The 288,358-nt window shown below is 32.9% G+C and overlaps 2 protein-coding genes and 1 non-coding gene across 9 annotated transcripts; 2 read left to right on the top strand and 1 right to left on the bottom strand.

Moving 5' to 3' along the window:
* Positions 1-34,986: 34,986 nt before the first annotated feature.
* Positions 34,987-41,263, top strand: LOC137931817 (venom protease-like). The gene is made up of 8 exons (XM_068775329.1): positions 34,987-35,019; positions 36,334-36,516; positions 36,595-36,790; positions 37,470-37,582; positions 38,217-38,378; positions 39,426-39,588; positions 40,345-40,538; positions 41,192-41,263. Exons 1-8 carry the CDS (start codon positions 34,987-34,989, stop codon positions 41,261-41,263), a joined length of 1,116 nt encoding a protein of 371 aa, XP_068631430.1.
* Positions 41,264-62,130: 20,867 nt separating this feature from the next.
* LOC137931903 (U6atac minor spliceosomal RNA) lies at positions 62,131-62,220 on the bottom strand. Its single transcript, XR_011109064.1, has one exon. It is a non-coding gene; the product is annotated as a U6atac minor spliceosomal RNA (small nuclear RNA).
* A 7,543-nt stretch (positions 62,221-69,763) lies between these two features.
* On the top strand, positions 69,764-240,319 carry SKIP (Shal K[+] channel interacting protein). 7 transcript variants are annotated; one of them, XM_068775046.1, is made up of 13 exons: positions 69,764-70,243; positions 205,303-205,554; positions 209,296-209,456; positions 220,021-220,067; positions 223,366-223,508; positions 230,549-230,707; positions 232,005-232,061; positions 236,147-236,213; positions 237,108-237,631; positions 237,725-237,917; positions 238,194-238,366; positions 238,446-238,815; positions 238,908-240,319. In XM_068775046.1, the coding sequence occupies exons 1-13, from the start codon at positions 69,794-69,796 to the stop codon at positions 239,366-239,368; spliced, it is 3,057 nt and encodes a 1,018-aa protein (XP_068631147.1). In that variant the 5' UTR covers positions 69,764-69,793; the 3' UTR covers positions 239,369-240,319. The 7 variants fall into 7 exon arrangements, with proteins under 7 accessions (XP_068631147.1, XP_068631148.1, XP_068631146.1 ...); XM_068775047.1 differs by having other exon boundaries at positions 223,351-223,508; positions 238,245-238,366; XM_068775045.1 differs by having other exon boundaries at positions 223,351-223,508.
* The last annotated feature ends 48,039 nt before the right edge of the window (positions 240,320-288,358 follow it).

The following is a 288,358-nucleotide window of genomic DNA, read 5'->3' as shown; positions in this document are numbered from 1 at the left end:
GAAAGGGAAAAAGTTATTTTTACCATCACGTGAACACAACAAGAAAAAGTGAACCCGTCCAAACTAGTCCGGCGGTTCTCGAGTTTTACGCTCATGGATTACGATGTTATCAACAAAAAATATCATCATCATTATATCTGCCAGTAGACGCACACTGCAAGGCATAGACCTAATTGCCACGATGACCAGTCTAGTGCTCAGCGCTCGCATTCAGTGACTATGTCGTCGGTCTGGCCGCCATTTGAGAACCTTTCAGCCTACGGTGTGTTGCATGAGCGAAATGTTCCGCTCACTGCTACTTCAGATAAGCAATTTCACGAGCTACATCGGTGACCTTGATTCTTGTGTGAATCTCCACACATCCGATTCGATCTCAAAACTCTCATCATTGCTTGAATGGCCTTAAGTTTTACGCTCAACGATTCGCGGTCCAATTTTATTTCTAAAGAATCATTACATTTTGATTCAGGGCAGAACACATACGTATTTTCATAATCCTCTTAAACTATTTTACTTTGGCACAAAAACATAAAAAGTTATAATTTTAACATTTTTATTTCTGTAATACTATGAAAACTTTGAATTTATGAAATTTCAGCGGTGACCTAATTTAAAACAATGTATAAAGTGGGCAAAAATTTTTAATGAGAGGCTTGTGTCCGAGTTAATGTTATGACAGAAGCTTCCAATAATTATAAATAAAGTTTATACAGCATTTCAAGGAAGGTAGTAAGGCATTTATTATAAATAATTTCGACTTATTTGGATTTCCTTTATTTCGGTCTAGAAGTAAGCTATGTTAAATAATGTTTATAAAGAACTATTTTGTTAAAACTTGGCACTTATTAATCAATTAAATTTAATTATAAAATAGAACAACCAGGATAAACAATAATAACACTTCATCGGTTCGTGTATTCAATTAAAAGTTATTAAGAATTAAATGTCAAATTTAATATGTTACGTATAATTAACATTTTTCGTGAGAGACAACTTATTTTAAGTGCGATGATAGATAATAAAAAAAGAAATAACCTCAGACCGGTACCAAATAAATAAAAATCTATCCTGTATGAGTAATCCTGTAAGAATTGTCACACGTTTTTAAAAGTAATTAACAATAAATAAAATTAACTAAAAATTTTAAGTAATTAAAAAGTGTGACGTGAAAACAAAAATGTACGCACAACAGATAATTTATAATTCATCACAGCGTCTAGATAGATGACGAAATAAAAAAAAAACAGTAAAAAAAGACCTGAATACTGCAATATATTATCGTTTGTGTCGTAGTTAGATACCTGAATCTTTTTGAGATTTAGTTCAATTATCTACGCCCATGAAATATATTAAAATCAATTCCAATGATATAACACGTTGTTCAGGGAATATTCTCATTCGAGGCAAGTTATGGTTCATACAAAGTTCCTCCTATAGCGTTTATCTTTCATGACTGTATCAGTCTTCCTCTATGAATAACTCTTTTAAAAGAGCGTATACTCACATTCAACTATAGCAAAATTGATAAACATAATATAGTATTAATTTAGACGAGAGACTTTATGTTATGCTTTTATTAACGACCCCGACGGCATCATTTTTCAATTTAAGCTCAGTATGGAAAGCAGACATCAAAGCTTTTAATTAAGCTTAGCTATAAGTTTATTAACAAATAATCTGCTTTAATATCCGCAAATGTTTACTGTGATAGAAGACAAGCATTCAATATTTTATGGTTCATTGAGATTTGTTCATATCAAGTAGTCTAACTATATATTCCATAAATAGTTGTGATTTTCATTTTAATCCATACACAATCACTGTTAGGCATAGGCCATTCCCAAAGATATATATGGGCAAGCGGGTTAGGGATCCGTGTGGTATTTTGGTACACGAAGGATGCTGTTACCCATCCTCTGGAAACTTGACTGTGACCAGTGGCAATCTTATATAATTAATGCACAGTGTGATTTATGTATAAGACTATATCTCGGGATTTTAACCTGCGACCTACGATCGCAATTCTATATCCTCTTCCGGTAGGTTGTCCTATTGCATATGTAAGAAAAGGACCAATATTTAGCCACTTCCGCACATGTTTTTTTCTTGTTATGTTATATTTGCTACCCTTCTCCAGAAATGTTAACTCTTTGTTGGTTAGTTGTATACTGGTCATGTTTTTCACCCGTGGGTAGAAAACATGATCAGACTGCCCGTCACCAGCACCGGCGCTACCACCGTTACTTCCTCGCCCTACTTTTCCATGTACACCCCCATATCTACCACCCTGTTTAGCTAATGTTAATCTACGTAACTTATGTGATTGAACTATATATTTATCATGCGCTGCCTGTGAAGCGAAATCTCTTGCCTTGTGGTCTAAAAGGTCAAATTCTACATTATGCAAATTGAAAACTAACTCGGTATGTAACACTTTCAGATGTAATTTTAGATTGTCTCTAATCTTAAACTATGTACCTTAAACCAAGCATGTGCGAAAGTTGCTAAATATTGGTCCTTTTCTTATTTAGGATGGACTTTCGCGAGGTAACGCCTGATTCCATTAAATATTGCATATGGCACATTGCAAATATATTATTGTAATACTTCACATATAATATTTTCTTTAGCATTTAAACAAACACGAATGGATATGTATACTTGAAAAGACATGAGGAAACTTGTAAAGTTCTACCTAAAATATAGCTCAATTTATGTTCAATGTTTTGTAAAAGTGTAGGTAGGGGAACATTTACGGGCGGAGAAAACTTTAAAATAAAGATATTGTTTCTGTCAAAATTATAAACACAGGCAATAAAATGCACGAAAAATGTGCATAACAGTCATAAATATATTAGTTGTGTTAGTTTTACGTATAGGTACATGAGTTTTTTTCGGTGCAAACCGGGCTTTATTGTAATATCCAGATATTGTGTGTATATATATATTTATACATACATAAATATTTCGGATCGTTGATAAGAGGATATGAAATTTTTTCACAACGTTTTCTTTTACGGTTTATCAGTAGTAATTTTGTTTTATTTGTTTATTTCATATTCTTAATTGCACACGCCAGAATACATTTAAATAGTTTCATAATAATAAAAAAGCACAATGGCCGGTCTTATCACACTAAGTAATTATGTTTGTGTGTGGTAAATTCTTAAACAGAAACCATAACCAACGACCTTAGTGCAATTTTTTTTAAATCAAGGTTAGTAATGTTGAAATATGAATATGGGCTTTGCGATAGACTTTTATTTACTAAATCTTTCTTTTCACACAGCTTCTCTACCAATAAAGATAATTTTTAGTTAACAAAGCACAATATTACAGGAAAATTTAGAATGACTCTGTTGTACTAACAAAATTGTTACACTTAAAAATGTGACTTATAGTTAGAATTAGGATTTACACTATTAAAATAATAACATATTAATATATAGTAACGATTGTAGTATATAACTTATGCGGTAATAAACTACAAATAAAACTAATTCATAAACCTGCCACTTGCAAATTTTATTATAAAATCAGACAGTGTTTAAGAATAAATAAAGACATTTTCGTGCGAACACATTTGGACAAACGACACCGAAAAGTTAGAATATACGATGCTATTAAAGGAAGTCAGACGTTTTTGCCAATATTTCTGGAACGCATCTTGAAATATTCCTGTCAATAGCAATAACAATACTCAATTTGGTACATCCTCAAGTCTACGACTCAAAGTTTTTGGAATCCCTCCAACAAGTTTGAGAAATGAATATATCTTGAACACAAGACAAAACCAACTTCGAGCGTTTTCGATGTACATTTTTAATACAATACTGATTAGATTAGGACTAGATTTAAACTTAATTGTAGTTTAGATATTATTTATTAATTAAGAATAACTTTCTTCGTGGTGTGATTTTAGACAAAGCTAGATTATTCTGTATAACTTTATATTATTTTTATTTAATATTAAGAAATTTATATGCGGATTTTAAACGTATACAAACAAATTTAACAATAGGATAAGTACATATTTTAGAGACATTAATAAAACTAATTTCACTAAAAAAAAAATTGTGCAGACGACTAGTGCATTTATAAAAATTTACAACGTTCTGAACAGTGATAACCTAGCGGTAGATAGCTGAAATTTTGGATCAAGAGTTCAATTTCCGGTAAACTATCTTATATAATTCTCACTTTGTTCATTAATTATTTAAGATTGCCTCTGCTCACAAACAAGTTTTCATAAGATGGTCAGCAGCGTCCCATGCGTACCATAACACCACACTACGACAGCCAACCCGCCTGCCAATCGCGGGCTAGGTTTATTATATTTCCGCCTATAGATCCCTTTTGGGAAAGCTTTTGTTCTGTAGTGGGTTGTATTTAATTCACTTCTTGTATTTACTTCCTCTTACGACTTCTTGTATTTAATTCAGATATGGACCATTACGTAAATACTATCTCTAGTTAGCAAGTCTATGACACTAGATATACATAATTAGTTAAAAATCTAGACGCTTTAGAGATGTGGATTCCAGATGCAGAGTCTCAAAGCGAAAACAAAGCTAGTTTAAAGTAATACGATAAAATATGAAGAAAAATAAAATAAAATATATCTTATACGCAGAAATGTTTCCTAACAGAATTATTTCTTATAACATATAAACTATCGGAGTAGAATCTATTATATCTATTTATTTATTAACGGTGCAATGTAACACAAAATCACAAACATATTACTTATTTTACTATACATATCGTGTATTATGTCATTTATATCTACATCGCATGATTTTAACGTAAGTAAAATTGGCGTTCTTATAGATCGAGGCGATCATCACTACACAACCGTATGTATTGGTAGAAATAACGAAGAGCTATTTATAGATGAAGAACAAACGCAGGATACCACAAATTACAACAAAATCAAGAGGTTTTGGTGCCTGCTTTTTTGTTAAATTAAGTATATTATACAGAGTAACTTGCTATAGGAGTTAAAGATTGAAAAGGGTAAATATGTAGCTTACTTATCAACAAAAAGCTTTAAACTTTTGCACCTATTTTCCATCACTTTGCTTAAAGTGATCACTCCGAATAAATTACGTTACAATAATTTATTTTTTCTATTGGAGTGCATGAGACATAGCTTCTGCCAGTACAAAGTCTGCAGGGACAGGTAGTAAACTGTGTACATTTTAATATGTAGTATTCAGAATTTTTTTACGTTTTTATTGTCTCTGAAAACCTCGTTTTTTTTGTTAGTTTATCCTAAATTAACTGACAGCAAATAAGCTGCTATAAATTCATATGTTTAAAATTCTTTTGTTTTAAAATTATTTTAAAATATCTATGCTGATCATTTCGCATACAATAGATTACACATATCTATAAAGACATATGTCAACTCAAACTATCTAAAAGCAAGTTACATAGCAATTCAATATATCATACAAACATATAATATTTAAATATATTTCATACTATTGTATGCATTACACGTATTATGTATTAGACAAATTAGTAACAAATGCTCGTCATATTATGTGCGATTTAAGTTACTGTTATTAAGAATTAAAATTTTATACATACATATATTCGAGTTTAGATCACTGGAAATGCATTGCGTCATAACTCAAACCGATTGTCTCGGGACATTGGAGCCCATCTAGCTGACGTCATGGACCGTAAAATAAGTTGCTCGCCTCGTCGCTCCTAACCTCTGCCAACACTGACCGTCGGCAAACGCCCGTGGTCCCGCATGTAAACGTGAAAAGATTCACTTAGAACTTTGAAACGTTTCAGACTCTCGGGAGGATTGAGTAGAGATAATAATAGTGATTTATTATTAATTTGAGGACAAAAACTTATTTCATATTTACTAAATCTTACAATGAATGAAAAAGTTCTGGGAATCAGACTAAGTGATAAAGGTAATAAAGGTGGCCGTTGGAGCTGAAAGATTTCCCAGTGGCGACCATGAACCGGTAGACGTTAAATTAAAGTTAGTGAAATGTAATCTTTATAGTATTTTAATATCAGATCTTTTATGCACAACTTACAAATTCGAATATCAAAATTACTTGACATAAATCTGCTCTATAGATTTACAATGAGAGCATTTGGAAACCGTTGGAAAACTTGTCGGTCTGTGATCTCATTCCAGGCCCATCGGCCATCTATTTTGCGTGCTACGTGGCCTGCCTACTGGCATTTCAACTTGACAATCCTATGTTAGGTACGGTTAGCTTCGTTCGTCTATAGTCCTCGTCATTTCAATTGTCTTATAATAGTGTCAGTCTTTCTTAAATCGGCATTCATTTATTTTATTCCAAACGCTCAGTTGTATTAAAATATGTCAACTGTATTTAGGTTGTGAGTACTGTAAGTAAATTCGAATATCCCAAAGGAAATTGAAAATCTTATCAATAATATTGCCGCGAGAATTATTTCTTGCTCACGGATATCATCAAACTGTACTGGAATCGAATTTTTAAAAATACAACTTTGTTAAGCAAATATTTCTGTCTTTGATACCAGACTGTTATTTTTCTACTGTTTGGATTTGGACTTCCTTTCTTATGAGCGTGTGTTAATTCACAACGCAGGCTTTTGACATCGTATGGTGCAAGATTTTAATAGTTACTACAAGTATTATTATTTTTGTTGTGGATTTCATTTGTGGCAACATTATATATGTGTTATTGGTGATAGGTGTACCAAACTTCAAAGGGGTGAAATGTACAGCACTTTGGTACGCCCTATCTAAAAAGTAAAAGCTTTAAAAATAATATATAGCGTGATGATAAAAAAGACTAATTGTGTTTTCATAATTCCGAACCCTATTAATTAAAATGAATTATAATTTACTATCTATCCCTACACACTTCGTACTGTCCAAGGTTATTAACGTGTCGAATTCCGATTTAAAAAATAGTTAATGTTACGTATTTCAAGATGATCACTTTAAACAGGATGATCGAAAATAGTTGTTAAAACTTCACATTTACCTCTTAATAGCTTTTACACCTATAATCAGTCACCCTATATAATGAAAGCCTTCTTTTTGATATAGCGGATTACAGTAAGCGCTCATTTTAAAGTAATTTAATAAAAAAGAACTATTTCCCCATTCCTTCTGTATGTGAACTTCCAGAATATAATCTTAAAAGAGATAAAACTAAAAGATTCATCTGTATCTATATCTATATACTTACTATATAGTTTACCGATCGCCTGAAACATACTGTAGCAAATGTAGGACTTAGAGCGTAAAATGAGTTATTCGCATCACCGCTCTCGTCCTCTGTAAACTTTGATCAGCGAGCATATATTGTCTTACGATAAACGTGCTTGGACTCGCTCATGACAAATCACAAGTGTTAAAATCAGAGATTAAGTAAATACAAATCTGCGACAGCGGACTATAATTACAGTCCGAACGATATCTAAGTTGGCGATCCCTAAAACTAAATTATAAACTATTTCTGAAACCGGCCCCTATATGAGTCTAGACCGATCTCGGTTTTAAATCTTAAATCGTAAGTTCTACTTCATTTTTAATCTTTTTACAGTAACAGGACTACTGTATGCAACTTATATTAATTATAAGATACATATAACATTGAAAATATATAAATATCTTTGCTTATTGTAAGATTAAACTGTCCTGTACATTATACCAACTACAGTCTTAAAATAAACGTTAATATAATAAAACAGCGTAAGTTATAAGTTTGCTGTTAGACGAGAAATACTGGCTTCTAATGTCGTAATTCTGCTGCATATAAAAGAGTATATATGATGTGTAAATTTTGACCCCCAGTAGTTGAAAGAGTAAGAAAAATGTAAGAAATTTTAAGTATCCCCTTGGTTTTGTTAAAGATTGATTGACGAAGACCGATCATCGTGGCGTTCTTTGGGGGAAACTCATACCGGGCAGTGAGCGTATATCGACTACTTGGATATAGAGTTAAGCATCTTACTGACATCCTTAATAAAAATAAACCTTTTTTTTTTATAAATCATCTAAAAAAATTGAATTAATACACAGAAGTACGATTGGGTCTATCGCATTCCGTGATTTTTTAAAGTAAACTTTGGATGGATTGGAAACGATTTTGAAGGGTACCGACTGTTATGAAAAAAGAAATATTATATACTATATAATATATGTTATATTAACTAAATGATAATTTATAAAATATATACTAAACAATACACACTAAATATTACAATATATAAAACGTTAAAAACGAATCAAATAAAATTATTATGGACGGGTTAAAATAAAAATACATCATTTTCATTACAAATTTTGAACTTTTAACCGATATAGATAAATCATTCTTAACTATTTTCTTTAACGAAAATTAATTTTAATATATCACAAATCGTTAACGTTCTATTGTCTTTCGGTATATTTTCATTCCAAAAAGAAGTCAAGATGTAATGCTGTCTATCTCATATTTCTAATTTCCATAAAGCACAAAGGTTATCGTTCCATCATAATCATTTTCATTCACTGCTGGACATACGCCTCTTCGTTAATCTCTAACTGGATTCGTTGGAAAGTGTCTCCCACGCTTTCTGATGACCTTCACGTGCAGATCTGTCTACCTCGTTGGCAAACGTCCTACGATGCCCTTGTCCTTATTTGTTGCTCCTATAAAATATATATGTTACTTTACGCCTCTAAAACATAACGTCCCACTATATTTGTCTATATAAATTATATGAATTAACCAAAATTATGTTTTATCTAAAGCATCATAAAATTGCTGTTTTAAACGAATTCCTAATGGTAAATATATTTTATTTATATGTTATTAAACAAAGGTAACTAATGATATGAAAAATGTGTTCCACAGACATTTACTATGTTATTTTTTTAATGACTACCGGTGTCCTGGGCTGTGTCGTAAGCCAGTATCATAATATACGTGAATAAAATATATATGTCATTTACTTTCGCATAAAGAAAAAAATCCATCAGTTCTCAACATTTTGTGAATGCCTAAACACGAAATGGCCTCCCCGACACTTACGTATTCCTTTCCGGTTACATCCAGATGTCACCGAGGGTGCAAGGTACTTTAAAAAAATTAACCCGAGCATTTCTTGTACAGAATAAAAATAAACAAAACATTTCAAATTCTATAAATGTAACGTAATATTTTTTTTATTTTTGGACAAACAAAATCCTTAGCTACATAATGCCAAATGTATTTTTCTGTGTAAACAAAATATTTGTATATACTTTTTTAATTCTTTGCAATGTACTTTATCGCCATAACGGTATAGTTCGTTTGCGTTAAAAATGCAATGAATCATCATTGTCCGGTGACTAACACGTCGGATATTTAATTGGATCGCTAACAGTAAGCCGTTGTGAAAGTGACTATTCGACGGCAAATTTTATTGTTATATTGATAGACAACGTTGCTTCACTACATACTTATAGCCAACGGATTTTATTTTTTACTGATAAAAAAATTGTTTACTGTAGGGCAAATAAGAAATTTCTAGGTCGTCCGGTGAATAAAATGGATGGCTAGCGATATCACGCTCTCCATCGAAATGAAACGACATTATCAAAACTGTCACTAATAAATCAATAAATGAATGCTCTCACTCCGCCATATACCGAGTTAAATGGCGACACTTAGCTACAGCTGCAGGGACTCCAGAACTCGGAAGTATAATCACGACAAGAGTGGTAGAAGAAGTTCACACAAAGATCAATAGAAAAGGCTATGCTTGGATCAGTCATTGTGGCGATCTTTGTGGAAGATCAAGGCCTTGCAGTGGGCGTCTATTTGCTGACATGATGATGGTTAATAAAAAAATGTTATTAATATTGACTTTGTGTTTAAAAAGTACTTTTTCTGCTTAATAAAATTTATAGACTGTAGCTTAAAAGTAAACAATTTGTATTGTGGCTTAAAGATATCCAAGAAGGCCTCAAAACCATAACACAAATTAAGGCAGTAAAATAACATTTGACAGTTTCCCGATTCCTTCAATTAAACTTCATCGTAAAGTTACTCTTATTGCTTCAATATCTTGGATGTACTCCAAAAGTTTTCGAGTCGTTGGCTCACGGACTCGTTATATCAAAAGTTGTTATCGACAGGAACATTTTGCGATGTCGTTGCCGAAATATCATGCACTGTTCAACAAGGCACAAACGATTTGTTATTCATAACGTCCTCGAGTTGCAAATGTTCCTTACATTCTTTGCCAGAATCGCCGATGAAAACTTTTAAGACGTATTTGATACATATTTATATTACATATTATGGCTGCACTAGGCTTGCAATCAGCTTACTTCACTATATCAATCCAGTAAATTTTACAATAAATATTTTATAGTCATTTATTTTATAATTATATATAATGACGTAATTCATTATTCAACAAATTGTTTGATTAATAAGCTATTAATTTAAAACAATTTGTTATTATTGAATTTGTTGCTTAAATTAATAAAACTAATAATGAAAACCGAATGAATGAACCGGCAAATGTATAGATGAGCGTAAAACTCGAAGAATGTAGACTAATTTAGCTTATGTTTTTTTAATATTTTAAGTTAAGTTTTTTTCGGAGAAACAATAAAGAAATCACAACGAAAAACTTACAAACAAACCTTGTGCACAACCTACGCAGACAGACGTAGTAAATCAGTACACTTATATTTAGGTGTTAAATATCTGTTAATTTAACGTCAATCAAAATCAAATAACGGCATATAGCCAAAAAAAATATTCTGTACCTGTGTATTCCGCATTATTAAAATGAAAATAAAATCACAATAATGTTGAAATCTTTTAGTATCCGAAATAGAAAACTAATATTTAAAAATAATTATTGTTGGTCGAAATCGATTAGAAAAATAATCAGTCTGAAATACATGCTGTTTGTTTTTTTTTATTATTATTATTATTTGCAATCAGTTGGAGTTTCTAGTTTTGTCTTTCTCATTATCAATTTCAAATAGGACTGGTTGGAAGCGGCCTACATGCAATGCTTAGTTCTAAATAAGTATAATTAGTGAACTCTCGTCAATGTGTGTTGTGTTAAGAAAATTTTGCAACATCAGCTTTTTCGCACCCCGTTAGGTAAATTCTTCGTTAAAAATGAAAGAATTCCGTGCCGTTTCCATACAAACTAATCTATTCACAGTGCCTGTTATACGTCTACCACGATTCAAAGTAATTGAGTCAAAATAATAAGTCACGTTTTCAAGAGATGCTTCAATGCAAAGGAGCGAAGCTGCAACCGCATTCAACATGAATACTAGTTATCTTACGTCTAAAAAATCGGAGGAGAAAATGAGACTGGATGCAGTAAATTTTTTTCATTCATTAAGGAATTTCCTGGAAATCCTTTTTTCAACGAGGTGCAAATGCGTTTATTTAAATTTAGTGTTCGAGCTGCGTACACTTTACTTTCTAACGGTAATTATAATATTGACAAGTTTTTGATTTTAAGTACAATTTTATTAACAAATCTAAAGTGACAAAACACCATATTTAATACAATTTCTTCAAACATTTAGTATATGATGTATGTTCTTCGTTAATTAAAATATTAATTATTAATAAAGTAATATATGTAATGACAGACGTGTTCGCTTAAGATGGGTCGCAAAAGAAGGTTTAAGATCATTTAGAAAGTAATGGAAGGGGTTTTACAGAGAGTTTCGCTGCGAGATCGAGCCAGAAATTAGGAAATACTACAGGAGAAATTATGTCACCGACAAAGCTCGAAAAATTTTATGATCTGTAGTGACAATAGGCAGAGCTCATCGGCCGTAAAGCCGACGATTTTTGGCATCGAAAGGTTGTCGCGTGGCCACAAGCCTTGATGAACTGACGATATAGTTAAGGTCGCGAGAAATCGCTGATTGCGGGCAGAGCAAGATCGTCATCGTGGCAATCTTTGGAGAAAGCCTATACCTTGCAGTGGGCCTATATTCGTTAAAAAGAAGAATAATAATAAATAAAAAAAATTTCTACAACCACTGAACCTTTACAATCTACGTGGTCCACAGATCACCTTAAAGTGCTTGATCGTAAACCTTTTTAGTACACAAAACAAAATAAAATTTGCTATTTTAATTTTGCTCAACTCCAAAATTTTATGACAATAGTTTTATACATTTAACATATCGAGGTATTCCTTAAGATATTTTATTATATTCAAATGAAAGCCTACGTTACAAGGATCAGTGGTAATCTAAATATAAAGAATCTTTGACAATCAATTTTAAAGCCCATCAAGTGGAGTGTGCGAATTATAAAAATATCGTTATTTATATTATCGTTATCATTTATGTATTGTGTATTACCTAGAATGGAAACCAACTACGGATACATACGAGTATCCTATTTATTGTTATTCTGTACGAATAGGTTTTAGTATAATATGATTCTTATACTATTCTAAAAACAACTACTTATTTGTTTCTAGGACATATTTCGTAGATTAGCCGAAATCCATTAAATGTAACTTTCGAACATTTGTATTTGTTAAAGGTAAAACCATCAGATGTTACATCTCCACGTTATGGTATAATAATGCTTTGATTAATATGATGAAATAAAAAGATGATATCATAACAAATAAAAAAAATAAAAAGATAAACGTATATCGTTCAAAAAGAATGAACAACTTTTGAAAATTGTATACGCGGAAAATTGCGTACTTAATTTTTAGGCTTGTCTTTGAAATTGAACTCTGCAAGAAACGTATTTTTAAACGAAAGGCATTTAGATTATATCCAGGCATCAAGAAATTAATGCACCGAACAAAATAACATGTAAGAGCGAAAATCGTGGATTTGTACGGCAACAATATCTCGCACTTCTCGCTACTTAAAGCGAAAGGAAAATTGTTTTCCACTTGGCTGGAGTTGCATTGCGTCTATGTAAGCCACGCGGGGATATGAAGCCAAATAATGCGAGCAATGTCTCGGCACTGGCAAAGTTCACCAACGTACCCTCGTCTAATGTTTCTCCGACGCGAATTCTACCGACATTGTTCGGTAATTTATTAATAAAACGCTACGGTTTTAGTTAATAATTTTATTGTTGTTACTTACTCCGAAGTTACACTCAAATTCTAAATTATCAAATATCACGGTGCTCCGTCTCATTTATAATTATTGCAGCTATTGACAAGTTGTCATTGATGAAATTCAGAGCGCTGGTGATTAACATTAACTTTTATTAGAGGAAAAAAAGTAAAAGTGTTTGAAGCTAATGTGCTAAATGTGCTAATTTATACTAAAGTTTAGTTAAGTTTTAGTTATAAGTGGTATGATTAATTATCATCATTTCAGCTGTTGGACATTCACTGCTAACCATAGACCTCCCCTTAAAGTTTCCAATAGGACCGCCTGGAGGCGGCCTGCATTCAGCGTCCTTCAATAATTGTTACAATTTAAGATTTTACAATACTGAAAAGAATGAAATACAATTACATCACATCGGCGATAGTGCATGATTGTTTCTCGTCCGTTAACTAAAGAATTCTTTATGCGCCTCAAGATAAAATAAAGTAAAAGATATTGCTCTAGGCATAGAACCATAAACAAAACTGTTAGTGTTATTGTTCTTTGACTCCATAAAATCGCGAAGGGTAGGAAAAGCGGAACATCGCAATCTCACTCTTTACACTTCGCGATTCCGCCTCAGGTCGAATCTAAGGCAAGCCCAACATTTGCTCCTATCTCACCTTGCCCATTAAAATCAGCTTGTCAGACTAGACTATCAACTCCGATTTACCATTTAAGTTCCTCTTAGCTTCACTGTGTGTGGCCAGAGCTACAGAGAACCTCGCGACAAAAGGCAGAGAGGCAAGAAAAAGTACGAAGGGGTTCTCGCAGATGCTATTCAATGTTCGGTTTTGCCATGAAGTTTTCGTTCAATGTTTGTGTGCGTATATCACATAGTTGCAAATTGTTTTTGTGCCTGGAAATAAAATCTGTGTTAGAAGTTTTTTTTTTCGTGTTTTTGTTAAATTAACTTTTGAAATGTGTAACGTAATAATCAATAGAAACATGTAATAAATTGAAGTGTATTGTAAAACTTTATTTTTTTCTTAAGCACGTAGAAAAGATTATCATGTCTAAATTGGCACTGTATCTTCATAATTTGTTATTAACGATTCTATAAAGTAAACGAACTGAATAAATAATTACATTCTTGTCGAGTCAACAGCGTTATTAAAAGTTGCAAGACGATCGCTTAACAAAGATACAATCGTTTCACTTACATCAATTGCTTCGTGGTGAATTAGAATAAATCGAAAATAAAATTCTAGTACGTTTTTCTTCAATATTGCATTAACAATTTAATAAAATGCTACGTTTAAAAAACTGATAGCTAAGTAACGACGTACTTTTCCTACAAATACAATAAATAAAAAAAAACTCGGCAACATTATCTCGAAGCTCCGCCAACTGACGGGGCGTCGCTTTCCTGCATAATTTATTAAAATCTTATTAAAAAAGTGTCACCGAACAAAAAGAACTCTGCTTTTGTTTTATAAAATCTTTATTCTATGCCAACGCTTTAGTTTTCTTATTCATTTTAACAGTTTGAATATAACTAATTCTTAACAATCCTTTATTAACATTTACATTTGTAAAATAAAATTATCATATTTAGAGTGTTACAGAGTTTCTCGCAGAATACTTAAACTCATGAAATAACTGGCTACTAAGCGTTGCTCTAAAAATAACTTAAATTGATTGACGTTTTTCAAAACTATAACTGGCATGTTCGTCTTCATCGTTTTTTTAACACATGTCATTAAGTTATTGATATCGCATTGAATGTATATCTGGGCAATATCATAAAATGGCTGTTATTTTGGTAACCCCTAGAGATAAAACAAAGCGCACTTTTACTATGATTTATTATTGAGACATGCACCTATCAATCATAATGCACATAGTCATATGTCAATATGACCATTTATATCATCAAGACAACGCATAGCTTCGATATTGCGCATCTCATAGTTTTTATAACAACTGCTATATATTTTAAAGCCATGGTGTTCTTTAACGACCCACGACTCCGTAATTATTTTCTTAACTAACCAGTTTCCTTTTCTTACTAACTACTAACTTAAAAACTTGAACTTACTTGTTATTATATGTTCGATTTCACTAATCATTTTGCCTTATCAGGACATGTTCGTAATCTATGTACTGTAATTTCAAAAGCTTAAATTTTTTACGTATCAATTTTGTCAATTTGTGGATATACTAGTTAAAAGAAAGAAACATAAGTGTGGTAATTACGACTAGGGCTGGATTTTTATGTTTACATGGCACTAAATTAACTTATTTTTAATCATTGCCTGTTAATTCTTTTTTTATGTAGCATCCTATTTTAATTTATTTGTGTTCTAAAGCATCGTCAAAATTCCACTAGGAAATTTTTAGTTTGAAAGAAGAAGGATCAGCAAGTAGTAATTTGGGAATATATTTTAGGTCTTATCGGTCTTCTTTGTTAGAATAGTCCAACCAAGTCATTGAATATAACTGTTTATGTATTTTTTTTTTAAATTTAGGCAACTTTCCGGCTAACTTTCGATTTTCGGTGAAGATATGGTTAAAAAAATCAAGACTAGGAAATCGGTATATAAAATAAATTAAATATTGTATTAGAATAATTTTCATAGAACAGCGCAAATGTATATTTTTTATTTAATTATATATACACATTGAATATTTCATCGCTAAAATGCAATGAAATAAAATTTAAATATATAAATATATTATATAAACTATAGCACTTTATAGAACATGTATATTTTAGTTTAAAGTACGTTTTGTCAAAACAATGAAAATTGTTTCTTCTGTAAAGAATGATTTTAGCTTTCAACTCAGAAAGCTTTTGCGTACCGGAATCTAAGTCAAAGCATACCAAAGGTACCAATTTAAAGCGAAAAATTAATACAATACTCCCAAGGATTGCAAGTATGCTCAAAATTTTCACTTTTACAAAGCACTGCGAACCATGTTTATGTAAACACATATACGCCGTATGTTTGCCTAACTTGTGAGACTGAAGAATTCCACGCGTACAAAATTAGATTAAATTTTAATAACATATTTAACTTAAAACCTATCTTTAACTCTTTGGTATGTAATTTTTGTATATATGTTCTGTTATAAATAAGTTTATTATTATATCTATGTTATCATATAAACTACAAAATTATTACTATTGATGTCAATAGACCTTTTTAGTAGTAAACTATGTTTATAATCTCATAGTCATTGTTATTATTGTAAATCAAGACGTTTAATGACGTTCACTTGTTTTATTACTCGCTACAATTAAAATTTCAAAATAATTGGCTATCAATAATTACAAATTTAGAACAAAACAGCCACACTAAAAAAAATAGAAGTAACAAAACCGCATTATTGAAGACCTAGATTTTTTATTTTATTTATGGAACGCTCACAACTTTTAAGTATTTTTTTAATTCTCTCATGTTGATTATTAATATATTTTTTTATTTTTGGTTTAAACCAAGGAATTCCAATTATGGCAAGTTACGTGTGGTTGGTTTTTTTTGGAAACTTTATAACCAATATGTAAAGCATATATGTTAATAAGTATAAATCTAACTTTGCTACTATTGTCCGTAGCACTATGAATACACCCGCGTATACACTCACTATTTTTAAATAAACAATTTGAACTTATTTTTATGTAGGCAGTACAGACACGTAAATAATTACTTTCTCACACAATACTCTGGACGTGTCATTACGAGATTAAAATAAACGCGTGGCCTAAATATCGTGAAAGTTGTGTAGAAAATTAAAAATAAATTATTTTACAGAATAACATGTTTTAGCAAAATGTATCGTATTGTTCAGGCTTTCCGTGAGAGGTATAAATATCTACATTAATATTTTATAATTATTCTGTCTACATCTTTTTTGTATTATATTATATTATATTATATTATATTATATTATATTATATTATATTATATTATATTATATTATATTATATTATATTATATTATATTATATTATATTATATTATATTATATTATATTATATTATATTATATTATATTATATTATATTATATTATATTATATTATATTATTATAGTTTTAATTACGTGTTTCAAACATAGTTCAAGGCCTAAATAATCGCAATCTTTATACATGCTTGACTTATACCTCCTCTCCCATAGATTTCAAATAGGACCGACTGAAAACGTGTTTAACATCTTCCGACTAATTTAATAAGGTCATCTATTCACCTGGTTCAGTCGTCCTACGCTGTGCTTGTTTGTTCGTAGTATTGATAACAAACTTTATTTATGTATCTTTTTTATTTTCATTAGTTTCTTTAAACAATTGATGTAATCAAGCAACAATATCGTAAAGAAGATAATTAACATTAAAGTATATTGACTATAATTTCATTTTGTTAACAGCGTGTTGTGGTTTTGGTAGCCCCATACTATTTAAATGTTCGATCATCCAATTCCAATATTTCTGGAATTAATGACGCCTGAATATTTGCCTGTGGTCATGTTACAGTGTAAGTATTGCTGCGGTACAGGTAGCCATTAAAATTATTTTCATTGTTTAAACAAATCGTTCATCATTTCCATGTAATAACATTTGAAGTGCTTTATTTTTAGAGTACTATACATTTAGTTCAGTTAATATTAATTAAGTTGTCAGGAATATACTTCAAAGTTTATAATCACATATCACACGCAAAACAGAACATAAACTTTTGTGTGCTACGAATATTTAATGTAACAATCGTGAACGGTGTATGTTTAGGGAGCTATAATAACTCAAAGTAGGAAATATTTCCTTATTTCTTAAATTAATTTGCTTTCAGTGCATCATTTACTAATACAGCTGTTCTTTAAGTGATTATAGTCTAAACATTTTATTTAATTGAGTGTATACATACAAACATGCACATACACACACATACATATATATATATGTATATTATATACATATATATATGTTACATAAACATATCATCAACAAAATAGTAGTATATTAGTATTACTGAACCATTGAGACATGTAATCTCAGGTTTGAAGTTGGTAAATACAACGGTGAGTTTAATTCTTCCGCAGATAAACAGCATTCACTTAATTTTTATTTGAAGCAAATTTTTACTTATTCGTCTTACACTTTTTTAAATTTACCAAATCAACTGTAAACCTAAAACAGTTTCTGTTCTATATATTTTAAACGCAGCATATTTATTCGAAGGAAGTATTATAGATAAAAATTCGAATAGCAAAGATAAAAGCGTGATAACTGAAATAGAAAGCATACAAATATTTGTATTGTTAGGCCTGCCATGGAACTATAATTCGTTCCCCGGAGCACCTGAGCCCGCTGCCGGCCCCGCATAATTTCTTTAAATTCATGTTTTCAAAGCGAAAACATTGGTCCGTGAAATCTTCTGTGCAACGTGAAAGGAATTGTTTACCAGACTCATTCCTTTTCAATCTAGATTTGACCTGTTTTTAAAGCAGGTTTGTACTATGGAACAAAAATCATTGCAACGCTTTAAGCAGTCAGTAAAGTATTGATTATTTTTACACAAAATAGTTCCGTTCTCGGAGAGTTTAAAATATTCTTCGAAAGTACAGAAACAGGTCACGCTTCTTTACTTTAAGAGATTTGATACTAAAATAAATAAAATAAGTACTAAAATACAAATGACGCAACTTTTATTCAAGGTTTTAAAATAACCCATAAATTTATATTTTTTGTTAAAGTTAAACCAATATAATTAAACTTGTTATTTCATATCTACTCAGTATTTGTGTGGGAATGGAATATCACCAATACATCTGTTTGTTTCTTCTTCGTTAGTAAGAAAAATAAAAAGCAGTTGTGATATGTCTTTTACTTTTTTTCAGTTGATAAATGCCCACTGCAAGACATTGGTCTTCCCTTGTGCGCTATCTATTTAAGGCTATTTACCAACGCATTCAAATAGCGACTATCTAGCTGTCAGCGTCAGATTTCAAAACCAAAAACTAATAAAACTAAATAAAAATCTAAATCTGAACAAACTGATTACTTTAGTGGCCAGTAAATGTATGTATCTATGATATGGAGCGAAGTTATTCGAACGGAATAACTTAAATTTAAACTTGCTGATTTGTTTTATATTCTAAACAAATAGGATTATTCTAAAGACAACGTCTTTGAAGTGTTTGCTTATTATAACCAGTTATAATTCAAGCTCAGTATCGGTTTAAATTTTATCTAGGAACATGAAATTTCTCGACAATCCAGATTCATTATCGCTTAATCCGCTTTCCACTTGGTGCTTTGCGTTCGCACAAATATTTATTGCTCGAGATGCAAAAGGCGAGCTTACTCTTCTACTCTTCGAAGATAAACGATCTTGTTCCTCTTACTTTCTTACATGACAAAGACAAAACTTTCCCGGACTGGGAATATTTCTCTTTTGTAACTTTATTCTCGAATAGCATTCATTTAACAATCATTGATTCAGTACTTTCTTCTAACATTATGTTTTGTGTCTTTAATCATAAATATTTGTACTCGCAGTTTAATTAAAATTTCAACGTCTTTCTTTGTTGTCTACGTTGTCTACTCAAAGAGATTATGTATATATTTTAAATATTATTACGCTGTTTGGAAAAGACTATGCTCAGGATTCCTATGCGATACAGAATCAGAAATGAGTAGATCTGTAAGCAAACTAAAGTTACCGATGTGACCCAGAGGATTGGCAAGATGAAGTGGCTGTGAGAGGAACAGATGGCTGTTGTAGCCTTGAACTGGAGATTAAAACCACAGGCCACCTGTAAGATCGTCGTCGAAAGATGCTGGATGCAAGCTGCTTCCAAGCACTCCTTTTGAGAACCTGCGGATGAGGTCTGTGTCCAGCCTTTGACGTCCTGCTGAAATGATGATGATTACGATTGAAATCAATTTTGACCGTCGTTTGTACTGGAATCGTGAATAACTGTGAAAAATAATATTTATGGATACGAAAGTATATTTCAAGTTTTTGAGTAAATCTGTTTCATTATTCAATTTTTATTTCATTAATTTATTAAAAAAAATATTTTTTAATATTTTATTATCATCATTACTTCAGTAGTAAGATGCCCACTGCTCGTCATAGACCTCACCTAGAAATTTCCTTCAGGAATGGTTAGAAGCGGCCCTTGTCCATTTAATAAATAATAGTTAACAAAATCAAGTATTATGCCATAAAATATTCTTACTTTTTCCCAAAACTTATTTAACAGTTGATGTATCATTTTTTGACTCCAGTTGTATTCATTTTTAATAAAAAAAAAACAATGAGAGATTATTTCTCAAGAAAAAATACAATGTGAAGATTAAGAGATTTTGTTTTTAATAAATTGAATAAATCGACGAAGACGATGTAATGCAATTAGATGATTTGTTAGATCAAGATGATGATGATGATGATATTATTAATCTTGATTTTTAAAGCCAAACACCTTTTTTGTCTAATAAATTATATTAATATTAATACAAATATATTGTCATTGCACACTTGCAAATTAATACCTATTATGAATAGTGAAATTGAACGCAATTAAGAATCATCAACACAAATGTACAGTAATCCACTAATCGATCGGAGTACTCTAAGCGGGAAGATATAAGTTTCAATAAACGCCTGTGCAAAGATGTCTATCGACTGGAAGAGAGACGCATTTATAAATTTACTATCACGTAACATGGCATACAGGACGCACATTTGTACGAATTTTTATGCATCTGTATTGGCCGTTATATTCGTTGATTGATAAATCGATTTAAAGTATTGTCTTCCTAAAGCATCTGATGCTTGTAGTAGATTTTTTATTACCTATAATTTTAACAAGGAAAATAAATTTTTAGTAAGACGTTATTACATACGTATATCAATGCTCATAATGCTTTCAAAGAAAGTTTTATAAGAAAACAATTAAACAATAGTATGTGACTCTGATGTTTCAAGTTTTTTGATAAAATCAGAAAGGTAGGATAATCTTCTGGTGATGAAAAGGTTTGAATAAATTGTTCCATTTAATACTTTATAATAAAAATACTCAATTCAGGTACTTTATTTTTTATTTTGGTCTTGAAAAGTATCGCCGCATTCTACTAATAATATTAGGGGGACCGGCAAGTAATATCGTTTCTGTCGATATATTTTACAAATAAACCAATTGATTTTTACCGCTCTGTCATTGAAAATTTGTAGACTAGATAGGAAAAAGTTGCTGATAGCAAAGGCGAATATATTGTTGATTAGAAATATTTTTTTTAAATATAGTCGTTTGAATTTAACTTAAGAAAGTGACTTTATTTTCCGGTCCCCTAATAGTAAGCATAGCGGAAACTAGTCACCTTAATACTATAATCTGTAACTCTCCGAAAATGATTCCAATACATCAAATAATCCTTTATTTGCTTGTCCTAAAAACATCATTTAAACTTTGCTACTTTAACGTGTTATGTGTTCATTTTGTTACAAGTTTCTGTTCTTTAATAGGTATTAACATTTTTTTGTCAAAAGTTTAGTGAAATTATAGAATAAGGAAATAAAATAAATTCTTTTTTGATCCTCAAAACGTACTAAATGCGAAACTGGTCTATAAAAAGAATGGCACGTCTAGCATCAATATAAGTTTCCATGTTCACAATTAACTGATGACCGGGAATGTCCTTAATAGATGTTATATCTGTTACAGTACACTTTAACAGCTGGCAAACAAGTGTTATGCGTTAAATTGGTCCTAATTTGTCGGACAGAACAAGTACATCCATGACCCGATAATTGTCACCCTAGTAATTGTCCCGTCTTTTTATTATAAACAAAAAATGTTCAGGATATTATCTTCATTAATAGTTTTAATACAATCCCACTACAATTTGATATTATCACTTTGTATGTTGACTAACCTTCATTGTTTTCGTAACTTTGCAATAAATTCTTTATATAATGTCTTGTTCTTTGATAGTTCGAGCCATTGTTCAAAATTTGAAATTTTTCGCGAGCCGCAATTTAATACACAGTAAAAAGACGCTAACGAATATTTTTTAACAAAAAATATTTTTTTTTGAAATCATATGACTAAAGTAGAAAATATGTGTATTGTAGTTAAATATAACGGCATACGTATATGAGAGCATTCCTGATAGTACTTGAGATGCCGGTTGGTTAATTATGATCAGTGTTTGGATATCGCTAATTTTATGGTGGAATTATAATAAAAATTGTCCACGCCAGTAATTTGTTTCGATTTCCCAGGGTCTGACATAGTTAATATAAATTAAAATATTTATATAATTCGTCAATCAATTGAACTCAAAAATAATCGTTCAAAGAACTGCATGTGGCTTGCGAGCCGCAGTTTGGCCACCACTGATATAAACTTTCTATTCATCATCATTTCAGCCATAGGAATGAATACCGATGTATATTGTGAAAGAACACATTGTGGGTGGACGTCCTAGTATACTATAATATGATGTTATATTTATAAATATCATCATCATGTGAGCCGATACGCTCACTGTAAGGAATAGGCCTAACTCAAAAAATCGCCACAATGACCTCATGTGCTGCCAACATTCAGTGACTTCAAGCAACATTGTCCATGTCCTTCTGCTCGTAGGAGCCACTCTAGAACCTCTCGGACCTGGCTGTTGGCTGCACGAGCGATGACCTGCCCCGTCCACTTGCACTTCAGATAAGCAAATCTTCGACTTACGTCGCTAACTTTGGTTCTTCTGCAGATCGCCTTATTTTTAATTCGATCCCGTAACGGAGCTCTCACCATCTCTATGATCTTTATGTCATTGCATTGCATTGCAATATTTTGGAAGAGAATGTAGATGTTTCTTATAATCGACAAAAATAAAAAAACATATTTTAGTTACTAATTATTAGAATTAAATAAATAAAAAATACTTTTAAATGTTAAATAATAAAAACTCATCCCGAAATTGCATATTTTTTTTTTTTAATATTCAAAAACTCGTTTTTTGCGGGTTGATACACATTGTTTAATTACAATAACGAATTAAAAGTAGACAAAGGTTCGTGCCGAATCCATTCGATATTTATTGTCAATTTCAGTCCCTGAAAGTTCGTTAGTGGCGTTACCGTTATAAACTTATTAAAAATGACATCTCTCAAAATACAAACGGTTACGTATATTTTGCCATTCTCATTATACAACACAAGTCTCTATTGACTTTAATTATTTATTAAAAGTAATAGAATTATAGAACTCGTCGTAACGATTTAATCATAAAATATTTTATTTTAATATATTTTGTATTACATATTGACTATTTGGACAGACTTTGTACTGCAAAGGTAATAGGCTGTCGAATTATTTTGAAAAAAATAAACTACTGCAACAGATTTAAGTGTGATCACTTTTGTGATCTCTCACTATCCACAGCTGGACATAAGCCTCCCTTATATATTTCTAATAGATATGATTGAAAGCAACTTGCATCCACCTTATTCAAATAACCCTGATAGGGTTATTTGACGTTTTTTTTCTTTTGGGAGACATACTACGTTGACCTTTCCAGTCTAGGTCGCGGCGGCCATCTGTTCTGCGTTCTAAGTAACATGCCCATTGTCACTTCAACTTGCCAAGCCCCTGGTTTATGCCGGTTACTCGTTCGTTAACGATACTCTTCATTCCTGATACGATATTGTAGAGGGATCCTTAGCATATCCCTCTCCATTGGTTATTGAGCTAAGCTTATCAATAAGTCCCCGAGAAATAGACGGTTAATAATACATAACGTTAATTGTGACATTATAAACCGATTAAAGTAAATACGTCATATTCATTTTACAGGACGGCGGTTTGTGCAAGAATTGACATGTATGTACTACATATGAAATTAAATATAAACTAATATTATTACTGATAAAGACTATTTTAAATTGACAAAGTCAATTTAATTTTAATTATTAAAATTATTATACATTTGTTCATAAATACTAATAATAACCGTGAATAAACGATAATTAAATGAACTCGAAGTTCGCACATGTATGAGAGAGAAACGATGAAAAAAATACACAATGAAAATTTTTTTCTTCTTTTCAACCCATAGACGCCCGCTGCAAGGAATAGGATCATCTCAAGAATATCTATAGGTGTATATATCATTATCACCACGCTTGGCTGGCAAGTTGACGATCGCAGTGTGCTATGTACGCAGAGGACGCTGCTGCCCATCTTCTGAAAACTTGTTTGTGAGTAGTGGCAATCTTAATAAATTAATGCACAAAGTGTGTAATATATAAGCTTGCATTCCGTAATCGTTCCCGCGACTTTCTATCGCAAATCTCAGTCCTCTGTCGCAGAAATATAGCTGGCTATGAAAATTAATAAATGAATAGACAATTTTTAAGAAATCAATCGTTATCCATTTTTCCTTCAAATCTATAGTAACTTATTGTTTTTTTTACAAAATCGTATTTAAAATTATATGGATGTTATACGTAGTTTTGAATTATTCCAAATACAAATATATGTCAAAACAGCAAGCATTTATTACTTTAACTGTATCAATTATTTAATCAGCTGTCGGAAAGACAGAGAGAATGCTTTACACGTATGAGGGTCACGTGTCGGACTGTCTGACAATTGTTATAATATAAGCCGTTGCAGTCAAGTGCTGTTACTGGCAGGTATTACAAACTCATGTAATATATACATGCTCGCATTATACAGTAATTGGTCAAAGACACAAAAACTAGAAAGGGATGAATGTTCAGCTCATTTGTAGGCAATAAATAAATTGTACCAAAAATTAATGAATATAAAAATAACAGATAGATTAATGATAATATAACAAGTAAAAGCGTTTTCAAAATTCAGAGAACTACATATTATTAAAATTCATCTTTGTTTTCTATTTTCCCTGCAGCCTTTGTGTGTGCTTGTCGCATTCCAATAGACAAAAATTCGGATTGTTCCCTTTACACAGAAACGATTGGAAATAAATGTAAAAGTTTTAAAAGTTTTTGCTGACAAATGAGCTATACATTCGTCTATTCAAAGCTTTTATCGTTCGTTGCTTCAGCCCATAGACGGCCATTGTAAGGCATAAGCCTCCTCCAAAGATATCTGGAGGGGTGGGGTAAAACATAATCGCCACACTTAACAGGCAGGTCGATTATCGCAATGTGATATTATGGCCATCCTATGTAAACTTATTTGTGATCAATGGCAACACTTTACAAATAATGCACAATGTGTCAATTATATAAGATTGTATCCCTGGAACTAAACTCGTGACCTACGATCGCAAGTTTTAATCTGGGCCATCACCGCTCAATACACTAAAAGAGTAATTCATTCTCAAGCTTTATTAACATCACTTAAAAAACCTTGTCATAGTAATTTGAGTCTTTATTCGATAAACTTTAAAATTGTACGATAATACAGAAACGTTAAATGGAAAGTGTATATGTAAATATATACACAAGTTGCACACAAAATAATTACTAATATTATGTAGCACAGAGAAAGTAAGGCTTCGCGTCAAGAAGTCCATCGATATTTTATAGATACATAAATTTAAAAAAAAAAGTCAAATGGCTAATAGATGGCGCGGGATTCTTTGTTGTCTAGATTTTATTGCAATTAAAATAATTGAAGCAAATGCTTAAACCTATTACATATTAGGTTTTTACAATCCCTATACACATATCAGTCTTATTTTCGATACAACAGTTCGACAACCACAAATTTTGAAATTTATTTTCTTAGTACTAATATATAAAACCTCGGTTTTCATAGAGATAGAAATAGCTTTTTAAACCCTGTTAAATGTATATTTTCAGTTTATATAAGGTTTATATAACAAACCCTTCAAAAATATCTATATTCGTTTTAACATGCAAGTTTCCAGTGAGTTTTCAGTGAAAATTTGTCTTATGTTTCGTACAACGGCGAAACCATATCGCGATGTAATTCCCTAAAGCGCCATCTATCGAAAATTTTGTAAAAATATCAGTATGTTATAAAACTGTGTAGTTTAACAACCTTTTTTAATATATTTCATAATTTTTACCTATGGTATAATACAATAAACAATTTAAAAAGAAACTTACTGCAATAATGTTTGCGCATGTGTATGCATGTGTGTGAACATTTTTCATATAATATAAATAAAGTACCTATTTCTATGATATTTTCTGTTTTATCGTAATAAAATTCATGTAAAGAATTTCTTTTTACACTTGTTTTTACTGCAATATGTTATACAAATTACTTTATTTACAGTGTTCCTACTGTAAAAGTAAAAATAACAAGCATATACCTACCGCTATAAAAGTTGAAGAATCTCTGCGCAAATGTGGTTTTAAACGTCATCATTGTATAAGCCATTAGTCCACAGCTGGTCGTAAGCTCCCGCCATAGATTTACAATAAGATCGGTAGGATGCAGCCAGTATCCAGCACCTTCTAACAATAAGATCATCGGAAAAAGTTATCCTTAATAAATTTAATAATAAAACATAATAGTTAATTCTGACTTTATTTAAGAAAGTAAATAACGAATATTTTTATAACAACGAAGTTTCCGTTTCCGCAAAGATAACCCCGATTGAAGCATTGCATTCATTGCACTACGGTTCAGATGCAATGCCAAGAATCCAGTGAATCGGAGGCAAACGATATGTTCTGGCTGTAGACCAATAAATCAGTGAACTCCAGCGAGACTGTCCTACAAATCAGTCTGTTACGCTCCAACTGCTTGACGCGAATGCTACTTGCGTAATTTCCACCTGAATGTAAATAATACTAAGCCTTTGTTATTTGTAGCATGTGCTTCTATTACAATTTCTTTAATGTCGACTTAATAATATTATCAAATAAACATTTTATTCGATACAATTTACCGTATAACACTCATAGTGGAAAATTAAATGTATATATAAATACAATGAGATTCATAGGCTTTACAGGGTTGAATCTTTAGCACAAAATCTATAGTTTCAGAAATAACCTCCAGACCAAAAAAAATTGCAGGTCCCTATGTTCGGGAGAAATTTCGTAAAATTCGTTATTAGCTGAAATTTACTCGACAAAAGACTATCAAATTTCAATTCTCTAAGCTTTTTGATTCATGAGGCATTGTGATGAGCCAGTACATATATGAAAACTTATTTTATACATAATATATATGTGGGATTCTCAATGGAAGAACACTCGTATTTAGGTGTAAAATTTTATTTAATACAACTGCTTAACAAGTCCTTCTCCTAATTACAACAACAATCATCTGTCAACACTTACCAGACGTCATAAATGTTGCCGCTAAAACTAAACACTCCATCCTACTATTCATATCTCCCAGATGAACTGTCATTGTTGTCGATCCAAGGCTTCATCAAATCTGCACTACTAGAGGTATTAATTGGTCCTTCCCCATCACTAATTTTCTTCAAATCGTAACGGTCACTTCTCTTCCTCCTTGTCACTTTCTCCGGACTAACTAATTTTGCTTGCAGTTTGTAGTTCAGAATAAATTTTGTTCCTTTAATTAATAGCGACTACGTCCCGTACTTCATATTTTGTAGCCCTATAACGTTTCCTATTATAATTCTTTCTATGCTCGTCCTTTATCTTTTGAATACTCTTCTTCGCTTTTTCCCAATTCTTCTCTCTTTCATTATAAATTTCAATATTTTCTGCTGCCTACAAAACTGATTGTCTTGTAATAACATCATTATTTTCCCTCGTTTTAGTTTCTAGAAGGAGTTCAAATGGTGTCATCCTAACACTTCTCTGGTATGTATTTTTGAGGCATCTCTAAACTGCGCTTACTCTTCTATACCGTTTATGTGAATCTTCAGCACTCAATTTGCTTAAAACGCTTGTTATTATTAAATGGATCTTTTCCACCTGATCTTTTTAGACAGTATTTGATTTTCTCTTCCAGGTTCTCTATGCTGTATTCTCTATTTATACGTTCTTCCATATTAGCTACACCGAAATGTCCTTATCCGTGATTTTTTCTAATATTTTCGTTCTATTTACTTTGGTACCAGTAGTAATTTGTCTCCGTCTTTTATCTTCCACGAGATATCATTCTCCATAATGAAATTCTCGTATTGTTCTATTTTTATTTATTAATTAATCTTTAAAATACAGATGATGCTGTACATAGTCCAAAAGGCATTTTAAGGAACTCTTGCTGACCTAACTAACGAAGTATATTTTCGACAATCTTCGTGGACGTTTATAAAACTTGTTCCTCAAATTTTACGAAATGAAGCATTTAGCATATTTCAGTCGTTCAATCTGGTCTTCAATTCGTGGAAGTAGGAATCTCTCTAGTAGAATCTTTTTGTTTAGCCGTCGGTAACCAACACAAACGTAAAGTATCATTTTTCTTCTTCGCCAGTACTATAGGCCTTGTGAAATTTGGTTGGAGGAGTTGAATAATTCCTTGAGCGTCGGTCGGTCTGGTGTATTGGAGTCTCTTCCGTAAGTTTCAACTTAGGTTCAACATTTGAAGCCTTTTAGCGTCTTTTAAGGTGTAGTTTTCTACAATCGTTTTATTTTTATATTTAAGTCTACCACCGTCAACATCATACTCTTTCTCATCTTCTGTCTCCATGGTCGACGGATATAAAATTTTCTTTTCTGTGATCCCTTCAACTTAAATAGTGACCTCAACATTATTTGATATTGGATTACTAAGTATTATATTGACATGTATTGCATTGTCATCCACAATGTTGAAGTTAGTCTCAATAAAATAATCATCTAACTGAATTTTTGTAGTAAAGGAAGCTTAAATAAAACTTCGTTTTTAGCTATTCCCGTAAGATGGAGTCATACCAGGTTTGTAATTTTATCAGTCACCATTTGTCATATGAAAATGGGATACTCTGACTAGATTGATATTACTACCAGTATTTACTAGGGATTAGCAAAGTTGATCGTTGATGATATTATTCTCGTAGGGAGTGGAACAGCAACCGACTTGGTTCTCTTGGACCCACAACGTTTTCTTCGCTTCATTGTGACATTCGTTCGACTTATGTCCAAACTTTTGCGTCGGAAACGAGATGATCAGTCTCATTACAATTATAGCATCTTTTCTTATGAACTTTCTCTACTATTTTCTCTGTACTAGGTTTGTGAACTTATGTAAATTTAGATACTGTAGTTATCATCTCCGCTAAATTGAAATTTATGGTGGTGGGCCTCACGTGCGCGAGTGTTTTGCCTCCGGCAAGAGGTTCAGAGAAAGTTCTTTATAAAAAAATAGTCTTCATTTTCTTTTCTAGCTTAAATTCAAAAGTCCTAAGCATTCGGACGAGCCCCCATAATTTTGAGTTTAATGAATTAACACTCAAATTTACTTCTAAAACTTTTATTAATAAAACTAGTAAACACTCCTATATATATTAAAAAATGACTATTTGTACCTAACCAATTTTTTAATGATCTTATCATTTCAGCTTTGGAAACCCGTTCAGAAAATAAACTAACTTTCTCTCTTGCGACTTTGGAACGTAACGTAGAATTTTCGCTGTTTCTCATCTCGCTTCCTCCACCTCCAAATTTACTTTGAGTTTAATCATGGTTAGTTCGTTTAGGCGTATTTATTTCCTAATTAGTAGTACTTATTTTATGAGTACTACACGTTTCGATATTCTTGAAAACAAGAAGCGGTCCGATTTAAAATTTGTCACTGCCATTTCCGCAGGGATTCTTGTTTATCATAATGATCCATCCAGGGGCTGCATTCAGGATGAAATAAGGCTTTTGTTTTGTTTTTTTAATGTTATATAAATTTTTCGTAGTCACTGAAAATTTTAATACATTTTGTTAATATTAATATTTATTATGTCACGAATACAAATTGAAGGCATTTGCACTAAACAGCGTCAGTAACTAGAAGTGCACTCTGTGTAATGTACTAAACTAATTCACTTAATGTAGATGATACTTGAATCTCAATGGCGGTAATTGTGTCGCCGTGTATTGCGTTGGTAGCATTGCTATGTTCATTATTATTGGCCGTATAAACTGATGGAAGCAGCCGGTCTCTGTTTATTTAGGTATGTATTTGTGTATCAACAGAATTTAGTACATCTGACGTCGACAACTGAGATTTCTACGTTATTTGATAGCTGACTGACGTGCGTTTCTAGAGGTAGACAATTTAAAAGCTTTTGATTTCTAACACGGAAGTAAGGTAAAATAGAGTACTGCAACTTAAGGACACAATTATCATGTTAACCAAAAAATAAGCCTCAGCGATTAAAGCAAAAGTAAAATACTGGCGTTGGAATAAGAATAGTAAAAATAAAATTAACATAATATCTTCCATAGCATAAACCTAATGTCCCTAATGCTCAGACAGAAATCATGCTAAAAAGGAAAATATTAGTTAATTAATATTCTAAATTGTTCTTTATCAGGTCCATCACGTAAATCCAATAGGGCGTTAAGGTTCTGGAGTGTTGACCACAGACGGGAAAGCGCTGCGTATGACGTCCTATAAGGTAGACAGATGACCATCTAAAGGTCGTCGGAAGACTGGATACTGCACTGCTTCCAACCAAAACCGAAATGTTGACGATAATGATGCAAATACAGCTTTGATACTGTAAATATACAAAAAAGGATTGTTCCTATATTTGGTTTCATTTATGTACAATTAATAGATAATATTTTTCGTTATTTCTGTCAAACGCTTTTAATCCCAAAGGCGTAAACAGCTTTAAAATAAATGAGGTGACAAAGCGCTGATTTTTCTTCTTTACAGGTCATCAAGTACTAGATTTCTCATTAGATTGGATGTTCAATAAGTTTTCGGGCCGCTTAATGGACCACGTCTTGAGCTATAACACAGAACGTGCTAACCATTCCCATATTCGTGAGAAGACCTAAAAGGCCATCTTTTATTAAGAATCGTGGTTCGATCGTTCATCTGATTACCGGGACAAGTATCATATACAGGAGACTTAAAAATAAGTACCGTTTTGAAAATAATGTGATAAAAAATGTTGTGCTTTGACGAATTAATATTTTTATTAAATAAAAGAAAGGAACGTAACTTATTTTTGAAAATTATAACTTTGAGTTGTCATTCACATCTTCGGGAACATTGACATCTTCTAAATGATTCTGTTGGTTTGCTAAAACATATTTACAAGTTAAAGCTGTTAGGAACCACCGCCATTTCTTCACGGGTATTTTTTTTCATTCAGCTAGTATGAGATGCTGTGGTTTTTTGATGTCTCTATTAAAAATCACAAGGTGACAAACTGACTACACCATGGTCACTCGATATGGGTGTTATTGAGTGGCGATTTGTAATGACTCTTCTTGGTAACTGTTATCGTACGATCCATGCTGCTATTACATATGTGATAAGTACCCGTCCTGCTAGAACTAAGTTGAAGCTGTGCTCATCGCGCTCTCGAAGCTTGGGTTGCAAAAAGTTATTCACAAATGTGTACTTTATTATGGCGTTCCTTTACTACTATGGGAAGCGATAGCTGGCCTTATAGCGTTTCTTCTTAAAAATTGCGAAAGAAGAACGCCTTTATCTTTAATACGGGTAAAAAGCCTGCCAGGTATCTGAAACTTGAGTGCATTTTATCTTTTATTTAGTTGTCTATGTCTTTTTTTAATCTGAATCTATAAAAATGCACCATATGGTTCCAAATTCATAAGGGGATTTTACTTAGACTGTAACAATCCCAAAATTAAAAGTACCTAAATTTCTCCCTTTCCACAAAAGTCACATTTCAGTTATAATATGTCTGCAAAAACAAAGTTATACAATAGAAGGGTGGCTTTACAAAGGTGAAATTTTAAGCATGCTTGCAATCGTTGAAAGTATTGCGTTAATTTCGACCCCCTTAATTGGCAGTTACGGTATGCTTTGATTCGACATTGGCACATTTTTTTGTTAAAAATAAAAAGCACCGAGAATACAAAGTCGTATTGTTTAAATCATGTTTATCGATGCATCTCTTATTAATATTCGAGAATAACTTTATAAATAACAATTCAAGATCTTTATTTTCTGTAACTATTTTTTTTGTTAAATTTAAGCGATGATTGTAGTTAATAATTTGGATTACTTGCCACAATGTTCGAAATATGTCGTATTTTATTTATAATCAGACCTATGTGTAAATTTTAGTTTATTATTTAATGTTTACATATAAGGGTTACTCACAGTAAAGTGTTAGTAAAAAAGGAGTAGTTAATAGTTAGATAATAGTTATATTATATATACCTATAGTAGTAAGATCGCCAGAGAGAAGAGTTTTTTTTATTAATTTTCTGCGACTAGCCAATGGCCGTTTTTTTAGAGAAATCCTACATTGAATACTCCGCCACTGCTGGGGTAACGAAAGAGCTATACCGGACTCCTAAAGCTCCACGGTCTTCTTCGACGTCTTTTTGTAAAACTACGAGAAGGCCTTTTTATACTACCATAGTTTCATCAGCGGTGGTCTACTTAGAGGCCCCAACTTCTAAGAATAGAGCTGCAGTCCCCTACCCGACATAAATACGTAAGATTTACTTCATGTGCTACCGTAATTTCTATCCAATTAACAATTACAGATTGACTTCGATTTATGGGAAAATCAATATAAATAAATACCACAACGCTTAATGAATCGTTTGTATTAAAAAAAATCTGGTCTATTTTATTCTTACACTTAAAAGAGACTAAAAAGTCTCTAAACAATACGTTGAATATAAACGTTTAAGTGAAAATACGCCATATGAAACATTTTTCATTGTAACACATTTCACACCAATTAATTGGGTAGGTTGTTAATGTGATTTTTCCGCACGCAAAAGGAACGTTAAAGTCTCCTGGACTAAGCAATTGCTGAAACGACCTCAGCAGATTTACCGCTATTAAATCACGGCAACTTATTTGCAACAATGTGGGACGAATGGTGCGTTAACTGTTTACCCATGCAAATACATTTTGTCTTCACACGCTTTTAGCTTTATTGCTTCGTCGGGCAGATTTACGTCATTCTTTTTTTCAAGCCCGTTTGTTTTTTTCTATTTGTTGTTAACCTAATTCATTGCTACTATTTTCATTTACATCGCTAAATGTTTATCGTGCGAATATATTTCTTGTATTTATCTATATAATTTTAGCCTTTCATTAGCGACTTAGTAAAGTCATTAATTAACAATTCACTACGTTAATTTAAATCGACATTATTTTGGTGATCATACTATTACGCTCTAATTAATTATGCATTTGAAGCACTAAAGAGAATTAGTTAAATCAATGGGATGACAATGCTGCCCAGACCTCAGTATAGTCGACATAACACAAGGAACTTCAGTCCAAAAGACAAAAGCATATCTTTAATTTATTAAGACATGCACATCTGCTACCACACCTTCATAATCCAAATATATTTTATATTTACCGAAAGAAAATAAAAATATCTTACTATTTGCAACAATGTTTGGTTTCTAAATTATAGATAAACATATGTACAGTCGTGCGAAGAATATTATACTTTCTACTTTTGATAACAATCATATTACACAGAACAGAAGTACAATATTGAAGACAAAGCATAATTTTATTTGGCGTTGAGGCTATAACTTATGTTACAATGGTATTGACAATCGAAAAGGTTAGAATGTTAAGTAGACGGGCCAATATGTTGATATACAGTATGTTCCATGATTCATATTCCGGTTAACAAAATATGAACGTCTAAAAATTTATTATTCATACCTAACCATACATTTATGTACATAATTAGTAGATCTATATAAATGCCATTAAGTTGTTGTTATTACCTCGCTAGAGATCATTTGCTCATCGCTTTATTAAATTCTTGGCATTCTATTGTTTTAAATTGGTCCAGAAACGTTAACGCTCAACGCAAACTCAGCGGTAGCTGGGAATATGGTACTGGACAAAAATGTTGTTAATGTGAAGAACATCAAGCTCTATTGATCTTTCAGCAAGAGCTCAAAAACCAAATAATGTCTCTCAAACGTTCCCTCGTATTATAAAAACTTTTGTCACCATGTGTGAAAGAAAGGAGAAGTTAAAAATCTTGCTGTCCAAGTAGTCAACTGCAACGTTCCAGAGGGTTGCGTATTTTACGATAAACGAATTAGGTGGGGGCTCTCAAGGAATCATCCTTAAATCTGTACGTGCAAGATGTCTCGGAGAAAGAAACAGCGAGGTACTATGAAAAGGGTTGTCTAGCGACTTCCTAAACATTTGCTCTGTTAAGACGAGAAAAAGAATACCTTGTACTGTTACCACCGCCGGTAAAAGGCCTCTATGAGGGGGTACAGACCGAAATAGTGCATGCATACAAGTGCTAATTGATGGAAGTCAAGTGAAATCTTACAGAATTTTGTTCCAGACCACGGTTTTTTTTTGCTATAGGAAGTTGTGATTAAATAATGCAAGTGAAACAAATTGAAATCACATATGTGAGCTACAAACGCAAGTTGCAGTTCTTTTATGAGAAACTATCGTTATATAAAGTAGTTATTATTGATATTGTTTCAAACATAAAAGAACGAAGCTACGAATCCGTATTAAATACTATTATAAAAATGAAGTTATTGATAAATTAGAAACGAACGAATCCTTCCACTCAATTTAAGGTCACCGTTATAATAACGTTAAAACGACGCGGTATGGAGGCGTAGTTAACATTTATAAACTACTCCATGATTTCCAATATTTTTTTTCAACTAATGATGGTCTTCATTTTTATGTTTAATTTCATTTAAATGTAATAAACCTTAACGTTTTTTTATGTTACAACAATAGGTTTGGTGTTAAAAATTCTTTATCTTTAATGAAAAAGCACAATGCTTTTACACTACAATTACATGTTTTGTTACATTAAAAATATGTTTCTACATGTGAATCATGATCATGTGCAGGTCAGTAGGTTAATAAGCGTAAATAGTACAAGCAAAGATTTTTTGCAATTATGCATTTATTATTAAATGTATGAATGGTTCAACATGTCACCACAAACATTAAAAAAAGTCTTCTATGATTCATTGTATATTCATATAAAAACCAGGAATTGTAATAACAATACATCATTTACCTTTGAGTATCAACCTGTATGTTATAATAACTTATAAATAATTGAACATTATCGAAAACTGATTTCAATTGTTTAACGACAGTGTTTTTGTTAAAATAAATATACTATTAGTGCAAATATAATTTCTTTTAATTAATTAAAATGAAAATCTCTGTAATTAAAAGCATATTATTATATATTTTTCTATGTATCTTAAAAGTAGAGCCAATGGCATTGAAAGGACCACCTATAACAAGATACGATCCGTGTGGATTAGCTCTGATACATTTTGAAAAAATAACAGAAAATCTATGGCAAGGAGTGTTACATCTGGGTATATTTAATAGTGATTACAGCGAATTTGAAATCGAAATTAACTTCGAAAAACGTGTGACTATTTATGCGGCAAGTTTTTGTGTTAATAATTTAATATATATTTTAAGAGGTTTGATTGTAATTTTTTTACTAGATAGTTTTTATTTTAAATCATAATTATCTTTCTTTTCTTATCTTATTTAGCCTTCCTTAGCTATTAATTTAGTGAAGACCTTTTTCACTTCTCTTTACTTTTCTCTGTTTTAGCCAATGAGGGTCGAGTTTCTACTTGCCATCTTCATAATATCATCCTTCCATCATATTTCAGGTCTTTCCCGTAACCTTTTCTGGATCTATGGCTTCCATTCTAAAAGTAAGCCAGTACTTTTACCTCTACCAGGAATCTTGTTTTCTGGCAATGTGTTCTACTCTAAGATTTCTGAGCAACTTCTTGTATTTTCGGTCCCCTGATGTATCATCAACCAGCTTCCTCTTCATTATCCTTTAGGTCTTCACTTCATTTATGACTTCCATAGTGGTTAGCCAAGGTTTTACTCTGTGTGATATAACGGGAAAAACATGTCGGCCAAATACCAATTTTCTGGTGATCAGACTGGTACATCTGGAAGACGTAGTCAATTTTTGAGAATACTGCCGTTGTTTTACTCTTTTACTTATCTTATAATATTTGATTTTCCTAATTTCAATTCCTAGTAAGTTCAGTTATCCATAAAAATATTTTTAACAACTGATTCAGTAAAAGGTCTTTCAGGAAAAGGTTAGGTGAGCACAAATTTAATATAATTTAAATTGATTTTCATGTCTAAACAAAAGGCTTTGTTTTCAGGCTACCCAAAACAGGACATTCAGCGTTATGAATGATGGACTTGATTACTTAATAAAACCAAAGGGACTAAAATCTAAACGGTATATATTTTATTTATCTTTAAATGAGGAAGGTGTGAATAAAATTCCCGCTGTGAAGAAACTTGCACTTAATAAGGCAATACTGTGTGATGATACAATTAAGGTAGGTCTACGGAACAATAACTAAAACCTTATTATTTTTTGCTTGCTATTTACAAGAGATTGTACATTAAAATTTCAGGCTGAGAAACTTAGACGACAGTTAAATGTATGTGGCAGACGTACCTTAGAGCACAGTGAGCTTAGTTCAGTGAGAACCTATGCCAAGGCTGGCGACTGGCCGTGGCATGTCGCACTCTTGCTGAAAGACATCACCACTAACACTAGCCAATACCGTTGTGGTGGCAACATCATATCTACAACAGCCGTTTTAACAGGTTTGAATGTACATTCATATAAAAATACTATCTTTATAAATATGTAACGAAACCTGAGAATCTTGTAACTTTTCAATAATTATAATGACTTCTGATTTAGGCGAATATTATACATGAAATAGAACAATTTTTAACATATTATAACGCAGGTTATTTTTGTTTCTGTTTCCCGATATTTAAAGATTTGTAGTACCCACGGGGTACCCATCAATGAGAATATATGAAGAGGATATATATATATATATATGTGTATGTATATATATATATATATATATATATATATATATATATATATATATATATATATACATGCTTACTTTGTTTTTGAGGCAATAATTTTTTTAAACAATGAAATAAAAAGAGAAAAAGTATTTAAAAAATAATTCCATCTAAATAAAAATTATTACTGCGGCGATAAGTCATTTGTTTATTATGATTTTGCTTTATCTCTTAAGTCTGTCCGTTTAATTATCTAAGTAGAATGCCAATGTCGACCAGTGGACATTGGCATTCGGTTGAAATGATAAAGATGGTGAACGGATTTAAATTTAGTGTGCGTTCTTACCGAGTTATATTAAAAGATTTTATGTAATTGCAATAATGACTATTAAAAAATTAAAGTCCTGTATATAAAAACAGCCGATAATTGGCTGTGGCTTTAAATGTAAATTTGTTTTAGCCGGCCACTGCTTAAGTATTAATGGTTTTACCGTTGAACCAAGCAGAGTAATAATAATAGCAGGCGTAAGCAATATAACAGACATGAACCAGCTCGGTCGCCAAGAGCGGATCGTAAGTTATATATAATTACTATTTTCTTATTAAAGGTTTGCGGTATTGTTATTAAAGGTTTCGTGCTCTTGAAGTTTTCATATTTACATTTATTACAGTTATTTTCTAAGAGACCGTTAAATTAGCAAGCGTTGTTTCGATCCAAATACCCCACAGTTAGAAACATGATTGATCTAATAAAATGTTTCATATAATATTTCAAAGTCACGTGCGTAAATATGGATCTAATTGTGTTTTTTAAGCCCTTGAGGATTGCAACTTATAATTAACATCAGAATTACGGTCAGCTCGACTTATAAACTTTTAATGTAGATTAAATATTAATTAAATCATATTCATTTTATATTCTACCAGCCAAAGCCTTTTGTGATCGCAGGTCGTTCAGAGATCTGGCCTTCCTTCGTACAGTCAGATGTCCGCCGAAACGACCTTTAAAGCTTGGGATCCTCCTCACACGCAAATAATAATATAACTGCCAAGGCTGGGGTCACTAAGGATGCCCTTAAGTTTAGATTTAGCTTGTGGCATTAACTAAAATCGCGGCTCAAAAATAACTCTGCTAAGGGAGTCTTATGTCGAAGCAGCAAGAACAAAAGTTTATTAACATCTGTCTCATCTAACTCATACGTTTCAGGCAACAAGAATTATAATTCATCCAGCGTTTATCCATGAACAAGCCACCTCTGATCTCGCGATTGTAAAAGTCGAAGACTTTCGATTCACTCAATATGTGCAACCTATTTGTGTATGGGGACCTTTGTATGATAAATCATCGCTTTTCGGCCAGGAAGCTGTTGTAATGTATCTTTTAATTTTTTTAAATCATTTTTCTAACTTTGTTAACAGAAATCCCAGCCTGATTGGTACACTCACAATTACTCAACGAGCCATGACGAAGGCTTTGGAGATTAAATCAAGGATGCAACTCAATAGACGAAATGAAAGAAACCGACTCTGCCCAGCGGATCGGCAAGTTGAAGTGGTAATGGGCAGGCAACATAACGTTCATAATGCTCAGCCGTTTTAAGTTTCTTGAGCGAAGACTGATAGATCTGACTGATCGATCCAACCAACATCTTATGGCTTAAATGATGAAGACGATGATGATATCAACAAGCATCGTGTAATACAGTGCTACCGCAACACCAGAATTTCTCCATAGACATGCGCGGCGAGACTAAAGGGAGTATCGCCGCATGACACCCCCCTCACCGCGCGTTTATAAGTAAGACGCGGTACAGCGGTTTCGGTAGCATTATAGTAAAACGTTTTCTTTGTCTTCTTCTTCACCTTAATTACTGAACCATCGTGATTTCCCTCCAGACCTAACCAAGTGCTTCTACGCTATCCTCTTTGCTTATCGCAGAGCATAATTAAATGGAATTATCGTTATCTATTTGACAGTTTCAAACAGCCAGCTATGTAATCTCTTTCAGGTTTTGTCCTTTGCTTACCAAAATGAGTTTTTTGGGTGTTTTGATGTTAAAATATCCTAGAAAAAAATTATTGTTAGTCAGATGAATATAGAGAAACGGGTTTAAATTTTACGCTTTGTAATTTAATTTATTATTCCGAACTTACTGTTATAGTGTGAATAGTTAAAATATATATAGATTCTCCTATATTAACATAGATTATAAATTGATAAATACTTCAAACGTTGCCTGGAGGTCGTTATATCGAATACGAGAGAATATAAATTTAGTAGAATTGCAAGAACTGTACGAAAGAATATTTGATTGCATTATTATTGTATAACTCGTACAATTTCAATGTTTTAAGCCGCAGTGTATCGTTGTATTCAATCGTAGCTCATTTTATATTCTCTTATTTAAATTTCTAGGTTGTTGGATTCGGATTAACAGAGGATAATAAGTTTTCTGATACACTTAGATCAGCTTACACAATGGTGCAGAATGACTCCACTTGCATCGCGTATTCACCAATATTATATAATGGTCTACTGAACGAATTTACATTTTGCGCCGGATTTGGACCTGCTTCTGGTAAACGTTTCTCCGCCCTCAATATTTTATATTTTTCCTTTTCTCCTCATTCCAGTATGAATAAGTAATGGATTTTAATTCATTGTGATTTGATGATCCAATTTATTATTTAAAACACAAAAAAGACGTTTCACGTTTTTTCCTTTTAAGTATTCAAAAGGTTATCGATTAAGACTTTAAATTTTATCTTTACATTATTACGAGATTTCTTTGTTTTATCACACACACAGTTCACAGAATTTTTGATACATTGTATTATGGCTTTATTCTTATATCTTTATTGTAATATCGTATCTTTTCTTAATTGTTTTACTACTAGTTATAAGGAAATTGCGCGGTACGCAAGGTGAATTTTAATACCTTTCTCTAGGGTTGATGAAATCAGTAATTTTTGCAAGTTACAGTATGTACATACTTTTTACAATAAACTCTTTTAAATTATAAATAACTTTAAAAAGATTAAAAAAACTATCTTAAGTTATAATACAGTGAACTCACTATACATAGTAGTTAATGTTATATAGAGATGTCAGATAGAAATAGTTGTGGTTTCCTCTCGGAACATTAAGTCCTTAGAAACCGTCGTAGTTCATGAATAATACAATTATAGAATAGCTTAATTTGATTCAAATAAAGCAAAGCTTTGAACTCTCATAGCATTTTACCACATATATAAGTAATCCCACATATAACCGATGATCACTCAAACTGATCCAAGTTGGAAAATGACATAAAGAAATCAATAAATGTTTTCAGGCATCAATCCTCGTAATGGTGATAGTGGCGGTGGTTTGGTAGTGGCCAAAGCACACCCGGATTACCAGGTAACCTGGTTTCTTCGTGGAGTAGTTTCTCATTGCGGAATAACACCCAACCAGAAGGAATGTGATCCCAAATTTTACCACGTGTACACTGACGTCGGGCCTCACTACGGGTGGATATATCATAATGTGGGTTTTGAACATTAAAAAGTAATAGGTTTAATTAAATAACATTAACTTATTCTGGTTAATATTTTTTATATTCGGAAGTCGTAGCTACGCAATCCGAAAAGAAACACTCAAACTCGTTTTGTGCAGTCTTTTTATACAATATTATTGTGCATTATTTAAAAAATTTAACGCTAAAAGCTATTAATACCAAAAAAATTATAGAATAAATTAAATGAAGCTTTTTCGTTTTTTCATATGGTACATATTTCATCAAATTATATTCTAAGAGCCCGTGGACATGAGATTTTTGACACTTTATAAAAGCTATAAATTTGTCAGCGCATTCTCCCAAGACAGGAAAGAACGATAAACCATTAGTAAATTTGGGTCACCGTTGCTTTTTTTAGGTAAACGGTACTGAAGGTGCGTGTAATACCGATCTTAATTCGTCAAATAATAAAGTGTGATATTTAAAATTATCTTTACAATACTATTAAAAATCACGTCATTTAATACCAGACACAACAACTTGCCAGCTCCTTTCCAACAACCTTTATGTTCATCAATTTATAATTGTACTTACATTATAGTTAAAAAGTTGATTTTTTCATGTCCTACTTGTATTACCCATATTAGATGATGTTTCTTCATTAACCAGATACTTTTGACAGATCCAACCCCGTGCCAGACAAGTGTTTAGAGTAACTATAGGAGCGAGCGCACGGGAACATGGTCTACGATAGTTTATTTACAACGTAGGCACGGAGATTTATTGTGTCATTGTATTTGTAGAAACAGGGAATCGCAATTTAGAATTTAAAGAAAAAGGTTTTTTTGGCATTATAAAATCTTTATTGTACTAAATAAATAAAAATGCATTTATGAAATTCAATTTATGTAATATTAAATACAATCATGCAATTTTGTCAGGATAATCGTAAACAAATCAAATATATTTCTATAATGTATTAAATGCATTAATTTGCAACTGTACTTAAAATTTATGTCTATGTAGTATATTAAATACAACACTACTCACGTAGTTACTTATCAGTATAATTCTTAACATTTGCAGCAAAAGGCAAATATTTTCTTTGGTTTCCGCGTTCAAGGCGATGGTTAAATACAACACAGAGACTATTGAAGCGAGCGGCAAGCTCCATTACATGATTATCCTAGAGACAATGCAAAAGAAAAACTAACATTGAAGTGAATCCTCAGAACGCATTAAAGCCTTTGAGTCCTGTGCAGAGGCGTTAGTAATTGCAAGATGAGCATTGTCAACGAAATGAACGAGTAGTTGCTTTACACTTTCTTCTTTCACTTCACTTTTTTCTGCTCTCTGGCAATTATTATCAATTAGTTCTGAATAATTAATTAAGACAATTCATTTTTATCATCCGTAACACATTAACTGCCGGACATGAACCACCCCCTTAGATTAACTTTGTTAGTGCTCTTGCCGTTAAGACTTCAGCGGCCACTTGCACCAAATCACATTGGTAAAGAAATGTGTACTTTATAAAAATTATGGCAAGCAATACATTGATTGTTTCTTTAGTTAATGTAAAAAGGTCTTTAGCGCTCCTCCAACACGTAATGCCAATTTGTTGAAAAAGAAAACTAAATCCATAACATTATTAGCCGTTATCCGGTGTTTTAAAACTAAAAAATTAATTTATTTCAATTAATATAATTCAAATGTTTTGATCTGTAAGAAAAATATATAAATAATATGCATATAACCTTTGCATATGATAGTTTGGACAATTGTAAGATGAATATAACGAAATTTTTAAATACTTTTAGATTCACTTAACTTATTTTTTTCTGATTGTGTTTTGTGACAAAAAAGTTTAAAATAAGTTTTATAGTATTGTGAAACAGTGGATGTAAATATAAAATAAGTAAAAACTCCGTTCTCTTTATCCTGTTCTCCTAAATTCTCCGTCGTGACTTCCACTCATTGAGTAAATAATGCTGATGGGCTCACACGTCCTTCCGGATCAGAATTCTTTTAGAGATTCAATCCTTACGATCACTTAATACCGCTACATGGTTGGTTATGTCGAGTTATTTCCCAAACTTAGAGCTCGGCGTTAACCTTTGTTAAGTATGGTCATGTCCAATTCCTTTCGCATCCGGGCGCTGGACCGGGATCGGTGAATTTAAAAACCTGGGGTCAAAATAGAAGCCATAAATATAAACTTTGTAAAGAAAAAAGTTGTTTTATTGCATGCAATAAAAACCTTCAAAATAAATATTTTTACACTTTACTACTAAACAATAGTGACAATGGATAGCCATACTATACTTGTCTTTTGAGTATTTATATTCTAAATTAGTTTATTCAATTATTATTGTTATGAAGCATACAAAAAGAATTAGATATTTTTTTCAAACGTTTGCTTTTCGTAACAGTTTGACACAGGCTCATTTGGCGCTCCAGGCTACATGATTAATATAAACGTTCCCCAGTTATGCCACGAGCAAAACCAAAAAAGGTCCTATTGTGAAACAATGGTCAAATTGTAAAGTAAATATTTCATACCCGCCGGTAAAAAGATTTAAGTCCATACCTTTTGACTTCGATTAAGTTTGCGTGGTTTGTAAAATTATGTTTTACCATTTTTTTTTATTTTCCTTTATTAAACATCTAATTTAGCTGTCTTTTGATTTAGTATCTTATACTGTAGAAAATATTTTATTAATGTTTATAACATGATCTTGCAAGCTTTTTAGATTTTAGCCCTTGAGCAGGTGTACAAATATTAGTTTATTTTGCCAATATGTGCGCTTTGGTGGCTATAAACTAAAAGACTTGTTTTTACTAACAATGTTATATATTAATATGACAAATAAAAAAAATACTTCCGTATACACCCATTTCATCAATATTAGATTTTTTTTCTTTTGTGTATGAATATTAAAGTTACCGTTTGTTCGGCCATCATTTTTGTCTTTTCCTGAAAGTTTATTGAGTTCATTCTTCTTTTAATTAAAAGTTTTTTGCGTAATGAGAAGGTTGTCTTCATCACTTTTCAGTCCAACGACCGAAACCAAAGTTTAGGCGATTAAAACTTTTTAAAAGGAAATATACTTGCGTTATTACAGGTTTCATAAAAATACTATATTCTTAGTTCTCACAAAATTAATGATAAAAGTCGTAAATTTTAAGAGAGAAATCAATAACTTAGTTTAAAATGAGTCTATAGAATAAACTAGAAAATCCATTAAACAATTGAAAATACTAAGTATCTTTTATGGAAAAAACTTGTTGTATTACAACTTTTCATACAAAATCAAAAAGTCATTATTACATTATTGTTACAAGCCGTACATATTCTTCAAAAAATGTATATAAATTTGCACCAATGTTGACACTATGATAATAGACATAGAACAAAGAACGATCTTTAACATACATGTGTATTAATAGTAATTTAGACATTAGTAGATGGCGCTATTCAGATTTAACATCGCTTTTTGTTAACAAACTATACGACTAATTCTTGATGCCTGTATTCAAATTTGTAATCAAAACTCCCTTAAAAATATTTCATTAAATTTTTATAACAGAAATAATTATATAAAAAAAGTCGTATAGTCAAGAAAGGTTTCTGGCGAGAACTACTGCTACACCGGCCCAGTGGCGTACCTAGGGGGGGGCGGTGGGTGCGGTCCGCACCGGGCGGCACATACCTGGGGGCGGCATTTTTTATATTTACTTTTAGTTGTAAAAAGAAACTTTTTCATTTCAAATTTATTTTCTTTTTTGAATAATAAATGATTATTATAAGTTTAATATTTGATTTATATAAATTATTATTAACTTTATGATTTCGAATATTATTCCTCGGTGTATATAAATGCATTTTAGTGTAAATTTTGGATTCTAATACAAGAACAAGATAATTTTATTTTATTGTATTAATTAAAATTCGTTGAATTCGTAAAAGGATCTTTACGACTTTGTTCGGCAGTTTTTCCTAATTAAAAATTTTTGATGTCAGTTTATAAATGTTATTTCTTTTGAAAAGTGTATATGATTACTTTGAAGTGACATATCAATATTTTTTTAAGTCAAAAACCACTATATGATTGACATATAATAGAAAGGGCGGCAAACTGGAGATCGCCCCGGGCGGCAAAAGTTCTAGGTACGCCACTGCACCGGCCATTGTTTTCAGTTTCACTAAAATTTAGTGAAGCGAACTAGATTTATTTACGCATGTATAACACCCTGACTGTTTACAATATAACAGGGTAATATAATTCATGCCTTTTTCTTTGTAGTTACATTATTGTAAGTCATTTATTATTTAAAATATAGCTTTGAAATATCATAAAATTTCTCAATCGTCTCACGTATTTGCTTTACTGAAAAAAATATTTATCGTAAAATAAATTTCCGCAGGAGATTATATTGAACACAGCAGAGAATTTTGAATCAGATTTGATTGAACTTATAATTTCAGAGTACTATTTTTATAACAGAATTTTATCTTACATTAAGCTTACCACAATATTTATAGAATTATTCCAATATTATCATTTATTGCGAGCATTTGCATATATCGTAAGGAGAATTTCAGAAGATTCTACAAAACAGAGTTTTTGTGACCATTTTTTAATTTATTTTTAATCTGTGTTAATAACTCTTGGGTTAAATAGAAACCCAAGCTTAATTATCAATTATCTTTCATAAAAACTTCGAAAGAAAGTAATTAAGGAAGCTATAACTAGTTTGCATTTATTTCTTATGATAAACGATTGCACAATGGCAAGCTTTCGGTATATATTGATATCTATTGTCATAATTTTACGTTCACAAAACTATTCTCTAAGTTTTTAGATATTTTATTTTGGATTTCATGAATAATTTAAACAAAATATTTTAATTCTTGTGTAAAGTGTTCTATACAAATTTATTTTCTATTTACATTGACATTCGATTTCCCTCGATTAAAAATTAATATAATATTGGAGATTCTCTCTACAGACTAATATAATTATATGTACTTATTCTTTTTTGTGAAAAATCTTTTGGAACTTGAGATTATCGTCCTTAACCATAATAGCAATTAATAAACTTTGACTAGAGATTACAGATGGTAAAGAAACAATTCGTGGAATAATAATTATCGTGGAAAAGAAACAAAAGTATGCATAATTAATACAAAAGAATTTGATTTGCTAAAGCAATATGTAATTTTCAAAGTTTTATTTGATTTATTTTTTGTAATATAAGAACATCTCCTTTGCTTTGTTTACTTAGTGTTAAATAAGAATGAAGAAAATATATTTATCGCACCAAGACATTAGGAAAATCGACTTTACTTATTTTCAATTGCTTTTCAAGAATGTTTCGTTTGATACGAAATGTTGTGCGGACACGATTTCTTATCACTCCTGGAGTATCCAGCTTTTCAGTCCGCGCTTGAAAATAGATATTTTAAAAACTTTATTAAAAAATCAAATGCTTTTACTTGCTTATTATACGTAAATGAGAAATGATTTCTAATCTTCTCTCTCTCTTCTTTTTTCAGCTGACAGATGCCCACTGCCACGCATGAGCCATCCCTAAAGATATCTATGGGAGGACATACCACAATCGCCACACTTGGCAGGCTAGTTGACGATTGCAATGCGTCATTATGGTATGCAGAAAATGCTGCTGACCATCCACTGGAAACTTTTTTAAGTGTAGTGGAAAACTTATATGATTAATGCACGTGTGAAATATATAAAATTATATCCTGAAAATCGAACCCGCGACCAACGATTTCAATTCTCATTTCTTACAGCGGGGCTACCATTGCTCAACCTATTTATTTATTAAATCCGGAAACTTGTGACGATGTTTTTGCCTACAATTTCATTGTTTATTAAATATGCAATTTTATGTTATTTAAAAAAATAGACTCGTTCAGCTTCTTCTGTCTGTTTTTCCTTTCAGATCTTTGGCATTTATTATCCAAACAGATAGACTCTACCTAATATTAATAAGAAGTGAATAATAAACATTTTTTTTCAATTTTGAATGGACATATGAAAAAGGTGAACGTATTTCGATGGGTGTGCAAGTATTGAAAGCTTGTAACGTAATTAAAATCGGTCTTAGTTTTAGTACCATAACACGGACGACGTTGCGGACTAGAACTGATCTTTTCTGTTTATTCATCGCAAGCTCACGTGATTTTTAAATCGAAAATGTACGTGCGCATGGTCTTTAATTATCTTTTAATGGTCTTTTTCATATGTTTGTCTTGGTAATTTTATTTTATAATAATTTGCGAGTATTTTTGCTGCATAACAGCGCATGTAACAGTCGTACGATGTGACGGTGTACATGAACTAACGAGGACGTGGCACCAACTCATTGGCGCATGACCATGCATTAAATTAGCCTGTAACAAACCACCCGGCCAGCGTACTGCCGGGGCTAATACTGCGGTGAATTGGTTCGACGGAACTATGATTAAACGTGGAATCTATAATCAGGTACAGTCGACGGATTCTGTGAATATGTAACCGCCTGCAGCTATGCCAAAATGTAACAATGTTTAATAAAATGCGTCACGTGATTGTATTGATTTTAGTAACAGTTCTATATAATTTTTATTAATAAATTACATCAATTACCTCAAAAATCTAAAATAAATCGCAGGCCGAATAAGAAACAAATACTTTTTTCCAAACTGATCACTTTATTGATTGATTCAATGTCTTAATATTAAATAGCACACATTTGAATTTCAATATCGTGAACTGAAAAACTTTAGTGAAAATTTGATTTTTATTTTTATTGTAATACAATATATTTTGGTTGTTCAGATCCTAACAAATATTTTAATAATCAATTGTTTGACTGTTATTATCAAGACTTTCATTTTTATTCCGTAGTTTGTACTGGTAGAGAAAAGTATGTTTTTTTTTCCATAATATTTTTTTCTCTTAGAACCTTCTTCGAGTCTTAAAGACAATATGAAAAAAAATAACATTGGTCATGCCGTTTTCGCACTTTGCAACACATTTGGCGACTCATTTTTATGTACCATTTGATCGATCACAGGTGTAAAAGATTTAAATCTTTCAGCAACAAGATTTAAATCTTTTTCACTTATATCCTAGCACCCTATAAGAAGTGATCACTCTAAACATTTTACATTAACGTATTTTTACTGTTGGATTACGATAGACTCATTACTGTTGGTAGTACAAAGTTTACGGGAATAGATAATACAGATAATTAAAACGTAGAAATCGAAATTTTGAAATCGCTTTATTGTAATCTTACATAAATTACGTTATTAATTATTTCTGAAACGATTGATTTTTGGACATGATGATACATTGTCAGCAAATGAACTACACATTAATCCCTTTACAGCATTTACATAATAACAGTTCGCTCTTAACAAGTTTTGTGTAGTGTAATCACTACACACTTGAAATGGATATTTTTGAGCAGTAAAAAATGTATATAAACGTCTAAACAATGTTTTCAAACCAAAAAAGTAAACTATGTATAACTAAATAAACACATAAAATTATTAAATTTGTTTAGGCGGTTGCTACGTTGCTACGCGGCAGTATCCGTCAACCGGTTAATGCTACGGAAACACGTTGACACATTGAGTTTTCCCGTTGCAATTCACTGTGAGATCGCATTTGAGTGAAATTATTTTCACAGCAGTCGTAATGGAAGTTCAATTCAAATAAAATTCGTATTTGTAACCTTTTTTTAAAGTTTATTTTTGTCCGCCGTCACAACTCAAGGGTGTCGCTTTACGCGCTACAATGGGAATTGATTGAGGAATAACGTTCCGTGACTGGCAGTTTGAGAAATGTTATATTTTAACACGAAACGGCGCCTACGTTTCTTCTCAACAATTTGTAACTAAAAGTAAGTTTCTATTTCCTTTTAGAGGCAATCATCCGTTTTCAATTCAATTCTGTATTTTTCGGCAACGTCTATCACTTATCCGAGATTGCCCGATTTGTTTCATAGTTTTTTTAACACTTCATTTATTTTCTCTAAAAAAATTATCATTAATTTTTTAGAGAAATAAAATATTCCTCCAATAAATTACCAAGCAATAAAGGTTCGCAAAACACGGATCAGGTCCTTTTTACTTTGGACGGGAACACATAAGCAGCTTAGTTCTTTGACTTGCTAATAAGGTTTACAAATGCCTGCCTTCTTGGGGATATTCTACCGTACAGCGGATAGTGCTGCAAAGTAATTCCTGATAGCGTTAGTTGTTCCATTAATGCGCCACTCCATATCGTCATCACTGATTACTGTAACATAGAAAGAATTATAAAATTTAATGTTAACGTTTATACACTTGGTTTAATTTTTATTTGGTTAAAATATACATTTTTTACTATCCTCCTTTGTCAAATGTTATATAGCAACCTCTTGCCTCCTCATAAAATTCCAAAAGATCCGGTTTGAAGTGGTTTGCATCGTTTTCCTTTATCATCCTTACATCATTGTCAACCTTAACAAGTTCGTGTATCCACCTTATGGGAGGTAAGTCCTAGGCTGCGCTTGCTGCAAACATTTGAAATTTCAATAGCGTGTTATTGAAACTGCTTTCTTCTAATACAAGCAAGTTTTTTTTTATAGTTTTGTTTTTTTAATTTTTATTATGGTCTTCGTTATTGGCGACCTATGGTACATTCCCCTGACTTAGGTACGCAAGGACAATATATTCTCTATAATTTTTTTAAGGACTTTTTTATTTTAATGCTCACCTCTTATCCATCACATTTTCTTTCATTCCTTTCCTACTTCCTACACCTTCCTTACTTCGCTTTCACCGCCACAGTAGTACTTTACTTTACTTTACATTTTCATTTTTGTTATATTAAACGTTTTGGTATATCCGGCATCTTGTTCACCTTCACACGTTTAAAAGACAGTACGTTCTAAATTTAAGATTTATCTTGAGGAAAGATTAGAGAGCAGATATCACAATCAATTATTGAAAATTTTTAGTAACGATTTTTAATTACATAAATAGAATTCTTCCAATTTTAAATATCGAGTAACTGGGACTACATCCAACCATCGATGTTGTAATATTTCACGTGTATCAGGCGTGGTACAACGATAAAACTTTTTTTTAATCGACTTAACTACAACTATTTTACTTAATAATTACCAATGCAAGGTTTGTTTGTTCTCATGCTAAATAAATTATCGGTCGCGGTTGACTTCCTTCAATATAGGGCCGAAGTAGACCCCGGGACCTTTTAAAATGTTAACACAACTTTATAGACTGTGACTTCGATAGCGAACACCTGGCGGAAGCTAGATCAGTGACACCAGATAAAAGACATTCAATTAGTACAAAAAATACATGAAAGTTTTTAAACTTAAAAATTGATGAAGTTCAGGAAAAATATATCTAAAAAAATTGTCATTTAGCTGAGGAATATTTGCGATTATGGCATATTGGGAAACACCAAATAAACTCTTCGCAGAACAATTTAAAATCATTAATAGCAGATCACCACAGCTTGAAAAATATAGGTCTATGCACTCGTTTAACATTGAAATAATTTAGAATAGAGAATTCGATTTCGCCTACATTGAAAGATTTTAAGTTTATAAAATAGCTTATATTGTTTTCTTATTTAATAAATATGTTTCATAATTTACGTATGAGTAGTGGTAGCCCAGCGGCGAAGAGTTCAACTTTCGGGTTACTATCTCCCATAATTGCCATTTTGTGAATTAATTATATAGGATTTCCACTGCTTACAAGTTAGTTTACAGAAAATGGGCAGCAGCGTTCCCTGCATACCATAATAACACACTGCATTTGTTAGCACGGTTTAGTCCGCCTAACAAGCATGGCGATTATGGTATATTTCTCTATATATATCTTTTGGGGAGGCCCATGCCATGCAATAGAGTAGTAATACTCAAATTTTTCCATTTTAGACATAGAATTTGTGTATAATACTGTATAATACGGTATCTTTACATTTATTCCATATTGTTTAATATATATATACGATTTTTTGGTAAAAAAAAATTTGTCGTTTCTTTTTTTACGAACAAATTAATCTTTGTCCCCATACAGGAAGCTTTCGACAGGGCAAAATGTCGATGACACGATAGATAATTCACTTAGTAATTTATCATTTAGTAGCATCGACGCGTACTTTAATAAATTGTCGAGTAGGTTAGTGGTCAATTTTCTTTTTTTATTTTTAATTATCATCGCTACAATATAACCTGATGATGGACTTTTACGTCAATAATAAAAGAAAATTATTTTATTTTGACGTAAAAAATTAAAAGGAATAAAGTATATATAACTATTTTTTTTTAGACACAATATCGTTTCTTAAGAAAGATAAAGTTATATGACTCAACGAATCACTAACATACACGTGAACTGTGTAAACATTTTTACTACTCCACAAACATTATATATGGTAATACCTTCACCTTTGAAGAAACAGAAACGAATTGTAGAAGCAGTAAGGAAGCAATTATAATTAACCAATTAGCCTTCAACGATTTAATCGCATGTCGCTCGGTCGTTCAATGCATTACATTTGGAAAATTATGACCCTTTGAAATGACGTGGACAAGTATTGTTCCAATTCTGCAAGAAAACAAATTTAATGAGTGTTTTCTAATTTCTAATTTGTAAATCGTGGTTTTGGAATGATAAAAGGTTATTACAGATTAAATAAAATAAGGAATATTTTTAGAAGCTGTGTAAAAAGTCTATGAGTTTGGTAGATGCGGATAGCATTTCTTCATCATCATCAGCCTTTCAGCCATAGTACGCCCACAGATGGGTAAAAGCCTTCCAATAAATATCCAAAAAGCAAAAGGAAATAACTATAAATTATTAATGTAGTTATCTTTATCATTGTAATAATAATTTAAACATCGTCGTCGTCGTTGATTCAGCCCATAGCCACTGCAAAGGCCCCTCTCAAACATATCTATGAAGAGATATAGCATATTCGCCACGCTCGGGAGACGGATTGGCGATCTCAAAGTGGTATAATCTTTATTCTGCCCATCTCTTGGAAACTTGTTCGTGAGCAATAGCAGTGCTATGTAATTAATGCACAGTGGAAATTATACAACTTTGTATTTCCAGAATCGAACCTGCGGCCTACGATCGCAAAAGCTTAAATAATTTATATATAGGTAAGAAAAGAATTCTTTATTCTTTTTGCTCATGGAAATGAATTCAAGAAAAATATTTATACTTTAAAAATAAATTCCAAAAGAACCAAGGGCATAAAAGCTTTAACATAAAATGGATCAAGTAGAAAACAATAGTATTAACTTCCCAGGCTGTTTTTTTTTAATAGAACTATCATATTCCAATGGCAACTTGTCTTTAGCAGCTGCCGAATTCGAGAGGTCATTGCGCAAATAGCGCTTAGCCTAAACCTCTTTTTAATGTAGCAAAGCACGATGGCTCCCGAGAAGTCTTGGCTCCAGTCGCTACTTTCTACTATGTTACCAGATTGTGAGGCGTGCAAACTATTAGGTCACTTGGGCGGGAGCTCCATGAAGGCATCTCGTGCTAGGACCTTCAAGAGGGGACCACGGCTTAAACTTTTACTTGATACCTGTTTAGCTTTCATGCTTTTGCCGATCATAAAATAAACCTTTTTTAAGATCGGCAAAAGCTAAAATCTAAATCAATGTATAATAAATAAAGTAAAATGTAAAATAGGTTACAATGGTTTCTCAAGTAACAAAATAATTAAGTAATTATTTGTAGTCTGATTGAAAATCTCAGTGTTGCACTCGAATGAATTAATTCTTGACAATAAATAACCAAACGTTAAGAATTCCGACGATTTCCATGTAAAAGCATTCCACACCTGGGATCGTTCCGTGACACTATGCAATAAGGTTCTTTACGTTACGACTGTACCAACTTAACCCCTTGGTCCTTAATGTGATATTAATAAAGACGTGTTTCGTTTAAACGTGAACTTCGCCCAGAAACAAATAAGGTTACTAGAGCAAGAGGCTGAATACGGATGTGGACATAAAAAATTTGGTAGCACGCGAACGTTACGTGCTACCAGGAAATAGTTGATCCTGGCATTAAAAATAATATTTAAACATCGATGGATTTTCAAAATGTTTTTTTTTAACTCGGAATGTCAAAAATAAAAATAACAGCAAAAATACTAACACAATAAGAATATCGGTAACGATGGAAATTAAGCGTCATCGTCAATAGTTGTAACTTTTGTGCATTTGCACCAACACCAACACAAGGCTATAGCAATCTGAACATCAGTGGCATTCCAATACCATCCGTCACTAAGTTTAGGTACCTAGGGTCGACTTTAAGTATCGATGCAGACTCAACCGCTGATGTCAAGAACAAGGTACACACTGCATGGATGAAGTGGAGGGAAGTGTCAGGCGTTTTATGTGATAACCGTATGCCCATTAAGACCAAGGGTAAAGTCTACAAAGCAGTTGTCAGACCAGCTATGCTCTACGGCTCGGAATGTTGGACTGTAAGTCAGAGACACGAGCAAACACTTCATGTCAATGAGATGAAGATGCTTAGATGGTCGGGTGGCGTCACTAGAATGGACAAAATACGGAACGAATATATCAGAGGTTCGTTTAAGGTAGCTCCGATCCCCAGCAAATTACAGGAAAAAAGATTACGATGGTATGGCCACATTCAACGGAAACCAGATAACCACGTGGTAAAAACTGCCTTAAGCCTCCCAGAATTCCCAAGAGGGAGAGGGCGTCCAAAAGCTACGTGGTGGTCTAATATCAGAAAGGAACTGGAAACCCTTCAACTTGATGCAGGGACAACCCAGGATAGAGTGGCCTGGCGCAAATTGATAAGGAGACCCGACCCCAAATAAAGGGAAAAGGGAAGGAAGAAGAAGAAGAAGAAGTCAATAGTTGTAACTTTGAATATTACGTTAAAAATTATCAATGCATAAATATTCATTTATACACATTTTTATTCAATAAGGATCACGTAGTCGGGGCGTGGGAAGGCCTCCCACTAGGTGGACCGACGATAGAGAAGGATCACATTTGTCATGAGAAGAATACCAGAAGAGCCCAATATTAAGAAGCTAGAAACAGTTTACGCTCTATAATGATAGCAACAAGTTTTAGCTACTAGATAATGATACAACATTTTCAATTCATTATTTTCGTTTCAATTTTATACTAATATACCATAAAATCAAAAAGTATATATTTTTTTTGTTATTTAACTTCGAACGTTTAAGAATATGTTGAAATAAACGTCCAAAGTATTAACAAGTATTCTACGTCTATAGTGTGATCCTAATTTACTTTTTAATAAAGTTGCGTTTGTAAAAAAATAAGTTAAGAATTATACCTTAAACCTAGGTTATCTGTTCGGATTTACTAAAGCATAAACGCTGGCAAAATCCTATTTAAATTAACAATACATATATACTGAAAATTTATTGACTTTTTATAACAGTTGAGAAATTGATAATACTATAAGATAATAAATATTGATATATTGAAATGAAACAATGAATTGAAAAAGTGACAGTTCATTAAAAACAACGGATAAAACATGGTAGAAATAAAAGTTACACAAATAACGTTAAGGTAAAAACAATTTCTCACAATTAAATCCATTTATCACGAAACTGTTAAAGAAAGAATTGAAGACGACACAAAAGATATTTAGAATTTAAATGTGCAAAGATAACGAGAGGATTTTTATATCAATATCAAAGCGTTTTCGGTTTCGTTTTGTCACAATTCTTTTCGATGCCGGTACGAATTCGGGGCACGCTCTCTTATAATCATGTTCGAGTCCTCCAATGTTTGATAAAGTTCTCATGTCTCGTACGAAAAATGACGTGTTCCCGGCTATCGCACAAAATAATAGGAACGGGTGCAGAATTCGTGAAATTCTCGTCTAAGCGCGTGACGGGACAAAATACCTTTAATTGTCTGGCATTTGCTTTATTCCGCAATATATTCCAAGATAGTTCTTCCTTATACTTTATATATCTTTATACAAGGTATTTTCCTTTTATATTAGTTTCGTTGTGAATATTGTAATATGCTTCCGGATTCTTATCTAACTTTTCTGAAAAGTTTAGTATGAAATATATTTTATCTATCTTTTCTTTCGGACGATTTTCCTTTAATACTGGTTTGAAAAATAGTATTAAATGTTAATTGAGTTTTTAATCCATTATTTTACTCAAAATTAACGAAAGCTTTTGACAGAACAACATTTAAAATGATCTTTGAAACAATTTTCGCTGCGTTCTCTTTTCAAAGTTATTTCGAAATGAAATTTTAAAAGCGCGTTCGGCGTCGTCTCAAATGACGTTTTCACACTTAAGTCTGACCCATTTTAAAGTATCTCAAAGGCAAGTATTTATCCTTGCAAATGGAAGCAGTTAGACGGACGCGTCCGATTGGCCGGGATTTAGTCGAAAATTGCCCAAATGAAAGCTCAATGAACGTGTCACGGCGACTCGCTGGGCACATTTGTCCACGTCCCGAATTGTCCGCATTGCCGTACGTTAGTGATGTCAATCGACGCAGTTTTTTTAACTATTAATGGATGTGAAATTTTCATTCATCTTTCACATGTATATATTAATACGGTATATGTCCACTCAAAATTATACCTTTAGGACATATATTCAGTTCAATTCGGTTCGATGTTAATTTTTTGTTTAAAATTGAGCTACAACTTTAAACGTTGCATTACGAATTCAAAATATATCGTTTACTCGATGTTATAAACACTGAAAACATCACTATGTAAAAAAATATCACTCAACGATATTTACTTCTAATGGTATGTAGTAATGGAATCAAAAGTATCAAACAATTTTATAGAATATATTCATGTTGTACCTATATTCAATATGTGCATACTATTAGTACAAGGATTATTCATACTTGTAATACTTCACATCTTTAAATGAGACAGACCAATGGCCGTAGCACATCACTAGTGACACCGTTATTCCGCCCTAGGGGTCGGACGTCGGGTCATCAGAGGAAACGATCCGGCCCGTTCGTGCCTATGACACAACGCACTGTCATTTGCTGCATAAAAATTACAGGCAGTTAGAAGCCTAGATACCCATAACGAGTTCCTTTGGAATACCACAGAAAGTGAAACCTCGATAGATCCATAGTTTTTATGTTTCTTTTATTTAATTATAATAACCTTAAAGAAAGTGATAGTTTATTTTGACATTATGTTATTGCCTATCATATTCTAACTTTTTATCACGCCCCGATGTTATAATAATTATTTCTAGCAGCCTCAGCACTCAGCTTCTCGATAGTGATCCTGTAAGATCATACGAAAGCCTGTCCGCGAACTTCACTACGAAACCTAAAGGGCCCAACAGCCATTTGTTTTGTGCGCCATCCATTACCACTTCAACTTGCTAATTAGCTTGTCCACATAAGTAAGAGCAACTAATTGATGATGAGTGTATTAAATATGTCCTCACTTCAGAAAAATAACAGAGAATCAGTTTCTCTTAGTGTTTAAATCAAAATTACATAACGAAAGAAAGACCAAAAATATAATATACAACAAAAGCTTTATTGTGTACTGGAAGTAGCGTCTCGTTGGAGGACATGTATTAAAAACTATAAACATATAGAAAATATATAGAATAAAAAATACCTGTGGATATGGTGGTGATATCCTCTAGACCGGACTTATTGCTATCTTTAACAACTTTGAAAAGTATAGTACGAGCGAGAGGTACTACAGCGAAATATCTCTACAACCGACAGCAAGATTAAAAGTGTCTGCGGTGTTTGTGTCAATGTAAGCATTAACTAATTTTTTAAATGGATTTCCAAAGTAGAATTATAAGAAGATATGTCTCCTAATGGTTACACCACTCTGAACTTTCTCAAAACAAACCTGAACACTTAAATCTCTTTAAAAATACCAATGCTTATTTCTTTTTAAGTCTTCGCTTAGATCGCAACGTTTATATCTAAAGATTCATATAATTCCTGTTATTATTTTAACGCGTTCCTCATTCTTAAAGCAATACACTTCACGAGTTTCCTCATAAGCGTCCATTAAATTAAACGTATGGTTGCTGTGAACACCGCTGAGCTATAAAAGGTCTAATGCTGATCTCACTCTTATCGGGCGGGGGATTTACACCTGTATGATATTTCGTTCAGCGAGCGTAAAGGCGGTTTACGTAAATCTGTACATTTATCGTAGGCTTGAACATTTTTAACCTAAAATTATAAGAAGATCCAAAAGAGATTTCTATATCAATTGTGTTGCTCAAAAAATAAACGTCGCACTTTAAATTCATACAAAGAAAGACTAAAGCGTAATAAAATAAAGCCTCTCAAAGTCGGTCGAAATTAATATATAAATTACTACACGGTAAAATTAATACTTCGCAATTATTTTAGTTAATAAATCTAAACATACGGAGTTCTTAGTAGTAGTTGCTTGTACAAACGCAAGACTTTTGAATAGCAAACGTACGGAAAAAAAATTGTTCCAACTCACCTATATACAGAAAGCTTCACTTATGAAAATCAATACGATATCTCGATTTTTTCTCAAAGCCATAGTAGGGAAGAAATTAAAATAAAAGGGCATTTGTTATTTGTACTTAAGTTATTTAAAGAACCCCAAAATAGAATAATAAAAGGGATGTAATATTCGCAAGCTGCATTCATATTAAGTAGATGACAATAATGTAACTTAAGACATCTCTGTGTTGTGTATCATAATTAATTTTGTGGTTTGGATTAAAAAAAATAGAATTATTCTGTGCTATTATGATTGAGATTTTTAATAATAGTTTCCTCATTATAAATACTATGTTTAAATAACATTAGGGCAAGTCGCTAAATTACCCTTCAAATGTTACCGCGTCTCGAATTCCCCTTGTAGTGTTTTCTTGGTTGTCTTCTTTAAATGGCAGTCCAACGCACAAAACTGAATGACGTCTCTTGTTCCAAATTTGACAGTAGCCTAAGCCCTGAGTCCGACGAAGTTGTGAAAGCCCGCAAGGCTAACAACATCATCATCATCAGAAACCAGTGACAGTAGCCTATTAATAGATGGAGGTAGACAGCAGCAGTGTTACGTTTAAAGTTACTGCGAACAAAATTCAAGTAGCCACGGATTTATCAAATATCCAGGGTATTATGCGGAATTTATTATTTGATATAAATTACAGTTAAAAAAAACTACAACCGATTTTCAGTACGAACGCGAAAAATAAAAAAGAATAAAAATTGTACGTACTGTATAAGCGGAAATAGTTTCTATTTATTTTTAATGAACATTAAAACTTCAGCAAAACTATTCTGACTTAGCAAACGTTAACGAAGATGAGAAAAGTTGCGCAGTAACTTCTAGGAATGAAGGAGAAAAAAGGCTTTTAAGCGAATGTTAGCGGAAAACATGCACGAAGCTCTTCAAGGTCCAATTGACCCAAATGGACACACAAATAGTTGAAAGAAGGCTCGCACGGGGTCATTATTCGCTCTGTATAGCGGGGAAAAGTGTCAGGATGCAAAAGGACGGGCATTTATCTACATCCTGGGGGTAACACTGATTTTAGAATGGATATATTATCACGATTTCGTTCAGAAATCAAAATGTCTTACAGAAAAAGAATATTTAGGTATTATAATATATGGAAATTAAGTACATACATTTGATAAAAATAATATTTTATACATTTATTAATATTTTTAATTCGTATAATTTTTGTAATAGCTTCTTGGTTTTGTGTTATAAAATACAAATGATATTTTAAAATATCTTGAACACTATAACAATGTTTTAAAAGATATATTTAAACCATCGTCTTCTATCCTTCAATTATTCATTTTTTTCATTCCCACGGCTGAACATAAACACATCTCCCGAATAACTTTTAAAAAGACCAGTTGGATATGGCGTTGTTCGCTCTCTTTCATCCTTCGCTGCGTTTGCAGGTCCGTGGTCTCTTCCCCACAACCGTGAGGCCCCAGTGGCGATGTTTTCTGTTCGCATATCCTACAGATTTTGTTTATTTTATATATAAAGCCATAAGATAGGCTGAACATATACGTCATATTAAGAAGAACGATACTATTTAGGCTTTCATAATAAAAACTCATAAATAAGTTTAACTTGAACCGTTCGATGTACGATGTATTTATCCAGTAATTTTGCAAGTTGCGACATTAATAATAGCAAAACAAACCTGCACTGCCATTTGACGACAAGTATCAGAGTTCAAGATTGGCAGCTTATTCCAATTAAAAGAGAACTTCCTCAACAACTATAGAAGCTAATTAATTTCATGATAGTTTTTTCCAAAAAATAACCATCAAAGCCACTATAAATACCGTTGTCAATAGATTTGGTTTCAACACCGAAACATTGAATTTACCGGAAATCAAATTCCCATATCGCATAATTTAACGAAATCTAGCAATTAATTGACTGCCCAGCCATGTAATTTGACACAATTAGAATATGTCTTTATTAAAGAGCTATTTCAATCGACTGCGGCCTTTAAATTCAAAATCCGTGACTTGATTAGCGAACATAATAGAACCGTCAAATTTAATAATAAAAATACGCACTCAGTGATGATAACTGTAGTTGTTCGGCTATTTGGTTAATGTATATTTTTTATTTTCATATTTATCTTACTTATTCCAACACAATAATGAGTTATTAACTTTCAAATAAATTCTTTTTAATTTTGAGATGTAATATAGTCATCGAGGTTAAGTCGTACATCAAGTGGTACATTTAAAATCCTCCACGTGTTTAACAAGTTGATTTATATTGTAGACATAAATCTTCGTCGAAGTCTCGTAAGTTAGAAGATGACCCGGGGAAGCTACTCACAGCCGTTAAAAAATCTTTTCGGCGGCCGAGTCGGCGCAATCTTTTGCTCCATTAAGTCCTTCACGCTCGCCGCCTATGGAAATTGGACGTAAAACGGAATATTGTAGTCCGGAATAGTTCCTTACTAAGATTTGTTGCGTTATTCCACCCGAGATGGTTCGACTTTTTCGATACCCCGTAACGCCTTTATGTGAACAGTTTGTCACATTCAAATGTACGTTGTTTCAGCGCATTTTTTGTAATGCCATTCCAACATTGTTTGGAAAGTTAAAAGAAAGAATATTTGCTCATATTATTTATTTAAAAATATTTCTAGCATGTCGTTAATCGCGTATAACATCTGCATACATACATATGTACATATATCTGGAGTATATATACATGTATATGTCCGTGTAATTGATATATATTGTATCCTTCTGTCAAAGTATATGTTTATTAGTAATCAAAATATCTTTACAACGCTTCGTGTTTTCTGATAGAGTATGCCACAATTTGTAAAAAAATCTACGGAATCGTTAACATTTATAGAGTATTTATTTATTTTTTGTAGTAAACTAATAGTAAAATATAGATAAAAATTTATGTAGAATACATAAAATATCAGTACATAATACCAAATACGTAACTTTCTAATATCTAAAATGTAATAAAACAGCACGCACCGTTATAACAAAAACCTTTAACTATAATTATAAGTAAGCTATCCTAAATTCCTTAATAAGTAATAAACAGGATTTTTAGTCTGGGCCCTTGCAGCCTGACTTAGCAAATACTATGCATCGTATTTTAGCAATGACTATTTTTTAAAATTACACTACAGTAATATTGATGTATGCTAAAACAGTTAAAAGTTCAAAGGGAACTTGTATGACGATTCTATTTTAAAGATATTCATAAAATACGTTTATTCAATTTATTAACTTTTAACTGAACGCTTATCGTTATCAACTTATCTATTAATTTTTAATCTATTTTATTTTTGACCCTACTCTGCTTTGCTAGATAGAATAAAGATATTTTGAGATATTTTGATAAAAAAAATAAAGATATTTTGAGCTAGAATTATCAAAATATCTTTATTTTAGTACGCATAACACGTTATTTTAATAAGCTACCACCGGCTCCGAATTCGGTGAGAACAGCTGGCCAGAACTCAACTGTTACTATTTTTAAATAAAATGTTTGCAAAGTAACATACATTATGATGCATATACATCATGATATCAACCATGTAAATGAGTCAACAAAGTTAATTTCAATCAAATAAAAAGTCTCTAGTTTTGTAATAAAATTTATTTCATACTATACTTTAATTTTAGTTTCAAAACTCAGAAAAGGATAATTTGTGACGCCTTGTGGAACTTTATTTTAAATGCATACATAAGGGCCCATGAATATATATATAAGTATTTTGAAGAAAATACTTGAAGGATTTATATAAAAAGCAATTCATTTCCGGCCTTCCCTTTTCGCATCTCGAAGTTTCAATCATGTAATTCCATCTTCGTTTATTATTCTTTCGTAACAAAAAAAAATGAAAGTATATTTGGATAAACAACATATGAAATAAAAGAGGCCAACGCAAGGGCTCGGTTAATACACTTTTGAGGGTTTCTCGAGGCTTTCTTATCGGAAAAACCTTCCGTATTATCTTTTTTTACTCGAGGCGCGGCTGGGAGCGGGATAAAGCGATAATCGACTGGCACGATTCAGTCATACCAGATTTAATAATACACACAAAATTACTGATCTATCTAGAACATTCATTAAAACCATCAATAGTTTTTGCTTATAAATCTTTATAATCCCAATGTGAATTTTCTAATCAAACATTAGACTATCCAAATCTAATAATTATAAAGTTTTACACCAGTAATAAATCATCCTGTATGTGTCTGTTCAATAAGTCAAACGTCGGGGCGAGAAACACTACACTTAAGTAAACAATAAATATTTGCCAAGCCTACAAATTGTGCTTTAATACGCCATTATCACATGCTGTAGTTTTATTAAATAAGATACATATTATTTTAATACTAATAAGTAGTGGTCATTGGGGACAAAAGGTTGTCGAGCGGCGTTCACAAGCCAAGAGATGCGGATAGAGTAGCCTCCTTGCCATGTGGACCGACAACATAAACAAGGTCGGGGGAAGTCCCTGGAAGCGAGCAGATCATCATTACTCGTGGTGACGACCTTTGGAGGAGGCCTGTGTCTTGCAGTGGGCGTCTATCGAATATGACGATATTTATGATGAATCAATTTTGTCTAGACATGATGTCCGCAGCTATGAAAAATTAGCAACACACGCTTCAGTACTATATTTCTGCGTAAAAATGACGTCACCCGATTGCAAGCTCCCCTTAACTTACAAAATACTGACGACATAAAATCATAATGAAAGTAATTCCAAAAACACAACGAAAAATGCATATTTAAGTTGTAATTACACGTTCTTTGCAGGTCACCAAGGTTAAAATGTAGAATCAAAAAAAAAACGCAATATACAAATATAAAATCAAATTCAGAAACAAGCTAATACGTTTTCTGCGGAACAAGTTACTATGTTCAATACCATAAATAACGAATGGCTGGCCGCTTTACGCCAATCTTTATTAACCTAAAACATGTAACGAATGAATAAACGTATTCTGTTTACCAAAGAGATTATTTATTAATGTTTGGAATCTTTAAAAAAAATGTGGTCAAGTTGTGCCTTAACCATTTAATGTGTTCCATCCTTGTCAAGGGGAGTGCTAACCGTCTCTCCTTTTAATAGACACAATCTAAACTGTCAAATCGGACGTATATATACAAATCATTTCTAAAACTTTAACAGCGTGTTTTAGGAATTTTTTTTATAGTCAGTTTTTTAATGGATATATTAATATAAACAATTATATATCGAAGTAACAACACTTTGAACAATGTAACCAATTTATAAAATATGATTAACTTGAGGTATAATTAAAAATAATTGAAAAAAATTTATAAACTGGTACAATTTTGGAAACAGCGCCATCTTTTGGCAGAGATATAAAATGCTGAAATATGTTATTTTGTTACTATAAGAACTTTTTTTACAAATATAGATGAAAGTTTTATTGTTCGTGATTTTAATATAATTTAATCAATTTTGCAAAATTAGGGAAAATTCATTAAGTCTAATATTTAAGTCTTATGATTTATATCGACATTTATAAGTGGCTACGATGTTTATTTATTCCACATTGTAACTTTTCCCTAATGTATTGTTCTAAAATGATTAATGCATATCTGGCTCCAGAGAATAATTATATATTACAAAATGATTTGGTGGCTTCGACTTTTTACGAATTCTTCTTTCTGAATGATATGATATAGGCCTTTATATCGTAACATTAGGAGAGATATTTATAATAAGGTATTGTGTAACTATTTATATTATGAAGATTGTTTCCGAGACTCATGTTAATTTATCTAAGAAATCAATCATTCTGGGAAAATTCTTATACATCTTTATTTTAGTTTACAATGATAGTTTTTATTGTAAAATTTACACAGTTCGGTTCAATATAAGCACTGTGTTAAATCGACATCGTGATATTATATATTCATTCTTTGATTATTCTGCATCACGTAAGTCAAGTAAATTATTATTTTCTTTAGTAAGAAACCATCTTCATCACTTCATCCATCTAATGTCTAATTCGAACTTTCTCCGTAGATTTACAAAAAGACTGGTTATAAGTCCACTTTGTGGGTGAATGTCCATTGCTGCGTTTGGCCATCCGAGATTTCCACTTCAGAACCTCAAGGCTCTTAGTAGTAAATAATTAGCGACAGTAATATATATATTTAGGTTTTGGAGTATAATTGTAAGTGTTAAAAAAGGTTGAAAATACGTTCACTTTAAAAATAAGTTATTTTCAACAAATTAAAATTTTAATTTTTTTAATTTTAGGTAATGCACTCCAACTATTTAATACAGTGTTGATTATTTATTTTATACAATAGCTACTATTACAACATTTCAATTAATCTTTGAATTCTAAACCGAATAATAAAAGGAAAAGCCCGGGTGATAAATATTTCGAATCGCACACGAAACGAAATGAGATTCAATAAATTCCAACAGAATAATAATTAATGAAATGACATTTTACGAACGGACTTACAACGCAATATCGCTGTGCAGATTCTAACATAATTTCACGGACCACTTCATTTTAGTTAAATAATAACTCGATAAGAATTCTAGAAGCGGCGACGGATTTTAAAAATACATACGGTCGTGAGCCACAGAGGTAAGTGCTCGCTTCAAGTTTCATGGTATGCGAGTACATCGAGATTGAACGCCGGCGCCGTTGCCAACCAAATTGTTAATTTAAATTTTAGGTGTATGTTTACTGGCTGCTTAGTTCTAGAAACAACTCGCCTAAGTACAAGCATGGTCGTGTATAAATATGTTTCGGCCTAAGCTCTATTTTCGTATAAAAATTCAACTAGTACTTTGAGCTTTGAAAATCAAGTTCATATTGTATATAAATCATAAATCCAAGAGTATCAAAACTAGGCAAAAGCTGTATTTTGAGAAACCAGAGATATATGTGAAGACAATTGTCAACTTTTTTTGTCAACAACTCAACCTTGTTAATGTCGTCGGATGATACTAGATGCAGACTGCTTCCAAACGGTCCTTTTAGAAATCAATTGAGAAGGTCTGCGTTTAGCAAGAAACGTCCTAAATGATAATGATAATGATGATTATGATAGGTTGAATGGAGGGAAAAAGTTTAAATACAAAAAAATTGATTTTTTTTAATTACATTCGACTTAAAGGACAATAAATTGTAATAAATAAATATAATATGCTATTTCAGAGATTTTTAATTAAAGAAAGTGACTAAAGATGTATATTATACATGGAAAATTTTATGAAACCTTTTCCGAATCGCAAATGTGAAATTATTTATTTCTGCGTATATAGTAAAGGTATTCATAAATAAAAGCCACTGTCACTTCAATGTTTCAAAACTCCGCGTCATGAGCGAAGCGGAAAACTAGGTCGGAATAATCTAGTCTATTTGCGGAGATAGCAAATATCATGATAAACTGGATAGACTGATCAATTATGTATTCTGTACTATAAAAACTTTGATAATAAATACTCTATGCAAATATCGGTTATGTATGTTATAGAGATATTAACAAATCTGTTATCCTTATTTTAACTCAAAGTATTTTAAAATAAATTAATGCTTGTATACTTTACAAGTTAAGTCGACCGGAGAGGATGATTTTAAGCCCGAAATTTCCATATACCGTTGCATTAGCAATGTGGTCCGCTTGATGTCAATTCAGACGAGCAATTTATAGAGCTTCGTTGATGACCCTGATTTCTCCAGGTTCTTTCTGATGAGATCTAGCAGCGAAGCTTCGATAGCCTTATCCATTGCTTTAGACAAAATGGATTACCTTAATTTTAACATCGAAGCACTAAGGTTAAATGTTATTTAGAACGTAGTTTGTACGAAGCACCGGAGCACGTGATGGCCAATCTTGTGAACAGTTATTTATTGAGAACTTTATTGGAAACTTTGTTGTTGTAACAACAAGGGTCTAACTTAGGAGCTGGATTCTTTTCACGTGTTTAAAAGTAAAAAGAAATCGTATCAGTGCAAAAACTTAGGCCAAACTGTTTAAACGGCGTTAGTAATATCTTTAAAATAAAACACGTATATTTAGGCAATATGTTTTAAGAGCTTACAATACAAATGTATTATAAATCTTTCAATTGAACAATAATAATCATTTAGTCATTAATATGCTAACCTAAGGTGTGCAAATGTTAACTATTAAAAATAGTTAACTATTAATTTTAATTAAGTTTACGTGCATCCAATGTAAACTAATAAAAAAGTAAACTAGTTTGTCTGGTGGTATAAATAACAGCGCACTGAGGACAGGGATTGAGACATACTGGTAACTATAATATCCTATGAACTCTTTTGTGTATATACTTTATCTCAAATAAACAGTAAAATAATAAAATTCAGATTTGAACACGCCATACCTAAGTTCAAATAGCGACATGTCCATTATAATATAGCCTAGCATTTCTTGACCAATTAGACCAGGAGTCATAAACATCCAAAAACAAAGAGATGTAACTTCTTAGCATTCCATGGATTCATCGTGCGGTCCATCATCGTAAGGGCCGGGTACGATGCTCCGGGCAGAGGTCCCTCGCGACATTTATAGAAAAGCCTCCTTGCGATGTTAACCTTTACCGACCTACACAGACTCCTCTCTCTACCTGACCAAATTATTAACAATCCCACTAATGCTGTTTCAGAATGTCATTTCAGAAATGAGCTAATTTTCATAGTTGAAAAGCTTTAACATTTCTGCCGGTTATAAGAGATTTTGTTGATATATTTCAGACTCCTACCGTCACCAAATACACAATGAATTTATTTCTAGTTATACAAGTACTTGTTTACCTCAGTTGTATAATTTTTGCGTATATTCGTTTCCCAGACGTGTTGTGATTTTTTTTTTTTGATAAAATTTATTTATCCCTATTAGACCTTATTTTTAAAACTGAAGTAATTTGAAATTGTGGAACGACTCAATCGGTAACCTGCGAAACATAGGCTGTCGACCCATGTCTTAAATAAAAATTATTTAGAAAGACGTGATCACATTAACCAGTTTCAGACACATTTCTTTTGTGTACTTAAAAACCTTAACAAGGTTATGGGGTGTGGTTATGATGAGTGAAAACGATGAGTCATTATTTTTTTAGCGATATATGAAAAATCGCTATAGCGTATTAATGAAGCTTTATGCAGTGACGGATGTGGTACAGTATTTTAAATTATAATTACTTGCAACTACTATCTCGTTATGAACAGTATAAATAAGGATATCTGTAAGCGAACAAAAGTGATAGACATAGCACGCCGAACAGGTGGCTTTGGAACAGGGACCAAGGGCAGCGTTGGACATCCACCCACAAGATGAATAGATGACTTTGTTAAAGTCTTTAAAAGACACTGAGTTGAGGATGCTTTTAATCGGTCCTCTTGGAAAACTATGATAGAGACATTATGTCTCGAAATGGAAGTCTGAAATGAAGGTAAAAAACGACTACGAAATAAAAAATAATTCATTAAAAATTTGTTTTTAAATTTGTGATTGATGTTGAAAATGAAAGACCTTTTAGTTTCTCAGAAGTTGCCCGTTAAACTTTAAATTTATTGAAAACCAATGTTTTTTTAATTGGTACGGAGAGAAACTTGATATGCGTTATTTTATGTTATGACAGAGTTATGCTCGTTCGTGTAATTAATGTTCGATATTGACCGTAAATTTAAATTATCTTTAGTTGCATTACTGGGAAGGCCCCGCATATTAAATTGGTCTTTATTGACGTCTGTTCAATGTACACAATACACTTTTTAATTGCAAATGATTGAAGGTAAAGTTACTATTAAATTATAAAATGCTTTTCAAGAGTGAAAAATCTGGTCAATCTTTTCAAATAAATTAAAGGTATTCTCTACCACATTCTTCCGACCATCATGATCATATCAGACGATAGAAGCCCACTACAAGGCATCGGCCTTCTCCAAAAACCGTCGACCGTCTTTGCTCTGGTCGTATCCAGTGACTTCCTGTAACCTTCATCATGTCATCGGTCTACCTAGCGGAACGCCAACCCACCCCGCGTCTATCTGTTCGTAATTGCCACTTCACCTTTTCTTTGTCGCCATCTAAACCCCTACCGTCGAGTGGCAGTCTTTTATTTTGAGGTAATATATTTTTTTAATACCAAATCTTTTAACTAATTAATGGTAATATACGGTCTATTTATGACAATTTTTTTACTATTTTCTCTCTTTATAATTCATATCACTCCACCTTTTGGCCTCAACGGCATGAGATTCGCGGCAAATAATGCGATTGTAATTTTTTTTCCAAAAGGCTGTTTACTTAATTGAATTTTGTGTAGGTTCCATTTATGTGTTAATCTTTAAAAAAATACAAATGTATTTGTAGCTAATGATCCTGAAACGCGACATTCTGCGACCTTTATTATAGAATATTTTTATCCATGATATATATATGTGTATATTTTCTGATAAAAAGATCCTTAGTTAATTGTTTATTTATAATTTTATATAATCTGACACGTGAGCTAAATATTTCAATCATAAAAGAAATTTATATATTATGAATTTATAACTGTTCTTTTCTCTTTTTTTAATTTTCCATTAGCAGTTAGTGTAATTTCTTTCAAAGTTTTCTGAAAGTAGTGATATTCAATAAAAAAAATAGTATTTGTTACACGAAAGAACTTATTTTATTAGTATGTTTCAAAAAATAATTTGACATCGTTTTAATCAGGAAACGCTCAAATTAAGAAGACATCCGAATAAGAAATGACAGCGGAGATTAGACGTGACGCAGGAGTGTTAAGAAAATATTAGGTTAAAGAAACACCGCTTATATTCAGGAAAAACATTTGAACCTTTTATTTGCATTAATATGAATACGGAAGTTTTTCATGGGTGGAGAATGAAAACTTACAAGATAATGTAATGTATTTATGATCGATTCTGGAATGAGGAGATCGGTATAAGAATTACAACAACCGACATAGTTCAGCGGATTTGCAAGTTCAAATGGTAGTAAGGAGGCCATGTAACGCGTAAAGCAGATGGCAGCTGGGGCCAAAAGGTTTTAGGGTTAAGATCACTGTTCGGCAAACGTAGGATGTTCTCCCACAAAGTGGACAGTCGAATTTAATAAGGTCATTGATAGACGCTGGCCACTTCCATAAGGTCCTATTGGAAATCTATGGTAGAGGTCTATGTTCAGCAGTAAACGGCCTCCCGCTAAAATAATGATAAATGACGTATTGCAGAAATACATACTTTTAATAAGAGAAAAGAACCAACAAATTTGTTAACGCGTATACATTCCACGAGGTCACATAGTCGTGACTAAACTTTTCAACCGCTTCTGCAATGTGAGATCAAGATTCGTAATTTTAATTAATTGTATGAATAACCATGCCATGACATAAAAAAAATCTCTAGATGTGTCAAAAAGTTACAATGTAGTAATTCATTTTTTTCTTAAATATTTTGCGCTGTTATTCAGGTTAATTTTTAATTTGATCTTGTGTTTAGTAATTGAAGAACCAACGAATCCGTTTCCGCCCGAGTTCCGCAGAAGCGACAGCTTAAATAGTTGCTTAAATAAACCCGTGTCTTGCCCCACTCTAGTCTCAGCTTCCGAAATGAGATAAAACAGGTTCAAGAAGTTTAATGAGTAACAGCTTCAACGAAAGTAAACTTTGTACCGCTTCCCACTCTGTGGGTAATTAAGTTCGGTATCAAATAAACAATTTATGCATGGGTACTTCAGGCAGGTGAACAAACATATAAGTTAAATGTAGTTTCATATTTAAGTTTCCGGGAGTTTATTTTTAGAACACTGGCAGTTTTGTTACGACATTACTATCATTATTTTAGCCATAGGTCTTCAATTGCTGAACATAGGCCTCCCCAATATATTTATAATAGAACTGCGTCCAACGTCCAAATTATTGATGGATATCCTACTATACGTATGCCCTTCCGTGGTCTCCTCTACATAGCCCCAACAGCTGTCTGTTCTGTCTGCTATTTGGCTTGCCTATTCGTCTTGAACTTGTCAGTCCGCTGGGCTATGTTTGCAACATTCCTATAATTGTATTAAATTTAACATTAATGCTAAATCGTTTGCTGAGAATATTTTTACTTGATCAAGAGGACGGTTCAATACTGCCATTACAATTCAAAGTATCACGGGAAAAATTTGTTAATAATTACTTCATCGGTTGTAAACATAAAATACAAACAAAATTTTAAATGATACAATAAATTAAACTATAAGCGACACATTCAAGCGTTGAGGCAATTCAGGTTTCATTTTAAACGAATCGGCGTATAAATCATATGTGCACGAATGTTTTACCACCCACTGTTTTATTTTCATAGCTACTTAGTATTAGATGGAAAAAAAACACGAATATTAAAAAACAAATTGTTTTAGCTTTGTAATTTAATAACACGGACTCATGTCACACGAAGTAGGAAAGTTAGTAAACATTAAGTGTATCAATCACGTGGAGCGACGCGCATCTCTATGAAACGGAACGATTATGCTACAAAATGTCAAAAAGCAAAAGCACGTAGGTCTAGGGGCGGCGACCGCGGCTCGCAAGGGTGAGAGGGGAGAAGGGAAGCGTCGTTCGCCAGTATCTCGGCGACCGTCGCGTTGCGAGCACGCTTTGTGATGTGCTACGCGCTTTGACGCGAGATGGCCTCGTCCACGACCGGCAACATCGTAATCGAGTGGTTGCGATCGCTCCATCTGGGCCAATACTCTGAAAGTTTTATCGACAATGGCTATGATGATTTGGAAATATGTAAGCAAGTCGGGGAACCAGATCTTGACGCGATTGGCGTTCTTAACCCCGCTCACCGGCAAAGATTGCTGCATTCCGTGCGAAGTTTAAGAGAAGAGGGAGCAGCAGCTGTTTACTTCACTCTGGAGGAAGCAGCTGCTGCTCGCGATCCGTGTCGGTGCGAGGAAGAGGTACGGAAGGAACAGGCTACGGCTACGGTGGAACCGGCCAAGTACGTGGACGAGTACGAGGAGGGGAAAGCGGAGCTGGTGAAGATCCCGCGCATCCAGCTTAAGCGGCTACTCCGCGAGAGACTCGCCCAGGATGGCATCCGTCTTAGTCTTCAGCCTTACTCAACAACGGTCAGTGTTTTAAGCCCGTAAACGCGGGTAGAGCTTCTCGCGGTGATTTGTGCAAGTGATAAGTCGAGTAATTAGTGTAGTGCATCGATAATTTGAAACGATATTTGCATACGACCGTGTAGAGGCCCTGCCCGCGCTTTATTTCTTCCGAAGGAGTCTGTGTGTGGTACGGCCGTCTTCGGGCGCTCCGGGCGGATCGTTTCTCGGGACGTGTTGCCATAAAGTTTGTTGCGTGCGTGATTTCCCTCGAGATGAGGAGTTTGCGCGCTTTCCTGTCGTGAGAAGATTGTAATCGCGTGCCTCCCGGCCCTAAATTGGGTTTTACGATAAATCGTATTGCCTGTTTAAGTTCCCTGAGGCGTTAATTAGTAGTACGACTTGTTCAGACATGAAACATATATCTCAATCTTGGGAATAATTACAAGCCTGACTAATACGGTATTATTTCTTTATAAATTAATAAACTTATCCATTGTTGTATCTTTTAACGCAGATTTAGACAATAAATAAAATCAAGCAAGTAAAATACAAGTGTAAACGTTTTTAACAAAAAAAAAAAACTAACATGTCCATTAAGTTTATTCGACATCGATTGACATGACAATACAATGTCTTGGCATTCAGTTTTGTGAAGCGACAGCAATGTATGTATTAAAAAATATTAACATAATCTTTTAGGTTAAACTGTAATTTAGTTAATGCCCTATTATTTAAAGATTTATTTTATCTTTTAATGTCATCAAATTTCTAGTCCAGATAGAGTAGTAATTCACGTGGCGCTTACGCAGTGTTGTAAGTAAGGAAGCGCTTGGTTAATGTTTTAATTGAGGTGTTATTAATTATTCAGTTGGCTGGTGATTAAGAGGGCGGAATATTATACTGACGGCACGCCCTTGTGCTTCGTGTAAATCGCACCCAACATTTGTCAGTTCTTCCAATAAGTTATGATCTCATTACTCACCGCTATCTTGAGTTGATACCTTATCTAGACGGGTAAATAAAACAATTACAATTTTGTGTTGAGCGAAACGAGGAATTTGGTACATACATGACACACACTTCAATGTAACATATAAAAGGAACTAAACCTTATAATACTCATTACTAATTTTAATTAATGACAATATGCAGTGTCTATTTTTTTTGCTATAAATAAAGAGTACGTGTGACTGCTCTAGCTGGGGTCCACCCAAATCCATGGAGTTCTCAAGAGCTTGAAGATCGGTGTCCCAATCCCAAAGCACCTCGGAAGCCTTCGATTTTTGATACCTTTAGAGAAGTTTTAGGCTAGGCCCCCTCTGCGCCCTGTCATTTCAAATCTGCGAAATCTGCAAATGTCACTTAAACAGCAGAGAAAGACCGATCCCCCCCCCCCAAAAAAAAAAAAACAAAAGTGGGAACTAAAAAGTTTGTTTAAAAAACAATAAACCTTTAAGAACATCGTTTGCTGGTTAAAGTTCATATAACGGTTTTCCTATGGAAACGGCGTTTTACTCGGGTGTTCATTTCCACAATTGCTTCCTAGGTAGAACCAACAAAGTACCCGGCCAGCCTTCCGCGTATTTCTTACTTTTTACTACTTAACTGCTTCCAGAATTTCTTTGTTTTGACGTCGAACAATGCACAGTTCCTAATAATTTCGCTAACATGAGGTTGGGAAATAGCAGGCCACAATGCATATTTACATTGTATCCTATACTTCTAACATATAAGAAAGGAAATAATACAGTACAGAATTTTCTTTTGTATTACGCGGATATTATCAATGAAAATAGTTCACAATAGTCGTATTTTAATACTAAAATGACTCAAGGTGATAAAATAAAATATGTATTTTAATTTACTACAGTTCATAGTATAACAGTTAATAGTAAAACTGATTTACTTATGTAATGCTTTGGTCGGTTTTTAGATCCTACAAAAAAAGTCGGAAATTTAAAATTTTCAAGTTTTATATTTGAATTTGAGCTTATAAAACGAGGAAAAGGATTGTCACTAAACACTTAATGTTTGCTATTTACTGATACGAGACTAAGTCAATTGGTTTTCACGTACGAGAATCAAATTTCTGATATAAACATTTTAATTTTGAATCGTAATCTTGGACGAAGAAAATTTTTTCACTTCTTAAATGCAGTCTATTTAGGCATCACCACGACGTCTAGATTTGCCTATAGTAAAATTACTAGGCCAATGACCGATATCTCATGTTTTATGTCTGATAAGCGCAGACATATTGCGCAAAATTGCTTTACCAAACTCCGTATAGTTATACACGGGCCTCTATTTCCTGAAAAAAAAAAATGCTCCCCTATATCGCGTTTCGGTGAATCCTAACATTCTAAAATATTGTACAATATACGCTTTAAACTTTCGGACGGCGAACAATACCTCTCCATCTGTAAATATATAAATTTTAGCGTGAAAAATTTAGATATAAATAGTCCACGAAAAAGTTCTCTAAAATTAAAAAGCGTGATTTTATACTGATATGTATGTACACGTTTTTATTACGAAAAAAAAAACCCAAAAGAAATTTAATTAGCTAATACCTTCGGTTTACTCATTCTTAGTTTTTAAATGCAATATTAATAAGTTCGTATCAAAATGCTATAAGACTTAACATAATTGGCCGAGATTATTTTTACCGGTTTTCGGGCGACGCGTCAAAACCTGTTTGATTCGACTGCCTTAAGAATCCAGTGTCTATAGGCGCTTACAACAAAAAACCCTTAAAGAAAATCGCTAGAAGCTTACGGTCTCATCCTTTACTGCGACTACATTCTTTTTTTTAATTCGAAACGTGGTAACCGTGTGGGTTTATTACGGCCAGTTGTGTTGATTTATATTTTTTTTAAACACGAAGATTTTTTTATCAACACTTTTTATAAAAAGTTTCAAAATACAATTGCATAATACACTAGGAAAATTCTTAACTAAATTAAATGTTTAAGTACATCAAAATAGCATCATTTTATAACAAAATATTTTGATATAAAATTACTGTATAAGTTATAATATTCGATAATTCTAATTTAAAGCTTGCGTCCCATTCCTTTATTAAAATCAAGCACAAAAAATACCGTTACCTATACGATTTTGTAACAGTCACCTTTTGTGTTCTGATTATCAACGGAACTATGGTTCCGAGTAATCTAATTTTGAATTCATGTACACCGTTGTACCTGTTTTAAAAGTTAGTAAAACGTAAAATATAGACATGATACAAGCACATTTTTTAAAGATCTCGCACCTTTAAAAATTTCTTAAAATAAAAAAAAAAAACGGGACAATAATAATGACACCATTCTTAAAGGATAGTAAAACCCTTTGTGTTGTATTGTAGTCCTTCGTCACAATACGGTTTTCGTGATGTATTACTTCCTATATGTAACCTTTCTACGTTGCTAATTGTATATAGGGGGATATTGAGTTGCGGATATGACGGATTACGTTAACATCAAATCCATTAATGGATTGAACCTGTAGTTACTGACATCCGAAATAAATTATGCACAAATGGGTTTTTTTTAAAAAAAGGGGATAATATTTTAATACGAACCGCCTCTGTATTTTATGATTTGGGACGGTTTTACGATACCTTTTCGTTTGATTTTATATGTTAAAGGTTTGAATTTTTAGTCGAAAAAAACTACTACGAATAGTTTAAAATTACCCTCACGTCTCTTTACAATCGAGGTTAAGAGCGGTTACAATCGTTGTCCACGTTTTATTAAGTTAAAACTCGAGAGCGTTTGAATAAAACGACATACGATCGAAATGAACGCGGACATTTTAATGTTTGAATCTAGAAACTAGAACATTGTTGGATCAGAAAACTGAAATTAACGAAACTAGTTTTACACATATTGATTCTGATCATCATCATATCAGCCAATAGACACCTACTGCAAGGTGTAGGCCTTCCTCAAAGATCGCCACAATGGTCTTGCGCTGCCCGCTGTGACTTTAAGCGACTTAATTATGTCAGCAGTCCTCCTGGTGGAGGGCATACCCACACCGCGTCTACCGGTTCGTGGTCGCTGCTTGATCTTTTCGGTCCTCACGACCATCAGTTGCAATAGCTATGTCTCCAGACCCTTGCCATTTTAGACGACCTACTCTTCAAGCTACGATTACCTTGGTTCTTTCACGAATCTCCTTGTTGGGTGAATTATAACTGTGATGGTAAATTCCAATTGCTTTACAAAGAGCAGTTCGTATTTTGCAGGTTAGTGAAGTGACCAAAATTAAAAAAAAGGATCACAAAGGAAGACTTCTGGCACGAATGAAATATAGAAGGTGTAAATATCACCGAGCTTCCGTTGATCCGACTGTCGGCAAGCCGATTGCGTGCCGATGCCGCCGTTTCATTGTCAATTGAACCTAAACCGGAAACGCTTCTATAAAAATATGTTATCTACTCAAATTATTTAATGGTGATTGTATCCCATAATATCTGTACTTTGAAGTCAGTAAGTTACACACTTACGCATTCTTTATCACCTGACATTTTTATAAAAGTCCATTTAAGTTTCAGGCAATAAGTGACACTTATAAATCTTACGGTCTACTATTACCCTATTAGTTTATAATATTATACATTTCGTGTCATGATGAAAACGAAAAAAAGATCCCAAATTTGGTTGAAATTATATTTAATTTGTGCATTTCTGTAACGGCATCAGAGGAAAATGAGAGAGAAAAAGAAAGCAATAGAAAGAGCTATTCTCGCTTCGATGAGAGATCAAATTATAAATGAGGAGAACCGAGGTCATCCACGTAGATCAAAGAAATGCTTATCTGAAATGGAAATGGGCGGGGTACATCCGTCGTACATCCTGCAGCTCTAGAAGCCGAAAGGTTCTGGAGTGCGTCCACCAGCTGGTAGATGTGGCGTGATTAGGTCTACCATTAAGTGGACCAATGGCATAGTCATGGCTGCGAGAAGTCGCTGAATGTGTGTAGCGCAATACAGGTCGCTGTAGTGATTTTTGGTAGTGACCTATGGTTTGCTTGAGGCTTTTATCGGCTAACGTGATGATTAACGTGATGAAAAGTATTCTTTTATCTTAAAAATGTTAAAACTCGTCCTGATCTAGAAGGAGTCCATAAATACCTCAGTCCGATTTTTATACATTAATTAGATCCATTAATTCATAAGCTATAGTATCACGTAAAAGTGTGATTATTCTAATAAATTTTGTTTGATTCTTTTTAATTTTATTATATGATATTTCAGAGGCATTGCGTGGTAGTTTAATTTAATTCCGTACACAATTGTCTACAAAGGATTTACTACGATAAATAAATATTTATTTTCTACGGTATAAAAAAAAGGTTCTACTTAATTAAGTAGTAAACGAACCAATTAAAACGACCTCGGTTACGTGTCCAGTTATTATCGACAACGGACTCTCTAAATGCCACGAATATTTTAATGAACGTTTCAAGTATTTATGTATAATCATTAGTCTGAGCTTCATTGGAAGAGAAATGTTGTTGTACTATCGGCATTTGAAGGTTTACGACGGCAGGATGAGAAAGCTTATATTAGACGAAAAAGTAATTAAGGAATACAAGAGAGCTTTTGATTATTTATATTTATGAATTCCACGAGGACTCTGTACAAAAACGTTATACAGGTGATTGGTTATATGTGTAAAAAAGCTTTAAATGGGTAAATTTATGACTCATTTGTCAATAAAAAGATTTTTCCTTACATCTCTTTTCGATCATCATGTATAAAGTGATCACTCGACATGACTACAATTAGTGGTAGTACAGGTAGCAGAGATTATAAGCATTAATTAAATTTGATATGTAGTAGTGCGAATATCTAAAAGGCTTTTCACAGTATTAACATTTATTTAATATGGTATCCCATACGTTAATTGACCTATACATTCATTCCCTTAAAGCTTTTATACCTATGATCAATAACTTTTAAGCAGGTATATTTTAAGTTGATCCAATGTTTACAACTTTGATATATTATTATTATAAATGTCAAATATATTTTTACGCATGCTTTTGTTTTACAAACGTATTCACTAAACTATAAGTACCTATTATAAACATGTTTTAAAGGTTAATTATATTCTTTAAGGCGATAGGCTTCAAATTCATAATTTTTTTAGTAATTAAACTTACTAACAAGTTACTTAAAATTAGGATAGCTTTTAACTGTAATAATATTTATCACAAAATGATTTTAGGTTTTAAAAAATCTTCGTATTTTTATTATTAATTTCTTGTAATGTAAACAATTATAAAAAACACGAAGGAGTTTTTATAGAAGGAAAATCTACGATTAATTTAGATTCATCAAACTTTAACATGCTATAAATAAATATATCTAATTATTTATTTTAAACTCATTCAACACTTTATACATGTATCAGGTGTATTTACATTAATTAAAATTGTGCTCAGCGTGTTCGCTCTGTAAGAGTCTAATATTAGCCCGGTCGGGTTTTTCTACCTGTTTCGTCGTTTTGTTACAATGAATGTGTGCGAAGTCACGCAGGCCCGTCTCTGCTAAGGAGCATTCGTTGGACGCTTTACATTCTGCACAAGTTTTTTTTTTAACTGAATATATATAAAAATGAACCTAAATTTATGAATTTCCGGTATCTTACAACTTTTAGCTAATATATACTTAACAGCATGCTTAGATGGCTTAATCTTAAAAAATGTTTTATGATTTAACGTGATAATGTTTAACAATGAAATGTCCGAAAAATATTTTTTATAAGTGTAATCTCTCTTCTTAGTCGTCCTCCTCATTTCTGAAGGTCGCGTCCGTCTTCAAAAGCCTTGAAGTAATCGATGACAAGCTGTTTCCATACTATCCTAGCCTCTGTTATTCTCAGAACAGTAGTATTGTAGAGTCCATTATAAAAGCGAATAAAATTGGGCGATGATAAGAGTAATATTATAATAACATTTAATAAAAATCTAACGTTGTTGTATTATGTAGTAAAAAATAGTCAAATTAAGTAGCCAATAAAGTTTTCCACGCATAAATAGTTTCAGACGATCAAGTGTCTTGCGGTTGTGATGTTCACAAAATGTCCGTTTGAATTAAATCTATAAGCTTGTGGAGATGTTTGCAGTGGTGCTACACCAGCGGATAAGATTCAAACTTCGTCAGGTGCAACGCAAGGCAGTTTGCTCGCCATGTTTGGCTGTTTGCACGGCACACAGTCGCCGACCTAAAGTCAGCCAACTCAAGCAGATTTGCACTTGAGCTCGACGAGGAGATAAGCATTGACGATTGTTAGGTTGAGATGAAAGGTTGCCCATCTATGTTTACATGTTTTCGTTTAACAAAAGCCTTTAATAAATCAATCGATATATAAAAAATCTTTAACAACATTTAATTTAATCTTAGTTATTTTGTTTTATAAAAATTTTATGTTAATTTTATTCCGTGGACTAATAAAATTGTACCTCAATATACCACAAAGAATTTTTTTTAATATACATCTACTTTTAACGCCCACACTTCTATTTAAATTCGGCAAATTATTAACATAAATATCAACCAATTTGTGTACATCAAACGATAAGACGTTGATATAAAGCAAATAGATCAAAAGATTTTATGTAAATGACTGTTTGTATACAAATTTTTATTCATCTACAACAGTCTTAAGTTCATGATTATATAATATTGAATATTTATTTAATTTAAGACTTTATTCATGGAAATCTTTTAGAATATTGTACGATTTATAATTTTCTTGTGAATACGATTCTTGTTCTTGTAGCAGAAGTGCCATAAGCACAGGGTCATTGGTAATAGGGCTAATATCTACATTATTTGATAGAAAAAAGAGCTATACATTCGCTCCCCTTTTACATTTATTCCCAATAATATTTTACAGGGTGATTGTAAATAGCGATCACTAAAATATACGCAGTAAGAAGTCTTCTTATGTATTACCATAACGTTATTTATTATTTCTAAAACCATTGAGTTTTGGATGGGGTCTACCATAGTGTACTTTGGAAACACGTATATTTTTAAAACAAGGTGCATTTACAATCTGTAGTTATGTGGGAACTTATCACCGAGATAAATTAAAAAAAAAACTATGGGTTAAAACTCGTACTAGTCATGGACAAGAATTTTAATGCCCCCGAGTACACGCCATTTATTATTATTGGTATACACTGATAGCGTAGGCAGTAGCCGTGGTAGTCTCTTATGGCTGTTTATTCAACGCTGTTAATATCAATATGGACACAAAGTATGCTAGTAAAGGCTTCAATATTCTGCGCGCAACAAAGAAACTTTTTTCTTTGATTCTCCATCGGTACAAGCTTACATTTTTTTCCATTGCACACTGGTTTCATAATTTTTTTTCTCTGTTTCCTTATTGGTTACGCGAAGTAAATTAAAACAATAGATTACTTAAGATATATCATCTATAAATATATGTATATTTTTTTTACGTTGAAAATTTCATTGTAATACTTATAATTTATATAAAAATAGAACCTCTCAGCGTTAACGCCCACTTAGTATTTTCCTGTCACTAAATATAATAGTGTGTTTACCTCCCTAGTTAAAATAATTGTAGGCTTACCTTCGCGTGTTGCTTACACAAGAGAATAATTATGACATTTATTTAAGCTTAACGACTTGCTGCTTTAAAAAATTCTCTTTTAAAAACATGTATAAATGTGTATAATGGTTTAATTTTGGCACAATCGTATCACATTGTTTTTTTTTTAAAAAGTCGTCTAGCTTTATATTGTTGATTTATTTTGCATAAATATTTTATGCCAATATTCTTTTTGAAATAGTCGTGTACTATGTGTTACTTTCAACACAGACTTGCGTGCTATACATTCACTCCTTTTAAAACTTTGACCACTTTTTTGTCACATTAATTTATTTCTGTACAAGAATGCGACAGGCCGATAACTTCTGTCAGTACAAAGAGATAGAAAACAACAATTGATTTTATATGTAGCAATCCAAATTTAAAAAACGCGTTTTATTACTATATTGTCAATTCGTTATTTATTATATCTGAAACCATTGATTTTTGGATAAGGTTGTATTATTGGCAGAAAATGACCTTTACATTTATCACTTTAAATATTTTACACCTACTACGAATCTATTTATGTATTGTCGCGTATATTGGATAAATATAAAATTGTCTAAGTAGTTGATTGTCCTAGATTCGAATAAAACGTGAACATAATGTGAATAGCTATTACGACTTTACTTTTTAAATTCCCCGTTTAAGTCGCTACACGTATCGAAAATTTATTTATAAGAGTTCTCAATCAAACGGACGAGGGCCTTCTGAGAAAGTGCGCTTCAAAATAAACTGTTAGGGCCATTGTTTTGGCTTCTTAGGTGGCAGCCTTCCTTTGTATTTATGTTGGTCTGTTAGTTTATACAACACAAATAGAATTAACTTCGAGTCAATATTGGATAGTTAATTTCGTTATGTCCACTTCTAAAGTTGTTTGAGTGGAGTTCATGATTGCTTTATTATTTTAGTGAAATCTATTATTATTATTTTACATTTAATTTATTTATGTTGGTAGTCCAAAAATTGTAAAACTATTGTTATTTTATAGATATATTTATTTGAACGCCTTTGTAAAATACCACACGCCTTCAAAGTTTGAATTGAAATAAATGCCAAGTAGGTTAAAAAATTTACACGCAAAATAACTAATCTAGTTATCTACAGGGCTATTGTTTATACGAGTGAAATCTTTAGGTGATAGTATAGCTCATATGTCAGAAAAAGCTTTAAAACTTTTACACCTATTTCCAATCACCCTGTAAACTATGTAAAATTATTTTTTTCATTAGGATGCACTAGACAAGCAACATATCGCATTTAAATCTGCAGATCAAAAATCCAAATTTTAAAGTCGATTTTTTGCCTTTATGATTACGTTATTCATTATCTCTGAAACGATTTTTGGATAGCATGTACCATAATTAACAGCTAATAAGCTAATACCTTTACTAGCTAATACTCATTTAAAGCTTTTAAATCTATAACCAATCACCCTGTATAGAGAGCATAAAAAGCCATTGAAAAAGTCACCAATAAACTAAATGCCGCACTGGGGGAAGCGTTACAAATAGGCAACAATAGCGAAATTAATAAAGGCAGCGGAAATTTTTCATTTGCACACCGATTCACACTTCGTGTTAGCTTTTGAATTTTAGCGCCCGGTGTGGAGGGAGCGGCCGGTCAAACACTGCGGGTAGGCGCGTGTAGTCATGTAGTTGTGCTCCCTTCACAAATTTGTGTTTCATCGATGTTTAGTAGAAACTTAGGGACAATTAAATAGTTAACACTTTATAGTCTATTATATTTTAGATAACAGTCTATTCGCGTGTAAGATTAGTCCGTATCGTTATATTATATCAGATATTAAATATATTTTATAACAGCGTTCAAATTTTTTTAGTTAATTGTGTCGTTTAAATGTGTCAAACTTGATTTCTTAAGTCATTTATATGGTTCATATTATAATCTATAATTCAAACTCTGCAAATTTAATTAAAAAAGAGTAACTATTGTGTTTTTTTTACTGATCTTCTCAGCTGATGCGTATTTTAACCGGCGGTAGCTTACTACTTGTAATCTTAAAATAATTGAGGAGAAAGTGCTTGTCAACGCCTATCTAAATAATGATATTTTGTATTTGAATTATTCACCGGTCCAGAAGCGTGGACATCGCTTAATTTAAATAAAAAATTAATTTACACATGTAGCTTAAAATATTAATATACCTTTAAAGTATAATATTAAATAAACAAATTGGCACAAAACCTGAAATTTTGTGTATATTATAATAACAGGTTTCACCAGTTTAATTAGAATTCGCTTCAACAGGATGCAATTAATCATTTATGATGGAATTCTAGACGTAACGCTATTTAAACAATTAAGATCTTTTAGATCTTTACCGAAATCGATATAAAAAAGTGTATCGAATGTATCTTCAATTTAATTTATATTCTATTAATAAATTTCATGAGTGATTTATTTTTTTATTAGTTACAAGTAAAAAGTTAATAAATATTACGTGATGGATTTTTATTATTTTAAATATTTTATTTTATTTCTAATTCACAGCTATGAGTAGTGGTAGCCCAACGGTAGAGTACTTGCCTTGCGATTGTACGTCGCGGGTTCGATTCCCGGGATACAATCGTAAATAATTTACACTTGTCCATTAATTATGTAGGATTGCCACTGCGCAAAAACAAGTTTCCAGAGGATAGGCAGCAGTGTCCTCTGCGTACCATATTGTGATCGCCAACACGCTTGCCACTGTGGCGATTACGGTATATCCCCTCATAGATAGGGGGAGCACTAAGCCTTGCAGTGGCAGTCTATGGGCGGAAACGACGACACTGTTATGAATTCTCTGTTACGTTTAGTATATTTCACTACTTTCTTTAAAATGTATAATTGAAATAATGATTCATACAAAATACTGTAGTAACAGACAAAAAGCGATTAACAATTTTTCATAACACAGTTTTTAACTATAAAGTAATTAAAAAAAAAAACAAAATACTTCCGACAATGGGTTTAAATATCGCTTTTTCAATATTTCCAGCGCAATTTCTAGAACCGATCATACTATAGCCGTGCGAAGATAACGGCCATTGTATTTTTTGCGGCCGTAATTTGCGAACGCTATCTCGTACGAGTTTAGACTTGCATATTAATGTGAGACTCAAAAACAGCATGAGGTAAATCGCATTATGCTAATCCAGGAATTCAGTTTCGCGTTAAAGTAAACGCGGAGTTTATAAAAACGCGTTCATTTGTTGCCGGCTTTACCCGGGTACATTGTTGCTAATTAATAATGCAAATTACAGTCCATGCATGTATCGGATGTAATTAAAGGGAGTCAAGTTGAGAAGCATATTTTAGGGCGAAATTAATTAGGTACGATGGGACAATAATGTCGGCAATTCAATGGATTAATAAAATTGAATGATTCGTTAATAGTAATAGCTAGTTGACATCTCAAAGGAGAAATTTTATGAAAAATCTTGAGGTATGGATAAGATACTGCGACACTTTTGAGAAATTACGAAACATCTTCTCGATCCTTATCTCTCAGTGCGTAAGGACAAAAGGCTACAATGTGGTACCAGTGGTGGTCTACAGTACAGAAACGTGATTTCTTATTTCTGTTATCATTGGTGAGCTCACAGTTTCTCATGGAAAAAAACTCTCGTAATTTCTCTACGGACTTGAATTGCTAATGAGTAGATTCGTAGAAATGTTTTCGAGTGGTGACCACCAGTCGGTAGACGCGGCGTTACACATGTCCCCAATTAGTGGATCGACGACATAGCTAAGTCGCGGTAGTCGCTGGATGCGGGTAGCGCAAGACCGGACACCGTGGCGTTCTTCAGGGGAAGCGATGGGCGACCATCGGCTGAAAAGAAGATGATCCGTAGACAAATGAGACTGCCATAGCCGAACGGATTGGCAGGTTAATTCAACCTGCCTGTGGGCAGACCACGTCGCGCTTAGTGCAAATGGTCGCTATTGCCGTAAGGTCCTAGGACTTTAGACCACGGATCTCTAAGCGCAGCGTGAGACGTCCACCTACTAGGTGGACAGATGATCCTGTTAAAGTCGTAAAGAAGATCTATGTCCAACAGTGAATGTTTTATAATTTTTTTAATGTTTTTTATTTTATGTAAATTGTTATAGCATAAACATAAACCCGAATGGTTTCTTGTGCTATATATAAATAACAACACTAACAACTACAGGTAATATTGTTTATAAATAAAAATAAGACCGTCTTAGAGTAACAGTACAAAGTCGTCTTTCATTAGGGGTGCAGAGTTCGTATTGGTCGCCATTCAAGAATTTTTCTTTCACTGTATCTATTTACAATAGCGTAGTTACATAATTCAGAATAAGTTAATGGAGCCTGTCGGCGCGGTAGAATTGGTATGCCAAGCGTGTAATTGTTGACAACCTTGAGACCTTTGTACCCGGTCATTCCATTGAGAGTCCGCGCAAAAGAACTAAGAACTCTGCGGTCTTCGAATCCAACATATATATAATATACATATAATCCAACATACCTATAATACAGATTCCTGTAACGGCTCCAGCAGAGGATTCCTCAAGAGCCTTCTATTTTGGTTTATTGAAAAAACATTTAAGCTGAACTCCTTGCCGTCTCCAATCCGCGGGATTTGTATAAATGTTTGTAAGGTAAACAGTGACGTTTCGTAAAAAAGTAAGTTTGGGAATGAAATACGTGACCCACATTCGTTTTAGGTAATTCTTAACCACATACTAACTTTCATACTAAAATAAAACTGTAATACATAACACTAACAATTGACTGCATTTGCAATAATTACATGACGCGGCATGATTATATGTATGTATGTAATGATTCATATTTGCAAATTATTTCAACGTCTATAACATTTCACTTAAATTTCATCAATTGATTATATTTATATTCAATATCCAATAAGTTTGGGACGGTTTGGGTAATATCAAGTGTTGTCGGAATTGTTTTATAACTCCGATACTTACTATTTTATTAGTTAAAATTATTTTTGCCCGGGTGTTTCGAAATAATTAAAAAACATTATTGTATTTCATTTAACTGTCTCGAATCTGTGTTTGATAGGATTTATTCTAAGCGAACGCAAATATTTAAATGCTTTCAAAACTTTTAAAATTTAAATAGCACAATTTTTTTTTCAATTCTCCGCTACAGAACCGATTTGCCCTAATTTAATTCGAGCCCCTCAAATTACGCTTCCGTTTATAATGATCGACAATTCGATGCTATTATTTTTATGTTAACTCTTCACCGGTTGGGAGCGCTGCAACAAAAACAGTCTCGAGATGAGATCGGTAAATAATGATAGACTTCCCGTGGCAATCATTACGTGCCGGTTCATTTCAATTTGTTTTTGTGTAAAAGGATTACCTTCGAGTGAGTAACGTTCTGAAAAAAAATAACTCTCTCATTGCTTACCGAAGCTACACCGCTTGGATGCTTTCCATTGTTCTTAATACGTATTAGTACTTTCTATCTAACAGATCTGTTACCGTTGTATTTCTAAAAAATATGTTTCTAAAGCAATAAATTAATATTTGGGTTTGTTTTCTTATTTTCCATTCAGAAGCAAACGTTTCACTAAACGTTCACTAAAGGAGACACTTCTCTTCTAGATTCTTTTGTCCCTTTATATATCTTATTAGACTACGTAATCTTATTTTGTTTTAATGTACTCGTAACCTTGTTTTGTATGTTACGGTACCTGCGGTACAGGTCTTGTCTTGTGTGTAAAGCAATTAATTAACACATTATCAATTGTACATGTATTCTTTATATATTTATATTTCGATTGATAATCATTTTTCTTCTTTGTATTATATTTATTACCAAATAAAATGTACGTTCCGTCTTTAAAGCTTGTTACAGATCATCCTATATAAAGTGATCACTCTGAAAAATGTTACATCTATTTTTTTTTTAACTGAATACGACTGGACAATAACTTCTGGCAGTATAGAGTCTACAAAGACAGATAGCATAGAGTCGTTATTTTAATATGTTGTACTTTAAATTTTGAAAACGCTTTTTCCTACTATAACATCATTACGTAATTTATTATTTCTAAAACATTTATTTGTGGATAAGATCTTCTTTATTTTCGGTAGATGTGCTATTCATTAATTGACAGAAGGTACATATTCACTCCTTTAATACTTTTACTAATTATCGTCTTTACTCGCCTACATTATATATACATATCGTTTTTTTATATCATTTAACATATAAGGTCATTAAAAGGACAAATCACTGCGCGAAAATATTTGAAAAAATATATATTTATCATCTAAAAAGCGTCAGACAGACGCTACGTACTCCTGTGTTCAAAGTTAGAATGCTCGGGTTTCATGTTACCTGAATGAATGAGACAATAAAGTCCCTGAGTTAATAGCGAGTGTGGTCAACCCACGCGTATAAACATGTTTTTTTTTTTCAAATTTATATCTTTCAAACGAGGCGCCTCTGGTACGATGTGTCTCCCAGCGGGACTCGAATTTGCTTTTGGGCGCTCAAGAGTTATTTCAATTTATATCCAACCTTTAAATCGTTGACGCGATATTAATTTCGACATCCGGATAAAAGTTTATCTTTTCTTAAATTTCATGTTATTTTATCTTTTTTGTTGACTGTCATTTGTGCAGAAAGAAATAATAAGTATTGTTTGTTGTACACCAATTCCTACACAGATAAATAAAATAATAAAAGTTAATGACAAATATAAATTAAGATTAAAACGGACCTTACAAGGGAAGTATTTTACTTATCTCATTGGTTATACCATTTTTAAAGCCTCGGCGATGTATATTTATTTGAATATTTTTTAAATCCATAAATGACGTAACCAAGTCATACGGTTCTCCCTTAACACTGCGATGTATCCAGTGTTTACAAATACAAAATCTATGCGAAACGGAGCAGATGTAGCCCCAATCCATTGAAATAAATAATTCAATGCAATGCTTGGCCTAAACCAAAGGATCCAAGATCTAGTCTAGTATTTTAGTATTATATGTTTGTGGGGCCATTTCTCTCGAAAAACCCTTTTTATCTGATTCTTATTTTAGTCTATGGTATTTTGTCTGTTACATACGTTACTGTCATCTTCTTAATATAAGGCTAATAGTACAAGCCTGATGGCCGTTGAGGCCGAAAGATTCTCAAGTCGCGTCGGTATTCAGGTAGACGCGGCGTTGGCAGGCCCTCCACTTGGTTAACCGATGACTTAGTTAAGGTTGCGGAAAGATTTTTTTAAGGAACACTAGTGCCTTGTCGTGGGCGTCTATCGAATGAAACAACAACAACAACAAGTCTACATATCCAATTATTTTATAATTAACCTAGGAATACATTTAAGTTGATGGTGATGACCACGACAAATTACAATAAAAAATAAGATTTTTAATTTGGTGCTTATTTTAGTATGTTTTAAAGTACTACATGTTTTATTACAAAAACAGATTAACATAGTTTAAAATAGTAAATATCGGTAATGTAAATATATTATTCACCATGATTGATCACTATGATCTGTAATTTGAAATTATCATAAAGAATCAATTTTTAAAATAATATTTACACACGATTCACCAAAGTCAAACTTTTTATTCTCAAGGTGCCATCTTACAGAGGTCGGTGACAATTACGACAATCTTAATCTTTGACATCGCGGCTTTAAAGATTTCAAGCACTTTCCAAACCACGGGCGTAAGTTTTTCAGCCTGAATAATCGTCTCCTACCAATACTTCGCTTGCTTTGAATCTCACCTTGTACGGTAAGTTCCAGTAGCACGTATTTTGAGTATTTCATCGTGCGACCCAAATATTGTAACTTTCCTGTTTTTATTGTATATAGCATGTCTGATTTTTTTCAATATAAACATCTTATTTAAATTTTTATTATAAATAACTAAACATTTTTGTATTATATTCTAAATTACATGTAGTAATCCTTCCTATTTTAAACGAACCATACATTCATTATTGAATTATCACAAATGATTTTAATAACATTACACCATTAAAACCTTATAAAAGGTGTAAAATTTCAGAATCTAGAATGATTTGAATATGTATGCAGTCTGTAATATTGTGCATTGTAATACAAACAGAAATCCCTGTTTTCGGATTCGTTCTTCAAAATTCTACCAAAGGCTAGCTATGGTTGAATTTTGAACGAAGTCTAAATTGAAACTGCCGAGTTCGGACTGAAATTGATTAAAGCGGAATCGAATAAAGGACCCTTTCGAGTATTTAACTTACCTTCCAGGATTTTGTTTTTAATATCAAATTTAATAATCTTAGATATGTATATTCATAACAGCTTATTACCAGATAATAGATTTATTTTAAATATCTCAGAAAGAAAAGTAATTACGTAATAAATACGGCTCTGACATCAGCATCTTCATCATCGTCCTATCAGCTGATTGATCCCCATTGCAACCTACCAACAAACCAAGCGACGCGGTAAATTTATCTCTTAGTAAATTTAAGAAATTTGTTAAGCATTGGCTCTGGTAAATGGCATATTAATAATATAATTACTCTTTTCAGAATAAAGATGTTTAATAATGAAATGTTCTAATTTGAAAGAATATATTTTTATTAATACAAGCACCAAAAATTTATAAACTCCACGAGTTTTTTGTTTGTTTGTAGGTGGCGCTTTACGAACTAATGTAAATTTGATTGTAATCGTACCATTACAAATGATTTTTTTTTATTCTTGTTCCCTTATCTTTGGGAAGGACAGGGTTTGTTTTGTCTTATTAATTTTTTTCATTGTCCATTTCATTTTCTTTCTCTACTATCATTCTTCACATAATCTATCGTTCCATTCTTTCTTTCCACAATTCATTCTATCTTTCTCTTTCGTTCTTATTCTCATTCATACATCGCCTTCTCATTTCTCTATTTTACAATATTGTTTACATTATTTCACATTTTTATTACAGTTTTTTGCTTACACTGTTTTACTTATTTATTTTTGTAACATGTTTAACTATTACTTTACAAAAACTAAGAAACGATTTCCTACTTTTGGCATCTTCTAACATAGAGGCGATGTTTTCCTCATTTATTTTTACGCCCAACCGGCATTCGGAGTTCTCCCAATATAGATGATTGAAATGATCTTACATAGTAAAGCTATTTTGAATTTGAATTTAACAGGCAGAAGCCTCCTTCAAAAATCGCTTCGAACACCGGTCTGACGTCTGCTCACTTCCAGCGGCTTTAACTATGTCATCGGTCCACGTAGTGGGCGCCCTGCCCATGCTGCGTCTACCAGCTTGTGGTCGCCAAAAGCCTTTCGGCTGCAACGGCCGTCAGCGTCCGATTATTTATAGCACAGTATTTTATATCACAAACCTAGGGGTAACCAAGCACCTTGACAGTCGGAGGCATTTTTCAAATATTGATATTTTTCGCGAGCCACAAATAGATATTTAATAGTACATAAATTATATTTTTTGGAAACATGTAAATAGAAGTATTGAATTTAAATATTAAAAACTGAAAACGTTTATTTCACTTGTCCTAAGAATTTTATAAAATTTAGTAAATAATTGACGATAGCACTACTAGTATTTTTTTCAAATGTTCGTTAGTTCGTTCGTTGCTATTCGGTTTTTGAATTTCACATTAATATGTCATCGGAATATATTAAAGTAAAATTATAAAGAGAAGGGAACTTTGCTACTTTTATCGAGAGCCTCAAATAATCCTTCAAAGAGCCACAGGTCGGCCTTCTACATCATATATAATAAATTCAATCATTACATAACTTTCATAGGATCATAATCTAACATTTAATGCCGTATATTATTGAATTATCTACACCGTGAAATTCAATTCTTCACGCTTACAAGATAAACTATTTAGTTTCGGTTAATTTTACGAGATTTCTACACAAACCGGGTTTAGGTTGTTTTCTTTGTTAAAACCCACGGAATATAAATTAACCGAAGTGAAACATTTTAGGCGACTTGTAACTACCGTCGGTGATCAATTAAGGGCTCCATAACTGACACAATTGGGTCATTTCGCTAACGCTACAATAATTATAATCACCAGTTACCTTTGTCGCTGTTGTACAATTCTGTAATAATTTGAAGTTAACTGAACGAAGATGAACAATGGAAAAATTAATGGTTCAATTCTAAATTTAAAATAAGGCAATAGAATCTTTTTATTATTCTTTTTTTGTATTATTTTATTACAGACATACACAAATATTACGCCGTAATTTTTTAATTTTTCTCGTTATAACTAATTACCATCTATGACAACTTCAGCAATCAAAAATAAAAAAAATGAAAATAAGACCATTTTAATGCATTATAATTCTCAAGATAATTATTAAAGTTAATGTACAAGTTATTTCTACTCACAACGTTAAACACAGCTTAAAGGTGTGATATATTTAAATGTGATAGTCCATTTTGTGTAAGTACTTCTAGTACGATTTAATAAAATTAAAAATTAAAAAAAAAAAACGTATTCATAATTTACGAATCTATCCCTAATGCAATACGAAAAGCTATTTCAGAGAATTCTTTTTATATTTACGACGGCACGTACAGGTAGCCTTGCTCTGTGCAGATCGTAAAAGTGAGTAAATAATGTTATATAATTGTGTCTGTCGTAGAGTTCTTTAGCGAAGTGCTTAGAACTGATCTTACGTTTCTTTTCACATTTATATCTCTTTTATTACAAGAAGATTTGAGTAAATAACAAGCCTGGTATGTCATCATCAACATTTCAGATATGAAACGCCCATCGTTGAATATGGGCTTCCCCCGAGGTTTCCAATTGCACCTGGTTGTGTTAAAAGCGGCCTGCATCCAGCGTCTTCCGGCCACCTTAACCAGGTCATCTTACAGGTTCGAGGTTTCCACTCCTGTAACTTAAGACTTGTCAACTGTCACTTCAACTAGCCATTCCGCTGAGTTCAGACGTACCAACATTGGGTCGTATCATTTACCGGTAGGAGGTCGACGTGCTATTTATATTATTTTGTACCAAAAAAAAATTATGTGAAAACGAAATTGTTTGAAAATCTTCCTATAGAATTTAGTCTAGCAGCATACCAATCTAGGTTAAGGTTTAGGATAAACGTCTTTACTGCTGTGACTTCTTAAACTCGGTAAAATTTTGAATACTATCGTGCAAACAGCGTTTGTTCAAATAAAAATATATATTGACTGTGAGATAGTTTTAAGGTAAAGATGGCGAATGTAATGCTGACTGAAAATCTTACATTTAAAAAAATATTGCTTTTGTATCCTAGAACAGAAAGCGTTAAAATACTTGTAGAATTTTATTTTAGCCCTTAGATGTCCCACAGCTGAAAACAGGCCTCCCCCAACGACCACAAAAATCTCATCTGTCCACCTTGTTGATGGGCGTCTTATGATCTTCTTGCCGTTCCGTGGTCTCCACTCCGGAACCATAAGGTCGCAGCGGCCATCCGCTCTGCGTTCTAGTCTGCCCACTGCCCCCACTACTTGCTACACTTGTATTATAAAAAAAATTAATGATATTACTTGCTATCGTTTGAATTTTGTTAGGTGCGTACTTCTGTGAACAATGGATTTTTCAGGTATGCCAAATAAATAATATCATTTTAATGATGTTATAAAATTATTGTAATAAGTTTAAAAAATGCTTTTGTAAGTTTGACATATTTTATTTTTTTCGCAATCTTCAAATTTTGTAGTTTTAATTTGATATTGTCATAAAAAGTTCTTAGTAATACAGTGTATAACATATACTATTGTCTAGGGAACTAGAGAATTATCGAATGTATTGATTATCATATGCATTATATACGTAACTTAGGAAAGTATCATAATGTATTTCATAGCATATTATTTTAGCTAGAAGGGTTTTGCAAAAAATATAGTGTAGACTTGTTAAAAAAAAAGTGTGTTATGTTCTACGTCAGCTAATATTTGTTACCTTTTTGTTATAATAATAGTAAATTGCATTGAACTTGCTTATATAAACCTTTTTGTATCAACGTAATATATTTGTAACCCATTGCAAATTCTTTATTCCGAATGATACGTCCGTTAATAAAGCGAGTGAGTCAGGAGCGGGAAAAATATCGTCTTTTTACAGCTAGTCGGGGACAGTAACGGGGGACAATGCATTCCTGCGCTGTTACGTCGGTCAACAAAAAGGTCCGACAACAGCCAAGGCTTTTTTGCCGTCAACCCCGCTAAATTAAATAGGGAAGCTGATTTTGTTTTAGTATTTTATGCCTCACATACGCCACAGAAGAGTTCGGTATAAGATAAAAGAAAAACCCATTCGAATAACTACATGCTTTTGGAGGAGCAAGTGACCATTGCGTTTTAAACGCGATGGCCGATTTTTTAACGTTCGCCAAACAAATAATTCGCTTTCCGAGAATCCATACGAGGTAAAAAGTATTTAACGCGATCATGCGGTTTAAATAAAGAATTTGCTTAATCTGTTGACACGGTTACAAAAACTCGAGTGCTTAAAGTTATTCAAACATTAATTATTTGATTCGTTAATGTGTGTGCATTTTGTACATTTTCTTTTTTCGACACTTTTTGCTGATTCACTGTTCGGCGTAGATTCTCTTTTATGGTTACATTTTACTTATATTTAATGGTAAATTGCATTTAAAAGGTCATACCCTCGATCGTGCCAAACCTAGAGCTGATCTGGTTCAAATTACCACACACTAATAAATGTTTGTGTCTTATATATGTCAATTGTTTGCATGGTTCGGATGCGTTTTAATACTCAAATGTAGATTTTTCTTTGATATTGGCATGGTTTTCGACACATATTATTGTTTTAACTTGTAATTTATTGTAATGGTTCCTGTTCATGTTTTTCTTTTGTCTCTCCCAAAGATCTATAGGAAGATATATCATAATCGCCACGCTGCTGCCATTCGGTGCGCAGAGGACTTTGCTGCCTATCATCTTAACGCTTGTTAATGGGCAGTAACAATCATATATAATTAATGCACAAAACGTGAATTATGTAAGATTATATCTAGGAAATCGAACCCTTGACCTACGATCGCAAAAGTATTTTTTAAAGTCAATCATCTGTCTCTTTCATTTACTTACAAAAGTGTGCTTGATATAGCTCTTTTTTAACTCTCTGATGAAAGGAATATAATTGTTAAAGGAACTGCGTTACGTGTTAAAGTACCAACTGTATATTTCGTGCAGGTCTATTCCTCTTCACTCTTTGTTAGCATTCTTCTGTCGATCTCACTGGTTTCCTTTTGCTAGTTTTATTACCTGGCTTAGGTATATATATTTTGAACCTCTTTTATTTCTTCCTCTCCGAACTTAATTGATATTATTTTTATTTATTTAAGATAATGAGAAGTTGTGTAACGAATTTAGTGTAACAACAATTGTAAAAAATATTAAGGATTTCACAACAAACACTATTATCGACCAAATAATGTTAAAATGAATAAAGCAGCAAAATGAAAATAGGGAACAGCGCTATAAAATTATTTAAAGGCAAGGCAAAGATTTGCTGTCATGCTCTTTTGTCCATCGCACTAAAGTAGATGTTGAAGGTAGCATGTTTTCTGGTACCTAACATGGAAAGACCTATCTTTTGTTTAATAGCGTCAATGACAAGTTAAATAGGGAGCGATGAGCAATGAAAAGGATTATTGCAATGTTCTTGATAGAGCTTGACAGATGAACTGGGGGCGATAGATGAAGATTTAAGGGCGACATAAACACATTACTTTCGTTGTAATCTGTAATTCAAAATTATTATTTTCCTTTCATTATCCGGTGAAAAATATTTTCCGTTGTTAAGAATCTCCAATCTAATACAAACATTTTTAACATTTGTGTTAAACATATGATAAGATAAATATTTCATACAACAATGACGTAAAAAATGACGTATACGAAACAATTACAAAAATAAATGAAACTACAGACTAAAATTTTTACTAAAACTAAATACGGTCGAAAAAACACACATAATGAAAAAAATAAATACATACCTCGATCTTTAGAATTTTCTAGAGAAAAAATTATGACAGTTGTTGTTACAGTGATTGTAAATAATCAAAATGTAAGAACAATGGTACATTTGTAACCTAGATTAAAATGTATAGTTTTTTTTTAAATTTATGAACAAGTAATAACGCTGACCGCTTCATCCAAGTGGACAGTTTTTAATATTCTTTTATATTGTTACATTGATTAGATACCAAAGACTTTAATTTAGTATAAAAAATGTTATTGTTTGTAAGTAACGTAGCTTGTAATTCTATTTCACTTCGAGTTTCGAAATATATACGATACACATTTTCGTAATTAAAACGACTTTTAAACAATAAATATTGATAATAATGTGTCCATTAATATAGCATTTAGTGTATTCATATATAGTACATTACTTCTGCATAAGTATACAGGTACTGGTTTTCCAGGCGAGCTAATAATGTCAACATTCTTCATGGTTCTACTGGAAGCTCAGTTGCGCTTCGGCGGTTAAAATAATCACCGTGGTTAAACAGCACTGCAGGCGGTCCGCGGCCGGGCAGGTCATCGCTCTACTCGCGCTTATGTTCAAGTGTTTCACCCGCTAACCTACGAGCAACATGGCTGTACGGATCTAGTACATTTAGTCCCTTTCTACCATACTAGTGTAATAAATATCCTTTATTACTGGCATTTATATCTTGTAAATTATAAATAGGTGAACTATAATCCTAGAGAACTGTCGTATATCGTTTTAATTTACTTTATTCGAATTTAAATTTTGTTTTTTTTTAATGTTAACTTTATAACAAAAAAAATCTTCATTTCTTCGCCGTCGACGTTTCAACCCATTGACTCCCTATAGGGGGATATACCATAATCGCTATGTTTGGCAAGGGGGTTGACAATCTCGGTGTAGTATTATGGTACACAGGGGACTCTAGTGCCTATCCTTTGGAAACTTGTTTGCGAGCAGCGGCAATCTTACATAATTAATGCACAAAGTATGAAGTATACAAGATTGTATCACAGGAATTGAACCGGGGACTTAAGATTGCGAGTCTGTCCTTAACGCTACTGCTGCACTGTTGTATCTTCTACGCATAATGAAGACAATAGATGAACGGATGTCAAGGAAGCCGGACGTATTTTGATGCTGATTATTATACTTCATATTTTTTTTGTACAAAAGTACCACTTTGTTAATGTAAAAATATACGCTGATTTTAGACGCTGAAGTAGTTATTCTATGTGCTAATTTTATAATCAATATCATAAAATAAATCTTATGTACGTTTTGACTCGACAACGACGATGTCCATTATCTTAAACATATTACGTATCAAATTTTTAATTCCATCGCCAACATTCCTAAACGAAATTGATAAAACTAACTCTTCCTTAGTTTACTAGTTATTTATAGAGAACATTTATAACTTGGCAATTAGTTACAAATATTTTTCTGCTTTCGAATAGTGATTCGAGTTATTGGTTAATGTTCTCGAACGCTCAAGTCCTCGAGTAAACATGGGATATATTCCGCTTTTAATTGCCGTTTAGTTTGTACATTAAAAATGTAAATGAACTTACGAAAGCGGTAAAAATTTAATTCTACTTCAACTTCCTACTAAATGTTCGCCGTGAAGACTTTTACGAATGACATTCCGAAATATGAATCAACGGCTCATGTTTGAATATTTATAACCGTGTTTTAACATTTATATGACACAGCTCCAAATACCAAGTTTTCCTTTTACAACATTGTTACGTTCTTGTTTACTGGTACTTGTATTTTAAATATTCTGCGTCTTTGAATAGCCACATTATTCTAGAAATTCTCCAGAACTTTACCCATTTTTCCGTGCTCCAGTTACTACGCTTACTGAAGGTTGCACGCGCAATTAGCTCAGAGGAATGATAACGTTATCTCGAGATATATTTGATGTGAAAACTTAGAAGCCACGAAATCAAGACATCGTACATTTCAAGTCACAAATATACTTAAATTTACTTCAATTAAGATGAATATGCTAAAAGGCGAAACGCTGTAGTGAACTTCATTCATAAACTCACAGCGTTAATTTTGTTTGAAATCGGATTTAGCCTAAATACAGGATGTTCTAACGAATGTTTTTTTTATTTATTAGAGAAAGGTTTAAAGTGCGTAACATTACTTAACATTGCTATTACGCTTTGCTGTCTACACTCTTTTATATTTGTTCAAACATTCGTGCCCTTATTTGAACGAACTCCGGTTTGTGGGACTTAATTGCTAGTGTAAACCAAACAAAGGAGTAGACACAAACATTTGCAATCGGTCACACAATGCAACGTTAATGGTCGGTTGTTCCTCCATTACCTACAACGTCTTGGAAATGTCCGAAGCCGACCCGAAGGGTCCGATTAACATTCCACGTTCTATATGATCGCCCGGGGACCGAAGCAATCTGTACGAGGTTCGCTTAATTGTTTGCGGACATGATTTTATCGGGAAACTACGGTCCAAAATTCCATAGGGAAAAAGATTTTTTGCTATAGATATTTTGTAATTCATTAGCAATGATTATAATAAATGCGATGTGAGACGCTGATTTTTTAACAAAATGTCGAGACGACTTGGGTAACCGCTGCGATGGGTTTCTCTATATAATTAACAGTAATTTGAAATACTACAGCGCCAATTGAACCTTACCCGACAAATAATACCTATGTACTTTTTTGTGGCCACCGCTATTGAGGACTTGTCGTACCACTATTTGGTTTATAGGACAGGGTCGTTTTTAATCTTTTAATAATTTTTCACATTCTTTTCTTTTTATTTTCATACTCTTCTAACATTTTTCACTTTCTCTGTCTTTCAACTTCTTTCATTCTACAATTTAATCTCTTTCTTTTCCATATTAAATACCATCATCATCATCGTCATCATTATTCATCGCCTCACTTCCTTTGCCTTGTTTCTCAATTACAACAGAATTTTACATTTCTTTATTTAATTACATACATTGTTTGGCGGGAACGATTTCATTTATATGCGATAATATTCGTTTTTATTAACCTTTACAGCTTATTCGTATTCAGGAAAGATACAACCAATACGAAAGAGATTTATTTATATAACAATAAAAATGGTAAACAGTTTTTAGTTTTAAAATCAAAGCATAAATTAAACTAGGCTGACATCAGCGAAAGCCTTTCATTATTTAGTTACGTTGGTACACCGCTCTGTCATTCGCATTTCCTGTCAATTGACGCCATTTCAAGCTGACGCTACAATTTAGATAATGAGTGCATGTTACGTCCGACATTTAATAAATAATCTCGGTTGGTTTATTTAGCTTAAGTTAGCTGTTGCAATTGTTTGCGACTGCCGGTGTATTTGCAGTTTTGCGCAACCGTATATCGTCTGTAGTGTCCCTTAATCCAGCGGTAACTGTTGAACAACAAAACTCATTACTCGACGCTATTCGTAGGTGTACTACCTGGTAGTTTCGCAGCAAGCTCTTATTGGGTTGTGGTCCAATGGTTAGAGCATAGCGGGCTGCCGTATGGAAACTCGAGTGGAGTTTAAACGAACAAGTTTAACTTGTGTTCACAAAATGTTGTTTATAATTAAATTCTAGAAAGGAAAGGAACAAAGGAACAACGAACAACTTATAACGATTTTAATATAAAATAGAAAACAATAATTAATTCTGTAACAAAATGCGTGCGTTAATGCATTATTTTTGAATTTTACTCGTATAATTGTGTTATCTATACATTACGCATTATGTTTGAAATGTTCTAGGTGAATAACGTGAAAAAGGAAAAATATTTGTTTGTAAAATCTACGAAAATTTATATTTTTTAACTCATGTATATTTTACATTGTAAATTTTAAAGTGAAGAAAATGTAACAAATTTGTTATTTTAAAAGATACTAATAAAAAAAATTCTTAAAGCTAACGAACACTCAGCAAAATACAACGTGAACGGTCCAGAGCAATATATCTTCGTTGTCCGAAGTCAAAACATTTTAAGTCCTCCCAAAGTTCAGACATTACTCCTACCTCTGTCATTTTCCTGAAAGTTTATCCCTTGAGCCACGCCATTACTTGGCTTAGGAGATTAGCAAACGGGGTCGGCTGGTTCGGTTTACTGTAAGGATAAACCGACCCACTAAACCTGGAACTTTCCCACCTTGGCCCGGGGATTTTTAATTATGACGTGAGTGTAGCATGCAACGCGTGTGGGAACCGATTAGCTCCTTTGTAAGTTTAAAAGCAGTTTTTATTTTAGCTTTGCTTGACCTGGTTCGCGATATAAGAAAAATTATGTATTTACGATAAGATTTTTACAGAGAGGTAACATTGTATATAATTATTGTTTGCTATTGGTAACTCCAATCTAAATCGGTCGTCTTAAAATATGGCATGGCTTAATATTATTAATACAAAACATTGGATTTTATTGTTGATAATCATACTAAACCGCTGGGGTCCATGGTTATGGAGTAGAGTTTACGGACTGGTAAATGCAGCATAGGATGTCCACTTATAAGGTAGTCAGACGAATGTATTAAAGTAGTCGAAAGTGATGCTTGCATATTACTTCGGCCGGTGGTTTTAAAATATTATGGGATAAGTTTTTGTCCAGTAGTGGACATCTTACATCTGAAATGATGATGACGAAGCACAAATCGAATGATGAATCGTATCATACTATAATTTATTTACTGCACTGTAATATTAATACTGTAATTTTTATAAACAATTTCATTTCTGCCGGTACTTATCTAATATTGTTACTAACATGTTGTGATTTATTCTCACCAAACTATATATTTATTGTTAGATATTTTCAAAACAGGTAAATCCATTGAAGCCATGAGATAAATAATCTTCGTGTTAAACATTTAATGTATATTATGAGAATGTATTTTTTGTCACTTATTCTTAATTGAAATATTATATTCGAAATATATCAAACTGTTTGCTACTTCGTGTAAGTTGTAGTGATATAAATTTGTTGAAATTATATTTTTAAATTAATTAAGTTAACCCACCGCTAACATATGCTAGCCAGGTGAAAACAGCACCTGCTTTCGCGAAACTTTATACGGAGAACTAATTTTGAATTCCTTTTTGCGTTAAAAATTGCAACCCGAGCCTTTCGCAGACGACAGATGAGCGCGGTTGCATCGCGCTCTATTGAACCTGCGTTGGTTAAATTTCTCTGGAATATTCATTCGCCTTATATGCATACGTATGTTTGATTATAATGTTTTTTTGCAAACAACACAACTGCGAACGCAGAACGAACTAAGTTTCATTAGTTTATTTTCGTGCAGTATATTTGGGTAGCCTGCAGCTATCAGTTTCAAATAAATATGTAGTGTATTATAAAATTAATAGCTTACATAAATCATTTACGGGCCTCCAAAGATAGTTTTCAAAGTCCCTTAATTCAATCACGTTAATGTTGTATGAATTATCATAAGTATCAAATTTACGTGCTCAAAATCAGGTAATTTTTTTAATATAATATTTTGGATTTCGTTAAAGTTTGAGGGAAAATTTATAGCTAATCGCAAGAATTGCATTATAACTCTCAATTAAAGGTTTTTTTCGCAAAATGTCTATATTGTTATGTAGATCGTAATAAGTTTTAGCAAATTTAAGGATAAAGCTATAACTCTATAGTTTGTTTGTACAAGCGGAATGGACAGACGTTTTTTCGACGCAAATGTCTAAATTAAGCATTAATCTTTTTTGTCAAAAGTTGTGTATAATGACTGTGCATTATTCATTATATTGTTGCGTATGTATCTTAAGTATGCGCGCGGCGAAATTGGAAGAGGTATCGGCTTTTACGTTCCGCCACTCCATCAACAACGCTCGGGACGGCGGCGTTGTTGCTTCTTCCTCGGCCCCCACTGCGGTTTCCCTATGCGCGGTACAGCGGTTTCGGTACCAGTATATCCGCAATGTTTTTGCAAACTGAAAACTGTTAAACTGAAAACTGAAAACCTTAGAAATACTAAATTTTTTGCATAAATTAATTGTAAAATTTCATTTGAATAATTCTTTCACTCAATAGTACAGTTTCGTTAATTAGAATTGTAAAACTATGTTGGTTTGGAGTGTTTGGAAGTTACACGAAAATTAGGGTACGACTGTGTTGCAAATTCCTCATGAATTACTATTGAACGACTACGAAATTTCAATTTGTTAAATGCAAGAAATATGGTAGCGTTTTGTAAAATGTTTTGATCAGTAGCTTTTAAATTTACAATTAAGGACATACTGATCGCTTTTTAGAAATCAACAGGGCGTCTCGACTGCAAGTAACTGATGTCAAATTTAAAAAAAAAAATCTTGGGGTATCAAAAAATTCTAACCATATTTATAAATGATTTGATCATCATCATTTTAGGCATAAACCATACATTGTATGACATATCCCTTCACCATAGCTGGACTGCTTGGAAGCGGCTCACTTCCAGTCTTCCGTCGACCTTAACACGATCTTTTATCGACTTTGTGGGTGGACATTTTACGCTTTATTAAAATTGAAAATTTAATTTTGTAAAGGAACGTATTTACTTAATAACATAACGTTATACATTTACATAAAATAGATTTTGGTTTGATTAAAAAAAATAACATTAAAAGTGCCTTTATCAGAATCGAATCTACTATTTACTATCGTCGCAGTCTTTAATCACTAACCTACTAATGTTTAAAATATTTATACACTGTGTCCCTTTTAAATGAAAGAGTATTTTCGTATTTTAATTCTTCCCGCTTACAAAAGTAAAAAAGGCTTATTTGATTAAGAAATTTACTCAACCTTGGCTAAAGGTCATCATTTTTTCATCTCGTCTTATCTTAGTCCTTAAAGTATTTCTCTTTACAATTTTTTAAGTATTTTATTTAAATATCGTCACACAGAGAGTGCCAATGTAAATGTTTTTACGTAGAATGGAAAAGGAAAGAAGTTTGAATTCAATTTTATTAAAATTAAAACGCAATGGTGGTTTAATAATTTAATGAGTTCTATTAAAATAGTTGGCGAAAACAGGTAGACAGACTGATATGTTAAGGTCGTTAGTAAGACGCTAAATGCAGACCGATTCAGCAGTGACTGACTTATGCCTAAAATGATAATAAAAAAATTGATTGTAATTAAGTTATATCGATTTATTTTAATAGTTGAGTAGAAAAACTGAGGAACAATACAATAACTTAGTGACGTATTCCTCAATTCAAATATAGCGAAGATAATAAAAGTTTTGGTTCTTTTTATTTGTTAGGTTATCGAAAACATCGCCAAACGAAATCCTTACGAAAATACCGTGGCTAATAATTCAGGCAGATGAATAACAAGCCATTAAATGAACTTGTTAAAGTTTCAGATAACGTTAAATAAGCGTTCCCAGTGACAGCCTTCAAATGATAGCCATTTATTTTTTGAGGAGCCCGAGACTAACTGGGGGCGAAGTGCTAACGCAGTGACGTCACGATTTTCAGTAGCAACTCTCGCAACGGGACATACGGCCGGACGAGCTTTCAATTTTTTAACATTGTGGCTTTGTGCACAATGGAAGCGCTTTGTTAAGTCGTTGAATTAGAAATACTTTTGCCGGATTACTGAACTCACATTTTCAAAAGAATGAACTGAAGGAAAATTTCTAGAGAACTCTTAAGCGATTCAGATTGCGATGTTTTCTTTTTATATTTATAACATTATTTAGTTAAGTTCTTGTCGACTATTTTATTAAAAGAAAGTCAAGCTCATATGATATTTCTTATTAAATCGGGTCAGGAACCGAATACGATAAAAGATATTTTTTCGGTGTATTTCTTCAACCATTTTTTGCGAAGGCAATGGTGAAAACTAATTTGGATGTACAAGAAAGTTTACAATAAGACTACACAAGAACTGAGTTGGACTTAAAACGTAAATATCAAAGAAATGTTAGAAAACTTTATATGTAGAAACACGACCCCCCCCCCCTCCCTCTTCAAATTTTATCAGACAGAAATGAATTTTTTTTGTTATGTAGATTCCTTATGTATTTTATGTACTCCTAAAATACAGGCAGTTTAATCTGTTTCGCGTCGAAAATCGTTATTTACTGTAATAATTAAAAAATCTTGAAAATAAATAAAGAATTAGAAGTGTAATCATTGAATTTCTTTAGGATAATCTAATAATAAATTTTTATTATTAGATTTTGGAAGGGCACATTGTATTACTATAATTAGTTACGTCCTGCTCAGATGATATAATAATTTTTCCACATTAATAATTAATAATGATATTATTATTCACAGAGTTAACATTTAAACAAAACGAGAATTGTGCGTTACATCATATAAAGGCAGTGATATTTTGTATTTGAATCATTCTATTACGTTGTTAATATAAAATAATAGCTATCAAATTTCTATAGATACCCAGAATTCATTATATTGTGTTAGAGAATCAAAATATTAGTTATATATCCATTTTATACATAACGTGTTCGGTTTGCTATTTCAAGTTGTAGAAGAAAGTTATAAATTGCATATACGAAGTTATGTTTACTTACGTTGAGTAAAGTTATAAAAAGGCCTATTTCGAACCTTTCCAGGTAATGTATCGAAAATGTCCGCACTCTCCGCAGGCTGTTTAATTTTGTTTAGGCGTGACGCTCGTATGTCTCTCGCGGGGCAAAGAAAACTTTCATTTTTACGCCGCCTAACGGATTCAATATCGGCGCGGCTTGAATGAGCTTGGGGGTGGAAAAATCGTTAATCATCCCTTTGTTGGATTTTTGTTACGGCCTAACTCGTTGCTCGCTTGTTTGGCCCGCTATTTTTCCTTTTGAGCAGACGAAAGTGGGTCTGCATCGGTCTTGACGAATTGTTTTCGTAGGAAAACGAGAAACGTTGGCGTCGAGGGTGACGTAAAGTCGATATTTGTTTTTTTTTTTAGGTATCGGAGTATAATAGGAGTACGCAACTTGATATGCCTTGCGCGTGTTATTCAGTTTCTGATACTTAACATTGTTTTATTATTATTTATTATTGAATATTATACACGTGTTTAAATACTCGAGATTTAAGCCACTTTGAACCGGTCTTATTGGAAATCTATGTCCATTGGACGTCTCGCTGCTGAAATCATGATGATGATTTAATATAATACAAAATATTTACGTTATTATCAGGTACATTTAGTCTTTAGTTTTCGTCGTTGTCGATTGCGCCCATAGACGCAAGGCATAGGTCTGCGTTAAATATATCTACAAAGGGATATACCTTAATGGCCACGTTTATAAGGCGGGTTGGCGATAGCAGCTTAGTATCAGTATACACAGAACTCTTCACAAAGTGGAATCATATAAGAGAGTATCACGGGAATCAACCCGCGACCTCCTATTGCATCCTTACCGCTGGGCTACCACTGCCTAACCCATTATTAAGCCATTCATTCATTATTTATTTCATGGCAAATATCTTTCATAGGAGATTTCACAGACAAAATGTATATATATGGTGCTACTGGAACCATATTAGTAATAACATGAATATAATATAAAAAAAATTGTTCAATAAAAAACTTGTAGATACAATGTATTTTTTGTTAGAATATGACCGGTTAACAAGAAGGCAACAGGGGCGTAGGTTATCGAAGCGACGGTCCCCTTTTATTAACAAAGCATTGTTGAGTCGAAATCAGCGCTAAATAAATACTATGACATATTCGATAGGCACACTCGTTGCCGATCTTCAGACCTAAATAATGAGCTTAAGCGATTTCTTTTTTGAATATTATTATTACCGGTTTACATTATTATAAATAATCATCACTATCATCATTTTAGCCGTAGAACGTACATTGTTGGCCTTCTTCATAGATTTCCAATTATCAAGAATACGTACTGCATGAGTACGGGGTTTTAACTCATTGAATACTGACATTAAATCATGTGAAGTATGAACCGCCATATGGGATTCCATGGCATTGGTTAGAAAACATAATTCCATCACCTTCATAAAAATGATATAGTTTTCTCAAAACAACTATTCAAATATTTATATAATGTTATTAATTAAATACCTGTAGATGTAGAAATAGACATATTCACGAACATTTTGCATCAAAAATTAAAAAAATTGTCGGAAACCAAAACAAATCAAGCTGTCATTTTAAAAGGTTCTTTTAGTGTGTTTAAGTGTGAGTGATACATAATTTCTATAGAGGGATAATTATCGATAAAATTACTGAACCGTTATTTATTTTATTATTGTTAAATTGTAATTTATTAATGAAACAAGTGAATCCAAAACTTTAGAGTAAGAGCATTTGTGAGACAAAAAATATTTCAATAAAATGAATAATATAAAATTTCAATAAAATGAAGCCCGCTTCCCGCTTGTATCTTACAGTGCGGAGTCGACCGCCACTGTGTCAACACAGCCGAGATAATTCGAATACTCAATGAAGAATTTGTATTCTTATCTTAAACTTTGCGAGTTCGGCGTCTTTGATCAACTTATTACGAACATCGTGCCCGTTATATATCCATTGAATTGAGCGGATTGAATGTAAGCCGACTGCGTCTGGCACTTTAATTATCAGACTGAAACTTATATGATAAGACAAAACGGATTAATTTAATTGTGTCATAATCTTTTGAACAACTTTTAATACTGATACTATTCCTGCAATTTTTTTTGTAATTCTTATTTATTTATTCATTCATCACAAGTGATAGACGTCCAATGCAAAGCGAAGGCCTTCCTCAAAGTTAAGAGCCAGTAGACGCGGTGTGGATAAGCCCATACTTGGTGGACCCCTGGTTGTTACCTGGATGCGGGACGCGCAAGAACGAGCATTGTGGCATTCTTTGAGGAAGGCCTTCGCATAATTATTAACAATTTATTCATATTATAATCCTCATTAGACGTTTCCTCATAATGTCCTTGGCCAATCATCTCAGTCTCTGCTACCAGATTACACCAGGCTTTACTGTTTTCGAAAATTTTCATAGAGCCGTGCACGGTGAAGCTGCACGCTTTTTTAACAGCGTTTAGTGAGAAGGTGCCCGTCTTCTAGCTTTTACCTTGTACATTGCCAACAACTATAAGCTTCTATAGATTTTTGAACTCTTCCGTGCATATTGTGTACAGAGTTGTGTGAGAAGAATTTCAGAAATGCCTAAATTCATAAAAACCAGAAGTAAATTGAGCTCACTAATAAATAACTTAGATTATATTAATTTCAAGTAAACAAGCAAGCGATCTTTTTATAGGAAAGTTACTTTTATTCGAAAGTACTTTCTTTTATTATTAATGCTTCTCTTAATAATAGATAAGCCTACTTATTAAGTTAGATTTTATATCTGCAACTTCATGTCAATGCGCGTAATTAACGATTAACTATGCTTATTCCAACCGAGCTACCGGAGATTTCCAACCAATCCAGAAATATTACTTGTGATTTCCGAGACCTCGGGTATGTAACTTAAGAATAATCTGTCTGTGCTACAAACTAAGTGTAGGTGAAAGTTGAATGTTTAGTGAATATAAATACGTTAGTCACTAACTTGTTTAAGTGATTGCTGTAGTTCAGGTATATATGTAAAGAAAACATAACTAAGTGACAAAACAATTTGTAGCGAAACATATCATATTGATGCGGCAACTGTCAAACTACAGATTGGGAAGTATTGATTAAGACTATCAAAAATAAAAATTAATATGAATTAAAATTTAAAACTGAAGAAAATATACTTAATGTTAATAATGACGTAATTGATAATGATTAAAGTGATCGAAGAAATAAATTTAGGCAAACAAAAAAACCCTTTGGCAAAGCGTGAAAAATTGAATGGGATCAATAAGAATTAACTCGAAACGAAGAAAGAAAAAGTGAAGTGGTAAAATAACGTAAATAATTGAAGCACTAGATAATTCAGCAACAAGCGTGCGGACGAAGGTCAAGGTCTTCTTCGAGTAACCATCGTGGGTGTCTGTGATCTTGACAAATCAAACCTTTTCTGGTAAAATCAGAATTTTCCTTCGATCCCGAACCTTAAGCCCGAAACAAGATAAAAATAAATGCAAATATTATATGCTACATTACTAACGATATCAAGCTTAAAATGAAACAATCTAAATTACCATTCAACGACAGGTGGGTAGTCATTCGCTAGTCTAGACGTTTTAAAAATATCACAGGTATTTTAGGGGAGAAAAAGCACAATAAAAGAACGACCCTAAAATTTTTAAAATTTTAAGTTTTTTTTTCTTTAAATTGTTCTTAAATTACACTGTAGTACGTTTCCCTTTTACTGTCTGGATAGTTTCTTTATCGGTGTTTAAATCTGTTTAGAATTATGTAAGTTTGCATACGGAATGTGCACGGAGTAGGCCTCCACCAAAGATATATATGAGGGGATATAACATAATCATCGCGCTTAACAGACGGGTTGACGATTGCAGTGTGATATTATGGTACGAAGAGGTCGCTGCTTCTCCTGGAAACTTATTTGTGAACAGTAGTTACTCTATGTAATTAACGCACAGTGGAAATTATATAATATTGTATCCCGGGAATCGAACTCGCGACCTAGGATCGCAAATCTCAGTTTTTACTTATGTATTTGCATGTTGTATTTTCAACTTTGTTGACAATCCAAAATAAATAAAGACGTTTTTATATATACTTATAAATAAATAAATATGTATGTAATGAACTTAACCTACATTTCTTGTTTATTTTGCTACTGTACGTTATAAATATTGTCATTCTTGTACAAACCTTAAATAAGCTGGTTCATCAGAATTTACAATTAGATATTTAGACATTACATTAGGAGAATACAAAACTGACAAACAATGATGCAAAGGTGATATAAAATTTTGTATCTAAAAATATTCAAAGAACGTTACGGACTATCAGTTGAACGACCAGGTGCCATTTCAAAAATAACAGGCACCATCAGAAAATCAATAGTGTTCTAACATTCCTTTCCGCAGGGATATGAAAGTAGAACGTCATGCCTCCTCGGGGAGGCGGAGTTGCCGAATTAAGCTTTCCGAATACACCCTTTACCTTGTATTTACAGATATATTGCTTAAAGCGGTCTCAATAGAAAGTTGTTTTTTTACCAAAATTATCTTTTAGCTCATATAATATAAATAAGGTCATATTGTACCACATTACTAAAGTAGTTAGGTTTCCATGTCCATTGAAAATTTTGTTGGCTAATCATCATATTTCGTAAAGAATTCGAAAAATTTTAATCTTCTTTTCATCTGATAGACTACCACTGATAGGCACAGGTCTTGCAAAGGTCGCCATGATGACCGGCCTTGCGTTGCCGGCATCCAGAGACTCTTCCAACCTATGTCGCAGGTCCACCCAATAGGGGGTTTACCCACGCCGGGTTTACCGGCTCGCGGTCGCCAGAAACTTTCGGCCCCAGCGGCCAACGGTTCCACGAACATAAGAGATCGAAATATTAGATAGTATTCTTTATAGGCAGATTACTTAATTATAATATGCATATTTCTGATGCATAATTCAAATTATGCATTATTATTTTTGATCTAACAACCGACACTTAACACTACTTGATTAGTTATATTACAAAATTTTATAGCAAGGCTTTAATTACTTCCTCACTATCCTCATATGTAAGGTTGTTTATTAGCCAATTATGTAAAATGTATAATGAGATCATTTGAATGTATAGTTTATATTATACTTGTATAGTTTAAATCGAATTATACATATGGCCGCCGGATATTGCAGTTTCAAAATATAATCTGTTATTATCCTTACCTTTTAAGAAAACACTCTTTTTATATAAATCACTAGATACTTTTCATTTACCGGGCACAATCGTACCGATGTAATACCTTACAAGTTATTACATGGATTATGTAATTCGAAATCCTGTAGATCTTCACGTTTGTCCCCGATAATAGAAGCCGATGGAGCTAGGGTTCAGCCCTCTAATGACCCTTTGAATGCACGCGATTCAAGACAGCAAGTAACAAGCTATGTCCCCTCTCGGGGTACCTGCGCCCAGTTACTCCTCAGTGCTATATCATGAGGTGTAATAAATAATGTAGATTGAATTCACTTTCGTAATTAGAGTAAAGAAGTTAATACTATTGCTAGCAACCCCAAGTTGGTAAAGCAGAAAATGCCTACTGACAAACCGCATTAGATCATGAGAAAAAAAATATTGTATCTGTGATGAAACATAGCAGTTTCGCGAAGGATAGGTTTCTATCTAGCCGTCTTCCAGCAAAGTTCTATCATCTGTAAAACATAGATTATTTACGTATTTAGCGAATGCAGTACCTATATCTATACAGATATATTTTAAAATGAATCTCTATTTTCCTTCGTCTCGCCATAACTTGAGGATAGCTATACTGATCCGTTCGGAAAAAATGGACACCATATTGATATATTTAAATAGAATATATTAGGACTATTAAATCTGATATTTTGACAGTTTATTATGAACTTGGCTAATTTGACAGTTCCTTCAAATTTGCATACTTGTTTTACAGCTGCATCGGTCAGTATTTATCGATAATATAAAATTAATCGAAATAATAAATTTATTTTGTGATTGATTATAATTTTTTTTTCTGCAGGAATAAGTCAATGATTGTACAAAATCTGTCGGGACAGCTAGTTAAACATAAAGCTCAAAGCAGTTACTATGATAGATCCTCGGTAAAAAAATCTCAATGAGCTAAGGTCGATGCGGGGAATTTGACCCGTTATTAACATCTCATACAATTCGAATGCGTTGCTGTTGGCTGTACATCACAGACTGTTACCTCATCACGTGTAACAAAGATCACACCTGGATGTTGCGCTAGTCGCAGGTCATCGCCCCTTCCAACCAAGTTCAAAGGCTCAGTGCGGTGCGCGCGTACCGCGAGCCTATTCACTTTTTAGGTGCCGTTCTAGATGCGTACTGACGTAAATACGTTTGATAACGAATGGGGTTATACAAACACGCTTACTAAATACAGAATAGATTAGATGAAGCCGCGAGTAAGTTAATACGTTATTATTACGTATTTTTTTCCGACTTGTTTATAAAATATATATTTTTTATGACGTCTCCTAAAAGCATTTCATCGTGTTAGCAACTTTCTTAATTTAAAAAAATGCTTTTCTGACTGTAATTACATAAAATCTATTTTTGTTAATTTTAAAATACCCAAAATACAGCGTAGTTTTACTATAATATCATTATTTATATAATAAAATATAGTTTGAAAATCTGCCAAATTTTTAATGGACTCCCTTCAACCCGGGTCCAATGAAATTTCATGAAATCCTTTCTTTGCTGACATAAATTTGGAAAAAGGAATATTCCTACAAAAATTCAAGTTTATGACACTTATGGGTCCGGAGATGTTGCGATGAGTCAGAACATAAGTAGAAATCTCTTATTAATACATATATGGATAACAAATCCCTAAATTTGACGCTAATTGTAAAACTAGACAATAGCACCGCCTATTCGTTCAATATTTTATTTGTATTTTTCACTAAGGAACGATAGAAGAAAACTTATGAAGAAATATAATAACAGTTTTTCCTTTAAAAACGGAGAATATATTAAAACAATCTTTCCCTAGATATCAATCGTTTAACATCATTCGAATGCAAAAAAACTATTACATACAAATCTTTATTCTTCTTATATTATGTATTATGTATCAGTCGTCACCCCTCTAATAAATTTCATTTTTTTTCTAATTCACGCAAAGATTTTCAGTTAAAAATCGCAAAATGAAATAAATCCGCCAATTGTACTTCTTTATTGTAGTTATTATATATATAACTCTTATCATTGTTATGATTGCAGATAGACGACCAAAACCATAGGATTTGTCCCAAAAATCGCCACGATGGCTGGTCTTGCACCGGCATCCAGCGTCTAACCGCGACCTTGGCTTGAATTTATTCCAATAGTTACAAAATAGATTAGTAGTATTTTAGTATTAGTAGTAAAAGTATTAGTTTAATTTTGTTGTTTATCGTAATAAGAAATTTTTGGTATATATGTACAAATCCTCCGATCTTACGAATAAAATTAAATTTATGAAATGGGAAAGGTTGCGGAAAATGGTTTCACTTTTGTCATTTACAATCGATTTGATGCCAAATCGACCCCATCGGAATTTGCAACGAATTTCCACGTAGCATTTTCAATGATCATTAAGCCGTGATTGAAAATAATTTACATGTAAATGTGAATATATGTCCGCCATTATACTGAGTTTTAAGAGTGATAAAATGAACTGGGAAAAAGCAATCGGGGGGGAGGGAAATAGGAGCAGGAGTGGCATGTAAGTCAATTTTTCAATACCACGGATCGGATTGGATATTTTTTCTATGCAACCGCAGGCTATACTCTCGCAATGGATCGAAAACGGTTTGCGCGTGTAACAATGTATACGTAGTTTCGCTCGTTAGGTCTTTTATATATTTATATTTCGTATTTTTCCGTTTAGTTATCGATTTGATTTTGCTTCGGATTTTTTAAATTTTTTTGTCCATTTATTCCAAAGTTCACAACTTTATGACATATGATTGTGCAATAATACATTAATAACTAATAAACAGCAGTTGTTTTGACTGTTAAGTGGACATTTCTGTTATATTATTACTTTCATGTTCTTATTTGAAGGCTTTTTAATATTACTACATTTTATTGGTTTAGGTTAACTATATGTAAACAACATTCAAATGTCAAACTTGATATATTATTAACAACCAAAATTGCTTGTTACTACAAACCTTTAATAAAATCAACGTAGAATGACATGTGACAAAATTAAGAAGCGTGATAGTATAGCGGAGGTATTTAGGTTGACAAATGTTTTTACGTTTCGCCTAATTCTAATAACGAATTCCTTGTCTATTGCGAGTTTCTAAAAATTATGTTAAATTTTTTTGTCAATATCCCAAGCCAGTATTACTTGTTTTCTTTTCCATAACTTAAGAAAAAACGCACGCAAAAAGGACGCTTTCTCAGAGAAGCAAGCGTTGATAAAAGTATTTAAAAATGCAGTAGAAACGTTGTCCAAAGAAGTAGTGGTGTTTATTAAAAATCTTACTAATACATAACCACTGCCTTACAATTAACGTTTCTTTTTAAAATTTGAGACGGCAGTGTCGGGAGGGAGATTGTCTTGCTTTACCGTGTAAGTCTCCATAAGAGTTCGTCACAAAACACGAGTGTGTGCTGATTTTGTACAACTCCTAACCTCGTTGGCGCCTCTATTTTGTCCCATCGATTTACTTTTGTTTTGTCTTGGACACCAGTAAGCTGCATCTCTTGACTATTTTTCATTCTGTTCCTAATCATACGGCTTTTGCACCAATAGTTTAGCTTTTTTAATACAGTAGGATTGTCAAACTCAAAAGCTGACTTCTGCCAAATTAATTATGCTTAACTTTCGATGGGTCGCAAAAAAGGATCAAAGTTCTGAGAAACAAAAATTTTTATTTTGTCTAGTACATTGTAAAAATAATATAAATTTAAATTAATATTTACTACTTTATATTTAACATCTCTCCTCTGATAATGTCTTTCTTATTTCGGTCGCAATTTTACTGGCAAAGACTGCTCTTAAAATTGATTTAACGGATATCTTGGTTAGGCCGCAAAATGTAATTAAATGATAAGTTAAAAAGAACTAGCATGTGCGATAATACAGATAAGCTCTTTAGCTTATGTGACAAAAAAATATAAAACCTAAATTTAAAAAAAATATGTGATCACTTTGGTCACTTTAATCTTGTCGTTATAAATTTATAATGTAAACCATGAGTAAGATGCAAAGTTTTAAATTGTTATTTATTTATATACTCGTTCGTTCAACCCACCTATTTAAAATATGGCAATGATTGTTCACTGATTGCCTATTTATAAAAAATAGTACCTACTCACCGGCATATTTCAAGACTATGACAGGTATAACGGTCTAAACTTTTGCCTTAGAGTGTAATATTATTATTCTAACTTGAATCTTGTTCGCATTGCTATAAAGTTTATTTTCATTTTTGTTGTTAAGACATAAAGGGTATATCACACTCACGCGATGGGAATATAAACATGCCACTGAATGTAGCCAAGCTGAGGCTCCATATTTTCTAATAGAACGCGTATTTTCTGCTAACGGTCAAAGTTTTGCTTCTACGGTAAAGGAAGTTTTGACAATTCCTAACACTTTAAAGTACGGTGAAATATTATGTGTTTAATGCAGCCGTACAGGTTTTTTAAGGTTTCTATTATATTTTTTAATATCACGAGAGATAACAATGATTCTTCACCCTGAATGTCACGGCGATATTATGATGTAGTCACTGTATGCAACATTAGTAAAAAAAAGTTACACTAGCCCGAGTATTAAGAAGAGCATTAAAATAATAATCGTAATACATTATAAGTCTCTCAATAACTTATGGTAAGGGTTATGCTAGAGACTTCTTTACGAGGTCGAATCAAGAGGTATGTAGATTTACTAAAGTGAACGACATAGCCCAGCGGATTGGCAAGTCGAAATGGCAGTGTATAGGCTATTTAACCCGTAGAATAGATGGCCGCTGGGGTCTTAAAATTCTGGACTAGAGACTAAGCAAGCACAGCATAGGACACCGATAGGTGAAGAATTGACTTTATTAAGGTCCTTCCGGAATTCCACCGAATACTTATGTCAAGGAGTAGACATCCTACTACTGAAAGGATAATGAAGATGATAGTATAGTCATTCACAATATTAAAAAACAAAAACAGCATTATAAAAAGATAATTCAAAATCTGTGAAGTCTAGACTAAGGCACTCAAAAGTAGATAGAAGCCTTTAAGAATGTGAACGAAATGGGAATTTTATTTCTATTCAACTTTATAAATCGAATGTGCCTATGTTTCAAATTATAAAAACATTAGAAATTAATACTTTTTTTTTAATGATAGAGATATATCAATAATTGCTTTACGATGGTTTCATATCTGTCTTGCGTAAAAACTGACGAACATATTGCACAAAAAGCGTTATTACTACTCATCTCTATTCTCGACAAACGGTTCAAGACAAGCCTATCCAAAGCCCTTTGAATTGCAAAACGTTAGACCCATCACAAGAAATGGCATAAGAAAGGCCACCGATGATCTCAGTGTCCTAGATGTGGCTTACTAGTTTCCTACAAATTTTATGTCGAATTTTTTAAACAATTTATGCTATATTTTTGACATAATTTTTCTTTGGTATTTTAAATTAGTGTAAATAAATAACGACTTCGACTGCCTTTTATACCTGGAAGGTTTCACAAATCTTGTTAAGGTCATATTAAGATACGGTCTTATTGGAAATCTTAACAAAAGGTCTATGTTCAGTAGTCAATATCTTGATACTGAATTGACGCAGATAACATTTTATCGCGTTAACGTTCATTCTAATAATATTGTTTGATGATTATAAATGTTCTAACTATATTTAGGAGATCAGAATACTTCTTTTCCTAGAAAAAAGGAACTTTACTTCACACTTCATATAAATATTTACAATTGTGTCTTCTGTAGACTATACGTATTAATTACGTCTTAGCCATAAAATAATTATTATGATTTGTTTGATGTAATAATATTTATTTAAATAAAACAAAGTTGAAAGTTTTATGATAAATGTTAAAAATATATTATATGGCATATCCAGTAACTTTTGGCATAGGGTAATACGTCCGGCCTACGGTAATGTACACCCGACCCTATTCCTTGATCGGTTGGAAAGATGAAGTTAACGCCACTATTAGGATATCTCACATTTGGCTGTCCGTCTATTACGTACGAATGTTAGAAACGGTGATAGAAAGAAAGAAATACAGTTTGGGATTTTATAACAAAAAAGTTTTTTTTTCATTGATAATTTTTCTTTTTATTCAACTTGGAATACGAATATGACCTGTTTCGTAAATGTACTAAATTAAAATTGATAAAATAAATTCTGATGTAGTTCCTTAAAAAATATAATACCACGTACATTTAATTGCAATGAGTAGACTATGTTTTTACTTTCGCTACTATTGTTCATAAGAACAAAATCTCAGCGGTTAGTTACATGTATTCGTTTATTGTTATACAATTCGTTTCCGTGGCAAGGTCACCAAAAAGGCGTGTGATTCATCTGATGTGTAATCAAAATTCAATTTACTTTTTTATTCGCACCCAAAATCAGATATCTCATTTCCTGTTATTTAAGTAACAAAGCATCATTTCGTATCAAATCGAAAACGAAGGGTCCAAAGATGTGATTACCGTTCCATCTATCGGGGCGCGTCCGCACCGACGGCAAACCGCAACGCGCGGCAACGCGATGTCACCTCACGAAAACAAGGAGGCCCAAACATTCCGACGGATCGATCGGGATTAGGCTCCTGGCCGACCGACGTCCCGACTGAATAAACAATGTGACGACCGCTTCACCCTTTTAACGAATCCTCTGCTTCGTATACCATACATATAAAAGGTATATTTATTTCCGTTCCGTCTCCTATTTGCTCTGTATATTTATTTCCAGATCGGATTGTCTTGGAGTCGTTAAGGAATGCCGAGCGGTTGCTTTGATATAATTTGTACGTTGGAAACGTGACAGGCGTCGTGATTGAGCTTGTTAGATGCTGGGAAGCGAGTTGTGGCTTTGGATATTTAAAATTCGTGTTCGGCTTTTATGACGTGCTTGTATAATTATTCGTGGCCATATTTGCGAGGTACGTATGTACCTTAATTGTTCACAAATTTATTTTTCATTTATGTTTTTACCTTAATACTTTAAAAGCGAGCAAAAATCTTTAATCACAATATATTACATGCATCTACAAGGTGAGGTTAGGTATTCAACATGGCTAACTTGGTATTTACACAATATACACTAATTGGTTTATTCAAACTTAGAATCGTTGGAAGAATGTCATATGTCATTAGAAGAACATCAGAAATTCCAATTTGAATAAAAATAAATTACATTTAGCTGTCTTGTAAAGGTATTCATTCAACGAAAAGCTACAAACCTTCCAAACGCGCCCTGGTTGAGAACAGCCTACAACAAACTCGAACAGATTTTTTTTGTGACCACTTTCACAATGTCCTTAATAATGTATTATAGCAAATCGTTTCCAAGCTTTATTATCACTCAAATATTCTTTACATAGCTATATATTTTTTTCAAAGTTTTGAATAATTAATAACTTCTTAATTTTATGTCATTATTCAGAGAAATAGCATACACAGTTTCCTATGAAAGAATTACTAATATATGCAGCCTAAAGAAAGATATAACAAGCCTATATACATCGCCATTTTATAACAGGTTTGTCGTAAAAAGAGTTCGATTTGTCTATTGCTGTCTCATGTTAAGCGTCAACAGAAAAAAAAACGATATTATTTTGGTGTGTTCAAAAAATAGTTGACTATCTGCATATATATTGTTTTAAATAAATCGAATGACTATTCAAATTAGATTCCACGAGCCCCAGTGACCGACGGCTATCTCTCACCTTGATGTTTATTAATACCTATTTATCTACCCACCGCCGGTCGTCAGCGTCATTCACTCAAACCCATGTTTATAATAACTATGCAAATTCGACAATTCCAATATTTCGCTTCAATGGAACGGATACGGTTTATTGTTAATATTGTAATTGAGTTCTGGGATTTTTCGACAATTGAGATCTCTTAAACGTTCATTTGTATTTAAACGAAATATTAACGTTTGCGAATCGTGTAATAAAATGAAATGCCATATTGGAGGTTCGTAATTAATATGATAGCAATAAAATATTTAACCAAGAATATGATGCGGTATGAATATAAAACATCGGAGAATTAGCTTCAGTAATATTTTATAAAAGAGCGATGTCAGCTTGGTAACAACAAACTTCCTAAACAAGAATCGAAGGATCTTCTTATATTAGACCTGGAGCGGTTTAAGCGACAATTCTGTATCTGTGCCGCTTAGTCAGTTTTTATACCCGTTATCTTACAATTAATTGTTTATCATTTTTGACAAACAAGGAATTTGCCTTTTGGCCGCTGGGTCCTTAAGGTAAGAGTGAGACTCTGTGTTTGGCACTAATCGGTGTAACATAACTCCTGGAGATGCCCCGTGGAGGGGTGAAACACGTGTTGGGTGTTTTGACGGTGGCAGTTGTGTAATTCGCATTGTTTGCCACATACGCATTTATCAGCGGGCTGACGGGCGGTGCACATTGTTGCACGACTACCACTGCATGTGCGGAAGTGGCTAAATCATGGTATTTTTCTTACTTAGGATGGACTTCCGCAAGGTGACGCCTGATTCCATTAATTATTTAAGAGTGAGATCACGGCCCGGCAAGCGCATCGTAAGACGTGCTTATGAGGTAGAGAGATGACCTTTTGAAGGTCGTCCAAAAAGATCTATTGTTCATCAGTAGACGTTCTGCGGCTGTAATGATGTGATAAATCAAGCGATTTCACAATTCGGTCATATCGAAAAGTAAGCAAAATAGTTCAGACTGATTGTGCTTATAAAATATTAACGTTTCATACCGTTTCAATACTCGATACTAAAATACATTAACAGCGGTGATAAACACTAGCAATCAATAAACATTTTCGAATATTTTAACTATTATGTACAATAAAATCTATAACGATTTTTTTATAAGGCTATCAAACAACGCAGAAATTTCTATCAGTACTAGAAAATATCCGACGCGTATACGTACTTAAGCCGGCGACATATGAAATAAAATTTATATCAGACATAAAAATGTTTATTCTATATCTTGGTACTGGAGTACATTTATACCGTTTTTATTTGCTACCGTCGAATTAAACGCTATTCCGTAGGTACACGCGGGGCTCATCTGAATTTCAATATGGCAAAGATATCGTCAAGGTAAACGGGACTGGTATAAATAAACTATAAACAGTCACTCGGTATTGCGTTTTTAAGCTTAGAACAATACAATTTTGGATTTAGTAATAATAATTAATTATATTTTACTTAAGTAAAAATATTTACTTAATAATCTGTTATGTAAGCTATTATTATGTTTAGAAATCCTTGGACATGTTCCAAATATCCTCTTGGAGTATAGAAGTATTAAAGAGAGTCCTTAATTTATTATGACCTCAATAACGTTTCTGAAATAAGACGTAATAAAATTTCTATAATCTTTGTAACATAATTTAGAAAATATAAGCAGTTTTTTTTTTTCAAAAAATCGAATTTTTATACCCGCTGTTCATATTATATTTACTGCAAACTCTCTTCGACTCTCTAAGAATGCTGTAATAATCCAACTTAGGCCTCTATTAAATAACTTAATGCTAACCTAATAGGACAATCGCTTTTGTCCAGACAATGCTTACAAAACTGACCGGTCCACTTAAATGCTAAGGCGACAGTAAATAACTAAGATAAGTCGATTTCCGTCTCAGAAAATAGCTTAACGGAATTGGGTTGGCATTTCGCATTCATAGAATACCGAGTGCAACGAAGCGACCAGATCTTTACTATTTACCTTAAAGATATTTAAATTGGGTGATCGGATTCAGGAAGCCTAGAGCTATGTAAGATATATGTTATGTATATTGTTAATAGCTGTATAATGACGTAAGTGATATTAGCTTTTGATTTACACTCCATTATACTATCATACCAACCGATTGACCTAAAGGTCAGCCCTCTCAGACATCCACGACAAGGACTTCTAAACTCCCGAGAGACAGCTCAAATCACTATGGAGCTTCCGCCTAAAACAAGAGATAGCTTGGGACCTTTAAGAACGGTGAAAAAAATAATGTAACGCAAGACAGGTTTCTGACGGAGCCATTGAATATAGTTACTTTAGAGAGATTTACATCACTGCAAGCCATGTGAAGTTGAACGGAATAGCTCATGATAAAACGATTCGTTCTCCATCTTTTAATTTGATTTTCTTGTCGTAATGGATCTTCACTGTTACCTTATAGGCATTTAATTTATCCGCGGATTTGATGGAGCAGAGCGTGGAAGGTTCTTTGTCTAAACTTCGTTGACGAAACTTCCCGGGCTCCCTCTTCGACCTCGTTTCGGACCAGAACATCACACATAATATTACCGAATTGGACATGACACTGTGTCTCGACGTTTGTATGAGAACATATGGAATTTTAGTGTTAACACGTTGGTAGGAACCGCAATGTTTTAAAACACTAGTCGAAGATCTGGAATCAACAAAATAAAAACTAAATAAAATCAAACAGAAACTTAATCAACAATAATTATTAATTTTAAAATTGGTCAATATCGTCGACTTGGTAAATTGATACAATTTAAGATTAATTTAAAATTAATTTAGAGAAGAGGGCAGTTTTGGGTGCACATTCACACAATTTCATACATTACTATACACATATACATACATTTTTATATATTTACGTGGAATAAGATTACCTAATACAAATAAATAAAAATGCTTCGCAGTATCCTATTTTAGAAGCCAAATAAGTGCCCTTTTATCATCTTTTTAAATTAAACATATTAAAATGAGCAGGCATAGTCAATTTCAAGTTCTCCGATGATCTGAGCAACTTATCACGTGAGTCACGTAAGAAAAGAAATCTATAACGTTGTTTACACGCTTACAATTTTTTTAAATAAGGTTTTCATCGCGAATTTAATAAAATGATGTTTTTGCATGTGTAATGCGTTAATCATTTTAATGATCACTTTGTACTACAGGCACTATTTATGCCTGTTACTGGCAACCAGCTCCCCTACATTATTACGGGGTATAAAATTAGCATACCATTATCATAAGCCATTCCGCACCTGCAAATTCGCGTAAACAGCCCTTTGATCTTATATTGTTCTCTTGACCATTCCACCTAAATTCGCTCGCAGCAAACTACCCCGGGGAGACGTATTTTATTCAGACGTCGGCAATCTAACGAGACCCTTTAGTTAAACTTTTATTGCACTATACCGAAAATTTTTGTTTTCTTTTTCGGTCAGAGGCGTGGCGCAAAAAAATTGTGGCCAGGAGTTTTTAATAAAAAATGCGTCGAGTGGATGAAGTGAGTAGGCACCGTTGACTTAAAAACGTTTAGAAATCTGTCAACGACTGACACGTGCATTCCGCAGCGAGTGACCTATTTTTTACAACTGCAGTGGATTTAAAAGTTTTTGAAATATGTAGAAGTTGTTTTTCTTTCAAGCAACGGAGATTCTTATATCCTGCCATGATATTTACGTACCTATGATATTTAAGATTTGTGTCAAAATGATTTAATCAATAATACAGCTTTCGTCCTGAAGTTTTTATTTTATTTCGTAAACTTATTTATTTCAGAAGGATTGAACTAGAAACAACTAAAGTTACGTAATATCTATTTTTATAATTTTACTTTTAGACAGAAGTTTCAACAATTTAAATAATAATAAAATTAGTACTAATTTTATGGGCTACTGTGTACTAACTCTGAGAATTTACACAGGAGTGGGTGTTTTTATTACACACTGCAGTGTAAAATTTGTCTTATAGTTAGCAAATTCTTAAGTGATTATAATACTTGGGAATATATTGATATAAAATTTGTTAAGAATATTGTGAAGAAGATCACAGAAACGTGAATGTCATAGACACATGAGTCTGTAGCTTGTTGTTCGTAGATTAGAGCGCGTTTGGAACTCCGGTAGCTTGAAGTTGAAGGATTGTAATTTCTTTGAAATTGGTTCTTCTGGCATTCTATTCGTGACGTACACTGTAAATGATATTGAATGTAAAATATGAATAAATGGAAATATTGATCAATTTCATTATGAAAAAATCGATTCTAGATTGCATAATACGTCATCAACTTCTCGTTACAAGAGAAAAAAAAAACTATGATCACTGTTACCCAGTTTTATTAAGATTAAGCCCTGTAATCGTATTCCCTGTCTCTGACTTGAACGATAAAAAAGGGGAGCTTGCGGCGAGATAAAGTACCTACACAAGGAGTTACCTCTTCAGAACTCCGGCCCTTACCATTGTGAGGTGCATATTAAAGTGAAGCCGGCCGTTCTTGTAAATTCTACTCATGATTGAAGTTTTCTTTGGAAGCTAATTTAAGGGTTAAATGGTTTCGCTATATTTTACTTTCGTATCTTGGTAATTTTATGTACAAGATCAAAGCGTAACAAGGAACCCTCCATCTATTTATTTATTCTAACATAAGTATACACACGCTTTTGGTAATATTGTACAAAATTAAATATGTTTGCCTATTGTAGGACGCAGCGTTGACCATAAATATACTATTCTTTATCTATTTTATAACATAGTAATAAAACAGAGAAACAATGTATTAATCGGCTCTAAATCGTAATATAACAGGACATGAACTATTTATGTTAAATTAAATATAGACAAGAGAAGACTATAAATTTCTCTGAAAAAAGTAAATTATACGAAGTATTTAAGCATTCTATCCCTGATAGTACCTCCAGTGTCACCGAAAAGATCCTAATAGCATATATCCAAATTAAATGTAAGTGTAAAAAATCAAAAGTAACAAAATTTAAAACTATGTCTGCGCCCGTGATCTTGAAACCTTTTGATAAGATAGTCTTGGGTAAACAAAGAAATATATCTAGAGAGGTCGACCTTCAGAACAGTAACGCTTGAGTACTTGCTTTGCGATAGGTAGGGTTTTCGTGGTCACACCCACTTATACGGCTGCTTTCATAATGTATTCTTGTTTTAAGATATAGAGAATTATTAACCCTGCTTCAGTTAATGTGGGTATGCTAATTTAGCTTGTGTTTTCTATGATTCGAAATAATAATTAATTGGTTTATTTGCTTCTACATCGTAGATTAAACCATACATGATGATTATTTATAAGTGTAAACACTTTATAGAAGTGAATGTATAACTCATTTGTAAGCAAAAAGCCTTAAAGCTTTTCCAACTATTTCCAATCAACTTGTATGAAGTGATAATTTAATTATGAAATACGTTAATTAGTATTTTCCATTGGAGTGCGACAGACCATTAACTTCTGGCGATACAACGTGTAGGACAGTTAACAATAATTAACTTTAATACGCAGTAATTCAAATTTAGAAAACGCTTTTTATTACTATATTATTATTAGTTTATTTAGAAGTTCTAAATCGTTTGATTTTTGGACTGAATGTACTGTAAGTGAATTGACAGCAAATGATCTATACATTCACTCATTTAAAGCCCTTTCACCTATTTTCTATGACCCTACCGTATAACAAAAGTTGTTTTGATTGTTAGTTAAAAATATCAACATATATCTACAAAAATTTAACTTTCTTGAATAAGCACAGACTAAAATATAACTGTCAAAAGAATAATATTTTAACAAAGTTCAATGTCCCCTATAAGAAACGATTACTCTATAGCTTTTAAAAAATGTCGGTTTGTTATAATTTAATATTATAATATATATTAATATTATAATATAATATTGCAGAAAACTTATTTCGGTCACGTTCGCTTCGAGATAATTTATCTGTTTACGTAACGCCATGCTATGTATTGTAAAAATGTTACAAGTAAAACAATTGGAGTAATATAAATAAAAACCATTGTTACCACACATTTTGGAAAAGTAATATTTCTTACTTTATTATTTCCGAAATAATAATTGAGCAATATCAGACTGCCGTTGAGGCCGAGAAGTTATCAAGTGGTGACCAGGAGCTGGTTGGTAGACGCGGTATGGGAGTGCTCCTTTTCCAATAAGTGATCGACGACATAGAATCGCGAGAAGTCTGAATACGGGAAACGCAAGAAGTTATAGACACGATCTTTGGGGAGGCCTATGTCATGCAGATGAAGAGAATTTGAAAGAGTATTTATTAAAGTATTTATTGCAGGAGTTTTCATCTTAAAAGGTCTTAGAATAGCAAGAATTATCAGGCATTAGTAAATTAAACTAAATCTTACGTATTAAGTTATATATACTCTATTCATGTAGATTGAGGGTAGTTATTAACTTAACACCTAAAACCACTCGAGGCGGTAACTTAATTATGTAAATGATACTATGTGCATGGTAAATAGATTTACACTATATTAACAATTAATGTATTGATTCAAATATCTATACAAATGTCAGGATATATGAGGATAGTATAAGAATCCGAGATAGAATTTAAACTTATAGATTGTTTTATGATTTTTTCAAATTAAATTTAAAATTGTTTTATAAGTTGTTTATTAATTCTAAGTAGCCTTATTCAAGCAGGCACCGGCACGCACTTTTGAATCGCCAATTATTTTAAGATTGTAATTAGTAAGCTACCGACGGCTTGGAATGCTAATCTATTTAAAAAAAAGAGCCGGATAGAAACTCAAAAGTTGCTCTTTTAAATGCAATTTAAAAATTTCATGTTTGATGTATACATTATAACCATGAAAGTAGTTCACGAACCAAATTCCAAACATTTCAATCAATTGTAAAATGAATGCCGTAATAAGATTTATTTGATAATGTACCTTTAATTTTAGATTTAAAACTAAGGCTATATTGTGTATGCAAAGTAATAGTAATATGTTAAAAAAAAGAACCGCACTCTTAACGCAAACCTTAACCTTTTTTCTGTAATCAAACCTCTTAACTAGATTGGTCGGAAAACAAGAAAATAAACGATTTTCAATTCTTGCGAACGTTTCACGCAAACTAGTAGAACACGATACACGAAAGCCACCTACGTTGCGCACGGTTGCTTTTTATTCTTTTGTACAGTCGCGTTTGGACAAAAAAGCAATCTATGAATCGGCCACCACGAACCACGTTATCGTTTATTGATTACAACCTCCTCGTAGCTTTTACACAGATGAAATAGAGCTTAAAATCGAATGTTTTTGATTTTAAAAGATCCGGCGAATGTTTGTGTTTGTGTAATACGATATTTGCGACCATGAAAGCCAGTGTCGATGAGCTTCGTGTATTAGATTACATACTCTTTGCGGTTTGTGGAAACGTCACGAGTATTGTGGTTACAGAGCTTCTCACGATGTGTTCAGTAATTCTAGTTTCTACACGTCCGAGCTTTTTAAAACTATTTTCATATTTGCAGAAACCAAGTCATGTATTTTTTTTCTTTTAAATTCAATACATCCAGCTAATCAGTACACCTATATACTGAACTGTAGTTGATATACAATTTTTCAGTCCTATTCATTGCATTCATCATCAACATTTCAGCTGTAGATCGTCTTGAAAGCCCAAGTTGGAAACGGTCTATATTCAGCGCCTTTCGACGATCTTAACAATTTAATTCCATAGTATGTTGATTATTAATAGTATGTATGTTATTTACTACATTGAAACTAAAGGATTTTTTTTTAGTATTTAGCGTATGTTATGTGTAATTTATAATAATACGACTCACGATACAATTATATTAACGAGGCTACCTTCAGCGTAGAATTCTATAATAAATTAAAAGCAAAGTTTGGTTTCGTCTCTTCCTAGATCATGGAGCATTTGGAACTGGTTTTAAATTGAAGGATACAATTATAGGTGAATTGAATCTAATTTTAGTGTTTAAGTAATTGGGCTCTTCTGGCAATATTATGATGACGTATAGTGTTACCGTAAATTATCCTAAGTGAATAATATTTGTAAATATTAATTAATAAATGCAAAGAGTTTTAATGTGTAAGATTAAGTATTTTAAGTATGAATCATATCTCGCTACACGCAAGTCTGCAAGTTAAAAAATAATAAGGCTGCAGTAGACGCTCAAATGATGGACGACGTTTGCACAAGCATGAAATACAGCGCCTTCCCTGCACTTATTCATACAACATTTACGTAATTCCGACTGCCCGCGAGGCATCTGGGCGGGTATTTCGCGGAGTGTTTTAAAACGACCGTCTATAGAGATACGGCGAGATTGTATGCACTGTAATTCTTGCGGTCCCGACCGTCTTAAAATTTATTCTCTCCCCAAAAGCAGTGCATCAACGGGCGACTCCACTGTTGCCCAAAGTGGGCGGGACCCACCATTGTGACAAAATAATGTCTCTTCACTATAACCTTCCTCTTCCGAATGTCTCACGGGAAAAAGTTCCTTATTCGCAAAGTTATTGAAGCCATATTCGCTTATGAGTCGCAACAGATGGTATGATACGATAGCGCTGAATAATCAACGCTTTTAAACGTCTGGAAAAGGAAGATACGGTAATGCAATATGAATAACAAAACGACAAAGACATATTTCCATTTAATTCTCATTACTGTGACGACAATGCTTTATGGAGTATTTGTTTGCGCTTGTGTTAATCTCGACTGAAACATTCGTTTAATTATAGGTTACAATCTATTTTACTCAAGTGTTGAATGTTTATTATTAACAAATAATCTTAAATATTAGTTTTATTTTTTTTTTGTAATTCGAAATTAAATAAACCATTATTTTGTTAATACTTAGCTAAAGGCATCGCAAAATGATTATAGAATAATGTTTGTCAGTAAATGTCCACTCCTGGATATAATAGCTTAAAATATGGAAATCTCGGTATATGTCATATCGTCAGAGATTCGCAGGCAGGCAGTGGATGAAGTCACTGGCTCAATTTTCCACGAGAGCGCTTGCTGTTGCTGATGTGGCTTGGCATAGTGACGGCTCGTCGCACTGATAATTACTTCCAAAGCGAACGTAAACCGTGGATAGATATTTCATTTCATTGTAAGTGAAACATTTTAACCTAAGATTATTCGACAAAAGGTATATTTCCTATTCAAAATAACTAGTCATATTTTAATATTCTATTTTAAATTAAATAGGTCTTATTTTTCGTAGATAATTTTACTTAAATATAAACATTAATTTATCCTCGAAATTGTACATACGATAATTTTAATACCAGTGTTGTAATGAATATTTATTATATATATATAATAATGTATGTATGATGTTAGAAAAGGTACTACTTATGTTGTTTAAAATGCGATTGAGCTACTCAATTATACCTAAAGACAGCCCGAAACCCATAAGATAAAGTACCATCGAAAAACAATGAATAATTTATATGGAATATTAAAGGAAACATACTGAGAACTTTCTTACGTAAAAGTTCAGCCGCTTAGAAATGAAAGTAATTTTGTGCGTCAAGGCCACGGGACATTATAATAAAGAAGAAAAGTGACATTGGAAACCGGATTGGTTTCATGTATTTTATGTTCAAGAGAGCGTAAGCTTCGTAGATCCAGAAGATCAATTTTCCAAGCGAGCGCATTTCTCTACTGATGCGGTGTGACGCGGCGACGGCCTCGCTTGCGAATAATTACTTTAGCCAGACCGAACCTGAGGCCCGGTACGGCTTCCTTTCATATAACGCGTTTTGTGTTACCGAGCTTTGCACGCGAAAGCTCGCGGACGCGGGGCTACAGTAAATACAAATTGATTAATGTGCCCACTCACCTTAAGTTTTAATTTAAAGCTAGCTGTAAGCTTTTTGCTGTCACGGAATTTATACTACCCGTCGTGTTTTGATGATTTAATTTTTTACATCGTTAAAGGTTTCACTAGGTGGTTCGTTCTGTTTCTGTCGTGTTCTTGATACATTTGTTCAATCAGAAACTTGATTGATAATGTTCATTCATTTATTCATATATATATTATACATATTTAATCTATATTTAATCCTACACCTTCAAAATCTATGCTTTGTTAATTAAAAAGTTAATTTATTCATTTTATTATCCTTATATATCATTAACAGTATCCACTTATGTACGTCATGAAGGAATGTCCGAATAGCCCAATTTCTTAGAAACTGAAATCAGATTGAACTTCCCTATAATCAGATCCTTCAACTTAAAGCTACGAAGGTTCCATACGTGTCCTAATTTTAGAAGATACCACAACAAAACCTTTTCTATAATCACAAAACATCCTTAATACAGTACTAGCAATCCATTCCTAAACTCCATTATCATATAAAAATCTGTCAAACTGCAATAGAATTTTTTACAAGATTTTATTTCAAGAATTTCTTGAATATATTTACCCGGTAATTTATAGACTATACTTGGGAGCGTATTACTATATACTAATACATAATATACTACTACACATTTATCATAATGATAAATGTAAAACAAATATAGATTACGCAAGTTATTTTACGTAGAAATGCGGCAACGTAAAGAAGGTCATCGTTTGGCAAAATGTAAATGTCACGTAAGCCCCGAAGTGCTAACAAATTATACCTCATCCGTTCTAACGACATTTTTACTTAACTATAAATGGCATCATATGCGGTATTTGAACAACTTCATTTCTTTATTAAAATTTTACGGAAATATTTAAATTATACTTAAATTTTAGTATTACTTCTTAGTATTTCTGATTGTAATAATCATTATTAACAAGCTTAATATTACCGACTACATTTAGTGGATTTACTTCGTACTGTCAATTATTATTGGCCCGTCGCAGTGCAGTCAAAGAAATAAATACATATTATTATATTAATTAATATCGAATAAAATTCGGAAAAATAAGTATTTTGTATTACAATAGTTTTTACATTACAAGACTATTAACAGTGTGACTAAGGAAAGAAAATCATAACGATGATTTTTTTTTATTGCGCCCAAAGTCAAGTGTTTGACGTAGACTACAATGTTTATTTGGTTGTACTCTGTGTGTATTTGTGTGAGAAAAGAAAAGTGTGGTTAACCGTCTATCTCAATAAAATAATGATAATATGATTTAATTACTGTAATACGAAAAAACATTACTTAACTTTATCTCAATTTATATTTTTCTGTTGCTATATATCAATAAAATAATTATATTAGGAACTGAGAAAACGTATCATATTTGCTGTTTTTTGTATCATTTATTGTAGTAACAAATGAATGCATCTCTGCGAGCGGAATATTAAACGAGATTGCGTTTCTAATACAGCTTAATTACGCTCGGAACAGATCTATCTGCGTAGGATGCAGAGGCGTAAATCACGGCTAATGTAGGGAAGCGGGCGCAATTACACCACGGTTTTACCGCAAGCACTCGCAGAAAGCAAATCATATTACTTTTATGCGTGAGTGCTTCATTTATATTTTTTAACCGTAAATTAGTTTTGCTAATTTTAAAGAGACGGGTTGGGACAATTTCAAAATTAGGAAATCTGTGGACGACTGAAAGTAATCGACTTAGCCCTGTGGATTGTCAATTTAATATGACAGTGGGTAAACGCGCAGAACAGATGGGCTTGTTAGTCAGAATACGCGATGTGCAGGTCACTTCCATCTGGTCCTATTGGAGGCCTTCGGGTGATGCCAAGTTCAGCGGTGGACGTCTTACGTCTGAAATTATGAAAATATGATTTGCGACGATCATTATAATTTTATGACGTTCAACTACTGATTTCAATTAAAAAGTTAATAGAAACAACAAAAAATAAGCTTGTTAAAAAATTCCTTAAAACAGTTGCAATAATTCTTTAAAAAAATTTATACTTTTAAAAATACCATTATAAGTTTTAATTAATGAGGTTGGTATAAAAGAAAAATATTACTGTCGATTCAATTAAATGTAAAAAGTAAATTTCTAGAAATTTATCAAGTTGTTGTTTTTTTTTGTCAGATATTGAATAAGTTGAAAATAATTGATATAAATTTATGATTTCTTATTAAATAAAATGAATTCTTATAATATATTTACGTTTCTGATTTAAAAAATTTATTATTATTCTTACATGTAAGATTTACTATTTTAATGTTTTAATAATTATTGATCGTCGAACATTTCTTTTTGCCTGCTGTATTCAACCTCAAATTTATACATACCCCATTATATTATCAATAAGCGAAAAGGCCCTACCTACAAGGATATCAATTTCATTATCGGGATTATGTGTACTTGTTTGGTAAATGAAACCATAAGATTTTTTATAAATAAACAGATCTACATCCCTTTAAGATCTTTGCGTCTATATTTTTTAAATACTTTTGTATTAACTGTCAAAAATAATACTTCATATTTTTGTACGTAGTTATAAAATACTCAATAATATTTAAACATATTAACAACATAATAATACAAAAATTACATTTTTATTATGAATAAGTTTTACATAGTTTTTTTATAACACTATTCATAGATGATATAAGCTGGAAATGGAATAAGCGTGTTTTCGCATCTTAAAACTCTTGAGTTAAGTTGTTAAAACATTTTATCTGTGCTTCGTTTTACTACCCATATTTTAATAAATACAATAAAAATTCATATACTGTATTTTGATGTTAAATTCACTTAAATTTTCTTCGTTATCTGAGTGATATATTTACTCAGAAAACAAATTACATGCGAGTATACATAGAAATACGGTCTCTGCAGAACTCGTAATACATAGTAAAAGTTAAAATGTATTTTTTTAATCTTAGCACAACTTTCAAAGTAATTATATTTTTAGGAGAAACTGTATTTCGTAATATTACTTAAGCTGAGAGAATTTTTTACTAAATTCGAGTAAACGGAGGCCTCTAGCAAGTTCCATATTCCGGAATATTACTATTGCTCCAGTTTTTAATCTTGAGCTCGAGGATGGTTGCGAAATACTATCAAATGACCTACTTATAAAAAGGCTTACTGAAGAAAATATTTAACCGCGTAAGAAAAACCACTGAATCGTTATTTAAGTAAGAATATGTAGAATAAGGAAACGAATTTAATATTTTACTTCTTCCAGACTGCCTCGAAATATTCTTACTTTCTCCACTCTCGACGTAATTGAGTAATTCCGGGGCAAAGTCGACTATTTCTTAAATCATTGATGATGGCTCACGTCATATTCTATCGCGACTGTCTCTTTGACGGACTCCGGACTCCTTAAGATTTCCAGTACTTTCATAGTGATATAAGGATCTTCTCTCCTTATAACATGATTGTACTAACGTAGACTGTTACGGTATATGTAATGGTAGCTCAAATCTAGGGGACAGGATTTTATTCGTAGGTCGCGGGTTCGTTTCTCGATACACTCTTGTATAATTCATACATTCAACATTAGTTATATAGGATTGCCATTGTTCACTAACAAGTTTCAATAGTGCAGTAGCGTCCTCTGCTTACAATAATACCTCACTGAATCTGGTCTTTTGGGGGAGAGCTATCCTTTGCACTGGGCGTCTATCGACTGAAAGGAAGATGACTATTAAATATAAATGAGGAAGTCTTTTACTCTCCTATACATTTAATGATAAAAAATAATTAAAATAGGTATTAACTTACCACGCTATACATGTTTCTTATCGCTTTCATGTTGTGGTATACACGTATACGGATGTAGTACTATTGTTGTTTGAACATTTCCGCTTTGAAGACGTGGTAGCCGGAGCGGCTTCTCAAGGCTCGACATAAGCCCTCTTACGTGAACACTCATGACAGCGATGAACTGCTTTACTACTCTGCTCGAGACGGCACCTTAGAGTTGCTTGTAAGTTTGGCAGCGCTATTTCAGTTCTCACATCATAAACTTAATTTTTTATTTATGTGTGATTGGTTATAGTGTTAAAAGCTTAACAGAGTTGAACATATAGCTCATTTTTCAGCAATGTACTTTTAATATTTTACACCTATTTCCAGTTATTTCGTATGAAGTTATCAGTCTGAAATATGTTACATTAATTTTATTTTTCTATTAAAATGTGACAGGCCAATAATTTCTGGCAGTAGATTTTTCGCAGGTACAGATAGTAAACAATTATTAATTTCAATATTTATGCGAATTTTGAAAACAATTTTATGCTTTCTTATCATTACTTTATTTATAATTTCTGAAACCATTGGTTTTTGGATAGAGTATACATTACTCGACAGTTAATGAGCAATAACTCTGTATATTTCGAGTTTTTATAATTATTTTTAGCAAAAATTTTTACTCAAAAATAAATTATACGTGATATCGTCTATTTTTAATAATTAGGAAGAATTATTAGTAAATTAAAGATGTAATTAGGGTATCAATGTAGTATAGGATTTATTTGGGTAATTCGCAAAACAAATACGAATCCATTTGTATGCTGTTGTTCCATGTTGTGCGCCGGGCCAGTAATTGTTTCAGCGAGCCACAGACACCAGTCCACTGATACGTTTACGACTCTCACGGCACCGTTTATACATTAAACATATATTTGTTTTCTTGCTATGTTTGTTTGTTATCGTTGTAATGACTTGTGAGACAAACAGCTTTCATAACTCGTGCTTAAACTCTCTGGCATTGCATTAGCATTATACTTTAAGAATAAATAAACTGTTTATATTGTTTGCTATATGAAGGAAACATTATATCAGCTGATAGACGTCCACTGGAAGGTATAATCCTCCATAGATCGCCGCAATGAGCGGTCTTGTGCTGCTACTAACATCCAGTAACTACCCGTAACCTTGACTATGTTCAACAATAATAATATATTATAACAAATCTGGACCTTCAAGCCTTGGATGGGTTCGTTTTACAGGTATACTTTTGAATAGTTTTACTTTGATAGATACCGCCGAAAAATTATTTAGGTAAAGATAACAAAAAAAATATTATGAATTGTCTGTTGTCATTGAAAATGTCTTGTAGCGGCCTACACGATTGAAATATTCTGACCTTTTCACCTTTGACGACTTTCAATATAATTAGAAAAACATAAAAAAAGAAAATTCCATTCTTTCGTTACATTTTTCATCAGCCGCTTTAATCATGCACCTTAAAACTAAGGTTGTTGGAAAACGATGGATGCAGACCGCTTCTTAATGGTCCAATCGGAAAATTTAAGGGAAGACCAATGTCCAACAGTGGACGAAATGAGGACGATGCTTAATTTAGCATTTGTTGAAATTGATTGTATTTGCATTGTTAATATTAAAAGTACAGAATAGCTAAAAATAATGAATACTTTTGTTGTAAAATATTATTCAATTTATAATTTGTGAATTAATTATTCAATACAAATTTTACTGAATTCAATGATTATAAAATTATAAAAAGGTAGTCTGTCAGTCCGTGAATAAGCTTCCACCAGCTCGGAATGATGATCTGCTGAGAAGATGCGACTAGTAAATGTATAGTAGTCTTTTTAAACGAAATCTAAAATACCCGATTGATTATTTATCTAAATAAAATAGTAACGTAAAACGTTTCACAGAAAAGAGTTCTAAATTTTAAACCTACGTAGAAGTCTATTTTGTTACATTTATTGTGATCTTAAAAAAAATAGGTGGTAATTTGAATAGCGAAAAACCAACCATCTGGTCCCGGTTTAACTATAATTCAACCGCGAGGGTGCAAGGCCCGCTGCCAAGCGATGCCAAGCCAGTGGTTTTCGTCCCGTTGCTTCTGCAGTCGGTTGGGCGCATGTTTGTTCGCATGTACTGATTTATGGAAATTATATGCTTTAGTATTCTCTGTTAAGTAACCGAAGTTAATACTGTACCCAATTTTCTATATTACATGTTTATTTCCGTGTTATAGTATCAAATTGTTTGTAATATGCGAAGTATGCAAAAAATTGTTCTTTTTTTCCAGAACGTGAATCAAAATCTTGTAAGTTAAATATTTAATACAAAGTAAGTTTAATAAAAGTACAAAGTATTTTTAATTTTTTTTAAGTAATTATTGTGTGACATCGTTTGGATGTTTTCGAGATGTGTTGCTAGAGGAAGATACTACTAATACCGTGGACTGCTTACCCCACAACGAGTCTATTCAAATTCAAAATGTTTTTACTCAAGTAGGCGAATCCACGCACTTTTGAGTTGTCAATTGTTTTTTATATCATAAAAAGGTCAGTACAGTCAGTCGTTGAATAAGTAACCACCAGCTCAGAACGCTGATCTACTCAAAAGCCGGCCAGGGACGTAATAGTTGATATAAATGTACATTCAACGTGATTGAAATATCCAATTGAGCTTTTAAACCATCATATAGTCGGGAAAGATAGTCAAACGTTCGAACAACTAGTGGTGACTGGAATAATCGAAGACGAACGTCTGAGATGTCGTAGACCCTTCAGTCGATCAAATTAAATTCGTTCTATATTTGGCACCAATCCTGCTGCGCTTCACGATGCCAAAGATTTCCTATCTTTGGCATCAGGTGGCACAGTGAAATGAAAATGAACATTACTCCGTGACCAGGGATAAAGAAACATCTGCAATACGAATGATGCGAGAAGGAAGGATACTTTTATCCATCAGAAGAACACTGCAATAAATGCAATGGTTAAAATTAAGGCATACAAATAATTTTAATGAAAAATATAATTCAAAAAATATTTAAATGTATGTCAAGGCGAAAGTACAACCACAGATTCAATGTTAACGGAACGGTAAAGCACTGAAATTTGCGACAGTAGGTCGCGAATTTGCTTCCCAGGCTACACTGATGCATAGTTCACACTTTGTGCATTAATTATATAGGATAACCACTATTTACAAACCAGTTTTCAGAGGATGGCCAGCAACATCCTCTGCGTACCACCCACCATATAATACCACCCACTTGCCAAGGGTAGAAATTGTGGTATATCCATCCGTAGACATCTTTGGTGGAGACATTTATGGGCTGTAATGATAACCACAGAATATTAAATATTAAGTAAACTAATACAAATAACTTAAATGAATAACCAAACGATTGTAATTATTTATTCATTATGTAAGCGTCGTTATCCTCGGGCCGTGACGTCTAAATGTAGAAGGAGCATTAAACGTTTTGATATTGCTTCTAAGTAATGTATTTTGTTATTTAAAACGTGACTATTAACATAACAAAAATATTATTGTTAATTTTTTTTTACTTTGATTTCAATAATTTAAAATAAACATTTACGTGTAATGTTTTTGATTTGTTTTATTGTTGTAAATGAAATAAATAGTACAAATACACAAAAAAGTACATTATCAAATTATTCGAAACATATTACCAAGATACTTTCCCTCATCTAAATATATATATATTTTAGTTTTTAAGTAGCTATAAATAGTTCTGTCTTTAATATTTGTGTATTACTATCACAATTTTTATTATAATTTATTCTTCTAAATATTTATTATTTTACACAAGTTTATATGTCATTGAACAATGGTGGTATATTAACATGTACCTAATTTATTTGCTATTGAAACTAATATTAAAGCCCATCGAAACTCTTTATTTTAATTTATGGCATAATTTTGTTAAGTAAAACTGTGTCAGTAGTTAAATGTTTCCTTTTTAAAACGTTTCCATGTTCTGACGTCACAACCGACAAAAATATATATTCATTGGGAGTCAAAATACACACATATATAAGCTTATTTAATTATTGGAACAAAAACAAAAAAAAAATGTACCGTAAACTTGCTATTCTTTTAGCAGAGAGCACGAGATTGTCGAATAAAGTGGACATTTTATTGCTGGTCTCATCGGTACAAACAAAGCCAGGCTTCGGATTTCTAACTGGTTATATTATACACCTACATGATTGTAGTGTCTTTAAAGGAGTGTCACGTAGGCTTTCGACGTTGTAATTGGAAGTTAGACTGCGCTTTGACATGCAAATGGACAAGCAACATGTGGTCTATGCTATGCCGTAAACCTCCCGCGTGGGCGGTGATGCTTAATATAATATACAGTGTAAATTCAACTCGAACAGCAACGGTTTCACTATATATTCTTGTTTACCAGTTCTCTTAAAGTTATATTACTATTTTGATCAATTCATTCTCAAACGCTTCCACGGTTATGATAGGTTATAAATCTTTTAAAAAATTATTTCTTACAATACGCTATTTATTATTAGATGCATTGTGCCCACGATTACATTATTTGAATGTACTTCTCGTGTAATTTATATAATATTTCTCTTTTATATAAACATAACTTTGAGTTTCGATATCCATCAAAACAGTGGTGTTATTTTAACTTAGTTACACATTTTATGATTAGGTTTTTTTTTTTTTAAAAAAGGGAGTTTCTCGGTGCGTAGGTTTCTTAATTTCATTTATCTATTGGTAAGAATAGTAAAATGCATAGAGTTGCCATTGTATACATAGTAGTAGTATGTAAATATTAATTAATATAGAACAGTACATTGTTTTTTAATATCCTGCTATTTCGATATGTGCTATTTTGCAACTACTTATATTTTAATCTTTTGATCAGACAGAGTACTTAATAAGATTATTAAAAGTTGATTAATTAACGTGGCAATGTTGCATTAGCTTCGTAAGCCTTAATTTATAAGAAAAAAAGTCACGTAAAAAAGCATGTACGTATTATTCTTGTTTAAAATTTGTTCCAGTAAACTTCATCATTTCATTTCTAGACCTTTGATTTTCAATGGAACTGGTTGGAAGCGGCCAGTGTCTTGCGACCAGCGCCTTTTAATATATTAAAAAGGTCGTCTATTCATTTTATGGGTGAACATCTATCGTTGCGCTTGTTGGGCCGTATTTTTTACTTCAGAATCTTAAAGCTCCAGCAGCCTGTTTTGCGCGCTATGTGGCCTTCACCTTGCCAATTCACTGGGTTATATCGACTACGTATAGTAAGCTAAGTAACGAATTTCTTCTTTCTTTTATATAAAGCAGCTCAAACATTTATGAACTTTATTGCATAAATAATAGAATTTCGAGCGTTCATTTTAAATGTTAAAGGTTTCTGGAATACATGTAAATTACTGCGTCATTAATATGAAATGTTACAAAACTTTTTAAATTGCTAGGCATTTAGAGTGGTAGGGTAAGTGATGATACCGACGTCTCGGCACGCACTTATGATTAAAGCACCTCGCGTCACCCTATCCTTCCTAATATTCTGCCACCCTAGTCTCCATTTTTCATAGACGGCACTCACCCATCCGCTCTTCAACGCACTTGATTTGCCGAGCACGTATACGTGGCAGCTTTAAAAAACAAACTCATTCTTGGACTTTCGACTCTGTCACCACGAATTAAACACTATAATGTTTGTTAAAATAAATTTGTAGTGAGTTAGACGTTTGTCATTGTGTGGGACGATGTTTTGCTTTTGGTCGACATCTCGCTACACCTTACTGGGAACGAATCGAATATTCCTTGCTATCGTGTTCATCTGTCGTTAGCGATAGTTAATAGACTCGTCCTCCAGTTGCCTCGTTATACAAGGAATTCAATTTGAACGTCCACTTTGACCAAATTGTTTGTTAAAGTAGTAGCCTTACGGCTTGTTATCGCGATGTTGTGAAGCAATTAATTTTTACGCAAGCATTTTATTAAAATTAACAAAACATGTCCTGGATCCATATACCATTTATATTCTTAACGTATTGATTTATTTTTAGTTTTTGTTTTCATTTTGTTGTTTTAGTATCTTCCATATTTGTGTAATTACTCGCATAATTTTCCAAAATCACTATTGTTGTATTTTCTGTCGTAAATTATTTTTTGTCTACTTATTCCTCATTTTAGCTAAAAGTCATCTACTGCTGGTCATAGACCTCCTTATATACTAACTGATATTTATGGATGTTAATCAGTATTAGTATTTTTTAGAATAAGCAATATAGTGTGCCTTTGGTTTTATAATAAAAATGTATTTTACCTGTACAGATTTGTATGGTATTTTTTTGTCTTTTTTAAATGCCGTTCTCGATCAGATAAATTTCTATCGTACAGCATGTTTTGTTTCAATTCGCAAAATTAGTTTTTGATGGCACAAAAAATAAAAGAAAATTTAAATTAAGAATTAATAACGAAGCGATAGCAACGCGATATATAAAATACCAATTAAGCTTTTGGGCGTTGGTTATTATGTGCAATAAACCTTCCCGTTGTATCCGACCATTAATTGAAGTTCTTCAACCGGGAAAATGTTATTGCAACTATTAAACTTAAGTAATTTATTTTTATTGCGTTGAATGCAGTATCCCAGTCGCTTCTGGGTTAGTACTGCGGTGTGTGGTCTGCGAATTCTTTATTCCCGCGTCGTCATGGCAACGGGTTGCAGTTTTTGCGGCAGCCTTTGCCCTCGCTCCCCTTCTACTAAAACTTTGCGATAACTAATTGCGCTGTGAAACTTTCGGTAACTTTGTGTTCCCGATGTTAGGCGGATAAAAGGTTAGCCTTAATGGTTACTGCGGGTCACTGGGCGTGATGAAATCGGCAAAGGATTTTTTGATTAGTTTAGTTTCGCTTTTGGTGTTAATTAATATTTCGTACGTTTGCTTCTTTGTAATGCGTTGGCAATTGTGTGGCATAATTAACGAGCAATAATTTTTATTTACGAAAATGTGTTATAAAATACATATTTACTTATTTATTAAAAATCTTATCATACGTTTTCGTTTAATGGCGAAATTAATTCCCGAAGGCGTTCTCTGCCAGTTAACTGTCTAGGCTGTGCAGAGACAAATAGATAAAGGCAGGTAAAACTAGTTAATATTATAAAATACTAGAAATAGAATAAAGAAGGTAAAACAAATTAAGAAGGAAAAGATCACATAAAACACTTATAAATATGCTAATGGCTACTACATAATATATTGTGTGTGTATATATATATATATATATATATAAATATATATATACTCATACTGTTTATATAAATATTAAAATTCAGCTATTGAGATGATTCTGTCAGCTTATCAAGAAATATCTCTACACTCCAACCTTCGCTTTAAATGCGCAACAATTTCTTCAATGTTTTAAATATATTTTATTCCTTCCTTCTGATTACAATGCAAAGACGATAAGTGAAGTAGTGCATTGTCTGTAATAATAATTTATTAATAATTGTTAATAATCAAGTCAATAATTAAAATCATATCACGCGACAAACCTGTTTTTCTTATCTTTGTTTCAAAACGAATATGAAAATAAAAGAAACATCACTAAAATATACTCACATTTAAATACGTATTTACACATTTAAACCATTATTGATCTATAAATCTTAAGTTCAATTATACAATCATATAGCCCTTGGTAATAAAAAATGACAAACCTTTTATAAAATATACCTTCTTGTAACTTTTGTGACCAGTAGTAAATAAATGTCTATATATTCGAAGCAACCGAAGCTATTAAGAAACCGTCCATAAATATTTCAAAATATTAATACACAATTAATATCATTGTTTGTTTCGTTTTACATTCTAATGACTATTGCTCCCTTTTAACACACACTGTGAACGCTTAATCAAGTTGGAATTTCGGAACCGGTAATTAAAATTCAAATAAATTACTCCCTCGAGACTCTTAAAACACGAATGTAAGATTACTCCATTATTCATTACGCCTTTTAAATATTTCTTAGAGCCTAATTGCGAAGAAAATATATTTTACGTGTTGTGTATTATTTACGACCGGTTCTCCGTACCGTTAAAGCTCGCTGATTGTAAAGACCTTAGTGTCGGTGTGAGTAATGGTGTTTTTACTTTGTGGAAATGTGTTATACGGTATTGTAACGAAATCACAAATTATTTTCTTAAGTATTGCAATTCGTTTAACATCACCAATATACGGCAATACACAACGGAATTAATATTGACAATGAGCTCTAAAATTTGTTATATTAGCTATATATCGAAAGAAATGTCTCTTGCAGCTTTGAATATCATTTTTGAGTTTATTCTGAACATTGGACTGGATTCCAATAGTAAAAACAGTTATAGTAAAATTAATTTAAAAAAGATGTACTATTTTTTGCTCTTAAAATTTTGTACAAAATTATAGATTGTATACAGAACTGAAGGAATTCATTTGTCAGTTTTCATTTCGTTTACACAAATAGAGAAAAACAAAATCAAAAAGATAAACCCAAAAGTAATACGTACTACGCAACATTTTTCAGAGATATGTTTATAAATTTCACTTTCCATAAAATTAATATTTTAGAAAAAGTTCTATTACTTATAGAAAATTAGGGCGGGGACTTCGAAAGTGGAGCGAATTCTGACCGGACACAAATAAAATAAATCAAAAGTTGTCCGTTTCTACATCAAAACTATTGCAGCACTCCGAGATAAGGCGAGGTGTTCATTATATGGATAAATAACTTTCCCAGTTGACAAATGACCAACTTGGGGTTATTGTAAAAGTACGGCTTACTGTGTAACAGAAGTTCGAGATACTTTGAAAATAATTTATAACTCACTAATGCCAAGTTTTTGTGCAATCAACTTTTTGGATCTCTATTTTGCGCAAATATTTTACGTTTCTTACTATTATTTATATTTAAGTATATATTCAATGTATATATTAAGTTCGTATAAATGCAATTGCGTATTTAATTGGTATTGGGACTATAAATACATACCGGGATACGATAAATGTTTATTGCGGTGTAAAAATACCATAATCCATTGGATTTAATGACGTTGCATCAGTCTTCTCGATTATTACAAATGTATGACTAAATTGGCTTTTATAATTTTATCATTATTGTTTATTGTTTTAGGCCAGTATTAATATAAAGGTCTATTGTTCAACACTTGGTGTTACTAGATATTATTATGGTACTTGTGTTACTATTGGGCTCAGTATGTGTTTATTATCTACTTTAAGTGGTGTAAACTTAGTCTAGATTACTGTAGTGTAATTAAAATTGTCGATTTTCTTAGCAACCATGGTTACATTATATATTTCACAGCATTGAGAAGTCTTTTATATTTTATGTGGTTTGTCGATCACTCCATATATTGACAATAAATTAGAATCGCGTTTGTTATTCCGACTCGCAGGGCCCAAGATGGTTTAACCTCGGTGAGATTAGTTGCTATTATTAGATTATTAACTAAAGTAATTTAGTTTCGTTCTTACACAGATGGACAACGCGCTTGCGAAAGCATTCGCTCCAATACCTCTCATATAAAAGAGATTGATAAGTTCATGACAAAACTGTGTCACCTTTATCATCTTGTGTATCGAAGTTTGTGTATCCATTAACTATACATATATGCTCCTTATTTGACTTATATTCCTGGTATTGTTAATACATCACAATGCTTTCGAGTTTTTCATTAAAACCTTGATAGTTTTTAGCCCCTTTAATCTTTACAGCTGCGCCTCAGACTGTAATAAACACGGATTATTTTTATGATGCGTTCTCTATTGTCTTTCATCGGTTCATCAACCTATTTCCATCTTATTTAGGTTACCGTGATATAGGCGCAGTTAAAATCAATTCGGTTCTTTTTTCATTTGTACTCCATCAACACATTTTTACTATTTGTATAAATGTATATACTTCGTATACATGTACTATTGATTTATGAAATAAAGTTTTGTTTAACTGATTCATTGTGTAATACAATAACCGTTAAAACAAAAAGTTAACCTTAAAATTACGTGTTCGTTGTTTAGGAAAATTAATCAACAGTTATAAACAATGGTCAATATTGATATAGCGGTAGATCATATTTCAAACTGATTGATTTATAACGGGTCAGATGTTGCTCTTTGATTCAATTTATTGTTTGTGGTCAATGTAAGGTTCGTTATACAGAATGCTTATCAGGCTACATTTCACAAACAATAACTTCAACATGCACCTTATATTTTTTGGTTTATATGTATGTAAAGATTTTTGATACTTTCAACGATAGTAGAAAATATTAGTTGGGTTTCGTTTTTAAAAGTTAATAATTTTAAATAAAATTATTCAAATAAAATTTTTTATGTTATATTATCTATGGCAGTTCAGTGTTGAGATTAGAGAACTGAGACTTGCGATGATAGGTCGCGGGTTTTAAATCCGGGATACAGTCTTATGTAATTCACACTTTGTGCATTGATTATATAGAATTGCCACTGCTCACAAATAAAGTTTCCAAGTTTCCAGAGTATGGGCAGCAGCGTCCTCTGCATACCATAATACCAAACTGCGATCGCCAACCCACCTGCCGAACGTGACGATAACGGTATACCATAGCCAAGCCATAGGTCTGAAACAACTATGATCTATTTCAAAATGGACTTGTATGGGTTACAATATTTTTATTTTTGGTTTTAAATATTTCACATACTGACCTTTTTACAATGTTAAAAACAATTGACGATTCAAAAGTTAGTGTAAATACCTACTTGAAGAAATAATATTTGACTTAAAGATGAACTTCCTCCTTTGTTTTATAAAAAAATTATGTAGCCCATCATACTCATATTATTAACATGCTTTCAAATTTGGATATCTGCGTCATCTGTTTATTCGATTAAGATAAAGGGAATGGGAAATAATTTTACAAAAACTAAATTGAATTATTCTGAATACACCACAAAAAATCCGATTCTTATCATTCGCTGACAGCACGGCTAAATATAGTGCCTCGAAGGTAAGTGCACAGACGGACGCATTCGCCCGATTAAGAGATCGGGCGATTATGTTGAAGGTACACTGATCGTATGGTCGGAATTGATTTATTTGCAATATTCTTATTTATTTTTTCATTTACTTTATTTAGGTGTTATTAATTTCTTACATTTTCGTGAATATTTCTCATGAAATAAAACTTTATTTTGTTGTCCTGACAACAATTCTCCTGTCAAAGCTCCGAGTGGGTTACAAAACCAATACTTACGTGTAGTACTAAGATATTGATCGTTCATATTTCATAGTTATTTCCAGGTACCGTTAAACTATTATTATTTTTTTCTTTTTTTCTTTTTGGTCCGATCGTGATTCGAAATTCAAAAATACAAATACGGTGTTGTCCGTTAAAAATAAAATTCATTACCTTTCTTCATAAAAAATACAATAACGTCATTTATTATTTATATATTTGGTTATATCTAGAGTTATTTAATTTTTTTTTGATTGATCTGATTCGTTTGTTGGACAAATATCTTATTTTAGTTTATTATACATATAAGGTTAATTTACAGCGACGTTAAACTTAAAGGTTGAAATTAAAGCTTATTATAAGACCAAGCGTGGGCTTTAACGCTAATAAAAGTTGTTTTTAGTAAAATAAAATTTGTATTAAACATTAAAAGTGTTAAAAATAATAAAGAACAAAGATACGACGAAGTACAGAGTATGTTTGTACAGAAATAAAAATATAAATTCACGCCAAATGTCATTCGAGTTATCCTACACAATGGAAGATAATTAGCTTAAATCATGTCATGTCTGCCTTAACCATTCAGAGAGCTTCTGAGACAATGCTTAGCTTGCTTGGAGAATAGAAACTACTTTCCGTGCAATTACCGCTCCGCTTTCGGTGTATTATTTGAAAAACACAAGCTTTTAGAAATTTCAACAATTTCAATGGGAATAATACACGACATGTGTTCGAAGTAAAATTTCTATTTTAGCGTGCATTTCATATTTTGACTTTTACGGATACTGGGCATGCACTGTTTTACAAGTAAAATGCATTTTTTTTAAATCTAAAATACATTCAAATGTTCGAAGCGTACACATATTTTTTTGGGCTAAGATATTTACTAAGGCGATATTTATCGCATTGCACTATCTATTAATTTGATAATGATTTTTATTCATTTTAAAAACAAATATAAAGCGTGGGATTACCTTTCACAATAAGAAGCATGATTGTATTTGTTATAATTTCAGCCGTAGTATGTCCACGACTGGATATAAGCCTCCCCTATGGATTTTCATTAATACCGGTTTAAAGCGATTTTGCAATTAAATTACTTCGAAAATATTAACACTAAACATGTCGTAACGTGTCAGATGACCCATTATGAACTTTTGCAGTAAAAATGCACGTATCGTCCTACTGTTTCTACACATTTGACTTCATGATTTTTTCCTTCGATTCAATATACATGTATTATACAATTTTTTTCTTCCTCTTTATCTCCTCCTTCTTACCAACCGTATTCAATACATTCAAATAGATCACATAGAGTCGGGTCATTTGGCACGCTGTGGTAGAAATAGATACCAAGTAAGTGTTGGTGTTTTTTTCGTGTTTACAAGGTTATCTGTCCATCTTGTCGGTAAATTTCTGACTGCCACTTCAACTTGTCAATCTCTTGGGTCATGTTGGTAACTTTCGTTCAGCTACGGATCATCATTCTTGATTCGATCTCGTAGCGAAATTCCGAGCATGCCTTCCCCTTTGACTCACTGAGTGACTGTGGGTTTATCAATGAAGCTCGCAGAGAGAAACGCTATAAAAATTTAAAATTACAAAGTTTACCAAAGGCCTTTTCGCCTTTCTATCACGGATAACCTAACTGGGTCCCAGAGACCGCCGACGACATCAAAGGTCTACTGAGTTTTCTCGAGAATTTAACTTGAAGTCAAATGAGCACAGTGCCTGTTAGTTGCGAAACCCAGCCCGCGGAGACAAGACAAGGCTTACAAATAAATATATATATTAACATAAGTAACTAAAATGACTGATCAAAAATAAATCGTCTAAAGTAAAACTTGACATCTTCACAAATTGAACCGTACGACGTAAACGATGCTCGTGTAAATGTATATAAATACTGACGTAAGCAAATTTTGCTCTCTCGATTCCCCGCCAACGGATAATCCGATTGAATTTATTGTAATACCTATTGGAGTGCCTGCAATAACTCAGCTTCAATAACATTTTGTGAAGAAATCCCGCAAGGGATTGTTACGAAATTTGGAAAGATAATTCTTTATTCATTTGAAATAACATCTTTAAAATTAATTGTGAGTTAACACCTGGCTTATTTACTCAGGATTTCGAGGTTTACTTTGATTTATTATTTGTTTAATATAGTTATGTATTTAGGTTATCCTAACACATTTTATGAACGCTTATGCGTTCATAAAATGTGACTTAGTTATTCAAATATGAGCTGTATTATCAATATTATATGGAATAAAATATTGACATAGGTACATATTGTGTTATGAATATTATATGTAATAATAAATTGCAATAAGTACATTAAATAATATTCTAACACGTATTGCATGGTTAATTTTAAAATGTACATATCAAAAAATGGTACATTTCGTCTAAAAAATAGCATCTGTTAAGTTTCAGTCCAGCTCTTCTCAGCAGATCAGCTTTCTAAGCCGGTGGTAGCTGACACATTAATTAAGAATTTTGCTGAGAAATGACCCGTACAATTACCCCTTTAATTTTTTTATGCCTGTAACCAATCACATGTATAATAAAACATCACTGAATTCCAAACTCTTTGAACTTGTGTATTAAATTTGTACGTATTAAAACATGGATTTGAACAATTTCAATTTGTTCGATGATTATTAGATGATAGCAATACAGGTCCCAGGTGGTGAAGATGCAAAAGAGTTAAGCTCAGCTCAGAGCGGTCGGCTGACTGGAAGCTAGACATAGTGAAAATCGAATTTGCATCTGTATCGCTACATAAAATATCATGAAAGGAATGCAAAAGAGATTTATTTGTAAACCTTTCGAGTGCCGATGAAAGTAGTACTCAAGTACCCGACCGAGGTAATATTAACATTACTGCTCGTAGCAAAATAGAACTACGAGATTTGAAATAGTGACAGATTTGCTACCTACACTTAACATGAATTTATAGAGTTGTTAAAATATTTATTAACTTAATACATCTATGAACGTATTATTTGCGAATTATATAGTTGGTAACCTTTTATTATTGTGTTCATATTTCTTTATTATGGTAAAATTACTAACATATGTAAAAATTGGTACAGAAACTACTATGACATTATTTAGTAACAGTAGTAACGTGGTTTATTGTATATATTTTATTTTTGGAGAAAATGATGACATAATTTAGAAATATTAGAATCAGTGTTGGAGGTCATCTAATTTTTTATTTATTTATTTATTTTTACCGAGTAAATATTTTGCTAACATTTAGTTTATTGTATAGATTTGGTTTTTGGGTAAAAAGTGACGAAATTCGTAAGTGGTGTCATTATTGAATGTTATCTAAGTTGTTATTTCTTTATCATTACCTGGTAAATAATTTACCGGTAGACGCGGCATGGGCAGGTCCCCCACTAGGTTGACCGACGACGCGGTTAAGGTCACGGGAAGTCGTTAGATGAAGGCAGCGCAGGACAGGCAGCGCATCGTGGCATTCTTTGGAGGAAGCTAAAGCCTTGCAGTTGGCGTCCATCGCCTAAAAAGAAGACGAAATAATTTGCTAACACTTAGTTCATTGTATAGATTATATTTTTCGTGACAAGTGTCGAAATTCGGTAGTGGTAGTTTTGGTATTGTAGGTCATCCAAGTTACTATTGTGTTCTGTAACCTGGTCTTGACAAGATTTTTTTAGATACTGCCATGACGTTCACATACTTTTTTATTCACCATCTAACTACCAAAAGTTAGATAGAGAATTAGATAAACGAAAAATTCTTCATCACGATTACAAAATTTGTTTGTATTATAAATATTGTTATTATTTATTAATTATGTTTACAAAAGGTCGGCGACCTCAATCATGAATGCAGACGTTCAAAACTGTCTGCAACGAATAAATTGGATTCTGTTTTATATGTTTATTAATAAATAAAAGAGTGGACGACAGGTCGGCAACCGCTGCCCGCTACTCGCGTCCATCCATCATCGCAAATATAATCAACCGTGCCTGCAGAGAGCCATTACTTATTTGGTAACGACGATCATCAACGCTTGTAATATAAACTCGGGGTCATCGGCTATTCTATAGGCCCAAGATATAAGCGCTTTTCCCATTGAAACGTTAAAGCGATTTCCGCTACATGGGTTTACTTTCTGAACGCTTAAAAGACTACCTTAATTACATGCTTATAATAGACTACCATTTACCTGTCAATTTGGCTAAAGTTAATTAATTATTGGTATTTGAGATAATCTGCTTTCATATTCATTATTTTGACTATTATGTTAATTGTTTGCGATAATTTCTTAGACCAATAATCGTATTTATATAAATAAAAAAGTAAATATTAGTTGCGTTTTAAGATATAAGAAAAAAGCATAGTAATGTTGTTTTGATTGATTACTTCCAAAATCAACGGTGCATAGCCGCGAAAATTCACTGGTACATTTCTTGATTAGGTTTAAAGAAATGGTACATTCCTTGATTAGGTTGACAGAGAAAAAAACTACAGTATATTTGAAAAAAAAAAACATGTTTAAAAAATAGGCTTTATGCAATGATTTTTCATACTCTAATATTTATCATTACGATGTTTCTAAATTCTTTAAGATTTTAATATAAATCATATTAATATGTTGATCAGGAAAGTTTTAGTAATTTTATTTTTCTTGCTTTGATATTGTTCATAATGGCAAATAAATAAACTTTTCACAGGCCGGGAATATCAACAATTTTCCAATAACATAACCGCATTAAATGAAAAATTAAATTAAAAAATATAATTTTAAAAAGCCAGTTTTTTAGTTAATTTTACATTTGAACTTCATGTCTGTTATATGTAATATAATATTCCGCTTGCACCAAAACGGGAGCCGCTGTGTCCAATTACAACGGAACGAGTTATCCGTTGCTGTAATTTGTCGAACATCGTCGTAATTTTGTGTTTGTAATATTCCATTATGAGTAGTAAATGTATCACTGTATTACATGAAACGTAATATCAATGAACATTTCCATTTACGAAGTACAGAATAACATCTGGTCCGTTCGATAGATATCTCTTTATCGCGTCATTGTTTGTGTGGTCAAAATAACTAGTGTTCAATAGGTCGTTTAATGTAGTTTAACAGTTGTTAACTTTGGTGTATCTCGGCGTTGTTTTACCTTGGTCTATTAGGGTTTGTATATATAGTGTTTGGATATATTTTATAATTAATGCAGTTATACAAATATTCACATACTTTAGCGATAGCAATGACGGCGAAGCTGTCTGACGCGTATTAGTGCTGAAATATCAGCCAATTTTTGATGTCACGCTTCTGCGAATAAAAAGAAATCGTTATTCAAACGTGTGTCTCGTGGCTGCTGCTATGCTGTATAATATTATTATTTCTTACTTAAATAATAATTAGCTAAGTAAGGTTCTCTAGTTGTGAATCAGTGGTATCTTAATTTTGTTTTTCTTTTATTTTAAATGTCATTTTACAAGTATCTTTCGTGCCTAAATTATAAATATACATTTTTTTCTGTGATTTGTGATACGCCACGATCATTAAGTTTAATTTTTTTAAAACTTCGACACCTGGCTTCGCTTTTGTGTGAAAAATTACTTAGATTACTTACCATGTTGAGCATTTAAAAATTAACCGCAGAAGTATGTTCTGCCATACTTTCCAATGATATTATTCAACAAACATTAATGCTATACGGCTCCTGAGCCTTGTCAGAAATAGAAGATAATGTTGTATTGTTCTTAGGGTAGACATTATTTTCGAGTTATCAAAGAATTTAAATTTAGCGATCAAGTTTAATTTAAACAATTTTTTGACTTACCTCGACTTATGCCCACGTGTGTGCAATTCATTTACTATTAAATTTAATAAGGTATGAGTACTTTTTAAGCTGAATTAATCCCTGAACAAATATAGCGTAATTATTAAAAGTAAACATTTATCAGACAGAGCAAGCCGGGCGTTGTGAAAATATGCAAATTGTCATATCAGCACTACCACGCTGACACATGGCGATTCGAAAAGGTAAAAGTTGAATACAATTATGTAAATCGCTGTTAAGCTGTTGATTAACCCTTATATTAATTAAAACGCAAACAAGATTGTTATCATATTATTATTGTGCTACGAAGGCTTTCCTTATTAATATTTATGGTGGTGACTGTTTTTCAAGCATGCTCTGTTCACAGTCATGACGAGGCAAGTGAAACGTGAATTCTTCGGGTTATTGTATTTTCCGTCGACCGCGATAAAAACCCACCTGCGTTAGCTTAGAGCAGTTTTCACATTCGGTCAGTTTTACGATAATAAAAACCTTTTAGTTTGAACTGACTGGCTTGTTTTGATAAGACTTTTGCGTGCTTTTTTATTTTAATGGAGTGAAAAATAAATGCAGACCATAGTTTGTGAATGTTAAACATGGTCGGAAAATCCGACGTTTAACTTCATGGTGAACGTGTGGATTTTAAAATCTGTGTGCTATTAGTATTGTCATATAGTGCTCTCCTACTACTACATACTACACCGTACCGTATGCTTTAATATTTAAAATTAAAACTATTTACCTCCCCACTCAAGATTTAGACTAGGCCAGTATTTTTCAACCTTTTATATATAGCGTAGTCCTTAGCCTTTCTTTAATTCTTACGCCCCCCCCCCCCCATATGTAATATGTATTTACATATATTTTGTATTAAAGCGGAAGCGTCAAATTCGTGTCTACTCTCAAATTGCCTGCCCCAAAAAAAAATCAATTTGCCCTCCTGTAGGGCGAGAGAGAGCCCTTGTTTTGAACACACCAGACTAGGTTTTCTATAATATGTAGTATGAAATCATATTAACCGCTTCGTCCGCAGACAGCAAGATAATTTCAAGAAACTATATGTAGGGAAATGAAAGTTTAAAAGAACACGTGGTCGATCACCTACCCGCTGGAATGTTCTAGTTAAATCCATATAGTAATGGAACTCTCTATTTTTTTAACTTGTTAGAAAATATAAAAACATTGATTAGACTTTTTCTGAATAATTTCTTCGTCATTTTAGCCATTGGACATCCAATATAGGGACATAGGCTCTCACGTAGATTTCTAATTGGACTTGTGGGAAGCAGCCTTAACAAGGTAGACTGTCTACCTCGTGTTCTCCACTTCAGAACGCTAAGGCCCGATTGGCCATCTGTTCTATATGCTATGTAGCCGACTTTTACTTCAACTTGCGAATCCTCTGGGCTACGTTGGGTAATTTCATTCGTCTATCTCATTCCTGATTTGATTTTTAGAGAAATCTCGTGCAAACGTCTCTCCATAGCTTGTTGAGCTGGGCTTAACTTGAACTGTACTTAGTAGTGTCTAATTAAGTTTTTATTATTTTCTTTGACTGATCTATTGACTGATTTTAAGGATATTCTTACTAAAATTGACAGCACGGTCTTTTGCATTACTGATAAATTCTTAGTATTTCAACTATGCCAGATAATTTTCACGTACCACCAATGGAACCTGTACACAGGTTTTGAATGGGATCTATTTAATAATCAGAGTATCAATATTAGATTTATTATTAACAGATAATTAGGAACGGTTGAAACTTTAATGGAATGTTGATGAGTAGTGTAAGAAGCAAGTATACCCTCGACCCCATATCCCGCCCCCAGCAAAGTGAATTATTAAAGGGCGAGCGTGTATCGGTGCCTAAAGTTCGTCACTCCGCATGTCAGAGGGCACGTCATAATCCTCTGGCTGCACAGATTAACATTTAAACAAGTTTTATGTAAATCACTCTGATAAACCGGTTTCATTCCCCAGGCCTGAAGAAGAATTTCAGAATTATATCGTTCCTTTGAATGATAATTTCCGAGCATGCTCGTCTGACGCCGGGACATGAACTGCACTTTATTACGCCATTTAAATTATGCATTAAAATGGAAGTACACATTTTTGTAGCTGAATAAAATGCCACTTTAAAGGAGATTATAAAAGTATCCTCCTTTCATTTGATTCTTTTGAAATGTTTTATAAAAATTATAGTTTCGCTGACGTTATTCACGGCAGTTATTTTATTTTAAATCGTTCTTAGTGTAAATATATCTTTTGTCTTAATGGCCGCAGAAATAACTCAGCAGTTTTCGGTTCGCTTCCCAAATGTGTGCAATCATGGTCTGCTGGCCTAGTCAAACTCCGCGTCACTAATGAAATCTTTCGCAATTAGCAGTTGCGTGCGAATGTATACCTTGGTAACTGGTCACTGTGAAATAGATTTTCTTATTAGAAATTATTCATTTTTTACTAGAATGGATTATAGTTCGACATCAGAACTGATTATTGTGGGTCCACATTTTACTTCTGATAATATTTAAAGGTATTTTTATAATTCAGTTCTATTTCATTTTATTTATAACTGTTCGCATGCAGAACAATATTTAGTCTTGATTAAAACGCACGCCCTAGATTTCCTCCTTTTGTAAAATCATTACAACACTTTTCTTCCATTGCACAGAGCGCATATTTTTTTATTGGACATGGAAAACCGGCTATTCCGCTCAGCTACGAATATCCAGCAAAAAACAGCTGACGGTGGGAAAAAAAACAACACAGCTGGAAGTGGAATTGTGGCAAACAAAAGGCGAATGGGACGCGTTTAATCCTGTCCGGCGTCATTTCGACGGCGCGGGCGAGAGAAAATTGAATTTATTATCGGTTGTGTTTGAGTGACGTGTTATTTCGCACGCCCGCAAAGGAGGGCGCCGGAGCGTTTCGTCCAATCAGTCGGACGGCGGATGCGGTAGTGCCGACGCTCGGCCGTCTACCAATGAACCGACGGACTGGAAACGCATTTCGTTTTCTGTCTCAGTGTGTGAGCGAGTCTATTTCTCACCTAGTCGATCCGATGGGCATTCGTTTTACGAGGGATATATTGCTGCTTTTCCACAGATGATTATTGAAGCGCACAAACCCAAAGGTTTTTGTTTTTCTAGATATTTCTACGGTTATTTTAACCGTCGTAAAATATTTCATTTACTTTCAAATTTAAGTCGCAGAATACGTCAGTTAAATCGAAGATTGGCTTCATTTTACACTACACTCTAGATGATATGATAAAGATGTACGGCATGTCGATCTATATTAATCTAACTATTTATTTAAGCACATCTGGATGAATAAGTATAATAACAAAATATATAAATAATAGTTTCTTGGGATTTTATTTATTTCTTACGTATATGTGGATAAATAATTAATTACCTTTGTTTCGTTAAAATTGCAACACTGAATTAGTGGAACTGTGAAATAAATAGATGAATATTGTGCTTAAGCTCAATCGTCATCATCTCAGGCGTTCTCTGTTTGATATAGACCGGCTTAGAATTCGTTAAAAATCATGAAGCCACTACTTCACGATTCCATAGCAATTTGAGATCGTCCGGGATATAGTACAGTACCAAGTATTTGCTACAAATTCTCGCTATGCCCGTGCAAGAACAACATTACAGTTCTCTCATGACTTAGGACCCGTTTCGAATTTACAGTATGACGTTTGGGACATTACATTAGTTATTTTAATATTTCTTATTCAATTTCTTTTTTTTTGTATTAAATGCATGTTTTCAGCCAGTTTTTTTTTTTCGAGGTTTTTTAATATTTTCTGTGTTATGGTTTTTAACGAATAATCGTTCTATATCAGTAATTGCAAACGAATACCGAATGTCGAATGAATGAGGAAATAATATCGGTGTAAAAACAATGGCATATAAATAAGGGTCATTGCCTATACGGGCATGACAATAGAAGGGATAGTCTGGCTAATAAATAGGGGGTTTAAAATTACCTAAAGCGAGAAACAATAGAAACACGTACACTATAGCTTCGGTATTAAAAGTAGGGTATACCTAAAGGCGGGGTTACTATAAAAGGGGTCGTACCTCACTCGATAACACAGGTTAATTGGTTAGAATGTAGATGAAATGCAACACGGACTTTTTGTTGCATGTTTTTTTATTACATCTCTGACGTGGGCTTTCACGCGTACATACATGAAAGTTTAATTTAAACATCATTAATATTTAATTAATGCCTTACGTCTAACATTATCACTTCTAAATTTTCCATATATTTTTAAATGTTTACAATTATGTGCTTTTTTTCCAATATTTTTGTGTTTTGTTTTTTATATCGTACCGAGCGAGTATAAGATGTATATCTTGAAATTAACTTTGTTTTATTTGTATAAATGAAATTTACGAAATTATCAATAAATATTTATCATAATATCCCACATGTTATAACAGTGATTCTGGTGTACCTTTTTCTTATAATTTTTCTGTACGATCCCATAATAAAACGAAAGAAATAAAAGAAACAATAAAACTCGCAATTCCCACTTTTATTACTTGTAATATTTTTATAAGCACGCGGAAATCACTTGCGCGATATTAGCTGGCTAAAATTCCAAGCGCGGAAAGCAATCCGTGGCGCACCGTTTTCCATGAAAATTTGATTTGAAAAAAATTGAATAACCACTCGCGAGTTTGAGAGCGTTCGATATCCATAGAGTGGAGATATCAGGTTTCATAATAGGGCCCTGGGAGAAAATATTTTTTTGGCCTTGTACTCCACTAGCAATAAAGGCGAGTCCCGAGATTATCGTCCTATAAAGCGCACCTCTATTATTTCTTCATGTTTTACTTCGGTCGATGTGGAAATTAAAATCACTTAAAAACAACCCGTACTGCGCCGTGTTAAAGAGTACAATTGAAATTGCGGTTTCGTCCTGTTTTTTTACTTTTTTTTTTGTCCATTAAAAGTCACTTTTCTGGTCTTTGTGCAAAACTGCGGTGCGATGCTGCCGCTGTACTGTTTCGTTTGGATTAGCGTTTGCTTTTTCTGTTTTCGTTATTTTGTCGACGTTCGTTTATACCGGGTTTCTGCTATTTTTCTAAAGGCATTTAGATAATAAGCCGATCCTAATGATGCAAAAATACAGTAGTAGCTCTGACTATAACCTGTGTATTGCAAGGGTTTTTTTTAGTTAGTTCATCATAATCATTATCCTTTCTGCCGTAAGACATCTACTGTAGGCTTCCCACCTAGATTTCGAATTGGACCGGAGGTAAATGGGTTATATCCAGCATCTTCTCATAACCTTAAAAGGGACATCTCTAGCTTGGCAGTGGACGTCCAATGCTGCACTTGACGGCCTCCTCCACAGAATTTAAGGCCTCTGCTGCCATTTTTTTTTTGGCGTTTTTCGGTACGCTATATTAGCGTTTCTTTAGTTATTCTAATTAATTTTCGTGTACCTGTAATAAATAATATTATCAGTGCTAATAGAACAGATGGATCGTATTTAAAGAAATATTTTAGATACTCTGTTGTATAGGTTCTTTTAATATAATTGGTGAAAAGATTTATCAATATTATAGCTTTTGATGAAAGAAACAAATTCACTATATCAATTGATAGATGATCATAATTATGATACTTGATAAAACATGTCAAAGTCAAGTAAAAAGCTTTGTGAAAAATGCAATAGAAGTCATTTTAGCTATAGGTGTAAAAAGTGATAAAAATCAAAAATATATTTTTTCATTACGTAAATTTTTATTTCTGAAGCTATTAATTTTTGAATAGTATTTATTATTCACAAATTGACAGCTCATATGCTATACATTCATCCATTTAAAGCTTTTATATGTACGAATATCAACTTGTATAATATCGTATTATTAATTATATATTTAATATTGATTATGTGTTTTGAATTCTCTTGGATATTGGTCCATAGATTGTCCCAAAGCTCGATCAAATCCTTTGCCGTTTATAGTTCGCATACCAATACTACCCATTCCGTATAAATTCTATTTGAATATTATATGTAGCCGGCTGGAGTCTCGCCAGCCTAATGAGCTCTCACATAACGTCTGTCGCAGAATATTTACTTTTTAATGCGTTGAAATGGGAGCATGTACTCGTTTTAAGTGACAAACTTCTCCTACATATAATACGTGACAAAGTTTCTATTTCTTTTTTAAACGGAAGTTTCTACTAAAATCTAAAGTATTACATATTTATTCAGAACCTCTTAAGGTATTGCGGTGACGTTGACTGAAATTCACTTATTCATTTTTCAAAAACGGTTAAGCCACTCAACAGTGAACACATGCTATGTTTTTCTGGAATAATATTTTAAATAAGCAAAATAAGTAGTAAAATAACATAAAATTTAGGTAGAAAACGAGATCAATCAGATCAGTGAACGTAAACGTCAATGCAAGGAAGTCTCCTTAACCCTAATAAGCGGGTCGGCTGCTGTTCCCGATCTGTCTCTCTATAACGCGATAGACCCCGCATCCACACAGTGAATTCATGGAATCCTGAGAAATTACGTCTGTCTTATTTAATTAGGATTATTAATAGTGACAACTTATGTTTTTTTTTATTTAAAAAACGTGGCTACAAAATTCCCGAAAGCGCCTTGTTTTGCTGTCAATTAATGTGTTAAAAGAAATCTTTTTCGAAATTCGAATAACTGCAGACTATACTGCCAGAAGTCATTGGCCTGTCTCATTCCAATAGAAATAAGAATTAATTCAGTATATTTCTCAAAGTGATTGAAATAGGGTTATCAGAAATGAGTGTAAAAAATTTAGAACTTTTTGCTGACAATTGAGCTTATACAGTTTTTACATCCAGCTGTTTATAGTTAACACCCACCAATGACTACACTTCACGACTATATACTGTTGATTATAAAATGTAAAAAAAATTTTAAAAATTCCACGGACATTCAGCATTTTAACGATGATTGCATCCGTCCCAAAGGTATTTTTTGTATACGGGTAACGGTTTTCGAAAAGCCCAATAACAAAATTAAGGTCGGCAAAAAAAGTACGGCATCCAGCGAATCGCCAATTTGCATGCGTAACGCGAACCGCTAACTACCTCGCTCCACTTCGAATTATCTGGAATAAGGCGCTGTAAAAATTTTATTTCGTTCCTCATTTATTATAGCAAGCTTCCTTAATAAGTGCATGCATACAGCATGTAAATAGGTGCGATCTTATGAATAAGATAAACATTAGATGTATTACTATTTTTTATTTCACCTTATTATCTTTTGATGAAATATACCTTTCGAAGAATTGTCACAAATTTAAATATAAAAGATTACCTCGAATCGTGATCTTTCACTTCGTGGCTCGTTGGCTTGTACGCAGTCACTTAACGACCCATGAAATCGATAGATCCGTGGACGAACGAAAACGACATAGGCCATCGTATTTCCGAAGTAAGAGTGGACACGTTGCGTGGTGCAAAACAGATAACCCAGATTCCTTAATATTTTAGAGTGAATACCACAGACCGGAAAGCGCAACGCAGGCAAATGTATACAGACAACCTTGATTTAGTTGTCGAAAGACGCGCTATGCAGGTGGCAAACCGTCAAGTTCAAACCATCTTATTGGAAATAGGATGAAGGCCTATACTCAGCACTGGATGTCCTATGGCTGAAACTGGCTGATAATAAATGACGACAACCACAAAGAAGAATAAAACACATTAAATAGGATAGAATCTTTTCTGAAGAAATACTATAGTCCTCGGTTTACTTGTTCTCAAACGTTTCTATTTTCGTTAAACTTTTTTAAAATTGTGATTTTTTGCCACGAGTCAAAAAACTGTTTTAAAAACATATAAGTCCTGTAAAATAAATTAAAATACTATTGTATTACATTTTCACTAACTATATTATGTATGAATAGTTTCGGCCTAAATAAATCGCAACTAGTTTTAGACAACTATTTCGTTATTAATGACGGAAGCTTTGTTGGAATTACTTCCGACATTTCTAATGGCGCTAACGCTTTCCGAAATGGTAATAACGTTAACTTTAGAAGTTATTCCGATAATTGTATAAAAGAAACCAAGTTGAATGGGAGTTTTAAATTCGATTCTATAGACAGTCCCTGCCGAGCTACTCTCTCGCGCCTTTGTGTGTAGAACCCTACAGAGCACCCACCTTTGCTTGACGTCATAAATCCGGTGAATAAATCATGTAACAGGTTGAGTCGAGGTGGAGAATGCACTTAAGTTTACTTATTGAGAGGTATAGGCTATGCGCCTTTTGCACTTTGCAACCTGTAAATATAGATAGGCCACATTGCTCAAAGGCAAAAAATAAAAAAAATTTTTATTTCATTGTTCCGCAAACGCCAGTGTTCAAATATAATAGAACACAGAAAAGGGTGAAATTCAATACGTCTAATAACGTTTACGCTTATAACCTGTATATATCGTAAAACAGAATGTATGTGGGTAGTCGGAGACTTTGGAAATTCATTCATATATTAAATATGGGATTATAAAATCCAATCCCATTCATTTTACGTTTAGGTGACGCTACCATCTATCGGGTTTTATGGGTACAGCAATTTAGATAGTTAAAGCGTTATAGGAGATTGTTTTTATGTCGCATTTGTCACTTCTTCCATAAAGCTGTAAACCGATTCCCGTTTATGAGAACTACGGGTAGAGATATGAATACCGTTTTCTTATAAACTATATTATGTATTCAGGTTTTGTAGTACTTTGTTTTTTAACAATAAATAAAATAATAATGGATATTTTTTATTATAATAGTAAAGGTAGACAGACAACGTTCTAAAAGACGTCAGGCTGTCATGACGCTGGATGTAGGTTTCCAACCGGCTATTATAATATAATAGAGTGGCCCCATGTCCACCAGTGGATATGTTACAAAATGGAGCGGAAAAAATAATTTAATTATTATCAAAACGTAAATTAAAAAAGTCCAAATATTTTTCGTATTATCATAAAATTATATGATATAAAAATCAATCAATCTTGTACCTTTATATAAATTCTCTTTTTATAGCTGTTGTCTACAGTGTACAAAAGAGTTTGAATAAATAAAATAAATTTGTGTTTTAAATAACCTATAGCATACACAAATAAACTTACACGTCTCACTCACATGTGCACTTTTTCTTTTTTTCTTCTAAATTTAAATTGTTAATTGTGCTGATAGTAATATTTGCAGTGTCATATTAGCGGGTTGCTTACTTTTCCTTTTTACTTATTTCCGTCCGTGGTTAATGTGGTATGTCGTCGTCTTTTCAACCATTATACGCTCACTGCAAGGCATTGGCCTTCTCCAAGGTATCTATGGGGGGATATAACATAAGCGCCACATCAGCTAAGCGAGATCGCAGCGTGGTATTATGGGACGCAGAAGACGCTGATACTCACCCTCTGAAAACTTTTTTGGGCTGTGGAAATATCATGTAATTAATGCACCAAGTGTGAATTACAGGTCCTACTACTGACAATCCCAGGTCTCGGTCGACTACCACTGGGCTACCAAAAAAACATTTGGAATACTTGTTATTTTTATGAAAATAAATGAATAAATAAATTACAACAATACTTGAGTTGGTACTGAACATGTGAAATAATTTTGAATCTTGTTTCAGGTAAGCGAGCGACGGTTCAGTAAAAGAATATTCTCTTGATAACGACCCATACAAGAAGGTAATGTGCACGTAAACACTCCAATGGATTGTCATTCCCTTTAATGCGTACACAAAGTATAAAATGCGTGGAAGTACTCTTCAGTAATAAACGCGTTCTACTATCTAGTTGTCCATTGCGACATAATCGTCCTTGCATTTAGCCGAAGACTTTGAAACTAAAGCATAAAAGCCGCAGAGTATCAGGGAGGTAAATTACAAAGCCAGACGTGATTAGAGATCATTAATGCAACGCGATAATTCGAAGCTTGAAGGAATGTGGTTAATGTACTGAGTATCTCTGATGCAGCATCTATCGATGTAATACGAAAGTGCGTTTGTAATCGTCATTAATTACTTCGCTCGGGCCGATCTTTGAATACACAAAGGGTCCATTAATTGCGATTTCTTAGTTTCTGACGAAAATGTTACTAATGGAATTATTATATAATCAAGAGATTCGTTGAAATATGCGACGGTAACCTCTTGGATATTACAATTGTATTTTACATTGGCTAAAAATTATTGCTATGTAAAAATTAACGTAGAAGTGAAATTTTAAATTAAAGATAATTATAATGTATCTAGTTTAAAATATCTCTTCTCTCTTGTAGTTTAACTATTTTATTTATATTTTATTCTTATTTAAAAATACTGAAATCTTAATAATATTAGCTATGCATAGTTTTCACATGACATAGACATATAACAAATTTTAATACGAATAATATTATTAAGGGTTACCTCATTATTACAAATAAATTGAATTTGGTATCCGGCATTTGATTTGGCACAGATTAGGGACTTACGACTTACGGTAAAGATCCGATGTGTTATGTTTTGTAGAATTATCTTTGTCGGACATTACTAACTTGATATGTATATACAGTTAATGTATTGCTCATTTGTTATCAATTATTGTAATGAACACCCTATCAAAACTTGAATGGTTTTGGAAATAATAAATATCGTAATAATAATATAAGAAAGCGGTTTCACAATTCAGATTACTATATATTAAAATTAAATATTGTTAAGCATTTGTCCATGCAGAATTGGTACTGCTGGTATTTGTTGACCTGTCGCATTCCAATAGAAAAATAGAATATATTTCAGAGTTGTCAGTGTATACAGGCTGATTTTTTTATGACTTAGTTTTTTTGGGGCCTTTCGTTGCCATGTGTGGGACAGGGACGTTACAATTCGGGTAAAATGGATTTTTCAAATTTTGTTACGTACGCTTCACATAATATCATCCTCCGATTGCAGATTTTTCTTGCATCTCCTTCGTTCATCTACATTTTTCGATCTCAGTTTTTTACATTAATTATCACAGATTATTTTTTATCACAGACTGTTTATATTTATTTTATTTACCTACATTATTATTTACTTACATTACCTTTTGTAATTTTACTTTACAGTCTGATTGGAAACAGGTATAAAAGTTGTAAAAGTTTTTTTTTTAGTTATTTATTTATTCTTATTAAAATCAACTTATGTATAAAGATTAGCTAAAATTATCCAAATTGAGGTTATCAATTATTAATATTTCGGCATAAAGATATTTACATAGCGCCAAATTAAATTCCAGGTATTAAGAAACTATTATAGATATTTATGTAACCGTTCGCAAAGTAAAGTCATGGAGTAATTAAGCTTAAAACCAATTACAGTTTAACGAGTGTTATAACGCGATTAAGTAGTCCAGCTGTCCTTTCTATCTTACAACAGGGGAAACTATGATATGACTTTGAGTAATGATCGCGTGACCCTTATAATGCTAACCCTTCCAGTATTTCCAAGTTTGTCACGATGATTATGCAGTACTGTGGGACGGTGGGCATGCGGGGCGAAGTGGGAGACGCGCACCTTTGAAGTTTACCGCCGCGGTCGGTGGTCCACCAGTTATAGTTTCACCGTTCTATACCCGCGACATCACGTGTATACGGCTTCCGTCCCATTCATATATCCATTACGGTACACGTATGCCTATTGATGATTCGAAATAGCATATTTAATACTATTCTCCATTTGCGGCGTGTCTTTATCATAATCCTTTACAGGCTTATGCTATCCTTATTTATTGACTATATTTATCTGTAAACAATTATCGAAGACTAGATGCTTCGACTTAGTATCGATGAGTGAATGACCTATCGCAGTCTGTATGTAGGTTGATTGAATATAGGTATAAAATCTTTAAAGGGATGTCCAGATCAATTGTTAGTAAATAATTAGTAAGCTTTAGTAACTTCTTATACCTTTTCCTGATTAATATATAGGGCCAATAACTTCTGTCAGTAAAAAGTCAGGAATACATAGTTAACAAAATTAATTTAAATATTTGGTTGTTCAAAATTTCAAAACGCCTTTACTTACTATACTTTCACTATGTTATTTATTATTTCTGACAACATTTAGTTATTGGATAGGGAGTATCGTATACTAATTTGAGAGCAAACGAGCTTTACACTTACCCCTGGGTAAAAAATAATTAATAAAACGTATATCATTAATCACTTTATTCGTTTTGATTAACATCTAATGTACAGTTAATGACGGGGGTTTTAATTTACTTCATAGTTTTTTTAAAAAAAAGTAATAAAAAAAGTGTTAAGACATTTTCACTATTTTCCTAGAATTTTTTTTCTCTCTATTAGAACCTTTGTGGCTTAACAAAATATGTAAAAAAGGTCGTGTCAAGTGGAGTCGTTCTTATGTTTTGCGCTTAGCAACATATTTGCCTTTTTATTCTAATTCATAAATATGAACATAATTTTTTTTTGAAATGTTTGGGTAAAAACCTTCACTGTTGTACACGCGTGTTAAACTTTTGATTCAGTTAACACAACCTTTCTGGAACACTCATACCGTGGGATATTGACAACACAAATCCATTCCTATTCCAATTGCCCGTAGGTATTCCGTTAAGAGGATTCCGCGGCAGTGAGACGTTTACAAGAGCTCTAACAGTGTTATTCTTCGTCTTGACATGCTCGTGAACGACAAGTAAAATGATCAATCACATCGTAGTGTTGTTCCGTTCGTTGACTATCGATGTTATTCTTGGATCACTTTTAAAACTTCTTACACATGCGATCCGGTTAAAAATAATGTATAATTTGTGTACCTTATTACCTATTATTCCATCTTTATTTATTAATATATTTCAGTTATGTAACTGTTTATCGCAAGCAACAAAATTGACAATATAATTATAAATACATAATTAACAACATACAAATGCAAAAAAACTAAATTAAGCATATCAATGTTCAATAATTAGGTATAAATTTCAAAACAAAAAAAATTATCCCACTGTTCAGCGTTATAAAACAAATGGGTCATCGCTTCTTTTCGAAACTTGCATAACATTCTACCAAAGATGTCGTGTGACGTACTGTTTAGATAAACATATATTCTGCCCGTTGTAACCTTGGGAGAATTAAGATCAGTTTTTTACTAACAGACTACGAATTTTTTTCGTAGGTTATCTGTGTAATCTGTGTGGAATAGATAATTAGATCAGAATAAATGTCATTGTAAATAATAATAAAATTTAAAGTTTATGAATAAACCAAAAAAATAGCAAATTTTTGGTTTTAACAGCTAGTATTATATTATTAACTTACAAGCTAAACGAACTATCTAAGCATAACCAAGGTTTTTGAAGTAAAATATTTACAATGTGAATATATACTTCATTTGTCAGCAGAAAGCTTTAAATGAATTCATAGAACTGTTTACTTTTTAATTCACAGAAATCATTTATGCACATGTCAAGATATCACTTTGCTTAATCGCCTTCTGAGAAAGGATGTCGTCGTAATAATATTTACGTCGCATCTTATTACAATTACACTCGACTAATCTATGAACGTATCAGGAACGCAACGAAGTACTGGGTCAGACATCATGCTACAATGTTTTAGAATATACATCGACGTGACTACGTTGTAAAATCTGTTAATTGTTAAGGAAATATTTTTGTAAAATAGACGAATGTTTCTTAGTCTCATTAGTACATTTAAGGACTCACCGGCGACACAGAAAACTAGTTCCTTTTTTAAGTTCTTTTATAAGAAGGTTTTGAGAACTATATTGTACTGGAATTTTGTTGTTAGCACCTAAATTGTGTTAATGACCTCGGCAAAGCTTACCTATCCGTATGCGTTTTGTTGATTGCACGCGTTACCTTAAACTATATCATAAAAGTAAAGATCCTTATGATTGATACCATATCTATAAATTTGTAATTCCCATACTTTGATTATAGCTGTATAGTGGTTTCGTAAGCGCGTATACGTGCAGCGAAATTTTTCGAGGAAATTGATTTAGAAATAAGGAGATCCATAGACAAAGATTATAGCTCCGCAGATTAGTAAATTAGAGAGGCAGCACGCCATATAGCGCGCAGAAAAGATGACCGCTGGGGCCTTGTGATCCTGCTGTAAAGACGGACGGTAAACACAGTGTAGGACATCCACCCTCAATGAGGACAGATGACATAGAAAATAGAGTGGCTTATGTATGGTGTGGGGGATCCTTGTGCCCAACAGTGAACGTCTTACGGCTGAAGTGATAACTATACTACACGCTTGATCTAGTATTTAATAGTCTAGTATCTAGTACTACAGAATTTAGAATCTAGTGGTGTCTTAAAGGACTTTTCAAGTAAGAGTAGAACCATCAGTAAAACTTTCATTATCACTCAGAGCAAAGTAAGTCATAAGTAAAGTTAACAGAGTAAAGTAATTAACATTGCAAATCGACTAATGTACTTTTTTATTCGTCGTATTTTTTATTGATCAAGTTACAGCGCAGCACTTTATTTAAAATTAGGTCGCGATCAAGCGAAGGCCGTTTTAATAAAGTTTACCGTGAACTTGATTATTGAAAGATTCGAGAGAATCTTTCACGACGGTTCTGTAATATTTTGTTTTTATGAATAAACATTTTTAAGAGGTGAAAACGGTGCCGATGTAACGCGTTAAATTTTATTGCGCATCAACCACGAGTGACAAATGCAATAAATTTCTAACAAGCGTCTCATAAAAAGTGTACCGTATACAGTTGTCAGTGCACTCTCTCTGCGACTGTGAATTAGTCCCTCTTAACATTCGAATAAATAAAACTCGAACTACGAAATGGGAACGTTATGATCACGTATTTGTTTTCATTAGGCAGTTGACAAATGACACACGACGCTTCACCCGACGGAAACGCACTTAATTAATTTTTATATTTATTGTATTGTCCAATTAATAATGGCAGGATTTATTTATTTAATTTCACTGAAACCCTACAAAACAACACTCTACTCTTATTATTTGAATTTATAAACATATATATTTAAAATATCATCACTATTAAGGGGTAAACTAGCTGTTACATTATTTTTTTTTAATGTTTTTTAATGTTTTATATGGCAGGCCACTAACTTCAGGCAGTACACGGGGGATCGAGTTAATAAAGGGTAATACCATACATTAATTGACAGTAAATAAGCTAACTATTCTCTTCTTTAAAGCATTTTCATCTTTCATCAATCAAACCGTAAAATCATGTCCAAAAAACCAGCTGTCAAAAGCCAAAGATGCATAATATTAATGTGAAGAAATTTTACAATAAAACAATATTTAAATGAAATACTTTATTAAGTTGTATGTGATTGCCGAAGAAACGAATAAACTACAAACTACAAGTTAATTACAGATAATTATCGAAAGTGTTGAGAATTTTTTAATTGATACTATAAATAAATTACTTAGTAAAGATCCGGCGCATTCGATAAGGAGACGAGATTAAGAGATTTATAGGTACGCCCGAGAGTGCATTTGATTGCTTTTTTACGACTACAATTCTGTTGGCCGAATGTTTTGACTATTGTCTCGGCTTTCGACACAGTTATTAATGCCTTAATCTGTAGCTGATGCGATTACAAAACTTTATTGAATACGTTTTTTATTTGTACTATTTCTTCCAAATAAGAAAACAAAACGTAACTAGTGACTTAAATACCGGATGAGAGCTATTTGTCTTCTGTTAGGGATGCGATATTTATGTTGTACTAAAGCAGTGGCGTAAGATTGAATCAGAAATAAAGAGATATCCGTAGACGAATTAAAGTGACTCATATAGCCCAGCGGATTGGCAAGTCAAAGTGGCAGTTGGCAAGCAACATAACGCGCAGAACAGATGCCTTTGGAGCCTTAAGGTTGTAAAGTGGAAACCGGTGGAAAGATGACATAGTTAAGATCGTTGGAAGACGTAGAAAGCAGGACCCTTCGAACCGGTTCTATTGGAAATATATAGCGGGAGCCTGTGTCCCACGTTGAACGTCATATGGCTGAAATTATGGTGATGACTGTAATGAAATCGCTGTATTTTGGTTTAAGCGCGTTAGTGGGGGCTGAGAAAAAAATCATAAGCTGTGAGCGTATACGGCAGACTGATGGAAGGGAGTTGCCCATATTCCCCCCCTCACGCCGCGCGCGTACCTAAGGCGCGGTACAGTGGTTTCGGTACTATTATAATTAGACTACTTCTCGTGTATAGACAGTATGTATCTTCATGCACGTGTACTTTTATTTTAATTATTTAATATATTTGAACAATTTAATTTTCAGACCATTTTATTTAAAAATTAATTATTGCGTCATTTGAAAATACCAAAATAGCATCTTCATTTTCTCAACGCTTATAACATTGTTAACGTATCCGGTTACCATAACCTGTGCTGGTAATTTCTTGATGTCCAAATTACACAAATTATTTTGCAAACATTTTTTAACTTACTTTAATATAAAATAAAATAATTTTACACAATTTAAAACACGAATAGAACTCGAATAAAACTCGAAAGACACCTTTCCCGCTTTTATTTTAATTTTTGATTATGTTTGCAGTATTATACAAATAAATGTTTTCTGGTACGGTATATTCAGTTATTTCTAGTTAATGTAGGCTTTATAGTGACTATTCGAAATAGTTTTAAATTCGTACAAAAGATACGAGAGCCTCAATGATATATCTGTAATAAATTTATATTAATTTCCTCAATGCGTAGCGACCGACATGTTCATTGCTTGGTAAACGATACAATTTCTAAACTTAAACAATCGTTTAGATTTGATTTACGTGGGTAGGGCCGATTCTAGATGAGATCTCGAATGTTAAAGATAAAGGTAATAAATCACATGTCAGGCGACTGCCTCACGCCACACAAATCTTGAATCCGTTCAGGGGAATAAGCTCGCTATTATATATTACCTGAGCTTTATTGCGGTTTTAAATTGCACGTACTATTTTTAAGACCCGGGTTATATACGGTTATTGTTATTTTATAGAGTCCGCGCCGTGAGCCTACAGTGATATTTTCCGTTTAATAAATTTTATTGTAGACTTTTGGTATTGCAATTCCATCCGCGTGGGAAGTATTACTTTTGACAAAATTAAATTTACTTTTTAACTTTATTATGATTTTCTCCTTTTTAAGCAGTCATTTTAAACATAAAAATATACCTTGTATGCTAATTAACTATTTGCTTCTTTAACTTTATTAATCAATTGGTAATATTTATAATTCTTTAATACTACGTCATCACCATCATAACTTACGCCAAAGGATGTTAACTGTTGGATATAGAACTCCTCTAGAGATTTATATTAAGATTATTTGGAAGCGGCATGCATCCAGTGTCTCCCGACGATCCTATCAAAGTCATCTGTCCACCTCGTGGGTGGACGTCTTGCGCTTCACTTGCTGGTCGGCGGTTTTCAATCCAAAGCCTTATGGAACCAATGGCCATTTGTTCTGCGCGTTATGTGACCTGCCCGTTAACACTTATTACAATTTTAGAATCCTCTGGGTTACTTTCGTTAGTCTACGAATCACCTATGTTCTGATTCGATCTCGTAGAAAAATCATATGCATATGTACAATTACTATGTACACATTTTACCTCTTATCACTTTACGAACATTAGTTATTAAATACGTATGTAATTATTTATAGATAATACCCCTTCCGGACCAGTGTATATTCATACTGTTATTTATATTTTAAAACAAATACAATATCGAGTTTCATGGCATTAAAATGTGTAAGATTTTCATGGGCTTAAAATTTCATTCGTCAGTCGTGGTCCAAGATTTTTGATAATTGAGATAGGTTTAGAATTTACAGTTAAAAAATTAGAAGCAGTAAGGAAAAGCTTGGTGTTCGTGCATATAAAAATATATACTACAAATCTCACATTAAGAAGTTCAGATAGAACAATCTGCCGCTAGAGCCTTAAGATTCTGAAAGTCTATGTTCTGCAATGGATGTTTGACGACTTTGGTGAACAAAGTATGAAAATTGATCATAAATAAAATAAAATGTTACATTTTAAGTGGATAAGTAAGCATTTGAATAAGTATAGGTTTTTAAATTATTTCGACACTATAAGTTGAATACGACTGGCCATAAATTTATTATGATTAGTTAGTAACTGTACTATATGTAACGAAAAAAGTAAATCTAAATGTCATAAATATTTTTATAGTCAATTACCATTTATTTCGAAACCATAGAGTCGGCTTTGAAATTAAAGACTAAATGCAGTTTGCGAATAATTTCATATAAAAACTTGAATCCTTTATTTATTTTTATAATGACAGTCGTCTGTAACTTGAGCCGTACGTCAAAACTGCCTCAAGTCTATCCATTTATAGCGAAGTTAATCCCATATGCCAGAAGGAACTTGGAGCGTCTGGTACGGTGTACACGGACGTTTTTAGATTACCCGTGTCCTTAGTTTTAATTAGTCGAGGGTTAGTTGAACCGCGGCTTGTGCGGTTTCACTCCTGCATGTCTTCGTCTTGTACTTATTATTGTAAGTGTAATGCGAAAGGCTTATGTTCACGTGAAAAAGCTTCAAAGAGTTTGTTTAGATGCTTTATTGATAAATAGATTTTGATTATTTTGGGCAGGGCAAGACTGGTCATTATGGCGGTCTTTTGGAGAAATGATGATTGATTTGAACGTAACCTCTGTAAGAGAAGTCTCTATAAGAGAACTCTGGAGTGTCAAAACTTTGTTAATACGAAGATTGACGATTGACGTTGCCGATCGAGTTAATTTGAATTTTAAAAAAGTGGCTCTATTCTTTATATATACCTTAAAGCATATCTGCTTAAGTGATAAAATATCAAACCTTAGAAATATATTTTACGAATCTTAGTTTCATTTGTTTTTTAGTACGAGTTTTTCCTGAATAACACTTGGAAACACTCCCACATAATGGTCAAGTAGTTTCTTCTAATTTAGTTTTCTTAGCCTATTACGTTTCTTTCGTGTTTTTGTTATTTAATTTCTCAGCCGCAATTTCTTTCTCATTGTTTTCTTTGTGGTGATGAGAACTTTTTTAAACATGTGGCTTACTCATGTAATATTAGATATCAATCTTTAAACAAACATGAGTGGGTTTTAAACTTGATGCTTCCATATCACATTTCTGAACGTAAATTAAAAATATTCACTTAAGAATCATGGCTGATAATAAAATATGAGTTTATTTTACCACTTTCATTATGATATCGCGATAATAATAATGATAAATATCATTAAAATTTTAATTTTATCCTCGATGTCATGTTTGTAAAGAGTACTGCATTAAACGGGATTATCTGCTTATTGGAGTAACAAATTGCTTTTAGATATGTTGTTTGTTAGCAAATAATCATTGTTTATCTAATTAATTCGGAGCTGTTCTATTTTTTTAATTGAAATTATTGATTTTGTTATTCTTTATACACTCACATAGTAAATGTTCAGCTTATATTTGCTCGTATTATGAACATACGAGAGGTGACTATGAAAGTTTATAAAAACAAGAAATTAAATTAAGTTACGACTTATAAATAAGTTACTGTTTTTTAAAACTCTTCTTAAAAATCAATGAATCATTGCATCCTGTGAAACGATTGTGAGAAACATTGGGCCCACTTCTCTTTGGGGGTGTTTTCACAGAGTTTTCTAATGCAGCCCCTGCTTCTTCGACATCTTGAAAGTTCCTTCGAGGTTTTGATTTTTAAAATAAATGACAGATTAGGACTGTAAGGAAGGCGACCCAACAATCCCACGCCCACCATAGTCAAATATTCGGTTATTCGTTTAGCTGAGTTTGCCCACGCGTTGTCCTGCTCAAGGAAGCCTCTGCTATAAGGATGTTATTCAAGCAAAAGAAAAACAAAGTACCTCTGGCGTTTACTGTTTTCTTGTTTTTGAGAACATTTGTTTCCTGTCTGATCATAAGTGGTATCATCTTTTCCCTTCGCTTCTTTCTGTCTTAATTCATGAAAATAAGTGGAAGAATGTAATAATTTATGTGAAAATGTTATTAATGATTTCTGTTGTCTGATTTCAAATATTACTTTTAATTTTTTTTAACCGGTCTTAAAAACCAACGAACACCGTGAAATTTTCCCTACTATTAGTAAACTAGAAAAGTATGTGACATCCACTAATTCAATATGAGCCCGCATGAATGAATTGGTATACAACAATTCAACAATCTAATATAAAATTTATGACTCGACTAAGAATACAATAAATAAGTTATATTCAGTGGAGAAATTTAATTAGAGGTAAAATTCATCTTATACTTGCTATGCTGTTTATGCTTGAAGTTATGTGACTATATTACCATGCCACATATAACCTTACTCGAGGGTTTACTTATCTCTAAACTTAAGGATCTTTTCTGTTGAACCATTTAGCAAATGTATGATCGAAAATTATGAACAGCTATGGCTGTTTATTAACTCATATTAATTACTTCTTCCAATTCCGCGTTCGTATTTCGAATAACTGTCTCATGGAAATGGGGTTTTATTGAAATGTCGTTAAAAGCGAAATTTGGATTCCGAAATGAAGTTGTCGCTATGTCGGAAGTAGAGGCGGCGGGTTCAGACGGGTCATTAGTGGCACAACACTCGAGGTCCGATAAGATAAGCGCCGGTTTCGGTCCTTTTGTTCTTATCGCCACGTCAAAATATTTTATGTCCTACGATTATTCGTCTGAACAAAAACCCGAGAGCGGTAAAGTGGGGGTAATCATTGTTATAACGAGTGCTCTACAGTGTGGGAAAGGCTCCGTTAGATGTTTTTTCGTTATTACGTGTTTTACAATTCACTTGCGTTACACACTCGCGCACACATACGTGTATCATTCATACACACATTCAGTGTTCTTAACGTTTACGTATATGTATAGATAATGTATCACATACCTTATATAGAAAATACACGCTAAAATCATAATTTCGTTTTAGTATCGTAGCAAAACCTACACTGCTATAAAGTTCTCGATGTAACCAAATTTGCAAGTTAAAGCAGACCATATAGCGTGAAGAACTGATGACCCCTAAAGCCTTAAGGCTGGAGTGGAGCAAGAGCAGCGTAAAATGTCCATAAGAGTCACATACATACGACTTTGATCCTGACCGGTTCCAAGCAGTCTTATCGGAAAATTATGGGGGAAGACTTTTTAGATAGGACTACTTGGATTTTTCTGACGTTTTTTACTTTCTAAGATAGATTATTTATTCATTATTTCCTAATTTTATATGAAATTTGGTTGTGACTGTAGCCTTAAGTATGTATTTTTATCTAATATTATAAAAATAATTTTTTGTGATCTATATAATATTAAAATTTATATGACCGAGACCTTCGCTATCCAATTTGTTGGATTAGGGGTAATTTTGTGTTATTATGGTAATGACCTTTTAATACGAACACCTTTACTTCTGAAAGGGGTCTGAGGTCGTTAAAACTGCGCTTTTATTGAATAATCGTTTTATTTTAGTGAACGAGTTCCAAATTGGAATTTTAATTTAGACTTTCCTGTTCCAGAAATTTCGAAATTACTATTTTAATGTACATATTATCCTTTCCTAGTTTTAATTGTAAGGGGAAATAGGAGAATGTTGAAGTAGAATAATATGTGTAATTACTAAAATTGAACTATCAACTAACAGACGAAAAAAATGTTAGTTCAATTTGTATATGGCACTCAGTACTAGTCGGGCAACGAAAAAAAAAATAAAACCAAACTGCAGGGCCGTGTTGCAAATGATGACTTTTCCGCGCGTATGCATGTTATCCGCAAATTTAATATTCGCATTGAATGCTCCGTTCTTTTTATACCACACTGGCAACTTTTTTATCACAGAAAAAAAATATCTTCGAAAAGCTTAAATATAAACCCTCATTTGTTTTTTATTGTTGCCAGCGTAATACTATAGTTAACCTTAAAGCGCACATGACACTTATGATATTAATTTACATATTGTAACTCAATTCCTTACGATCAAGACTCATCAGTGTGGCATAATTAAGGGGTTAAATTTTCGCAAATTCAGTGTTTATTTATAAAAAAAAACACGTTAATAAATAACTACTTTTATGTAATTAAATCTGTATTTAGTCAATCGGTTAAAAATTGCGTCTGATTTTTTTGGGCTCTTCTCAGGACGCGCTTGGAACCCTCGTATCTTTAAATGGAATATCATTATAGGGTAGGTCAATCTAGATTTTAGCTTTAATCAAATTTGATAATTGTGGTAATTGCATGATTTGAAATAGATAATAATATAAAAAGAATGATTTGTGGTTAAATAATGTTGCGAAGTGATAATGTGCGCTTAAAACACTTAAACACTCGCTTGCTTAAAACATTCAAGGGGAACATGAAATTTAAATAAACTGCGACATGATTTAAAATTTATTTGAAATTCACAAGCGTTGATTATGCGTCATTACTCAAGTTTATATTAACTCTATCGTTTAGTGAAATATTAGAGACACGGATCTCTTGTCTTTACAGTTGAAGTTTAAACAGATAATTACTTTCGGCTACTGCAATGCTACCAGCACGGAGAATGATAAACATGACAGGACATTAAATACATTGTAGTGCCTTTACATGGAGCAGTAAACAGTGTATCGATGCGACCACACGCCGTGATTTCACGCCCGCCTTCTCTCGATATTGCGCTTGTTTTGTTGACGGTGATCGGCGTCTGCTTTTAATTGACACTCACGGGGCGACATTCGAAACAACCCGATCTCGAATTATTTTAGTCGCATATTTAATTGGATGTGTATTACCTTAAAATTTATATTTACACAGCGCGTAGAACAGACGACCGTTGTTGGCTTTAAGGTTTCGGAGTAGGCTGGCAAGCGTAACGAAGGACGTTTACCCAAAAAGGTTGACCACATGACCTTGTTAATATCGGAAGACGCAATATATATAGTGTGTATATATGTTTATTGTATTGTATACACGTCAAGTCCATACTATCCAAGGGGCAGAAATGAAGATGCTTCGGTGGATGTGCGGAGTAACGAGATACGACAAAATTCACAAAAAATACGTTCGCGGTAGTTTCGGCATTTCGCCGATAAGCTTTAAGAAAGCACTACTACGTTGGCTTGGGCATGTAAAGATGAGACCCTCCAGAGTACGAAGGCAACGTCGCATTCAGTCTCAACATACCAGGTTCGAGACCCAAAGGGTGACCGAAAACTAGATGTATGTATGTGGTCAAAAAAGACATGCGGTTCTACAATGTTTCCGAAAATGAAACTTCGGATAGAGCGAAGTGGTAGCGGAAAACGAAGAAGGCAGACTCTACCATCAGATGGAAATAATAAATGTCAAGGAGAAAGAAAGAGAAAGTATGGTATACATGAGCATGCCCTTGTGTATTAACATTACGTATGTATTATGTATATAAACATTCCGAGAAATAAAATGCTTATTTATTAATTATTTGTTTAATAATGACTTCGTAAGACGCAGGATAAAGGCCGCTTCTTATCGATCTTATTAGGAATCGCTGGACATAACCAGCAGTGGATGTCTTGCCGCTAAAACAATGATTATGTAAATAAAAAAAGTAGCTGTACAATAGGAAGCTATTTTCGCTTGTTATTTATAGATATTCGCGTTAATAAAAAACGTAAATTATATGTCATAAATACGTTTGATAGGTGCGTATGGCATCGAAGTGACGTTGTGAGTAAACGTGGATAGAGATCATCCCAGCTGCCCATTCATCGTCATTAATTTTGATGTCGCATTGATCCTTTTATGGTCACGTATATATTTACAAGAACTATAGAAGGCGTGAGAGCAGAGCGAATTTAGAAATATTTGTTTCGATGTTCACACAGTTTTTTTTAGCTTCCACTGATTCAATTAACAAAAATATATATATTTTTTATGGTTTTAACATTACAGCATCTCTTAAAATAAGTGCATACATCAATGACACATGTGCAAATCATATGTTAAATACATAGTTATGTAAAACAAAAACAGTTTTTCCTATTGACATATAATTGAAACAAACAAAAATACTATTGGGCAATAATACATAAAAACAATAAAGATGAAATAATCAGTAAATATTCAATAAGGACTATATCATAGCCAGTATTCACAAGCGTGATATGGGACGTCTACACGCGAACAGGCAACTTTTGTCATCGGATGACACTGAATGCTAGCAGTTTTCAACCGTTCCTATTGGAAATCTATCGAGGTAGACTACGTCCAGCATTGGACGTTTTATAACAGAAATGATAATGATTATAAATAGCCTGATGTCAAAAAGATTTATAAAACTAATTTTAAAGCTCTCAATTATAATTTAGAATTGATTTTATGTCTATTAATACAATTTCAAATGAAATTACATATTTATCAATTAATAAAATTAGAAATAACCTTTAAACAGATGGGATACCCTTCTCTCTCGTCTCTCAACATGTAGACAGCGTTCGCTTATTAGGCAGTTGAAAAATAATACACTTATAAACATGTACAACTATTCCTTTTGTTACATTACGTCAAAGACAAATTACTTTGACACTAATGAGGGTGACAAGCAATTAAGGAAACAGCTCCTTATATACTTAATATTTTCTTATTTGTTATTAATTTTTATTGACTAGTGCTTCATAATTCTTAATAAATACTATGATTCCACTACTCTTTTCTCGTAAGAAAACATCTCGTTCCTCAATAACTAAAGAGGAAAAGATTCATCAATGTGTGCTTCCAGTTCTGACCTAGGAAGCAGAGATGTGGTTATTTCGGAACACATTAGTAAGCTCGCAATCGCTCAATCACGGAGAAGGCTTTCAGGATTTCTAATCTAAGATCCAATTAAGAGTGAGCAGTTCCGTATATCAACAAAAGTAACCGATGTAGGGCAGGCTTTAAGGTTCTTTAGTGAAGACCGTGCTATCTCTGCATAGGATGTCCACTCACAAGGTGAATAGTTAACCTTGTTAGGATCGGCGGAAAACGGTGGACGACCAACAGGTTTCATTGAAAATCTAAACCAGCAGATGTCCAGCTGTGGAGGGCCTGCGACTAAAATGATAACGATCTTGATGATGTTTAACTAATGCAGAGCGTATCACAGTTTATTTTATTATTACGTTCCTTAACGGGATAGGCTAGAATAATTACTTTTATTTTAATTAGTAATATTTTAATAAAACTAAGAAATGATTATACGGTTCCTTTAAAGATGCTTAATTAATTAAAAATGAGATATAACGCATGATTTAATTATACAAATGTACATGTGGTATTGACTTGTAGTTAAACAAAAAAAAAAAAGTTTAAACAGAACTTATCGCAAGAAACAGAAGTATTTTTTTTTTTGTTAAACTTACCCACTGTAACGCATAGGCCTGCTCCAAAGATCGCTACAGGTGTGGCGTTGAACGCATCTAACGACTTCCGCGATTTAAACTATGTCGTCGATTCACATAATGGTGGCCCTACTTGCGCAACATTTATCGGCTCGTGGTCGCCACTCTTTTCGCCCTAATGACTATTGGCCTGTTACATGAGCGACTTGCCCTGTCCGTTGCCACTTTCATTCAAACAAGCAATTCTTCAAGCTACGTCGGTGACCTTGGAATGAAGTGAATTTTGATGCGTTCTCGCACAATTATTTATTACCTGTTGAATACTTAGTTTGCTATACAAATAAAACTTTACGAAGTTTCCTCCGTAAGCGAACAATATTTCGTTAATTACGTATGTTCAAAGTTTACGAGCTTCAACGTACATTATTAGTTCATTTGTGCGTCCGTAAATAAAGTTATTTAGAGTTTCTATGACAATTTACGTAACATACGGGAGTAAAGTTACCTAATTTTACTAAACTCTAATAAAGTAAAGACCACCCACATATGGGAGGCAGGATGTTTATAACTCGTAAAACAGGATTCGCTTTTATTAACAGCGTAGGCGAAATAAGTGGAAATTACTTCGTTATTTACTCGCACGAGATTAAACGTAATACGGTGTAAAAGTTTTGTGCGTTGACGCGCCTTTCAATGGACCCTTCTCAGAGGTGTCGGCGTCGCCTGTTATCGTCATAACAGCTTCCTGCGCATCTTTTGTCGTACATCTCCCTTCGGGACATCCCGCGTCTCAATGATCACGATAATTTCTTATTGGCGTTTTATTGTTGTATTTATTTGATGACTGCGAAGTATTTTACGTAGAAAACAATTATAAATTAATAATAAATATTTATTTGACGCTCTTAATATTAAAGTTGGCTATTGGTTTCACTTAATCATAAGTGAAAAAATTATTAAGTTTTTCTTTACGATATAGAATCAGGTATAAAAATATCTGTAGACAAACGAAAGTTATTAACATAGACTACCAGATTGGCAAGTTTGTTAGTGAGCAGGGCTTTATTCTGGAATGGAGATGGACCAGAAAGCGCAGCGTTGTTTGTTGTAGTTACAGTAAGTAATAAGTATGCTAGTTACTGCTTTTCACGTTGAGCATTGCATAGGTGTAACAAAACTATATATCAACGTGTTACTGTTGACTGGCAATGTTACCTACCGTCAAGGCCCCCTCCATTGTTGCTTATTACAAGGTCACTATGCTAAGCTGTTAAAACTGCGTGTTAGGGAGCCGAGATAAAAAGAACACGACCGATATCCCATTTTGCCCGTTTCGCTCCTATATATCTATGACGTGGTACAGATGTTTTGATGGAAATAAAGTACCTTTTTATTAATTATATTATTAGAGAAATTATGCACTCATTTTATTAATTTAGTTCAAATTTTTGATTAATAAAACTTTCGTCCTGTTAAATATAAACCGTTAAATACACTGCGCTATCCGGTGAATTTAAGCACGCATAGCACGTCAAAGGATTTGTGCCGGTTTTTAATTAAAACCCGTAAAAGGAAGTTCACAAACGATGTCCGTCGCAAATCGATTCACTTTATTTCGATTCATGTGTTGTCGCATTAAAATTTTGTTAATTAAATTTTAATGCGGCAACACTTGAACCTGCATGTAAACAAGGAGAAATTGTTGCCCTAAATTTTAATTATCCGAGAAGTTTCGAGACCTCCGAAAGGCGTCGTAGCGTGGAGGAAGAGGCAATGGCGCATACATCCGTTCTTCTGTTAAACGTACAACAATGACATTACTAATTACGCAGCGGTATCCGTAATTAAAAGATATTTTTTCGAAGGAAAAAATCCAGAATATTTATAAAATTATCTATAGTACTTTTCGATTTTTAAAAGTTTAAAAAATTAATGTTCTTCGAACCAATAGTTTATTAAATTATTACTCTTTTCGTTTAAAACATTTCGACGTTGATTGTGCGTCTTATAAGTAATTAATCGCATACTCTCGGAACTTAAACATGTCTAATCTTGTTAAATAAAAGATTTGCTTTGCAAAACCAAAACATTTAAATTACATTTATTGAATGGTTTAATCTAATACGTCTCTAAATATGCGACTCGTTGTTTATCATTATGCAGACTAAAAATATCGAATGAGAGGCAGATAACATTTTTATTTTTTGGTACAATATTCACACAACATTAGTTACATCCTATAAAGATTAATGATCCAAGAAATCACATGATTTATAGAGGGCCCATCTCCGGTTTCGCCTTTCTACGTTTTAAGGCAATAAACGTTAGTTTGTAGTTTTCCTAGGAATTACCTAGCCGTGGTAAATGACGCGTGGATGCGAGCGACTAGCAATTTGGCACCAACTGCTCCTTAGCATTGTGCCTGTTCTGTTGTTCTTGAAGAAATTATTATCACATTACCATGAGAATGTACAGTATGACACTAAAAATATCTACTTCATCTAGTCAGTAAATGTTTCGATAAACAATGAATACGCTAATATAATAACATTCTAGACAATGTTTTTGTACGCATCGTTTAGCTGTAGGTGGTTGACTGCAGCGCACAGACTTTCCGATTTTCTTCTGAGATTTCCAATAAGGCTGGTTGAAAATGGCCTGCATCTCGCGTCTTTCGAGGACCTCGAAGAGTACCATGAAGTGACAAAATCAGCGTAAGAACACTATACTTGTCGGTCGGCCTGTGGTCTCCATCCTTAATGCCCCAAATGGTTATTTTTCTGTGTGCAATGCAACCTGCCCACTGCCACCTCGTACAAATCCTCTGGACTATGTTGGTTACCTTTGTTCGTCTACAGATTCGTATATAATTTAATATTATGTTCAGACACTTTAAGGACCTATCTAATCAAAGTAACTGTTTTGTTTGTATTTCTTATGGTATAAAGAAGTGTCGCGTTAACAGGTGGAGTTCGGGTCTCCAGTGCTAGTCTTCTTCTTCTTTTCCAGCTGGTGACACCCTCTGCAAGGCATAGGCCTGCCCCAAAGACCTCCACGATGACTGGTCCTGCACTGCTCGGACTCACAGACGCCATGTAAACGTCAGATACACGTCTTTTTTACGATAAAAGTATTATTTTAATACCGCCATTGGAGATAAAATGGTTTAACTTGAAGTTGATTTAAAAAATAAGTACAAGATATCACATATTACGAGTATCGCATGTTTGTAAAAACTATCGTAATATTTTAAAAATCTTAAACACTGTAACATAGTATAATGGCAATCGATAGCACGTTTAAAGTGTCTCAATTATTTAATACTTCCGGAACGCGGCGCAAGTTTGGAATAGAATCCTAGTCTGTGTACTTACAAAACAACTTAAGAGATTTGGCAAGGCTTACGCTGACTTTGGTTTGGCATTACATTCGGGGACGCAAGCGGACCGAATATCGGGACCTGCCAAGACATTTGTGAAATCCTGATTGTAGGGAAAATTTATATATGTCGGAGAATAAGCCGCGGTAACACTAAAAAAATCGTAATATCTATGACGCTGACATACTTCAGTAACATAGTTTTGGTGAATTCGACACACTTCTAACAGAAAACAGTTTCAGAGAATCTTACATTCAAGAGATCAACGAGAAATTTCTCTTGTGTGTTGTTAATTATACTAGCGAACAATCTATTTACTCATATTCGCCTACACTCTGTAATTACTTTCTGCCAATTAAGTGGTTACCATCAAAATATATATTTATATACAAAATTATATGTTCACGTTAACATAATTACAACTCGCATATTTAATAAAAATAAAAATAATTCTTTAGTATACTTTGCTTCATCATTAAGATTTATCGCAATGCACAATGCTTTCTTCTTAGTACAAGGTAATTCTTTACAGAATTAAAAAATATTATAAGAAATTTTAACAATTAAAATAAAACAAACACAGTATAGCTGTGACAAAGAGGATATACAATTATTTCTATTGTATTTTCATTTAACATGTCCGGCATTTGATCTGGCACACCTAAAATATTAACTTTATATGTATCGATTATACACTTATTACTATGTACCTACCATGATGTCCTGATCCCGTGCGTGAGAAATTTACATCTCTGTATAGAACTGATCCAGCCTTTAATATCCATATCATATTCTTCTGCCAGTTTAACAAATCAAAGGCCGTGTACTAGACAATATTCATCTCATAATTATTATCATTGTAGCTTGAGGAAATAGTACCAGTAGGAGTCCTGAATCTAGAGTCTTCCTTCGATCTTAAGGACATCATCTATCTAATGTTTGTAGACGTCCTAATACGCTATTACATTATCTTTACTAACTTAATTATTTCAATTATTTGCATTAGTAATTATTGTTCGTCATTGCCGTATATATTAAAGTAAAAGATATACAAATAAATTTATTTTTAAGCTTAAAAAATGCTATCATTTCTTTCAATAAATACGAATCATCTTTTTCTAATCGTAAATCTGAAAAACAGTTTATAATTATACCTTTTTAGAGGAGACTCCTTGAGTACAAATTTAATGATAGCGTTAATTGAAATCGTGGATGGGTTTTACTCGAATAAATTACAACGTGTATTTTACCCTTTATAAAGAAAAAAAGGAGTTTACCACTTCGCGTTTCTATGGAGAGTCGTATTCAAATTTAATCCAGAATTCTAAATCCGGTCGGTCGTTTTGTCAATCAGACGATTAAGGACAATTCGAAACGCGGGTATTCGTATAATGAGCATTTACCGTTGTTGCGGCCTCTTTAAATTCAATTCGATTCATTTATTCGCCGAATAGGCCATCGGGGACACTTTTACGCGCCGGTAAAAATTGCCAGTCACCACCGTTTAATAAAATAAGAAAATTTATTACTCTCGGAAACGTTCACAACTTCAGAAATTGCATTGTATTTATTTATTAATATAATTATCCACATAGAATCTTGCACAGTTACCACTCATGTAAGTCGTAAGAAAAATTTCAGAAGACTTAAATTTTATAGAAAATAGTATTAAATTGCTTTTTTACTTTAAGGGCATCATTCGAGACTTTTGTGAAAGTTTGAATGGGTGAATGTATCGTTCATTTGTCATCATAAAGCTTAAAAACTTTTACACCTATCTGAGTCATCCTATAAAATTGATCACTTTCAAAATAAGCTACATTTTTGGAACGCGACCGGACATATACTTCTGTCGTAATAATCTGCAGGGGCAAATAGTAAATAATAATTAATTTTAATCTATAGTAATCTGAATTGTGAAACCGTTTCTTTATTATATTATTATTACGTTTTATTTTTATTTCTCAAACCATTGACGCTTGGATAGAGTGCACCGTATAATAATCGATAACAAATGAGCAATGTACTCATCTATTTAATCCGAATGTTGAAAATTAATGTCTTACTTTATTATTATTACGTAATTTATTATATTTGACACCATTAATACTTGAATACATGCATTAACCCTTTTTAAATTTACACTTATTCCTAATCACCCTGTATATAGTTTGATATTCATTGCGATCATGTCTAAAGCAGCGATATAACCTTCGTGGGTAAAATAAATTTAAAAAGAATTCTGAAACTATTAAAAAAACTTACGGCTTCGTTTCCACTTGCTCACTACATCTCTTTATATTAATTAATTTAATATTAATCGGAACTTGAGAAACTTCGCGCAAAAACGTTTGTGTTATCTTTTTATACAAATTAGCTAATTCTTTATTATACTGAAAAATGTCAGAAAAGTTTACACAAAGCGTTTTAAATTATAAATTCATAGTCGATTTCTTTGTTAAATGTTTACATATTATAATCAAAGAATTTTGCTACGTCTCTCAGCTCTGTGAACTATTTCTATTGACATCTCTGCATAAATAGTTAATTCAAGTGAAACTCCATTTAAGGCGTCTGCGAAGTTCGACGTTGAATATTGCAGGTGTTTGTATGTCTAGCACTTGCCTGGCAACCTTTAAGTCTATAATACTTTTATGCCTTTAGTTTATTCAGTTCAGTTTTATTACCGATTTTCCCGGAAAGTGTTATATACATGATACAAAACCTAGGGGAAAAACTTTGTTTGCTAAGGATTTTCAAATGTTTATTAGATACGTAACTAAATATTATTAAAAAAAAACATGTAGTCACGCTTTTTATCGCCTGTTCTTCTCATGTCTGTAGCATTTATCATGTTAACAAGTGTCTTTCTGTGTCCAGTGTACATACTTTTACAATAGTATACCTGATACTGTTAAGAACGCTCCTATAGCCTGATTTAAAAAAAAAGTTTGATGTTTCATAAACGATAGCACGCACCACTTGCGATTGATGTCTTTGCCTCCAGACTATTAAAAAAAAACATGTAGTTACGTTGAGTTATTTTTTTGCACTTTTTTCTCTAGTCTGAAGCAATGACGTCAATAAGATTTGAATAAAGAATTTTGAATTTGAATTGAACTACCAACAGGCACGCTCTGGTGTCGTGTTTAAAACGTTCTCCGCGTAGTCTGAATATTTGCGGTTGCCAGCTACGATCGCTGATGTTTTAGCCTTAACTAGCTATTGTTTAGGTGGCATTACGTACGTAGAACTTTACGTCGCTTTCTTATTGTAAGCTTTTGTATTGTATAATAAAGCGACCGTATTCGTTACACTGTACGTTTTATTATTATTTTTTAGTTTATTTAGATCCAACAAAGACAGGTACTAAAATAAACTTAACATAAAACCATTGGTTATGGGCACCATCATTATAAGTGGATACAGCTTTAAAAAGTTTACAAATCTTTCATGGGTATGGATTTATGCAAGAAAGATCTTAGAATTTCCGTTCGTTAATATTAAATCTAAAATTAAATGTATATGCAAATCGTATAGCATTCAAGAATTTTTATTTGATCGAATTCTATGGAATTTGGTTTGTTGACTCGTTTGCATAATTAATTATGTACACTTGAAAAAAAAATGTTAAATTTCTCAACAGATCAACGTATAAGTTCGGTGGCGATTTACTTCTTATAGCGTTAAAATGATCGGTTATTTAAGAGCGCATGTAAATGCCTACTTTAATAAATAAATTTGAAGTTTACATGTATTTATTTTTATTTAAGCTAATATGTTAAAATAATTAGTTATAAAACATTTTTTTTTAAATTATTCAAAATAAAAAATACATTTGTATCAAAAAATTAGTAAAAGAGAAAGTGCTCTCTTTAAGAATCTTGTTCCCTTACTTGAGACATGATAAGTCTGATTAGTCTATTAATGTGTCCTTCCACGGCGTTCCCAAACCGATATAGCAATGCTTAACTACTGTTGGGCGACAACGAACCAATTAATAACGATATATCCGAGCTTGTTTTTAATAAAATTAGGAAATTAGAGCAAATAATAAGGTAAGTGAATATATACAGTACCCGGTACATACAGTTACCGTCAAATATTATGTTTATCATTTACTGTCTTTTAAAATTAAAAAAAAAACCATTCATTCCATTCACGCAAACATACTATGGTAGGAAATTTAATATAGATTAAGCTTAATAACATATTTTTCTCAGACACATGCAATGTACATCCGTATATAAAATCTATTAAAAGTTTACTCTCAGGCAACGTCTATTCAATAATAATCTATTTCTGAACTGAATACAATGTATCGACTAATGGATGTATTCGAATACCATGGTACGAATATGATTGGTTTACTATGCATGAATACGGAATACTATGCGATTATTTTTTTGTGTAACTGTGCTTTGAAATTTCTGTGAAACGTTTCCGTGGCGCATTGAAACAATAACATACCTGGTGTAACCCAATCGTCAGTTGGAATAGATGACACGAAACAATTTCAGCTAACTGTCACTGTCCGTAGATTATTGGTCGCGATAGCACGCGGACCACTCGCTCTAATTATTGGTGGTGGAGTACAAACTGTTATTTGTGGCAATGTTATTTCACGTAGACAACGCCTAACGTACCATGAGGTCAGTTATTGTTAATAGACTGAGTGCCGGCGCGTCTGGATTCATAATAATCGATTCATTAAATAAATAGGAAATATAACAATGTATGTTTAATCCAGTATCAGTTATAATGTATATTTACACATAACTAGACACATGTGTGAAATCAAAATTATAAATATTACTTTTTATTGCAATCAAGTAACTGGTCGACTCATCTTGTCGTTAACAAAAGATGTTATCTGTTGTATGTTGAATAAAGACTTTTTATAAAATTTGCATTTATTTAATATTTTGCCACACTAACATGCTATGCATTCGTTTTTTTAAAAAAAGCCGACGCAATTGAAAAGAACATTTGAAATAGTCTCTACGTCGCATTGTCAGGCATAGGCCTCCTCTAAATAAAAATAAATAATAAACAGAATACATTGAGTGGCGTATCAATCATTCAATGATGAATATAACAGAAATGGAAACAAAACAAAAATAAATAGTTTTTTTTTTATTTTTTTATAAGGACATAGTTCAACAGATATTTCAAATGAAGAAAGCCATTTTCATCACAACGTATAAGTTGATAACAATTTTATTGTTAGTCAAAATTTTGTGCTAACATGAAAAGTGATTGTGTTATGTAATAACAGATTAAAAAATGTTAAAAACGTCCAATAACGCTGGAATATTTCGTAACACTATATTTCGATAATCTCGCAATAGTCCGCTTCAATAAAAGCAAATTTTTGCAATCGGAAACTTTGACAATTGGTTCGCGCTGTAAAATAAAAGTTGAATAACATTCGGCGAATCGCGCACAGTCGAACAGTTGGTAGTAACTACTGCGTAGTGAAGTTGTATAAGTTGGAGGGCACGAACGACTTTCATTGTATTTTTGTTGATGTCACTTGGCTAACTTCAAATTGTTCCATTATAACTCCCGGGGCAGCTACTTCGGGCGGTGCGAGGTGTTTCGTATGTCAGTGCCTCACTGAGATGCTTTCCGATGTTTACAAGTTGTTCACCACAACGCCTCTCTAGCTACACTTTTTCAGTATGCTTGCTGTACCGAAAAAGACATTCTTGTTATATTATAATTTATATGTTTATTAATTTGAAAAGGCCCCTCTTAAGATGGTGGAAAATATAGGTAGGTAGGTGGTCGAAAATATAGGTAAGGTCGCGGGAGTTCGCTGTTTATTTGGAGTATTTGGGGGAGGGAGGTCTGCAGGGAGGGGCCTGCCTTGCAGCAGAAGTCTATCAGCAGATATTATGACGATGATTTTATTAATAATGAAGAGAATAAATAAATTATAATATTGACTATTACTTTTCTACACTCTTATTAACATGTATTGTATATCCATCATAAGTTAGAAAGCGTTTTTTCAGCTATAGGACATCTATTGCTGGACATAGGATTCTCTCATAGATTTCCAATAGAACTGAGTGGAATCTGATTGCTTCCAGCGTCTACCGGCAAACTTATCATGGTCGTTCGTCCATCTTGTTCAATGTGGTGCACATAATATAAATGCCGAAGGAAAACAAGTACATACCTAAGACTCGACTTCATAGAGTTTAGTCAGTTTTCGCTGTTACAATAGAATCACAGATGATGTTCTGAAAGCTCCTATTGATAGCCTTAAAAATGACAAAGTTTGTGTGAGGGTTACTACTCTAAAAAGGTCTTAGAAGATACCACACCTTGGAAACGATGCGGTCGCATATGAGACTCGCGGTTTTCTTTTCGCCTATTCTCAGGTCTGTGACATTTACACAAGAGGAGTAATCTGCGATTATATATCTATTTTGAATAGATTTTTTTTGAATATCAAGTTTGAAATTTTCGTTATCGTTTTACTTTTTATAGGTAAATTTACACAGTGTATTAAAAATATTTTTAGAAAAAGTTTATTAAAAAAAGATCGCAGTCTGTTTCTTTGCCTAATGTATATAGATAACAATGTTCCGAACAAAATGCTTCCACTTGAAATGACGGCAATAATTCATAATTTTCAAGTGCTGCACCTAAACAAACCGCAGGCAAACATCAAAGTCAATGCTCATAAATATTTGACTCACAAAATAGTAGAGTGCCGGTGGTACCAGGCAGTCCGCAATACGCACACTACTGTATACACTTTGTTGCCTTTATGGAGTTTTTATGGAATTCGGATGTCAGTTGGAAACTAAGTTAACTTGACCAAAAGCTACCATATCTACGCAAATTTTTACTTCTATACTTAACGTTGATGTTTTGTGTGATTATAAAATTACTATAGTATGTAACATATCACTTTAATTATAAAATTAGAGCATTATACTTGATTGGTGTAAAAGCTTTAAAGGAAATTGAATATATAGCTCATTCGTTGTCAATTAATGTAAAGTAAAATCTGGTCCAAAAATTAATTGTTTAAGAAATAGCAAACAAAAAATAGTTATAATAAAATCAAATATCGTTTACTATCTGTACCTGCAGACTCTGTACAGCTAGAATTTATTGACCTGCCGCATTTCAAAAGAAAAAAAAAATAACGTAACATATTTCGGAGTGATCACACTTTAATTGAACATAAGTGTAAGAGCACAGAAACTTTTTGCTAATAACGAAATTATTCATTCACACCATTAAAGCTTTTACACCTATAACTATTCATCCTGTTACTACAGGATGAATAGTTATAGGTGTAATATATATATATATATATATATATATATATATATAATGATAATATTACAATGTCATCTGAATTTAGTGAATCGAGGTATTATATTTAAACAACAAGTATCCACTGTCAGTTAAATTTATTTAATTAACACAATTGTACGCCAAGACACGGGAGAAGATAGACGATATATAGATAAACTACATAGAATATACAAAAGAAGAAATGCAAACGGCTATCTTATTGAAAAATGCGATTTCCAAACAACCATGGATTTATTTATCGAGTAAATATAGAGTGGGCGGTCAGTGTGTACAGAAGTTTAGAGAGGGTTGGAAATACGATTTACATAAATTTTGAAATACAACGTACTATATCGATGATATAAAAACTTTAATATATTTACTGCACACATACTATATTATCTTTGAGGAATGAGATACTACTGTATTATCAATGAGTTTTAACCAATGATTACTTATGGTTGAAAAATGTGGTCTCTCATTCTAAGTCTCATTGGCAAACTCATAGTAGCTTGCTCGGAATTTATGAGATCGACTTAAAAATGAAGAGATCAGAAGTCAAATGAAAGCCTTGGACTACGGATTGACATATTAAAGTGGTAGTGGGCGGGACCACACGGAAACTGCGGATCGGAAAGCGAAGATCACAAGATGTCAAGACGAGGTAGTTAAGGTCGTCGAAAGATGCTGGATGCAGGCCGCTTCCAACCGGTTTTATTGGATATCTCTTTAAATCGCCTATGCGAAGCCTATGTCAAGCAGGGCATGTCGTATGGCTAAAATAATGATGACAATGAGCATGTTATAAATATGTTAATAGATTCATAGCCTTTTAATTATTCTGAAAGGAGGCAGCGTCGTGAGCGCATATCATACACACCGCAGTTTATAACGCGGTTTGCAGATCCGACGTCGCCTAGAGCCTTAATAATTCCGGCGTCTGCGGCGTGGAGGTCAGGGCCACTGTAATATCGCACGTAATCGTAAATACGAAAACCGGGACGCGTAAATAGCGTAAGCGGCCGGAGTAAATCTTATGAGCGATCATAAAATACAACCGCATTGTGTACGTCAAAGTATTGATTGCATTACGTCGCACCGAAATACACCGCAGCGCCCCACCGAATACTATTTCAATTATTCACAACCATACAGACGTAATGTTTTTTTAATCAATCACCAATGTCGGAAATTCATTTTCAAATCTGCCAACAGAAAGAACCTAGAAAGAATGACAACGGAGGAAATTTCAGTCACTGAAATAAGTTATATTTGACGCGCCTGTCCTAGCAGTTAAAACGGTAATTACGATGGAGGCCGTCTAACGTTTCCCCGGGGTATTCTACTAAAACGTAATTTACGCCGGCTGAAATCCGAGGGGTGTCTACAAAAAACGGGACGTATCTACATGTCGCTTGCATCCGACGACGCGGCTCATTTCTAAGAAGACAAATTACAGAATCCGTGGCAGTCGGGCGCGGAAAAAATGCGGCAATTAACTATAGACGCAGCCACCGAAATGCCACGCGCTATTTCTGTGAACGGCCATTTCGCTTATTTTCGGTTGTTTACATTTTTTAATTTCCCCGCTGCGATGCATTGAAACTAAAACACGAAATAACATGAATGATAAAAATCGAACCCCTTTTAATCGAATGCTTAGTATTTTCTCATTAAAGCCCGTATAACTTCAAGCGCAAACAAATGGCCCCAAACGATATTAATGCGGTAGCCGTTTCTTTGCTCAAGGCGGGTTCGTTTAAATCCAGCCAAGTTTATAGCCCCGAGACCGGTTCAAAAGTAAACTGTAAATACGAGAGGCACTTCGCGCATGCGATTCCAATAAAATAATAAAGTAATAAAAAATAAATCCGACTCCGCGGGACGCGCTCCCGGAGCGCGGAGAGCGATAGATTGCCGTATCCATTTCATTTGTTATTGGCGATAATAATTGCTTGATATTTTATTGAAGCGAGATACGTTACTGGTTTAACTGCGCGACCGGTAATCAAAGTCAGTTACACCCTTAATGCCGCCGAGATAACCGATGTCAATTAATTATGAAGGCAAAATGCAGTGTAACACAATCAGTTATTTATCACGCGCAGTGACAGGGCGAGTCGTTTGTCACCAGTTTCGCCCACGGTGCCGCATCTTGGGCATTCGTCACATCCCCGCTTCAATTACACCAATATAGATCTTAAAAGCAACGTCACAAGAGAGCGTATCGCTGATGCAAATCCATTCGTTAATGTGATGACATTCTAAGATCGACGGCTTATCTGATTTCATCGTCTGGAAAACCTTATTTTAAAGTTCGTCTAAAAGGAACACTATCGCGGCGTTCGATCTTTTTACATCGCAGAATTTAAAATAAAGCATTGTAGATATTTTGAAGATAATCAGAAAATTATACACGAATTAAATTAAATCAAGATGCTTATAATAGCACGACATTTACTCATATTTATTTTATAATGAAGCCCATGACATTTTTAGATACCTACATCAAAATTAAAACTGATCGTTCACCTTCATTCTTATTAAAAGTCTCGAGTAATCGGAGTTCATTTAAGGATGGCAATAAAAAGGAATCTTTAAGTACGTGCAACGGTATTTCGACCAAAAAAAATCGCAAAGTTCGCAACTGCACTAATGAACGTTATATTATCGACAGTCGGCGTATGTGGGTTCACTCGCAGTACAGCGCGGTCGGTGAAATCAAAAAGACTCGATCAATGGTGCTGTCTTGCTGTGCATGCGGCTCCACAATCAACCCGACAAATGTTCGTGTAAAGGGAAGAAACAGAACAACAGTTTTTTGAGGCCCTCCACCATTCAAATTAGCTTAATGCGTCGACTACAAAGAGCGGCGATAAGCGAGGGAAGCTGCTCGTTCCGCTTTTCGAATGCAATCGAATTTCGAACCCCCGAGATCTTTCCAATACGTAAGTTGCATTTGTCGGTTCCTTTTTAAAGGTACAGGAAATCGTTGGCGACCTATCGGGTTCAATTCTATTTCTTGTGATTATTTTAATTCAAAACTTTTAAAATGAAACCTTATGAACTTCCGATTTTTATTTTTCGATTATTAATCAAAAGTGCAATAAGTTGATAAAACATAATTTACAAATAATTAAATTTAGATATACACATTAACTTATAAACCATAAACAACAATCTTTTTAAAGGAAGGTCTTTAATTACATCATTCATTGAGAATCTTTAAAGCGAAATAATGTGATAAAGTTTATCTTAATTTTAAATTCAAAACATTACCATAATATTTATACGACAAATTTGAGAATGATTTATATTTTACTATAAACCTAGTTTAAAATTACAAATAAGACTGGAGTTCACCTACGGCACATAAGTACCGTAACGCCATTTAGTTTAAAACAAACCACATTAATAGTTTAGTTTAATAACGTTTATTAGTTTGCAGGAAAACTTGTAACATACGTAGTTGTAAACACGTGCGTTTAATGTTAGTTTACACAATGTAGATATGATAATAACTTTGATAGATCCACCCACATGTCAATAAATATAAAGTATTTAATCGATTTCAGATAATTTGTTACAAATTCTCTTAAAACTTAACTTGTTCCGTTCTGTTTTAGTCACGAACTAACCAGAAACTCAGAAAAATTATGTAACACTTTTTAAAAGAATAACCAATGTAAAACACTCAAAAACTTAAAACACATAACATTAATATATTTTAAAAAAATATTAAGAACATCAATCAATGTAATTTTTTCTACGAAAAAGCAGGTTTTTTTTTTTTTAATTCGAGAAGATAGATGAATATTAGAGACCCAAGAAGGCTAGCAGTGGCAATATCAAAACCAAAGAGTCAAAATAATTAAAATTATTTTATTTCACAACGATGGTATTATTATAATGATACCGAAATAAAAAAAAAATATACCGCGCCGCCGTTGTGAGCGTTGACGGCAGATTGACAGAACGTAGGTGACTGCACTCCTCGTATAGAGGCGTGCATACCTAAGGAGTGGTTTAGCAGTTTCGGTAGTCCTGAGCTTATAGCCCATTTTTAATAGAAGCTTCATCGCTATTAGCGAGTCGGCAGCACTTCTGGCCCATTTTACAGGGAGCCCGCGTGTCAAATTCGATATTAGCTTTCATCATAAACATTCCTTACCATAAAAAAGGGTTACCTTAGTTCCGGCGCAGACAGTCATCTCTTCGTTGACAAATCTGAAAATAGACAACAGATGCGGGGATCGTTTGCAACGATCGTCTCACAACACGCGCTCTCGACCGTTGACAGATTGGACGTTTTAAATATAGCTCCGCCATGTTTTATTTGGAGTCGCAGATGAAATATCGCCTGTCGAATTTACTCTGTGATGGCGCTTGACGGCCCCGCAGCCGTTTGACAAATAAGATGCGGCTTCACAAAATTTTAATTACTTTAAAAACTGTATGAAAGAAGGCGTAACTTCGTTTAGTCGATAGAGAACTATTTGTGGTAGGTCTCTTCTGTTAGAGACCGCGTATGTTATCACCATATCTATTTCTGTCGTTGTAAAGTTTGTTTGCTAAAAACTGTTTTCCTGTTTGAAGTTGGCAAGCGCTTAAGAGATATTTATAAAAACGCTTTTCATAATGTTGTTTCTGAACATTGAATACGTCAAATTAGTAGTATATAGTATTAGTAGAATAGTAAACAATGTGTTTCACGTAGACAATTAACTCGAAATTCATTAAAAAGTCTTACGTTTTGCTGTTAATAAAAATAATACTTGTAAAAAGATTAATACTAATAGTCAGTTTTAAATTAATATTTTTGAATTTAATTAAGTCATTAAGAGCTGCAAAAGGCCGGACCGATTTTCATACTTACAATTAAGTCGATTGACGAACTTAATTACCTATAATATATTCTGTATAATTAAGTAGCATTATTGACTTAATAATGTATTTATGTTGCGAATTTAATTGAATTCATTTAATTATTTTTGTATAAGACGTTTTATTTTTCAATCTATTAAGAAAAACATTTAAAACTAGACTTAAGTAAAGCCCATCAAAATTTGGAAATATAATGTAAAAAAAACTATTTAAGGAGACCGTAAAAAATATGTCGATATTTTCCGTACTGCAATTTTTAAGGTTGAGCCAACACCACTTCCGTAAATTGATTTGGCTATCCAAAAATCGCAGTCAATACACAGAATAGTGCCAAAAGGAAAACGTAAAAAATTGATCTTTAAAAAAAAATTTCAATACCGCGCAGGGCTTCGATGCGGGAGCTCTTGTGTTCGAGATGCGTATCCCAATATTTACGATCATACGGGTTCCGTCGAAAATGTAACACGCGTCGAATGTCAGTCGCCGCCCACCTGTGTCATTCAAATGGCCTATGCACTTATGGTTTATGGGTTACTGGTAATCGCCTACGTCTTCCTCCGTGGAAGTTATATTCGATGTGGCGACGTTACTCACGAGATAAAGTTCCACGTAGAGCGAATAAAACAACAAAATATTGAGTGTTGGTAGAGAAAATAAACGTATTGATAAGTATGTGATTTCTTAAAAAGGTATGTACAATGAAAATAAAACTAGACCTAAATAAAGCTCAAATAAATCCTAATCGCGAACATAGGCCCTTAACCGTAACCTTTAAGCAAAGAAATCGTAATCCGATGATATTTTCTTCGGTTTTTATTTCAACTAACGTTGTTTCAATCGTATGATTGACTATATCTACGTTCCTTTAGGGTGGCAAAGGACTGACTTATGATTCCAGGTAAATCGAATCTACGACCACTCATTATGTGAATTATAAAGTAAATATACCGCTTACAAAACGGTGAAAGAAGACTTCTTGAGAAAACTCTTATAACTTAGAGCCAAAAATCTGAAGGATATTTGTCATCTTCCAAATACATGTTTATTATTATTATCCTCTCTTTAAGCGCAGGCTAATGTCCTATAATTGGCAATAAAATGCTAATACACCTCCGTAAGCAGATAGGAAATGCCAAACTATGATACAAGATGTATTAACTAAAAGCTGTAATCCAAAACGTTCTAAATATTAATTAATATCCAAATTTTAGCGCCGAACTTGAGAACGGCTCAAACAATTACGAGATGTTTTATGTTTCCTTTAAAATGCACGAGAAATATTGCTACGGGGGAAAAAATAGAGAAAAATTATCAGTAATCACTTTGAGGAATAGTACATTAAAAAGCATAAAACAAAATAAGCCATTTATCTTAATTCAAATATATCGTTAGTTTTATTTTAATAAAGTTGAATACGTTATTCGTTTTCTATGACGTCAAAGTTAAATTAAACGATTGATTTTAGGTCTAGAATTCCTTGCAGAATCAAAGTCGGAGGATTCTGCGGTGTGCCAAACTGCCCCTACATCACACACTTGTTATACAAAGATATGCTTAAATAACATGTCTTAGTAACGAATACTTCGTTTCCCTCGTAAAGAGGCTAAATCTGCTTTATGAATTTACACAATATTCAGTGCTGTTACTAGAAATTAATTTATTAGGAGTATGTTAAAATAACAGTGAAACATTTGTCGTTAACCATAATAAAAAGGCATAATGAAGAAAATGTAACCACGTTACTATTGAAATATTGTATACGAAATAGAAAATTTTGTCAATAAATAAAACAATCATTCCGAAATACGTTCGGTTATTTATAATATCTGTTAAAGACCGGTAGCTTTTAACAGTACGAAGTCAAATTAAAATAATAAACATTAGAAATAATTTACGATTCACGACTAAGAGAATGTATTTGAAAATAGGATCAACTCTCTTAATATCAAGACTGCAACGAGGAAAATCGAAATATGTAAACACAGAGTTACTTTCCACGAGAAAGCAGGAAATGTATCTTTAGTTGATTATAACAAATATACATTTCGTGAAATGGGCCGTTCCCATTTTATGTGTTATTTTGTATATCCTATATCTTCGAAGCGAATATGTTGTTGTTTTGTTTTTCTTTCAATATATTCCGTGTTATGAGATTAAGGTTCGTGTTAAACTTTAGCGCTCTTGTAGATGGCAGATAATTTCAAGACCTAAGGTGAACCTGAGATGTTTGTGATATGGAAAATTTACGACCCTTCGTTTTATTATCGATTCTTGTTAAATGAGAGTTATAGCGGTCATCAACGTTGTAAAAGTGAGTTTTTAGTTTACTTTTTATACGGAGGGATTTTTTTATGTTCTCATTATAAGAACCTCTGGCATATTATAAAAAAAGTGGTTCATCTTTATAAAATGTGAACGGTGCTAACAAATTTTCCATTAAATTTACATGTTAAACGTTCTTTTTCAGAATTAATTGCAGTTTAGGGGTTTCTGTTGATGTAAAATGCAAAGACAACGGACTTACTTTACCTATATAACATATTTTAACTTCTACACGAGGTGATTCGTTATAGTAAAGAGGTGAATGTATAGCTATGAGTAGCGTGTAGTCTAAAAATCAATGGTTTCAGAAATTATTAACAACATAATTATAATAAAAAAATGTACACAATAAGAAAAAACATTATCACAATTTGAAGTACTCCCTAATAAAATTAATTATTATATAATACCTGCCCTGAAAACTTTGTACTGTCAAAACTTATAATAACCCTGTTATTCCAATAGTAAAAATATATTAACGTATCATATTTCAAAGTGATTATTTTGTATGGGGTGATTGGATGGTATATGTAAAAGCTTTGAAGTTTTTTATTGACAAACGGGAGTTCATTGACTAATATAATACTGATATATTATTTAAAATAATTAACGATTCAGAGGTGCCTAGAAAATCGTTCTAAAATAAAGTGATTTGAGTTTCGTCTCACCTATGTAACATTAAGCAGTGGTAGCTTAGAGGTCGAGGACTGAGACTTGCGATCGATGAACGCGAGTTCGATTACCGGGATCCGATCTTATTTAATTCACACTTTGTGAATTAATTGGCAGCAGCGTCCTCTGCGTAGCAAAAAAACAAACTGCGGTCGCCAACCCGCCTGCCAAGCGTGGCGATTTTGGTATATCCTCCAAAGGTTTTTTTGGGGAGGCCTATGCCTTGCAGTAAGCGTCTATTGGCTGAACCTTCAAAATATTTGACGTCTCAAATGATCACTCTCATTTATTTCTTCTATAGTATTGCAGGAATGTTATTTTATTTTGTATCTGTTTTGTTACAATGGGCTATTTATCAAAAGATCTAGTTTAAATAATCTTGTCCTCTAAATAAATATGTGTCCTGTCCAATGTAATGTTGTGTAATAAATTCTGCATTCCGAAACAGCTTACTGTGTAGAATAATAATGTAAATGTTATGATACAAATGCTGCATCGCCGGGTCACCTTTACCCATACACCGACTACAAATTATGATTCAAGCCGCGTTATAATACTTCATCAAACAAATCCAAAGCTCTATCTGACATAGTTATGTACAGCTTGATAGCATCACAAGGCGTGTTACACCCACGCACGAATTAAAATGCAAGAGGTTGAGGTTTCCGTTGTATCGAGCTTTGACTTTAAGGAAGTAATTCGTCTGCGTCGTTTCATTTAATTGTATCCACGTTTATTAAATTCTCTTCAAACTACTAATATATACCTTTTTTTAATGTTTCTACGATTCTTTTTAATCTTACTCATTTAAATTGACATATCGTTATGTCGGTTGTTTTAGACTTGATTCTTTCTAGTGTCCGATTTTATTTACATAAACAGTCTGTGTGGAGGACAGACGAACTCAGGGTTGTCAGAAGACGCTGGATAAAGGCTGCTTTCATCCGTTCCTAATGGAAATGTATGGAGAAGGCTCTTGTTCAGGAGTAGGCAATGTTTATCTGGTAAAACTGTTTTTATCGTTTGCGGTCAATATGAAAATATATATATTCAAAATAGACCAAGTTTATTGTATTAATGTTGACTTGTCTTAAACAAGATATTTGAGCAAAAGGAATATTTAAACAGTTTCATTGTATCAACATCTTCTTCATTTCAGACATATACTACATTGCTGGACAGAGGCCTACCCTGTAGATAGATATAAATATTGAAGACATTATATCATTATATATATCATACAGTAAAGATGAGTCAGAATTATAGAAAAATAATGCTTTATGTCTCATAAATATTATGTCGTTCATCTATATAAAACTACATTTACTGAATACATTCATAATGAAGGATGAGTGCCTAATAAAATCAATAACGCTACCGTGGCTTCACCTCGGTCTTGAATATTACTCGTAACAATATCTCAAGACATACGAGAAGAGATAGGGAGGGCGTGTTATTTTATTATCGTAAGAATCCTCTAGACACGCAACGTCTATGATGTCAAAACTCAATATTCGTCCAATACGTTCTTTATAGATTTCATATTTCCTCTTAATCCGCTGTACTATGCGATTTACGTGAAAAATATTATGGAATAAAATTCCCTCGACTTTCCAATATTTGTTGCACATTAAAGTTTACGGCCGCACCCCGCGCCCTCGTGTTTCATTGGTTATTGTTTGCGTAATCCTTCGCTAATGGTGTTTTTTAGTATTTTTTATAATGCAACGTTGGTCATGCTTTTTTGCTTACAGTAATTCGAAAATATCAGCCGTTGCATGAGACGATTATTAATATTATTACATTGACGTCGTTTCGAAACATAGGCAATGCATAAGCCTTTCCTGTAGTTTTCATTGAGGGTTTACAATAATCGTCCTATTAGGTAGGCGATTTGGCGGCCGTAGTGTGATATTATGGTACACAAAGGACCCTGCTATCCATCTTCTGGAAACTCATTTGTCAGAGACAGTCTTATATAATCATTGCAAAAATTGTAAATTCAACTACAAAAGTTTTGATAATTATTGTAGATAACGTAATTTCAGCGGCTTTTCTAAAATCAAATATGCACTGTATTTAATAGTCGTTATGAAAATGAATGTCCCTGGGATTGTAAACGTTGTTAATAGTAATGTCGGACGCCTGAAAACATAGTCCGGCTATAAATTTTCAATTATCACCATATATATCAAGCTATTTGACATTGTTAATTTGGTTGAAGTGATCCCAAAAGCGCGTTGCAATTTGCTACACGTCGTGAAAGTCTCTCGGTAGCATCTCGATGAAGAATCACCCCTACAGGAGATACTGTCACACATAAATTTTGTTCGTACCGAAGCCAACCGAGCTGTCTTCGTGGTAGCCAGAATAATAACGTTGTATATTACTGAGAAAAGAATGGTGAACCTAGGTGCGATATTTTCCGTTGATTCAGTATCTAAAAAAAATTATGTATTAAATAATTAAAGAAATAAAATATCTCAATTTTGTGTATGCTTTTCTTAACGTGAACACGATATTGAATAATTATAAAAGGTGATTGGTTATGTTTGTAAAAGCTGTAAAAAGGCAAATGAGTAGCTCATTTATCAAGAAAAAGCTTATATTCCTATTTCCAGCCACTTTTTATAAAGAGCTTATTCTGAAATATGTAACATTAATTTATTTTTTGTATTGGAATGTAACAGGCTATTTACTTCTGGTAGTACGAAGTCTACAGGGGCTGCTGATTTTTAATAATTCATTGTCTTACTTCATTACCATAACGTAATTTATTAAGTAAGAAAAGAACCAATATTTAGCCACTTCCGCACATGCAGTGCACTTTGTTGCACGACAATCACAGTATGTGCGGAAGTGGCTAAATATTGGTCCTTTTCTTAGGATGGACTTCCGCAAGATAACGCCTGAATCTATTAAATAAGTAATTTATTATTTCTGAAACGATTAATTTTTGGATAGAGTGTACAATACATTAATTGCCAGTAAATAAACTCCACCCTTTTAAATCTCGTACACCTTGCATACATTCATTACAGAACAAAAAATTTTGAAGCATTTACACTTTGTAAATTTGGTACTGGTAAGTTGTTTATTTTAACTATAAAATACATTTAAATATTTGGATTAAAAGCATAGATAACCATATTTACCATACATAGTATATATGCAAAATAATAAACCATATTAACAGGCTACAAAAAGTAAAAACCTTTTTAACTTTAAGGCTTGAGTTAAGCAAAGTCGGGAGGTAATTTAAGATTCGCAAAATAATTTCATGTCAGCATTTCCTACCTTATGTAGTATTACCTCGTTGTTTCAGACCACAGACGCCCACATGAAAGGCATAGGGCTCCCAAAAGCATATTGAATATGTATACTAGTATTTACGATAATCATCACGCTTGGTGAGCTAGGATTTGCAATTGCAGTGTAATATTATGGTACCCAGAGGTCGCTGCTGCCTATTCTCTGGAAATTTGTTTTTGAGAGACAATCCTATATAATTATTGCAAAAATTATGAATTAAATAAGATTATATTTTGCAAATTGAACCTGCAATGTACGGTCGGAAGTCTCAGTCTTCTACCACTGGGCTATCACTGATCAATTTATTAATTATACCAGATTACCAAATAATATACAACGATTATCATAGTACATTTAAACATACATTAAGCTGTGCCTTTATTATATTCTCATCTCTAAGAAAGATGTCTCTTCTCAGTGGGAAGAGGGTACTGGACTTAATCCACCTCTCGTATCCAAAGGGGATTAGTGACTCCCACGTGTTATCGGATTTTCGATCCCAGAATCTGCCTTGTTTCTCTTAATATTTACTTTCAGTAATTGAACCAGCGGTGTATCATCATAAGTCGCAGTCTTTAACCACTAAGCTACCAGTGTCCAATTGTTAAATTTACGTAAATAAATAAAAACGTTTAAAATTTATGGAATTTCTTTTCGAAAAAAGGTAAATGATTGCACCAATAATTTACGAATGCAGCTTAGACCTTCAAAGAATGGATAGCACAGGTGAAGTAGCCGCAAATAAATCTTCTCTAGGCGGTCGCGTTCACTGCACCGATGCATGTGGGAACTCGTCTTGTACTACTGACAGTTGTATTCACTGTACCGATTTATTTATTGAACTTAAAATATACAAAAAAATGCAAACTAAATGTTCACATAACGAAAATTCAAACGAAATTACCATGACATTTCATAGGCACGGTTAATTATTTTTTTTAAAAGTCAGAATTTCTTTTAGGCTCCTAAAAATTAAATTTGTTGAAATAAGTCATTCGTTTATAAGAAGAGAACTAAGAATAGCGATCGTAGGTCCCGAGTTCGATTCCCGGAATAAATTATTATCTAATTTAAACTTTGTGTATTAATTATTTAAGATTACCACTGCTCACAAACTAGTTTCCAGAGGATGTGCAGCAGCGTCCACTGCGTAATATAGTACCACACTTCAATCGCTAACGCGCGTGTCAAGCAAGCTATGACTTGCCTAAAGAGGAGCATAACCTCCTTCTCTATTTTTCTGTCAAATTGCACCCATCGGGATTCTTCTTATAACATACACAAGTAATCAGTGTAAATGATCCCAAATGTATATAACAGCACGCAAACTTATATAAAATCAACGGTTCGTTAAATTTTTTTTTGCCACTGCACTAATTGTAAAAAAATTAAATTAAATACAAGAATTAAAATTAACGTTATCATAATCAGGGATCGCCAAGCTCTTTGATAATGCAAGCCATTTTACGAAATTTGAAATTTTTGCGAGCCACATTTGAATTCTTGTTTAAAACACGAAAAAAATGTTTTCTTTCAAATTCATATTAATTGAAATTATATAAATAAAAGTGCAAAAAATGTGCATTGAATTTAGATACAGTGGCGCACGTATATGAAAACAATCCCAATAATACTTATGATGCCGGTTAATTAATAATGATCGGTATTTAGAGTTTGCTAATTTTATGGTGGAGTAATAATAATTATTCACACCAGCAATTTGTTTCGGTTTCCCAGGAGCTGACATAGGTTATATAATTATATAAATTTATATATTTAAATAACTCGACAGTCAATCGGAGACAAAAATAATTGTTCAAAGATCCGCATCAGTATAATTCAAAATTTTCTTCAAGTGTAACTTTGATATAAAATCTTAAGTAGTCGCACGTTTGCCGGCGTTTATTCTGGTCGGCTGTTCTATGACAAGTATTGAAACTTTTTCTTTGCATGATTTAAATATCTAACTTAAATCGTAAGTGACGAAAAGAAAAGAAACATTTGAAGGATGCAGCAAACACAAGCCCTGGATTTGTACATCGCATTAAGTACTATTTAAGAATGAACGTTACTATTCCAATACGAGAAAAGTAGCGCCGCATTATCCATTGTTTTCTTGACTTTCTTGTTCTGTTCATGCCTTGCAGCGTGCGGTGCTATTTTAGAGTCGTGATCTCTTAATAGTATTCGCTATTCCGATACTGGCTACTGAATAAACTTGTTCCACGAATCCGTGTCCCAAGAGGCTGGTGTACTAGGTTTTTTTACATTACTTCTACCACTCGCAATTGTATTTATAAATTTAGGAATACCCCAAAAGCATTCATTTAAGTTCCATTTATTTTAATTACAAGGTATTTTAATGCGTAACATTAACAATACATAAAACGAAATCCTATAAATTACACACTCAATATGTTAAATATACAACATATTTTAAATGTAGAAGAAATTTCCAACTGTGTATTGTGGTATTTCTTGTACTGAGTTTTTTATTAATTCAAATTTGTATCGCTAGTGTTTTTTACAATTTTTTTTGCTTTTCCTAAATGCAGACAGTTGGGATAAATAAGGACCTTCCGATCGACTTTTTATAGTCTCAAGGTCGTCACTTGAATGCAATAGATAGGGCAATATTTGTAAATGAGATCTGCAGAAGAACGTAAATCACTGACTTAGTTCTATTTTTGTTCGAATTACTCACCTGAAGTCGCATATCGCTCGGACAATTGATTGACATTGGAGCCGAAAAGGGTCTCGAATGTCTCGAATCGGAAGACGCAATATGAGATGGCTGCCGACATAATCAAGGTCCTGGTGAGTCGTTGCAAACGGGCAGAACAAGACCAGTGGCAGCTAGCGTCTATCGGCGGACATGATCGTGATGATAGTTATCAATTTGACATACGTTGTATCGTCGCAAATAATAAGCAAATGAATAAGTAATAAAAATGAAAATGTACTGGAATCATTTTTAATGTAAATATGAGTAATATTTATAATCAAAAGTTAAAATCTCGTCTTAGCGGTCCTAAACCATTTACATCAAAGCGCAGACGATGGTACGTTAAGCACATTGTGGTAATATGATTTACACGCCGTCTGATATTCGTATCCCTTAGCTATTTATTGCCGAGGCATGATGTGCGCCTAGTTAATCAAATTAATACACCCATAAATACGTTCCGAACATTGAACCCGTTCGTGTACAATAGAAATAATACATTTTAGAGCACTACACGTCTCTTGTACAATAATAGACAATCGTGTTGCATCTCACTCTTGGCTCGTTCATGTTTAAATAGTCAATGAACTCTGCAACATTTTTTAGCCTTTAGTACGTACGTAATGTACTACGTACTACAGTACTACTATATATGGTAACTATATCTGAAAACTACGAAACATGTTCTCGTCAAATAATAAAAAAATACCATAATATCTGGAGAAGAAAGTCTTTGATTAATGTGTTGCTAGTCATGAAATACGGATCCGATGCGTAGTCGCGATGGAACTAATAGAAGACTCATCATATATAAGAAGATCTGCACAAGAAACAAGTTCACCGACGTAGCACGAAGAATTGTTCATCTTAAGTGGCTGTGCAGTGCACGTCGCTTGTGCGACAGTAGGCCGTTGGGGTCGAAAGATTTTCGAGTGGCGACCACGATCCGGTGACACAGTAAGGGTAAGCGCTTCATTAGTTAGACCGACAATATATTCGAGGTCGAGGGAAGTCTAAATGGGTAAAGCGCAAGATCGGTCATCTTGAAATTTTTTGGAGTGTCCACAATGCCTTATTTTGCATTGGAACAATTATCGTTACACAACCGACTAGATGACTAATGTTGAAACAAGATTTCTATACAACATGTACACTTTTAATTTCAATTCACTATATTTGTTTAAGCTATTTAGGCTCAAATGACAAAGATTATCTAACATACCCGTAGTCGATTCAAATATTTATGTCGTCAAATGTTTGTTTCGGGTCTAAGTATATTTCGGGACCGCAAGTCGATGTTTGTAAAGTCTTGGGTTATGGGGATCAGTTTCGAGAGTTTTCTTTTAAGATAAAAATATAATTACTAATATAAATACAGGTTGGTGACTTCTATTTATCTATTTTTTAAAGAAGAAGTACACATGAAATAATAAACATAAATGACTAGATAATGATTCATAAAATCCAATGAAATTTAAAGTAATTAATGATATATATATATTAAAGTTGAATAATAACAATATTTAAAATATATGAAAATGAAGTTGACCAAAATTAATAAGTATATATTCATTCGAAAGATTACCAAAGAACTTTAACGATCTTTATCCACCAAAATATTTTAAAGTAAAGATACAAATAAATTAATGTTGGAAAACCGCAACAAAATATGATCATTTGTACTTATTGAATTTTGATATCATTTGTCAGGCAGTCTTTAATTCTTCATTATATTTCAAACAATCGGAAACTGTTTAAGAGAAACTTTAGTTTTATTATCAAATAGAAACTGCTTGGTGAAACCTAGCAGAAGTAATTAATTGTAATAACAATTAAGTCAGCATCATTACCGCGACTCTTAAAAATGGAACAAAAAGAAAAGAAAAAAAAAACAAAGATTGAAAAGTAAATGGCTCATAGACAGAAAACCTTTAAACAATTCCTTTTGTAGATCGAGACGACTGTAACTATTTCCGACGGAATTCTTAAAGAATCGAGCGTTTGAATTTGAGTTAACTAGATCTATAATGAGATCGCCGGCCACTTGGGGTATTTTGTGACTCATGAAAAGAAACGCTCAGGCAATTATCGTTCCTTTTCGTTGATAGTTTATTTTCATTGCATTCAGATAATATATCGTTTACCGCGTTATTTTTCGTACATAAAAATCTATTAATGATTCCTATTATCATTAAATAGTAACTTATTAAATAATTCCTCTACATTTGCAGATGTACTAACATACTGTAATGACTCTAGTACAAATCATTTCGTTACATTTAATTTTCTAATTTTTTTTCCTTAATTTGATACTGTATTTATCCAACAATAGATAACCTAAAAAACAAAAAGAAATATTTTGAAACATTTTTCTTAAAAAATATTAAGATCTTGAGATTTTGTAATTTATATTAACGTGACATACATAACAATAATTCAATAAAACATTAAAATTTTTATTTCGATTGGGTAAAATAAAACATTTACCATCGTTGAATTCGTAAGCATACAATAAAGACAAAACATTCAGTAAATAAACCATAGAAAAATTATTATATTTTTTCTGAATAACAAGTTACGTTCATAAAATATCAAGGTCAGTTTTCACTGTAAGACAGGCATCCCCGAAATATATCTATGTGGGGATATACCATAATCGCCACGTTTGGCTGGTGCGTTGGCGATCGCAAGATGTTATTACGGTATGTAAACGAAACTTCTGCTCCTGCAGGATATCCTCCGGAAACTTTTTGTGAACAGTCGCAATATAAAAAAATTAAAAAGCAAAAAGTGTTAATATATTTATAAGATTGTATTACAAGAACCGAACACGCGACATACAATCTCATGCATTAGATTAATTTATTACTATTAAAATTATATGTAATAAAACTTCCTATATATTATAACGATTTTAAAGGCCGTTTACTTCACGTCGAAAAATGAACAAAGTACATTTAGGCATTAATACAGTCGTAATTTATTCAACTTAAATAGAAATAGAAATCTCCTTCGAAACGTAGTCGGTCATATGAGCGATAATTATTTGTAAAGTGCATGTTAAGGTTGTGAATGCAACTCAAAGTTTGAATGCCAGTTTATTTACATGACCACGTGGTTTACTACTCGTGAATCATTAATGTCGTCATGATTATCTAAAATTGACGATTACTCTTGACTTTTTGCCTTATGACATTCATTTTGTGCATTAATCAAGCCACGAGGGCGACGTTTCATTTTATCTTCGTCGCTTTTTGCCAGCACTCTGCTAGGACGCGGTTATAATTTCGCATTAACATTTAAATTGTTCCTGACATGGCATGCCTCAGTGTCTTCAATGCGAATATTCTCGGAGTTTACATTTCGTTACTTTCGCAATTCCATTTGCGAACCGTAAATATTCATTACGTCGCTTCTTTGAATAGTAAGTATGAAATGATCAACAGTTTGCTTAGATCGTTATTTTAGTTCGAAGTTAAAATTCCGTAACAATTAAAAATATCAAATTTTAGGGGAACAAAAAATATAGATAGTCGATGAATGAATGCATAATACATACATCACAAACTTATTGAATTTTGTGCAGAATGCAGAAAATATATTTGAGAAGTAATGATTTCAATAGTGGAATTGAATTGTTAATTATTTTGTATTTTGAATAACCTTAAAATTAAAAACTGTTGTAGTTATACCTAGAGACAGTTATATTCATAAATTTGCGTTATCAAAAAAATAATAATTAAAAATACAGTTAAAATATTTCAGGTGTTTTATTACGAACAATTATTGGTTACATCCTGTATGAATGTACATATATTGAGATTTTAATATGAAAGTTATTATTATTTGTAATAAAAGAAGCGTATGTCAATGCCGGACTGATTTTGTATTATAAAACTTATCATCATAACAGGTATGTTAAAAATATTGTAAAATTTATTTCGTCAACTAAATATTACATTAACATCAACATGTTCTGGTGTGTCCTTTTAATTGTAAAAATATCTGTGCTAGGAGAGACTGCTATTATGTATCCATATTAAATTGTATTATAAACTAAGTAGTGGCAGGTACAATCATAATTATGATTGTACATATATACATATAAATATATGTACATATATAGTACTTACTCCTTTGCGTACCATAATATCAAACCGCGATCGCGAGCATATATATATATATATATATATATATATATATATATATATATATATACACTAACTATATATATATACATACATATATATATGTATCTGTAAATTTTCTTTCTAAATTTTTCCTTTTCTATTTCATCGTTTATTTATCGGGGCATCGCCTAAATAGCCATACTTTAGAAAATGTTTTTATATTAAGTTTGCCGCTATACTGTATTAATACTGTAATAAGTATTATAGTTATTATTATTTACGATCGAAGAAAATGTATAAAATGTCGTTATTTTAATACTGCACTCAGATTTAGTAATTAATAATATGTTTGCAGGCACTTACGGTAATTATTTAATAATAAACTAAAACGCTTGGCGGGAACTACAAAACTCATTTAGCAGCCATTACAACGAATAACTAACTGCTGTAAGCGGATTAAAATGCATGCCAAAAGTTTAAATTTATGTACCGGACGCGGTCTTCAATTAAACTTGTTATAATGAAACTCTGGAAAAACGGAGTAAATTGCCATAGAAGAGAGACGCAAATAATTCCCAAGTTTTGCAATTTATACTCATTTTAAAGTAGGTAAAGTTCGACGGCGCAGACGTTTCGGTTGGGGACTCGCAGCGGAATCGATTACCTCGATGCCTGCGATCTTTTTCGAGGATTGATGAAAATTGTTTTCCTCCTCTTCGACTTGGAGTTGAACTATGGTGAGGAAAGCATTCGCGGGTAAAATATCTCCCGACTTAGCACATGAAACTTTGCCGCCAATGCGTTTTAATTATTACATATTCTTATCTAACTTTTGCGGACTTTTTTTAAATAAAATCAAAGGTTTAAAAAATCTTTTGTAACTTAATTTTTTAAAAGTGTCCTTATCCATTTTAAACTCTTTTTTTGAAGCTTACTACTGCCGTCTTTGATTTTAATCGCTGTACTGAGATCTTTTTAACTTTATCTTCGTCAGTATTACCTAAATCACTCTTTCTACTTAACAGGCTGTGTTTAGTATAGTGTTCTTTAAGCAGTAAGATTTATTGTAATCTGATCTTACGGGACTAAAAAATATCACTTCTGTTTAAGTTTCAAAAGTTACTTAAACCTTGACTCATACTTTTTTTTTGTTATTATTACTAAACCGTAGTTTCTATTGTTGTCTTTTGCCCCCTTTTTTGCCTGTTTCTCAACGTTAAAAAAAATCGAGTACACAATCAATAGTCTGTTTAATTTAAAAAAAAATTGTGGTGTCGATTAAACTTTATGCAATGCCCTGAGCCAAGGCTAAATCCAATCCTTAGAAAGATGGGAGGTAATGGTAGAAAGAAAAACAAGCATTCGGTGTCTTTTTTAATGAGACATGTGTTTCTCTACCGACAATTGGCAGATATCTAGGCATACCCTCTCTATTAGAGATTACCTTCAAACGATTTGATTATTAATTTAATGTAAAACGTGAAACTATATGTAACAATTGTTTATGGATAGAATTATTAAACTGCTTTTAGACGATGATGCCTATATAACATAAAAAGAAACCTTTCCTACTTAACAGGAACCCTTTGTATAAGTATATTTCTATATTGGTTAAAGTGGTACTTTATATCGAAAAATATATAAAGTTATGTCTAAAATATTGCGCATATAAATGGTTATAGCGTTGGCTATAAAGAATGTCAAAACTTGTATTTTATGTTTACTACCGAATTTCCTGTTTGGTTATTTTTCGTTAACAACGGCGACTGTCATTGGCAGGCTATCCGATGTCCTCATTTCTATGCTCTAAACGGGATTCTTTATACTGAATATACCATTTAAATTCAACAGTAGTACTACAATATAATACTAAAGAAAAGAATAAATTCTTTGAGATCGCCGACCAAAACCCATGGTGATTTGATCGACCATCATAATCTATTCATTCTTTTCTTTAGTAGTAAATATATTGTACTTATTTTGCTTCTACTTCTTCTTTTACTAAAACATATTATATATATTCGAACATTGAAAGTTCATGTCATAATGTATTTATAAGAGATGTTTAGTGGACTAAATGCTAATAAGGTAGTGAAACTTTTTGGACGTTTGAATAAATATAAAAAGTGAACAATTATACAGATATAATAAATAAAGTATTAATAATACTGTAATAAAATGTGTTTTGAAATTTTGATTTACTACATATTAACAATAATTAATTTTGTTTACTATTTGAGTCTGCAGACTTTGTACTGCCTGGAATTTTTGCTTTATCGCGTTCCAATAGAAAAATATATATTATATGTATAAAAGCTTTTAATCTTTTTGCTGACAAATGAGATATACATTCACCCCTTTAAAGTTTTTACACATATAACCAATCACCCTGGATATTTAAAGGTATAGGGCATATATACTTGGGAACAAGATGAGACAAGCTACTGTCAAAAATGTTTATTAATATTTTTTTGTAAAGTAGTGTTTAGCGTGATTAACTTGAAACAAAACAATCCGTACCTTGTTCACTGTATGTGTCAATAACGCCCTTAAAACCGAGTTCATAGAGCTCAAAATGACTTCATGCAAAAGAGATAATATGCTTATTTTAAGCAGTAAGTATTTTGAAGCATGGCTAAAATAAGTACTAATTGTGAAACGTTATGTATTTTTAGTGCTACGATCATGATCTTTCCAGTTTTAGGATGGCTTCTGCTGGATACGGTTTACTTCATAGATTTCCAATAGGACCTATTCATAAATACTGTTGACAAATTAATAAACCTGTCTCTTATTAGTCGTTGAATACAATAGATTACAAAGGATTTATTTTTATAAAGTATCTCTGTAGTCTTAGATTTATGTAATGAGTTAGGACTATCAATCCGAATTCCATTTGTCAAGCGCTGAACACGATCGTTTCTCGGCAACACAAAGTTTTAGGTTAAGCCTTTCTGATGGAACAAAAAATTCACCCCCGAAAGCCCTCTATTGAAAGATAGCGCTAATGAATTTCTTTCATTGAGTATTCACAAAGCAGCGGCGGGCCAAGATGTGAATCGACGACGATTTCCACAGAAAAAATAAACAGATCGAGTTGCGCGCAGTGTGCAGAGTACGCGACTCGGGGCCCCGCCGCCACTTTCTCATGCAAAAGTCGAACGGTTACTTTAATTCTTAGCTGGAGCACTTGTCGGTTTTACGAGCGTGGAGCGATTTAATCCACTTAAAACGCTGAGCACAAACTCAGAGCCGACAAAGCTCTCAGGCGCTCTCATTTAAAAATGGAAATAAACCCCGGGCCATCTTTGACTCGACGCGCGACCGCTGGTTGAATTCTAAGTGCGATCCTCCATCGGCGAGCCTCTGATTCTTTTTTGATTTGACAGAAATAATACAGATTGTGAAGCAGGATTTTCTCTTTTTCCATTCGCGACCAACCTATCAATCATTCAACGCAAATTGAATTTTGAATGTTTTTAGTTTCGCTATTCTTGGACAGACGACATTTTTCGGAATTCATCCTATTCTGTACCAAGAAAATAAAAATATTTTTTCGATCATCTCCATTTCGTTATTATTAAATACTACTTGAACAGAATAGAAATATAGTTTAATTAAGAAACAACCCTTTCTAGTATTGTTTTTCTTTTTCGCTCACATATGTCTTAAGTCATCAAATATATAGACTTTATAATTGTATATGTAAAATATATACATATGACGGTAACTTGAAGTCATTTCAAATAAAGTAATTTATGTAATCTGTGTTAAACAAATCATCACAAATATTGTTTAAAAGTTGGTACCAGTTTTGTAAGGAAAGCTAATCAAGTTTTCCGTCTCTCTCTATCTGGTTGTCAATTTTTTTTAATACTTCTTTCGTATGCCTTTGAATATAAGGCGTCATTTTACATCGATGGTTAAAGAGAAGGTTATTAAAACAAAGCATTTAAAAAACATGAAAGAGGGCGCAGAGCGGCCGGTGGACGAAAGGCGCGGCCGTGTTTACGCAGGGGAAGTAGGGAATTATTTAGCCCGCGGACCATGTCTTTGGTTTCCAAGTCTTAATGAAAGAGTTCGTTTACAGCGAGATTATTTCGCATTTGTTTATTTTCGTACTTTCCGCCTGTTCGCGGCGGCTTCACTTTACGGTTTTGCGTTATTAAATTTTATTCGGAACGGTTAAGCTTTTGTGAACTTTGTAGCTTCTTAAATCCAAGGTATTAACATAATTATTTTGTCAAGAATATGACAGTGTCTAAATTTTAATTATTTCAAAATATTATACTAAAATTTAAGTTGAAATGGTAACGGGCATGCCTCACCGCGCGCAGAACAGATAGTTGCTAGGGCGATAAGGTAGTCAAGTGATAAGTCCAGCCACAAGGTGAATAGACGGAACTTACTTGGAAGACGCTGATTGCAGCATATGCAGCAGTGAACGTCCTTTGGCTGAAACATGATATTATCAAAATACATCAAGAACTTTGTTTGCACCATTTTAGAAAAACAATTAAAATTTTGTACGCTTTGTATGGTGCGTCAACTATGAGATAAATGGCTCGTCTGAGACTTTAAATTGATTAATGTAAATTTCATTTTGTAGAAAACCTTTTGCACTTATTTCCAATAGAATGCATCAAGCCGATAATTTCTAACCATACAAAGTGTGTTGAGGCAGATAGTACGTAGTATTTAATTTAATATGTAGTAATTCTAATTTCAAAACGCTATTCTTACTATATCATCATTACGTTAGTTTATACATATAACAAATCACGATATTTGATTTTAATATAGTAATCGGAGTACTTTAATAACAAGACTGTTATTATTCAGCTGGTTCTAAACGGTATGTTCAGTTAATATTTAGCGGTTTGATTTAAAATAAAAATAACTGCTGAAAAATCGTTTGATAAAATCCAGCCAACCTTCATCACATCAAATCCATTATCAACCCTCTACAATCAAAGTGACCCTATTAGAAGACCCAAAAATCCCTAATTGCGTTCTACCAAACATCCCTAATTTTAAATCTCCTCCATAATTCAGACTTGCTGCTGATTTTAATTACCTTCCTTAATATCTATTTCTTTTTTTTTTTTGGTTCGACGGAAATTACTCGGAAGGAAGGCAACTCTTCAGACAAATAGGTTTTTAGGTACTATTTAATTACTGTTTGCTCTCTCCGCTGCGTTAATTTGCCTCGTTTGAAGAAACTTCGTGAGTCATTAAAAAACAAATTTTCATGTAGTACTCGTTCTACGAAAAAAAAAATATTTTGCTCGGGAAAGTAAGAAAAGAATGGTGCACAAAAATCAGATTGCAACGAAAGATCTATAATATCACTATTTAACTGATTTTAGGTGAAAATATAGCATTAAAAAAAACATAAACTACCATGTATGAAGATGAAATTCATTGACCAGTGTATGTCACCAGTTATGATATGGATCCGAAACATTGTCACTCAGAGAGCAACGGTGTGAAATCGAATGAGAAATGAGATCTAAAGTAAACGACGTAGTTCGAAGACTTTTTCATCTGAAGGTGCAAGGCGCCGGGCACATCGCTTGTGCAAGCTACGGCCGTTGGGGTCGATAGGTTATCAAGTGGCAACCACCAGCCAGTAGACGCGGCGTAGGTACGCTCCCGTATAGTTGGATCGACAACATAATCAAGGTCGCACGAATTCGCTGCATGCCTGCAACGCAAAATCGATCATTATGGCTTGGGAGCATAGACCTTGTTGTGATGAATGAATGAACTGTTTATTTTTTATTTACATAAATTATTTTTATTAACAGGATGGCGACAGAGGATACTTGGAGGGACTCGCTTCCCGATACGCAGACCTGTTCTCCACTCACTACGGCGACGTACTCGACCATCTCGAGGAGTTGCGAAGACACGAGTGGGATGAGATGTCCCCACGGATGAGGGTTCTCGGCGGTCCTGGAACACCACAGACGCCTCCATCAGCGAGCCCCGGTTCTCTAGCGTTGAACAATCTTACTACATCTCATTCCCAACCGATTTACGTACCTGGAAAATATTCGGTAAGTTTATCAAAATAACTATGATGTTATAACATAAATATAGTGTTTTAACTAACAAAAAAAATAGTATGATAATTATCCCTATTTTTTGTTTTATGCGCTGTTCACTATCTTTAATTGATATATTTTTTATTCAGCATAGAATGGAGTACATCTCTTATTGACATCAAGACGATACTACCAGTCTTTACGAATAATAAATTTCACAAAACTGAGAACAGATTAAAGAAACTTAGCGAATTTACAGATACTCATAAAATTATATAAAGTTGCATATTTAATAAATGTTGAAATCTTGGAGGCGAACACTTCATTCCGAAGCAATTCTCGAAACAATAATCACTTGCACACAAATATTCTTTAACATTTTTAAATTCAGCTTTATGAGCTTTTTCAATATAATCTGGGATCTTATTGTAAAAGCGTAAGCATGTCGTTGTAAAGATTTAGGAAATGGATCAAGTTGAGTCTTAGGTACTATAATTGCGGCTTGATAACTACAACATAAACAAACGTTTGATTAATTGTATGTTCTGTAAACACTTGATAAACGTAAAAAAATATAATTCAAGATTTTTTTTCATTTTGTAGCTCAAAATATTATTTAAATTTTATAACAGTGTCATAATAAATTAATTTAATAACAGAGATAATGACGTAAAAATTTCTATTATATACTCCAATTAATACGTAATAATGATCAAGGCACATAACAGCGTTAGTTCTATTTACCAAATTAAGTGCAAATACATAGCAATAACGGGCATCATTCGGTCCACGGTAGTCATTACGCTAGGCGGACCGCGTAAACTTAATTGTAAATTACCATGAGTAATGTTTCGCTTGTTATGAGCTTAATTTATTTGTGAGATTTATGTTTATGGCTTAATTCCACTTGAAGTAATGCACTACAACGAATCTACAATTATGCTATGTTACAAGAGAATTAATCGCCGTCGAAACACCGGTGGTATCGCAGCTTCTGAATATGAGTTCCGATATATTTTCATTATTATACTACTTACGGGGCGTTAAAGATCCAATAGCTTGGTCGACAGACGACTTCTTTATATTTATTTGAAGATGCTAGATGGCAGGCTGCTCTCAACCAGTCCTATTTGAAATCTATGGAGAAGGCCTATGTCCAATTGTACAAGTTCTACGACTGATACTGCTATGATATAGCCTCTTATGGAGAGAATATTGAAAAAAAAAGTAAAATAAAACACATAACAGTTTCTCTCGAAAATTTAACGTCAATCAAAACCAAAAAAGGCGTTGTTAAAATGTAATACAACAAAAAAATATAACTTACTTTAAAAAATTTATTAGTACATGTTACAATATTCTTGAAAATATGAATGAGTCCTGCCTGAAATACGATTATTAAGTTACTTATTAATATTACATACAATATTATTTCTCATACTTGTTCGTCATGGGAGTTCAACTGCTTTCGGGACAGAATAAGATTTATGGAAGTATTTTTATTTTTTTTAATCTTCTTAAAATTGTAGCGTCTTTTCTTCTTTTCAGTCGATAGTACCTACCCCAGAGATCGCCACAATGATCCGTCATGAGTTGACCGCATCCAGCAATCTTAACTATGTCGTTGGTCCAACTAGTGGCAGATCTACCCACGCCGCTCAAAAAGCTTTCGGCCTCAAAGGCCATCAATTGCACGAACAACTTCGAGTTACGTCGGCGACCTTGATTTTTTTGCGAATCGTCTCATTTCTGATTGATCTATTCCCATTGTGAATTATATATTAAATCGCAAAGACGTGTGCTTTGTTAACGATTCAAACATCTAAAATTACGTAATTACCTACTTTATTTATAGCTAATCATCAACTTATTAATTTGAAATTTTTTAAAACTTAAAAATTTGACTTACGTAGTTCTTTGCTCTTTCAAAACATGACCGTTTTTAATCTATTTTTCAATAGTTTTAATCTTATTACATTACACTTCACAGAACGATTTTAATTTTGGTACAGTTAGTTAATTTGTCTTTTTTATTGCGTATTATATTTATTTATGTATATCCTATTTAAATATATGTTTATTAGTAATTAGATAATAAGTATAATAATTTTCATATATAAAGATGTGGTTTAACATTTTTTTTTTACATTTATGGTACCGATCTGTTTACTTGTTATATCTGTAACACTAGTTGGCTAGTTGAGAAAGCCTATCAGGCCGTCCGCTATTCTACAGTGTGTTTGTAAGATTAATAAAAAAGATCAAAAAGTTATTAAAAAAACGAAATTAATTCAGATTTTAAAATGATTCAATGGGGCGGCCTGTATGTAAGTGTTATTCCAGCACGTGTTTTCACGTAGCCTTTCGTCAGTTTTCGTTAAAAAAAAATACAGATTTTTATAAACATAAAACTCTTTTAAAATGTTTTAGTGCTTTAAATATTAATAGGTGGAGCCCGAGTTAAAAATATTAAACATGAAAACAAAAGGAGGCCGTTGTGATTTAATATTTTGTAGTTTATTATTTTTAATTCAGCGAAAACCTTTCATTACGAAATGGTAATTTAAAAATGTTTGAATTTGTTTTTAAGGGTTTTTCAGCAAGACTTGTTTTTTTTTTAAACATATAAGAATAAAGAATTTTCATGAAAAGAATTTAAAATATTAACAGTAAGATGTATCACATGCCCTAGACCACACATACATGTTGATTGAAAAGCTTTATGTCGCTTAATGCATAGTACGCCTTTATATAATAATAACACTTATATAATAAATAACATAGAGCTAATTTTATAACAAAATATTTTCTTCAAAATGTAGATTACTGAATATTCAAATATTTTTTGGGTCGTTATTTGTCCTGGCACATTTCGTACTACTAGAAGTTATTGGTATGTCATATTCCGAAGAAAAATATATAGTTTGTGCTACACACTCTATAGTTATCAGTTTATACAGGATGATGGGAAATGTATGGCAAAGGTTTTTGTTGACAAATTAGCTATAAATTCACCCCGTTTAATCTTTTGTACCTATAAGCTCAATCTGTATAGATATCAATTCTTTTATAGATATTTTTATATTTATTCGTTTTGGCTTAATGGTTTCTATTATCACGTAAATCATAGCATGGTTTTTTTGTAATATTCAGAAACCTTGCTATGCCAATCTCTAGGTTACATATAAATTATTATCTATTTTGTGGGCGATTATACACGGTTTCACTATACACTCCCAGGATTGTGGTTCTTAATTATTTTGTGATAAAAAAATAATAAATCATAAAAGTTTACTAAACAAAAACTAAGAAAAATTATATTTCAGTGTCAAAGTGCTTTTAAATTATAAGGCTTGGAAATATAGTGAAAGTAATCACGAGGAAAACCTTCCTGAGAATACTATGAACTCTTCTTTAATCAGAGCGCCTTATGAAAGCTCTTAGCTTTAGTGGAAGGATGCCTGGATGAATTTGTATCTAACTTCTATCACATTGGAGTCTTCTAGAATTCCATTCATGACTGTGAGTGAATTGAATCGTGAATGAATCATGAATCGAATGCCAGAATTGGTGATGAAGAAGTGATCACTACAATTGATTCTAAGCTAATAACATATGCGTAATTCTTATACGTGCGCTGTAATGCAATTATATTGTATTAAGAGCATGAAAGTTTGCGAAAAATCTTTATTCACATTTTGATTATTTTTGTGATCGCGTGTTATCTAAATAAAGTTTCTTTTTCAAACGCAGCCCTCAAGCTGTCTCACCGATAAGGAGGAGGATGAGATCTACGGCTTTGGATACGGCGTGTTCGGGAAGCAAATGCTTCAACGGCAACAGCAACAGAAGCAGTTGCTACTGGCGCAGCCTTCCCAACCACTCATGCATAATCAACAGCACAACTATCAAAGGTATGTAACATATTCTTCGTAGTTGTTTCCTCGAGGACGAGAATCGTGGTCAAACATGTTAGTCTCACTCAGTCACTATCAAGAATTTTTCTGCAGGCATTTCTATTACCTGAAAGATTTAAGGCGCCCTGCACGGTTGTGTTGCACGCTTTTGAAACTGTCTAGTGGCGTCTAGCGTCTTCCGTCGATCTTATAAGATTTTTTTGCTACCCTTCTATTATACCAAAAGGATCTTATTTATATATGGTTTATTACTGCGTTTACGTTATGTACGATGTGTGTCGGGTAGAGATACAGACAGCGCTGCGCTTGCCTGTCTGTGATCTCCACTCCATAACTTTAAGGCCACAGGAGTTATTTGTTTGACGAACTACATGGCCTGCCTACACGCACTGCAAATAGCCTTTCTTTGTTGCAATAACCTTATATTGTAATAATTTTAAAGTCTTGAGAGTTTAATGAAGAGAGTCTAATAATCGAAGTAATATCACCGCAACCCGTTGCAATAAATTCAAAGTACAATCTCTTCGAAGTAATAAGTGATTATCTTCGAGAAGAATTACATTTATATTCCGTGAAACACAAGCCATCCGACGTCGTTTCATTCGCGATGCTAACGAGTATGCCGGGGGGTGCGGCCGTAAATTATTTCGACTTTAACAGGTGTACTCGTTAGATAAGCTTTTACGGTGCATGTTTAAACCTTAATCTAAATTGAAATCAGACATTCGATTGGCGACAGAAGCGGCTAGGACCTGAATAGTTGTAACTCACTTGGCACGGGATACGGTGGTTTCGAAATGCACTTATCCTGAATTTATTATTATTAGTTAACTGAACTTAATACTTTTAAATAGAAGGCACGAGACCTTTTTGGCGGAAGAATCGTCGTAATATGTCTCTAATTGCGTGTTATATAGTATATGTTTCTTTGTACCCGTAATCTACATATATATTATGTCGTAAAATTTTGGTATATGTTTATTACTAATAACATTAATAGGTATAGTATTTATTATGCATAGCATATAGTATTATGTAAATTATTTTCGTATACAATTTAAACACCAATATCTCTACATCGTTGACTGTTATAGAATGTGATTGTGTGTAAATAGGTCCGACATTACACAAGTGTAAAAAGAACTATGTATACGGCATGATTTTCGAAAATATATACTTCCTCTGCTACATAAATTAATTATATGATAGAAAAAGTTACTTTACAGAAGCTTGCTAAATTAAATCAATTCAAAGATAAAAAACTTATAGATATCATTAAGCAGCGATTATATTTATAAGCATTAAATAAAAAATGTTGTTAATTAAAATCAAAATATACTTTTAATAGTTGAAAAATTACTGTTTTGAAAGTGTTGTATTTTAAAAATTAAAAATATAATCATTTACTAGATTAAAAAAAAACGTACGTAAAGTATAATAAGCATGCTTTATGCAATACCAATTTTTTTTACAAAATATAAAAATGTTAAAATATCGGTGGGCCCCCCAAGTGAAACGATTTGATAACCATCATAGAAATCATGACAATTTTCGTCATTCAGATCAGAAATTATTTTCAGATTTCAAAACCTTTACGAGCAAAAAAACATTGTCGTTTAAAAAGAATATACCATTGTGTTTATAAAAAACAGAATCGGGAACCTTTTCTTCGAGAGAATTTTGTTCCAGCTATGAGAATATTTTAAACTTATCATACATATTATTACGGTTCATGGATCTTAGAATAAAATTTTGCAACGCATATAGTAATCCTTATGGAATGCGAGAGTACATGTACAGCTGCAACGGAGCTTGTGCAGCTTGAGAAACGATAAGGAATTCATCTAAATTCCTAGCTAACAATGATAGTATCTAGCCGGGGAACTGCTTACTTCGCCAATTATTTATCTACTAACAAGTTGGACCACAGATCTTAGTGCTCTATAAAGATCTAGCGTCACCTGAACTGGAATCAAGGCAGTTCATAGCTGTGTCGCGTATTTTGTAATTAATTGAAACTTACGCAACATTTTACATTTAACTATCCGTAACCTATCCGCCTTTAAAGATACCTAGATCAAACTAATTGAAATTGAGTAATTATAGGCTAAAATGTCTTTATCATAATTGCCATCACGATTTCAGGTTTAGACTTAGACCTCCCATAGAGATTTTCAGTGAGACCGACTGTATCCGATCTTATTCCATACGTTCCATACGTTTCGTTTGCCGGTTCGCGATTTCCACTTTAGAACCTTATACTATAATATCTAATAAATAACTAATTATACACTGTAATATACCAATATCTGAATTTACTAAAACAGAATTCACGAAAGAAGAACCCATACAACAAATTCTACGAGTAATATAAATGTAAAGGAATTATCGGCAAGACAGATTATTATTTTACCGACTCTTATTATAACATATAACAATATATTGAACTAAGAACTAACTAGAAGAACTAACGAGCTATTGAACTAAAAATTGTATTAAAACACAAAATATTTCAGATTTCTTGCGGTAATGATATTTGATCAATTTTAATAATGAAATTATAAACATAAAATGCTAGAATAAGTCGCTAACCTAGATCCACTGTAATAATCAAGATAATGTACCATTCCGCTGTATATATTTCAGATTAGAACAATAAATTATATGTTCCTTAAATTATTCAGATAATTATACGCTTAATATTACTTGCTATACTCCAATATTATTTAATAATATACTTTACATTTAGGTATAATATGTTTACATTATTTAATAAATTAAACTGAAATTAATATTTGTTATATTTTTATTTACATAAATAGTAAACATACATAGTAAATATTTGATACTTTTGTATATACTTTTTATAATTTTATGTTTCTACTTCTGCTAGAAACTTTAGAAAGAGAAACACATAGTTACAAAAATATAAATAAAATTGGCAGTTTCATTACTCGAGGCAATTTCTTACAGACAACTTATAATGGAAACAAAAGAATGACAAGTAGTGGGTAGTCGATGTGTACGGAATAGTTTAATATTTGTTAAACATATTATGGCACATAAACAAAAAGTCAAAAAATATATTTGCGTATAGGACTGAAACTTGCGATCGTAGGTCGCGGATACAATTCCCGGGGTGCTGTCTTTTAATTTACACAATGTGCAATAAATATATAAGATTGAAACTGCTCCTAAAAAAATTTAGAAGGTGAGCAGCTGCGTTTTAACGTACCATAATATCATACTGCAATCGTCAACACGACTGCTAAGAGTAGCGATTATGATATTTCCCCCATAGATGTCCTTGGGAGAGACTTATGAATTACAGAAAGCGTCTATGGGCTGAAACGACGACGACAACAATTCGTATATAGGAATTAAAAGTACATTACAATATATAATTATAAACACAAAATAAAATATCAAATCAACTGTTACTATTTTAAATTTTATATATCCATCTTCCGAAAAATTTATCAATTATTCCATAGAACGTGTACAGATCTACAAATTAAACAATTTTTATATTGTGTAGTAGTATTAGCTCATTAATTTTAATACGAAGTAGTTCCAGTTTAAAAAGCTTTTTCTTAATATATTAACATTGCGTTTTTTTATTATTTCTGAAATCATTACTATTTTTGGTAAGATGTATCTATCATACATTAATTGCTAGCAAAATCAGCCTGTAGAAATATTGGCCGCAGAAAGGCATCTAAATGTATAAGAGGTCGGTCTTTATCAGGATTTTCATTTCCATTATTTACTACACTGGTCTCCTACAAAGATTTTTTATTGGCGTTATCTTCATAAATTTGTTAACAACGAGTGTCGTGTCGTACGCCGCCCACGCATCCCGCGCGGGGCTGTCCAATGCTAATTAGGTCTTCGCACCGAGCTAGTTCGCTTAATGAATTACCTCGTAAAAAGGTACTCGATAGCGTGTTCCAGACTTTAGTATTATTTACTTTGCCGTTTAACATTTAAATTGGTATTTTGGCGAGCGATTTAGAGACAGGCCCAATGGCTGTTTTATTTTATTGCGTCACGTTATCGAGATACGTCTAATTTGAAAATCTTTATGGACAGAAAACTTTAAACGCTGTTTATACAAGAACATCTAGGAGAGTCGTTTATAATTAAGGTTACAATATATATTTTCTTTTTATACTTCCACTAATCATTTATTTCTACCAATGAGCATTGAACTTTCATTGCGTGCTTGTGGCTTGCACAATCTCATGAATAGATTTTAGGGTTCTTTTAAATTTTACCATAATCAAGCAGAAAGTAAGCCGTGTATTTTATTTTCGACTGAATGTTATGTAAACAATTTAGTAGTGTATACAGAACACACAGCTTAAAATTTTCTAGATCATTTTCAAAATTAACGAAATACAATTTAAAATAATCATAAGCTTTTTATGTCGTACAAGTAAATATTATAAAATGCAAATTCGAATTTGTTAATATTCAGTCATATTGATGATTTCAAATAGAAAGTTAATAAGTTATGTGAGGTTTCATTAAAATCACAAGGCCCGAGCTTTCCTCTTCAAGTCGTATTCATTTGTATACAGCAGATAGGAAACAAACCTGTATGTAAGCAACTATTTTATCGTTGAGACGTTTGAGGCTTCAAAACTTCACCTCTAACGAACCCACACGTATGTAAATGTTGATGGAAATTACACAAATTGTATACTATTGAATTAATAAGACTAAACACTGGCGGTTACTAACGAACTTAGTTGATGTACGTTTCTGTGTACACAAGTTTCTGTCAACAAAACTTTTGAACTGTTGAATTAGTTTTGTGAATCTATTATTATGAAAATGTATATTACATTATAATATCATAAAGCTAATTATTTAACACTAACTGCAAATTTTACTTATAACAGTGTTTTTCAAACGTAAATTTCTAAACTATGTTTGTGGTCTTTGAGGTATAAACTTTAACTTTTACTAACCCAGAGATAATATACTTTTTGTCCCCAATAGTAAAATTATTCATTAAATTGAAACAAAATTAAAAATGACACTGCACTCATGACTTAAATCGTGAGGCGTTCACAGCTGCGCACAGGCATTCCTTTATTTTTCCAATAGTACTGATTAGAAGCAGCCAACTTGTAGTTAGACATCCTACGCTGCGCTTGTCGGTCCGTGGTCTCCCGTCCTCTACAGAACCTTAACCTTTTAAGTGCCATGAGGACCGCCGGCTACCTCACGATACCCAACAATAGGTGCCGTGAGGGCCGCCGGCTACCTCACAATTTTTCATCTGTACATCGAAGGAATATTATTTTTTCCGACCCTCCGGTAATTATTAGCTTCATTAGGCACCTAGCAACTGGATTACGGGATAGTATACGATTTGCAGCATGTTTTAGAAGCGGATACCATGGGTGCCAATGAGACCGCGGGCGGCCTCACTTTTTATACAAAAATTTACATTAGAATATGTATATAGAAACCTTTCTTTGTATTGAATTCACAATTTATTCATATTTCAAAGCTGGCTTTGAAAACCTATCGTGTTTTCTGTGTTACAAAAACGTGACCCGCCGGCGACCTCATGGCACACCGAGTACTCTGTTGCCTTTAAGTGCCATGAAGGTCGCCGGCAGTCTCAGTACATAATGATATACATAATGTGTTATATTCATTCATAGAATGTAAAGATCCCAAATTTTCACATAAGGAAAGCCTACACTTGATATTTCCATTTGGCACCTGGGGAAGTCATGGCCAAAACAGCTTGGCAGTTAGAAGGTTAAAGCCCCAGCCAGCTGTTACGTGCACTATTTAGTATGCACACTACCACTTCACTTGTCAATCCACTGGGCTACGTCGTTTATTTTTTTTCGTCTAGGAATCTTCTTATTTTTTAATTCTGCTTTTATGTACATATTGTCGAATACAAAATCAAAAAACATCCTTTAATTATTCAAAAAGGACATTTGGTATCTTAAGGAAATTTTGACGCTAGAGAATCGTAAATCGGTACTAATAAGGAGCTAAACACGTAGCTCGAAGCTCGCAAACAATAGTTAATAGGGCTTACGTAAAACCGAGGCAAACTAAACCGGACGACAATTTGAATTTAATAAGCTACTAGATCACTGTTCAGTACAATATTCCGGTGCGCGCAGTATTGCGACATATTAAATTCGAAGTATCTCCTGGTTAGTCAATTAACACTGCGTCTCGACGGGAATCCGAATAGCAAGCTGTGATATTGCAGCTGCGGGAACGAGACCGGACTCTGATACGGAACCGGCTGAATGCATACGGGCCGCGTATTCATTTAAAATTGCATGTGTACGCTTTAATTTAATACATATTTTAGTTTACAAATTAACGTCCAATCTGCATATTAGATTTGAATTTACGGTCATTGTTTCAGTGCTGCGCTTGTAATTGGACAAAACTGATTATGTATATGTAATTCCGAATGTTCGCACTCGATTTCATTAATGAACAATCATTAAAAACGCTGTGCATAATCTCTGTTAATTATTTTGTATTAATTATGTTATTTAAATATCTCTTTTTTTTGTAGGCATTTCAAAGTTAAACTTCTGAATCGTATACTATATTAACATTATTAGTAGTAAGCTACCGTCGGCTCCGAATGTTGATATGCTGAGAAGTGCCGCCTAGAAACTTAACAGTTGTTAATTTTTTTTTTAAATTAAAAATACTTGATGTATTCATTAATATCAACCATGTAAATGAGTTACAAACCAAGTTCCTCACATTTTGACCAACTAAAAACTCTTGATTGGTGTAATAAGATTTTTTATAGTTTAGAGCTTATTGTTTAATATACGTGTATTTACACAAGCCCATAAAGGATTTATTGTTTGTTAATGTGTAATGTTTTAATTACAAGGAAAAAAGACGTGTTGATCGATGTCGCGTCATTTAGATTTTAAGTATCGGGATATTCTGTGGTGCGAATTTCCACACTGTGGTTTTCTTCACCTCTTCAAAACAAAAGAGATAATAACGTTTTATAAATTATACAGACAAAATGCCTAGTAGCAACCATATGTTTTAAGATTTACATTAAATCAAACTTTATAACTCAAATTTCATATTATTAGAACAATCGTATCGCATTTTAAAAATAAATTAACGAAAAAAGCTTATTATTCAATAAACGAATATTTAAATCTTAAAAAGTGTGTAAGTATAATTCGAAGATTTCGCACGACTGACAAAACGTCACAAATGTAGTGTGAGACAGAGATAATGATGATACGAAGCCGAAATCAGCCGATTGTCTCTTTCCAAAGGTCGATGTGCAATATTTATCGTCAGGTACTAATTTATCAATCTTTTTAGAAGCGAGAATTTGAAGCGAGAATTAATACAACTTTAGTTTTTTGATTTAATAGAACTTTAATTTTAGAAGTTTTAATTTTTTATTACTTTTTAATATAGACGTAGGTTATATAAATTATAATAAATTACACCAACGACATCTTTAAAATGCATTATGAGTATTTAATATAATTGAAATCAAATCAAATGTGTCAAACTTTTAAACTTAAAATAAGACCATGTAATTCCTTCGAATATCTCCGCGTACCAAAACAAGGATGCAATGCCTCGATACTTTGATGTCGGTGTGTATTTTGTTGCGCTTAGTTCAATGGCTTAAACTAATACCGGTTTCTTACACCTCGCTTGCTTTCAAAGCAGTAAACCGATTACACATCTGTAATATACTCGACAAGTCTCTAAAGAGAATATGATACATCAATATCCACTTTTACTTATACGCTGTCTCAAAACGACCAATCGCTTATCGATATCGTTAGATTAATTCGACTGATAAATTATCGATAATATTATTAAAATTATGTTATAAACATGGAACTAGTGGTAATATAGTCGATTCAAGCTATTCCTTTATTTCTTATGATCCATTCCAATACAAAACAGTCAGCTAGGTGTGTTTTTTTGCAGAGAATTGAAGGCGCTTAGCTTACCTCTTGACAGTAGACTTTAATGCTCATTGGCTCGAGGTGGTATAGTACTTATTCCTTCGAATCGAAACTCTTAGATTACTTAAGAAGACATCCCTGAAGTAAAAAGGAGGTATATCATTCCGAGACACGTTTAGAATCAAGTCGGAGCCGAACCACAACTTTGTTCTATAATCCGATTATTCAGTCTAAGGAAATAATCTCCATATATATATAATAAGTATACTTGTTTATATGTATGTTTGTATAGTAATATATGTATTAGTTTGTATATACATCCTAAACTGCCATCTTCTTCATGTCTCTCATCTCCATCCAAAGGTTGTCTGGTAGAGATCACCCCGAACACCGCCTCTTCTAGTTATTATTTATGGTGTACAAAAAAGTTTAAATAAATACATCCATTAATAGATGTTCTTAAAAAAAATCTTTAGCGGCACGTGTCAGTCTGTTACGACTCTCGCTGTTACGATGTTCAAACATAATTCAGATCATGAACCGGCAAACGCAGCGTCGAAAGATGTTGAACGATGACCGCTTCCGTCATAATCTATTGGAAATCTTGAAAAAGGCGGAAAGGTCTTTGTTCAGCTGTAGACATTTAACCATCCTGCGAATTAAATGACAATGATGGTGGTGAGCAACTATTTCACACCTAACGTTACGTTAGTGCCTTCAAGACCTCAAAATTACTTAAAAGTACATAAAGTAATATTTTAATAACCATTTTCTGTAATAACTTTCACTTTAAAATAGACATTGTGTTTGCATTAAAGTTACAAGGTGTATTAGGATTATTTAGCACAATATGTTAAAGAGGTTGGAATTGTTGTACGAAATATTCTTGGAAGGACTACGAATGACGTACTCGTACCATCCATCTTAAGTTTCTTTGGGATGATATATGATACACTTCCTCCCGTGACGACGTTCCTGGCAAATTTATATTCGTCGAAACAAATTGGTCCGAAAATCAATATTCATTGCGTCCGCAGCATTGCTTGCCGCAGATATGATACCGCTCTGTTGATTTATCGCTCTTTGTGGACCGACCACTGAAGCCATAAAGCAAACTTTGATATAAGCACACTAATGTACCACTTAGTTGTAGATCCTATCTGTTAAAGTGTATATATACACAATTAGATATTTCCATGTACTCCTTGAGGTATAACGATAACTTCATGTAGATACTTTAACCTCATTTTGTTCTTACAGCATAATTAATCATCATCATCATTATGTTTTCAACCTTAAGATGTCCACTGCTGGACATTGACCTCCCACATATATTTCCAATAAGACAGATTGAAACTCTGCATTCAGCGTCTTCCTACTACCTCAAAAAGACAAATATCCATTGTTTTTTCGTAATTTATGATCGTGATGAATTTTCTCTATAGGTATAATTATCCAGGTGCTATGTCGAGCTCATTTATTGTGCACCACTTACCCCTACTAACGTTTTTCTTCGAACATAACTCACTCGTAGCGTTTGCAGTACCAGGTGCGTGTGCGATCAACCCACTCGACGTCGTTAGAGTAGGGACTATGACCTTTTTCCATTACGTACCACTTCAACTCGATTGTAAATGTCTGTTGATTCCGATTATTCCCACGATATCACTTGAAACGCGAACAATTATTTTCTATTGTTGAATGGAAAAAATATTTATAGCTTATATATGAGAGATATAAAATCGTAATATATTTATTACGATTTTATATAGGTCTATATTAGTGAGTGTTCTAGGAACAGAGTTCGATATCATATATATAAAAAAATAAGTCGTCTAAGGGCATGAATTTAATTATATTGTAGGTAGGCATCATAACCATTTCGACCATAGCACATCCACAGCTGCACTAAACCCTCGTTCGTTGATTTCCAACAGGACCGGCTGGAAACGGCCTCCTTCAGTCTCCTGATCTCAACAAGGTCATTTATCTACTTTGTGAGAGAACGTTCAACACTGTGCTTACGACCACGTGGTCTCCACTTCAGACTTAGTTCGGTCATGTCTATGCGCTATGTAGCCTGCCCCACTGCCACTTTAACTTACCAATCGGTCCTGCATATTTAAATTAAAAGTTAAACGGAAAAAAAAATATTATCTTATATTTTATAATTATTGTATGTCAAAGTAACACCCAATGGAAATTGAATTTGTCAATTAAGCTGCTCTCTCGCAGAAATATCAATTTGGACCCCTTTACTAATTTACGCCCTCATTAAATAGCGCTCATACCTTCTACAATCATTATTAACGGGTAGTATTGTTAATGCCGGTGGCTATTAATTTTCCATTTGGCTCCACAAACGAATTCCGCGAGCATCATCCGCTACCACCTTATCTGTCGATCAGGCGGCTGCCGATTCAACAAATATTTGTCGCATTTAACACGACCCTGTTGCTATAATTTCCCCAGAGGTATTATACATTACTGCATGTTATATGAGTTGTGCTAGTTAATTCGAAAATAATTATTTGCAACCAATCAATGAATGCTGTACCATTGTAATGGAAGCCGTAAATTATTCTGTTCTGTTCCAGTTGCCTCAGCCCGCGGTCGGCGTACTTTTACGAATTCCCGCCGAGTGGTAAGTAATTGCTTTTGTTTTAATTTATCGAATATTCTCGATGTTGATATTTGGTTGCGTTAAATTAAAATTAATGAAGCAATTAAAATCCTAGTCAACAACAATATTAACTATAAATTTTTAAACATTTATTATTTTTAAAAAGATTCATCGTCTTGATACTGTGTTACTGCCATTTATATTTCTAGCATTTTGTAAAGAAATATTAGTTCATGTAGAATTACTTTCTGATTGTATAACTAGTGATATAGTTAAAGTTAACTATTTACAGAAAACGATGTCAAACAAATCATGGACATCATTTTCCGGTATTCCAAAATTCCGTATTATGGCAACTCGAATATATTGGCTTAAAAATCTTAATAAATATCGGTTTGTAAAATAAAAAAGTAGCCCTCTTTTCTGCTTATATCTCTGTCAGAGACGCTCGTTTAAAAAACCGAGTAAAAGGTACTTTTAATTTTTAGCTCCACTTATAAAAAGTTCTGCATTTTCTTTTTAATTTAATTTAAATTAATAATCAAAATGATAAAACGCCATATCGATATTATGAATTCTCAGTGAATGTAAAAAAATTTTCACCTATTTTAATCACCTGATTGCATTATCAAGCAATATTTTTTTGATAACAAAAGTTTCATATCTTGTTAGTACATTATGTTGTAGTTAAAATTATAATATCGAAAGTATTCTTCAATATATTTTGTAATATGCCTAATTTAGAATTGATCAACACCGTAAAATGTCTACTATTGGACGTAGGGCCCTTCTATAGATTTCCAATAAGGCCGGTGGGAAACGGCCTGGTTTCAGCGTGTTTCGACTACATTTATAAGGTGTCTTGTGGGTGGATATCCTACTTTGATCTTGCTACTCCTTGTTTTCCGCTCCAGAACCTTAAGGTCCCAGTGTTCTACGCACTATGTGAGTCGGCTCGGCTAATTGTTAAAGACGTGACCTTTGAAATAAAAATGGAACAAACCCTAATCCCTGCCGGTCGTTACACCTTACGAAACCAATTAAAATATTGTAACCAACGCGCAACGCGATAGGGAAACAACTTTTATGAGGCCTAATGTCTTAATAACTCAAGAATTATAAATCGCCATTTACTTCGCTCAATTATTTATTTAAAGCTTGCCCTTATGCACGCGAGAACTTTCACGCGAAACGAAATAGTTTCTTTAAAGAGTTATTTGACAGAGTAGTAAATAAAGAAATAATAATTCTACTTAAAGGAAATCAATTTATAATAACTTGTAGCCTGTAGACCAGGCTTATTTTATGATGTCAACTTATTGTGAACCTCTTTCCTTGCCATATAGCGACTTTTTTGTCACAAAAGAAATTTTACCTATTGGTGTTAAAAAATAGTGTCTCAATTTTTTCATTTCTATCGCAGGACATCTACTGCTTAGGCTTTCCTCATAGATACACACGAACTGGTCCGTGGACTCTACACCAGAACCTTGACAAATTCCATATGACCCCCGCTGCATTTTGCGTTCAAGCCAAACGCAGTTCTCATTGAAAAACAAAGGATTCTTAAAAAATGAATTTTAGGGTCGGATATAGTTAACTTCACATCACGTTCGCGCGTACGTAGTGCATATTAAAATTTATAACTTTTTCCCGTTAATTATAGCTTTGCAGTATTAAGAAAGTGTAAAGCATTCGTATAAAACGACTTTTTTAGTTTTTAAAATATGGGTCGTATACGTACCACGTGGCCTGAATGGAAAATTTTCAAAAATTGCCGTGGCACTTAACGTGTTAAGGTCCCTAGCCTTCAGTTTAAATTTAAGGAATTAATAGGCTCTTTTAAATAAAAAAAAATTGAAAACCTATGTAACGTTTTGTCTATAATCATTCGAGTAGTGATATATCCTGTTAGTCTGTATTAAAAATGTATGTATTCTAATACAAGTAAATTATAATGTTTTCACGATCGCGTCAATTCAAGTCGGTTAATTAAAACTGACAGCGTCACTTAAGCGTGTATTAAGCAATTGACATGGTAGTAAATACAGAGTTAACACATTGAATATAAGCAGCTTTAGTCAAGAGATTATTGACTGTGGACCATTTTAAGTAGTCAATTCGACCATTGTGATGATATTTTAATAAATAGTGTATTTGCCGACTAATTAGATCATAAAATAATATTAATTAAATAAACGGAATCTAAATAATTTCAATCAAAAATTTTATTTCATGTATCAGTGGTCACAATTTATTTTAACATAATTGTTTTTCGGTTTGCATGCTGTGGTGATAAAATGTATATTAAATAGGAGAGCTGTGTTCACAATGACCAGTTGAAGTAAGTCAGTGAGTATATGCGGACGTGTCATTTTAAATTTCGAAATATTAATGTCTCACCTGCATATCTTTTAAAGGATATGGTTAAAATGCCCATTAGTTATTTTAATTTCCCTTTCAAGCGTTTCTTGAAAAATCTATAGTTGATTTTAGTGGGACTTGAATGCTAGAACGTAGATATACATCAATAAAGCTAAAGCCATGTGCCTTTCACTCCGCTTGTCAGTTTATTGTAAATTAATACAACGCCGGAACTAAATTCATAAGAAAGAGAAATAATAATAGTTGGTATAAAATAAAGAAAGTATTATCCCCGCTACTTTTAGACTGTAAAGAAAAACGTAATTACATAACCGGCACATAAGGTCTAAAATTTAAAGATAAGAATGAATGTAGAGAATTACTTTGTTTCCTCCAACAATTTATTTTTAAACGTGTAGGGAATAGAGAATAATCATAAAATATAAATAATGAGATACTGTTGCACAAAATCCTAGGAAATTTCCACTAATAAATATAATAGTTTCAGAAAGTGAACAATGAATAATTTAAAGAAGGACATAAAGTAAATAAACAAATAAATAATATTAAATGTTATACTAGGACTAAAATTAGTAAGTTAAGATATGTGAAAATTGAGTCGAAGACTTGAGAGCAGTTTACACATAAAGATTTTATAATAGATATTTTAAAACTATTGATAGATACGTTGTATTATGTTTACGCGTATTACGATTATTATTATCTCGTATGAATGTATTTGACTCATATTTTATTTTTGAAGTCGACGTTTGGAAAACTTTTTGAACACCTAAACGATAATCTGCAGAGAAGTTAACACGAAACCATGTCGGCTTATAAGATGCATTAGTTAAAGCAATATTATTGAATACACGATTGATTCAGTTTGTTGTTAATTGAATGCAACGGACCGTAATCGATCCTCTTTACCTTATGTCAGTCTATTTTTCTGTAGACAATTGCCTCGGCACGGCCAAGAAGAAGGTGACGACATTCTCTCGGCTGCTTCGGGGCTTGAAGTCTCATAGAAAAGAGAAACACGGTTCCTGTTCGCCAAAACACACCCATAGTCCACGACAGGCGTTGCCTCCTCAGAGGGTAAGTTTCATTTCGATATAATTAAAAGTTTATTTCCAGAGTATTTGTTAAAATTTAAGAAGAAGCTTCGAAACAAATAAATTAATTCTAGTGACGAACTGAAATGTCTGCTGTTATTATTTGATTTGTAAAGAAATGTTTTGTAATGTTTATGTTAAGAGTCACTAATGTGCATGGTTTTGAGGATACACCTACAGCACGATTAGGTCGCATCATTTAAACGTGTGTGCTCTCTACGTAATAAATAGAATTAGACCCTAAATACTGAGCACGTCTTGTTAGTTGTTAAGGAATTATTTTATAAGGTTTAAAGTTTGTTACAATTGTAACCTGTGGTGTATGTGTGACAAAACTTAAATACTAAACTCCTTCTATAAAGGAGGTAAACTTAAATTGGTTAATCTAAACATGGTTAGTGGTTACTTAAAAAGTTGTGAAAAAAAATGTTCAGCGTAGATCGAACCAAAAATAACATATGAAATTTGTGCTACCCATGACACAACAATGGGTGCAGCAACGCACTCAAAATGTCTCAAAATGTGAAGTTGAAACATAAGAGCTATATAATCCGTTGAAAAATATTTTTTTCAAAATCTACCTTCTTACATTGTTAAACAATAGGATGGAAAATTGCTTAGTTATTTATTGGTTAAGATCTTATGGAGATGACCTCACTATTTCACGATTGGAAGGAGACTAGAATATACTCCTAATTAGACATAAGGTATGAAAATATTTCGTTAAACATTAGTCGTATTATTTATATATAACTTTTAACAATAGAAACTATCTCAGTACCTAATTTTCCATTTTATACAGTAAATGGTTGTGAGCCATGATAATTTTATCTAAACACAAGGCATTGAATTATTAAACGATACGAGGATAAAATGAAAAATAATATATATCGAAGTTACATACGATTACAAATCGTCATTTATATATTCAACTGCGAAGTAAAAATACAAAATTTTTTGATGTTTTTTTTTATTCAAAATGTCATTCCAATATTCAACGCCTGAAAATAATTTTACATTGGATTCTATAAATATAAATTCAAAATTTATCAATGCAGAAATCTAGGGACGTTTTTTGATTTTAAGAATGTATTGTTGCCGACATAATGTTAACGAAACAAAAGTGCTTTCAACTATTAACCTGTACTTCTAATTAGTTACATGCATTAGAATATCAGATCTTTGACCTTCATTTTTGCGAAGCTTCCAACTGCGTAAATGATAATGAATTAGCAGTCCCGGTTTACTCTTTGCATGAGACGCAACAAGGATTTCTATAATAACAGGCAACCAAATAAATGACATAAAAGATAAGAAAATCCAAACATAAATCACAGGAAATCACGGAAACTAAAATCTATACAGTAAAAACTGGAAGGGAGGTATACGAGTAAGTGGAGGCAGACGAAACGCGATTTCTCATTACGCCCACAACGGTGTGTAACCGAATCTTACAGAGTACCTCAGCGCCCGCTCGCGGCGTCTGCCTTCCTCGTTTTTTTTCCATACATTCCCTTTTGCTACCCCCATCCGCCATTATGTAGATCCGGCGACGCCGGTCCTTCTTTGACATGCACTCGGAGCAATTAGTATGACGCGTCGTGCAACCCGTATGTCTGCAAAGCAATAGAGTGGTGCGTGCTTACAAATCCGTGTAATGAAAATTACGATGCGTATTGTTATCTCATACTTTATAATGCACTGTTGATATTGTAGCGCTCCCTTTTGCGATACCAACGCGGCGTCGCGAGCGTCTATGAGTGTGCTCTTTGCCTGTACAAAAAATAGATTTGCAGTCATTGTTAATTTTTGGACGTATTCAATATTATACGTATCCATACTATGATTTTTGTTATTTATTGTGCTCCATTATATCGCTAAATTACATGATTTCTTTGCCTGTTAGAACCTAACAGAAACTAATGTCCTTTCACCTTGTTTACACTAGATTAGCCGAAGAAAACTCTATTTCCTATACATGTGTTTATTTAATTTCAATTAAATAAACACATATTTATAGGATAATAAAAACATATGTTTAGGATGTCTTAATTTCTTAGATTTTTTATTGTTAATATTAACTTATAATTTCCACGACTGTAAAAAATTTGAAAATCTTTAAAAATAATTTTAACAAATTTTCTATCAAAATGAAGTTTTAAAATGTTTTTCGGCAATTTAAGTATCTATTAAATTTCAGTATTTCTAAGGTAAATTAATAAATAACCGACGTTCGTTTCTCAAAGAACAATGCCTACAGAATATTTAGTTGGCGATAAGAAGAGAAATGGACGGTCCAAGCAACGCTTTCTCTTTAGATACGCAACTCATCTTGACCGAATTAAGTGCTACATTTTTCCACGTCCACCTATATATTTATTAATCTCCGAAGGGGAAGAGGGATACGTCACTGCGTGCCTTTTGAGAAATGACGCCTGCCAAAGTTAAGTCGGTTGAGCCAAGGCGACGGGGCCTGAGTTATGAGCGTTTGTTGAGCGAACGGATAAAGGCCATTAGGGCGCTCCGTATAATCCTTATCGGGCAACTTGCACTTAGGATTAGTTCTGTCAGAAGTTGCTTTTTTCGGCTACCGCTGGTGCCGTGTCTAGCCTGCGATTAAGGGATAAGCACTCTTAAAAGGTTTGTGTTCGTGCTTAGAAATCAGTTTTTTTTTTGGGTAAGTTATTATCAAAATGAATTAATAGAGTAAGAATTAGGAGATCACTTTAATGTATTGTTACTACAGTCAAAAACAAGACATTACATACAAAAACAAGAAGCTTATCTCCATTTTGTATTAAAGTGGGAAGAGGAAAGAATGTTAACATTTAACAATGTCGAAGTAGAAAGCTTTCGTTTTGTGTTGCCAAAGAAGAAAGTATTTGTTTCTTGGTATTTGCGTTAAATCCTACGTTGGCACCTTGCCCCGTATCGCAAACGTCTTCTTGTGGGCTTGCGGGATATTATACCGCTACTGTTACACTATTATGGTTTTGTAGATTTCTGATACCGGCAATAAAACTTTATATCCGAACAATACGGTAGCTTTTGCTAACATTTGGAATATCGTAAATCCTGAACGTCTTGTATCGATTAGATCATATCGGTCGGTAAATTGCTGAACGCATTATGTCTGGTTACTTAGTAACATTTGATGAGCCCAATAAACATTTTACGATGTCATTTATTCGATCGATACGCGTGTTTCGTTGTAACATATAAACAGCTGAATGAAGTCAAACCTTTGTTTCAACAATTTCATGTATAACTATGCGCAGAAATTTTACGATGTAATAAAGCGAATCTAGTTCAAGAAAATGAAGGCGATATTAAAGTTTTGCAACCACGAAAGTTATTCCTCTCGGCACATTTATCACGTTTACTGTGGTAATATTTTCAAAGCAATGCTTCTGACACAGATTACTTTCGTTGTGGGCTTGCAACGTGAACTTTATTTACCTTTCCCGTTTTGCGTAAGGTTTTATCAAACTGCATCTTAATTCATATATTAAATTCCCTAGCTATATACATGAAAAAAATACTTAAAAAATAACAGATTAAAAATCCCGATGAGTTATAGTTTAATACTATTACTTTTAAAGAGAAAAAAAACAATGTTTATTTTGTTAATTTTCTTGATTTTGATATTTTTTATTGCTATAAACAGGAAGAAGAAACCATTATTGAAGTTATTTTATTACTCGGATTTTTTTCTTTACAAGTTTAGATGTTTTCTTGAATATCTGGTATTTTTTTATAAAAAGGGTTAAGTATAGTGTTTCTGTTTGTCTGTCTTTAAAATGCTAAGCGCGAGGTTGTCACTGTGTAACGTGCCGTGGGGAAAATGTTCGTGTCAAATCACCTTTAAAAGTTCTCTGTGCGTTTCATACGAGGGTGATTAAAAATAGGTGTAAAAGCTTCAAAAGTGTGAATCTATAGCTCCGTTGCTGTCAAAAAATCTATGTAAAGATAATACACTGAGAAAAATCGTTTCCAAAGTTTATATTGCTATATATTAAAATTAATTATTATTAACCCTCTAAAGGCTTTTACGCTTATTTACAATCACCATATCATTATTACTAGATTTAAAACAAAATAAGTGAGCAGTATAATTCATGAATTAAGAATTTTTTTGACCTGTTTTAGAAAATTAAAATGTCATTGTGTTATTTTAAAACAACAAATTATAGATATATATGGCTTCTAAGAAATTTATGCAAGTAAATTGACTTTGCTTAACGTCAGAAATATACGACCAGTTTGAAGAATCATAATAAATCGTTGTTGTATCGCTAATGACTAATCATAAAAGATGTGCTTAAAAAAACATACATGAGATTCACATTGTTGCGCCGTATGAAACAGGTTTATACGTATGACCCATTTCAGTAGAACTACGGTAAAGAAGCACTTTATTATTTCATTCCGCTCGTGATTGTTATTACGGGCACTTGAACTCTGTAAGTAGTTGATTGCTACGGTTGAAGTTGCAAACAAGAATTATTTTTATAACGCGATTTCCAGTCCGTAGCGACGAGAAATAGTCCGGAAAGGAAGTATTCGTTTTTAACAGCATATTTTTTAATATTTCTCAATAATACGTTATAATTAGTTTACATTACTCAGATATACAAATTTTAACACGTAATTTCATTCATTCGTTCGTTCATTCATTTCATTGGCCATCATTGGCCTCCCCGCGGCTACCTGGCTACCCGCGACCTAAATTATGTCGACAGTCCCCCTTGAAGAGGTCCGAACCACGTCGCGCCTTCCGGCTCGTGGACGCCAATCTAAAATCTTTATTAACATGCTAGTACAATAACATATTAACAATATTATAATCATGATTTAAATTATATTATTTCTAAACACTCTTATATAATCTGTCATAACATTTATTCTATACAAATACAGAATCATATTGTAATATAATCTTAATAATTTTGACTACAAATTCGTATAAACATTGCTTTTTTTTCAATTATTAAATAATAATATTATTAATTTAACACGATTACGTTAAATATTAGCGATTCAACCTAACAATAAACACTGTCTGTCTCGTATAGTTACGTAAAAGTGAAATGTTGAACAGGTGTGCGGTGTTAAACAATACTAGAGGTAGATATAAGTCTCTTTGCACAAATTATTGATAACTAATATATAGGGTGGGCCATAAATTTTTACACTTTTGAAACATGTGTAGAAATAAAAGTACAAATGCTATTTTGTTTATGATTTATTAATTACATCGTCGAGATGTGCTCCGTCTCGCCTTTGGCATCCGCGCGCCCCTTACTCTCACGGTTTTGGAGAAATCAAGTGTTGCTATTTGCAAAAATTTTTGGCCCGCCCTATATAATAGACCATGCAAAGCAAATCATTTGACATCTGTCTCACTTCATAGAAAGCAATGACTAGGTCGACGATGCTTGCCTAAAATATACCACCAATTAACTGTTTTCATATTTTGATACAATATACAACATTTTGATACTGAGTCTTCAATCAGTATCAAAATGTTATACTGTAGTAATCTTTATACTATTTATAAAATTTTAGTTCTTTTAATAAGACAAATTAAATATTTTTTTAGTAAATTAATTTTGGGCTCCTCAATAATTTAGGTTAAAAGTTTTTATACACGTATATACAGTTCGAACTAAAGGCACTGGTATAACAAATGTACGTGCCAGACGTTTAAATTCAAGAATGATAGGAATTTCTCTGTGACATTCCTGAAGAGTCACTAGAATAAATAGCCTTTTAATACTCAGAACCTGTATTGCTCTAAAAACGAGGCTTATGCATTTTTATTCCAATCATGTGCAAAATCCAATAATGTGCGAATGTATTATACTTTTCTCGTTTGTTTAAGATGTCGACAAAGTTTCGAAGACTAACAAGTAACCTTTTTTGAGATTTAATGAGTATCAACGTACAATGTTTCGTAGAAATGACAAAAGAAACGAAAAAACGCCTACGTAAAAAGGCATCATTGAAACATATCCTCTCTAACGTCAATGTGTGTGACTGATAACGGGCCAATAAATTTTCGTACTTTAGATCAGACTTGTAATATGGAAACGGCTTTTGTTCGTTGCGCATTATTCCCTTATCAAGTACAAAGTTAATGGGCGCGCTTTGTGTTTCCTATGATTAATTGATTCGTTCACGTATCGGCTCATTGTGATGCAGATTTCTTAAGGTTTTTTACGACTTTCGGTAATTTATTTGTGACTGTTTTAATAATATAATAATCCCTCATATAACACAGATTAGTTCCGCGTTAAATGATAATGCGTTATATGGGCATTCTTTTGTAACGGGTTCATATTACTCCGTATAACGCGTTATGTACAAATGATTCACCTTTACCTTATCACATTGAAGGATATTTAAATTGAATATATTTTATTTTATAAGAGACCTATTGCGACAAAATGCAGATGTACGCATAATTGATATGAATTGTAAAAATCATATATCATCATAAAAACAAGGCGTAAAACGCGTTTTAAAAGTACCGTTTTGTGAGAAAAATCACAGAATTTTTTTTTAATAAAATTATACAATAATCAATCGTTAATAATCAAACGTTTGTCATCTTCCTTAAATTGATATATACTGTCAATATTTACAGAAAAATCTAGCCAAAGTTATTGTATTTCCTTTATATCCGTGTAGTATGCAAGCATTGTATTCCGATATTAATTTATCATACGAATATAAGGCAACGTGATTTGTGAAAAAGTTCAAAGTAATCAACAAAGTCAGCGCTCTATTTGCCGATGCTCGCTTTGAGAAAAAATGAATAAATTGCGTTTGATAAATGACTCGCTCGTTCCGTCGAGTGTAGTTCGCAACTTTCACTAACAATGTCTGTTATTTCTGCAGAAAGTTGAAACATCAAATGCGTTGAACATTCACAATGAGGAAGGTACAAAGCGATGAAACGTTGACAATCTGGTTTCAACGCCTCTATAAATTACATTACCTGTGACAACTTTCCCTCAGGTCGACACTCCGGACAGCGTGCTTCAAAGTGGCCTGGGCCTAGGACCTGGCCCTGACACGGCCTTGAGGTCCATGGTTGACCCGAGAGACTATGACCGCCTCCGCTTTTTACAAATGAATGCCGCCCAACCAAACACCTTTGAAGAGACTATACATAGGGTGAGCCAGATTACTTCCTGCTACGTGTGTTTAAAAGACGGTGTTTGTGTCGTTAAATAAATACTAAAGCTGTTAGAAATATAACTCACTAAAATATATAGACACGTGTTGCTTTTAGAAAATATTAATTCAAGAATTTTAGATGTTTCTAGAATAGCTTTCTTATCATTAGAAAAAAACAGAGGTAAAATATAGAACTTTCATGTAGGTATTATATATCGATTACTAAATTATAGAAGCATTAAAAATATACTAATTTTTTTTAAATATTAATTTTGAATTTAAAAAACAAATTTACTAAAATTTACATGTATTACGACACAAACAAATGTCTTATAAGCCACGAGCAGGAAAATTGCTGTTATGCTCTGGATGGCAAAATTCATTCAATGCTATAAATAATAAGATTATACGGCATAATACGTCGTGTGTAACACACGTACTGCTTATAGTAATGCCTAATACATATTATAAATTTGCTCATATCGAATTTTAGTATTAGTTTATTTCGCAAGATGTAGCAATGGGTATAATTGCTTTATTCTGCTTTAATACATTTTAAAAAGTTACTCTATTAAAATTAAAAATGATTAAGCGTATTTTGTGTGGGATTATTTATCAGTTTATTTTGCCAACAGAGTTGTAACAGTATCAAAATTCAAAATTTTTCAATATCAATGTTTTGGCTTTGATGTTTTTTCGGAATGCTCAAACACTAGGAGGTGGATTTTAAAATGATTAGGACTAAATCTTTTATTATTCCAGATCAATTTTGTAAATAAAGGCTGTTTTTTAATTATAATGTTGAATAGTTTAATATTTGTGTACACATAAATTCGCACATGCACGAAAGAATATTCACAGCACGATTTTGCACGCCATTTCATTTGCATGCTTGAAAAATGGTTTTAGTTATATTATCCGACATTTTTGATGTGTTTATGAACATGTTATTATATTTCTTGTTTTTTTACCGGTTTACTGACATTGTTTATTTTTTGTAACTATAAATTTTCTTCCACAGCTATTTTTATGTAATTAACACCGGGTTATTTTGCATGTCTAAGATTTTGATTTAAATTGAAAATTAAATTTTCTTTTACTTTATATATAAAACACATTCTCTGATTAAAATTGCTTATTAATTTATTAGTAAATGTATTCGTTACTAGAATATTTGAAGGATATTTCTTTTAAACTCCTCCCTATATTTCACATTTCTTTTTTTTTTGTATTGACGACTGTAATATTACAACATATAAGTATTAAATAATAAATAATATTTTGTTTGTTGCAGTTGAAAGTTCAAGAAGCTATGAAGAAAAAGGACAAACTAGCGAGGGAACAGGAGGAGGTAATGTTTTCAAACAGTTATATTGTATTTATGTTAAATCGCGAAATGAACAGTGACTTCGTTCAATTTAATAGTGAGTGATAAAAACTTAAACAAATTCTCCGAAATAGCTGAAAGAATTGCTCGGTTGAACCGGCAGTAGGCGTGGCACATTGCTTGTGCATCCAACGACCGTTAGAGTCAAAAGGTTCTCGAGTGGCAATCAGGATTCGATTGACGCGGTGTGGGAAGTTTCCCAATAGGTAGACGGACGACATAATCAAGACCTATTAAATTGCTGGATGCGAGCGGCGTAAGACTGGGCATTGTCGCTATCTTTGGGGGAGACATAAACCTTTCAGTGGGCTTCTTTCAGCTGACTTGAACTAATGATATTATCGTATGACTATCTTATATATTTTATATTAAATTTTGTAATCGGATCGGTACATTTGCGCTGGTGATTTAAGATATTGAGATAACATGTCTCATTGCATGTATTTTATTAACAAAGATAACATATTACTGTATTGCGATTGTAGGTTGCCGTAATTAATCTTAGACAGTTTTTTTAATTAATACACGACTTAACGTCTATCAAATAAATTTCATTATAAAATAAACGAGAATTATTATTATTATAATTTAAAGAAAGTAGCTTTAGTACGCAGTTTGTGTTTAATATAGGACATAATTGAAGTCATATTTTTAACCTGCATATATGTTAAAATTATATTCTTACATATAAAATGATTCTCTGTGTCTATTCGTCACGCCATAGCCTGAAAACGACATTACCGATTTATTAATTTAATTTATCATTTTACCGATACTTTATTGAATAATTTTATAGAGAACTACGCGGAAACTTGAAAAGTTTCAGAAATATAGTTACTATTGAATCCTTACGCATTTGGTAGTTCGCTGTAAAATTGTCGGCTTTGATAATTAATGCGATGCAATTTTTATTGTCGTTTAAAAGCTGCGTCGATCAGTATTTTTGATACCAAAATTTATTAAATTATTTCAAAAGTAATCAATAAATAAAGTGATCGTTCTGAAATAGATTTAATGTTAAATGTTTCGGAATGCGACGAGCCAATTACTTCTGATTATTTACGATAATATCTATTTTATACGAATAACATGCTTCTATTTTAAAAATATAAACAATTGTTAAAATTTGATGCGAATATATATAACCCTATTTTAATTATCGATTTTATGTTTGTAGCGTTAAAACTCATCAACTCGTTGCGTTGATTTTAACATATTTTTTATTTCCTTTTAAATGTAGAACATACATCGATTACAGAACATCATGTTTAATGTGTATACGCGGAAATTAGAAGCGTATAAACATCGTCATTGTCAGTAAGAAAATTAAAAGTTGTAGTAATTAAATATGCGGTATTTGTTAAGAATAGTATAACCATCATCGTACGGATATAATTATGACTATTTCCGTCTGTCGCTTGCATTATTTGTAGCCCTTTAAATTCAAGCCGTTAGATCGGAGAACACATTGTGTTATAGACTGGTACATTGTGAAGACATTGCAATAGCAACTAGAAGAAGACATTGATATAGCATATAACATTTTCTCCCGACAAAAGTTTTCATTACAATCACCATTTCAGCGGAAGCAGATCCTTGCAGCACATAAGCCTTCTCCATAGATTTCTAAAAGGATAATTTGCATCCAGTTCTTACTACAAGTTTGAATTCTTATGTTCGAATGACAGTGATATGAGCGACAGCTGACAATGTTTCGAATGGCTCGCGCATTCGACGTGCGAATCGACCCGAAGTCCAATCGCGCCCTAATCTCGAGCTAAGCCTATTACGAACAGTTGTATCGCTTCCCTTCAAAACTTCGGAAGCCCTTGGTTCGAAATGTGCCCGACATTTCGATCGCTCGTAAAACTATGAGATCTTACCGCTCCGTGATGGAGAATATTGAAATTTTACGACCGCAATCAGCCATTCACCGCACGAGCCGGTACCTAATGCGGGTTATTAAAAATTAGGCAGTGAGTCGGTCGGATCATTGATTTTTTTTTGTTGACGGTATCAGTATTCACTACAAATTCACCGCGCTCTTTACTTTCCTAAGAAATTTACTTCCTTTTTTATTTTTTGCAACATTTAATGCGTGTACGATTAATATAAATCATGGCATACTTTTAAGGTTTTTCATTGCGTGCAAAATTATTAAATATTTTGTTGTTAACAGAAATTTATTAGTAAATAACTAACATGAACCTTTTAAATAACGAGATATCACTGCATATTTTGGATAAATAGCCTCTGTAATATTTTTTAAAGTACGAAGTTAGCTTTGCCGACGTCACTAATATATCTTGGTGACTACAATACACAGCAATAATACAATGCGTGGTAGCCCAGCAGCGGAGTAAAAAACTTGCAATCATAGGTCGCGGGTCTGATTCCCGGTATACAATTTGTGCATTAATTATATAGTATTGCCACTGCTCACAAACAAATTTCCAGAGGAAGCAGTAGCATCATCTGCGTACCGTAAACATCACACTGCAATCGGCCAACCTGCCTGACAAGTGTCACGATTATGGTGAATCCCCGATAGATATCTTTGAACAGGGTCTGTGCCTTGTAGTGGGCGTGCCCACGAGGTTTTTTTGTTTTTTTTATCTTTCAATATAGACTGCACAAAGGACGAATAACTTTATACTTGTTTTTTTTTTTGTTTTAAAGAAATATATAAAATCTCTGAATCACTTAATTATTTCTGATACAATAACTCATTTCAAATAATCAAGACGTAAAACTGGCCGTTTCGACTGGCGATCCTTCTCGAACAAAAACCTCCGTTTCGTTCTTCTACGCACCGTACCTCATTTCCTTAAATAAAACGAAACGCAAATCCCTTCCATGTACTTTGCCAGCCGTCTCGGAAACAAACGTGCATAAATTAACTTAATGTTCAATACTTTTCTACTTACGTAAAAGTGGTCGTTTTATTGCCGCTTTTGAAAATTTATTGTCAAGTACGCGAATGCTTTAAATCGGGTATACCTTTTATATATTTTGGTTATAAAAACGTTTCTGCCCTGTTTCATCATGGAAACCAATGTCAAGATTGATTTGAACGAACAAGTACGAATATAAAGAACTTACAGATATATTTCTATAGATATATTTCTACTAAGTAAAATTATTAACCGAATTTGATTAACTTTATCGGAAAACGAGAAATACTTTACTCCTTAAAATTGACTTTTTCACACTGTCGAGCTGGAACACACACGTCTTACATTTTATTAATGTCTCTTGCTGAGCACATAAAATAAAAATTATTACAATTCCATAATTAATACAGTGTGACCGGAATCACTGTACCGCTAACTACCTAGTGTGCAGCACAGAGGTTAGTATTTAAGTAAAATTTTAAGAATGGGAATATACGATTTAAAATAGAACATTTAAAGACAATAATGAAATTATTCAATATTTTGTTTATAATGTTACCAACATATTTCGTAAAAAAATAACATACAACACATAACCTTTTCACTTTTGTAGCAAAAAAAAATAACATATAACCAACAAAAAACGTAACAAAAATTATTTAATATTAATAATAAGTTTTAATATGCGTGTCTTAATGATTAGCTGTAGGTGTAGAAGTTTTAAAAGGTAGAATGTTACTGTATAAAATGATCACTCAAAAAATCTATTGGAAAACAACGGTCCTATAACTTCTGGTGGTACATAGTCTCTTTTTCTTACCATATTACCATTAGTTTACTTATTATTTCTGTAATCATTAATATTTGGAAAGGTTGTACGATATATTAATTGACAACAAAAATATATTCACCCCTTTAAAGATTTTCAATCTATCACTCTGTGTTACATAACTTTAAACAGTTCTATCAACTACATTAATTGAAAATAATTACAAAAATTAAAAACTGGTAATTTTTACCTTAATAATTATTAATATCTATACTACAATTTTCCGTTCGCGTAAAATTTGACCAGTTTAAACAAAGTTACAAGTATTAAATTCGAAGGATCATTAAGTTCATAAGATGGATATTAACTTCGTCTTATTGTTACAGATTTTGAGGGACATAAGACACGGCCTCATGAACATGGGAAGGGATGGTATCCGAGGGCCATTTGGAGGTTAGTTGCACACATTTTTTATAGTACATTTATACATTTGAAGCCATTCGTCCTGAGTTGCATAAATTTGTATATAATGCTAAAGTTAATAAATTGTGTTTTTAAATGTTTTATTCTTAAATAATATGACAACTCAGTTGATTGGGGAATAAAATAATGTAATAAATATATATTATAAATGTTGTAAAATATTTAATATTATTATTTTATGTTAAACAACGACGTTTATTTTTATGGCATTTTGAAAACAATTGGAAGTAAAAAAAAACAATCTTTTATTTTTTTGAACGTTGTTTACCTTAATATTTAAGCCTTTTCTAAATCTCAAAATGCCATATCTGAACAACAATTACATCAAAGCCTAAACAGGAGCATGTTGCTTGCACGTTGTTTTGGCACTTTATTTGGAAAATTTTTGCGGAATGCTTACTTGTTGTCATTGATTTGTCGTTCGGTACCATGACTTTTGAAACGCTTTCGATGTGCATCTGTCATTCATTGTTTTACATTATTTTAATAAATTCATTTTTAATACGAATGTTTAAAAGAAGCCATTTAAAAAATAAAAACGATTACAGCGCTAACAAGCGGAAAAAAAACCAAAAAAATAAAATAAATATAAACCTCTCGTGAATTCATCTTCATCCATCAAGATATTTTGGTTGCGAAAAATGCTGAGTGCATGTTGTTTTGAAATATGTTGCATCAACCACGCACGGCTTTCCGATGTTCGTACACAGCTTGAACCGCAGTGTTGTAAGTGAAACCGCCATATTGTGGAAGGGGCATTTTAACGGTAAACTTTTTTGCAATTTTGTTTGCACGTACAAATTTTTATTTGCACAGTTACAAAGCTAAATTACTTTCGAAAGTTAATTGATTACTCGTTTGCAGACGACACTTATATGTACGACGACGAAGCCCGTGGTCTATCCGGGAGAGGGCATTGGTATGACGAACCGCCGTATGAGAGCGATCCTGAAGATTTTCTCATGGGCGGAGGAACGCCCGCAGCGACATTTCAAAATGGAAGAGTTTGTTTCACACTCAATCTCAGGAACGAGTCTAGGGGAGAAGGCGTGATATCGCTCAGGAGTGCCGGTGACATCAGTTTAGCGAGGGCCCCTCGACGCGGATTAATAATTCCCCAAAGCGGTCCCTACCCGACTACGGTCATCCCTCTCCACACAGCTAGGGATCGCGAAAGCGGGGATTACGCCGCATCCGACATACAATCGATTGGTTCGCGATTATCGGGAATTTCGTTGGAATCCAGCCGCTCCGAACGGGATAACAGAAGAGGTTACCGCCAAATGTCAGGATACCGGATAGGAATCGATCCTCTGTCACCCGCGTCGTCCGACTATGAAGACCAAGAGAGTGAAACTGATTCCCAACACATAGCCACCGTGCATAAGGTATTTGTACATTAACATCTGGTGAATAAATGATTTCGGAATGAAGTCGTTTCCTTTATTAAAACCTATCAAATTATGAATTTATAATTGCAGTCGGCCGAGGAGTGTGAAGGGGTATCTAATTTAGCTGGGAAAGTAAGAGGACTTAGGCAAGATGTCCAAAGGAAAATCTCAAGATTAAGGCAAGAGAGGGGTCCGGATTCCACCGATAGAAGAACGAGTGCAGATCAGGCTTTCCCGTGTTCTAATAGTTCATTTGAAAGTCTCCCCAGCGGATCAGGCAGTAGTGAGTGGATTTATTGAGTTATTTGTCGATGTTAATATAAATGTTTGTAAATAAGTTTGTCTTTCCTTTCTTTGTACCATAACGCCCTAATTTTTACTTCCAGCTTATGTGTTTTGTATGTATCATTCATTTACTGTGCCCATTTTCATTTAAAATATATATAACTCTTCTATGAACAGTCATACCGAGATGTATTTACAGGTATTTGGTGTTTTAACGTGTAAAAATAAAGTTGTGTTCACTTGAGTCGCTAAGCGTACAAATATTTATGTACAGGCACTCAGGCATTGGTTCGCGCCGGTAGTAATCACTCATCTCTCTCGGCAGAAGAAAACATAGAATTAAGTCCGGCCGGGCGGAGTTTACTAGTGCCGCAAATGCTGTGCCGAGCTCGAGCGCTCGTCGATTACGTGCCCAATATTTATGAGAAAGATGCTTTGAGATACAAGGTAACGTAATTTACTACCATTCTTTCCGCGTATAACAATTTGTTGAACCACACTGTAACAACCTACACTTTGTCAACAGAAAGGAGATATCATCGAAGTGATCAACATGAACGCTTCCGGTATTTGGCGCGGCGTGTTAAACAACAAAGTTGGAAATTTCAAATTTGCGAATGTCGAAGTGCTCTCCGACAGAGATACTTTGAGATCTAGGGCGCCTAAGTGGTGTAAAAGTCGCGAAAGACTCTGGGAAACCCGACCAAGAACTGTAGAGGAACTGCTTAAAAGGATAGATTTACCTGAGTATGCTTTGGCTTTCGCTAGAAACGGCTACGAAGATATCGAGTTGTTCAAAGAGATCGAGCCATCGGACCTTGATTATCTAGGCATCATGACTCCTGATCATCGAACCCGTATTCTGGCCGCTGTACAGCTGCTGCACCAGCTTGAATGTGAGTTTAATTACAAATTAAACGAATTATACTCATTATGTTACATGTTAGTTATTCTGGTCGATAATATAAGAATTTTGTTCTGTGACAAGGTGGCGAAGGTGACGGGGAAGCCGAAGGCGGTGGATCCAGCTCCGAAGGCGGCGATTCTCCCTTTGGGCGCAGGCAGTTTCCACGCGATTCCGGTTGTTATGAAGGCGGGGTTGGTGTAGGCGGCGTTAGGGTTCGTACTTCGCCTTTAGTGCACAGAGCGGACGAACCATCTCACCGGCCCCCTGATCCGGCGCCTCAGGTGAAGCGTTCTATTAGGCGGAGGCAGCCTGATGAAGCAGAATGCGATAGAATCGAGCGCTACCCGGGTTCAGGTGCGGAAAGGGCTGTCGCTCGCAGTGGAGGTCTCCCAGGGGGCGCGAGGGATGACACTTGCGAAACTGATCATAAGCTGAACGTCGTGAAGTTCGTAGCTGGAGGGGAGCCGTGTGCGTCTGAGAAGAGCAGCGATTCTGGTGTGAGTAGTTCCTCTCTGAGTTCTGCACATCCACATCGTACTTGAGCTCGGCCCTCCGCGCCCGCGCTTGCCTAGACGCTAGCGCGGGCGCGAGCGCACCCCGCGCCGCCGCCCGCACCACACTGCGAACCCGCAGCACTGACCGAAACCTAATGACACTCCTCCGATTCCGTATAATTTTCGTGCTAAAAGTGAAGTAACTGTTTTCGATGTCTTTACTTTCCGATTCATAGTAATAACTAGTTAGGCACAAAGTTATTGTAGCATTTTTATATACCTTTAATTGTATACTTGTCTTTAGAGAAATGTTATGATGTTTGTTAAATAACAATATTTTTCTGTGAAAGATTACCTGCTTTGATTGTGACACAAGCATTATCAAAAGTTAGTTATTTTATAATGAATGGCTTATAATTTTCATCATATATTGGCGTAATATTAACTGGTACATTTAAAAAAAAATATCGTGTACTAATTAAAACGGTAATGAATTTACTGAAATATCGACCTGTACGCAACGGCCTTTACTAACCTTAAAATTAAATCGACTAAACGCATCTGTTACAACAACAGAGCAGGGAATGTTTAACGCTTGAAAAAATACACTAAATCACTAATAGCATTAATAGATTTAGAAATAAGACTGAATACTTTGTCTGATCAGCTTTAAAAGTTTCAAATATATATCTTGTCCTGCATGCGGCCTGTCCAATAGTTTTCAATAAATTACATTTGTAACCAGATCAAGCAAAATATAAATACGTCATTGTATCATATCCGGGTATATGTAAAATAATATCATATTTCTTCTTAGTATAATACGGAACTATATAAAATTTCTTAATATGAATCAAATTTTAAGAGAATAAATTATTTGCAAAGTACGACCACTGTGAACACTGCCTTTTGTATTTGAATGAGAAATTGATGTTATTAAAATTTAATACCTGACGCACTACTTAAAATATTTAATATCATAAGAATTAAACTTCATTTTTTAAAATATAATAATAATAAATTTACAGTTTCATTCTATGTTCAAATTTGTATAATTTTAAAGTAAATAATTTTTTACTCGACATGATTTTTAAATGTCCGATAAAATTAAAAAAAAAAACAATTATTGTAATGGATATTTGATTTGAATTTAAAACAGTTGCAAAACTTCGAACTGCTTACTTTCATTTATGTATGTTTAAAGTAATATTTATGCAAGTTGCATTTAACCATAAATTATAATGAAGGCAATAAGCCCATTGTATGTAGGAAACTAAATTAAGCGTTGAAAGCGCATTTTCAATAGCAATAATTGTAAATAATTGAAATAGATAGGTTAATTATTGTATGTTAAATTTTTTTGTAATTTTTTTAAGAGAGCTTTATGCGGCGTTCCGCATGTACAGAGATAGTACTTAGGTGTGGAGTGAAATTGAATTTCACCATAATATTCCCGATATTTGGTAATAATTAACGATAATTTTGCATTTATTCGCTACTTTTGCTAATCTCTGATGTTGTGGACATGTCTGTAAACATACTTTGCGAATTTCTGTCATCGTCGTAGATTTTAAATTCTATGCACAATTATGTTTTGACATTCAATTGTTTTACAAAAGGAATAGCTTTTCATAGAAGTTGTTTAAATAAATACACTTGTTTTGAGATGTTAATTAATTTGTAAATGACGATTGAATAATTTAGATTGCACTGTAGCTCTTTATTATACTTACGTTCGTATAACAATTGTACTAATTAGCAATCATATATACAGAGTTTGGGAAATCTCATAAAAATTAGACGGAGCTACGTCCTGTAGTGTTTCCATTTGTAAATTATGTATTTAAAAAATTCATCAAACAATTTTTGACTATGATCGTGAACTAGTCCGAACTATTAAATGTATATAGATAAATGTTTGTTACTTGTATATTGTAGATAGAACATATTTCTTTTGACGATTATTGTATATTCAATAATTAATACTTTATCGAAATTAATGTTGAAAAATAATTTATTTATATAATTGTTTCTGATGCCTCGGTAGATTGATGGCCCCTGTTAACACTAACGGTCTAATTTTAATTTCCTTATGATTGTGATTATTATAATTAAGCTATATAAAATATATTTTCATTTGATTGTGTTACTCACATTACGCAGCGACTGTTCTTTTTGTAGCCATATTTATATTTTTTTAAAACCGACTTTATGTGTAAGTTTACAGTTCTACAGACATGGATTCTAAATAAATAAATCCAAAAATTTATGAGTGTTTCATTGTTTTCATCCACAATGTCCAACTACGTTTTATTCCTTTTTACAATTTACGTTCGGTAATAAAAACCTGACAATTGCCTAAAGAAATGAAATTATGTTATAAATAAATAAACAACGTTTAAAAGAATAGTGACAACTTTGAGAAATAGTGTAAATAGTTTATGAAAGAGATATTTTACGAGCGTGCTCGTAAAAGTGCGGCAGTACTGGAGGAATTTACTAGTTTTTAATAAGCAGTAAATTCCAATTTTATGAACCACAAATTACGAAATGAATTCCAAAAGTGATAAAACCTACAAGGTATCGGAAGTCTTAATTAAACTCATTAATTTTAACTTTTCTTGCAACTTACGTAATTGCATTAATTTATAATTAAGTTTCTCTTGGTTGCAACATTTGTTTTAAAAAAGAATATTTCAATTACACTTTCAACAAAAATATGCAATTATCCATATTATGGGTGTGATAGTTGGAAGCCATGCTTATATTTGCCATTCTTCATTGACGAAATAATATAAAGCCAGTTATGATCTATCTGGTGTATATGTTACAGAGATTATTTAAAATGATTGACCCAACAATATAGAAAGCGATTATCCAACTGTCCGCATCCGAATTCAAATCGACATTCGAATTTTGATTAAAATGAACAATAATAAGTCAACACTAAAAGTTGTCATGACCGTGGTGGCCAGTAATAACGCTCCACAATTATTAAAATAATGTCACAAGAATTATTTTATATATTCATATTATCATTTACTAGGTCTAATGTTCGTATTGAATATAATTTATTAACTTCAAGACATAGGCCTTTCCAAATGTTTCAAACAGTACAGTTGTCGTCTACAGTTCAAAAATTTTATTTGAGCCAGATTCGACAGGCTCACTCGAGTTGGTAAAGTTTTAATGCTAACTTCAAATTTTCATAGAAATTCTTGCAATTAAAGACCTTGACGAAGCGAGAAATACTTTCTGATCAAATAAATTAAAAATACCAACAATTTAGTGGTAAATTGTAATACAATTAATTGTACACGTGCGTATCAAATCTTCAATCTATGGACCTGGCCACGAAAACGTTCTAAATTTAAATTGTCAAAGAATATTTGTGTGGTAAGAGTTACAACTCTGTAAATGAATTCATGACCATATTAATGTGTGTTAAATGTATATATTTTATTTAAAATAATCCCACTGTGGGGCATGTCATTTCACCTGTTTTTCCCAGATCTGAGATAATTCATTCGAACAGGTAATGAAACTTGACGTCCAAAGAAGGTGTAATCCATCGTAATATGAATAAACAATTTTTGAATTTCATAAGAAGAATTTTCAAAGATCAGAGTAGTGGAAATCAGTGCATTTTTAAAAATTTTGTTATAATAAAATAAAGATTTAATAAGGCTTCTTTTCGAAGAGCAACCGCCTGCTTATAAACACGTTTAAAAATAGCGGCATCCACCAAGGTTTCTGATCGGACGTCGCGGGTGTTCCTTCTTGTTTACCTGTCTACTGAGCACAAAGTAATTAATTTTTGTTTTTATAGCAACACTGCTTACCTTATAAAATATATACTTGTTTGTTTTAATAATTGTTTCACGAAAACATCGCCTTTATATAACAGGGTTTTACATTTAAAATGTAAATGTTTTTCTTTTCAATAAAAATACTTTTGACGGGTGAATAGTTCGAAATATTTATACGAGAGACCTGTAATATATAAATTGCCATTTTTCAAATGATATCCAATGTAAATTCCTCCACAATCGTTCAAAAGTGATAGTAAATCCCACAGAGCATCGGAACAGAACACAGAAAAAGTTTCTTAGATAAAAATTTTTTTTTTTGAAGTATTTATTATTTATATTATTACTATCTTATAATTGGGGACCCCAAAAATACTAGATATAGTATAATGTAATCAAATATATTCTTAATTTATACATATCTTGATGAGCAGACATTGTGTAGCGGTAGAGGACTGAGTTTTGATCGTAGGTCGCGGGTTCAATTCCCGGGATACAATCTTATGTAATTCACACTTTGTGTATTCATTATAAAGGTTTCCATACCAAATTGCGATCGCCGACTCGCCTGCCAACCATGGCGATAATGTTGTATCCTTATAAAATTCTTTCAGGAAGGCTTATGCCTTGCAGTGAGCGTCTATGGGCTGAAACGACGACGACTATATATTTCCTGTTTAGAATTTATTACAATATCTGAAAGTATAGCAAAGGGAACACCCAGGAAACACTGTATAAACGCTACTATGTTCTGTAATAAAAAGCAGTGGAAAGAACAATCGAGAACTTTCCTTGTGAAAAACATAGATCAATGAAATATATTTTGTGTGTAAAAACTTTTCTGGCTTCAAATTTTTACTTACATTTAATTAAAATGTTTTGTATATTTACTAATGTGTCTACATTTAAAACGAAAACATAATTCTCTTCCGAAATAGGTTTACAAATACTGTTTAAAAATGTAATTCCTGATATATTTTTACGTTGGATTATAGTATTCAGATACTAATGGGTTTTATAAAAGTAATTTACGTGAAATTAAAATTATTTTGTACTACATTCGTTCTATTTTCTTAATATTTTTGATACGATAAAGAATCTGTTCTGAGAAATATAAAAATCTTTATATTACAACAACGTAACACAAACAAGCAATGTTTTTAAATAAACCACTTTGCATTTTATTATCACGTATGCTGTTTGGACTCCTCACCTACCGCATTTTTCTAAGAATTCTCATTAACAAGTCATAAGTGGACTTATTTCTAACACCTTGCCTAATCTTTATTTTGTACAGATAATATTTTGTTTGATTTTTATTCCTTTCTGTTTTGAGTTATAAGCGTAAAAATGATATATTTTTTTTATAAATTTAGTATTTTATATATTAAGACATCAGCATAATGCCATCTATCAGGTTTAATTTTATTGAAAAGCATTTATTATCATTCATCCGCCATTGACTTAGTTGATATATCTGTACACGGTGTTAAAAACACTCCATTCTATATAGCACAGTTTAGTTTTTCTACACACAAGGCAGACAAACTATCTTGTAAGGTCGTCGGAACATAGAGAATGTAGGGCGCTTTCAACATATCGTTTTGGAAATTAATTATCGGGAAAGCCTACGTCCAGCTGTCGACAACATATAACTAAAATAATAATAATTCACACCATTAATCTCAATATCTGTTCGTCGACAGCCGTCAGCGATGTGTACTATCAAGACTTCTGCAACGCGTAAAAAATTACGTACTTTTCAAAATAAATGTTAATAACCAGTGTTCAATGATACAATGTTTAAGAACGATATCACAATGCAGACAATTCAGTATCCTTAATGATATCAAAATTCAAACAATTTCCTCGTTACAAATGTGCTTCTGCGCACTTGTAAATCACTTACGTCAAAAGTAGATTTTACCCTTTGGATTCTGTTCAAGTAAAACGTTGAATGCAATTCGCGGGAGGACAAGAAAGTTCCAACTTTGCTTTTAGCACTTTGACACTGGCTTATCGCGTTCCTAATGCAATTAACATTTCGGATATGATATTCAAACTAAGATTTACTCCCTCAACTCACTTACTCAATTTTCTCTTAGTTTTGAACATCCTTTATATAAAGTTTAAGCTACTTAGAGGTAACGGAAAATGTTTTAAGGGATTTATCTATCATAATAGAATATGATTCATTTTAAAATTGGTATTTATTCTGAAATTTTATTGTTTTGTTTTTAGTCTGTTATTGTAATATACTACAATGCTGAATTTTATACCAAAACCAACAAAATAACTTACTGAGATATGCGAGTTGACCAAAAGGGATGGATTGTTTTTTTATTTAACATAATTTGTATCGCCGGGGTGTATAGCTCACAATGTATAATTTATTTCTAGCTTCTTTCTTCTATGAGAAGCTAGGAGTAGAAAGATTTTCCTATGGATAACGGTAAGTACGATTTAGTGCTTACGTATGAAAATAAAATTTATGCGTATAAAAAAAATATTATAATATTACTAAATCCAATACAATTGTCTTTTATATTATTTGAAGGCGTAGCGTAAGCGCTTTAGTACGTTACGTACCCTGAGATTTATTTGTCAGTTGCCTGACAGCTACTCAAAACATTCTAGCGAGTTGGTATACCAAGGTTTTTGCAAATGATTACGTGATTACGTCTTTTGGATTCAAATCGGGAACGGTGTCTGAGTAGGTGTTGAGAGGTGCGTACATTCGAGTCGTCACGTGGACAGGCGTCGCTGTCGATTACTTTAAAACGATCTCAGTACTGTTGCAGTACACATGTCCGCTTATCAGATGCGTGAGATGGAATTTTTAGGCAGTTTGGTTATAACGGAGAATTTTGTAAGAAGTCCTGTGGTGTGTCGACCTTGAGCTGAGCTCTCGCATATAGCCTGCCAAATACCTGTAGCATACGTAAAACATAGTGTGTGATCAAAACGAAAGGTTGAATGCGAAAGAAGAATGAATACTTTATGAAAATATAGGATAAAATATTACTATTTTTAACGGATAAAGGTGATTTATTTAGTAACGAACGTTTGCAGCAAACTCATGGTTAATAGCAAGGCTTTACGCTTCGACTTGGTGTCTTATATGAGACGTATTTTGATTGCTTCTTCCAGTTTATAAACTTTAAATAAAAACTTGTCGAGTGGATATACGATTTATTATCCATCATAGAACAAAGAGCTTTAATATTATTTAAAAACGAGAACAAAGAGCTTTATTGTAGCATCGAATAAACGTAATTATGTTGAAATTGTGTATGTTTATACCAAAAAAAAGTATTTATTTATAAGAAAAAAGATATACATTTCTAATATGCATTTTTTACGCAGGCAAACGATTGTAGAAGAAAACTTTATTTTTAATAAATCTCTTTTAAAATGTCTCCAATCTGCACATTGTACGTTAAACTAAACGAAAACTAAATAGAAACATAAGAACAAAGGCTTCAAAAGTTCGGGTCACTGTCGACGTCCGCTCGCTTGGAGTTATGAAAAATCGCGCAAGTTTAAACGCCTTTTCAAATAAGTTGTTAGTCGTTTTAGTTATTGCTTTCAGTGCGGCTACCTGCGGCGGCGGAACACCATTCGCTCGGAATTAATGCTTCAGAATGCAGCTATGTAATAACTTCGTAACAATATTATTTAATATAAATTATCTGTCAATTATTTTTCTAGAAAGTTCTGTTCAAATTTTTTTTTCTATTTGAGTAGACAAAAAAATTGTAGTGTCCAGTTATAATGGTGCAGAGTATAGGTATCAAATTCAAGCTAACTTAGGTCAAATAAACAATGCTTTAAATTTAGGTTGGCCGTAAAACGATGTTAATAGAAACATATATTTTTATTTTCTTTAATACATTGTAATTAACAAATATACAGTTAAACTACTCTTCATGTCCTAATATTACACATCTCTTCTCTGATACACTCCTTCCCATTTCGGTAGAAATAGCATTCACCGAAATTTATTTAAAATTGACCCATCGTATATATTGACTCGGCCGCAAAAATATTTATCTCGTGCCGCATGAGGATCGCTGGCTGCGAATTTGACTACCCTGGTGCAATGGTACAAACTTTTGAAATACAAAATCGGACGCAGCATCAGATGTTACTCTTGTCACATTAATATATTAAATACTCATTCAATACGTAATTCTATATGTCGTGAAAATCGATACTCACATCTTATTTCACTTAACGATTTTTATACAATAGACATAGGCGCTGATATGATACCGAAACACTTTGTTAAAAACACCAAGCACATTGCACATGTTCGTTGGAAATAGTTAATACAGCACTCTTTCAATTACACTTTTGTTGACCAGTAAAGGTGCAGATAATTATATTGAAAGATTATTATTGAGAATTTAAAGTTCCATTTATTCCTTTTATAAAGGTACACAAGTAAATATTATTAATTTTTACCTTTGATTTTTTACCTGTGTAATAAAATTTTCGGTCATTGTTGTGTACGAACTATTCAATATTTTTTAAATTAGGCTAAATGGACATCTGCCGAAAAGACGCGTAAAGTAAAAATAAGAATCGTTTACACCGAGCAAATGATATAGACTGCTATTTTGACCCCGTGTAAACGCATCCTAAACTCGTATTTATTAACCTATGAAATAGGTTGTCTGTTTTCGTGTATTAATTGTCTTCAGTGTAATATAATATAACAAGTAATCGAGATAAACCGGCATATTTATTTATACACTAATTCTCTATAAATCATAATGTTATTTAAAATTAAAAATTCAACTAACAAATGTCAATTGTTAATTGTACCCAGATCAATCGCCAATGGACAGAGTCGTTGACGGTAAAACAGATTAATATCAACATTCCGAATTCAAATTATTTTATCGCCACAATTCAAAGTATTTATCGTTATTTATGCACAGTAATTTTGCATGTAAATTTTAGAGTAATATGTGTATTAAATTTATGTTAAATATTACGTTAGTAAAACGTGTTTAATGACGGCTTAAAATAAAGATAATAAAAGAGAGAACGGAAACGCATTGATATCTTGGAGAACCAGTAGTTTCTAATATAATTTTAGCCATAAGATATCTACTGTTTGAAATTGGCGTCCCGTATAGATTTCATAAAGGACCGTTTAAAATTGATTTGCATCTAGCGCCTTTTGATATCCACATTGTAGGCGGATGTCCAACGCTGCACTTTCCGGTATATGGTCTCCACTCCAGAAACTCAAGAAGCTGCCATCTGTTATGCGCGTCATGTGGCCTTCCTGTTGCCATTTCAAGTTGCCAACTCACCGCATTTATTCATTGTCAATTTATGACATACTTTGATCGCGTTACGCAAAAGTATACGGCTCTATAGAAAAACTGCTTGTCTAGACCTCTCAGCAAGAGAGAAATTACGCGAGATCATAAGACCATGGATTAACCACGTCGTTGTTGCCAATGGCATAAAACTAACATATTTTAAAAAATGTCATGTTTACAGTAAATTTTCAAAACAATTTTTTTTAATATGGACCTATCTACATAATATTGTTTCCAGTGATTTAAATGCTACAGTGGTTTAAGTGACAATTCAATAATTTTGTTTTGTGGAACTGAACTACACTGCTGCCTAAATGCAAGAAGTTTCCATAGGTTTGTTAGATCAAGGCGCGAAGCCTAAATGTCTTTTACATGTAGCACGAGCGATTCTATCGGAGCCTACGCTTGGCCATTCTACTGTATAACTAGGATGGACTCTCTCTCTCTCTCTTATTTCTCACAAAGACATCTAAATAATCATTTACAAGACTGAAAAAATTTTGTCAACTTTCAACATTAATTTTCACTACATGTAAAGTGTTCAGAATTTGTATCTATATATAACGGCGTAGATGTTTTTACTTCTATTTGCAAAAATGAGAATCCTTATATATCCTTAAATACTATATACTGCAGACTGTTTTTTTTTAAATATTTCAACTGATCTCTACACATCACCTCTGATTTTTTTAACTTGCTAATATACTTTGTGAAATGCAATAGGTGGGCAAATTTTTAAAGAAAGTAATTAGGACTAAAGTATTACTACCTTAACGGTTAGTTGTTCCTAATTTAAATTACAAAACCTGCCAGTTAATATTCATTGAAATGCCAGTGCCAAGAAATGGTAGCATTTGTGCAGCAGACTACTATAAGAACGATTATTCGTTTTATTTTGAATTTTCCTAAAAAGTACAGTATTTATAAGTTGACAATGATGACTTTTGCTGTGATATCGAGTCAGAAATGGAGAGATCCGCAGAAGAATCAGAAGAGACGTCGTTGACCTCATTACGTCACTCGAATAATCGCCTATCTGAAGTGGCAGTTAGAGGGACACATCGCTTCTACAACTAACGGCGACCATGAGTCAGGTATGGCTCCTACAAGTTAGACCGCTCCCATAATGATTAAAGCGGTAAGTCCCTCGATGCAGGCAGGGAAGGACCGGTTATTTTGGCTATCTCGATCACATTTTTTGTTGGAAGCCTTTTCCTTGCAAAGGGAATCGGCTTACATGATGATGGTGAATGATAAACTAGAAATGATTTTTTGAAAATGAGTACATATAAGTAATAAAATAAACAAAGAGTATGTACTGAAAAAAAATGTATCGTGAATTTTGAAGCCGTTAGAATAAAAAATAACGCATCTGTACAACCACTAACAATGAATATTCCGCTTTTTATTCACCTCAGGAGTAACATGCAGAAGGGAAAAAACACACCGCTGTTGTAATATAAGCATTTCTCGATGCAGGAGCTTTAAAATAGAATAGAAAATATTATCCAGGATTTGAGTTCATAACCACACGGCTATAGTCATTTGTTAGCGTTATTTCAGTAAGAATAAATAATGAAAACGTTTTATTTTTAAAACGTATTTAAAAATATAAACTCCTTAGAAAGTCTGCTCAACTATGTCCCCCGGGGTTCCGGTGTCCATTTTCAAATGCACCAACTCTCAATTTACCATCGCTTTTATTGATGGACCTATATTTGAAGGCCCTATAATAGCGTTAAATGGTGATATTTTGAAACATTTAAATTGAACAATGTATAAGTAAAAATGCAATAAAGCGGTTTTAACAGAAAATCTATACCATTGTATCGAATCAACACGCAGAGTGATGTATGAATTTTTAAATTGATTTAAAGTTAGAAAAATACAAAATCTCCCTACAATCATAAATTTTTTAGACAATCTGAAATATTTTCACACTAGGAGCTTTAAAATTTAAAAGCAAAGTATCGGAAGGCTGTCCCGCTTGAGCGAAGATAACTTTTTTTTTCAATTAACTTTAACAGGATCCCTGGCTATTGGCCGTAATTTAAGGGTTATTTCAAAAATCAATAGCTCAATGAGCGTGTTACGTCTGATCCATGCGTATCTCAACAGAGGAATCGATTAACACTCGACGTTAAGTGTCCATCGCCGGCGAAGCCCGTGCGGTGACATCGCCGCGGATATTAACCACTCGATGGATAATTGTTCTCGATTCAATTATCGTACAACTGTCAATGGAGTACCGGCAGAGTTATCAGCGATGAAATACGTCCGCAGGTATCGCGGTAAACTATTTTATTTATTGATACATTCTGTCTTTGTAGATAAAATATTGGTTGACCATTGATTTTGACGTAATTTCATCTTCTAAACAGTTTTTCTTTTATTATTTCGAATGTTCCAAATGTAACGTATTTAATTTTATGATATATAATTATTGATTTATATATAATTTACACGTTTTGGTACTTGATTAAATGTGAGCAAGATTTAAATGCCAAACTTCGTTTCAGCCCATAGACAGCTATTACAAGGCTTATACCTCTTCCAAAGATATCTATGGCGGATTTAGCATTATCACCACGCTTTGCAGTCGAGTCGAAGATCGCAGAGTGGTATAATGGTATGCAGAGAACGCTACCATCCATCCTCTATAAACTTATTTGTGAGCAATTGTCATCCTGTATAAAATGCACAGTGTGAATTATTAAAGATTGTATTCCGGGAATCCAACCCGCTACCTACGTTCGCTAATCTTCTCTTATATGCTCTTTACAATAAAAAACCCAACTGCCAAGTACTACAAACCTTTGACAGTCAATGGATTCCTGATTTTTTCCTAGAAAGGTTCACATCACCGTGACAAAAATATGTATCACGATCATCATCATTATTATCACCATCAACATGTCTACCGATAGTCGCTCACTACAAGGCATAGATCACCCTCGAAGATAGCCACGATGACCAGTCTTACGATGACATGATTACCACGAATACGCAATACGATCGTCAATTTTTATTTGTCGGATAATTAGTTGTATTATTGGCATTTGCAGATTCCGAGAGTTAGCAATGGGCAGATTTGTAGGAGTAGATGTACTTAATCATGCGATTGGAAAACAATAGTATAGAATTCAGGTCGAAAACTATTTTCTTATTGTTGGACGACTAAACAGATGCTATAACAGATTACGAAATATTTGTTTTGCGTGCAAATATTTCTTCACAAATTTTCTGCAGTTTTCTTGTTAATTCATAGAAAATATTTTGGGAATTTTTATTAAGTCACACCTTTCGACATTTAAAAAAATAATTGATCCCGATCCGGGTAAGAGCCGGATCAGTTCGTTTGCTTTGCGAACACTAAAAAAAATTTACATACACTTCTTTGCTTCTTACCTCAATGCCTAACTTTGAGCTTAGAGATCGAACCTGCCTCTCACGATAAATATAGCTAGTATATTTTGTGTGTTATGATATTATAATTAAATGTGACATATAAATTTAATTTATATTTAATTAAGTGTCCAAAGCTATTTTTAGTTCTATACCTTACCACAGTTTAATCTAGATTAAATTTAAAAAAAAAACACATTTGTTATATAATTCAGATTATGAAAAAGCCATAAAAAATGAGAGCTAAAACCTAAAGCACACTGTATTAAAACGTATGAATACATATAAGAGTATCTTTCAGAGAAAAAAAGAATAAAAATAATTTACATACGCGTATTACGCTCCGTTCGCTGCTTTGAAAATACATTTGAAATGTATACGTTCATTTTATTCTCTTTGTGCCTCAGGACCATTAAATCAACAATAAAAATGATAATCTGTAATGAATACACAAGATAATATTATTACTCAATGCGCTAAATTTCTTGATCCTTGAACTTAAATATATATGAATACTGATTGTATTTTTTAATCTTTATAAGCCTCTTAAGTGAAATTAAGTTATGTACTTTATTACTCTGATTTATTTAAAGCTCATACAAACGTTAAAAAACTGTTTACTTCGTTAATAAATTTTTTATATTGAATTTTTAAAATTAAGTCTCGTTTTAAACAAAATGTTTTTGCTTGTTTTAGGTGATCACTCTTCCGTTAAGGTTTCCGCGAAACTACCATTTTACATGAATAGTAGTAATACGTTATAAAAATAATAAATATTAATTGTTTGTGAAAATTTGAGTCGTATGTTATAATTTGTACAATGGACACTACTTTATTCTACTTTCGTGCTTGTACTTTTAATCAATCAATAAGAATTAACTTACAAATATAGATAAAGCATATGTAATATAGATAAAACATGTGTTTTTCATGTTGCCTCTCAGAAATTTTGACCTGGATTTCCTCATATATTTTATATTTTTAGTTTATTTAACAAAAGCAGAATTATCAAAAACTGCAAATAACATTACAGTAAAGCGCTACCGAAATAGCTGTACCGCGCTTAAGAAAATTACGGTAAGATGGGAATCGAAAGGACATAAGCGATACACGCCCGCGCTCCCTCCACCCCCCTTCGCAAATACCTAATATGTACTTTTATATATTTTTTTCCATTCTTGTTTGTACAATTAATGTCATAGTATTTTGGGAATATTTTTTAGTATTTTTCCAGCTCTGACAGTTTCCAAAGTAAATCGTCGGAGCAAAGAGATAATTACAATGTGGTATGTCATAAATACTACATGTTTCATATTAATCGTTAAATGAAAATTGTTGAATTAATAATAGTTGGCGACACAAGCTAAAACTTAACACTTACACAAGTGTCGCTTTTTTAATGTTATCACGAAATTTCTCCTCCGGAAACTTTTTGCTGAGGTAAGGCACACAAAAACTGTTCCGTGCTTGTTCGATTTTAGTACTCTGCGGAGAGATAGCTAATTAGATTACCTTTGGTTGTTCAAGAAACCTAGCTTAATATTTACTCCGCTTAACTTTAATTAAATTGTTCTCGTTAAACAGTTCCTTAGATTTTATTTACTTTACTTCTTATAATATATAAGTATACGTTTATATTGAAAGGGCGTTCAAGTGTGGTCACACAGAGGCTCATTGACAAGGTTACAGTCGCTTAGCAAACTATGGAGAAAATTATGCTCGGGATTTCTCTACGAGATCGTATCAGGTACACTGACGAAATTAGCTGTAAGACCAGGAACTAGCAAGCTAAGACTTGGATGAACACCGGTGGTAGACAGACGACCTTATTGAGGTCGTCAGAACCTGCATCTAGAGGTTACGTTCATCTAATCCTATTGGAAATCTATAGTGCCTATACCCAGCGGTAGATGAAATCGTGATGATGGTGATTAATAGAAATACTATAAAATAAAATTTGTGAGAAATGTTCGAAAAGTAAATAATATTTAACGTATATGCTCTTAGGAATTTAATAAACGATTTTTTATATTATTTTCACGTAACTTGAACCCACTACCGGTAAAAAAGTTTCCATTGTATTTTATTTACTAAGTATTGTTGTAGAGCTTGAGGCTTATTTTACATCATACTAGCTGATCCCGCAAACGTTGTTTTGCAAAAAAATTAAAGTTTTTAATTAACAAATGTAAGATAAGGGTTGATCGTAGAGGGGTGAAAATTTAGGTTTGTATGTATTTTTGTATGCTGTATCATAATAAAATAAAAACCAAAAAAATTGTCCAAAAAATTAAAAATAAAATTTAGGGGTCGACCACCCTTATCACTTAGGGGTATGGAAAATAGATAGTAGCCGATTCTCAGACATACTGAATACGCATGTAAAATTTGGTAAAAATCGGTCAAGTCGTTTCGGAGGAGTTCGAACACTAATAGATTCATTACATCGTAAATTGCGTATAATCCTGATATAGAAATATAATAACTTTTTCTAAACCTTAAAATGCAAGTGGTAAATCGTTTCTATTATTGATTTACGTTTGTGCGACGAGTGTAACGCCTTGATTACTACCAACTTAAGACGTCAATACTACCTACACATTTCCAAGTTTCCTGTATCGATTTTTTATAAATACATTCCTCTTTAAGTGCATTGAACTCCCTTTAAATCGATTGTACTCAAGTTCGAATTTCGCAGCAGAATGCACGAGTCTTTAATACTTTGTACTTTAAATTTGTAACGCCAAAATTTTTTAAAGAATGGTTATGAATTGGTAGATGAAGATTCATTTTTCATTTACATACTTAATTTCTTACTTATATTTATAAATAGTGTGTTGTCGAATATAATTAAAAGTTAACAGCTTTTGGCATCATTATAGGCACTAAATCTTCCAGTAGAAGCTGGTGTACCAGCAGATGAAACATTAGAATTCTAATTTACGCTCTTATAATTACATACATATAGATATATACATACATATGTTAATATATTTTCTGTGGTCTTGTTTAAAACGAGTAGAATAAATCTCGATTAACTACGCATTTCGTTCTAGCATAAAGCGGATCATTGAAAGCAATTAATTCTTTTTTTGAAGGCTTCTTCTTATCTTTTACCTTGGCTGTATCAATGGAGAGTCAGTTGCTGCCTGCTATTCCTATTGTATTTTCTTTATCACATTTGTTGCCTCTCTTGGCCGTTTCTGGGTCTATGATATCTTTTAATTTTCTTTTCTATTATTAATCAGTTAACGCTGTTTGTCCGTTGAGATTTATACTTGCACCATTGTAGTTGCACAATACGTTTAGCCTAAATCTCTATAACATCATCATCATCATCAATAAGCGTTAGTGCTAGGAAATCCAGCTCGTGCTGTTAAATAATTGACATAAATCGAAATGCCACCAATTGATTATGCTTGTTAACTGGACTATCCAAGGAGTGCCAAGGCGTAAGGACCTCTGAGACGCGGGGGTTTAGACTGCCACTGTTTGATCGTTTAGCTATCGAATTCGAGGATGTGTGAAAGAGCCAAAGTATCTCGATCACTTGTTATTAATGGATTGGAAAACATTAGCGCTGATGAATGAGATATTTCTAACGTCTCATGAAAAACTTACCAAAGAAATGATTCTATTAAATAACATTTTGAATCGATAAAGTCTTAAGGTAAAAACGGATCCATTTCAAATAAAAGAGAACATTAAAAAAGGAGCCTTTTCGTGATGTCATTGGTGTAATTAGCTCTTTAAAACCTGCCAGATAAAATGTCGACGTGTAAAATATTAAGGACGAATGCACCAGTTTTATCAGTAAACAAAAAAAAACGTGATGCTAACACGGTCAACAACCGCTACTTTAAAGTGTCTTGTATGAAAAAGGAGTGTACACTACAAAAGAGAAGCCTGTCACGCGACCGCTAAGTTATATCATTTTGAGTCCGGGACGTATGGCTACACACGGTCACAGTGAATGTAGAACAGCGTAATATTAAAAACTTAAGATAAAAAATTAAGTTTTCTTTGTGTCTCAAAAATATAATTTTAGAATTTGACTATAATAGCGGTGATTACAAGGTTTTTCTAATTTAAACTAAAAGTTCTTACTGAAAAAAGCCTTAAGACTGGCATAAAGAGATTTATAGTCAATTTACAATGAATTAAGCTTAAATTTCTACAATCATAAAAAGTGTATTTGAGACATAAAAATACTCTTGGTAATAACCGTTAATAGTTTAATCCTGTTATATTCATACATATATTTGTTAAAGAAAACGTTCAATCGATTCCAGCGTCCAACTATACGAAAAACTAGGGCAGCGTTTGTCACTTTATGACTTATGTTGGCACTTCATGTATGCAGTTATTTCACGCTGTTCAAACCGGACACAGTACTGCACGGAATATACAGAAACAAAGTACTGTTTAGCTGCTGAAATATTACATACGGATACAGAGTGACTGGTTATAATTTTAAAATTTTTAAAAATGTCAATGTTCGATGAAACGTTCAATGTTTATCAGTTTATACATTGTACACCGTATCCTAAACCCAGTAAGTAAAGTAATATTTTTCGAATCACTACATATTCAAATTAATTATTGTATACTATCTGTCCCTATAGACTTTGTACTGCTATTGACCGAAGTTATTAGCTAATAGTAATAGAGTTCCAAATTGATTGCTTTATACACAATGTTTGGAAATAGATGTAAAAAGTTTAAAGTTTTTTCTTCCTAAATGAGTTATATTCATCCCTTTAAATCTTTTACACATAAAAAATATAATATATATATATATATATATATATATGTGTGTATATGTATATATATGTGTATATATGTATATATAAGCTGCGACAGGCTGATTATTTGTAACTGTACTTCTTCAGCTAATTTTTCGATAATTGTGTACACATAAATGTAGTCAACAAGTAAGGAAAACATAAGCTTGTAAAGGATAAAAATAACAAAATATACCGCAAATGGAAAGTAGCCTTAAATTTAATATTTCAAATCAACAATGGGCATCCGGTTTACTCCGCGTGTAAATTAATATAAAAAAAATTATAATAATGGTATAAAAATTTCTGGTTGTATTGAAATTAGCTCGATGAAGGATGAGTCCGTATATTAAACAATTTAAAATATTTCCATTCACCACGCACAGCACGATGCACACCACACACGAAATAATTATTTATTCCACTCATAATAAGGTAATTACCATTAAATACGTTCGATGCATTATTTATTGTCAATTTACCGAGTTCGCCGTATCCGAGATATTGAAATCTGAGTGGTTTTTAATTTATGTTTGTTAATTTTTATTATTTCGTTCTACGTGCATATGATGATTTTAATTATATTTTAGTTCAGACAAATGATATTATTAAATATTACGTAATATAATAAAATTAAAGCCAAGAAAGGGGTGAATATATAGCTCATTCGTAAGCTAAAAGCTTTAAATCTTTTACACCATTTTTTCAGTCACTATTTATAAAGTGACCACGCTGAAAAATGTAAAATATTTTTTTTCTACTGAAATGCAACTGGCTGATAACATCTGTTAATATAAAGTCTACAGAGACAGATAGTAAACAATAATCGATTTTAATACGCAGTAATTCGAAGTGTGAAAAGATAGTTCTTATTATATTATCATTACGTTGTTTATTATTTTTGAAACAGTTTATTTTTGAATAAATTGTACTGTACGTTAATTTACAGTATATGAGCTGTACATATTGTACCCTTCAAAGCTTATACATCTATAACCAATCATCCTGTATATCACTAAGTACCTGAAAGAGTTTATGAGAAAATATAAAGGCATTAATTAGAGTAAGAAATGTTTCCAAATATCCCATAAAGTCGTGTTATGAAGCACGTTAAGCCAGAACATTGTACTAATACACAATTCCCAAGTGTGGCCATAACTTCAACATGTTAGTAAAACATGTTGCAAACAGGCTACACTGAAGAATTTTAACGCGGCTCACTTCGGTTCGAGTAAAATTACGAGCAAAGTTATTAAAGTAGCCAAACAACAAGCTTTCAAACAGTAATGAAGAGAGGAGTGCAATTCCTTGTTCCTCGCGTGGTGCGAGTGGATGACAGTTTATTCGCGTCGGTCGATGAACCTCGGCGACGCGTCTTTAAATATAATAAATTTGGCACATGTTGACGTCTGTATTACCCACTTTGTGGAACAAAATTTTGCTTTCAGATTATTGTCTTACTAGAAACTGTATGCCTACACTATTCTAGTTACAAATATTTTTTATTTCTTATGATATGGACAACATCAACAAAAATAACTTTTTGTTATATAAAGAAAATCTGGGTGGTTTCTGGTTGATTATAATACTGTAAAAAAAGACAACTTTTAGACAAAAAAAGTAAAAATGATTTTTCGCTTATTTCAATTTATTTATATGTCCGTCAACATGATATCGAAAAATGCATCGAAATTCACAAAAAATGTGACCTCTATGAACTAAATGACAAGCAATGAATTGGTTCAAGCGTGAAGTTCATTCTTATCTACCTTTTACATACAAGGTCCTTGTTATTTTTGTAGAACACATAGTAGTACAACAAGTAACACCAACCCTAAAAGGTTGAAATCCTTATTACCGGCGTTTCGCTACTACTTTTTGAGTTGAACAAACTACCAGCCTCTTTGTTTCAAACTATAACTCAGGAGTTTTCAATACAAGATTAAACAGGCTTCTTCTAGGCAAACAGCAGTATCGTAAACCTCGTCATTGCTTAACATTAGGTGAGACAAGAGGACATATGTTTCGCCTACTAAAGATAACAAAAATAAAACAACATAGCTGAAGATCCAGGGGATTTACATAATGAAATTTTGACAGGATTGGAAAACTACGAACATACCTAAAAACTTAATATTTTGGACCAAATTTTATTCCAAAAACATTCTAGAAAATCTTAAAATTACTATACGCATTAATGTGAGCAGATTTTCTTATCAAGGCACAACTAAACAGTTATCCTTATTTAATCTATAAGCAATACAAAAAGGTTTTATACCAACTTCGATTACCCTGTATCTAGTAATAACTCCGAAAAAAATGACGTTAGTTTATTTTTCTCTTGCAAAACGACATGCCAGTAACTTCAGGCAGTACAAAGTCGGCATGGATAATTAATAAACAATAAATAATTGCAATAAGTAGAAATTCGAATATTCAAAACGCTTTTAATTACTATTGTAATATTTATTATTTCTGAAACCTTTGATTTTGGAAAGGATGTACCCTTTATTATTTAACAGCAAATGAGTTATACTATATTACGTTCCCTGCCCCGTTAAAGTTAAGCATCTATAACTAATCACCTGTATAGTTGATATTTTTTATGAACAACTTATTGTTTATTTTTATAACAGTATTAATTTAGTAGACGTTTTTTAATTGCCTTAAACGGTACACCTAATATTACGTGCATTTCGGATAGTAATTTGAAATACAATATCAAAGTGACGTGTTGCTTGGCAATTCACTGTGTAGGATATTGAATCTTAAAACATAACGCGTTTCATTAACCTAGAAATTTCATTAGCTACAGTGCCGTACCGACCACATAGTAATATTCGTAATGACAGACTCTTACAGTCTCTACTTAAAGGTTGTTAATGTCTATCATTAGTGTATCTCTTTCACTTTAGAGAGATCTAACTTCAATTTCAGGCAAGGCTACAAAATATCATTGTCAACATACACGTATTTTACATATACAGCTTTCATTAAATTGTTATTCAATATGCCATACGATGTTATAAAATTTTAAAAAGATGTATTGAACAAAATGTGGAGTTTTAAGTGTAGTAAACCTTGGATATAAATTGTTATACTACTCATTAAGGATATTGTGAAAGCGATCATAAATATAAAACTCGCCTGAGTTCTTTGTGGGCTCTTTTCAGATCAGAACGCGTTTGTCGCTCTCGTAGATTTTAGTTAAAGGAAGCTACTACTAGGGGGACCTCGTTATAATTCTAGTTCCTATTTCTGTCGTTTTAATCATTAACATATGCACGAGGTGACCTTTAACGATCGTATTTGATTATTAATATACATAAACGAAATTATTATTTTTGTGTATAACTACAATTGTAAGTAATTTCGACGAATACAAAGTGGTTGAAATATTAAAAGCTGAGATGATTAAAGGCTTTTTCATCTTTTCGACAGAAAGAATGCGACAGGCCCATAATTTCAGCCAGTCAAAGTCTGCAGCTACAAATAGTAAACAATAATTCATTTTCTTCTTGTTTTCAGCCTAATGGACGCCCACTTCAAGGCATAAGTCCCTCATAGATGACATTTCTTACGCTGCTTGCATCCAGCGACGCCCGGCCGTAACTATGTCGTCGACCCACCTAGTGGGGGCTTACTCACGCCACGTCTATCGGCTCATGAAATTACTTCTAATACATAGTAATCCGAATTACAAAATAGCTTTTAACACTATATTATCATAACATTATTTATTATTTCTAAAACAATTGATTTTAGGATAGGATGTGCCATATATTAATTGACAGCAATTGAGCTGAACATTCCATCCTTCAAAGGTTCTACACCTATAATCAATCATCATGTTTATTTACAAAAAAAAACCGAAATTCTACAGTTAAATTATTTGAGTAAAATTTATACGGAATCCATTACCGTACGTTTTCATCGTTTATGGATTGGAATAGGCACTTTTGGAAATAAAATAGGCACTTTTTAAAGCAAAAGTAAGTGGGATGTTAACCGACAGCGGTCGCCCCGGGCGGGTAACGTATTGGCTGGCTTACCTCGATCCCTGACTGATTTATGGTACGAGTAAATCCCCTATTTACACGACATTGTGCCTAGTTGTAATGTGATAGATCTAATGAACGATAGCCTGTAATAGCCCTAAATTATTGTATGATTATTTTGTTGTGTAGTAATTTTGCCGTAATTAGCCTATTTCATTAACATAATAAAGCCAATACAACTTCAACCGTCTATATGTTAGTAGGATGACGATGCAGTACGCAATCCTATTGTTGCCTGAATTTAAACATCTTGCAATTAAGCTTATATTTAGTAGAACAGTGCCACCAGTCCGAACAGTATTCGCTACACGCTTCAGTTTAAATATTAAGCCATATAACATATTTCACAAATTACTTAAAATTTACCACCTTCACTATTACGTCCGTAAAAAGACAATCACAAAAGAAGTGCAAAATAATCAAATTTACAAACTGAAGTTTTTGAAAAGCTTCAAATAACAATAATATTGAAGCCGTTTCATTTTTTTTTCTTTAAATTTTAGTACCGTCTAACTCTGCACGCTAGTCCATTGTTATTTCAAATGTAATTCACTCTGTGAGACAGACGGTATCTAGTGAAGAGTATTTTGTTAAGCATCGGGGTTTAATGTTATGAATGTAAATTAAATAAAAATTATAATTTAAATTATTCTCTTTTTTAAAATTATTTACTTATTTTTATTTAAGTCAATTCTACTCGTGAATTATAATATTAAATTATGTAATTATAGTCTAAAAGAAGCGTTCAGAAACTAAACAAAAAAGTTGTTCTAAATACCGTAATTATAATACAGGTCCATAAAGTTTTTTATGTGCTAAGTGACATATTAACAGGAATAAAAATTCTTCTTCTCAGCTGATGATGGCGCCCACTGCAGGGCGTGGGTCTTTTTCAAAGATTGCCACGATAATAGACCGGTTTTCCGCTGCCCGCATACAGCGACTTAATAACTTACGAGCTACTCTCGCCGTGTCTACTGCATGATCGCCACTCCAGAACCTTTCGGCACCAACAACCATTGGTTGCAAAAGCGATGAATTCCGTCCACTGCTACTTAAGACAAGCAACTCCAATGTTGATTATAATAAATAAACGTTACTAACCATAAACACATTGATAGCCTTAATTATTAATTTCACTTTATTATGCCGAAGAAATCTTTACTTTCAATATTATTGTTATCGATGTGAACACAAGGTGCGCGTTATACGTTGCCGCAACCCTTTTTTTCTTTTACAGTACTCAAAATCTAAATAACAAACTGTTAAAGTACTATTTGGTTTAAACTTTCTCACATCGAGGCCACCGAACTGTGAAAAAAATCGAAATTATTTCGTATTGAATTTGAAGTAAAGCATTGTGCATATCGGCAAGTTTGGACGTAAAATTATTCGATGCCTTGGCAGTTTGTTTTACGGTAAATATTTTGCAAGAACAAATACGACTACAAAAACATTGACATTTTCATGTTTATATATCCATAAAAATATTTTCATAAATATAATGAAGTGATATCTAACACACTATGATCATCACATAGTGTACAAAAATAATAAAAAAGTTTTACTTTAACCATGTTTGTCTTATCATAATTGAAATACTCCTCTTCGAGAAAATGCACTTAAATTAAAAAAGCATTTGTTGCTAAATAATTTGTTGCTGTCAGCATAAATAGGAATTTTTAAAATGGATAAGAGATAAACGTCTTTCGGCTATAAAAATTTTCTACGAATACTCAAAGATCAACTAATCTTCGCAAATTAATCTTTATTGCTTTAAAACGAATACATTTTTTATAAAAAGCACACATGTACTTATTTATCTGTTGACATAGCCGAAAACAAATACGTAAGTGTATTTAAAAAAATAACATTGAGATATATGTTTTCGTAAAATATTGCAGTGGTAATTTGAATTTGTACAATTTTTAATTCTTTTAAAGTTATGTGACCAATAAAGAAAAGAGGAGCGTTCTGTCTTGGTTAAAAATGATAAGTACTATTGTATATGAACAAGGAGAATTCGTGGCTATTACGCTATTTATTCAGCTCGGACCTTTCAGCATAATTTTCATCGAACAATTTGCGTTCTAAGCGCGTCCCTTGTAGAAATTTGCGACTTAGTTATAGATAAATCCATTATTTATGTTGTCTAATCCAGCGTATTCCATAAACAACCATTTAATTTATTGATTTGTTTTCTGCAATGTTTTTTTTTTGTATTTCAGGTTAAAATAATTGGTATATAGTTGCTAATGATTTTCAAATGATTTAATTTTTTATTTGAAACATTGTACATTTATTATGCTTACCTTATATAACATCACTTTAAATTATACTTCTTTAAAAAAAAATCTTTTTGATAATCACAATTAATTTTTATTTATTTTTATGGCGAAATTGTGATATAGCTGTACCACTTCTAATGATGGTGCCCGAATAGCTGGTTTTATATTATTGTTACGTATTTTGGGTTCTGAAATCGAAATGAAACACTACTGGTTCACAAAAAGTCCTTTATTCACAAATCAGATGGTCACCCTTTTTAACACATAGTATGCTTACGCTTACTCCAAACTACGCCAATCGCTCAAGAAATCACTGTACGAGTATAATTTACTCAATAATATATTTATATCACTGATCGTAGATCTTAATCCTCTAACTCGAAAAACAACTCTGAAATGTCCACATGAGCAGTACACCTATTTATACTACGAAGAAGGTTCTAGTAAGTTCGCGATAGTACTCGGTTAGAATTTCCGAGAACCGTACTCAAAAATCTATAAATAACTTCAAGGTCACGCGTGTTTACGGCACTTCTTGATCCTAGGGTTCCGTGTTTATTGTTTAGAGGTTTCTATAACTCTTGTGTTGTAACTTTATATTTCGTCTTTAATTATGTTTCTGTCACCGTGTTTGGTAATATAAATAAATAAAATAAACTTTACATAAGTTAATGGAGATGGCTTTGCTCTGGATCTCTATGAGATCGAAACAGAAATGAGGTGATCCGTAGATGATTAAAAATAATCGACGTAGCCCAGAAGTTGAAATTGGCAAGTTGAAGTGAAAGTGTTCTGGTCAAATAGTGGGCAAAACGGATTGCCATTATATGCCAGATATATTGCCATGCCAGACTTAGGACCTTAAATTTCAGGAGTAGAGACTACGAACTGGCAAGCACAGCGTAACACCAACTTAAGAATAACTTTATGTTTGGTACTCTACCAATAAGCTGGACAGACCTTGTTGCAGACCACTTCTAGCCTCCTTCCAACTACTGCGATATTAATGATGAAACTTAATATTATATATATGTGCAAGTATGCCTGTATATATCTATGCATTAATGTGTATTTCCGTACATAGTTTTGTTCGATGTGTATACGTGTATATTTTGTGTGAATTTTATAGCATTGTTATAAAATTCACACAAAATATGTGTTCTCGAGGTTAATTTAACTCGCAACTTATAAAGGTAAGTCTCTTTACCACTAGGCCAACCTAGTAACTAGCAACTAATACAGGGAGTATTGTTGTACAATAATTAGATAAATGTATTCCCAAAGTAAAAATATAATTTAACCGAGTACCGTAATTACTAAAATAATGTAAACCAATGCTATTCATGGCTCGTTTTTTTTAACTGTAAGTACTAATTATCAACTGCATTTAATAAAGAGCAATTACATCACGTAATTTAAGAAGAGATAACCCGAAACAGATCAGTGAAGTGCCCAAAAAGGTACCTCTGGTTTATTCGCAGCGCTCGTACATAATTGAACAAATACATAAATATGTTATATGAACGGGTTTGCTATTACAAGTAATATTGAGCCCGTTTTATTTGCTTATTAGATGAAAATATAAAATGAAATGATTTATTTAGTTTTATACACGATTTTAAAATATTAGACTGTTTTTAAATTTAGTATTTTAATATTAACGAAAAAAACGTCTTTAAGAATGATGTTGCCAGGTTTTATACAGGTTATTGGTTATAGGTGTAAAAGCTATAAATGGGTGAATTTATTGTTCATTTCAATTTAATTTCATAATAATTGCATGTATTCCCTCGTTTTAATAGCTACCTTATAATTTTAAAAGTACTTTCGAAATAAAAAATAATAAAGAGGTTATAATCATTATATAATAATAATTTCAGCCATATGACGTCCAATGTTGGATATAGGTCGCTCCCATTATGTCCCGTGTTATGTGCGCCATGTGGCTAGCTCTCTGTTACTTCAAACTGACAATCTTTTGGGCTGTCTTGGTTACTTTGATTCGTGTACAGATCTCTTCACTACAGATTCGATCGCACATGGAATCACCGAACATAGCGTTCTCCATGGTTCGATAAGCGACTGTGAATTGTAACAAAAATTATAAATCATTAAATATCGAAAGACCTAACGATAAGACCAGTAAGTTGAAATACGACAACCTAGTTCTGAGTATCGGAGGTCAGCCGCTCGGTCTGACTAGGGTGATCCGGATACTAGGCCTCTCAGTTGATGATGGGCTCACGTTAAATAGTCATGCGAAGAACGTGAGGAAGGCCAATAAGGTATCTTGGGGTCTGAATTCGGAGGTAATCAGGGCGATGTAACTGGCGATGCTCGAACCGACAATTTTGTATGCAGCGAGTATATGGGCGCCGGCGGCTAGGAAGCTGCTTTGTTCAAAAGATTGCGAGGTCCCACAGAACCGCGTCCCTGCCTGCACACGGCCCGTATTCTTGCCAAGCTGCTTCCTCTGGACCTACCGGTTCATGTAGCAGCCCATTTATTTGAAATAAAGAGAGGATTTTTCGGCAGGTGGTGGGAGACAGGGACCTGGGGTTACTGGTCAGCAACCTTATATTTCCACACCGTCTGGTAAATTGGTGTGGAGTTCTCCTGCCTGGAGGAAGGTGAGGCTTCTGCCCTACTTGCCATCGCGGCTGCCGATCTGGTTATTTATACCTAAGGTAGCCGCATAGAGGAAAAGGTGGTTGCGGCGGTTATGCGTGACACCGCACAGGTGCACAGCAAAAAGTTCAAGTTGGGCAGCTCTTGTACTGTATACCAGGCAGAGCTGCTGGCATTAGCGCAAGCGGCAGGGTACGCGGCCGACGGGTCGGTGCCATACTCCGCGACTCGCGGTCCGCCCTCCAAACAGTCCCAAGATTTGACACCCTTCATTCCTTAGCGTTAAAAGTAAAAGAGAATATCATGAAAGCGATAAAAAGCAATCGGTGGAAATAAAAGTTAAAAATAAGAATAAATTTAATCAATAAAATAGCATATTAAGCAAAATAAAAAATGAAAAGTATATAGAACAAAATGTTTAAAATAAAATAACGAAATTTAAAACTGATGAATGAGGTGAGGAATGAATGATATCCAATGAAAGAGAAAGGCAGAAGAAACGAGGAAAGAAAGATGAAATACGAAAGATTATAAAAAAAAACCGCAAGAAAAGCGCGCAAATAAAAGTAATGTGAAAAAAATTATTAAACGAATTAAAACGACCCTGTCCTTCCCAAAGATAGGGGTACGAAAGGCCCCCAATAGCGACGGCCAATAAAAAAATGATAAGACCAGAAGTAAAAGACTACATTTGAATACCGTGAGTCGTCAATGGTAGCACGAATTGGCCGCAGAGGCATTTAGGGTCAACGAGGAGACGTTTCAACCACGTCGAATCCATAACGTTACTGTAAATTGTTAATGAACTTAATATAGATATTAAAATGGCATGGAGCAGTAAATTAATTCAATTAACACATTTTTTGTTACTTTCAAGTTTGACTTTCATATTTTTCAGGTCTGTCTGGCTGTTAATGTCTTTAGTCATTAAGTCTTCTTGTTATACTTTTAAGTAATAAAGTTTTTAAATAAGTTAATTAATTAACGGAATTATTTTTAGTACTATGAAAATACAAAGAAATTAATGGTAAGTGTTGATGGAGCTTAATCGCGTGTTTAAACATTTTGCAGCGTGATGAAATTGTTATTTTTTATAAGTAAACGGCACCGATGGCCTGCCCGGCAACTTTCGAGCGTTATCTTGATCACGTGAGCGTCTTACCTCTTCGTGTATCCCTGTACCGCTCCGTTGTTTTTTTGCTTTTGCAATTTTATGTCCCTCCCATTTAAGGCTTACTTTATTACATATCGATTAAACATATCTCGAGAGGTCTCGCCGCTCGAATATAATAATGTCCACCGTTATTTTCGCCGTGCAAAGTATATTGTTGGTATATTTTTATGTGTATATACAGGATGAATGTTTCAAAGGGTTCACCACTTTTTTAATTGATTTGTCAACAAATAACTTTAAAGTTTTACAACGATTTCCAATCACCTGTATAAAGAGATCACTCTGAAATATATTACATTTTATATTTTTTCAACTGGAATGCGACAGACTAATAAATTCTGGCAACACAGACTGCAGTGAAATTATAGTAAAGAAAAATAATTTTAATATCGTATATAATAGAAACACTTATCGTACCCTGAAGACACGAAGGCAGTTCTATTTTCGTCGTAAATTGATGGTATTCCTGTGACAAAGATGAGGTCTCTCATCCAATACAGTTTATGCAGGCCTGACCCGTGTTTATAATAACTATGCAAATTATTTCGATACCCTCGCCAATCGGCATAGACGGGCCCAAATTGAATTTGTAACTCTGATTAAAACCCCGTTCCGGAATATCGATCCCGACATCACTAAGCACTGGCGCTTTTACTAACACGCCCCGTCACAAACATCAAAACGGTTTAGCTGATTTCCCGGCGGTAAAATCGAATACTATTCCAAGTTCAGTTTTAACTTTTACGTTACGTTTCGTTTGTGTTTTTGTTAAATTGGATGCACAATTTTAACGAACTAGGACTAATTGCGACACAGCGAATAAGATTCAAATTCTCTATTGTTATCAATTATATTTGTTTACGTGTACGCATAAAGTGTACGCTTTAATAAAATACATGAAGCAATTTTACATTTGCCTATAAATAAATATAAAACTAATGTTAAGGGAAGATCGATGAATCATGTTATTGTACAAACATGTTTGGGATTAGTATCATGCCGAATTTTACATGATAAAAAGAAGATAACAAAAAAAATTGTAAAATCGATGTTCAAAGAGAATTATCGAATTTAGGATCAGGTACTTCGCGAAAGAATCAATATTCTAATATGGAGGAAATTGAGGGTAAAATAATACTGTGTATAAATACATATTTAATTGAATATTACATCGACGTCCTGACTTTGCGAAGGTGTTAGAAAAGCTAATCTGATAAAACAAATATGTGTATTAAAAATGTTGAAATTTATTTATAACGTCGTTCACTTTATTAAATTAAGAATTGTTAAAAATGTAATTCGCGATTATTTATCGAAATAAAAAAAATCTTTTTCTGAAAGTAAGTTTATTTTCAATTTCAACCCCACGAATAGAACAGCTTAACTATCCCTTTGCAAATTTAAAATCTATACACACCGATCACTTCTTTGAAAAACATTATTACAAATATACGTCATAAATTGCTTGTAATTGTAAGGGAATATATAACCGTTACCACATGCTTAATAAAAGTATTTTATGTACATCAAAATAAATAAATAAAAAGAGTAAATTAACATAATAGAATGAGTGACTATAGTATTTAATGTAAACGAAGCATTCACTTTAAAATTCTCCGATCACGTCGATCATGTTGATATTTTTCTATTACTTCGGTGCCATCAATATGCAAGTTATGGGAATTGTAGTCGAAAAACACTCGTTCGATAAATAAATAAAATAAAAACTAGTTGTGATCTTTTCTGGTGTATATTAAAGAGAATTACAATAACAATTGACCGACTCTCTAATTTTCAATCTTGAAAATCCAACGGGCATTTAAATTTTAATTCGAAAGTTCCATAATATATATTAATAATAAAAAGTATCGCACGCAAATGCTACATATATATTAATAATTATTTTAAATTGTTTAGTTAAATATTTTAGTGCTGTGTTATTTAAATTTTGCTTTCTACATGTCCATTATTTTTCTTTGCAATAGTGACTTTCATAATAGCTTATATTTAAAATTTGTAACGTGTATTTAAAAATGTCTAGTCTAATTAAGTTTTTAATTTTTTGTGTCAAATTTTGTAATTGTCATTAATTATTTTATTTAATTTAATTATTTCTTAGTTGAGTTTGTCAATGGTTCTGACCGTATGTAGTGTAAAGGTCACGGATATTCGTATGCGATTACACTAATACCAATTTAATCAAAATACATCACGTTCTCTCTTTTTCAATATTTATTTAGCACTTGGATTACTTCTGAGCCATTAATACCAGCAAATAAATGGTTTAGGTGATGTTATTGTTTTTGAATACCATATAGTAGATATTTCGACATATATTTAAAACCAATATTTACATGTACGTTGTTTATAGTAATTAACGAAAAAAATGTTCACCAACCATTTTCCCACCGATCCGAACCTTTGTTGATTATAATCAATCTTAATTACATTGGCGCAAGTGCAACTTTAATTGTAAATTAAATTAAGACAAACTTCCGTAATAAATAGGAAACACACGTTTCTATAACACATAAACACACACACGCACACACACAAACATACACACACTAATTTACAATTTTTTATATATATATATATATATATATATATATATAAATATAAATTGTGAACCTACCGTGCTTAATGTCACAAATAATTTAAATATTAGTACCTAGGTATTTTTCTATAGCAAAATATATAATCTTACATTTCTTGTATCGCTGACATCATCATCACCTATATATAAGGGTCAATCAGCTATCATCATTGGATTTCCATCGCTGAACATAAGATTTACGTTAAGACCGGTTAAAAGCACCTGGCATCTTTTGGCACGATGCATAAATATCCGTAAATCTGACCTTTGCGCGTACTACGCCCTTTAATATTAAACCGTGGTCTTTATCGTTAAACCACGGTCCGTTAACAAAATTAATGCAGTGAATAATGATTCTTCGCTGGCATAACCATGCCCGGTTATCAGAAACATATGTTCACAGTGACTACTTAAAGATATTTTTTTAAATATAATGACAAATTATATATGCAAGATGGCATATGTGGTTTTCTACAAAAAATAGCGATTATATTGATAGTCCTGGTCTGCTTATGACTAAATTTAGTTGAAGCAGCTGTCTCGGTAACAGAATGACTTTCAATTTGTCAATACATCGAACCAATTATGGTCGCTACTTTTAGCGAATGTGAAACGTGAAATTCTGCAACAACATGCGTCAAGAAAGATATGTTAAACTTATAAATCTTTCGGACTAAGGAGCTTGAAATTACCGATTGTATACATAACGTTCGATTAGGATTTTTATTTTTCTTACTACACATAGACTAACTAACATATTATATATTTTTTTTTATTTATTTATATTCTTTTCCTTTGTATGTTGTGTTCACTACCAGAAAGTCATATCAATTCTTTGTAATGTAAACTTTAGCTATGGTTGTCTGTCGTATTTCGTATTTTAGTATAATACAGTGAAATATGGTCACTGAGGGCATAATCGGCAAGCTTACAGTCACTGAACGAGCCATGGTTGGGATTATGCCCAGAACACTTTTCGAAATCGAATTTGGAATGTGGAGATTCGTAGAAGAACGGAAGTAGCCGGCCATGTTGGACAGCGGATTGTCAAGTTGAAGTGACTTAGTTTCTGGATTGGAGACCACGAACAGTAGCGCAGCGCTGGACTTTCACCCACAAAGTAGACAGATGACCTGGTTAAGATCGTCGGAAGAAGCGGGATGCAGATTGTTTCTAAATAAGAAAGGACCAATATCTAGCCACCTCCGCACATGCAGTGGTTGTCGTGCATGAAAGTGCACCGCCCGCCAGCCCGCTCGTAAATGCGCATGCGACAGACAATGCCAACTACATAACACCGAGTGTTTGGCACTAATCTGTGTAACAACTCCTGAAGATGCCCCGTGGAGGGGTGAAACACGTGTTGAGTGAATTTACGGTGGCGGTTGTGTAGTTGGCATTGTCTGTCGCATGCGCATTTACGAGCGGGCTGGCGGGCGGTGCACTTTCATGCACGACAACCACTGCATGTGCGGAGGTGGCTAGATATTGGTCCTTTCTTATTTAGGATGGACTTCCGCAATGTAACGCCTGAATCCATTAAAGATTGTTTCTAATCTGTCCTGTTGGAAGTCTTTGAGGGAGGCCTTTGCCAGCCGTGTACGTTCTACAACATTATAATGATGACGTATAGTTGTGTGATTTAGTAGAACAAACAATACCGTATTTTGGGCAATAAAGCATATTGAAAGAAAAGATGATACAATACGAAGACAACGTCAAAGGAGCTATTAACAAAATAAGAATAACAATGAAATATCGTCGTTATATTTGCAGACATTTAATTTGTTTTTAAAAACGTGTAATTTGATACGGCGATAATCGAACACGAATGCGTTTTACGGACAGTGTCGATTATTTACATTGAGTGACAGGCCGGCTGCGCGACACCGAACGCGACATTCGACCGGAACGATATAATGAGGGTGACAACTTGCTGCGCCTTGAGAATACCCACCAACTTACACAGACCCCTGAAAGTCACAAACAAATAATATGTATATATACAAACTCAGGATCTACGTATTTTGGACGCTTTAGACATTCATTTTAAACATTTTACACACTCGAGCGAGCGCGTGTTTGTTTTTCGAACGATTACAATTATTCGTGAAATCGGCTCAGTCGATTTTGAGCGGAGATTTTTTTGTTATTCGTGCAACGTATACTGTTAACAATATTGTCTGAATAAATATCGTAATTTTTCAAAACGACCGATTGAAATGCTTGGAACTGTCCAGAAGTTTTTTTCGAGTTGCTTTAACGTGTCTCAAAATATTTATGATCGAAATTCAAAAATTTATTTTTCGAAAGAGGATAGATTCAATCTCTTATTTGAGTTATGATGAATTTACCGTCTGGTCAGATAATGTCAAATAATAATAAATGCGCAATACCTGAGAAGGAGATGCGAAAGAAACTCAGCGGAACTTTGTATGTAAATTTTTTAAACGAATGTAAAGTCGAATATTTAGCTAACATTAAAATAGACGAGATGCGAATACAATATTCCCGAGGCTATGCTGTGAAGACTAACATTGCAGTAATTCTTTGACATATATCTCAATGCTACATATATGATAATGTGTCACATATGTATCAACATATATACTAGCTGTACCTGATTTAGGATCCTATTGTAAAAGGGTAAACGTGAGTCACAGAAAGAATTACTGTTTCGACGAAGTCAAATATTTCAGCATATGCTACCATCATGTCCTCTTAGTAGACGCGAAATACGCATTTTGCCGAATTGGTGGTAAATGGCAAGTGTCAAGGAGACGGGGTTTAGCAGTAAACACTGGGGGCTCGGCAGCCCACAATAAAAGACACTAGAGAGCGTCCTTGTTCCTGGTTTTTAAAGGCCAGCATTGGACTCGTGCCTTCCAGTCGATAGGGAGAGTCGAAAAACCTGAGCCCAAACCCAAATGGGAAAATGTTTATTGCATGAGTGCATTTATGATATATGTACCACGGCTTATTTAATATAGTATATTTAGATACATTGTTATTTAATAATCTTTACAATAATTTATGAATATTAAATCGCAACATAAAACTTTATAACATAAACGATACAAAAGAAATGTAAAAAAATAATGAAAAGTATACTGTGTTAATATTCTAGGAAATAAGAAAATTCCTTGTGGTTTTATAGGGTTAATATCGAAAGAAACGGAAAAAGGAAAATTCGATGTCTAGAGAAGAAAATGCTTCTACGAATATTCTCTTTGAAGTGGTTAGTAACGTGCAATAAAGCTTAAATCGTACTAGCATTTCCGCTTCACACTTACCTTCTTGAAGGTACGAACTTAAAGTGGCTACTTTCTACCCCCAGAACTACTTATTTGCTCACTGCTTAAGAAAATGCAATGTAGATTCAAATACGTTTGTATGAAGCGATCACATAATATGTTTTTTAATCCTTCTAACTTCTAATAAAATAGATTAAAACCGAGAACATATTTTTAAAGGACATTGTTCGTTTTCATCGTGTTCTAATCACTGCTTTAATTATTGCTGCATTATCCATACACGCTATGTTCGCATAAAGGTTTTTATTACTCATTATGTTATCATAAACAAATATTTCAGTAACACTTATTTTAGTATAAATTCATGCACTAGCGGATAAGGGCGATATCAAACAAGAATGAGATAGAGAAACCCTTAGAATGCCTTTGAACAGTGTTACTGTCGACGCATGCTAGGATTAACATTTTGTTTCAGGGGAAATCTTTTGAATGTTCAAGATATAGTGCGTCTAAAGAGAGAACAAGGTTATCCGCTAACCCTTTGATTTTTAATTTTATCTTAACACGATAATTCAACCACGTTGATCCATCATCCAACTCACAGCAGCTGAAGCTAGGAGAAGTATACGACTCCCACCCTAAACACCACCCGCGACTCCAAAGGTCGGTCTTCTGCGGATCCCGTTAGCTACCTCCTTATAGACCGTGACAGTCTTACAGACCAGAAACTGGCCGTCCGTACCAATGATGTTAAAATTAATTTAGGCCAATAACTATTGTTTTTACATCTAACTTTATGTCTTATAGGCCGAGGATATGAATCGCAAATTGACTTTTATATATTACCTTGTATTGCTTGACGATGCTCTACTTATTCTCAGTTGAAGGTGATACTGTCAGCTCGGTGGTTTTTACAGCTTCATCAGAACTGAGTTCAAGAAAGGGAAGAGTCGGTTAACTTAATATAAATAAAATTATAGCAAGGATCGGGCGGCCGCCCCCTAAAACAGACATTATTCTTTCTGATGATTTCTGCTCTACCCAATCCAGAAATAAATAAATTTAGGGGCCGCTGAACAACCAACAAACATGGAAAGACAATACTAGTATGTATAAAAATAGCCAGGGGAAAGTATTGTGTAAATATACGACCTGTTAAATTTACATATATTGGCCCAAACCACCTATACTGTAATCGTAATTTCATTTTACAAGGATTGCATTACACAAGGAATACACCTTCCTTGTAAACTTGCGGCTACGTATATCATACAAGGAAATCACTTGCGATAAAAAATTTAGACTGAAAAACCTTTAAGGAGTTTAGCAAAAAAAAATTCCGTTGAAAAATATATTAACCTCAGACAATCTCGTAATAAAAACAAATATTTATCTATTATAGTGATGATGCGAGTAGTCTAGAAACTTAGGATTCGAAACAAATCTAATAAAATTTTTGTTTATCAAAATACTATCCTCCTAATCGCTGTTGTACCTCACAACGTTTGGAAAAACCGACAATTTCAACAAGATTTAGTTTAACACAACAGCAAGCACGCAAAACTGTTTTTAAAAAAGATTGTGGAATCGACTTCACTATACAAGAAGAGTTGCCCGCTTTCTATCCTAACTTAAATTCGTCGGATAAGAAGTCGTGGAGCATCTTCGAAAGTAGAAGTTTAATAATGCCAAAGATAAATTTCTCCAGAATTTAAAAATAGTTAAATCATTAAAAATTATAGCAGCATCTGATATAAATATGAACGGTGCGCACTGCCGTTTGGCCTTGAGTGATGTTTAATGATATCAGATTTGCCACTGCTCACAAACAAGTTTGCACGGAATTGGCAGCATAGTCCTCTGTGTATCATAATACCGCACTGCGATCACCAACCCGCCTGTCAAGCGTGGTATCCGCCATAGATATCTTTGAAGGAGGCCTATGGCATGCAGTGGGCATCTACACGCTACAAATACAGGTCGTGTTCGTTAGTGTTATATTGAATTTATTTAAATTGTTTAATTAGTTCTTAAGTCATAATAAGTTGCTAACAGGATCGGCTGGATCTGTGGCCGCTTGGTCTATCTTGTGGGCCTTTATCTTAAGCCGGTTGCTTGTGGTCATCTCCGGATCTCCTCATTTTTAGTTCGATCTTGTAAAGTAATCCGGAGCATTGCCACGCCATAGCTCAAAGTGAGAGACCACGTTAATGCGTAGTAAATTATAACGGGTAACACAATTCGTCTTAAGACTTCTTGAATAAAGAAGAAAAATTCAATGGAGCTACAGGGATAGTAGGTTGACTTAACTATATGATTCTTTTAAAAGATGTCCCATAAATCAACTTTGTGCTGAAATCGAGTTATTGGCTAACTAATTTTCTTATTTTAAATTTATTACACTAATTAAATGTAGCTACACTTTCTGATTTATAATTTAACCTTCGACCAAAACTACACTATAATACATACAGAAAATGCAATTTTTTTAAAGTCTAATTTATTGATTTCATATTACATAATATTTTTAGACAAATCACAAAATAAAGTTATTATATAAACATTTTATTATCCAAATTATATACATATTAAACATTGGTTTAAAAAATTCCCACATTGCAACCCTACACTACCTCAACATTTGAAAGTATAAACTCAAGCGGTACTTTCTTAACTTCTTCATGTTTGAAAACTTGTTATTTTCTTTAGTAGAGCGAAGTCGATTCCTCTTTTACATTTTCTATTCCAGTGGCCAAGTGTTTATTTATCTTTTAACACTTAAACATGTTGTTTCTGACGCGAGATCTTTAAAGATTAAAGGACATATAATATTTCGTGCTTTTGTTTCCTACATATATTGTTTCCATAGCTAAGTATCAACAAATAAAAATAAATTAATGTATATTTGAACACGGGCAAAATAATTCTTTTTTCAGTCCAATTTTAAAAAAAAAATTACAAATATAGTGTAGAAAAAAATTGATATAACCTTGAAACCTTCGCTAATATACCTATATTAATAATATTTGATAATATATAAAATATCGACAATACTGCGAACATATATGTCAGAGAAAATATGTGGTGTTTTTCTAATAACACGATGTCAGTTTGCCGAAATCACTGCCACAATTTGGACGATCACAACACTGTTTCGAACTTCTCATATTCTACTAACAGCGTAACAATTTCAGAGAATCAAATGCTCCGGCTGTTCAATTGATTATTTTATCGCCTGTGCCGCCAGTGAATAGGTATTCACACCAACTAAACAAGACTTACAAATACACGTCCGTCCACCCCCATCAATTACTTTTAATAATCAGAATTTCAGAAAATATGTGTCTATCACAAAATTTATGTATGCTTAAGTATAGCTATTAAAATAATTTTATTTATTTACTTAATTATTAATATAAAATATTTATCCAAAATTTTATATCAATTAAAAAACCTACAGTACCCGAAGAGATACAAAAATGAAATATCGTTTCTAGATATAAATAGCATATATACATAATCTTCCTAATAGACTTTAAACAAGACCGGTTACAAGTGGCCCACATCTGGGGTCCAGGTTTGTCCACTTTGTGGATGTACGTGCTACGCTGCGCTTGGCAGTCGATCGTCTCTGCTCGAGGCCCCAGCGACCGTCTGTTCTGCATTTAATGTAAGCTGCCCACTGACACGTCAACTTGCTAACAAGCAGAGCTATAGCGGTAACTTTCGTTCCTCTTACAATTAACTCATTCCTGATTCAATCGCGTGGTACATATTTTCTTAATCCTACTAAAAAAGCTAGGCACCTTTGACTAGTTATAAGTTGACCACGAGCCGGTAGTCGCGGTGTGATTAGGCCCTTCACTAGTTGGACCAACGACATAGTTTAGGTCGAGAAAGTCACCGGATGCGGGCAGCGTAGGATCGGTCATAGTAGCGATCTTTGGGGAAGATCCATGCCTTCTTAGTCTGTAATTTAAATAAAGAATATATAACAAGAGAACAGAATACAAGAACGTCACGTAAGGTAAACTTTGTAGGCAAGTTTTAAATTGTATATTTCAGTCATACAGTTGATAAAGTTTCGCATAATGCAATACAAATCCGAAACAGCGACAAGACATTAGCTGGCTACGTGAAACGTGGAAAATTGAACTGTACACGAAAATTCTTTATTCATAACAACGGCACGTGCTCGCAGCCGCAACGCCGCGATTGTATGCAGAATATTTCGCACCGCTGAAACTATAGTTCCGATTAAAACCCAGCTTCGCTCTAGTTATTTTGTCGCTTTAATTCTGGAATAATTCAATGTCTTTATATAGAGGATTCGAATATCAAATGGATACGTTTTAGCGAGAAATACATTTTAGATAATAAAATGTTATTATTAGTATCTATTTTATTTTAAGCGCAGGCTATATAGCGCATAGAACAGATGGCCAGCGAGGCTTTATGGTTCTTGAGTAAAGACTATGGAGCGGCAAGCCCACAAGGTGGATATATGACCTTGTTAAAGTCGTTGAAAGATTTATGTTCAGCAGTGGATGTCTTTTTTTTTTTCTTTTAAAATGGCTCCAGTTATTGGGGGCCTTTTGTACTTCCCTTGTATTAGGTACACAGAGATAAAATTAAAATAATAGCTTAGTCAGTGGAATTTCAGATGAAGTCCAGCGGCTGAGGTGATTATGATTTTTGAAAGATCTTATTTAAATATACGTCGTAATAATTAAAACTTGTCACAATTAGGCAGATCAAATATTAGCTCTTTCCTCGGTCAAACTATTACTGCCACTTTGTGCAGCATGTCACTAGTGCAGGGACATGCAGCCGTGACTTTTGAATACTTCCTGGAGAAGAAAGCAAGACTAGAAATAAAAAAACTACATATCAAATACTATTTTATTACGACGAAGTTGTACTGCCATATTTAGTATGTAATTGTACTCGTAGTCCTCGCTTGTGTGCCATGGCTAATTGTAACTTTTTTTACGGTTGCTGGCAGAGTTGATAGGATTGACAGGTCAGCTAAGGAAGATCTGCAACGAAGAGCTTTTGAGCTTCAGAAAAGGAGGACATATCTGGTCAGGAAGATTCAAAATAAGTGTCTTCATTTTTTCTTCGTTCGAGGTCTAAAATAAATGTCTTAATCTTTTGAGAAAAGATGCGATCTTGAAAACGAAAATCAGTGTATGCAAATTTTCGTTTTTTTTAAATTCTACATCAAAAAGTACTGTTGCAAATACTGTTTATATCATGAATACATTTACGGTTATTCTTAAACTGGAACTAAAAAAAATTGTCAAAAATTGTGTAGAATTTTGAAAATAACAATAAATGACTAATGTATAAACTATTTTGAAAGTTAAATGTTAGTTTTGGAAAGAATTATTAAAGGTAATTAACGTTTCCTATGACACATCTGACGCTAATTGCGATGAGTTCATTTCAGATATTTAAAATGAATTAGTTCAAGATGTAAAATGTACCGATGAATTTTAAACGCAATTGTTTTCAGTAGTAAGTCGCTTATAACAAAAGCAGGACGTTAGTATTGCGAAAGCGTAAAAATGTTACCTCAAAAATGTCAACGCGCCCCGATCCGAGTCACATATATCACAAGGATTTATTTCCACCTTTGCTCCTTCCTCGATTCCTTCGTAACACCTTAATTTAATATTAAATTCTGCCCGTTTCCATGCTCCGCGTACACACGCGAGCAGATGTCTTTACACGTTCTGTTATTCATATTTCACTTCCACGCATTAATGCTTTGGAAGTAAATAGAATGCAAAAGTATAGAGGGTTGAAGATATTTTAAAGTCAGTTTGCGTAACGTGATGTATTTAACATTAAACGAAATCTCTTTGGCTAAATAAAGTGATGGTAAGATGCAACTTTTCTTACCATCTGTATACTTTCTTTTCTCTTCTTAGAAAGAAATATTAGTAAATATTAACTTAATATTATAATTACGATTTGAAATCGACTTTGCAAAGTTTTTAATGTTGGTACATGCTCATACATAACACAGGACGTAAACTATTTATTTAAAACTAAATTAATCAGATCTTTTGTTACGTAATATTGTTATTTTATTTGTTGGTATTTTTACCTATTAAATTATTATATAATTTAACTAAAGCATGCAGCCTCTCGATTCACAATTTCCTTTGTTCAGGTTATTTTGAAATGTATTACTTTTTAATAATTGCATATTATACTAAAGGTAGGTTATTAAAATAAATATGTTATTATATTTTAATGTCAAAAGCTGGACGTTTACAAGAATACAACGATTATGATGAATCATTAAAATTTACTTTTTTTATTATCAAAGAATCTCAGATATAGCGAGATATTTCGTGTCGATTTTTTCAAATAATCTTAATTTTAATAATGACAAAAGTTCATGAATACAAAAGGATGTAAATAATAGGTTTATAACAAACGACAAATCATTCATCTGTATTCATAAATTTCAAGTCAACTCCTATATCACGTAAATAATATTTTACACACGAAGCGCTCTTTACGCTAGCAACATGGCTCCCGAAAAATAAACAGATTATAAGGGATAAGACATTATTTACGGAGGAACCAAAGTGCGTCTAAATAAATTTATTTTCGCGTTTACGAGACGCGAAAGGAGAACGCTCGCGTTTCTACACAATTAAATTTAATTAATTTGAATAGTTCGCGCGTCGCGCACGCTAATGGGTTGAATACGTCTGCCTTCACAAAGGGCTATAAATATAATCCCCAGTGTCTGTTATACGATTTCGCCGCCGACTGTACAGTTATTAACTATATCAAGTTGGTCCGAATGTCGTGATTCCGTGATTGGGAGCTTATCTTGCCTAATATCTAGCCGTAGCTGGAAATGTATGTGAATGAAAGCTCATTACTTATTCTAGCTCTATTTATACTTTAGTAAGTATTGTATAAAAACGGAAATTCTTTTTCTTTATAAAATAACACTGTCATTTTTATTCAAAAGTCATTCAACACAAAAAACCTCATAAATTTTCGATTTATGTAATTCTGGTTGTAAAAACAACTCTAGATATTTATAGAGATTAATTGGTGATAGGAGCAAAAGCTTTAAAAATGTATAGGTCATTTTTCAGCAAAAACCTTTAATATTTTTACACCTATTTTCAATCATCTTGTATATAGTGATCACTCTAAAGTAATTAATATTAATTTTTATACTGGAATGCGACAGGCTAATATCTTCTGGCAGTACAGTCTTTAGTGACAACAATTAAATTAAATTTATTGAAATTCAGACTCGAAATGCTTTCTCACTAGATATATAATAATTACGTTATTTAATATTTTTCAAACTATTGATTTATGGATATATAAAGCAAATGAGAAATACATTCACTCCTTTAAAGCTTCTATAAAAATCATACTTTTACATAATCAATCATCCTGTATATTAAAACAATAGCGCGTACCCATGATACTACACTATACTATACTACTCCGGGATATATTGTTTTGTAAACCAAAAAAAATCTATGAAGCAAAGAATCATAATCTATATCGAAAAATAAAGTAGTAATCGATGTGTTTAATTTCTAAGCTAATCGTTTTATAACAACGTGTACTAATGTTTGCTTATGTATTAAATCACAAAAAATATTTGGCAAGGTACTCTAAGTGATGAAAAATCCTTTCATCCACTAATGATATTGAATCACATTTTGGTCGGTCTTTCTTAAAACGCACGAAGCGGGCTCGATAAATATACTATCGACAAAAAACATTTTCTTTTCCTTCGTAAAAATATTTCTTCGGATTGACGAAATTGTTAGCTATGAAAGCTTCTATGTGTCCGATACGGGCTTATTGTTTTTGTTAAAATGTTTTCACCTCTACCCTCCCAGTCCTGTGTGATCGAAGACATCTTGGAGAGGGACCGAACTTTAATTCCACCATAATCCCGCTGCCGTTGTCGGATTTCTGGCAGATTTATTCCCCCTACGATTTAAGCAACAACGTTCTGTATGCGTTAAAGAGATTTAGATTTGAAATTTATTTTTGTACTATTGTGGCCTCCGTTTAAAGTTTACTACTTTCAGTAAACAAGTGTAGAAATAGACTTCATTTTCAACGTTTATATTGTCGGGTTATATCTTCCTCACGATGTTTTTAGTTACGTTAGTAAATGTTGTTTTTAAAACGCAATTTCACTGCTGCAATATGTATTTGAAAATCCACAGGTTCAAAGTGGTAGGACGCAGATGGCGCCTAGACTAAGACCTCTTTTGAATTAACGATATATGTGAAAAATGCATTTTTGGGAGCTATTGTTTAGACTAACAAATGCTTTGTGTGTGTTAACGAAGTCAACCTTGTCCTTGATTAATCTGATGTTAGTACGACTTCCGCTCAACTTACCGCGAAAGTAGTAGTAGAACGCGTCGCGCTGTAAAATTGCTGTCTTAATACACACATTTCCTTTATATTCTTGCTTGCGTAGTTTTATTCGTAAAATGTAATTATTTGTTTTTACTTGTAATAGTTTTTTCGTTTAAAAAATTAATGTAGACAGCATTACTTATTCTAAGGGGAGAAAATATAAAATAATATTCCAGACGATTTTGACAGCTGGAAAAACTGAATTCGTTGCGGTGGCCTGAGGGTGTACGGGCGTTTTATGTTTTAATATCCACTAATTAAATTAAAGCTGGCGGATACGTCCATATTGCGTTCCGAGTTATTACTTCTTCCGTGTTTATGCCAGTTAATGAATAGGGCCTGTAATTCGGCTCTAGTTGGACCGCGACGCGTAAAATTTTTGTATGAGTTGCCAACTTTTTAATAATTTGTGTATACGGCTTTGGCAACTCATTCAAATATGCGGTAAACTGGTATGTTTATTTATATAACAGATTGTCATAAGAAACCATCGTTTTGATAATTATATATACATATTCGTCTGGTACCGTTCCATTCTTAAAATTATTAAATTTGATTTTTAACATTGCTTTTCTTGTACAGGTTGATTGGTTATAAGACATTAAAGGGTTGAATGTTTTGCTCATTTGAGCTTATTTGTCAACAAAATTCTTTAAACTTTTGTACACATTTCCAGTCAACCTGTATAAAGGGGTTGTTCTAAAAATAATGTAATATTCATTATATTTTATATTGAAATGCGACAGGCCTTTAATTTTTGCCCTAAAGAATGCGTTCAGGAATATATATAATATGTAGTAATCTAAATTTTGTAAATGCTTTTTCTTACTATGATTACGCTATTTATCATTTCTGAAATCATTTATTTTTGAATAGGGTGTACCACTAGGGTGTACACTACACGTGTATACATTAATTGATAGCTAATGCCTTTCAGTGGGCATCTACCTGCTGAAAACAAGAAGACCTACACATGCATCCTTTCAAAGCTTTTACATGTGTCACCCACCAATCACCACCCATCAATCACCCACTAAAACTGTAAAGATACGTAATAATTATCTTTAGCAACTTAATCCTTTTGTATTCAAAGCTGTTATTCTTTTGAAACGATGAAGCTACGAAAGACCAAGATATTGATCTAATAAAAGTGATGAGATAACACCTTGGTTCTCGCATAGTTTTACTAAAATTATAGTGATTAGTTCGTTGAGGTATGAATGAAATCGCAAGTAACTTATACGTAAGTTGTATATATACAACTTACATATAAATTATACTAAATTAAATGCTCTCAAAGTAATATACTATAGGGTATAATGGTTTCCGGCTCGTAAAAGTCTCATAGTACCTAAATTCTTACAATAATGGGTATTTCATATTACAGTACCATCATATTGCATCTCAACAAGTTCACGTACTTATTTAACATTTCAATTTAGTTGACCAGACGAGTTATAAAGATTCGTGTCACGTACACGTCCGCCGCGTGGCGCGGGCGGGTCGCGACTGACGCTGAAACTGAAATGAATCCGTCGCGACGCCCGTCGGTACGGAAGCGTTGCAGTTGGAATCGGAAATATTCGAAAAGAGGTTTCTTTTTTAAAATCATTTGAATGTATATGTAAACGTAGAATATAGTTTACACCATTCGATAATAGATCGGTTATAATAATAAATAAATAATAAAATAAAAAAATAAATAATAAAGAATATTATGTTAATATTGTTTTTAAAAAGATTTTCTGAATTCGGATAACTACATATTAAAATTAATTATTTATGATCTGTAGACTTTGTTCTAGTTGTATTAGACTGACGCGTTCCATTAGAAAAAAAACATATTTCGAATATAACACGTGTATAAGATCTAAAGCTTTTTGCCGAAAACTAAGTTAAACATTTACCTCTTTTAAAGCGTTTATACTTATAACGAATCAACCTGGATATATAACATTGTGATCAAAAAGTAAGGTATAAATATCTAAATTGTTTATTTATTATTCCAAATCAATTTCATCAAGTAATCCCCGTTCAATAAAACTCGCTTTTGTAAACGCTTTTTCCCGTCCTTGAAACAGACGGAATAGTCTTTTTCCGGTATAGACTTCAAGACCTTTTTTGATTGGGTTTTTATCTCTTTAGTCTTGTCTAAACGTCTTTTCATTGGACTTTTGAGTTTGCTGAATATTCCGAAGTCGCACGGAACCAAATATGGCAAATACAGTGGTTGTGGAACGATATGAGGCGAGTTTTTGACGCTTTTTCTTACAAATAAATTATCGATTTTGGCCCTTATCGAGACATGAGAATTGTATATAATATCCTTCAAAATGGTTTGGCCTGAGCCAAATGTTATTCTAACCCTTGACAAACAGACGGTAAATGTTATAGACAGTGCTACCAATCTAGAAAAATAAATACCTGCCTTCCTATAGTGCCTAGGAATTGTAAATGATAATTTCACCTTACTTTTTGATCGCAGTAATATATTCACCCTTTTCTACCATTAAGCAATGGTCTATTGTTTTGGATTTCAAAGGCGGAGAAGCCGAGAAAGCTATTGTTCTATTATGATGTATATCATCTTATCAAGTTCCAAGATACAAGTGTGAATGCTCTTTTTAATTTTGCTAAGTATTTTAAAAGCAATGGCGACACACAATGTTAATAATAGGATGTAAAACATTGACGTTACGCGTTCTGTATATGTTACTCACTGGCCTACAAGAAAAAATAAAAGTAAAGAAAATAAAAAAATAAAAAAGTACTTTGAAGGTTAGAATGCTTCCAACATCTTCATGTTTACTTTGCAATCTCAAGCGGTTTAACTTTCGCAACCGGTATTACATGAAGAGTTTGCCTGTCTTGGATTCTTTTCAGATTTACTAAAGAAATGTGTATTTTTAAGCTGTTATTGAATATACATTTTGTTAGTTCAATTTATTTATTTATATTATTTATTTATTTATATTAGTTCAAACACAAAGCGCCTTCGCTTTCATCGCAAAATTGAATTCATAACATGTATTTGGCAATGTCCTTACATTGCCAGATACATTTTATGAAGTCGTTATGATTGCTATACAAGCCCACTGGTAAATTAATCCTAGATCCGCACTGTAGGCGTGGTCCTGTCATTCCCCCCATAAGCAAAGAAAAAAATTAATATTAATTTGTGCGGTTGCATGAGTGGACAAACGGTCGGTCGTGGTGTGAAATCAATTTTTATCGGGCGATATTGGCGTCCGTCATCAAGCCGCTGCAGCCGCGCGTGACGTGTCACCGCAGACTTATCGGCTCTGCACGCGTATCGCACGCCGAGCCCTACGCAAACTTGATTTTTTATTTCAATATTAATTTCAACGCACGCGACTCGACATTTTACTTTTATCTATTAACCCTTAACTATGGACGTCATTTTTTTGTCACACTACCATGGACGCGCGGTCTCTCGGACCGCTATGTTCTGAAGTCCAAATATTACGTAAATATTAATTTTATTTGTACACTTTTGTATTTTTTGTTTTTTATGTATATTAAAATTAAATAATTTCGATGCTTTTAATCAATCTTTCTTTATTTGTAAATAAAATAAAGCATAATAACAATTAAAGACACTTTTTGGCATACATTTACTAGAGATCAATTGTAGGACGAAAAACTCGAACGAATTAAACTTTTTAGAAGAAATAACAATCAAAACTATAAATCTAAGGTTTAACCTAAAATAAAAACGAATAAAAGTCTTCTCAAATTCAAATAAAAAAATTTTGACATTGGTCCAATTGTTTAAAATTATTGGCAGTCCTTGCAAAAGGGTTTGGAACATTGTAAACATATGTCCTGCCTACAATCTATACAAGTGTAATTGGACTTTCTCTTTGGTTTTGGTGGACAAAGACGACATGTTTTTCGTTTTAATGGATCACTCTCCTGGCTAGAGGGTTCATCTAGGAGCATATCTGCGCCTAAAACTCGCCTCATTGTCATTTTCAATTCTTTTAGATATATTTGATTTTATTGCTCGTCTCCTTTTATTATTCGTTCCGCATGCATATATGACTAAAGATCATGCCATTTTTTTAGGAATACTCCTCTTTTTATTTTTTTGCTCTGATGCTCATTGTGTAGTACATGAGCATTTATACCACACAAGTCAAGAATGCGATATAAAATGATCAAAGGCCATCTTCTAGTTCAATATTCTTTGATATTTTGAAAGAAAATAACATAAAACAATCAAATTAAACAAATTCACCGTTTATATTATTTACGCAGGAAACGTGCGGTCCGACAGACCGCGGTTAAAGTATAAAGTAAAATAACTCACCTAATTTGTGTCCGCCGACACAATCTCTTATCTCATTATACGTTTGGGCGCTAAAACTGAAGCTACTGAGAGCATTAAATGCGGGGAGCAAGGGGAAAGGGGTAAACACAAAAATTACAAACTGCAAGCGGTATATATATATATATATATATAAATATATATATATTTATATATATATATATTTATATAAATACATTTGTATGGTTCTTTATATATTATTTAAGAATGATTCGTTATAGATGTAAAAGTTTTAATAGTGTGAATGTTTCTGCTGTATGTGTTCATTAAAAAAAGTTTTAAAGCTTTTACACCTGTTTCCAATAACTCCTTATAAAATGATCACTCTGTAATATGTTACAATTTTTTTTTTTATTCGAATGCGACATTCGAATATCTTCTGACATATAAAGTCTACAGGGACAGATTGTGAAAATAATTATTTTGAATGAGTAGAAAATTTTATGTTGTTTTTTCTTACTATGGGGTCACTACGAAGTTTATTATATATCACACCATTGATTTTTTTATACGGTGTACATTAATTCACAGCAAATGATCTATATTTTCACTCCTTAAAAACTTTTACACCCATAATCAATCACCTGAAAACAGCTGTATAATTTTTTTATGAGCATGTATGTGGCTGTTGTACTTTGCTTTCAAAGACATTTATAAAATGACTTAAGTGGATTTATGTTCATTGATAAAAACGATAAATAAATTATGATACATACTGCTGTGTTTTAATATACTGGTGTATAAAGCAATGTCTAGTGTTAAAAAGCTGATTACCGATGTTACGCGAAGATACGTCGAGAAATGAAGTGTAGTTTCGAGTGAAAAAAAATTAAAAATATTTTTATTGTGCTATTTATTTTTTATATCTAAACATTCATTCTTTTCTAGCCTTTACATCTGTAATCAACCCCTTTTTATATTTAATAATTAAAATAATTAATTTAATATTTTATAATTGATTTATAAATTATATACAATTGTTCTTTTTAAAGATTCATCTATGAAATCTGTTTAACAAAAATATGTTTGAATGATTTCCAAATAATAAAATTCCAATATATTATGCAAAAAATGATAAATAAATTTTAATTCAATCTTCGCTACAGAGATACATAAATAAATCTATTCATTTTAATACATTCGTTCAGCGACAGTTTTAATAAAGTACGTTCGTATATAATAATTTTATATCCACCTTATCGTACCACGATGCAATATCAGTAGGCCGTAACTAACTGAGACATCCACACCCCACCTCTGGACCCTTCCTTGCGTAATACTCGTAACTTGGCGAGTTTATAGAAAACGGTTAAGAAGTCTGAACACCTGGCGTGTATTGGTACCTGACGTAAAATATCTTGTGAATATAGATACGGATTTGATAAGGGTCAAATCGTTATAATTACTTTACTTCCTTCATTTACGGTCTTGACATTTTTACAACCAAATCGGTAGATAAACAAATGAATAATATGATTAGCCGATACTGAGTTTCTTTTTAATTCTTCATAATATTTTCAGCCCTAAAAAGATCATTGCTGGACATATATTTCCAATAGAATAAGTTGAAAGTGACCGAGAAAGCCTAATGGATAGACAAGTTAAAGTAAAAGCTGCTAGTGCCTTAAGGTTCCGGAGTGGACATCACGGACCGGGATTTTTTAATTTATTTACTTTACTAAACTACGATTACTTTATTGTATAAATATGAAATACAAACAACAAATAAGTGGTAATATTATCGTATTCAGTAAAGATTTACAGACAACCTGTGAATGTATTCGAAACGAAAAGAGGGTGTAAATCAAAGAGTTTCATGAAAATTTTAAAATGGAAAGCCCATTTAAATATTCAGTTAAAAAGCTAGAATTAATTATTTATCTGTACTACGGATAAAAGGTAAAGGGGTACATCATACGTTAAATAAATATTTTGATGGCATGCCAACGCCAGACGCTGTCAATACGCGGCATAGGTGCGTAGCGAATTACCATTTCTTTATGCCTAATCATACAATGTATTTAAATTGATATATTACTTTAAGACCAAGGTTAGATTGTAATTATTTTGACGGAGAACAAAACTTCAATCGCGTATATTATTTGTTGGAAGTAAGCAAACCCGTACTGTACCAAGTAACATTAAAAACCCTGTAGTTAAAATAAGCTTTATTAGGTTTAATGTAAAATTTGTCTTAAAATGTTCTAATGTCGAATCAAGGACCGTACCCAACGTAGTACTCTCTCACATTGTGGACAAAAGGAATCGCTAAGGCCATTGGAAGAAGCTCTAGATTGCTTCAACTGATCCCGTTGAAACTTCACAGGGGTTATATTCAGTAGTAGACATTTTAATGCTGAAATTTGACGTTTTATAGTTTTTTTTTAGTTTAATTCATGTTAGTTTTAGCCTATTCGTGTAACTCTTGTCAGCGTGGTTATAATAGAGATGGGTTTGTATCCTTAATATACTTATAAACAATTTTCCAGTTCACTTAAATTGTATTTTTGTAATTTAACTTTTTCCAAAACGATAACAAAGTTAACTGAGCTAACTTAACAACTCTATATAAAACCCCGAACAAACTTAACGTTATTGCTCCGAAACAAAGGACAAAGCTGAAACTTAAATACTCTCACATGCAGTTGTAAAAGTTTAAATTATAAAGAAAATAAACACTACGACTCGCATACAGAATCACAGAGTCGCCTGCCTTGTTATCAACTTAAACGAAATTCACCTAGAAACTATGTAAGTTTTAATGAAATACATTAGAATTTTATGAATTCGTTTCACGAAGATGAAAGTAAAGGAGAACTCAAAAATTTCAATTCGACAACTTTGAACGAAGTATTTTTATATTGCGCATCAAGAATACCTTTAGGATAATAATACTAAATGTTGAAGGCAATTTTACTA

The sequence above is a fragment of the Battus philenor genome, unplaced genomic scaffold, assembly GCF_028537555.1.
Source record: "Battus philenor isolate CCGP_79_NKW_IND1 unplaced genomic scaffold, ilBatPhil1.0.hap1 SCAF_8, whole genome shotgun sequence".
Taxonomy (NCBI): domain Eukaryota; kingdom Metazoa; phylum Arthropoda; class Insecta; order Lepidoptera; family Papilionidae; genus Battus; species Battus philenor.
Note: the sequence above shows the minus strand (reverse complement) of the source record. Positions and strands in the feature narration are given on the sequence as shown.

What these genes read in the sequence shown, in the direction of transcription:
- LOC137931817 (XM_068775329.1), top strand. Translation starts at nt 34,987, where the DNA reads ATGTTTCTACATGTGAATCATGATCATGTGCAG. An exon ending in TGTGTGATGATACAATTAAG is followed by an intron (nt 36,517 to 36,594) that starts GTAGGTCTACGG and finishes TTAAAATTTCAG; the next exon opens with GCTGAGAAACTTAGACGACA. An exon ending in CGGATTTGGACCTGCTTCTG is followed by an intron (nt 39,589 to 40,344) that starts GTAAACGTTTCT and finishes AAATGTTTTCAG; the next exon opens with GCATCAATCCTCGTAATGGT.
- SKIP (XM_068775045.1), top strand. Translation starts at nt 69,794, where the DNA reads ATGGCCTCGTCCACGACCGGCAACATCGTAATCGAGTGGTTGCGATCG. An exon ending in CCCCAGCGGATCAGGCAGTA is followed by an intron (nt 237,918 to 238,193) that starts GTGAGTGGATTT and finishes ATTTATGTACAG; the next exon opens with GCACTCAGGCATTGGTTCGC. An exon ending in AAGATGCTTTGAGATACAAG is followed by an intron (nt 238,367 to 238,445) that starts GTAACGTAATTT and finishes CTTTGTCAACAG; the next exon opens with AAAGGAGATATCATCGAAGT.